Here is a 241,340-nt window from a genome sequence, read left to right as displayed (position 1 = left end):
GCATTGTTCATGTGTGAAAGTCAAACTCCGGAGACTCAATTGGTTGGATATCCTCTGGAGTTCGCGGGCGGAAAACGTTTTTGTACTGGGTCTGCGTTAAATTTCCAAATGGTAATTTAACTCTCTCAGTCATATAAATTGAAGCATTTACAAGCTCATATCGTTTTACAAAGCTGTAACCATGTTTAGCTCTGAGCAGTTTGCCTGGTGACTGATTTGATATATGTTTTCTTCTTGGGACTCAACAATAGCTGTATGCGCTCTCTGCTGAAACCCTACAAACCCATGTACTCATCTACACCTGGTCATTGTTATTCCTGACGCCTGCGGACTCTAGCAAGTCAGTGACTGTTAATGTCAACAGTGGCTTTGCATTTGATATGTCTCCAGGTTACTTGTATTTCTGCTTATGGCTCTAGTAACACACTGGCTCCAAAAATGATATTTCCACCATACACAATCATTAGAAAAGTAACTGCTGTAAAGTATGATTTTTTTGGAAACACAATTGAATCTTTCTACTCCACTGCATGATCCATTAGGTCCAATAAAATCTGAAAAGACTAGAAGTGCTGCTAGAAGTTAGTTTGTTTGCTTGGAGTCAGCAGGAAGTCAGCTCAGCCAGATAAGGACTGATGTGAGTTCTGTAAGGGCCCAAATACAGAGAAGCCCTGAGGAACTTAGTTGGTGTTTGAAGGCAGTGAGACACTTGCACAACAAAAATGATTAGAACGAAATCATGGAGCATAGTTGTCTTAATACATCCCCGGCAATGCTTGCATAATGACTTTACTCAAAATTTACTCTGGGTATTGCGAGCGAAGGATTTATTATTAGCAAAAAAAGACTTTGCCTCCTCCATCCCCACTGATGATGAACAAGGTGTTTCATCTCTTCGAAAACACCGGACATATAAAATCCCAAATTTTATTTCGTGTGGTATTTCTAGAAATGCCATGTGTCATCCTGCAGAAATTGTTGCAATCGTATTTATCCAGAGCCCCTTAAGTTTGTTGGGAAATTCAACTTTGTTTTGTAACGACGTGTGCCGGCGAGTGTTCAAAGATTGAGGGAGATGTGGGTGGGAGACATCCAAAGAACAAAGTGTTAGTAAGCTCATATTCAACATTAAATCCCCCCCATCACCCCTTTCCTCCAGACACTCCTCACTTTCAGTGTTAAAGCCAGCACGCAAACCAGGCACACACACACACACACACATACACACACACACACACACACACACACACACACACACACACACACACACACACACCACCCGTCCGGCCCTTATCAGTAACTGTGCGGGTGTCGATAAATAGAAGCATCCTCTGGGTCTTGTTATTTCCTCCGCTGCAATTAACGTTCCCATCTGCTAACCTGTGATTAACGGTGTTTACCGATATGCTGCGGCATGTTCGTCTGCTTGAGTCACAGTACACACCTTCCTCTCCATTTCCCAACCCCTCCCATATGCTGCTCAGGCTGTCACCAGTGTATATAGCTATATAACACGTTTCCTGGGAGTCGGTACTGCTTCGGCCCCAGTGTTGAAGGGTTGGTAAGTTATGACAATACCATATTGTGATGCAAATACAGTACATTTGACCGATATTCATCCTTTTATAAAGTTATAATACAAAAAATATTTTCTAATGACCTCTATTATGTTGCTGTAACAAGATAAAGGACAGATTTTTCATGGATCTCTCTGCCCCCCCATCTCAACTGTCTCTATAGGCTGTGAGGCTTGGGTGTGTGTCTATCCCTTGTCGCTGTCTTGGAAGTTCCCAATAAGTACTATTTTGGACAAACAAGCTGGAGCTCAGGAGTCCGTCAGAGAAAATAACGTTAAGTCCATTAACTCTTACAGGCCTCACCATCATCACGCCATCAATCAGGTCCACTTGTTAATAAGAAAGACCTGTGACTGCGGCCATGGAAAGACGTTCCCACTTTCAGTCACCTTTTGCCACCATTCGGCCAAGTTCTCTTCGCTCACAAGATCGTCAGATGATGGACGCTACTGATACTGGTGATCATATGGCTCAATAACTTACATCAAGATACAAATTTGCATGTATATATAACTAAGTGAAATAAACATCATGACATTTGGTGAAAACAATCGTGCTCTCAAGATGGGAACCCTTTAAAAATGTGTAGAACTAAGCATCCATCAGGTGATGTATGAGGGTTGGAATGTATCGTCTCTTACATCATAGAGCATCACTTTGAGCTTCGCCGCAGCAGAAAGGAACAGCACCAATAGCAATTTCCTTTGCCGCTGCAACTGAATTCACACTTGAATATGGCAACCTACCATCTTCCAGCATAGTGGAATTTTGAAATGTGGAATTAGATCTATTTCTGCTCCTCTAGTGATTCCATTTGAATTAACTGAAAATTTGTGCTGTCCACTTCACGTGAAATTTTTGGCATATTTAGGTTTCTAAAACCGGCTCAGAAGTATCTCACTGTTGGGGGCATCATTTGTCTGGTTTAAACATTTGCAAATAGGAAGTGCATTGACACTAATACTAGTACTGTTGAGGCTAAAGTTGAAATGATCAGTTTCAGATTTTTTGTTGCATATCACAGCATGGAACTATGCGGCTCAGTGTGGAGGTGTTGACAGAGGTTTTAATTGTCATCTCCTTTCATTTGTATTGTTCGTGTTTCAATTATGCTGCCTGTTGCCCACTGTGTCTGAGAACAGTATGAAACAGACACAGAGAAAGCAAACCTCTAAAAGCCTCTTAAGCATTGAAACAAGTCTCCAGCACTTAGGTAAATGAGCCTTCGCTCATGCTTTTTGCAATTTGCAATAATCTAATGAGAATATGCTGCTTGCTGAGCAGAGACTGTAAAACAACAACATATCAGAGAGCTTACTGCTGTAAAAACCATTCATTAGAGAGATTGTACAGTTTTGTTGGTTGCAATAGAAATAAAATTGCCTATTAGCTGCACAGAAAAATGTATTTGTCATTTATTTGTCTGACGTCCATCCATCCAGTTACAATAGCTTTATTTCCCGAGGACTCTTGCACCTTATTGTGTTACAATGATGAAGCGGCATACAGGACCAAAGTTTCATGTCAGTGTCGACTGTAAAAACGAACAATCAGCTCGTCACTGTGGTTTATGAACACGTCACATGTAAGCTTCAATGATAAACCCTGTGGATAGAAAACGTGGCTTAGTAAATGCAAATTTCAGGGAAATTCTTCAAAGAAATTGACAAGTTCAACGGATCTTTCTTCAGATCCTACTGAAACTTCCTGACAGTTCGTACAGAACAAATAACCAGAGGAGACATCGATTTTTTAGACGAAAGTTTAAAGAGACAGTTGTATGAAAGTTCGGAATCTGAGCAGCTAAATGCTCCACGTGGTTGTGTCGGATGCTGGGTGGACACAGTCAGTGTGTTTTTTTCACAGCTTTTTCATACAAATCAACCTTCGGAAGCCAGGCTGATGAGAAACTGAGAGACTGAACCAAACCGAAACAATCAGCTATAAGAGGTTAAAAAGCTCTGCAGTGCGGACTCGCAGTGTTGATGATAATTCTTCCCCCCTATTGTTAATATGACAATAACATCATACAATATATAAAGTAGTGTAAGGGATTGTAGAAAAACATTTTCTTTGTGTAAATTGTCTCTTTTCTAAAAAAATCCAGCCACTTCACCTCTTTTAAAATTCACCTTCTTAAAATCAATTAATGTGTCACCATGCCCTATGTATCACATGTTGTATCCCAACTTATATTTGTCCTCAGAAGAATAAAAAAGAACGTATGGATGGTATTGCAGTTTCAAAATAAAAACTTCTCCGATGTTATTTGTTTATCACTTCAGAATGCGAAGTGCACTTGTATCCCTTTTAGCTGTGTGTGAAAACATGTGGTTCTAATGTCTATTACTGAGTGCAAAACATAGAGTAACCACATTCAACACGAAATACATCAGAGCTTGAGTAATGTTTGCAGCTGCTTGGCTTTTGAAGCATGTGGACGTGATGCTGAAACCAACACAGGCTTCTCAAGGTTGCCGGCTTTCTCTGCTTTTCATTGTGAATTGATTGAGAAATTCCGCAAGAGTGCCATTATCGATTGGACACAGATTGTGGTGGGTGAGAAAAGCCAAACATCCCAAGCCAGACAGTCACCGATTGAAGTCAGCTATCTGTGCAATTAACACAGCGCTGGATATACAATAGCCTGTATGAACACCTATCCTTTTGAAGGGGTTGGGCTATTTTTCTGCACATGCAGTGAAGGAATCTGGTTCACTTTTGAAGGGTGGACTTGTTTACACTGCCCAGAGTCTATCTTTCTTTCACTTGTGACATCTGGGACAGGGTCATCTTATTAGATTAGACAAACATATAATGAAGACATTACCTTGAAAATCCACTTTTTTCTTTTTGTTGTGAGAAATTGTTGTTTGGAGTTGCACAGTTTCTCTCTCTCACACACACACACACACACACTTGGACACAAAATGACAACACTTGGACAAAAAGAGTTGCTGTGTTTGCAATTTGGGGATGTGGAAGAACTGAAGGACAATGGCTAATGCGGCTGCTCATCCACATCTTTCTATCCTGGAGGCGTCCTGTACTGCCAACACTTCCAACAACTTACCCTCTATTTAAAGATAACCAGACTTGATCATAATCTAGAATTAACTTAAAATGTTGGCTTTTCAGTTTTCACAGACAAGAACTCCATAGATGTATTATAAGTCTTATGTTTGCATTTCTTAGCTACACTGAGTCCTCAGTAGAAAGAGAATACTGCTGCCCTCCCTCACATGGTTATGAATATTAGAGTCCTTGACGATTATTATTAAGCCAAATTATCTGTCTTATGGGTCATGTAGACAGATTTTTCTGACATTGCACAGATATTTAGGTCAGGTTCTTCCTTCCATTGCTTGTTAGGGTTTATTTAACTGTTTGCAATGCCAGACCTTTCAAATCCACTCATCTTGCTACCGATGTTACCGATGTAATCACATCAGACGTGAAAGCCCTCACTCATTTCACGGTGCACATTGTTTCTAGGCATTAAGTTACAAGCACGTTAGAGTGATTTCAAATTATAAGCGACCTTCCTGTAAATGACTGCAGTCATGTGGTCGATCGTTGGCCAAAACTTTGAAAATTGATGCGCTTCTTATTTATGGAGACAAACTACGAAAGTTTAATGACTGTTTAATGACTTATTGGTGTTTGATTTGACTTCACACAACACAATAACAAGTGAGCAACAGAATAATATATATTATTTATATGTTTTTTTTAATGAAAATCCTTACACAGATATTTCACATCACTCTTGTTCATGGCGACCCCCCACTGTCTCTGTGTCAAGTGTCAGAAGAGTTTACTGTAGAATTTTTGAGACAAATTGTCTTTGTAATGATCATTGTATCAAACTAATTGTAGCATAGCTATTACATTTAATCCTCTAAAGTGCAAAAGTGCGATTCACGTACGCATGTTTCTGTGTGGAGTGTGATTTATAAAGGGGAAAATGAACACCATCTTCAGCTTTTGTGCACATATACATTTTTAGTATGAATCCTGTGCACTGTAAATGAGGCTCCTGGTGCTTTGTGTGACAAGGTAGCCTGGAAAGGAGTCAAATTCCTGGCCTGAATTATTGTCCCAGTCCACCCTTGATTCTTCATTGGTGCTGGAAAATGTTGCCAGGAGCATCTGGACTACCCTGCTTCACCTGCTTTCACCCTGAAAAAGTGGCAGAAAACGGTTGATTGATAAGAACCTGAAAACATTTCTGCCAAATTAATATTCTGATACTTAGATGTCACTCACTAGACAAGAAAGAAATATTCAAAATGCATTTAAAAAGTATAATAAAATATAAAATTCAAGCCATGCAGATTTGATTAATCTCAGAGAACTGTGTGTGCGATTGTAAGAACACGTATGTCTGACAGTGAATGTTGTGCGCAACCATACACCTTCTATACTGTACATTTGTCAGGAGGAACCCAATTTCAACAAGTGTACCTATAACCAACCCAACTCCATCTCATCACAGCGCCACTTTTAGCTGGAAACGGAGATAAGATGAGGAAGAGTCATCAGTATCCGCCACTAGATATTGATTACCACGTGGAGGAGGATGGGCATTGTTAATGTGCGTGTTTGTGAGGTGGAGGGAAACGGAGAGGAGGAGGGGGAGGGCGGGGGGCTGCAGTTCATTCAGGGTCACAGGCCTGCCCATTTGTCTGCTGCTGGGGTCTTTCATGGAAAACAAGCAGCTGATGTCGATACTTTGGGGACTTTGGTCATTTGGTAGCTGCCTGTCAAAATTAGGCCTGGGGTCTGGGCCTGGTGCCAGGAGGCTGCACTGTTAGTGAGCCAGGTCAGTGGGAGAGGGGCCAGTTTATGGCAGACACTCCACACTGAACGTGACAAAGGACAAATCATTTTTTTTCATCTCTCTCTCTGGATTTGCTCGGTATTAACTGTTAGTGCATAGCAAGAGACATCTCTGATACGGCTTGGCATTACATGATTCTGTCCTATTGTCCAAATACCTGTAGAACTAACTGTGTGATTAGTGCTGATTAACACACACTTCAGCCTCTAAGTATTTGTACAGTTGCGTTTCTTGTGTTCTCCTGACTCTGCTTCTATGCATTCAGTTTAATATAAAAGATCCTACATTAAACAAGTGTGTGATAAATTTGATTAAATTATTATTTGTCTTATATTATGATGCTTAGATCGAGGTGGAATTGTATGTCAATATGAAGATTAAAGAGGTGACCAAGCAAGTGAAGAAGAAAAAAAAGTCATAGTTAATAAGAGAGTTAGCAAAGGTGATTGGCAGACGACCTGGGAGACAGAGGAGTGTGTATTTCCCCAAAAAAAATATTTATGACAGCACAGCAAGTCGAGAACAGTCTCCAGGATGTAGGCAAACATGTTTCCCTGTCAACAATCAAGATGTCATGACATTAACAAGGTTTCAGATGCAAACCAACATCACACTGAAAGAAACAGGTAGAGTTCTGGAGCACAGGTCAATGGACAACTGAGCAGCAGGTCATAACCCAGAGCCAACAACTCCTCTGTCAAACAGGCTGCTGGTTCTGTTATGACTTGGGCATGCATGGCTGACAGTGAAACTGGTATACTGGGACACCACCTGTAAGGTCGTGTCTGATTGGTGTATAATATTGCATATTATTTAACTCAATAGTTATAGATATTATATTATAGATATTATGATATTTCTATCTGGACCAATGTGGTGGTTCGACCTACGCACTTTTCAATCCCTTGAGTCACACTGTAGACAACTTGATTGTTGATCTTTCAAGAAACAGTCTGTTGCTCTTTCAACCTTTGCTTCTTTTTACCTGCCTCTCACCATAAAAACCACTCGGAAGTGAAAGTGTGGATTCTTCAGCTTCAGCATTGGGCCCATGAAGCCCAGTGAAAACATGTTGAGGTCAAGCGTGTCACTTGTAAACTTGAGGGCTTTTGATGTTGTTGATCCTCGTAGAATTTGTAATATTACAACTGTAAGATCCCAGAGCTCACAAGACAAGCGCACACACAGACACGAATGCACGGACACACACACTTTCTTTCCAGACTCCCTGGTGACCCCTCAGCCCTTTATTTACTTCTGTTCATACTCACAAACACAGCTGTTTGTCCAGTCCTGCTCTGTGTGCCTCTGACCTTGCTTCTTTAAATCCTTGACCTCCTCACAGCTTAGTCTCCCATTGATCGTGTCTCTTATGCTCCTGTCATTTCAGGTCCAGTCACACCCTCCCTTCTTTTATTGCCCATTCCCTTCACCCACCTATTCACTCACATCCCATTCCCTCATTATTCCATCTGTATACATTTACCACTCCTGTAGCATTCCCTCTCCTAGTATGTCCCCACAAGCTTTCTGGTATTCATGCCTGTCTGTCCCCAACCTTTGGATTCCCTCTGTTTGCCCCTTATTGGATTGGTTTGCCTTACAGAACCGATCACCTCCTTTGACCCCTTGTCTGTCTTTTTTTGTTTTTTGTCTGAGTTCCAAGTAAACTGCTGCTACCTCGTCTTTGTGTTTTTTTGTCGTGCTTTCAGGTTGTACCTTCAGCTTCCAATTCTCCAGACATTCCTGAATGGTCATGTTTAAACATGTTTTTTCATTTGCTGATGCTCCGCTGCAGCACCCTGTGGACTGTTGGTTTGGTGAATGTAGGACATTGTAACTTGGCTGTGAAGGGTTTCTAGGTCATGCTCATCAATCAATCAATCAATTTCTCTAAAGCTCCACTGCGGTTCCTGTGACATCACTGTATACATGGAATACATGCATGTAGACATTACCTCATACTACCTACCATTGTTCAATTTGTAATAATCCATTACTTATTAATGAAGTTTAAGATTCATCAATTTTTTTGATAATTTTAAGTCTTCTAAGGGGAACTCCTCTCCATGACTTACCAATGACAACAGAGCTCTACTGCCTAACCAAAACACACGTGGGTTGTTTCTGTAGCTCTGATGATGTCATCAGGACTGTGGAGGCTTGGAAGTTACAATTTCCAGGTTGAGAATTTGAAAAGAGGCACTTTTTTTATTAGGCATATTTTATCTCTGGCCACCAAATGAATGGAAGTGCAATGTTCACCCTCTTTTAGCTCCACATTAGCTCCTGTAAAGGGTCCCCAAATGTGTGTGGCCCCCTCTTCACAGCAGTGGTGCAACAAGAGGTTTTTATGTTTCACTTTTCACTCACATTTTATTTTGACAACTACAAACTACTGTCAAAAAATACAACTCAAAATTCGAGTACCATTATCAGTTCTAGATAAATATTTGAGCTGGTGTTCAATACTTTGATCCCCACGATCTCTGAGGGTCGAGAAGAGTAAAAAAATATATCTCATAACAGTGTCATAGATTTACTTCGACAAATTAAGTTGTGATTTAGCACTATCCAAATAAAATTGTGTTGAATTGAATCAAACATTGTGACATATACATTAGACACCATGAAATGCCCTGGGATGACCATGAACAAAGAAATGTTCTTTGTTCACAGATTGTGGGTTGTCTGTGTTCAAGCAAGTGATGCTGCAATGATCACATTCTCTCAAAGACACACACACACACGCACACAACACACACACACACACACACACACACACACACACACACACACTGTGTAGATTCCAGTCCCTCTGCAGCTGTGGAAGTCATCCTGCGTCCCTGTGCCAGCAGTCAGTGTCACAGAGAGACGGCGGCTGTGCTGGGTTTTGAATTAAAACTATGGCTCGGGGCACTTTGTCAACTTATTATGGAGAACAGAGGCCCTCACCAATGCCCTCTCTCTCACACACACAAATTCACTCCAGCACACACCCTCTTGTCTTTTGATAAAGCTTGTACCCTTGTCAACAAGCACACATTTTAATTAGTGTTGATTGTTGTTGGCATGTTCAATAGTTATTAATTAGAGCGGGGAGGGGCCCCAGTCTTGATTGCATGCCCGAAGCTGTGACGCATTGTGTCGTCTCACACACCAGAATAACAGAGATGCTGTGAAAAATCAAGGTAGGAGGATTGTGTGTGTGTGTGGGGGGGGGGGGGTGTAACCGCTTTGAAAATGTCTCTTTAACTAAGAACATTATATTGAACAGCAAACTGCTGACAGGAAACATTTTACTATTATTTATTTTAATGAAAATCAGTCACAGTTAACATGCTGGAATAGTAAAGTGAGATTATTTATTTATTCTCATTTTTCAGCGAGTTAATATTGGACTGAACATTCATCAGGTGGACAGAATCTTAACTGCTGCTAATGACTCCTTGATGACTGGAACAACAACTGTACAGAGGCTGACTGCATTTTAAAGTCGATGTGAGGTTGATTTGGGCTGTCAGAAGAAATTTGTCAAAAATGCTGAATCCTTCTGTAAAGTCCAATGCAACTGATAACCGAGTCACTGCAAGCAGCTACTTTCATATAACATGTATCATTCACCCCATGCTTCATGTATGAATGTGAAATGATCACTGCAGCTTGTAAATTAAAAGGTAGTAGTTGTATAAATCAAAGCTTTTTGGACTTATCTCCATTTCCCTATTATCTAAAGTGACAGCTTTATTTGATATGATTACTTCCTGTGTTACTGGGCTTCTGTGTCTTAGAATTAACAAAAGAGATAACAGAAAAAGACATTACGTGGTCATGGCCTCTGGATTGAAGTGGAACCTGTACTCTTATTGACCTCACTCTCCGTGCTCCGGGCTGACACTTCATCCAGAGGCCTTGTGACAGAGCAGGAGTGACGAGGAACCATCCTCCCCCGGCCGCCCTCCCTCGCCTCCTCCTCTTCCTCTCCATCCTGCTCTTGATGCGCCTTTTGTTTGGTGCCTAATGACAGCTGTGATGGAACCGTCATGCTCTGTGATCACACGGGCCCACAGCGAGGCCTTCTTTCTGCCGCCGCTGCCGCTCTGCTCCTTCTTCATCTCTATCCTCTCCCTGCACCAGAGAGAGCTCTGCACGCTGAACACAGCAGTGCATTTTCACTCCATCACCACTGATCTAAGATGGCACCATATCAAATCTCATTTCAAAGAAGTTTGTTTTCTGTGAAATATGCATGTGTGTCTGTGTGTGTATACATTTGGAATGTTTATACATGTGTATATATATATATGATTTTACATATACTGCCATAAGCTCCAGACAGGGGGGCCGGGTGGCTAAAAATATCATTTTCTCTGGCCCAGAAATTGTCTGGAGGGTTCATTTGAAATGTGCAGCTGGGTGCGTTTCCTGCTGTTTGCCTGAACACATACCCTCATTCGGAGATGGTGAGCAGCTCTGCCTATTAAAATGTAAATTCCCTCTCGGTGCAGTGGCGGCGGCGGCAGCAGCAGTGACGGCAAGCCCAGACTGGGATGCAGCGGGCAGGGGAGGATGGTGGGGGTGAGAGGTGTGTGCGCTATAGGCAGGATCTGTCTTTCACCATGCAGCGGCTCCCAGATAGGCAGTATGAGGCTGTATAATACGCTCCGCTGGCTGGGCCCTTCAGCAGATTTCAGGCTGGAAACAAAAGGTGACTGGGCCATTCCTCTGATGCAAGCTTACTATAATAGGTTTCATTTTACTGACTCTATGCCACTTTGTCACGTTGTATTTCTCATTTCACATGTGGGGCTTTCATCAATCTATATTTAAATCTTCCAGGCATCTGAATTTTGCTGGTTTACATTTGGACACTCTCGGACTAAACTAATATAGGCTAGTTTTATCGTTTGCAAAATAAGCCACACACAATGCATTTTTTTCATTTTCAAAGGTGTCATAACAAGTCACTAATTATTCTATACAAATAGAATACATATCAAGATTTTATCAAGTCTTTCAATTTAAATGAGCGTACAGTACTCTTGTCCAAACCCTAGGTTAGGACCCATAGAAGGGAACCAGCAGCAGGCACACTGGCCCGTCATTGTCATGGTAACAACAAAAGACGTGCGGTCACAGTTTAGGCACAAACAGGTTAAGTATGGAAGAGGATTGAGGTTTGGATTGAAATAGGTTCTTCAGGAATGATTAAGGAGCTTTTTATGATCAGACTTTCTTCTTTGCTCTTAATGGCCACAAAAAGTTGCCTAACAACTATGTATGGGACACAATAAGCTGTCTGCATAGATGACCGAGGGACTTGTTCTTTTGAAAGAAGGGTATTATAGTCTCGGACCAAATATGAAGCAATGACATCCATAAGTAAACAAACACATACAAACATACATATATGTGTTAACACATATACACATCAAGTGTTTCACCAGTTCTATTCATTTTCCTCATCATGGAAGATGTTTGATCTTTTTGATTCCGTCATTTAAACCATAAAAAAACTAAAAACTAGGAAAATAAACTACGGATTTGATGAATCAAAACAACAGCCCCCAAATACTGAATCCAGCAGAACACAAAATGTTATTATATCATTGTTGCCTAGAAGAAGTCTTGCTGGGATGTGGGCAAAAACAAAGACCCTGCTATGTACATACAGTAATTTTATTGATTATGTTTATGTGAGAACTCCTGTTCATATGATATAGACTAGTGTGAGCCTGTCTTGTGACATATATCCTAATTTTATTACCATCATTATTTTTATTATGTGAGGATCCTTCTCAATTTATTAAAGAACAGGATTTTATTGCAAGTAATATATGTACATATATACATTTATAAACTGTATATATACATATACGCATTTCCCCACTCCTTTTTTCTTTTTGATTCAATATTAATAATATATACATGGTTTGCAGCTGTTGTGTTTTTATTGTTTGTGAAAAAGATAATTTTTCTACTCACTGTGCCACAGTCCTATTTAGTATCAGACTAAATTAATGCAAGGTTGACCAAAGAGTGGAATCTAATACAAATCAAGGAAATATCAATATCAAGAAAATATCAGGTAAATGTGTAGCTTTGGTTGCCCCATTTATATGTTCCATGCCCCCCCCCCCCCCCTTCTGCCCTCCGACTGGCTTCATTTCCAATTAATTAAATCAAGAAATTATGTAAAATTATAAATTCAATGTGCAATTGTAAGTTCATTGCAAAGCTGTTACTGTAAAGCACCTATACCACTGTTAGATGCAGCAGAATGTGCCTTTGCAGCATGTCTTGAATTCCAAGTATGGAACACTAGATGGAGCTGTGATCATACTGACGACTGGCGTGTTGCAGCGGCCACTTTCACAACCTCCATACCCTCGTCCCCTTCATTCTGAACACAAGACATACAGCCGGCTGCTCCTGCTGTCGGCCACTGTGCATAATGACGTTGCCTTCTGTATAAAATTGCAGCATGTTACTGAGCAACAAACAATTGTAGAAAGTGGAGAAAAAAGAGAGAAGAAACATGATGAGGTTACACACATACTGGACTGTTGTCAGCTTTGTGCTTTTCTGCAGCACCCTTGAAACACATTCAGGACAGAAGGTGTGTCCAAGACCCACAGGGCTCGGGGGGGTGCTCTGTCCTGCGTTAGAAGCTGATTATTCCCTGAAATGGAGAGACTGTGGTGGAATTCACTGGCTGCTGTCCATTGAGTGACAATAGGCAGAATTGATTTAGCAGTTACAGGCTGATTTATGTGGGAGCAAATGACAGTGTAGTGTCTGCTGCCCTGGCGGAGCCTGTGTGCCTTCACTGCCTCTCGAGGTGATCAAACATGATGTTGTTGTGCTGTCTCAGAAGCTGTGGAAGTAAATGTTGTGAGTTAACAAGTCACATGCCTTCGACTTGTCTGCTAATTTGCTTAAAGGGTGAACCTTTTGCTATTTCATGTTTTTCTCCTTGTGAACAAATCACAGGAAAACATCAGAACCCTAAAACCAATTATAAATTACTTCTCACAAGTAATCTTGGTATAGTTAAAGCCTGGTATCAGTTGTCCACTTTCTTGTTGCACTTAACTCTCTGTCTTAACCTTAACTCACTGCTGAATGTCTTTTTTTCCAACTACAGTGCACATTCTACATATTCTGGGAAGTTAAGAGCAGTTAGTTCCGGAAGCGTCATATTTAGCTAATTTGATGTGGTTAAGCTGCGTTTACATTGCATTTTTAAATATAATTTAATATCTTAAGTCAGTTTTGCGAGATGTTTGAGGTCTATGACAATGGTTATAGCTAAAAAAGATCTAATTAAATTAAGCATTTATATTTCTCCCAGTTTTTGACCTTGTTGCATGTTTATGCTGGAATGCCTGTAGACTGGAGCTGAGCTGTCTGTACTCCACAAGCTGTTACATAGTTCATCATGTAGAGGCAAATCTTGTATTACCAGATACAACCTTCCAATAAAGAAAGTGCTGCCTATAGATGCAGTGTATGAATGTGTGTGTGAATTATTGAATGGCAAAAAGACTGTACTATAAAGTGCTTTGAGTGATCATCAAGAATAGAAATGCATTTACTGATGGATTTCATTAGATTTCCAAGAAAACACTATATTATTATTTAAATGCACACAACCCATGTATGCACACATCCCATGGATCTACCAGATATCCTCATTGTATTCAAAGCAAATCAGACTCGTTTGTGAATCTTCCTTGTTCATGTTGAGGCAATAATATGAAACGGGCAGTCCAGGTAATTCACTAGCCCCGCCTCCTTCTTTCCAGAACAACTGCTGATAATCCAACCTATTTAAGTTTTGCTGAGGAGCAGGTACTACGACCAAAAATGTCAATTACAGGAGATCAATGTAGCCAAGTTTGTAGTATCCACTTCCCCTCAGACTGTGGATGCTGACTCACTTGCCTTTCTATTCATACTGTAATTGGGCTGGATACATTGCACACATGTGCACCATCCCGGGATTTTGATTGAATTGGAGTGTTAATTGAAACACATATTCACACATGCAACAGGCTGCACCTGCTGCTGTGGTAGCGTGGGGGGTTAGGCAGGGAGATGTTTCGTGGTTCCTTCTTCATATATACATATATAAGCTGGAGAGGCCAAAGGAGTCTCCACAGGACCAGGACTGTCTTATATTCAACTGCAGTACAAATTCACTGCACAATCTCCACAGCGTTTCTGTCAGTGGACCTTGAAGAGCTGCTCACCTGTACAAAACTGTCAATTCAGCCTACAAAATGCTCCTCTTCACACTAAAATGAGAGATTTAAGAGTTGTAATTGTCCATATGTCTTTTTCAGTGAAAATGAATTCCCAGGTCCAACCAATTGTCAGGCTTTTAAGAGACAGCTCCAAATATCCTTTAAGTAATGAGAAGTCATTTTTGTGGCTGTTGTTACAGCAAATTGCACAAAGGCTTCCATTCTGTCTGAAATGGTACATTCAGCCACGATGAGGGGGGAAAAAAGGAGAAAGTCTGAATGACTCGACGGCCTTTTGAACCCCAAGTCAAATATCATTGTGTGAGGCCCTCCCCTGAGTGGTAGTCACCAAATACTGCTGTTAGTGGTGATTGAAAATCCATAAGGACCTTTGTGAAAGCAGCACAGTGCCCTTGAAAAATGATATAAAAAAAGGCTCTGTCTTTCCTATCAAAATGTTGTCTGCAGCACCATCACCCCCATCTCAATTTTAGTCACATGAAAAAAATGAGAGACTGCTGAGTCTTTCGACAATTTCGCTTTTATTAGAAATGGCTGTGACCACGGCACTTTCAAAAGACTGTTGGAAGACATCAGAGCTTTGTTCATATGAACTTTGTCTTCTTGTCAGGCTGCCGTGTCACAGTTTGTTTAGAGAAACGCTGTACTAAACAGTCGTGGTGGTCATCATGGTAATTTAACCATCCATTATTCATACTGCTTATCCTTTGAGGGTCACATACGAGCTGGAGCCAATCCCAGCTGAAATCGGGTGAGAGGCAGGATACATCATGGACAGGTCACAAGCATAACGCAGGTCCAACGGGTTAGGATTAACACTCACAGTAATATTCGTTTGGTTTCCAATTGAATCTGCATGTCTTTGGACTGTGGGAAGAAACCAAGGTAACCGAAGAAAACCCACTGAGGCATGGGGAGAACACAGCTCCACATAGAAGGACCCGGACCAAATCAGGATATGAACCTCAAACATTTTTGCTTTGAGGCCACAGTGATAAATAGTGCACAAAGCACAAACGCAGCCAAAGTTAGAACAAGCAAACGCCTGGTTTTTTTTTTAAAGACCAAAGCAGGTTAAACCAAGTATAATAGTAGACATTAAAGGAAACAAAGATATTGAAGAAATTTGTAAATCAAGAAATAAATATCAAGTCTCAAGCAGTGAAATTGAAGTGTCTGAACTACAGATGTTAGTTTAATTTCTCTGAAAGGAGAAATTATGGTTTTGCTAAAGAATAAAACATAAAACTGGCGGTTCCCATTCAAAACCAGAATCCCTTTTCAGTGGAGGGAGGTGACTAAATACAACTCTTTTTCCAGTCTTAACACTCAGAGCTGGAGCAAATAGTGTGCATACTTTTGGGTATTTTCAAGATCTCTATCGGGCCTATATAAGTCTATTGACAACTAGAAGCAATTTATCTATGGCTGTATTTTGACTGTATTTCAAGATGCTGCCTGAAATACAGTATACTTTAGGAGTCATTGTCATCATATAGTCTAATATTAACATGGCTTCTTACAGGACCAGTTTATGATGGTGCCATGACTGTTACACTCATAGCTAAGATGATTCCAGCTAAAAACAGTCTGGGGTATCTATACCCGGCTTGTCAAGAGGCTAAAGTTACGTCTGCACTTAACATTTAACTATTGAGTCAAAGGCACATAACCCAAACCCTAACCCCAGTTCACGTTTAGTCTCCAAATAATAGTAAGTGTAATTTATAAACTTCTGACAATCAAGACATTGAAAAACTGCATCTTTGTTGAAATGCCACAGTTATATGCTTTAAATGGCAACACAGGTTGTCTCAGTTGGACCTTTGGCAGCGCATTCTGGTATATGATGTTACAGAATCATCCTAGCTCCTATTAGGGAACAGGAGTAAACTCTCATCCTCCTTTTTGCTCGCGGTTGATGCATGCATATGAATCTGTCATTAGTCCCCCCTTGTTCTTTGAGGGGGAAAGAGATGGAGAAGGATGAAACGTCGGGACGAGCCACCACACACGTGGCGTAGTTAAACACCTTGTGATTTATGGAGCTTTAATTTGTTCGAGGCCCATCCATTGTTTTGCAGCTTGTGGTGCGGTGGGCTGCCCCGCTGACAGTAATTTCCCGCTAGTTGGGGAGGATTGTGTATCATGAGTTAATGGCATCCTCTCCCCCCTCACTCTCGAGGAGGAATTAGGTGTGTCAGGTCGTGAGGGGCTGAAAATGAGAGTTTGAAATCAAGTAAGAAGATAGTAACGGAGTAGGAGACAAACAGCAGCTCCAGTTTTCTCCGATGCTGTGGGTATTGAAAGGAACCGGGTTGTCTGTGGCTGGTAATGGGTCAGGGCTCGCAGTATCGGAAAAGATGGTGCAAGGGGCTTGTCTGGGATTTCTTGTCTTTTCATTTACAACTTCAATGTGACAATAATATAAACAGTATCTTGAGGTAAACATTAGCATTTTTACAGTTAACATGCTGGGTGGGTATGGGTTACATTCCAACAACACAAGAATCTTGAATCTATGTCATTTAATGTTTTGTTTAAATGAGTCTGATATTGTTTCTTGGTTTGGGGAAATAATTCATAATTGAAAGTGCTGCACATTTCCAGGATAAAGCCCCAAAATGAAACATTGCATCATCAAAACAAAAATGTGTCTGCTCTGTCCAACACTTGCAGCAATGAATCCTCCAGGGGTCCCTACCTTAGCTTTAAGGTTGTCTCCTTATCAACAGTTGTTTTGGAGCTATTCACTAGTTACCTGACATTCTCTTATAGCAGCTGTAGGACAACCTTTCCTCGTCCTCATCTCACCAAACTACAGCTAGTTTTACCTCTTATTTCCATCCGAGTGCATGTCTGTACAGCTGCACACCTGAACATGACCTTTTGCGAAGTGCAGGGGCAACACAATGAGGTGGAGCTGAGTGAAATTATGCTTTCCTTGATGGTTAGTGATTCTGTCCGCCTCCATACCTTTCACCTCAGGAGCTGAGCTCTGACATCCATATTACATCATAAAAAGTGCTCATTATTAACAGTTTAGAATAACATTCAAGGGCAAAATGACTCTGAAATGGGGAACTTGATGTTTTTTTTATTTCCTCTCCTCTCACCACATATTTGATTTAGCTACCTTGCAATAGTAATTCACTTTGATATGGTTTTCCACATAAACAAAGCTATGTGGCTGGAAGCAAGCCGCTGGCCGATGAAGTGTGTCGGCCATAAGAATCCATATCGCTACAGCTACAGAGCACTGTCTCCACAAAAATGGAAACAGTGTCATCAGCATTAAGGGAAGGGGCATGTCTGTCCTGATAGCTCGCTGTGTGTGTTTGTGTGAACTGTATGTGTGTGTGTGTGTGTAAGTGATGGGGGAGGGAATGATTGTCTGTGTTTATTGAACTGTGTGTTTGTGTGAATCTGTGTGTGCATTCATGCTGACTAGTCTCATGATAGCTTGGCTGTGTGGTGTGGACTGGTGCTCAAAGAGCACTCCACTAGATGGGCGACTGTGTGCAACTGGCATTTCACCTTTAGGCTGCTGCAGCAGTTGGTCAGTCATTGGGTGTGCATGTTTGTGTTGTTTTCTTCATACAGGTTAAGAAGTCAGAGTCTGACAAGAATGAAAGATTGGTTTATTTATATTCCTACTAATAATGTATTTAATAGGATGTGATCTAACAATACTGAGGTAACTGAGATATTAACACAAAAAAAAAACATGCACATTGACTGACATAATTAGGTCACCTACAGTGTGTGAAGACAAATAGAGAAAATGTAAGCTTTTAAAGAAATGTCCAACAATTAATGATGAATTAATGAATTGTGTATGTGTGTTGGTCTTCCAGCTGTTTACTGTGGGTTTGTGCGTCCTCTAGTCCCCATATTTGTTGTAAAATTAATGAAATCTTTAATTGACTTGACTTATATTTATTCGCATTTGTTGAAAAAATGTGGGATGCGGATGATGTTAGATCAATAATTATCAACCCTCCATGTTGCTGAGAAATTCTAAATGTTTGTAGTTCACTAAATTTTCTATCAAATGACATGAGCAACAATCATAAAGTTGCCATCACCTTGTGACAATAATGTAAAATATTATGTGAACTCATTGACATTCAGACAGTTTAGATTCTGCAATGTTTACAATTTCCATCTGTATCCCTTTTATCCCGCTTTTTTTTATCCTTGATCAAAACAGCTCACATTTAGCTGAAAACACACAAACCTGGCTGCTCTGCATGAATGTCACTGGTAATATTGTGTAGAAATTAAGTTAAAAAATCTCTTGACATCAGCAAAACTATTGACAGGGACAATTTGCCAATTCCTTGACATTGCTAAAGACATGTCCCCACTGCTGAATTTGCAAAGATATGTCAATGGTACATTTAAACACTTGCCTGAACCCAATCTTTCATTTCATCTAGGTGACTCTCAATATATACCCATAGCTATTGTACATCTATCATGGCTAATGCAAATATTGATGCTAAAAGATGCTGTAAAGAATGAAAGAACATGTGGTGGCTCAGGGTTATAAACTCAAAGCATTAACACTGTACATTCAGGCTTATCAGGCTTCCTCCAGTCATCCAGAGTCCTTGGTTACTGCTCAGGTCCAGGGACGGTGTTGGCTGCAGCTGGCGTCTTCAGTCTCCCTTTTGTTAATGGACACAGTGAAAGAAGAGCACTAGCATGAGAAAACCCCTTTACAGCTATACTCTATCCTATCTTACACTTACTCACCCAAATCCTGCCATGCACTGTATTTGGCGGGTGATATATACTGGCATAGCACAGTCCACAGCCAACAAGGTGATAAAACTCTTTACATTTGGGAACCTTGGTAAAAACTCTGGTTTTTGGGGAAGCAGAAAAAGCTGTTATGCCCTTATCACTTTGTACATGTTTGCTATTATGTCTTATAACACTATTTTAAGTTGCATTAGCTACTCGGGCACCCCCTTCAGCCCCACAAAAGCCAAAGCCTCAGTGGAAAGGCCCAACCCACCGTTTATAAAAGCATCCCAAAAAAAAGCCCCACTTTTTTAAAGAGTGCCACCTCCGAGCGAGCTGCAAGCACTGATCCCAGCTGTGTGTGTTTGCAAGGCCCCCAGAATTAATCCTGAGCAATTTTTCTGCACCACTTGTGCCTGTGATAAAGGAAGCCTGAGCATTCAAATGGGCTGGGTCCCTGGTGGCATTAAGTTCTTACCATATTGGGCTGCAGTCAGGCCTGCAGTGTGAAGAGGGGACTGGGGCTAACCACTGAGCCTTGCTAGGCTTAAAACTCTACACCTCTATATCTCCCCCTCCCTCTCAGTCCCTCTCTTTACTGACCAATCTTCCTATCTTGCAGATAAGACAACACACTCAGCAAGTAAAGTAGGAAGTGGTTTTCTTCACTTGCAATCAATACCCGTGTAAAATCTACTTGCTTGTTGTGTTGTTTGTACCTGCACTAAAACTGCACTCATACCTGAACTAAACTAATTAAAGGCAAGTTAGTTCAAGTTGTATAATCTTCTGAGGCCCCTAAAAGGCTTTTTGTAACTTGGTTGCCCTATTTCAATTTCACAGCTTCACCTCACCACCTTAAAGCTGCTTATTGCATTAAGCACGGCTGTATTTTCTAACCCCTTTAAAACCACTGACCCTATGTGCACGTCAGTAAAAACCCATGCTTTAATGACACAACACACAATTTTACTTTAAATTCTAGAAGTTGTTTTCCAAAGACGCCCAATACGACATGACCATAAAATTATAAGCAACTGGGGAAACACAGAGGTTATGTTTTCAGTTGATTATGATTAAAGGGATATAAGTCTTTGCCAGTCTGTGACAGGACACCAGCTCTACATGCCCATCCCACACCCCGACTTCTAAATCCTTATATTCCACCTCATGACAAGAAGGACACAGCACCTCTTGCAATGTTGGATGTATTTGCCTCCTGCCACTTACGCAGATTGGCAACATATTCTCACCTTTTTAACAGCATGCAGTCATTGTTATTTTGGCATGATGGGACTCATGAGTGAACATTTCAACTTTTTGAGGAATTATGTATGACATGAAGACATTTAAACCATTTCTAAATTATTTAGTCCCTGGTTTAAGGACTTTACTCAGCACATACATCATATAGCATCAGTAACACGCTAGAACAGCTGTCAATAACATGATTTTCTTCAGCCCTAAATCCACTTAACAGGTAAATTAAAGGGGTAAATGGGATTTAAATGGGTTAAGGAGTAGGGCCAGTGTTGTACTGAGGTAGGATTTGTGCAGCCAGGGCTACAGTGTGTTTTTGTGGGTCTGTGTATGGTGGAGGCTTGACGTTTCCTGTGCTGGATCTAAAATGTAATCACGGCAGGCCTCGCATACGCCTCAGCTCTATAAGCCACTGTTTCCACAGATAGTTGATCGAAGGCCGGAGAGCCAGTGAGAGATTGAGTCTTGGGCTGGCTTTGATAGATAGAGCTCTTTATTCAGACGGGGAGAAAAGGGGAGCGTGTGGGTGGGGGTGGGGGCCCCGCCGAAAATCAGCAGAGGCTAGAGAAAAGAGAAGAGGCGGCATTGCGGCCGGGGTGAAGGGTTTTTGGAGAGTGGGCACAATAGCCTATCACAGACAACCTGCAGCTGCAACAATCACACTAGTGGAGAATGGAGAGATGCAATGGCGCTCAACCAGACAGAAACGCATAAAACTCTCCAGCCAGCCCTATTATACCCACTGTAATAAAGCCCAATAGTCTGATAGCGCCTGTCCTCTCACTTTCAAGCTATAAAAGTCACCGCTGAATGCTGCAACCGCTGCAGGAAATTTATGTCACGCTGTTTATTTGTCCTTCCACACACTTGGTAAAGAATTGGCTCCCTATTAATGCTGTTTTGAGTCTGGGCTGTTTGTAGACTAAAGCTTCGGTTTTCTGTATTCTGTTTTTTTCTGTTAGCAAAACAAAAACTTTCTTTCACGATATTACTAGAATGTTAAAGGGAACCTATTACGCTTTTTCTTACTTACAGAGGTCAATTTAATGTAACAATGTGGTATTCTCATGATAAACGTGGACAGAGTTTCTAAAAATGGACTAAACGAATGTTGGAGTAATCTCTGTGAGCCACAGGGAACAGGACGTTTCTTTTGTTAACATCTTAACTATTTTCCATGGTACTGAGAATCACCTCTGTCTACTCAGTCTGCTTGGCTCACGGTCTGCCACTGCTCGGATGAAGGGCACATAGCTATAACTTCCTGGAGATTCGTCAGAATGGGTTTTCCTCTCCTAATGAAATTTAACAATTTAACCAATTTTAATGTTACTTTTACTGTTTGTTTTTTGACTATTACATACTAAATTAAATCAAATACTGGGCACCCAGATTACAAAACTCTTGCTTAATGCGGGGGACAACACAACCCCTTTTGTGGTGTCTTAAATACCCCATCATCTGTTGGGCTGAAAATCTGCACCTGAGGGATGAGAATGAGACCTTCTTAGATTTGAAAAAATAAAAACTTGCCCTCTAATATATTTTTGTATGTCTGTATTTTCATCATTACATATGTAAATATTTAGATAAGACTTTATTGATCCCAGGTACATAAATTCAGTTGTTACAGCAACAGACTGAGGTAGACAACAGAAAAAAAGGAAAATTTACATAATATACACCTTTCCCTATGTTAATATTTGTAGAGAAATGTATTTTAATAAAGTGCTGCAGCACAGAATGATTACAAATGATATATACTGTATTTGTACGTTGTATCAGGAGACAACAAATAAATGTATACATTTATATTCATATTAGACTGTCATAAGAAGAAATTCTTATATATATACATATCTAATATATAAAGAAATTCATGGATTTTCACAATAAGAGTTGTACATAACCGTTACCTTTCGTATTTCTTTGTAGCAGATATTTTCCACCTCTGTGCATTCTTTGCATCCTCTTGCTGCCACTATTAGCCATTGATGTTTATCAATGTGCGTTTAGTGGCTGTCTATTGGGCTGTACCCAACCTCCAGACACTAACCCCCAAATGAAGATATATCTATGTTCAAACAGTTTTTTACGTGCATTTTTTCAAAAAAACACCACCTTGCTATAATTGCTGTTAACGCACCTCATAGGAAGATATCAGAGGACATTTAGGCTCAAAACACGGTGTAAAATACCTTGTTTCGAGTCAAATATGGCTTACGCACACATGGATGACACCACACGAGCAGTGTATGTTTTTTTGTTTTTTTTATTATATCTGTAGAAGGATTCACCATTGGCTTCAAATCTATTGGAGTCTGCTGCAACGCTGTTTACCCCTGAAACTCCAGAAGGGTTTTGCGGACTCACACTCCTCCATCGGCATAGTGCTGAGTAGTGAGTAGATAATGAGTGAATTTTCAATTTTTTCGGTCAACTATCCATTTAATGTACTGGCCACACGACAAACCATGTAAAAAACTACTTCTACATAGAAGTTTGACATGTGTTCCCTTCACCCCTGCAATTCTTTCATAGCAAAGTTGAAAGGTTCAGGGTGTTCTGGTATTTTTTAAATGTTCAGCTCTACAGCCACTCTGACTGTCAGTGATTTGTATTATACATCATGAGCACTCAAATGCTTGTGTTGTAACATTCCGTACATAGGTTGAAAGGGACATTGATAAATGTAGAAAGTTGTAGAAAGGAGTATAGTGTAAAACATTTTGATGTAGTGGAATTTGCATGAATATCACCAATAACAAACATCCAAGACTGTGGTAGATATATATATAAAAGCGATACTATATGATGGAATGTTTACTTAGAAGCAGCATGTCAGCAGGTTTACCCCTGAACAACAGTGAAACTCCCTTTTTATACTAATAAAGAGAACAAAGAAACCCCTGTCCTATCGGATAAGCTGATAGTAACCCATGACAGATTTATAGCCAATATCTGGAAGCACTCAGGCCCACATACATCAGACCAATGGAACACCCCCATACTGGAAAGAACACACTAACACATAACAAGAACATAAAGGACTGTAATGCTGGTGATGATATGAAACTGATAACAAAAAAAATTACTGTTTAGAAGCTCATAACAGAGAAAATCACATTACTTCATATTCTATAGAGTAAAACACTTGAATTAATTAAAAAAAACAATAATATTAAATATAACTTACATAACACAGCTAAATCAAAATGATAAATCATGTATCAGCATAAAAGTGATTGGTTTTGTGGATGGAACCTAGGGCTGGGTAATATGACTTCAAATCAATATCAAGATTATTTCAAACTTTTACCTCGAGTAGGATTTAAGAACAATTATTTGATGTAACCCCCTCTTCCAGGAAGAAATTCTCACCTGTCTGTAGGAGTGTATGTGTGTGTGTGTATGTGTGTGTGTGCGTCTGCTCGTCTCTGTCGCGCTTCACACATTTATTTAGTTATTAATCAATGATGTCGGATCATTTATCCGGATTGTTGTGGTGTGCTAATAACTTCTGATTAGGGCCCGAGCACTGACAGGCACTGACAGACGTGAGGCTCTATTGAAATTGTAAGGATTATTATTATTATTCAGGCAAATTAATTTGAAGGTGCTAATGGAAAAAGGTAACAGGAAGCCCGCTATTTTGCATTTAGTGGCCACTTTGGTCATATTCCTAATTTTTACTTTGAGGTACTTGTACCAGGGCTTTCATCAGATCAACTTCAAATTGAGATGAATGTCATCACAACAAGATGGAGATACAAAGTTATTGAAAGATCGATTTTTCGTCACACGGTGTGACAGTGGCGTAGCGTCAAAGTTTGATTAAATGCCAATAAAACACAATGTTTTTTCAACATACATGGACCATGAATCCTTTGATGCTGAGCCGTAAACAAACAACTCCACTCCTGCAGTGACAGTGTCAGTGGTCAAAGATCAAAGATCAAAGTGATCTTTATGTCTTGTTAATGTTGATGTTTATTGTTCCCATGTAAAGTGAACGCAGATCAGTGGGGGTGTGAAGAGAGACAACAGGGTTATTGCGTGGTACCCAGACCACTGCTGCAAAATGTATCTAGCAGAAACTCGACAGATCTTGAATACACACATTGGGGATAAGTTTTAACTGACATGAAAGTCATTATCTCATGGGCATAAGTCCCTAAAAGTTAACACCTAAGTCTTTAGAACCTTTATCGGTGTGCTTTTACACATACTCCATTTTGTAGTCCAACTTTTATCCGAAGGACAGCAGGAAGGACAGCAATGATTTCTGGTTATCTGATATGAAGCTAAATTAATGTTCAGTCAGAGCAACTGTATTTTTGTGCATCCCTCAACCCTTGTGTTGTCCCAGGGTCTGGTTGACCCAGCATGTGTTTGTGTGTGTGTGACAGTCTCCCGTCTTTGTGCGTGGCGTGCAGCAATACAAATAATTTTGTATTAAATAATTATCAAATAAATTATCAAATTATCAAATTATCAAATAAATTATCAAACGCGGCGCGTGCCCTCGGGTCACCGGGACCCCGGCCGACGTGCTACAGGCCCTACGTCTTCGCCGCTCGGAGAGAAGGGCGTTACTAACAACCGACTGTCGAGACGAGACGCGAGAGACGTGCCTCCGACAAATTGGCGGCCGTGCGAGAGGTCTGGGACGCTTGGGCGGCGAGGCTGCCGCTCCTCTACAACCCGGGGCCCGAAGTGACCGTGGACGAGCAACTGGTTCCGTTCAGAGGTTATTCTTTTTGTCGTTCTGTTCTTTACAATTCATTTTTGGTTGTGTATTTTTAGTCACTGCGTTATGTTACGTGGCCTCGTCGGTTGTCCGCCTGTATGCACCTGGCGACTCTGAGCTTTCTTCTTCTTCTTCTTTTTCTTCTTCTTCTTCTTCTTCTTCTTCTTCTCTGAAGATATTGTCGATATTCATGTTTGTATATTCCCCCCCCCCCCCCACAACACGCTCACACACGCACTCACACACACGCGCTCACTCGCGCCAGGCCGGTGTCCTTTCCGACAGTACATGCCCAGCAAGCCGGCGAAATACGGGATCAAGTCGTGGGTGGCGTGCGACGCCAGATCAAGCTATGCTTGGAAGATGCAAGTCTACACCGGAAAGCCGAGCGGCGGGCGTCCGGAGAGGAACCTGGGGCCGTGCTCGACCTCACGGAGGGACTCAGCGGGCGCAACGTCACGTGCGACAATTACTTCACCTCCTACGAACTCGCGCGGCAGCTCCTGGAGAGGAACGTCACCGTGGTCGGCACGGTTCGGAAGAACAAGCCCGAGCTCCCGCCCCGGCTGCTCGCGGTCAAGGGACGAGCGGCGTTCTCCTCCGTGTTCGCCTTCACGCCCGCCGCCACTCTGGTGTCGTACGTCCCGAGGAAGAAAAACAGGAACGTGGTGCTCCTGAGCACGCAGCACTCGGAGGCCGACGTCAGCGACCGCGCGGACGGCAAACCGGTCGTCGTCCTGGACTACAACCGCAACAAAGGAGGCGTGGACAACCTGGACAAGGTGATCGGAACGTACGGCTGCAGGAGGATGACCGCGCGCTGGCCCCTGGTCGTCTTCCACAACATCCTCGACGTCTCTTCCTACAACGCCTTTGTGATATGGCGAGAGGTCAACCCCGACTGGATGCCGGGCAAGCGGAACAAGCGCAGGGTGTTCCTCGAGCAGCTAGGAAAGGCTCTCGTGGCGCCTTACATTGCGCGGCGGGAGCGCGTTCCACGCACCGAGGCGTCCGCCGCGGTCGTGAAGGCCGTGAAAGTGGCCGCGGCCGCCGCAGCCGCAGCCGAGCCAAGAGACGATGACAGCGACCGAGACGACGCTCGGCCCGAGCGTCCGGCTGCCCCTCCGGCCCTAGTCCCGCAGCGACAACAACAAAGACAGCAACAACGACAGCAACAGCAACAGCAACAACCCCAGGGTCCGGCCTCCAGTCTAGCCCTGGCCGTCGCGGCCGCCGCGGCCCCGCTCGCCGCGAGCAAGAGGAAGAGGTGTCAGATATGCCCCAGGAACAAGGACTGTAAAACGCACACAAAGTGCCGCGGGTGTGACAAATACATCTGCAGGGGCTGTTCCCTTTTCTATTGCCCTTCTTGCGCGTGCTGATGTGTGGTGGGCTGTGCGTGTGCACGTGTGCGCGTGCGTTTGAGAGCAGGGACAGGTTCCATTACGCAACGGAGGGAGCCGGGTCGGTCCAACGTCGCGAGTGTAAGTCACGCACAGGGACCCCGACCTGCCTCACGTCACACCGGCCCTACATCTTTGCGTGTGTCTTGCAGCTACAAGAGAAATAATAATTGTTTTTTTCTTTTTTATTATTATTACTGCGCACGAGTCTTCTTTTTCTTATCCTTCTCATCACCGAGCAAGAACAGGCTCGAGTACGCGACACTGGCAGCCGGGTCGGTCCAGCCTCGCGAGTCGTTCAGCTATAAGACAAATAATAAAAATGTGTTTCTTTTCTTCTTCTTCTTCTTCTTCTTCTTCTTCTTCTTCTTCTTCTTCTTCTTCTTCTTCTTCTTCTCATCACGGAGCAAGAACAGGCTCGAGGACACGACGCGGGAAACCGGACAGGCCCGGCTCCGCGAGTCTCAGGGTCACGGGGACGCCGATGGGAGAGATGGTCCTCAACGCGAGCGACCGCGCAAGCCCCTCAGCGCGAGCCTTCGGGTCTCAGAGACCCAGGTTGATGAGACTTGCCAACGCGGGCATCCCAGGGGTCCTACGTCACACCGGCACGCAACTTGGAGCGGGTGTGACAAATACATCTGCAAGGGCTGTTCGCTTTTCTATTGCCCTTCGTGCGCGAGCTGATGTGTGGTGGGCTGTGCGTGTGCGCGTGCGTCTGTGTGTTTGAAGCAGGGTATCGCAAACAAGCGTTAGTCAAATCGCTACCCAAACGCTCACAGCCAACAGCATGGGGAAGCAGGGACAACACGAGGGTTAAATAAACAACTTTAAACCTCTTTAAACCTAAATTTGTGGTTATCTGAAGTAAATAACAGTTTAAGGCAACACATCTCTGCGTAAATGAAATCAGTATCTGGAGTCCACTTCAGATCCATGTGTTTTTCATACGTAGTTGTTCAACCTTTCAATTAAATTGATGATTATTTATCGTGTGCCCTCTTGTTGATCTGACCTTTCCTTCATTCTTTCCTCTCCCGTCACGTCTCGTCCAAGAGCTGTCGAGCAATGCAGGGAGTTTCTGCCTGTGTCTGACGGGGGTCACGCTGTCGACTGACCAGAGTTCCGCTCTGCTTCACTAACGTCTCGCCGTGTCCACCTCCACACGGGGGGGGAGGCAGCTTCGGGTCACGGACCTGGCTCAGGAGGATCGACCTCAGCTGCGATCCCGCTCTGTCCCCCTTCTCCCTCTCACGACATGCACATGCAGACACATGCACGCACACATGCACATCTGCACTGACCTACAGCCTCCCTCAGCGCCTGCAGCACCCTGCTTAGCCCCCTCCCTCCCCTACTTTTACCTACTATTCTGTCTATGCAGTCACTCTGACCTCAACTACAACCTCAAGCTTCCCCCTTTCTTCCCGGGACTGTTCTTTCTTGACTCCCCCTGGGTTTTCCGAGGGATCCCCAGTGCAGTCAACCTGGCGAGCATCGCCGATTTAAGTAGCCTTGTCAGTTTGATGTCGGCGGGGCACCGGCTGGGTCTGACTAGGACCTGAGCTTTCAGCGGACTTGCCCTCAATCCCAACAGGAGCCCTCAGCTCAGGGGGAGGCTCTTACCAAGTAGCCACGCCTCTTCCTCTTTCTTCACGGGCATTTCTTGTTGGACGCACACGTAGCCGAAACTGGGTCTGTTTCAAATGGACAGCCATATTTTTTCTCTCTTTTGTTTTTAGGGTTTGTCTTATTATTCTTTTTCTTCCTGTGTGCGTGCACAGTAAACCCGCCCGAGACCGAACTCTCTAATAACTTAAAGTCATGTACAGAAAAACTCATGTATGAAACCTATATGTTAATTATAAGACCTTATGGAATGTTGATAATGATAATTAACGAATATTGATAAACTTAAAGTGGTACTTCCTCATGTCTGCATTTCAAATACAAGTGGAGTGCACTTCACAAGTGTCTAGCTGGAGTATCCGCCCCCCCTTAAACCTCTCGCCGATCTTAATGACACCTCTCCCGTTTCTACCGGGAGATTAAGCGAGAAAAGCGTTTCCTTTTTCTCTCTGCTTCTTACCTCTACTCCTTTCCTCTCTCGCACTCTTTTATTCTTCGCGCGCTTTCTTCCTTACGAACAGGCAACGGTAGCACCAGAGATAGGCCAGCAGGGGAGGAAAGTCGAGAAGGAGCGAGAGGATGTAGGTTAGGAAACCCTTCCTCTTCGGCTTTATCGATGAAAAGAGTAGACAGCTCAAGTGCGCTTTGTGAGATGATGACTTGGCAGAAGAAGTGCACTTTGCGAGGGCTGTTTGAGCGAGAACGATTGATGTGGTTTGTTTTACTTAAAGGCCTCAGGTGACCTTCAGTGGCACTTATGAATTCACACTTTATTATTTCTCTCACCCGCTGAAAACACTGAACGTTTTTTGAGATCTCAGAAAAAAAGCTCATCTTCAAAAAAAAATCTTCAGCCTGAGACAGTGACATGTCGAATATGAATATATTTTATATGATATGTATGTATTAGATGTATATTTTCAGCCAGTGAGCTATCTTCTTTAGAGATGTCAACCATTCCTCAGTTGTATGAACACTTATTATACGGTAAAGAACAGGTATGATATCATTCACTACCCCTTTACTAAGTAGCATTCTGACATGTGTAGATTTATTATTATGCTTTATTCTATTAAATATCATATGAAATAACAAAGTCCTTACTCAAGAACTTGCCAATGTGAAGTTCTTCAAGAATTTACTGATTTTGATTGATCGTTGTAACTAAACCAAAGGTTGGCACTTAACTCAGACAGCGTATGTAACATCAGTTTTTTCATTTCCCTTTCTGATTATGTCGATGTTTTTGTTTGTTTGTTGTTTTGGGGGGGCTCTGGATGTGGGAGAATGTAGCCAATTGTAGCGCATGAGTCCGCTATGCAAATCAACCTTCCCTCACAATCCTGTATCAGAGACAGTCAGGAGGCAGACACACCCACCCCACCCACGGGGGGCGCTCTCACAGACTCTGGTAGAGGCCTGGAGAGGAGGAGGATGAGATACTTCATGTTCAATGCTGCTGGTGAACTTTGTTGCTCTGCATCTACGTCTACGTTTCATCCAATGAAATGCAAAAAGAGAGCAGCAAGTGTGTCGAGAGCGCCATACGGAGCACGAGAGCGAATGAATGTAAACTAAAGGATGAAAGTGTGTTTTGTTTGCGAATGACATGATGGTCAGAGACAGAGAAGGGTGGAGAGTAACGCTGATGATGGTTTCTTGTTTGTGGGTGTGTGTAGACTATGTGTGTTAGTTCTGGGGTGTTGTTGCTCGGGGAAAGAGGGAACCTGTATTTTTGCAATAAAGTTATTACCAATGCACTCCCACAGGGGGCGTAACCACCGTAACATATCTGTGTCATCATTCACTTGAGGGAAGATCAGGAGAAGAGAAGCATGTAGTGCTGGTCGATAAAACAATATGAATAATAGTATATATATAAAATATGCATTTTGCAATGTGGGGCGCTGTAACACATAATTGTTCTACCTCAGATTTGTATCATGTTTTGTTGTTCTCTGCTCGTAAAGAAGCGTTTAAAACCACAACATGCACTCAGGAGCAAAAATCTCAGTCTTTAGACTTGAAAGAAATAAGTTTTATCGTGATAATTATCGATATCAACCAGCCAGGAAGCATAATTCACTGGCTGTTCCTTTTTGGTCTTGAAACAACAGCAAAACTAAATCCATTCAGAGTTTCTCATATATTCACCCAGAATGAAAACATATTCTACTACTTCTTTATGGAAATGGTAGCATAGGTTGAATTGGTTTATTTGAATTCTGATCTGTGTTCGCCTTCTTTTCTGCTGCCATGATCGGGAAAGTCTCAATAGTCTCAATTTAAAATGTCTACATTTCGCATATTGAAGAGCTGTACACACAGGGGGAAAGTGCAAACGCTACAGTTGGACTTTCCTCAGTGCAGAAAAGGAATCATTCAGAAAATACAATTGGAATTTGTTGAGAGGAGCAAAGTATCGGGTCTGAAAATGTTATTTCATTGGACTTTTACATTGAGTTGGGATATTTTAAGATTAAATAAAGTATGATGCCAGAAAAACATATTACTGTCTCTAAACCCCATTTTACCAGCAAACGAAAATCAGAAGTCAAACAGATGTCTGCTAATATGTTGATAGCTTTTCTGATGTGATGCGTTGATCAACTCAACATATCAATAAAAAATACTTGAATTAAATACTGGACCATGGAAAACAGTTGAATCATACCTTCAAATACAAAACAGTCAAATTCACTTAGAGCTTTACAATTTTTATTTCAAATATTAACATTAACTTAAATAGAATAAATAAAAATTTACTTAAAATATAAACTTTGAAATAAACAAAAAGTAGGCTATGCTTCACTTTTGTTTGCATGTAGGCTATAAAAAGCTAGTGTTTGGGTATGTTTAGATTCTTGTGGAAAAACAAAAGCTGGTCAACATGCTCTTTGCTGAGGTTGCTCACGGGGGGATATGTGGGGACATATCCCCCCGTATAAAACCAATAAATCGATGTTTTAAATTTGTTTTCAGGAGGCAGCGTGACAATAAAAAAATCGTCCTACACAAGAATCGCGATTCGTAACTGAATCGATTCCCCCCCCCCCCTTCCTTCTGAGAGATCTGCTAAATTATACTGCAAGAAACTCAAGAAATAACTGCTAATAAGTTCTTTATCTTTCTCTCCTCTATGATGATCACTTTGGGACGATCTATGTTTGTGTGTTTGTGTGTTACAATTGTATTGATTAATCAATAATCAGTGGATTGATTTATAATGAACTTAATCAATATTTTCAGCCCTAGTTTTAGTCCGGTAATTATTTATGTTAATGATAATATGAAGATGTTAATTTAGCCAGTAACCGTTCCCTTTTCTCAAATATTTGTATTTTCATGGTTTTACTATTCACTATTTCACTATTCACAGTTTATTAACAAAATGAAAGGTAAATCACAGGAAAGGAGCTACTGAAAGCATCTCTCTGTTGGATTCATTTATGTGTTTTTCAGGTATCGGTGCATTCACCATAGTCGATGGACACACGGTGTCCGGGGAAGATGTTTGAAACAAGTAAGACAGCGATGTTCCTGTGAAACTGAGAATGATATGTGTTGGTTTTACTTGTGCGCTCATGAACCTTGTCATCTTGTCCTGCAGCTTTTTCCTGAGCAGCAACAGCATTGGGAAGGTATTCTTTGCCAAAATAAATGAATGTATGGCTTTTAATCTTGTACTTTTTTATTTTACACACAATTTCCTATTTTCTTCCCACCTGCTCTCTGCATTTCTTCAATGAGAATTTATGTAAGGGTCCTGATTTTAGCTTTCATGTTGCAGAACAGAGCACAGGCCACCACTGAGCTGCTGCAAGACCTGAACAGTAATGAATCTAAATATGAATCTAAATTTTCATCTTCTCCTCCTGAAGATCGCTGTTGAACTCCTCCTGGGTGGTTGTTTATCTTTGGCAGACCACGTGGTAGGAAGCTTTGAGCTTTTTCAGCTCATCTTGGAGAACGTTGTACTTCTTCTTTTCCTCCTGGAGTGCAGCGTTGAACTTCTTCTGGTTGGTTGTATGACTTTGACGGACCTCGTGATAAAAAGCTTTGAGCTCCTCCAGCTCTTCTTGGAGAACGTACTTCTCCTCATTGAGCTCGGCGATGAACTTCTCCTCTTTTGTTGCGCGACCTTGGCAGACAACGTTATAAAAAACTCTGAGAACCTCCACCTCTTCTTGGAGATGGTTCCTCTTCTTCTTCTCCTCCCATAGCTCGCTGTTGAACTTCTCCTGGTTGATTGCAAGACTATGACAGACCTGGTGATAATAAGCTTTGAGCTTCTCCAGCTCTTCTTGGAGAATGTTCCTTTTCATCTTCTCCTCCTGGAGATCACTGTTGAAATCCTCCTGGGTGGTTGTTTGACTTTGGCCCACCAAGTGGTAGGAAGCTTTGAGCTTTTTCAGCTCATCTTGGAGAACATTGTTCTTCTTCTTTTCCTCCTGGAGCTCTGTGTTGAACTTCTCCTGGCTGGTTGTAAGACTTTGGCAGACCTCGTGATGAGAAGTATTGAGCTTCTTCAGCTCTTCTTGGAAATCGTTCTTCTCCTTCTTCTCCTGCTGGAGCTTGGTGTTGAACTTCTCCTGGTTGGTTGTATGACTTTGGCAGATGTCGTGATGAGAAGTTTTGAGCTTATTCAGCTCTTCTTGGAGAACATTATTCTTCTTCATCTCCTCCTGGAGCTTGGTGTTGAACTTCTCCTGGTTGGTTGTGTGACTTTGGCAGATGTCGTGATGAGAAGTTTTGAGCTTATTCAGCTCTTCTTGGAGAACATTCTTCTTCTTCATCTCCTCCTGGAGCTTGGTGTTGAACTTCTCCTGGTTGGTTGTGTGACTTTGGCAGACCTCATTATAAGAAGCTTTGATATTCTCCACCTCTTCTTGGAGATGGTTCTTTTTAGTCTTCTCCTCCTTGAGCTCAGTGTGGAACTTCTCCTGGTTTATGATGTAAGCCACCTTCAGCTCCTCGTAATCTTTCTGAAGATCTTTTTTATTCTTCCTCTTGATGGTGTTGTTTACCTGAGAGGCGATCTTTGTGGCGCTGAGTGCTTCTGCATTGCTGTACCTTTGCAACTGCTCCAGCTCTTGCTTGGTTTTCTTTCCTCTGTTAATGAACATTACCTTCAGCTTTTTCTGTCGAAACAGCTCTTGTTTGTGCTCCTCCAACTCTTTGCTCAGTTGGATCCTCCAGTGGTACTCTGTTCTAAGGTTGGCATTCTCCTTGGCCAGCAGGTCTATGAGGTAGCTTATTTGTTGAGACATACAAAAAGAGTTCCGCAGAATCGTTGCTGGGTCTTGAACAGTCCCCACGTTTAGGTGAAAAAAACCTTCCATCAATGGTTTAATCTTTTAGTTTGAAATAGAAAGAAATACGAAGAGACAATCTGTTGACAGCTAAAAGGAAAAGTTTCAGAAAACGAGTTCAGTAGTTAAATACAAATTAATTCTTCTGGACAGATCTCGGTGTCAGACGTTTGCTCTTGATCACAGTGGGTGTCACTTTCTGACAGGTATATCCCATTCCTCTTATATACCATTCCTCTTATTTTGCTATAAAGGACCTATCAATGGAACCTTTAAGATCAAGGAGCATGAGCCGTCGATATATAGAAAATAGAAAATGTCTTTAATCTTTAACATTAAACATGTTTGTGATCTTAAACAGTCCTTTTCTTTTACATGTATTTTGGGGGCTTTTTATAACCTTTATTTATTTATGTTATAGGACAGAGGCTTAGTTGTGAAAGGGGGACAGAGAGACGGCTTTCCTCTTTGGGGCAGCAGCACTACCAGGTGGCTTAACGCCACCCCAAACAGCTCTCTTCTTCCGGAACATTCCATTTATTTCTTTATTTTTACATGTTTCCTTTCAATGGTCATATTTCATCACAAAATGCAAAAATCTAGATGAATAATCGTGGATTCAAGCAGTCCCCTAAATGTATTATTATTCTCATTAAGATCCATGAATTATTCTCTGTGAAATCAGTGAAAATATCAAATAAATCCTTTGTCTCACATTGTTTAAGATAGTGAAATAAAACTGTGAATCCACAATAACAGCTGTTTGAAAATGTCTTAAATACGCAAAAATAGTACATACAAATTCTTAATTATGTTTAGCTATATCTGAATTATTTTAATGTTCAGATATTTATTTGCCATTATATTGGTATTGGATTTTTTACTCCCCACTATCAACATTGGTATCTGCACCACAAGTCCACATAGGACGGGCTCTCAGGTTTTAGTTTTTGCGGACAGGACAAAGCAGGTAAATGAGTCGGTTCGGGTCTTAACCTAAACCTAAATATAACCTTAAAACCAATTATTAACCTTCAAACAGTCCTTTGAAATTGTGAGGAACAGCCAAAATGTCCTCATAATTATGGTATCGGACCAAAATTGGGCCTCAAAACTATAGATAGACGTGCACACGTTTATCATAATGATGAATCTGACCCGGGACTAACGAGATCCCTTGACATGTTAAGCTTGGGAACAATAGTCCGTCAAAGAAGGGGAAGAAAGGGGAAGGAAGGGGAAGAAAGGGGGAAGGAAGGGGGAAGGAAGGGGAAGAAGAAAAAAGAGGAGAAAAGGGAGGAAAAAGGGAAAGAAGGAAAAGGAAAGGAGCGATGTGAAGTTTTGTATACATTTCTATTAGATAAATGTATTTCTAGCTGCCTAGACACAAATATAACACTTTTGATGTTTTTGGACATTGCCTGAGTGGGACTCGAACCCTGGACTCCGGGAATGCAAAGGTGCGTGCTCATTCCTCATAAGATTAAGAATTTCCTCCTATTTTTCTACACATTATATTGTTATGAGAAAAGTTCCTTGTGTAATAACCCCTACCTGCACTACCTCCCACTCCACAGGACTCATCACATGACAGGAGTGGAGGATCGTTCCATTCCGGTCATTCATTAGGACATTTCTTCTACTGTACATCAGAGACCATGTCCCATATCAACTTGTAAATCACATACCATGTTTCTGTTATTGAATGTGCTTCATCATTATAAGAATCACCATTAATATTCTTATTGAGGTTGTTGTTGTGCTGCTAACTGTCATTAAAAACACCCACTCATATATTGCTGTAAACCAGTTTTATGTGTTCATAGAAATAAGAATTATAGAAACATTGAATTTACACAGACAGATAAAAACAGGGCATATGGAAAAGACAGATAAAAACAGGGCATTGGAAAAGACAGATAAAAACTGGGCATATGGAACTGACGAACGCAGTAGTACCCAGAATTAAGTACAAACATTTAAAAAAACTATTTACAATAAAACTATTATTTACAAATATGAACTATTTACATATTTTTCCTCATTTCCTCCAACCATTGGTCTTTCGTTAAGGCTTCAAACTGAGGGCAATACACCTTTCCATGGTACTGGCTGTGTCCAGTGACAGAAGTGCGGAACTGGCCACACTTTTTGCAAGTGTTGCCGGTCACTGTTCGCCTATATGGCCTTTTAGGGGTGGGGCCAGCTTCCACTGTGCTGGTAGGCGCACTGGTTTGAGGAAAGCTGCCTACTGGCAAAGGAAAGACAACCTGAACCAGTCCGGATGGTGTGAAGATGTGAGGTGTAATGATGGGTCCTGGTGCTGGGGCTGGTGGGGTGGCATATAACTGTCTCTTCACTGGTTCCTTTGGCCTTATGTTGACTGGGAGCTGACCAGATCCCGTCTGCCTCTGTTTGGCCTGACCTGCTGTACTCTGCGGCAGCCGGTATTGATGTTCGTTCCAGGCCGGCGTGGGTGCAGCAGGGAGCACTCTTGCCCCCTGAAGAGGCTCATCGGATTCTGCCAGGGCTGGAGGCAATGCAGTGCCCTGGAGCAGCACAGAGAGCTCCTGTTTCCTCTGGCGGTTATTATGCCACTGGATGAGCGTGCTCTGATTCACCTCCACCAGCTGAATTTCCGAACCCTGCATCACCCGGCAGTTGCCGACAACAAGCTGCCTTATCTTGCGGTAATCCCTCAAAATTAAGGACCACCGAGAAGTAGCCTTCTTACCCTTTTTTGTCGGGCTTTGGTGAATATTGCACAGTCTGATGAAGATGGTTTCCACCAACCGGCAGCAGTCAGGCCACTGGGCAGGTGTGCTACTCGCACCTAACATGCAGCGGGTGGTACTCTCCAAACCAGGGGTTTTTGAGGGCTTCTTTGGTGTTCTGAAGCGTCCACTCAAAAGTCTCTCCTGATGTCGTGCGGCATAAACCACCCGCTGCTTGTCACGTGGATTCAGATTGTCCCAAAGTGACACTATCCTACTCGCCTGTTGGTTGCTGAGACACAGTGACGTCTGATCCCGAAGCTCCACCAAATACTCAGCAAGACTGTCCACGTGCTGGTATCCGGGGAGATTTTGTTCATCAACAGCCTGTAAAAAAGATTCAACAGTTTATAGGATGTAAAAATTTCACTCACAATACTTTGTTTGTTTATTGATAAAATATGTTAACATGTGTAATCAAAAATAGTGAAGAAGCATGCTCATATCTACAAACATATTCTAAAACGAACACAGCTAGACTTACCATGTCTTCATCTTCAGCGTGAATATCATCTTGATTTTCAGAGGATGAACCAGAGGCTTCAGTGTAAAGACCCACAGATGATGAGCGAGGTGGCAGGGTGGATGTGCCAGGAGCCAGGGTGGATGTGCCAGTAACCAGGGATGGAAGACTAGATGAAATGGCAGAGGGATCAGAAGTCTGAGGGGCTGAAGCCTGAGGAACCCCAAGGTTCAACACAGTGGGATCTTCAAATATGTCAGCAAAGCCCTCGTCTTGCTCCGTGTCGTCCTCCACGTCATGCTGTTCTATCAGGGTTACAGCCTCCTCTGAATCAGGGTGCATATCCTGCAGTGCCTGACCAGTCTGCCGGAACAGATATTGCATCCCTATGAGCTCTCCTGAAACAACAGAATTAAATTAGATTGTTTACAAAAGTTGATACAGTTAAAAAAGGGTTTAAAAATGGAGGTAAATTACCAATGTAATCACAAATGCTTACCAGTGTACCGTGAGGGTGGACAGAACTCTGGTACCACCTTCTTGCCAAACAGCTTCTGATAGTTGTTGTTGAGACCCTGAACCAGGTCACCCGAGTAGCAGCGCAAAGAAGATGGTCCAGTGGACAGTGCAGCAACCCCACGGTCGTGGTTCCATCGGTGAAGCCCTTCCAGGAGATATATCTGAAAGTTCAGACTGTTGGCACTGGTCCCTAAAAGTACACATTAAATACATATTAAATATCAAACGATGAAATATTCTTGGTATATTCAGCATATAAACTTAAATGTCTGACAGACACAAACCTGGTATGAAGCGGTTGAGGTGTAGATGAAATGACTCGAGTGATGTAGAGCCTCTGGCACATCTGTATACAGGTAACCGCACACCTCCCTTTGTGAGCTCCCCTGTCTTGGTGTATAGAGCAACACCTGGTGGGTCCTGGATGCATTTGACGTGCTTTCTCTGGACACGCCAGATGTGCTCCATCCTCTCTCGGTCAAACAGGGGAACACCACTGGAGTCATTACCTCTGCTGCCCATCAGCAACCCAAGCAGCTCCTCCAGCAGGCGAATGGTGGTCTCCTCACCACGGGTCCTCCTCCGACAGTGGAGAGCCATCTCCTCCCTGGAGAGTTGTTTGTCTATGTCGCCATCAGTGAGGGAGGGCAGACCCTGGGACCGAAGCTGCTGCCTTTTTGCCTCTCGCAACAAAGCTAAATCAGCTGCATCCCACTCAAATATGCTCGCTGAAAGGCGAGACATAAATCCTGGGTACAGCTGATGAGCATCTGTTGTGCATCCCAGGGCAAGTCTGCGCATGAAGTGCCAGATATCAAGCCTTACAATAATGTCCGGCCACCCACTGAATCTGGCCTTCAGCTTGGTCTCTCCTGCCTCGGTGCAGCAGCCACAGTCCACATATAATGCAACAGGGGGATCCACACCAGCCAGCTGGTACCTCTTCACCAAGCCCGCTGCCATCAAGTCCAGGCCAGCTCCCTCCTGAGCGGTCATGACACTGATGAGTACCTGACCGTACTCATTACCCACAGAGGTCAGCCAGTGGGCTGTCCCTTTGGCTGCTCCAGCGAGCTTCTTGGTGATCTGAAGCACAAAAAATGTAGAGGACCTCTGTGAACATGATTCAGAAATACAGGCAGTAGTTAATAATATATCTATAAGGCTATACAACTACCTCTGCTCCTAGTAAAACTACATGCACCCTCACTATGGACTGTCATTTTAACACTTCTCAACGGTGCAAAATTCACTGTACTATATTTCTATATCCTTCTTTATATCCCTCACCCTAGTACTACATGCTACTTATTTTTATTTCTTTCTGCTGCTGTAACATTCTAAATTTCCCCATTGAGGGACTAATCAATTACTTATTAATCTTAATATAATCAGCAGATTTGAAAGAAAAAGATTCTTTTACCTTTCTGGTGGAATCCATCTTGAGGACTGTGCCACATGTGGAGGTAATCCTGGCCATGATGTCATCCACCCTCGTCAAAATGTCCTGGCAGTAAACAGACAGGAGCCACTTACAGCTCGGCACAACAGCAGGCTCTGGAGCCTCGGGAAACGACAGGGGCAGCAGTGCGGGTCGCTCGCTGAAGTCCACACACTCGTCGGTGTACATCAATGCGCGACTCATCCACTCCTCTGTGTGGTTCTCCTTCAGCTTCTTTAAAAGCTGCGTTGGGCTGTTACCAAGGCTTCTCTCCCGCAGTTTTCGCCCGGATGTCACATGCAAACCTTGATCATAGACAGATATATCAGTAATTGTATTTTATATACTGCATTTCTACTTGAAAAGGCAAGAGAGTAAATTAACGGTAATCACTTTTGTGTGAGGATGACCCGGAATTGTCTCTGCTGTGCCTTGGTCAGTTGTTTGAGGACAGTCTGACTCCAGGACACGTGGCTGGATCTACATTTGGTGCAGGTTAGTGTCTCTGTCACCATGTTGTACATCCTGTCCTCGTCCAGGACTCGGCGTGCCCTCTTGTGCAGACCCGCTCCTGTTAGCTGGTGCCCTCCACAGGCAAGGTTTGGACAGACCACCTTCACCTTCCACAGCTTGTAAGGCATCCAGATCAGAAGTGGATGGGCAAAAAAGCGGTCTGGACCCGGAGCCTGATGGTAAAGGCCACTAGGCTGTGGTGGAAAGTGCCAGAGCCTCAGATTCTCTTTAAGCACTAATTTTCCTCTTGGCCCCATCTTGAACAGAGACTTCACAATCCATTTATGGTCCACAGGAGGCAAGCCTTCTGACCACAAACGGGGCAGCTGTGTTTCAGTCTCTGTCCTGGAGTCAGCGGTCTGTGCAATAACAAAAAAATGGATCAACATATTTTATTATGATGAAAGACGCTGCTTATGCTCCACAGTATGAAATTAAATGTTAAATAACTCACTGACACAGAGGCACACACTGCTGTGATGCTGAGGACAGGCACCGAAGCCTGAGCATGTGTCTGAGGGTCTGGAGCCTGTAAATACACAGCAAGGAAGATACATTGACAACACAATCGAAACTTAAGGTATTAGTTCAAACAGCCGCGCTACATGAAACAATAATATTGAGGCTTCAAATTTTATTTTAGACTTGAATGGTTTTTAATACTGTTAATAGTCTTGGGAAAACCTATACTTAAAATACTTACTAAGATAGCAATGCTGGCCGGAGAAGTTGTGGGGAGGTTGGTGGCTTGGGTCTGTAAAGCATTCAGTCTAAGTGAGTTGTCTTAAAAACACAATGTAAAGAGGTGCAATTTGATCTTTATTTACCTGTGTTACTCTCCTGCTAGCACTAAGATTTGGCTTTGCAGCCGTGACGTGGGAGCCACCAAATCTAGGCTTTGTAAACTGAAAGGCAATAGAGCAAAAGGCTGTGTCACGAGAGGGTTATATTGTAAACAATCATTCAGTGAATGTTAATTAATCTCTGAATGCCATTGACAAATTCAACAGGGGTCGCTGCTTTGGGACTGCACTGCCTGCTGTACTTTGTTTCTGCCCCACAGTGCCTGGGAGGACAGGAGCCACTGCTACTGCCTGTTGCACCACTGTGCCTGGAAGGGTGGGAGCCACTGCTACTGCCTGTCGCTCCACTGTGCCTGGAAGGACAGGAGCCACTGCTACTGCCTGTTGCACCACTGTGCCTGGAAGGGTGGGAGCCACTGCTACTGCCTGTCGCTCCACTGTGCCTGGAAGGACAGGAGCCACTGCTACTGCCTGTTGCCCTGTGGGACCCTGGGTAGTACTTGCTGTGGTTGGCTGTTGTGTCATGAGTACATACATTAGTGTTGTGTATATATATATACATATATATATATATATATATATTACTTATATTGAAAAGGATTACCTTCTGAGTGTGGAATCCACATGTACAATGTCTCACATGACCAAACAAAGACTGATGTGAATGTCCCATCTTTGGACATTTCTCAATCTAAAAATAATAGATGTACATTTTAATTAAGTGCATACAACTTAGGTTACTGCTTTTTATGTATAACATTCATTGTGATAGTATATAACCATGCAAATTAGGGTAATTTATGTACATATACCATTTGATAAAGCTGGTACCACTTCTTCTGCCTGGGAGCTGGCCTGTTTCCCTCCCCTGCAGGCCAGGACCCAGTGTTGGCAAACTTCCTCAGCCGTGACATCCACTCTGAGTCTGCCATTCCCTTATGTGATTTCGAAGATGTTGCCTTTGGTGACAGAAATGCATGAACTTTTAAAGTACATTTTAAATTGTAAGTACATGAAAAAGCCAGACCATCAGTCTTGTAATATTGTAATAATCCTATGAAAAACTCAGTTGTGGCATAAGGGTATTATGACAGATGAAAACTAAAGCATGTTATAGAAAGTAGCTAATTACATGTTTATGAGAACATGACATATACATATATATATATATATATATATATATATATATATATATATATATATCTTATTACAATAGCAAACAATGGCAGCAGATAAAAGGTGAAATAATGGTGAAAGTGTTTGTAAGAAAACTAAATACACGTATATGACAACATTAGGTGACAGGAGGAATTACTCTTATATGTGTAGTTATGTCATACCCCAAGATGTTGCCTTTGGTGACAGAAATGCATGAACTTTTAAAATACATTTTAAATTGTAAGTACATGAAAAAGCCAGACCATCAGTCTTGTAATATTGTAATAATCCTATGGAAAACTCAGATGTGGCATAAGGGTATTATGACAGATGAAAACTAAAGCATGTTATAGAAGGTAGCTAAATACATGTTTATGAGAACATGACATATACATATATATATATCCTATTACAATAGCAACAATGGCAGAGAATAAAAAGAGAAAAAACGGTGAAAGTGTTTGTAAGAAAACTAAATACACGTATATGACAACATTAGGTGACAGGAGGAATTACTCTTATATGTATAGTTATGTCATACCCCTGTATTAAATGTGTAAGTGCTGAGAGCAAACTGTATTCATACTGTAACTCCCCAAACCCCAGCTTAACCACCCCACCCCCACCCCTCGGTCGACACAAGAAAAAGAAAGCCAGTTTATAACGTGGAAAACGAAAATAACGTCAATGACAACATGACAACAGGGGAAATTATTTCTATGTTACTACGTTAACCCTAGAGCCAATTTAAATAAATAACATTAACAAATATCCGTCCATGACAACCGGCGAAATCGCCGTCAGATAACAGAGTTTATTTTAACGCATTTAGCTAAATACGTGGATATGACAACTTAACAAGACAGGTGGAAGAACTGCTTTACTTAAGGGCAAGTCATGCAACTCTATTCGATGTGTAAATTCTTACCATTTTGAAGTGTAACTTAGTAGTTTCGAATGAATGACTTAGCTTTAGCGTCGGACCGTGCTCAAGCTAGCGTAGCGTAAACTCCGGCGCGGGTCCCCTCAGGTCGCCCGCTCCTCTGGGACCGCCCCCTGCTTGCCCCCTCCCGGAGGCATCCGCGCCCACATCAGCTGTCTCAAACATTTCAACATTTAAGCCTTGTGATTGGTCAAATGTTTGAAATGTTCGAGCGAAGGGAACATTTCGCCGCTGCGATTGGCCGCTGAATGTTGAGGACGCCGACCTGATTAGCTGTCAGGTCAGATCTTCCTCAACATTTCAAACATTTCCCCGGCTGCTGGCGTTCAGGTCGCAGTCTCCATTGGAGGCGTGGGTTCAAATCCCACTTCTGACAGCTTACCTATGCAGTTACTTGGTCACTGGAGAGATTAACTGCATCGCGTGTTTTCCTTTGCAAACACATTTTGAATTCTATTCACAGCATCTCTCCAAGCATCTAACTTGTTGATGAGATGGGCTTGGGGGCCTAAGATTACCACAAATGAACAGGGTTCCATGGTGTAATGGCTAGCACTCTGGACTCTGAATCCAGTGATCCGAGTTCAAATCTCGGTGGGACCTACAGTTAAAGATGTACCACATTTATAGCACTCTTACCTTTCTACATAGTCAAGGTCAGCACCTGAACAACACTGATTGACTCCACATCAGCCTTGCTAAAACTTTGATATGTCTTTCATCATCTCAATAGGCAAGATATTTGCACCCAAGGCATTTTGATCGTTTCAACTTTTTAAATCTCACATTTGCCGATATCTTTGCTAGCTTTTGATCGAATTTTTTGGGCTTATTTATATGTTTGAGTAGTCAGGATGGCCGAGCGGTCTAAGGCGCTGCGTTCAGGTCGCAGTCTCCATTGGAGGCGTGGGTTCAAATCCCACTTCTGACAGCTTACCTATGCAGTTACTTGGTCACTGGAGAGATTAACTGCATCGGGTGTTTTCCTTTGCAAACACATTTTGAATTCTATTCACAGCATCTCTCCAAGCATCTAACTTGTGGATGAGATGGGCTTGCGGGCCTCAGATTACCACAACTGAACAGGGTTCCATTGTGTAATGGCTAGCACTCTGGACTCTGAATCTAGTGATCCGAGTTCAAATCTCGGTGGGACCTACAGTTAAAGATGTACCACATTTATAGCACTCTTACCTTATCACTGAACAACACTGATTGACTCCACATCAGCCTTGCTAAAACTTTGATATGTCTTTCATCATCTCAATAGGCAAGATATTTGCACCCGAGGCATTTTGATCGTTTCAACTTTTTAAATCTCACATTTGCCGATATCTTTGCTAGCTTTTGATCGAATTTTTTGGGCTTATTTATATGTTTGAGTAGTCAGGATGGCCGAGCAGTCTAAGGCGCTGCGTTCAGGTCGCAGTCTCCATTGGAGGCGTGGGTTCAAATCCCACTTCTGACAGCTTACCTATGCAGTTACTTGGTCACTGGAGAGATTAACTGCATCGGGTGTTTTCCTTTGCAAACACATTTTGAATTCTATTCACAGCATCTCTCCAAGCATCTAACTTGTGGATGAGATGGGCTTGCGGGCCTCAGATTACCACAACTGAACAGGGTTCCATTGTGTAATGGCTAGCACTCTGGACTCTGAATCTAGTGATCCGAGTTCAAATCTCGGTGGGACCTACAGTTAAAGATGTACCACATTTATAGCACTCTTACCTTTCTACATAGTCAAGGTCAGCACCTGAACAACACTGATTGACTCCACATTAGGCTTGCTAAAACTTTGATATCTCTTTCATCATCTCTACAGGCAAGATATTTGCACCCGAGGCCTTTTGATTGTTTCAACTTTTTAAATCTCACATTTGGCTTCAACTTTTTAAAACTCACATTTGCCCATATCTTTACTAGCTTTTGATCGAATTTTTTGGGCTTATTTATATGTTTTAGTAGTCAGGATGGCCGAGCGGTCTAAGGCGCTGCGTTCAGGTCGCAGTCTCCATTGGAGGCGTGGGTTCAAATCCCACTTCTGACAGCTTACCTATGCAGTTACTTGGTCACTGGAGAGCTTAACTGCATCGCGTGTTTTCCTTTGCAAACACATTTTGAATTCTATTCACAGCATCTCTCCAAGCATCTAACTGGTGGATGAGATGGGGTTGCGGGCCTAAGATTACCTCAACTGAACAGGGTTCCATGGTGTAATGGCTAGCACTCTGGACTCTGAATCCAGTGATCCGAGTTCAAATCTCGGTGGGACCTACAGTTAAAGATGTACCACATTTATAGCACTCTTACCTTTCTACATAGTCAAGGTCAGCACCTGAACAACACTGATTGACTCCACATCAGCATTGCTAAAACTTTGATATGTCTTTCATCATCTCAATAGGCAAGATATTTGCACCTGAGGCATTTTGATCGTTTCAACTTTTTAAATCTCACATTTGCCGATATCTTTGCTAGCTTTTGATCGAATTTTTTGGGCTTATTTATATGTTTGAGTAGTCAGGATGGCCGAGCAGTCTAAGGCGCTGCGTTCAGGTCGCAGTCTCCATTGGAGGCGTGGGTTCAAATCCCACTTCTGACAGCTTACCTATGCAGTTACTTGGTCACTGGAGAGATTAACTGCATCGGGTGTTTTCCTTTGCAAACACATTTTGAATTCTATTCACAGCATCTCTCCAAGCATCTAACTGGTGGATGAGATTGGCTTGCGGGCCTCAGATTACCACAACTGAACAGGGTTCCATTGTGTAATGGCTAGCACTCTGGACTCTGAATCAAGTGATCCGAGTTCAAATCTCGGTGGGACCTACAGTTAAAGATGTACCACATTTATAGCACTCTTACCTTTCTACATAGTCAAGGTCAGCAGCTGAACAACACTGATTGACTCCACATCAGCCTTGCTAAAACTTTGATATGTCTTTCATCATCTCAATAGGCAAGATATTTGCACCTGAGGCATTTTGATCGTTTCAACTTTTTAAATCTCACATTTGCCGATATCTTTGCTAGCTTTTGATCGAATTTTTTGGGCTTATTTATATGTTTGAGTAGTCAGGATGGCCGAGCAGTCTAAGGCGCTGCGTTCAGGTCGCAGTCTCCATTGGAGGCGTGGGTTCAAATCCCACTTCTGACAGCTTACCTATGCAGTTACTTGGTCACTGGAGAGATTAACTGCATCGGGTGTTTTCCTTTGCAAACACATTTTGAATTCTATTCACAGCATCTCTCCAAGCATCTAACTTGTGGATGAGATGGGCTTGCGGGCCTCAGATTACCACAACTGAACAGGGTTCCATTGTGTAATGGCTAGCACTCTGGACTCTGAATCCAGTGATCCGAGTTCAAATCTCGGTGGGACCTACAGTTAAAGATGTACCACATTTATAGCACTCTTACCTTTCTACATAGTCAAGGTCAGCACCTGAACAACACTGATTGACTCCACATTAGGCTTGCTAAAACTTTGATATCTCTTTCATCATCTCTACAGGCAAGATATTTGCACCCGAGGCCTTTTGATTGTTTCAACTTTTTAAATCTCACATTTGGCTTCAACTTTTTAAATCTCACATTTGCCGATATCTTTGCTAGCTTTTGATCGAATTTTTTGGGCTTATTTATATGTTTGAGTAGTCAGGATGGCCGAGCGGTCTAAGGCGCTGCGTTCAGGTCGCAGTCTCCATTGGAGGCGTGGGTTCAAATCCCACTTCTGACAGCTTACCTATGCAGTTACTTGGTCACTGGAGAGATTAACTGCATCGGGTGTTTTCCTTTGCAAACACATTTTGAATTCTATTCACAGCATCTCTCCAAGCATCTAACTGGTGGATGAGATTGGCTTGCGGGCCTCAGATTACCACAACTGAACAGGGTTCCATTGTGTAATGGCTAGCACTCTGGACTCTGAATCCAGTGATCCGAGTTCAAATCTCGGTGGGACCTACAGTTAAAGATGTACCACATTTATAGCACTCTTACCTTTCTACATAGTCAAGGTCAGCACCTGAACAACACTGATTGACTCCACATTAGGCTTGCTAAAACTTTGATATCTCTTTCATCATCTCTACAGGCAAGATATTTGCACCCGAGGCCTTTTGATTGTTTCAACTTTTTAAATCTCACATTTGGCTTCAACTTTTTAAAACTCACATTTGCCTATATCTTTACTAGCTTTTGATCGAATTTTTTGGGCTTATTTATATGTTTTAGTAGTCAGGATGGCCGAGCGGTCTAAGGCGCTGCGTTCAGGTCGCAGTCTCCATTGGAGGCGTGGGTTTAAATCCCACTTCTGACAGCTTACCTATGCAGTTACTTGGTCACTGGAGAGATTAACTGCATCGGGTGTTTTCCTTTGCAAACACATTTTGAATTCTATTCACAGCATCTCTCCAAGCATCTAACTGGTGGATGAGATGGGCTTGCGGGCCTAAGATTACCTCAACTGAACAGGGTTCCATGGTGTAATGGCTAGCACTCTGGACTCTGAATCCAGTGATCCGAGTTCAAATCTCGGTGGGACCTACAGTTAAAGATGTACCACATTTATAGCACTCTTACCTTTCTACATAGTCAAGGTCAGCACCTGAACAACACTGATTGACTCCACATTAGGCTTGCTAAAACTTTGATATCTCTTTCATCATCTCAATAGGCAAGATATTTGCACCCGAGGCCTTTTGATTGTTTCAACTTTTTAAATCTCACATTTGCCGATATCTTTGCTAGCTTTTGATCGAATTTTTTGGGCTTATTTATATGTTTGAGTAGTCAGGATGGCCGAGCAGTCTAAGGCGCTGCGTTCAGGTCGCAGTCTCCATTGGAGGCGTGGGTTCAAATCCAACTTCTGACAGCTTACCTATGCAGTTACTTGGTCATTGGAGAGATTAACTGCATCGGGTGTTTTCCTTTGCAAACACATTTTGAATTCTATTCACAGCATCTCTCCAAGCATCTAACTTGTGGATGAGATTGGCTTGCGGGCCTCAGATTACCACAACTGAATCCAGTGATCCGAGTTCAAATCTCGGTGGGACCTACAGTTAAAGATGTACCACATTTATAGCACTCTTACCTTTCTACATAGTCAAGGTCAGCACCTGAACAACACTGATTGACTCCACATTAGGCTTGCTAAAACTTTGATATCTCTTTCATCATCTCAATAGGCAAGATATTTGCACCCGAGGCCTTTTGATTGTTTCAACTTTTTAAATCTCACATTTGGCTTCAACTTTTTAAAACTCACATTTGCCGATATCTTTACTAGCTTTTGATCGAATTTTTTGGGCTTATTTATATGTTTTAGTAGTCAGGATGGCCGAGCGGTCTAAGGCGCTGGGTTCAAATCCAACTTCTGACAGCTTACCTATGCAGTTACTTGGTCACTGGAGAGATTAACTGCCTCGGGTGTTTTCCTTTGCAAACACATTTTGAATTCTATTCACAGCATCTCTCCAAGCATCTAACTTGTGGATGAGATGGGCTTGCGGGCCTCAGATTACCACAACTGAACAGGGTTCCATTGTGTAATGGCTAGCACTCTGGACTCTGAATCCAGTGATCCGAGTTCAAATCTCGGTGGGACCTACAGTTAAAGATGTACCACATTTATAGCACTCTTACCTTTCTACATAGTCAAGGTCAGCACCTGAACAACACTGATTGACTCCACATTAGGCTTGCTAAAACTTTGATATCTCTTTCATCATCTCTACAGGCAAGATATTTGCACCCGAGGCCTTTTGATTGTTTCAACTTTTTAAATCTCACATTTGGCTTCAACTTTTTAAAACTCACATTTGCCCATATCTTTACTAGCTTTTGATCGAATTTTTTGGGCTTATTTATATGTTTTAGTAGTCAGGATGGCCGAGCGGTCTAAGGCGCTGCGTTCAGGTCGCAGTCTCCATTGGAGGCGTGGGTTCAAATCCCACTTCTGACAGCTTACCTATGCAGTTACTTGGTCACTGGAGAGATTAACTGCATCGCGTGTTTCCCTTTGCAAACACATTTTGAATTCTATTCACAGCATCTCTCCAAGCATCTAACTGGTGGATGAGATGGGGTTGCGGGCCTAAGATTACCTCAACTGAACAGGGTTCCATGGTGTAATGGCTAGCACTCTGGACTCTGAATCCAGTGATCCGAGTTCAAATCTCGGTGGGACCTACAGTTAAAGATGTACCACATTTATAGCACTCTTACCTTTCTACATAGTCAAGGTCAGCACCTGAACAACACTGATTGACTCCACATCAGCCTTGCTAAAACTTTGATATGTCTTTCATCATCTCAATAGGCAAGATATTTGCACCTGAGGCATTTTGATCGTTTCAACTTTTTAAATCTCACATTTGGCTTCAACTTTTTAAAACTCACATTTGCCTATATCTTTACTAGCTTTTGATCGAATTTTTTGGGCTTATTTATATGTTTTAGTAGTCAGGATGGCCGAGCGGTCTAAGGCGCTGCGTTCAGGTCGCAGTCTCCATTGGAGGCGTGGGTTCAAATCCCACTTCTGACAGCTTACCTATGCAGTTACTTGGTCACTGGAGAGATTAACTGCATCGGGTGTTTTCCTTTGCAAACACATTTTGAATTCTATTCACAGCATCTCTCCAAGCATCTAACTTGTGGATGAGATGGGCTTGCGGGCCTCAGATTACCACAACTGAACAGGGTTCCATTGTGTAATGGCTAGCACTCTGGACTCTGAATCCAGTGATCCGAGTTCAAATCTCGGTGGGACCTACAGTTAAAGATGTACCACATTTATAGCACTCTTACCTTTCTACATAGTCAAGGTCAGCACCTGAACAACACTGATTGACTCCACATTAGGCTTGCTAAAACTTTGATATCTCTTTCATCATCTCTACAGGCAAGATATTTGCACCCGAGCCCTTTTGATTGTTTCAACTTTTTAAATCTCACATTTGGCTTCAACTTTTTAAAACTCACATTTGCCCATATCTTTACTAGCTTTTGATCGAATTTTTTGGGCTTATTTATATGTTTTAGTAGTCAGGATGGCCGAGCGGTCTAAGGCGCTGCGTTCAGGTCGCAGTCTCCATTGGAGGAGTGGGTTTAAATCCCACTTCTGACAGCTTACCTATGCAGTTACTTGGTCACTGGAGAGATTAACTGCATCGGGTGTTTTCCTTTGCAAACACATTTTGAATTCTATTCACAGCATCTCTCCAAGCATCTAACTGTTGGATGAGATGGGCTTGCGGGCCTAAGATTACCTCAACTGAACAGGGTTCCATGGTGTAATGGCTAGCACTCTGGACTCTGAATCCAGTGATCCGAGTTCAAATCTCGGTGGGACCTACAGTTAAAGATGTACCACATTTATAGCACTCTTACCTTTCTACATAGTCAAGGTCAGCACCTGAACAACACTGATTGACTCCACATTAGGCTTGCTAAAACTTTGATATCTCTTTCATCATCTCAATAGGCAAGATATTTGCACCCGAGGCCTTTTGATTGTTTCAACTTTTTAAATCTCACATTTGCCGATATCTTTGCTAGCTTTTGATCGAATTTTTTGGGCTTATTTATATGTTTGAGTAGTCAGGATGGCCGAGCAGTCTAAGGCGCTGCGTTCAGGTCGCAGTCTCCATTGGAGGCGTGGGTTCAAATCCAACTTCTGACAGCTTACCTATGCAGTTACTTGGTCATTGGAGAGATTAACTGCATCGGGTGTTTTCCTTTGCAAACACATTTTGAATTCTATTCACAGCATCTCTCCAAGCATCTAACTGGTGGATGAGATTGGCTTGCGGGCCTCAGATTACCACAACTGAATCCAGTGATCCGAGTTCAAATCTCGGTGGGACCTACAGTTAAAGATGTACCACATTTATAGCACTCTTACCTTTCTACATAGTCAAGGTCAGCACCTGAACAACACTGATTGACTCCACATTAGGCTTGCTAAAACTTTGATATCTCTTTCATCATCTCAATAGGCAAGATATTTGCACCCGAGGCCTTTTGATTGTTTCAACTTTTTAAATCTCACATTTGGCTTCAACTTTTTAAATCTCACATTTGCCGATATCTTTGCTAGCTTTTGATCGAATTTTTTGGGCTTATTTATATGTTTGAGTAGTCAGGATGGCCGAGCGGTCTAAGGCGCTGCGTTCAGGTCGCAGTCTCCATTGGAGGCGTGGGTTCAAATCCCACTTCTGACAGCTTACCTATGCAGTTACTTGGTCACTGGAGAGATTAACTGCATCGGGTGTTTTCCTTTGCAAACACATTTTGAATTCTATTCACAGCATCTCTCCAAGCATCTAACTGGTGGATGAGATTGGCTTGCGGGCCTCAGATTACCACAACTGAACAGGGTTCCATTGTGTAATGGCTAGCACTCTGGACTCTGAATCCAGTGATCCGAGTTCAAATCTCGGTGGGACCTACAGTTAAAGATGTACCACATTTATAGCACTCTTACCTTTCTACATAGTCAAGGTCAGCACCTGAACAACACTGATTGACTCCACATTAGGCTTGCTAAAACTTTGATATCTCTTTCATCATCTCTACAGGCAAGATATTTGCACCCGAGGCCTTTTGATTGTTTCAACTTTTTAAATCTCACATTTGGCTTCAACTTTTTAAAACTCACATTTGCCTATATCTTTACTAGCTTTTGATCGAATTTTTTGGGCTTATTTATATGTTTTAGTAGTCAGGATGGCCGAGCGGTCTAAGGCGCTGCGTTCAGGTCGCAGTCTCCATTGGAGGCGTGGGTTTAAATCCCACTTCTGACAGCTTACCTATGCAGTTACTTGGTCACTGGAGAGATTAACTGCATCGGGTGTTTTCCTTTGCAAACACATTTTGAATTCTATTCACAGCATCTCTCCAAGCATCTAACTGGTGGATGAGATGGGCTTGCGGGCCTAAGATTACCTCAACTGAACAGGGTTCCATGGTGTAATGGCTAGCACTCTGGACTCTGAATCCAGTGATCCGAGTTCAAATCTCGGTGGGACCTACAGTTAAAGATGTACCACATTTATAGCACTCTTACCTTTCTACATAGTCAAGGTCAGCACCTGAACAACACTGATTGACTCCACATTAGGCTTGCTAAAACTTTGATATCTCTTTCATCATCTCAATAGGCAAGATATTTGCACCCGAGGCCTTTTGATTGTTTCAACTTTTTAAATCTCACATTTGCCGATATCTTTGCTAGCTTTTGATCGAATTTTTTGGGCTTATTTATATGTTTGAGTAGTCAGGATGGCCGAGCAGTCTAAGGCGCTGCGTTCAGGTCGCAGTCTCCATTGGAGGCGTGGGTTCAAATCCAACTTCTGACAGCTTACCTATGCAGTTACTTGGTCATTGGAGAGATTAACTGCATCGGGTGTTTTCCTTTGCAAACACATTTTGAATTCTATTCACAGCATCTCTCCAAGCATCTAACTTGTGGATGAGATTGGCTTGCGGGCCTCAGATTACCACAACTGAATCCAGTGATCCGAGTTCAAATCTCGGTGGGACCTACAGTTAAAGATGTACCACATTTATAGCACTCTTACCTTTCTACATAGTCAAGGTCAGCACCTGAACAACACTGATTGACTCCACATTAGGCTTGCTAAAACTTTGATATCTCTTTCATCATCTCAATAGGCAAGATATTTGCACCCGAGGCCTTTTGATTGTTTCAACTTTTTAAATCTCACATTTGGCTTCAACTTTTTAAAACTCACATTTGCCGATATCTTTACTAGCTTTTGATCGAATTTTTTGGGCTTATTTATATGTTTTAGTAGTCAGGATGGCCGAGCGGTCTAAGGCGCTGCGTTCAGGTCGCAGTCTCCATTGGAGGCGTGGGTTCAAATCCCACTTCTGACAGCTTACCTATGCAGTTACTTGGTCACTGGAGAGATTAACTGCATCGGGTGTTTTCCTTTGCAAACACATTTTGAATTCTATTCACAGCATCTCTCCAAGCATCTAACTTGTGGATGAGATGGGCTTGCGGGCCTCAGATTACCTCAACTGACCAGGGTTCCATGGTGTAATGGCTAGCACTCTGGACTCTGAATCCAGTGATCCGAGTTCAAATCTCGGTGGGACCTACAGTTAAAGATGTACCACATTTATAGCACTCTTACCTTTCTACATAGTCAAGGTCAGCACCTGAACAACACTGATTGACTCCACATTAGGCTTGCTAAAACTTTGATATCTCTTTCATCATCTCAATAGGCAAGATATTTGCACCCGAGGCCTTTTGATTGTTTCAACTTTTTAAATCTCACATTTGGCTTCAACTTTTTAAAACTCACATTTGCCGATATCTTTACTAGCTTTTGATCGAATTTTTTGGGCTTATTTATATGTTTTAGTAGTCAGGATGGCCGAGCGGTCTAAGGCGCTGGGTTCAAATCCAACTTCTGACAGCTTACCTATGCAGTTACTTGGTCACTGGAGAGATTAACTGCCTCGGGTGTTTTCCTTTGCAAACACATTTTGAATTCTATTCACAGCATCTCTCCAAGCATCTAACTTGTGGATGAGATGGGCTTGCGGGCCTCAGATTACCACAACTGAACAGGGTTCCATTGTGTAATGGCTAGCACTCTGGACTCTGAATCCAGTGATCCGAGTTCAAATCTCGGTGGGACCTACAGTTAAAGATGTACCACATTTATAGCACTCTTACCTTTCTACATAGTCAAGGTCAGCACCTGAACAACACTGATTGACTCCACATTAGGCTTGCTAAAACTTTGATATCTCTTTCATCATCTCAATAGGCAAGATATTTGCACCCGAGGCCTTTTGATTGTTTCAACTTTTTAAATCTCACATTTGGCTTCAACTTTTTAAAACTCACATTTGCCGATATCTTTACTAGCTTTTGATCGAATTTTTTGGGCTTATTTATATGTTTTAGTAGTCAGGATGGCCGAGCGGTCTAAGGCGCTGCGTTCAGGTCGCAGTCTCCATTGGAGGCGTGGGTTCAAATCCCACTTCTGACAGCTTACCTATGCAGTTACTTGGTCACTGGAGAGATTAACTGCATCGGGTGTTTTCCTTTGCAAACACATTTTGAATTCTATTCACAGCATCTCTCCAAGCATCTAACTTGTGGATGAGATGGGCTTGCGGGCCTCAGATTACCTCAACTGACCAGGGTTCCATGGTGTAATGGCTAGCACTCTGGACTCTGAATCCAGTGATCCGAGTTCAAATCTCGGTGGGACCTACAGTTAAAGATGTACCACATTTATAGCACTCTTACCTTTCTACATAGTCAAGGTCAGCACCTGAACAACACTGATTGACTCCACATTAGGCTTGCTAAAACTTTGATATCTCTTTCATCATCTCAATAGGCAAGATATTTGCACCCGAGGCCTTTTGATTGTTTCAACTTTTTAAATCTCACATTTGGCTTCAACTTTTTAAAACTCACATTTGCCGATATCTTTACTAGCTTTTGATCGAATTTTTTGGGCTTATTTATATGTTTTAGTAGTCAGGATGGCCGAGCGGTCTAAGGCGCTGGGTTCAAATCCAACTTCTGACAGCTTACCTATGCAGTTACTTGGTCACTGGAGAGATTAACTGCCTCGGGTGTTTTCCTTTGCAAACACATTTTGAATTCTATTCACAGCATCTCTCCAAGCATCTAACTTGTGGATGAGATGGGCTTGCGGGCCTCAGATTACCACAACTGAACAGGGTTCCATTGTGTAATGGCTAGCACTCTGGACTCTGAATCCAGTGATCCGAGTTCAAATCTCGGTGGGACCTACAGTTAAAGATGTACCACATTTATAGCACTCTTACCTTTCTACATAGTCAAGGTCAGCACCTGAACAACACTGATTGACTCCACATTAGGCTTGCTAAAACTTTGATATCTCTTTCATCATCTCTACAGGCAAGATATTTGCACCCGAGGCCTTTTGATTGTTTCAACTTTTTAAATCTCACATTTGGCTTCAACTTTTTAAAACTCACATTTGCCCATATCTTTACTAGCTTTTGATCGAATTTTTTGGGCTTATTTATATGTTTTAGTAGTCAGGATGGCCGAGCGGTCTAAGGCGCTGCGTTCAGGTCGCAGTCTCCATTGGAGGCGTGGGTTCAAATCCCACTTCTGACAGCTTACCTATGCAGTTACTTGGTCACTGGAGAGATTAACTGCATCGCGTGTTTCCCTTTGCAAACACATTTTGAATTCTATTCACAGCATCTCTCCAAGCATCTAACTGGTGGATGAGATGGGGTTGCGGGCCTAAGATTACCTCAACTGAACAGGGTTCCATGGTGTAATGGCTAGCACTCTGGACTCTGAATCCAGTGATCCGAGTTCAAATCTCGGTGGGACCTACAGTTAAAGATGTACCACATTTATAGCACTCTTACCTTTCTACATAGTCAAGGTCAGCACCTGAACAACACTGATTGACTCCACATCAGCCTTGCTAAAACTTTGATATGTCTTTCATCATCTCAATAGGCAAGATATTTGCACCTGAGGCATTTTGATCGTTTCAACTTTTTAAATCTCACATTTGGCTTCAACTTTTTAAAACTCACATTTGCCTATATCTTTACTAGCTTTTGATCGAATTTTTTGGGCTTATTTATATGTTTTAGTAGTCAGGATGGCCGAGCGGTCTAAGGCGCTGCGTTCAGGTCGCAGTCTCCATTGGAGGCGTGGGTTCAAATCCCACTTCTGACAGCTTACCTATGCAGTTACTTGGTCACTGGAGAGATTAACTGCATCGGGTGTTTTCCTTTGCAAACACATTTTGAATTCTATTCACAGCATCTCTCCAAGCATCTAACTTGTGGATGAGATGGGCTTGCGGGCCTCAGATTACCACAACTGAACAGGGTTCCATTGTGTAATGGCTAGCACTCTGGACTCTGAATCCAGTGATCCGAGTTCAAATCTCGGTGGGACCTACAGTTAAAGATGTACCACATTTATAGCACTCTTACCTTTCTACATAGTCAAGGTCAGCACCTGAACAACACTGATTGACTCCACATTAGGCTTGCTAAAACTTTGATATCTCTTTCATCATCTCAATAGGCAAGATATTTGCACCCGAGGCCTTTTGATTGTTTCAACTTTTTAAATCTCACATTTGGCTTCAACTTTTTAAAACTCACATTTGCCGATATCTTTACTAGCTTTTGATCGAATTTTTTGGGCTTATTTATATGTTTTAGTAGTCAGGATGGCCGAGCGGTCTAAGGCGCTGCGTTCAGGTCGCAGTCTCCATTGGAGGCGTGGGTTCAAATCCCACTTCTGACAGCTTACCTATGCAGTTACTTGGTCACTGGAGAGATTAACTGCATCGGGTGTTTTCCTTTGCAAACACATTTTGAATTCTATTCACAGCATCTCTCCAAGCATCTAACTTGTGGATGAGATGGGCTTGCGGGCCTCAGATTACCACAACTGAACAGGGTTCCATTGTGTAATGGCTAGCACTCTGGACTCTGAATCCAGTGATCCGAGTTCAAATCTCGGTGGGACCTACAGTTAAAGATGTACCACATTTATAGCACTCTTACCTTTCTACATAGTCAAGGTCAGCACCTGAACAACACTGATTGACTCCACATTAGGCTTGCTAAAACTTTGATATCTCTTTCATCATCTCTACAGGCAAGATATTTGCACCCGAGCCCTTTTGATTGTTTCAACTTTTTAAATCTCACATTTGGCTTCAACTTTTTAAAACTCACATTTGCCCATATCTTTACTAGCTTTTGATCGAATTTTTTGGGCTTATTTATATGTTTTAGTAGTCAGGATGGCCGAGCGGTCTAAGGCGCTGCGTTCAGGTCGCAGTCTCCATTGGAGGAGTGGGTTTAAATCCCACTTCTGACAGCTTACCTATGCAGTTACTTGGTCACTGGAGAGATTAACTGCATCGGGTGTTTTCCTTTGCAAACACATTTTGAATTCTATTCACAGCATCTCTCCAAGCATCTAACTGGTGGATGAGATGGGCTTGCGGGCCTAAGATTACCTCAACTGAACAGGGTTCCATGGTGTAATGGCTAGCACTCTGGACTCTGAATCCAGTGATCCGAGTTCAAATCTCGGTGGGACCTACAGTTAAAGATGTACCACATTTATAGCACTCTTACCTTTCTACATAGTCAAGGTCAGCACCTGAACAACACTGATTGACTCCACATTAGGCTTGCTAAAACTTTGATATCTCTTTCATCATCTCAATAGGCAAGATATTTGCACCCGAGGCCTTTTGATTGTTTCAACTTTTTAAATCTCACATTTGCCGATATCTTTGCTAGCTTTTGATCGAATTTTTTGGGCTTATTTATATGTTTGAGTAGTCAGGATGGCCGAGCAGTCTAAGGCGCTGCGTTCAGGTCGCAGTCTCCATTGGAGGCGTGGGTTCAAATCCAACTTCTGACAGCTTACCTATGCAGTTACTTGGTCATTGGAGAGATTAACTGCATCGGGTGTTTTCCTTTGCAAACACATTTTGAATTCTATTCACAGCATCTCTCCAAGCATCTAACTGGTGGATGAGATTGGCTTGCGGGCCTCAGATTACCACAACTGAATCCAGTGATCCGAGTTCAAATCTCGGTGGGACCTACAGTTAAAGATGTACCACATTTATAGCACTCTTACCTTTCTACATAGTCAAGGTCAGCACCTGAACAACACTGATTGACTCCACATTAGGCTTGCTAAAACTTTGATATCTCTTTCATCATCTCAATAGGCAAGATATTTGCACCCGAGGCCTTTTGATTGTTTCAACTTTTTAAATCTCACATTTGGCTTCAACTTTTTAAATCTCACATTTGCCGATATCTTTGCTAGCTTTTGATCGAATTTTTTGGGCTTATTTATATGTTTGAGTAGTCAGGATGGCCGAGCGGTCTAAGGCGCTGCGTTCAGGTCGCAGTCTCCATTGGAGGCGTGGGTTCAAATCCCACTTCTGACAGCTTACCTATGCAGTTACTTGGTCACTGGAGAGATTAACTGCATCGGGTGTTTTCCTTTGCAAACACATTTTGAATTCTATTCACAGCATCTCTCCAAGCATCTAACTGGTGGATGAGATTGGCTTGCGGGCCTCAGATTACCACAACTGAACAGGGTTCCATTGTGTAATGGCTAGCACTCTGGACTCTGAATCCAGTGATCCGAGTTCAAATCTCGGTGGGACCTACAGTTAAAGATGTACCACATTTATAGCACTCTTACCTTTCTACATAGTCAAGGTCAGCACCTGAACAACACTGATTGACTCCACATTAGGCTTGCTAAAACTTTGATATCTCTTTCATCATCTCTACAGGCAAGATATTTGCACCCGAGGCCTTTTGATTGTTTCAACTTTTTAAATCTCACATTTGGCTTCAACTTTTTAAAACTCACATTTGCCTATATCTTTACTAGCTTTTGATCGAATTTTTTGGGCTTATTTATATGTTTTAGTAGTCAGGATGGCCGAGCGGTCTAAGGCGCTGCGTTCAGGTCGCAGTCTCCATTGGAGGCGTGGGTTTAAATCCCACTTCTGACAGCTTACCTATGCAGTTACTTGGTCACTGGAGAGATTAACTGCATCGGGTGTTTTCCTTTGCAAACACATTTTGAATTCTATTCACAGCATCTCTCCAAGCATCTAACTGGTGGATGAGATGGGCTTGCGGGCCTAAGATTACCTCAACTGAACAGGGTTCCATGGTGTAATGGCTAGCACTCTGGACTCTGAATCCAGTGATCCGAGTTCAAATCTCGGTGGGACCTACAGTTAAAGATGTACCACATTTATAGCACTCTTACCTTTCTACATAGTCAAGGTCAGCACCTGAACAACACTGATTGACTCCACATTAGGCTTGCTAAAACTTTGATATCTCTTTCATCATCTCAATAGGCAAGATATTTGCACCCGAGGCCTTTTGATTGTTTCAACTTTTTAAATCTCACATTTGCCGATATCTTTGCTAGCTTTTGATCGAATTTTTTGGGCTTATTTATATGTTTGAGTAGTCAGGATGGCCGAGCAGTCTAAGGCGCTGCGTTCAGGTCGCAGTCTCCATTGGAGGCGTGGGTTCAAATCCAACTTCTGACAGCTTACCTATGCAGTTACTTGGTCATTGGAGAGATTAACTGCATCGGGTGTTTTCCTTTGCAAACACATTTTGAATTCTATTCACAGCATCTCTCCAAGCATCTAACTTGTGGATGAGATTGGCTTGCGGGCCTCAGATTACCACAACTGAATCCAGTGATCCGAGTTCAAGTCTCGGTGGGACCTACAGTTAAAGATGTACCACATTTATAGCACTCTTACCTTTCTACATAGTCAAGGTCAGCACCTGAACAACACTGATTGACTCCACATTAGGCTTGCTAAAACTTTGATATCTCTTTCATCATCTCAATAGGCAAGATATTTGCACCCGAGGCCTTTTGATTGTTTCAACTTTTTAAATCTCACATTTGGCTTCAACTTTTTAAAACTCACATTTGCCGATATCTTTACTAGCTTTTGATCGAATTTTTTGGGCTTATTTATATGTTTTAGTAGTCAGGATGGCCGAGCGGTCTAAGGCGCTGCGTTCAGGTCGCAGTCTCCATTGGAGGCGTGGGTTCAAATCCCACTTCTGACAGCTTACCTATGCAGTTACTTGGTCACTGGAGAGATTAACTGCATCGGGTGTTTTCCTTTGCAAACACATTTTGAATTCTATTCACAGCATCTCTCCAAGCATCTAACTTGTGGATGAGATGGGCTTGCGGGCCTCAGATTACCTCAACTGACCAGGGTTCCATGGTGTAATGGCTAGCACTCTGGACTCTGAATCCAGTGATCCGAGTTCAAATCTCGGTGGGACCTACAGTTAAAGATGTACCACATTTATAGCACTCTTACCTTTCTACATAGTCAAGGTCAGCACCTGAACAACACTGATTGACTCCACATTAGGCTTGCTAAAACTTTGATATCTCTTTCATCATCTCAATAGGCAAGATATTTGCACCCGAGGCCTTTTGATTGTTTCAACTTTTTAAATCTCACATTTGGCTTCAACTTTTTAAAACTCACATTTGCCGATATCTTTACTAGCTTTTGATCGAATTTTTTGGGCTTATTTATATGTTTTAGTAGTCAGGATGGCCGAGCGGTCTAAGGCGCTGGGTTCAAATCCAACTTCTGACAGCTTACCTATGCAGTTACTTGGTCACTGGAGAGATTAACTGCCTCGGGTGTTTTCCTTTGCAAACACATTTTGAATTCTATTCACAGCATCTCTCCAAGCATCTAACTTGTGGATGAGATGGGCTTGCGGGCCTCAGATTACCACAACTGAACAGGGTTCCATTGTGTAATGGCTAGCACTCTGGACTCTGAATCCAGTGATCCGAGTTCAAATCTCGGTGGGACCTACAGTTAAAGATGTACCACATTTATAGCACTCTTACCTTTCTACATAGTCAAGGTCAGCACCTGAACAACACTGATTGACTCCACATTAGGCTTGCTAAAACTTTGATATCTCTTTCATCATCTCAATAGGCAAGATATTTGCACCCGAGGCCTTTTGATTGTTTCAACTTTTTAAATCTCACATTTGGCTTCAACTTTTTAAAACTCACATTTGCCGATATCTTTACTAGCTTTTGATCGAATTTTTTGGGCTTATTTATATGTTTTAGTAGTCAGGATGGCCGAGCGGTCTAAGGCGCTGCGTTCAGGTCGCAGTCTCCATTGGAGGCGTGGGTTCAAATCCCACTTCTGACAGCTTACCTATGCAGTTACTTGGTCACTGGAGAGATTAACTGCATCGGGTGTTTTCCTTTGCAAACACATTTTGAATTCTATTCACAGCATCTCTCCAAGCATCTAACTTGTGGATGAGATGGGCTTGCGGGCCTCAGATTACCTCAACTGACCAGGGTTCCATGGTGTAATGGCTAGCACTCTGGACTCTGAATCCAGTGATCCGAGTTCAAATCTCGGTGGGACCTACAGTTAAAGATGTACCACATTTATAGCACTCTTACCTTTCTACATAGTCAAGGTCAGCACCTGAACAACACTGATTGACTCCACATTAGGCTTGCTAAAACTTTGATATCTCTTTCATCATCTCAATAGGCAAGATATTTGCACCCGAGGCCTTTTGATTGTTTCAACTTTTTAAATCTCACATTTGGCTTCAACTTTTTAAAACTCACATTTGCCGATATCTTTACTAGCTTTTGATCGAATTTTTTGGGCTTATTTATATGTTTTAGTAGTCAGGATGGCCGAGCGGTCTAAGGCGCTGGGTTCAAATCCAACTTCTGACAGCTTACCTATGCAGTTACTTGGTCACTGGAGAGATTAACTGCCTCGGGTGTTTTCCTTTGCAAACACATTTTGAATTCTATTCACAGCATCTCTCCAAGCATCTAACTTGTGGATGAGATGGGCTTGCGGGCCTCAGATTACCACAACTGAACAGGGTTCCATTGTGTAATGGCTAGCACTCTGGACTCTGAATCCAGTGATCCGAGTTCAAATCTCGGTGGGACCTACAGTTAAAGATGTACCACATTTATAGCACTCTTACCTTTCTACATAGTCAAGGTCAGCACCTGAACAACACTGATTGACTCCACATTAGGCTTGCTAAAACTTTGATATCTCTTTCATCATCTCTACAGGCAAGATATTTGCACCCGAGGCCTTTTGATTGTTTCAACTTTTTAAATCTCACATTTGGCTTCAACTTTTTAAAACTCACATTTGCCCATATCTTTACTAGCTTTTGATCGAATTTTTTGGGCTTATTTATATGTTTTAGTAGTCAGGATGGCCGAGCGGTCTAAGGCGCTGCGTTCAGATCGCAGTCTCCATTGGAGGCGTGGGTTCAAATCCCACTTCTGACAGCTTACCTATGCAGTTACTTGGTCACTGGAGAGATTAACTGCATCGCGTGTTTCCCTTTGCAAACACATTTTGAATTCTATTCACAGCATCTCTCCAAGCATCTAACTGGTGGATGAGATGGGGTTGCGGGCCTAAGATTACCTCAACTGAACAGGGTTCCATGGTGTAATGGCTAGCACTCTGGACTCTGAATCCAGTGATCCGAGTTCAAATCTCGGTGGGACCTACAGTTAAAGATGTACCACATTTATAGCACTCTTACCTTTCTACATAGTCAAGGTCAGCACCTGAACAACACTGATTGACTCCACATCAGCCTTGCTAAAACTTTGATATGTCTTTCATCATCTCAATAGGCAAGATATTTGCACCTGAGGCATTTTGATCGTTTCAACTTTTTAAATCTCACATTTGGCTTCAACTTTTTAAAACTCACATTTGCCTATATCTTTACTAGCTTTTGATCGAATTTTTTGGGCTTATTTATATGTTTTAGTAGTCAGGATGGCCGAGCGGTCTAAGGCGCTGCGTTCAGGTCGCAGTCTCCATTGGAGGCGTGGGTTCAAATCCCACTTCTGACAGCTTACCTATGCAGTTACTTGGTCACTGGAGAGATTAACTGCATCGGGTGTTTTCCTTTGCAAACACATTTTGAATTCTATTCACAGCATCTCTCCAAGCATCTAACTGGTGGATGAGATTGGCTTGCGGGCCTCAGATTACCACAACTGAACAGGGTTCCATTGTGTAATGGCTAGCACTCTGGACTCTGAATCCAGTGATCCGAGTTCAAATCTCGGTGGGACCTACAGTTAAAGATGTACCACATTTATAGCACTCTTACCTTTCTACATAGTCAAGGTCAGCACCTGAACAACACTGATTGACTCCACATTAGGCTTGCTAAAACTTTGATATCTCTTTCATCATCTCTACAGGCAAGATATTTGCACCCGAGGCCTTTTGATTGTTTCAACTTTTTAAATCTCACATTTGGCTTCAACTTTTTAAAACTCACATTTGCCTATATCTTTACTAGCTTTTGATCGAATTTTTTGGGCTTATTTATATGTTTTAGTAGTCAGGATGGCCGAGCGGTCTAAGGCGCTGCGTTCAGGTCGCAGTCTCCATTGGAGGCGTGGGTTTAAATCCCACTTCTGACAGCTTACCTATGCAGTTACTTGGTCACTGGAGAGATTAACTGCATCGGGTGTTTTCCTTTGCAAACACATTTTGAATTCTATTCACAGCATCTCTCCAAGCATCTAACTGGTGGATGAGATGGGCTTGCGGGCCTAAGATTACCTCAACTGAACAGGGTTCCATGGTGTAATGGCTAGCACTCTGGACTCTGAATCCAGTGATCCGAGTTCAAATCTCGGTGGGACCTACAGTTAAAGATGTACCACATTTATAGCACTCTTACCTTTCTACATAGTCAAGGTCAGCACCTGAACAACACTGATTGACTCCACATTAGGCTTGCTAAAACTTTGATATCTCTTTCATCATCTCAATAGGCAAGATATTTGCACCCGAGGCCTTTTGATTGTTTCAACTTTTTAAATCTCACATTTGCCGATATCTTTGCTAGCTTTTGATCGAATTTTTTGGGCTTATTTATATGTTTGAGTAGTCAGGATGGCCGAGCAGTCTAAGGCGCTGCGTTCAGGTCGCAGTCTCCATTGGAGGCGTGGGTTCAAATCCAACTTCTGACAGCTTACCTATGCAGTTACTTGGTCATTGGAGAGATTAACTGCATCGGGTGTTTTCCTTTGCAAACACATTTTGAATTCTATTCACAGCATCTCTCCAAGCATCTAACTTGTGGATGAGATTGGCTTGCGGGCCTCAGATTACCACAACTGAATCCAGTGATCCGAGTTCAAGTCTCGGTGGGACCTACAGTTAAAGATGTACCACATTTATAGCACTCTTACCTTTCTACATAGTCAAGGTCAGCACCTGAACAACACTGATTGACTCCACATTAGGCTTGCTAAAACTTTGATATCTCTTTCATCATCTCAATAGGCAAGATATTTGCACCCGAGGCCTTTTGATTGTTTCAACTTTTTAAATCTCACATTTGGCTTCAACTTTTTAAAACTCACATTTGCCGATATCTTTACTAGCTTTTGATCGAATTTTTTGGGCTTATTTATATGTTTTAGTAGTCAGGATGGCCGAGCGGTCTAAGGCGCTGCGTTCAGGTCGCAGTCTCCATTGGAGGCGTGGGTTCAAATCCCACTTCTGACAGCTTACCTATGCAGTTACTTGGTCACTGGAGAGATTAACTGCATCGGGTGTTTTCCTTTGCAAACACATTTTGAATTCTATTCACAGCATCTCTCCAAGCATCTAACTTGTGGATGAGATGGGCTTGCGGGCCTCAGATTACCTCAACTGACCAGGGTTCCATGGTGTAATGGCTAGCACTCTGGACTCTGAATCCAGTGATCCGAGTTCAAATCTCGGTGGGACCTACAGTTAAAGATGTACCACATTTATAGCACTCTTACCTTTCTACATAGTCAAGGTCAGCACCTGAACAACACTGATTGACTCCACATTAGGCTTGCTAAAACTTTGATATCTCTTTCATCATCTCAATAGGCAAGATATTTGCACCCGAGGCCTTTTGATTGTTTCAACTTTTTAAATCTCACATTTGGCTTCAACTTTTTAAAACTCACATTTGCCGATATCTTTACTAGCTTTTGATCGAATTTTTTGGGCTTATTTATATGTTTTAGTAGTCAGGATGGCCGAGCGGTCTAAGGCGCTGGGTTCAAATCCAACTTCTGACAGCTTACCTATGCAGTTACTTGGTCACTGGAGAGATTAACTGCCTCGGGTGTTTTCCTTTGCAAACACATTTTGAATTCTATTCACAGCATCTCTCCAAGCATCTAACTTGTGGATGAGATGGGCTTGCGGGCCTCAGATTACCACAACTGAACAGGGTTCCATTGTGTAATGGCTAGCACTCTGGACTCTGAATCCAGTGATCCGAGTTCAAATCTCGGTGGGACCTACAGTTAAAGATGTACCACATTTATAGCACTCTTACCTTTCTACATAGTCAAGGTCAGCACCTGAACAACACTGATTGACTCCACATTAGGCTTGCTAAAACTTTGATATCTCTTTCATCATCTCAATAGGCAAGATATTTGCACCCGAGGCCTTTTGATTGTTTCAACTTTTTAAATCTCACATTTGGCTTCAACTTTTTAAAACTCACATTTGCCGATATCTTTACTAGCTTTTGATCGAATTTTTTGGGCTTATTTATATGTTTTAGTAGTCAGGATGGCCGAGCGGTCTAAGGCGCTGCGTTCAGGTCGCAGTCTCCATTGGAGGCGTGGGTTCAAATCCCACTTCTGACAGCTTACCTATGCAGTTACTTGGTCACTGGAGAGATTAACTGCATCGGGTGTTTTCCTTTGCAAACACATTTTGAATTCTATTCACAGCATCTCTCCAAGCATCTAACTTGTGGATGAGATGGGCTTGCGGGCCTCAGATTACCTCAACTGACCAGGGTTCCATGGTGTAATGGCTAGCACTCTGGACTCTGAATCCAGTGATCCGAGTTCAAATCTCGGTGGGACCTACAGTTAAAGATGTACCACATTTATAGCACTCTTACCTTTCTACATAGTCAAGGTCAGCACCTGAACAACACTGATTGACTCCACATTAGGCTTGCTAAAACTTTGATATCTCTTTCATCATCTCAATAGGCAAGATATTTGCACCCGAGGCCTTTTGATTGTTTCAACTTTTTAAATCTCACATTTGGCTTCAACTTTTTAAAACTCACATTTGCCGATATCTTTACTAGCTTTTGATCGAATTTTTTGGGCTTATTTATATGTTTTAGTAGTCAGGATGGCCGAGCGGTCTAAGGCGCTGGGTTCAAATCCAACTTCTGACAGCTTACCTATGCAGTTACTTGGTCACTGGAGAGATTAACTGCCTCGGGTGTTTTCCTTTGCAAACACATTTTGAATTCTATTCACAGCATCTCTCCAAGCATCTAACTTGTGGATGAGATGGGCTTGCGGGCCTCAGATTACCACAACTGAACAGGGTTCCATTGTGTAATGGCTAGCACTCTGGACTCTGAATCCAGTGATCCGAGTTCAAATCTCGGTGGGACCTACAGTTAAAGATGTACCACATTTATAGCACTCTTACCTTTCTACATAGTCAAGGTCAGCACCTGAACAACACTGATTGACTCCACATTAGGCTTGCTAAAACTTTGATATCTCTTTCATCATCTCTACAGGCAAGATATTTGCACCCGAGGCCTTTTGATTGTTTCAACTTTTTAAATCTCACATTTGGCTTCAACTTTTTAAAACTCACATTTGCCCATATCTTTACTAGCTTTTGATCGAATTTTTTGGGCTTATTTATATGTTTTAGTAGTCAGGATGGCCGAGCGGTCTAAGGCGCTGCGTTCAGATCGCAGTCTCCATTGGAGGCGTGGGTTCAAATCCCACTTCTGACAGCTTACCTATGCAGTTACTTGGTCACTGGAGAGATTAACTGCATCGCGTGTTTCCCTTTGCAAACACATTTTGAATTCTATTCACAGCATCTCTCCAAGCATCTAACTGGTGGATGAGATGGGGTTGCGGGCCTAAGATTACCTCAACTGAACAGGGTTCCATGGTGTAATGGCTAGCACTCTGGACTCTGAATCCAGTGATCCGAGTTCAAATCTCGGTGGGACCTACAGTTAAAGATGTACCACATTTATAGCACTCTTACCTTTCTACATAGTCAAGGTCAGCACCTGAACAACACTGATTGACTCCACATCAGCCTTGCTAAAACTTTGATATGTCTTTCATCATCTCAATAGGCAAGATATTTGCACCTGAGGCATTTTGATCGTTTCAACTTTTTAAATCTCACATTTGGCTTCAACTTTTTAAAACTCACATTTGCCTATATCTTTACTAGCTTTTGATCGAATTTTTTGGGCTTATTTATATGTTTTAGTAGTCAGGATGGCCGAGCGGTCTAAGGCGCTGCGTTCAGGTCGCAGTCTCCATTGGAGGCGTGGGTTCAAATCCCACTTCTGACAGCTTACCTATGCAGTTACTTGGTCACTGGAGAGATTAACTGCATCGGGTGTTTTCCTTTGCAAACACATTTTGAATTCTATTCACAGCATCTCTCCAAGCATCTAACTTGTGGATGAGATGGGCTTGCGGGCCTCAGATTACCACAACTGAACAGGGTTCCATTGTGTAATGGCTAGCACTCTGGACTCTGAATCCAGTGATCCGAGTTCAAATCTCGGTGGGACCTACAGTTAAAGATGTACCACATTTATAGCACTCTTACCTTTCTACATAGTCAAGGTCAGCACCTGAACAACACTGATTGACTCCACATTAGGCTTGCTAAAACTTTGATATCTCTTTCATCATCTCAATAGGCAAGATATTTGCACCCGAGGCCTTTTGATTGTTTCAACTTTTTAAATCTCACATTTGGCTTCAACTTTTTAAAACTCACATTTGCCGATATCTTTACTAGCTTTTGATCGAATTTTTTGGGCTTATTTATATGTTTTAGTAGTCAGGATGGCCGAGCGGTCTAAGGCGCTGCGTTCAGGTCGCAGTCTCCATTGGAGGCGTGGGTTCAAATCCCACTTCTGACAGCTTACCTATGCAGTTACTTGGTCACTGGAGAGATTAACTGCATCGGGTGTTTTCCTTTGCAAACACATTTTGAATTCTATTCACAGCATCTCTCCAAGCATCTAACTTGTGGATGAGATGGGCTTGCGGGCCTCAGATTACCACAACTGAACAGGGTTCCATTGTGTAATGGCTAGCACTCTGGACTCTGAATCCAGTGATCCGAGTTCAAATCTCGGTGGGACCTACAGTTAAAGATGTACCACATTTATAGCACTCTTACCTTTCTACATAGTCAAGGTCAGCACCTGAACAACACTGATTGACTCCACATTAGGCTTGCTAAAACTTTGATATCTCTTTCATCATCTCTACAGGCAAGATATTTGCACCCGAGCCCTTTTGATTGTTTCAACTTTTTAAATCTCACATTTGGCTTCAACTTTTTAAAACTCACATTTGCCCATATCTTTACTAGCTTTTGATCGAATTTTTTGGGCTTATTTATATGTTTTAGTAGTCAGGATGGCCGAGCGGTCTAAGGCGCTGCGTTCAGGTCGCAGTCTCCATTGGAGGAGTGGGTTTAAATCCCACTTCTGACAGCTTACCTATGCAGTTACTTGGTCACTGGAGAGATTAACTGCATCGGGTGTTTTCCTTTGCAAACACATTTTGAATTCTATTCACAGCATCTCTCCAAGCATCTAACTGGTGGATGAGATGGGCTTGCGGGCCTAAGATTACCTCAACTGAACAGGGTTCCATGGTGTAATGGCTAGCACTCTGGACTCTGAATCCAGTGATCCGAGTTCAAATCTCGGTGGGACCTACAGTTAAAGATGTACCACATTTATAGCACTCTTACCTTTCTACATAGTCAAGGTCAGCACCTGAACAACACTGATTGACTCCACATTAGGCTTGCTAAAACTTTGATATCTCTTTCATCATCTCAATAGGCAAGATATTTGCACCCGAGGCCTTTTGATTGTTTCAACTTTTTAAATCTCACATTTGCCGATATCTTTGCTAGCTTTTGATCGAATTTTTTGGGCTTATTTATATGTTTGAGTAGTCAGGATGGCCGAGCAGTCTAAGGCGCTGCGTTCAGGTCGCAGTCTCCATTGGAGGCGTGGGTTCAAATCCAACTTCTGACAGCTTACCTATGCAGTTACTTGGTCATTGGAGAGATTAACTGCATCGGGTGTTTTCCTTTGCAAACACATTTTGAATTCTATTCACAGCATCTCTCCAAGCATCTAACTGGTGGATGAGATTGGCTTGCGGGCCTCAGATTACCACAACTGAATCCAGTGATCCGAGTTCAAATCTCGGTGGGACCTACAGTTAAAGATGTACCACATTTATAGCACTCTTACCTTTCTACATAGTCAAGGTCAGCACCTGAACAACACTGATTGACTCCACATTAGGCTTGCTAAAACTTTGATATCTCTTTCATCATCTCAATAGGCAAGATATTTGCACCCGAGGCCTTTTGATTGTTTCAACTTTTTAAATCTCACATTTGGCTTCAACTTTTTAAATCTCACATTTGCCGATATCTTTGCTAGCTTTTGATCGAATTTTTTGGGCTTATTTATATGTTTGAGTAGTCAGGATGGCCGAGCGGTCTAAGGCGCTGCGTTCAGGTCGCAGTCTCCATTGGAGGCGTGGGTTCAAATCCCACTTCTGACAGCTTACCTATGCAGTTACTTGGTCACTGGAGAGATTAACTGCATCGGGTGTTTTCCTTTGCAAACACATTTTGAATTCTATTCACAGCATCTCTCCAAGCATCTAACTGGTGGATGAGATTGGCTTGCGGGCCTCAGATTACCACAACTGAACAGGGTTCCATTGTGTAATGGCTAGCACTCTGGACTCTGAATCCAGTGATCCGAGTTCAAATCTCGGTGGGACCTACAGTTAAAGATGTACCACATTTATAGCACTCTTACCTTTCTACATAGTCAAGGTCAGCACCTGAACAACACTGATTGACTCCACATTAGGCTTGCTAAAACTTTGATATCTCTTTCATCATCTCTACAGGCAAGATATTTGCACCCGAGGCCTTTTGATTGTTTCAACTTTTTAAATCTCACATTTGGCTTCAACTTTTTAAAACTCACATTTGCCTATATCTTTACTAGCTTTTGATCGAATTTTTTGGGCTTATTTATATGTTTTAGTAGTCAGGATGGCCGAGCGGTCTAAGGCGCTGCGTTCAGGTCGCAGTCTCCATTGGAGGCGTGGGTTTAAATCCCACTTCTGACAGCTTACCTATGCAGTTACTTGGTCACTGGAGAGATTAACTGCATCGGGTGTTTTCCTTTGCAAACACATTTTGAATTCTATTCACAGCATCTCTCCAAGCATCTAACTGGTGGATGAGATGGGCTTGCGGGCCTAAGATTACCTCAACTGAACAGGGTTCCATGGTGTAATGGCTAGCACTCTGGACTCTGAATCCAGTGATCCGAGTTCAAATCTCGGTGGGACCTACAGTTAAAGATGTACCACATTTATAGCACTCTTACCTTTCTACATAGTCAAGGTCAGCACCTGAACAACACTGATTGACTCCACATTAGGCTTGCTAAAACTTTGATATCTCTTTCATCATCTCAATAGGCAAGATATTTGCACCCGAGGCCTTTTGATTGTTTCAACTTTTTAAATCTCACATTTGCCGATATCTTTGCTAGCTTTTGATCGAATTTTTTGGGCTTATTTATATGTTTGAGTAGTCAGGATGGCCGAGCAGTCTAAGGCGCTGCGTTCAGGTCGCAGTCTCCATTGGAGGCGTGGGTTCAAATCCAACTTCTGACAGCTTACCTATGCAGTTACTTGGTCATTGGAGAGATTAACTGCATCGGGTGTTTTCCTTTGCAAACACATTTTGAATTCTATTCACAGCATCTCTCCAAGCATCTAACTTGTGGATGAGATTGGCTTGCGGGCCTCAGATTACCACAACTGAATCCAGTGATCCGAGTTCAAATCTCGGTGGGACCTACAGTTAAAGATGTACCACATTTATAGCACTCTTACCTTTCTACATAGTCAAGGTCAGCACCTGAACAACACTGATTGACTCCACATTAGGCTTGCTAAAACTTTGATATCTCTTTCATCATCTCAATAGGCAAGATATTTGCACCCGAGGCCTTTTGATTGTTTCAACTTTTTAAATCTCACATTTGGCTTCAACTTTTTAAAACTCACATTTGCCGATATCTTTACTAGCTTTTGATCGAATTTTTTGGGCTTATTTATATGTTTTAGTAGTCAGGATGGCCGAGCGGTCTAAGGCGCTGCGTTCAGGTCGCAGTCTCCATTGGAGGCGTGGGTTCAAATCCCACTTCTGACAGCTTACCTATGCAGTTACTTGGTCACTGGAGAGATTAACTGCATCGGGTGTTTTCCTTTGCAAACACATTTTGAATTCTATTCACAGCATCTCTCCAAGCATCTAACTTGTGGATGAGATGGGCTTGCGGGCCTCAGATTACCTCAACTGACCAGGGTTCCATGGTGTAATGGCTAGCACTCTGGACTCTGAATCCAGTGATCCGAGTTCAAATCTCGGTGGGACCTACAGTTAAAGATGTACCACATTTATAGCACTCTTACCTTTCTACATAGTCAAGGTCAGCACCTGAACAACACTGATTGACTCCACATTAGGCTTGCTAAAACTTTGATATCTCTTTCATCATCTCAATAGGCAAGATATTTGCACCCGAGGCCTTTTGATTGTTTCAACTTTTTAAATCTCACATTTGGCTTCAACTTTTTAAAACTCACATTTGCCGATATCTTTACTAGCTTTTGATCGAATTTTTTGGGCTTATTTATATGTTTTAGTAGTCAGGATGGCCGAGCGGTCTAAGGCGCTGGGTTCAAATCCAACTTCTGACAGCTTACCTATGCAGTTACTTGGTCACTGGAGAGATTAACTGCATCGGGTGTTTTCCTTTGCAAACACATTTTGAATTCTATTCACAGCATCTCTCCAAGCATCTAACTTGTGGATGAGATGGGCTTGCGGGCCTCAGATTACCTCAACTGAACAGGGTTCCATGGTGTAATGGCTAGCACTCTGGACTCTGAATCCAGTGATCCGAGTTCAAATCTCGGTGGGACCTACAGTTAAAGATGTACCACATTTATAGCACTCTTACCTTTCTACATAGTCAAGGTCAGCACCTGAACAACACTGATTGACTCCACATTAGGCTTGCTAAAACTTTGATATCTCTTTCATCATCTCAATAGGCAAGATATTTGCACCCGAGGCCTTTTGATTGTTTCAACTTTTTAAATCTCACATTTGGCTTCAACTTTTTAAAACTCACATTTGCCGATATCTTTACTAGCTTTTGATCGAATTTTTTGGGCTTATTTATATGTTTTAGTAGTCAGGATGGCCGAGCGGTCTAAGGCGCTGCGTTCAGGTCGCAGTCTCCATTGGAGGCGTGGGTTCAAATCCCACTTCTGACAGCTTACCTATGCAGTTACTTGGTCACTGGAGAGATTAACTGCATCGGGTGTTTTCCTTTGCAAACACATTTTGAATTCTATTCACAGCATCTCTCCAAGCATCTAACTTGTGGATGAGATGGGCTTGCGGGCCTCAGATTACCTCAACTGACCAGGGTTCCATGGTGTAATGGCTAGCACTCTGGACTCTGAATCCAGTGATCCGAGTTCAAATCTCGGTGGGACCTACAGTTAAAGATGTACCACATTTATAGCACTCTTACCTTTCTACATAGTCAAGGTCAGCACCTGAACAACACTGATTGACTCCACATTAGGCTTGCTAAAACTTTGATATCTCTTTCATCATCTCAATAGGCAAGATATTTGCACCCGAGGCCTTTTGATTGTTTCAACTTTTTAAATCTCACATTTGGCTTCAACTTTTTAAAACTCACATTTGCCGATATCTTTACTAGCTTTTGATCGAATTTTTTGGGCTTATTTATATGTTTTAGTAGTCAGGATGGCCGAGCGGTCTAAGGCGCTGGGTTCAAATCCAACTTCTGACAGCTTACCTATGCAGTTACTTGGTCACTGGAGAGATTAACTGCATCGGGTGTTTTCCTTTGCAAACACATTTTGAATTCTATTCACAGCATCTCTCCAAGCATCTAACTTGTGGATGAGATGGGCTTGCGGGCCTCAGATTACCACAACTGAACAGGGTTCCATTGTGTAATGGCTAGCACTCTGGACTCTGAATCCAGTGATCCGAGTTCAAATCTCGGTGGGACCTACAGTTAAAGATGTACCACATTTATAGCACTCTTACCTTTCTACATAGTCAAGGTCAGCACCTGAACAACACTGATTGACTCCACATTAGGCTTGCTAAAACTTTGATATCTCTTTCATCATCTCAATAGGCAAGATATTTGCACCCGAGGCCTTTTGATTGTTTCAACTTTTTAAATCTCACATTTGGCTTCAACTTTTTAAAACTCACATTTGCCGATATCTTTACTAGCTTTTGATCGAATTTTTTGGGCTTATTTATATGTTTTAGTAGTCAGGATGGCCGAGCGGTCTAAGGCGCTGCGTTCAGGTCGCAGTCTCCATTGGAGGCGTGGGTTCAAATCCCACTTCTGACAGCTTACCTATGCAGTTACTTGGTCACTGGAGAGATTAACTGCATCGCGTGTTTTCCTTTGCAAACACATTTTGAATTCTATTCACAGCATCTCTCCAAGCATCTAACTGGTGGATGAGATGGGGTTGCGGGCCTAAGATTACCTCAACTGAACAGGGTTCCATGGTGTAATGGCTAGCACTCTGGACTCTGAATCCAGTGATCCGAGTTCAAAACTCGGTGGGACCTACAGTTAAAGATGTACCACATTTATAGCAGTCTTACCTTTCTACATAGTCAAGGTCAGCACCTGAACAACACTGATTGACTCCACATTAGGCTTGCTAAAACTTTGATATCTCTTTCATCATCTCAATAGGCAAGATATTTGCACCCGAGGCCTTTTGATTGTTTCAACTTTTTAAATCTCACATTTGGCTTCAACTTTTTAAAACTCACATTTGCCGATATCTTTACTAGCTTTTGATCGAATTTTTTGGGCTTATTTATATGTTTTAGTAGTCAGGATGGCCGAGCGGTCTAAGGCGCTGGGTTCAAATCCAACTTCTGACAGCTTACCTATGCAGTTACTTGGTCACTGGAGAGATTAACTGCATCGGGTGTTTTCCTTTGCAAACACATTTTGAATTCTATTCACAGCATCTCTCCAAGCATCTAACTTGTGGATGAGATGGGCTTGCGGGCCTCAGATTACCACAACTGAACAGGGTTCCATTGTGTAATGGCTAGCACTCTGGACTCTGAATCCAGTGATCCGAGTTCAAATCTCGGTGGGACCTACAGTTAAAGATGTACCACATTTATAGCACTCTTACCTTTCTACATAGTCAAGGTCAGCACCTGAACAACACTGATTGACTCCACATTAGGCTTGCTAAAACTTTGATATCTCTTTCATCATCTCTACAGGCAAGATATTTGCACCCGAGGCCTTTTGATTGTTTCAACTTTTTAAATCTCACATTTGGCTTCAACTTTTTAAAACTCACATTTGCCCATATCTTTACTAGCTTTTGATCGAATTTTTTGGGCTTATTTATATGTTTTAGTAGTCAGGATGGCCGAGCGGTCTAAGGCGCTGGGTTCAAATCCAACTTCTGACAGCTTACCTATGCAGTTACTTGGTCACTGGAGAGATTAACTGCATCGGGTGTTTTCCTTTGCAAACACATTTTGAATTCTATTCACAGCATCTCTCCAAGCATCTAACTTGTGGATGAGATGGGCTTGCGGGCCTCAGATTACCTCAACTGACCAGGGTTCCATGGTGTAATGGCTAGCACTCTGGACTCTGAATCCAGTGATCCGAGTTCAAATCTCGGTGGGACCTACAGTTAAAGATGTACCACATTTATAGCACTCTTACCTTTCTACATAGTCAAGGTCAGCACCTGAACAACACTGATTGACTCCACATTAGGCTTGCTAAAACTTTGATATCTCTTTCATCATCTCTACAGGCAAGATATTTGCACCCGAGGCCTTTTGATTGTTTCAACTTTTTAAATCTCACATTTGGCTTCAACTTTTTAAAACTCACATTTGCCCATATCTTTACTAGCTTTTGATCGAATTTTTTGGGCTTATTTATATGTTTTAGTAGTCAGGATGGCCGAGCGGTCTAAGGCGCTGCGTTCAGGTCGCAATCTCCATTGGAGGCGTGGGTTCAAATCCCACTTCTGACAGCTTACCTATGCAGTTACTTGGTCACTGGAGAGATTAACTGCATCGCGTGTTTTCCTTTGCAAACACATTTTGAATTCTATTCACAGCATCTCTCCAAGCATCTAACTGGTGGATGAGATGGGGTTGCGGGCCTAAGATTAGCTCAACTGAACAGGGTTCCATTGTGTAATGGCTAGCACTCTGGACTCTGAATCCAGTGATCCGAGTTCAAATCTCGGTGGGACCTACAGTTAAAGATGTACCACATTTATAGCACTCTTACCTTTCTACATAGTCAAGGTCAGCACCTGAACAACACTGATTGACTCCACATCAGCCTTGCTAAAACTTTGATATGTCTTTCATCATCTCAATAGGCAAGATATTTGCACCTGAGACATTTTGATCGTTTCAACTTTTTAAATCTCACATTTGCCGATATCTTTGCTAGCTTTTGATCGAATTTTTTGGGCTTATTTATATGTTTGAGTAGTCAGGATGGCCGAGCGGTCTAAGGTGCTGCCTTCAGGTCGCAGTCTCCATTGGAGGTGTGGGTTCAAATCCAACTTCTGACAGCTTACCTATGCAGTTACTTGGTCACTGGAGAGATTAACTGCATCGGGTGTTTTCCTTTGCAAACACATTTTGAATTCTATTCACAGCATCTCTCCAAGCATCTAACTGGTGGATGAGATTGGCTTGCGGGCCTCAGATTACCACAACTGAATCCAGTGATCCGAGTTCAAATCTCGGTGGGACCTACAGTTAAAGATGTACCACATTTATAGCACTCTTACCTTTCTACATAGTCAAGGTCAGCACCTGAACAACACTGATTGACTCCACATTAGGCTTGCTAAAACTTTGATATCTCTTTCATCATCTCTACAGGCAAGATATTTGCACCCGAGGCCTTTTGATTGTTTCAACTTTTTAAATCTCACATTTGGCTTCAACTTTTTAAAACTCACATTTGCCCATATCTTTACTAGCTTTTGATCGAATTTTTTGGGCTTATTTATATGTTTTAGTAGTCAGGATGGCCGAGCGGTCTAAGGCGCTGCGTTCAGGTCGCAATCTCCATTGGAGGCGTGGGTTCAAATCCCACTTCTGACAGCTTACCTATGCAGTTACTTGGTCACTGGAGAGATTAACTGCATCGCGTGTTTTCCTTTGCAAACACATTTTGAATTCTATTCACAGCATCTCTCCAAGCATCTAACTGGTGGATGAGATGGGGTTGCGGGCCTAAGATTACCTCAACTGAACAGGGTTCCATTGTGTAATGGCTAGCACTCTGGACTCTGAATCCAGTGATCCGAGTTCAAATCTCGGTGGGACCTACAGTTAAAGATGTACCACATTTATAGCACTCTTACCTTTCTACATAGTCAAGGTCAGCACCTGAACAACACTGATTGACTCCACATTAGGCTTGCTAAAACTTTGATATCTCTTTCATCATCTCTACAGGCAAGATATTTGCACCCGAGGCCTTTTGATTGTTTCAACTTTTTAAATCTCACATTTGGCTTCAACTTTTTAAATCTCACATTTGCCGATATCTTTGCTAGCTTTTGATCGAATTTTTTGGGCTTATTTATATGTTTGAGTAGTCAGGATGGCCGAGCGGTCTAAGGCGCTGCGTTCAGGTCGCAGTCTCCATTGGAGGCGTGGGTTCAAATCCCACTTCTGACAGCTTACCTATGCAGTTACTTGGTCACTGGAGAGATTAACTGCATCGGGTGTTTTCCTTTGCAAACACATTTTGAATTCTATTCACAGCATCTCTCCAAGCATCTAACTGGTGGATGAGATTGGCTTGCGGGCCTCAGATTACCACAACTGAACAGGGTTCCATTGTGTAATGGCTAGCACTCTGGACTCTGAATCCAGTGATCCGAGTTCAAATCTCGGTGGGACCTACAGTTAAAGATGTACCACATTTATAGCACTCTTACCTTTCTACATAGTCAGATCAGCACCTGAACAACACTGATTGACTCCACATTAGGCTTGCTAAAACTTTGATATCTCTTTCATCATCTCTACAGGCAAGATATTTGCACCCGAGGCCTTTTGATTGTTTCAACTTTTTAAATCTCACATTTGGCTTCAACTTTTTAAAACTCACATTTGCCTATATCTTTACTAGCTTTTGATCGAATTTTTTGGGCTTATTTATATGTTTTAGTAGTCAGGATGGCCGAGCGGTCTAAGGCGCTGCGTTCAGGTCGCAGTCTCCATTGGAGGCGTGGGTTCAAATCCCACTTCTGACAGCTTACCTATGCAGTTACTTGGTCACTGGAGAGATTAACTGCATCGGGTGTTTTCCTTTGCAAACACATTTTGAATTCTATTCACAGCATCTCTCCAAGCATCTAACTTGTGGATGAGATGGGCTTGCGGGCCTCAGATTACCACAACTGAACAGGGTTCCATTGTGTAATGGCTAGCACTCTGGACTCTGAATCCAGTGATCCGAGTTCAAATCTCGGTGGGACCTACAGTTAAAGATGTACCACATTTATAGCACTCTTACCTTTCTACATAGTCAAGGTCAGCACCTGAACAACACTGATTGACTCCACATTAGGCTTGCTAAAACTTTGATATCTCTTTCATCATCTCTACAGGCAAGATATTTGCACCCGAGCCCTTTTGATTGTTTCAACTTTTTAAATCTCACATTTGGCTTCAACTTTTTAAAACTCACATTTGCCCATATCTTTACTAGCTTTTGATCGAATTTTTTGGGCTTATTTATATGTTTTAGTAGTCAGGATGGCCGAGCGGTCTAAGGCGCTGCGTTCAGGTCGCAGTCTCCATTGGAGGCGTGGGTTCAAATCCCACTTCTGACAGCTTACCTATGCAGTTACTTGGTCACTGGAGAGATTAACTGCATCGGGTGTTTTCCTTTGCAAACACATTTTGAATTCTATTCACAGCATCTCTCCAAGCATCTAACTTGTGGATGAGATGGGCTTGCGGGCCTCAGATTACCACAACTGAACAGGGTTCCATTGTGTAATGGCTAGCACTCTGGACTCTGAATCCAGTGATCCGAGTTCAAATCTCGGTGGGACCTACAGTTAAAGATGTACCACATTTATAGCACTCTTACCTTTCTACATAGTCAAGGTCAGCACCTGAACAACACTGATTGACTCCACATTAGGCTTGCTAAAACTTTGATATCTCTTTCATCATCTCTACAGGCAAGATATTTGCACCCGAGGCCTTTTGATTGTTTCAACTTTTTAAATCTCACATTTGCCGATATCTTTGCTAGCTTTTGATCGAATTTTTTGGGCTTATTTATATGTTTGAGTAGTCAGGATGGCCGAGCAGTCTAAGGCGCTGCGTTCAGGTCACAGTCTCCATTGGAGGCGTGGGTTCAAATCCAACTTCTGACAGCTTACCTATGCAGTTACTTGGTCATTGGAGAGATTAACTGCATCGGGTGTTTTCCTTTGCAAACACATTTTGAATTCTATTCACAGCATCTCTCCAAGCATCTAACTGGTGGATGAGATTGGCTTGCGGGCCTCAGATTACCACAACTGAATCCAGTGATCCGAGTTCAAATCTCGGTGGGACCTACAGTTAAAGATGTACCACATTTATAGCACTCTTACCTTTCTACATAGTCAAGGTCAGCACCTGAACAACACTGATTGACTCCACATTAGGCTTGCTAAAACTTTGATATCTCTTTCATCATCTCAATAGGCAAGATATTTGCACCCAAGGCCTTTTGATTGTTTCAACTTTTTAAATCTCACATTTGGCTTCAACTTTTTAAAACTCACATTTGCCGATATCTTTACTAGCTTTTGATCGAATTTTTTGGGCTTATTTATATGTTTTAGTAGTCAGGATGGCCGAGCGGTCTAAGGCGCTGGGTTCAAATCCAACTTCTGACAGCTTACCTATGCAGTTACTTGGTCACTGGAGAGATTAACTGCATCGGGTGTTTTCCTTTGCAAACACATTTTGAATTCTATTCACAGCATCTCTCCAAGCATCTAACTTGTGGATGAGATGGGCTTGCGGGCCTCAGATTACCACAACTGAACAGGGTTCCATTGTGTAATGGCTAGCACTCTGGACTCTGAATCCAGTGATCCGAGTTCAAATCTCGGTGGGACCTACAGTTAAAGATGTACCACATTTATAGCACTCTTACCTTTCTACATAGTCAAGGTCAGCACCTGAACAACACTGATTGACTCCACATTAGTCTTGCTAAAACTTTGATATCTCTTTCATCATCTCAATAGGCAAGATATTTGCACCCGAGGCCTTTTGATTGTTTCAACTTTTTAAATCTCACATTTGGCTTCAACTTTTTAAAACTCACATTTGCCGATATCTTTACTAGCTTTTGATCGAATTTTTTGGGCTTATTTATATGTTTTAGTAGTCAGGATGGCCGAGCGGTCTAAGGCGCTGCGTTCAGGTCGCAGTCTCCATTGGAGGCGTGGGTTCAAATCCCACTTCTGACAGCTTACCTATGCAGTTACTTGGTCACTGGAGAGATTAACTGCATCGGGTGTTTTCCTTTGCAAACACATTTTGAATTCTATTCACAGCATCTCTCCAAGCATCTAACTTGTGGATGAGATGGGCTTGCGGGCCTCAGATTACCACAACTGAACAGGGTTCCATTGTGTAATGGCTAGCACTCTGGACTCTGAATCCAGTGATCCGAGTTCAAATCTCGGTGGGACCTACAGTTAAAGATGTACCACATTTATAGCACTCTTACCTTTCTACATAGTCAAGGTCAGCACCTGAACAACACTGATTGACTCCACATTAGGCTTGCTAAAACTTTGATATCTCTTTCATCATCTCAATAGGCAAGATATTTGCACCCGAGGCCTTTTGATTGTTTCAACTTTTTAAATCTCACATTTGGCTTCAACTTTTTAAAACTCACATTTGCCGATATCTTTACTAGCTTTTGATCGAATTTTTTGGGCTTATTTATATGTTTTAGTAGTCAGGATGGCCGAGCGGTCTAAGGCGCTGGGTTCAAATCCAACTTCTGACAGCTTACCTATGCAGTTACTTGGTCACTGGAGAGATTAACTGCATCGGGTGTTTTCCTTTGCAAACACATTTTGAATTCTATTCACAGCATCTCTCCAAGCATCTAACTTGTGGATGAGATGGGCTTGCGGGCCTCAGATTACCACAACTGAACAGGGTTCCATTGTGTAATGGCTAGCACTCTGGACTCTGAATCCAGTGATCCGAGTTCAAATCTCGGTGGGACCTACAGTTAAAGATGTACCACATTTATAGCACTCTTACCTTTCTACATAGTCAAGGTCAGCACCTGAACAACACTGATTGACTCCACATTAGGCTTGCTAAAACTTTGATATCTCTTTCATCATCTCTACAGGCAAGATATTTGCACCCGAGGCCTTTTGATTGTTTCAACTTTTTAAATCTCACATTTGGCTTCAACTTTTTAAAACTCACATTTGCCCATATCTTTACTAGCTTTTGATCGAATTTTTTGGGCTTATTTATATGTTTTAGTAGTCAGGATGGCCGAGCGGTCTAAGGCGCTGGGTTCAAATCCAACTTCTGACAGCTTACCTATGCAGTTACTTGGTCACTGGAGAGATTAACTGCATCGGGTGTTTTCCTTTGCAAACACATTTTGAATTCTATTCACAGCATCTCTCCAAGCATCTAACTTGTGGATGAGATGCGCTTGCGGGCCTCAGATTACCTCAACTGACCAGGGTTCCATGGTGTAATGGCTAGCACTCTGGACTCTGAATCCAGTGATCCGAGTTCAAATCTCGGTGGGACCTACAGTTAAAGATGTACCACATTTATAGCACTCTTACCTTTCTACATAGTCAAGGTCAGCACCTGAACAACACTGATTGACTCCACATTAGGCTTGCTAAAACTTTGATATCTCTTTCATCATCTCAATAGGCAAGATATTTGCACCCGAGGCCTTTTGATTGTTTCAACTTTTTAAATCTCACATTTGGCTTCAACTTTTTAAAACTCACATTTGCCGATATCTTTACTAGCTTTTGATCGAATTTTTTGGGCTTATTTATATGTTTTAGTAGTCAGGATGGCCGAGCGGTCTAAGGCGCTGGGTTCAAATCCAACTTCTGACAGCTTACCTATGCAGTTACTTGGTCACTGGAGAGATTAACTGCCTCGGGTGTTTTCCTTTGCAAACACATTTTGAATTCTATTCACAGCATCTCTCCAAGCATCTAACTTGTGGATGAGATGGGCTTGCGGGCCTCAGATTACCACAACTGAACAGGGTTTATTGTGTAATGGCTAGCACTCTGGACTCTGAATCCAGTGATCCGAGTTCAAATCTCGGTGGGACCTACAGTTAAAGATGTACCACATTTATAGCACTCTTACCTTTCTACATAGTCAAGGTCAGCACCTGAACAACACTGATTGACTCCACATTAGGCTTGCTAAAACTTTGATATCTCTTTCATCATCTCTACAGGCAAGATATTTGCACCCGAGGCCTTTTGATTGTTTCAACTTTTTAAATCTCACATTTGGCTTCAACTTTTTAAATCTCACATTTGCCGATATCTTTGCTAGCTTTTGATCGAATTTTTTGGGCTTATTTATATGTTTGAGTAGTCAGGATGGCCGAGCGGTCTAAGGCGCTGCGTTCAGGTCGCAGTCTCCATTGGAGGCGTGGGTTCAAATCCCACTTCTGACAGCTTACCTATGCAGTTACTTGGTCACTGGAGAGATTAACTGCATCGGGTGTTTTCCTTTGCAAACACATTTTGAATTCTATTCACAGCATCTCTCCAAGCATCTAACTGGTGGATGAGATTGGCTTGCGGGCCTCAGATTACCACAACTGAACAGGGTTCCATTGTGTAATGGCTAGCACTCTGGACTCTGAATCCAGTGATCCGAGTTCAAATCTCGGTGGGACCTACAGTTAAAGATGTACCACATTTATAGCACTCTTACCTTTCTACATAGTCAGATCAGCACCTGAACAACACTGATTGACTCCACATTAGGCTTGCTAAAACTTTGATATCTCTTTCATCATCTCTACAGGCAAGATATTTGCACCCGAGGCCTTTTGATTGTTTCAACTTTTTAAATCTCACATTTGGCTTCAACTTTTTAAAACTCACATTTGCCTATATCTTTACTAGCTTTTGATCGAATTTTTTGGGCTTATTTATATGTTTTAGTAGTCAGGATGGCCGAGCGGTCTAAGGCGCTGCGTTCAGGTCGCAGTCTCCATTGGAGGCGTGGGTTCAAATCCCACTTCTGACAGCTTACCTATGCAGTTACTTGGTCACTGGAGAGATTAACTGCATCGGGTGTTTTCCTTTGCAAACACATTTTGAATTCTATTCACAGCATCTCTCCAAGCATCTAACTTGTGGATGAGATGGGCTTGCGGGCCTCAGATTACCACAACTGAACAGGGTTCCATTGTGTAATGGCTAGCACTCTGGACTCTGAATCCAGTGATCCGAGTTCAAATCTCGGTGGGACCTACAGTTAAAGATGTACCACATTTATAGCACTCTTACCTTTCTACATAGTCAAGGTCAGCACCTGAACAACACTGATTGACTCCACATTAGGCTTGCTAAAACTTTGATATCTCTTTCATCATCTCTACAGGCAAGATATTTGCACCCGAGCCCTTTTGATTGTTTCAACTTTTTAAATCTCACATTTGGCTTCAACTTTTTAAAACTCACATTTGCCCATATCTTTACTAGCTTTTGATCGAATTTTTTGGGCTTATTTATATGTTTTAGTAGTCAGGATGGCCGAGCGGTCTAAGGCGCTGCGTTCAGGTCGCAGTCTCCATTGGAGGCGTGGGTTTAAATCCCACTTCTGACAGCTTACCTATGCAGTTACTTGGTCACTGGAGAGATTAACTGCATCGGGTGTTTTCCTTTGCAAACACATTTTGAATTCTATTCACAGCATCTCTCCAAGCATCTAACTGGTGGATGAGATGGGCTTGCGGGCCTAAGATTACCTCAACTGAACAGGGTTCCATGGTGTAATGGCTAGCACTCTGGACTCTGAATCCAGTGATCCGAGTTCAAATCTCGGTGGGACCTACAGTTAAAGATGTACCACATTTATAGCACTCTTACCTTTCTACATAGTCAAGGTCAGCACCTGAACAACACTGATTGACTCCACATTAGGCTTGCTAAAACTTTGATATCTCTTTCATCATCTCAATAGGCAAGATATTTGCACCCGAGGCCTTTTGATTGTTTCAACTTTTTAAATCTCACATTTGCCGATATCTTTGCTAGCTTTTGATCGAATTTTTTGGGCTTATTTATATGTTTGAGTAGTCAGGATGGCCGAGCAGTCTAAGGCGCTGCGTTCAGGTCGCAGTCTCCATTGGAGGCGTGGGTTCAAATCCAACTTCTGACAGCTTACCTATGCAGTTACTTGGTCATTGGAGAGATTAACTGCATCGGGTGTTTTCCTTTGCAAACACATTTTGAATTCTATTCACAGCATCTCTCCAAGCATCTAACTGGTGGATGAGATTGGCTTGCGGGCCTCAGATTACCACAACTGAATCCAGTGATCCGAGTTCAAATCTCGGTGGGACCTACAGTTAAAGATGTACCACATTTATAGCACTCTTACCTTTCTACATAGTCAAGGTCAGCACCTGAACAACACTGATTGACTCCACATTAGGCTTGCTAAAACTTTGATATCTCTTTCATCATCTCAATAGGCAAGATATTTGCACCCGAGGCCTTTTGATTGTTTCAACTTTTTAAATCTCACATTTGGCTTCAACTTTTTAAAACTCACATTTGCCGATATCTTTACTAGCTTTTGATCGAATTTTTTGGGCTTATTTATATGTTTTAGTAGTCAGGATGGCCGAGCGGTCTAAGGCGCTGGGTTCAAATCCAACTTCTGACAGCTTACCTATGCAGTTACTTGGTCACTGGAGAGATTAACTGCATCGGGTGTTTTCCTTTGCAAACACATTTTGAATTCTATTCACAGCATCTCTCCAAGCATCTAACTTGTGGATGAGATGGGCTTGCGGGCCTCAGATTACCACAACTGAACAGGGTTCCATTGTGTAATGGCTAGCACTCTGGACTCTGAATCCAGTGATCCGAGTTCAAATCTCGGTGGGACCTACAGTTAAAGATGTACCACATTTATAGCACTCTTACCTTTCTACATAGTCAAGGTCAGCACCTGAACAACACTGATTGACTCCACATTAGGCTTGCTAAAACTTTGATATCTCTTTCATCATCTCTACAGGCAAGATATTTGCACCCGAGCCCTTTTGATTGTTTCAACTTTTTAAATCTCACATTTGGCTTCAACTTTTTAAAACTCACATTTGCCCATATCTTTACTAGCTTTTGATCGAATTTTTTGGGCTTATTTATATGTTTTAGTAGTCAGGATGGCCGAGCGGTCTAAGGCGCTGCGTTCAGGTCGCAGTCTCCATTGGAGGCGTGGGTTTAAATCCCACTTCTGACAGCTTACCTATGCAGTTACTTGGTCACTGGAGAGATTAACTGCATCGGGTGTTTTCCTTTGCAAACACATTTTGAATTCTATTCACAGCATCTCTCCAAGCATCTAACTGGTGGATGAGATGGGCTTGCGGGCCTAAGATTACCTCAACTGAACAGGGTTCCATGGTGTAATGGCTAGCACTCTGGACTCTGAATCCAGTGATCCGAGTTCAAATCTCGGTGGGACCTACAGTTAAAGATGTACCACATTTATAGCACTCTTACCTTTCTACATAGTCAAGGTCAGCACCTGAACAACACTGATTGACTCCACATTAGGCTTGCTAAAACTTTGATATCTCTTTCATCATCTCAATAGGCAAGATATTTGCACCCGAGGCCTTTTGATTGTTTCAACTTTTTAAATCTCACATTTGCCGATATCTTTGCTAGCTTTTGATCGAATTTTTTGGGCTTATTTATATGTTTGAGTAGTCAGGATGGCCGAGCAGTCTAAGGCGCTGCGTTCAGGTCGCAGTCTCCATTGGAGGCGTGGGTTCAAATCCAACGTCTGACAGCTTACCTATGCAGTTACTTGGTCATTGGAGAGATTAACTGCATCGGGTGTTTTCCTTTGCAAACACATTTTGAATTCTATTCACAGCATCTCTCCAAGCATCTAACTGGTGGATGAGATTGGCTTGCGGGCCTCAGATTACCACAACTGAATCCAGTGATCCGAGTTCAAATCTCGGTGGGACCTACAGTTAAAGATGTACCACATTTATAGCACTCTTACCTTTCTACATAGTCAAGGTCAGCACCTGAACAACACTGATTGACTCCACATTAGGCTTGCTAAAACTTTGATATCTCTTTCATCATCTCAATAGGCAAGATATTTGCACCCGAGGCCTTTTGATTGTTTCAACTTTTTAAATCTCACATTTGGCTTCAACTTTTTAAAACTCACATTTGCCGATATCTTTACTAGCTTTTGATCGAATTTTTTGGGCTTATTTATATGTTTTAGTAGTCAGGATGGCCGAGCGGTCTAAGGCGCTGGGTTCAAATCCAACTTCTGACAGCTTACCTATGCAGTTACTTGGTCACTGGAGAGATTAACTGCATCGGGTGTTTTCCTTTGCAAACACATTTTGAATTCTATTCACAGCATCTCTCCAAGCATCTAACTTGTGGATGAGATGGGCTTGCGGGCCTCAGATTACCACAACTGAACAGGGTTCCATTGTGTAATGGCTAGCACTCTGGACTCTGAATCCAGTGATCCGAGTTCAAATCTCGGTGGGACCTACAGTTAAAGATGTACCACATTTATAGCACTCTTACCTTTCTACATAGTCAAGGTCAGCACCTGAACAACACTGATTGACTCCACATTAGGCTTGCTAAAACTTTGATATCTCTTTCATCATCTCTACAGGCAAGATATTTGCACCCGAGCCCTTTTGATTGTTTCAACTTTTTAAATCTCACATTTGGCTTCAACTTTTTAAAACTCACATTTGCCCATATCTTTACTAGCTTTTGATCGAATTTTTTGGGCTTATTTATATGTTTTAGTAGTCAGGATGGCCGAGCGGTCTAAGGCGCTGCGTTCAGGTCGCAGTCTCCATTGGAGGCGTGGGTTTAAATCCCACTTCTGACAGCTTACCTATGCAGTTACTTGGTCACTGGAGAGATTAACTGCATCGGGTGTTTTCCTTTGCAAACACATTTTGAATTCTATTCACAGCATCTCTCCAAGCATCTAACTGGTGGATGAGATGGGCTTGCGGGCCTAAGATTACCTCAACTGAACAGGGTTCCATGGTGTAATGGCTAGCACTCTGGACTCTGAATCCAGTGATCCGAGTTCAAATCTCGGTGGGACCTACAGTTAAAGATGTACCACATTTATAGCACTCTTACCTTTCTACATAGTCAAGGTCAGCACCTGAACAACACTGATTGACTCCACATTAGGCTTGCTAAAACTTTGATATCTCTTTCATCATCTCAATAGGCAAGATATTTGCACCCGAGGCCTTTTGATTGTTTCAACTTTTTAAATCTCACATTTGCCGATATCTTTGCTAGCTTTTGATCGAATTTTTTGGGCTTATTTATATGTTTGAGTAGTCAGGATGGCCGAGCAGTCTAAGGCGCTGCGTTCAGGTCGCAGTCTCCATTGGAGGCGTGGGTTCAAATCCAACTTCTGACAGCTTACCTATGCAGTTACTTGGTCATTGGAGAGATTAACTGCATCGGGTGTTTTCCTTTGCAAACACATTTTGAATTCTATTCACAGCATCTCTCCAAGCATCTAACTGGTGGATGAGATTGGCTTGCGGGCCTCAGATTACCACAACTGAATCCAGTGATCCGAGTTCAAATCTCGGTGGGACCTACAGTTAAAGATGTACCACATTTATAGCACTCTTACCTTTCTACATAGTCAAGGTCAGCACCTGAACAACACTGATTGACTCCACATTAGGCTTGCTAAAACTTTGATATCTCTTTCATCATCTCAATAGGCAAGATATTTGCACCCGAGGCCTTTTGATTGTTTCAACTTTTTAAATCTCACATTTGGCTTCAACTTTTTAAAACTCACATTTGCCGATATCTTTACTAGCTTTTGATCGAATTTTTTGGGCTTATTTATATGTTTTAGTAGTCAGGATGGCCGAGCGGTCTAAGGCGCTGGGTTCAAATCCAACTTCTGACAGCTTACCTATGCAGTTACTTGGTCACTGGAGAGATTAACTGCATCGGGTGTTTTCCTTTGCAAACACATTTTGAATTCTATTCACAGCATCTCTCCAAGCATCTAACTTGTGGATGAGATGGGCTTGCGGGCCTCAGATTACCACAACTGAACAGGGTTCCATTGTGTAATGGCTAGCACTCTGGACTCTGAATCCAGTGATCCGAGTTCAAATCTCGGTGGGACCTACAGTTAAAGATGTACCACATTTATAGCACTCTTACCTTTCTACATAGTCAAGGTCAGCACCTGAACAACACTGATTGACTCCACATTAGGCTTGCTAAAACTTTGATATCTCTTTCATCATCTCTACAGGCAAGATATTTGCACCCGAGGCCTTTTGATTGTTTCAACTTTTTAAATCTCACATTTGGCTTCAACTTTTTAAAACTCACATTTGCCCATATCTTTACTAGCTTTTGATCGAATTTTTTGGGCTTATTTATATGTTTTAGTAGTCAGGATGGCCGAGCGGTCTAAGGCGCTGCGTTCAGGTCGCAGTCTCCATTGGAGGCGTGGGTTTAAATCCCACTTCTGACAGCTTACCTATGCAGTTACTTGGTCACTGGAGAGATTAACTGCATCGGGTGTTTTCCTTTGCAAACACATTTTGAATTCTATTCACAGCATCTCTCCAAGCATCTAACTGGTGGATGAGATGGGGTTGCGGGCCTAAGATTACCTCAACTGAACAGGGTTCCATGGTGTAATGGCTAGCACTCTGGACTCTGAATCCAGTGATCCGAGTTCAAAACTCGGTGGGACCTACAGTTAAAGATGTACCACATTTATAGCAGTCTTACCTTTCTACATAGTCAAGGTCAGCACCTGAACAACACTGATTGACTCCACATTAGGCTTGCTAAAACTTTGATATCTCTTTCATCATCTCAATAGGCAAGATATTTGCACCCGAGGCCTTTTGATTGTTTCAACTTTTTAAATCTCACATTTGGCTTCAACTTTTTAAAACTCACATTTGCCGATATCTTTACTAGCTTTTGATCGAATTTTTTGGGCTTATTTATATGTTTTAGTAGTCAGGATGGCCGAGCGGTCTAAGGCGCTGGGTTCAAATCCAACTTCTGACAGCTTACCTATGCAGTTACTTGGTCACTGGAGAGATTAACTGCATCGGGTGTTTTCCTTTGCAAACACATTTTGAATTCTATTCACAGCATCTCTCCAAGCATCTAACTTGTGGATGAGATGGGCTTGCGGGCCTCAGATTACCACAACTGAACAGGGTTCCATTGTGTAATGGCTAGCACTCTGGACTCTGAATCCAGTGATCCGAGTTCAAATCTCGGTGGGACCTACAGTTAAAGATGTACCACATTTATAGCACTCTTACCTTTCTACATAGTCAAGGTCAGCACCTGAACAACACTGATTGACTCCACATTAGGCTTGCTAAAACTTTGATATCTCTTTCATCATCTCTACAGGCAAGATATTTGCACCCGAGGCCTTTTGATTGTTTCAACTTTTTAAATCTCACATTTGGCTTCAACTTTTTAAAACTCACATTTGCCCATATCTTTACTAGCTTTTGATCGAATTTTTTGGGCTTATTTATATGTTTTAGTAGTCAGGATGGCCGAGCGGTCTAAGGCGCTGGGTTCAAATCCAACTTCTGACAGCTTACCTATGCAGTTACTTGGTCACTGGAGAGATTAACTGCATCGGGTGTTTTCCTTTGCAAACACATTTTGAATTCTATTCACAGCATCTCTCCAAGCATCTAACTTGTGGATGAGATGGGCTTGCGGGCCTCAGATTACCTCAACTGACCAGGGTTCCATGGTGTAATGGCTAGCACTCTGGACTCTGAATCCAGTGATCCGAGTTCAAATCTCGGTGGGACCTACAGTTAAAGATGTACCACATTTATAGCACTCTTACCTTTCTACATAGTCAAGGTCAGCAACTGAACAACACTGATTGACTCCACATTAGGCTTGCTAAAACTTTGATATCTCTTTCATCATCTCAATAGGCAAGATATTTGCACCCGAGGCCTTTTGATTGTTTCAACTTTTTAAATCTCACATTTGGCTTCAACTTTTTAAAACTCACATTTGCCGATATCTTTACTAGCTTTTGATCGAATTTTTTGGGCTTATTTATATGTTTTAGTAGTCAGGATGGCCGAGCGGTCTAAGGCGCTGGGTTCAAATCCAACTTCTGACAGCTTACCTATGCAGTTACTTGGTCACTGGAGAGATTAACTGCCTCGGGTGTTTTCCTTTGCAAACACATTTTGAATTCTATTCACAGCATCTCTCCAAGCATCTAACTTGTGGATGAGATGGGCTTGCGGGCCTCAGATTACCACAACTGAACAGGGTTCCATTGTGTAATGGCTAGCACTCTGGACTCTGAATCCAGTGATCCGAGTTCAAATCTCGGTGGGACCTACAGTTAAAGATGTACCACATTTATAGCACTCTTACCTTTCTACATAGTCAAGGTCAGCACCTGAACAACACTGATTGACTCCACATTAGGCTTGCTAAAACTTTGATATCTCTTTCATCATCTCTACAGGCAAGATATTTGCACCCGAGGCCTTTTGATTGTTTCAACTTTTTAAATCTCACATTTGGCTTCAACTTTTTAAAACTCACATTTGCCCATATCTTTACTAGCTTTTGATCGAATTTTTTGGGCTTATTTATATGTTTTAGTAGTCAGGATGGCCGAGCGGTCTAAGGCGCTGCGTTCAGGTCGCAGTCTCCATTGGAGGCGTGGGTTCAAATCCCACTTCTGACAGCTTACCTATGCAGTTACTTGGTCACTGGAGAGATTAACTGCATCGCGTGTTTTCCTTTGCAAACACATTTTGAATTCTATTCACAGCATCTCTCCAAGCATCTAACTGGTGGATGAGATGGGGTTGCGGGCCTAAGATTACCTCAACTGAACAGGGTTCCATGGTGTAATGGCTAGCACTCTGGACTCTGAATCCAGTGATCCGAGTTCAAATCTCGGTGGGACCTACAGTTAAAGATGTACCACATTTATAGCACTCTTACCTTTCTACATAGTCAAGGTCAGCACCTGAACAACACTGATTGACTCCACATCAGCCTTGCTAAAACTTTGATATGTCTTTCATCATCTCAATAGGCAAGATATTTGCACCTGAGGCATTTTGATCGTTTAAACTTTTTAAATCTCACATTTGCCGATATCTTTGCTAGCTTTTGATCGAATTTTTTGGGCTTATTTATATGTTTGAGTAGTCAGGATGGCCGAGCGGTCTAAGGTGCTGCCTTCAGGTCGCAGTCTCCATTGGAGGTGGGGGTTCAAATCCAACTTCTGACAGCTTACCTATGCAGTTACTTGGTCACTGGAGAGATTAACTGCATCGGGTGTTTTCCTTTGCAAACACATTTTGAATTCTATTCACAGCATCTCTCCAAGCATCTAACTGGTGGATGAGATTGGCTTGCGGGCCTCAGATTACCACAACTGAATCCAGTGATCCGAGTTCAAATCTCGGTGGGACCTACAGTTAAAGATGTACCACATTTATAGCACTCTTACCTTTCTACATAGTCAAGGTCAGCACCTGAACAACACTGATTGACTCCACATTAGGCTTGCTAAAACTTTGATATCTCTTTCATCATCTCTACAGGCAAGATATTTGCACCCGAGGCCTTTTGATTGTTTCAACTTTTTAAATCTCACATTTGGCTTCAACTTTTTAAAACTCACATTTGCCCATATCTTTACTAGCTTTTGATCGAATTTTTTGGGCTTATTTATATGTTTTAGTAGTCAGGATGGCCGAGCGGTCTAAGGCGCTGCGTTCAGGTCGCAGTGTCCATTGGAGGCGTGGGTTCAAATCCCACTTCTGACAGCTTACCTATGCAGTTACTTGGTCACTGGAGAGATTAACTGCATCGCGTGTTTTCCTTTGCAAACACATTTTGAATTCTATTCACAGCATCTCTCCAAGCATCTAACTGGTGGATGAGATGGGGTTGCGGGCCTAAGATTACCTCAACTGAACAGGGTTCCATGGTGTAATGGCTAGCACTCTGGACTCTGAATCCAGTGATCCGAGTTCAAATCTCGGTGGGACCTACAGTTAAAGATGTACCACATTTATAGCACTCTTACCTTTCTACATAGTCAAGGTCAGCACCTGAACAACACTGATTGACTCCACATCAGCCTTGCTAAAACTTTGATATGTCTTTCATCATCTCAATAGGCAAGATATTTGCACCTGAGGCATTTTGATCGTTTCAACTTTTTAAATCTCACATTTGCCGATATCTTTGCTAGCTTTTGATCGAATTTTTTGGGCTTATTTATATGTTTGAGTAGTCAGGATGGCCGAGCGGTCTAAGGTGCTGCCTTCAGGTCGCAGTCTCCATTGGAGGTGGGGGTTCAAATCCAACTTCTGACAGCTTACCTATGCAGTTACTTGGTCACTGGAGAGATTAACTGCATCGGGTGTTTTCCTTTGCAAACACATTTTGAATTCTATTCACAGCATCTCTCCAAGCATCTAACTGGTGGATGAGATTGGCTTGCGGGCCTCAGATTACCACAACTGAATCCAGTGATCCGAGTTCAAATCTCGGTGGGACCTACAGTTAAAGATGTACCACATTTATAGCACTCTTACCTTTCTACATAGTCAAGGTCAGCACCTGAACAACACTGATTGACTCCACATTAGGCTTGCTAAAACTTTGATATCTCTTTCATCATCTCTACAGGCAAGATATTTGCACCCGAGGCCTTTTGATTGTTTCAACTTTTTAAATCTCACATTTGGCTTCAACTTTTTAAAACTCACATTTGCCCATATCTTTACTAGCTTTTGATCGAATTTTTTGGGCTTATTTATATGTTTTAGTAGTCAGGATGGCCGAGCGGTCTAAGGCACTGCGTTCAGGTCGCAGTCTCCATTGGAGGCGTGGGTTCAAATCCCACTTCTGACAGCTTACCTATGCAGTTACTTGGTCACTGGAGAGATTAACTGCATCGCGTGTTTTCCTTTGCAAACACATTTTGAATTCTATTCACAGCATCTCTCCAAGCATCTAACTGGTGGATGAGATGGGCTTGCGGGCCTCAGATTACCTCAACTGAACAGGGTTCCATGGTGTAATGGCTAGCACTCTGGACTCTGAATCCAGTGATCCGAGTTCAAATCTCGGTGGGACCTACAGTTAAAGATGTACCACATTTATAGCACTCTTACCTTTCTACATAGTCAAGGTCAGCACCTGGACAACACTGATTGACTCCACATTAGGCTTGCTAAAACTTTGATATCTCTTTCATCATCTCAATAGGCAAGATATTTGCACCCGAGGCCTTTTGATTGTTTCAACTTTTTAAATCTCACATTTGGCTTCAACTTTTTAAAACTCACATTTGCCGATATCTTTACTAGCTTTTGATCGAATTTTTTGGGCTTATTTATATGTTTTAGTAGTCAGGATGGCCGAGCGGTCTAAGGCGCTGCGTTCAGGTCGCAGTGTCCATTGGAGGCGTGGGTTCAAATCCCACTTCTGACAGCTTACCTATGCAGTTACTTGGTCACTGGAGAGATTAACTGCATCGCGTGTTTTCCTTTGCAAACACATTTTGAATTCTATTCACAGCATCTCTCCAAGCATCTAACTGGTGGATGAGATGGGGTTGCGGGCCTAAGATTACCTCAACTGAACAGGGTTCCATGGTGTAATGGCTAGCACTCTGGACTCTGAATCCAGTGATCCGAGTTCAAATCTCGGTGGGACCTACAGTTAAAGATGTACCACATTTATAGCACTCTTACCTTTCTACATAGTCAAGGTCAGCACCTGAACAACACTGATTGACTCCACATCAGCCTTGCTAAAACTTTGATATGTCTTTCATCATCTCAATAGGCAAGATATTTGCACCTGAGGCATTTTGATCGTTTCAACTTTTTAAATCTCACATTTGCCGATATCTTTGCTAGCTTTTGATCGAATTTTTTGGGCTTATTTATATGTTTGAGTAGTCAGGATGGCCGAGCGGTCTAAGGTGCTGCCTTCAGGTCGCAGTCTCCATTGGAGGTGGGGGTTCAAATCCAACTTCTGACAGCTTACCTATGCAGTTACTTGGTCACTGGAGAGATTAACTGCATCGGGTGTTTTCCTTTGCAAACACATTTTGAATTCTATTCACAGCATCTCTCCAAGCATCTAACTGGTGGATGAGATTGGCTTGCGGGCCTCAGATTACCACAACTGAATCCAGTGATCCGAGTTCAAATCTCGGTGGGACCTACAGTTAAAGATGTACCACATTTATAGCACTCTTACCTTTCTACATAGTCAAGGTCAGCACCTGAACAACACTGATTGACTCCACATTAGGCTTGCTAAAACTTTGATATCTCTTTCATCATCTCTACAGGCAAGATATTTGCACCCGAGGCCTTTTGATTGTTTCAACTTTTTAAATCTCACATTTGGCTTCAACTTTTTAAAACTCACATTTGCCCATATCTTTACTAGCTTTTGATCGAATTTTTTGGGCTTATTTATATGTTTTAGTAGTCAGGATGGCCGAGCGGTCTAAGGCACTGCGTTCAGGTCGCAGTCTCCATTGGAGGCGTGGGTTCAAATCCCACTTCTGACAGCTTACCTATGCAGTTACTTGGTCACTGGAGAGATTAACTGCATCGCGTGTTTTCCTTTGCAAACACATTTTGAATTCTATTCACAGCATCTCTCCAAGCATCTAACTGGTGGATGAGATGGGCTTGCGGGCCTCAGATTACCTCAACTGAACAGGGTTCCATGGTGTAATGGCTAGCACTCTGGACTCTGAATCCAGTGATCCGAGTTCAAATCTCGGTGGGACCTACAGTTAAAGATGTACCACATTTATAGCACTCTTACCTTTCTACATAGTCAAGGTCAGCACCTGGACAACACTGATTGACTCCACATTAGGCTTGCTAAAACTTTGATATCTCTTTCATCATCTCAATAGGCAAGATATTTGCACCCGAGGCCTTTTGATTGTTTCAACTTTTTAAATCTCACATTTGGCTTCAACTTTTTAAAACTCACATTTGCCGATATCTTTACTAGCTTTTGATCGAATTTTTTGGGCTTATTTATATGTTTTAGTAGTCAGGATGGCCGAGCGGTCTAAGGCGCTGCGTTCAGGTCGCAGTCTCCATTGGAGGCGTGGGTTCAAATCCCACTTCTGACAGCTTACCTATGCAGTTACTTGTTCACTGGAGAGATTAACTGCATCGCGTGTTTTCTTTGCAAACACATTTTGAATTCTATTCACAGCATCTCTCCAAGCATCTAACTGGTGGATGAGATTGGCTTGCGGGCCTCAGATTACCACAACTGAATCCAGTGATCCGAGTTCAAATCTCGGTGGGACCTACAGTTAAAGATGTACTACATTTATAGCACTCTTACCTTTCTACATAGTCAAGGTCAGCACCTGAACAACACTGATTGACTCCACATTAGGCTTGCTAAATCTTTGATATCTCTTTCATCATCTCTACAGGCAAGATATTTGCACCCGAGGCCTTTTGATTGTTTCAACTTTTTAAATCTCACATTTGGCTTCAACTTTTTAAAACTCACATTTGCCGATATCTTTACTAGCTTTTGATCGAATTTTTTGGGCTTATTTATATGTTTTAGTAGTCAGGATGGCCGAGCGGTCTAAGGCGCTGCGTTCAGGTCGCAGTCTCCATTGGAGGCGTGGGTTCAAATCCCACTTCTGACAGCTTACCTATGCAGTTACTTGGTCACTGGAGAGATTAACTGCATCGCGTGTTTTCCTTTGCAAACACATTTTGAATTCTATTCACAGCATCTCTCCAAGCATCTAACTGGTGGATGAGATGGGGTTGCGGGCCTAAGATTACCTCAACTGAACAGGGTTCCATGGTGTAATGGCTAGCACTCTGGACTCTGAATCCAGTGATCCGAGTTCAAATCTCGGTGGGACCTACAGTTAAAGATGTACCACATTTATAGCACTCTTACCTTTCTACATAGTCAAGGTCAGCACCTGAACAACACTGATTGACTCCACATCAGCCTTGCTAAAACTTTGATATGTCTTTCATCATCTCAATAGGCAAGATATTTGCACCTGAGGCATTTTGATCGTTTCAACTTTTTAAATCTCACATTTGGCGATATCTTTGCTAGCTTTTGATCGAATTTTTTGGGCTTATTTATATGTTTGAGTAGTCAGGATGGCCGAGCGGTCTAAGGTGCTGCCTTCAGGTCGCAGTCTCCATTGGAGGTGGGGGTTCAAATCCAACTTCTGACAGCTTACCTATGCAGTTACTTGGTCACTGGAGAGATTAACTGCATCGGGTGTTTTCCTTTGCAAACACATTTTGAATTCTATTCACAGCATCTCTCCAAGCATCTAACTGGTGGATGAGATTGGCTTGCGGGCCTCAGATTACCACAACTGAATCCAGTGATCCGAGTTCAAATCTCGGTGGGACCTACAGTTAAAGATGTACCACATTTATAGCACTCTTACCTTTCTACATAGTCAAGGTCAGCACCTGAACAACACTGATTGACTCCACATTAGGCTTGCTAAAACTTTGATATCTCTTTCATCATCTCTACAGGCAAGATATTTGCACCCGAGGCCTTTTGATTGTTTCAACTTTTTAAATCTCACATTTGGCTTCAACTTTTTAAAACTCACATTTGCCCATATCTTTACTAGCTTTTGATCGAATTTTTTGGGCTTATTTATATGTTTTAGTAGTCAGGATGGCCGAGCGGTCTAAGGCACTGCGTTCAGGTCGCAGTCTCCATTGGAGGCGTGGGTTCAAATCCCACTTCTGACAGCTTACCTATGCAGTTACTTGGTCACTGGAGAGATTAACTGCATCGCGTGTTTTCCTTTGCAAACACATTTTGAATTCTATTCACAGCATCTCTCCAAGCATCTAACTGGTGGATGAGATGGGCTTGCGGGCCTCAGATTACCTCAACTGAACAGGGTTCCATGGTGTAATGGCTAGCACTCTGGACTCTGAATCCAGTGATCCGAGTTCAAATCTCGGTGGGACCTACAGTTAAAGATGTACCACATTTATAGCACTCTTACCTTTCTACATAGTCAAGGTCAGCACCTGGACAACACTGATTGACTCCACATTAGGCTTGCTAAAACTTTGATATCTCTTTCATCATCTCAATAGGCAAGATATTTGCACCCGAGGCCTTTTGATTGTTTCAACTTTTTAAATCTCACATTTGGCTTCAACTTTTTAAAACTCACATTTGCCGATATCTTTACTAGCTTTTGATCGAATTTTTTGGGCTTATTTATATGTTTTAGTAGTCAGGATGGCCGAGCGGTCTAAGGCGCTGCGTTCAGGTCGCAGTCTCCATTGGAGGCGTGGGTTCAAATCCCACTTCTGACAGCTTACCTATGCAGTTACTTGTTCACTGGAGAGATTAACTGCATCGCGTGTTTTCTTTGCAAACACATTTTGAATTCTATTCACAGCATCTCTCCAAGCATCTAACTGGTGGATGAGATTGGCTTGCGGGCCTCAGATTACCACAACTGAATCCAGTGATCCGAGTTCAAATCTCGGTGGGACCTACAGTTAAAGATGTACTACATTTATAGCACTCTTACCTTTCTACATAGTCAAGGTCAGCACCTGAACAACACTGATTGACTCCACATTAGGCTTGCTAAATCTTTGATATCTCTTTCATCATCTCTACAGGCAAGATATTTGCACCCGAGGCCTTTTGATTGTTTCAACTTTTTAAATCTCACATTTGGCTTCAACTTTTTAAAACTCACATTTGCCGATATCTTTACTAGCTTTTGATCGAATTTTTTGGGCTTATTTATATGTTTTAGTAGTCAGGATGGCCGAGCGGTCTAAGGCGCTGCGTTCAGGTCGCAGTCTCCATTGGAGGCGTGGGTTCAAATCCCACTTCTGACAGCTTACCTATGCAGTTACTTGGTCACTGGAGAGATTAACTGCATCGCGTGTTTTCCTTTGCAAACACATTTTGAATTCTATTCACAGCATCTCTCCAAGCATCTAACTGGTGGATGAGATGGGGTTGCGGGCCTAAGATTACCTCAACTGAACAGGGTTCCATGGTGTAATGGCTAGCACTCTGGACTCTGAATCCAGTGATCCGAGTTCAAATCTCGGTGGGACCTACAGTTAAAGATGTACCACATTTATAGCACTCTTACCTTTCTACATAGTCAAGGTCAGCACCTGAACAACACTGATTGACTCCACATCAGCCTTGCTAAAACTTTGATATGTCTTTCATCATCTCAATAGGCAAGATATTTGCACCTGAGGCATTTTGATCGTTTCAACTTTTTAAATCTCACATTTGCCGATATCTTTGCTAGCTTTTGATCGAATTTTTTGGGCTTATTTATATGTTTGAGTAGTCAGGATGGCCGAGCGGTCTAAGGTGCTGCCTTCAGGTCGCAGTCTCCATTGGAGGTGGGGGTTCAAATCCAACTTCTGACAGCTTACCTATGCAGTTACTTGTTCACTGGAGAGATTAACTGCATCGCGTGTTTTCTTTGCAAACACATTTTGAATTCTATTCACAGCATCTCTCCAAGCATCTAACTGGTGGATGAGATTGGCTTGCGGGCCTCAGATTACCACAACTGAATCCAGTGATCCGAGTTCAAATCTCGGTGGGACCTACAGTTAAAGATGTACTACATTTATAGCACTCTTACCTTTCTACATAGTCAAGGTCAGCACCTGAACAACACTGATTGACTCCACATTAGGCTTGCTAAAACTTTGATATCTCTTTCATCATCTCTACAGGCAAGATATTTGCACCCGAGGCCTTTTGATTGTTTCAACTTTTTAAATCTCACATTTGGCTTCAACTTTTTAAAACTCACATTTGCCTATATCTTTACTAGCTTTTGATCGAATATTTGGGCTTATTTATATGTTTTAGTAGTCAGGATGACCGAGCGGTCTAAGGCGCTGCGTTCAGGTCGCAGTCTCCATTGGAGGCGTGGGTTCAAATCCAACTTCTGACAGCTTACCTATGCAGTTACTTGGTCATTGGAGAGATTAACTGCATCGGGTGTTTTCCTTTGCAAACACATTTTGAATTCTATTCACAGCATCTCTCCAAGCATCTAACTGGTGGATGAGATTGGCTTGCGGGCCTCAGATTACCACAACTGAATCCAGTGATCCGAGTTCAAATCTCGGTGGGACCTACAGTTAAAGATGTACCACATTTATAGCACTCTTACCTTTCTACATAGTCAAGGTCAGCACCTGAACAACACTGATTGACTCCACATTAGGCTTGCTAAAACTTTGATATCTCTTTCATCATCTCAATAGGCAAGATATTTGCACCCGAGGCCTTTTGATTGTTTCAACTTTTTAAATCTCACATTTGGCTTCAACTTTTTAAATCTCACATTTGCCGATATCTTTGCTAGCTTTTGATCGAATTTTTTGGGCTTATTTATATGTTTGAGTAGTCAGGATGGCCGAGCGGTCTAAGGCGCTGCGTTCAGGTCGCAGTCTCCATTGGAGGCGTGGGTTCAAATCCCACTTCTGACAGCTTACCTATGCAGTTACTTGGTCACTGGAGAGATTAACTGCATCGGGTGTTTTCCTTTGCAAACACATTTTGAATTCTATTCACAGCATCTCTCCAAGCATCTAACTGGTGGATGAGATTGGCTTGCGGGCCTCAGATTACCACAACTGAACAGGGTTCCATTGTGTAATGGCTAGCACTCTGGACTCTGAATCCAGTGATCCGAGTTCAAATCTCGGTGGGACCTACAGTTAAAGATGTACCACATTTATAGCACTCTTACCTTTCTACATAGTCAAGGTCAGCACCTGAACAACACTGATTGACTCCACATTAGGCTTGCTAAAACTTTGATATCTCTTTCATCATCTCTACAGGCAAGATATTTGCACCCGAGGCCTTTTGATTGTTTCAACTTTTTAAATCTCACATTTGGCTTCAACTTTTTAAAACTCACATTTGCCTATATCTTTACTAGCTTTTGATCGAATTTTTTGGGCTTATTTATATGTTTTAGTAGTCAGGATGGCCGAGCGGTCTAAGGCGCTGCGTTCAGGTCGCAGTCTCCATTGGAGGCGTGGGTTTAAATCCCACTTCTGACAGCTTACCTATGCAGTTACTTGGTCACTGGAGAGATTAACTGCATCGGGTGTTTTCCTTTGCAAACACATTTTGAATTCTATTCACAGCATCTCTCCAAGCATCTAACTGGTGGATGAGATGGGCTTGCGGGCCTAAGATTACCTCAACTGAACAGGGTTCCATGGTGTAATGGCTAGCACTCTGGACTCTGAATCCAGTGATCCGAGTTCAAATCTCGGTGGGACCTACAGTTAAAGATGTACCACATTTATAGCACTCTTACCTTTCTACATAGTCAAGGTCAGCACCTGAACAACACTGATTGACTCCACATTAGGCTTGCTAAAACTTTGATATCTCTTTCATCATCTCAATAGGCAAGATATTTGCACCCGAGGCCTTTTGATTGTTTCAACTTTTTAAATCTCACATTTGCCGATATCTTTGCTAGCTTTTGATCGAATTTTTTGGGCTTATTTATATGTTTGAGTAGTCAGGATGGCCGAGCAGTCTAAGGCGCTGCGTTCAGGTCGCAGTCTCCATTGGAGGCGTGGGTTCAAATCCAACTTCTGACAGCTTACCTATGCAGTTACTTGGTCATTGGAGAGATTAACTGCATCGGGTGTTTTCCTTTGCAAACACATTTTGAATTCTATTCACAGCATCTCTCCAAGCATCTAACTTGTGGATGAGATTGGCTTGCGGGCCTCAGATTACCACAACTGAATCCAGTGATCCGAGTTCAAATCTCGGTGGGACCTACAGTTAAAGATGTACCACATTTATAGCACTCTTACCTTTCTACATAGTCAAGGTCAGCACCTGAACAACACTGATTGACTCCACATTAGGCTTGCTAAAACTTTGATATCTCTTTCATCATCTCAATAGGCAAGATATTTGCACCCGAGGCCTTTTGATTGTTTCAACTTTTTAAATCTCACATTTGGCTTCAACTTTTTAAAACTCACATTTGCCGATATCTTTACTAGCTTTTGATCGAATTTTTTGGGCTTATTTATATGTTTTAGTAGTCAGGATGGCCGAGCGGTCTAAGGCGCTGCGTTCAGGTCGCAGTCTCCATTGGAGGCGTGGGTTCAAATCCCACTTCTGACAGCTTACCTATGCAGTTACTTGTTCACTGGAGAGATTAACTGCATCGCGTGTTTTCTTTGCAAACACATTTTGAATTCTATTCACAGCATCTCTCCAAGCATCTAACTGGTGGATGAGATTGGCTTGCGGGCCTCAGATTACCACAACTGAATCCAGTGATCCGAGTTCAAATCTCGGTGGGACCTACAGTTAAAGATGTACTACATTTATAGCACTCTTACCTTTCTACATAGTCAAGGTCAGCACCTGAACAACACTGATTGACTCCACATTAGGCTTGCTAAAACTTTGATATCTCTTTCATCATCTCAATAGGCAAGATATTTGCACCCGAGGCCTTTTGATTGTTTCAACTTTTTAAATCTCACATTTGGCTTCAACTTTTTAAAACTCACATTTGCCGATATCTTTACTAGCTTTTGATCGAATTTTTTGGGCTTATTTATATGTTTTAGTAGTCAGGATGGCCGAGCGGTCTAAGGCGCTGCGTTCAGGTCGCAGTCTCCATTGGAGGCGTGGGTTCAAATCCCACTTCTGACAGCTTACCTATGCAGTTACTTGGTCACTGGAGAGATTAACTGCATCGCGTGTTTTCCTTTGCAAACACATTTTGAATTCTATTCACAGCATCTCTCTAAGCATCTAACTGGTGGATGAGATGGGGTTGCGGGCCTAAGATTACCTCAACTGAACAGGGTTCCATGGTGTAATGGCTAGCACTCTGGACTCTGCATCCAGTGATCCGAGTTCAAATCTCGGTGGGACCTACAGTTAAAGATGTACCACATTTATAGCACTCTTACCTTTCTACATAGTCAAGGTCAGCACCTGAACAACACTGATTGACTCCACATCAGCCTTGCTAAAACTTTGATATGTCTTTCATCATCTCAATAGGCAAGATATTTGCACCTGAGGCATTTTGATCGTTTCAACTTTTTAAATCTCACATTTGCCGATATCTTTGCTAGCTTTTGATCGAATTTTTTGGGCTTATTTATATGTTTGAGTAGTCAGGATGGCCGAGCGGTCTAAGGTGCTGCCTTCAGGTCGCAGTCTCCATTGGAGGTGGGGGTTCAAATCCAACTTCTGACAGCTTACCTATGCAGTTACTTGGTCACTGGAGAGATTAACTGCATCGGGTGTTTTCCTTTGCAAACACATTTTGAATTCTATTCACAGCATCTCTCCAAGCATCTAACTGGTGGATGAGATTGGCTTGCGGGCCTCAGATTACCACAACTGAATCCAGTGATCCGAGTTCAAATCTCGGTGGGACCTACAGTTAAAGATGTACCACATTTATAGCACTCTTACCTTTCTACATAGTCAAGGTCAGCACCTGAACAACACTGATTGACTCCACATTAGGCTTGCTAAAACTTTGATATCTCTTTCATCATCTCTACAGGCAAGATATTTGCACCCGAGGCCTTTTGATTGTTTCAACTTTTTAAATCTCACATTTGGCTTCAACTTTTTAAAACTCACATTTGCCCATATCTTTACTAGCTTTTGATCGAATTTTTTGGGCTTATTTATATGTTTTAGTAGTCAGGATGGCCGAGCGGTCTAAGGCGCTGCGTTCAGGTCGCAGTCTCCATTGGAGGCGTGGGTTCAAATCCTACTTCTGACAGCTTACCTATGCAGTTACTTGGTCACTGGAGAGATTAACTGCATCGCGTGTTTTCCTTTGCAAACACATTTTGAATTCTATTCACAGCATCTCTCCAAGCATCTAACTGGTGGATGAGATGGCCTTGCGGGCCTCAGATTACCTCAACTGAACAGGGTTCCATGGTGTAATGGCTAGCACTCTGGACTCTGAATCCAGTGATCCGAGTTCAAATCTCGGTGGGACCTACAGTTAAAGATGTACCACATTTATAGCACTCTTACCTTTCTACATAGTCAAGGTCAGCACCTGGACAACACTGATTGACTCCACATTAGGCTTGCTAAAACTTTGATATCTCTTTCATCATCTCAATAGGCAAGATATTTGCACCCGAGGCCTTTTGATTGTTTCAACTTTTTAAATCTCACATTTGGCTTCAACTTTTTAAAACTCACATTTGCCGATATCTTTACTAGCTTTTGATCGAATTTTTTGGGCTTATTTATATGTTTTAGTAGTCAGGATGGCCGAGCGGTCTAAGGCGCTGCGTTCAGGACGCAGTCTCCATTGGAGGCGTGGGTTCAAATCCCACTTCTGACAGCTTACCTATGCAGTTACTTGGTCACTGGAGAGATTAACTGCATCGGGTGTTTTCCTTTGCAAACACATTTTGAATTCTATTCACAGCATCTCTCCAAGCATCTAACTGGTGGATGAGATTGGCTTGCGGGCCTCAGATTACCACAACTGAATCCAGTGATCCGAGTTCAAATCTCGGTGGGACCTACAGTTAAAGATGTACCACATTTATAGCACTCTTACCTTTCTACATAGTCAAGGTCAGCACCTGAACAACACTGATTGACTCCACATTAGGCTTGCTAAAACTTTGATATCTCTTTCATCATCTCTACAGGCAAGATATTTGCACCCGAGGCCTTTTGATTGTTTCAACTTTTTAAATCTCACATTTGGCTTCAACTTTTTAAAACTCACATTTGCCGATATCTTTACTAGCTTTTGATCGAATTTTTTGGGCTTATTTATATGTTTTAGTAGTCAGGATGGCCGAGCGGTCTAAGGCGCTGGGTTCAAATCCAACTTCTGACAGCTTACCTATGCAGTTACTTGGTCACTGGAGAGATTAACTGCATCGGGTGTTTTCCTTTGCAAACACATTTTGAATTCTATTCACAGCATCTCTCCAAGCATCTAACTTGTGGATGAGATGGGCTTGCGGGCCTCAGATTACCTCAACTGAACAGGGTTCCATGGTGTAATGGCTAGCACTCTGGACTCTGAATCCAGTGATCCGAGTTCAAATCTCGGTGGGACCTACAGTTAAAGATGTACCACATTTATAGCACTCTTACCTTTCTACATAGTCAAGGTCAGCACCTGAACAACACTGATTGACTCCACATTAGGCTTGCTAAAACTTTGATATGTCTTTCATCATCTCTACAGGCAAGATATTTGCACCCGAGGCCTTTTGATTGTTTCAACTTTTTAAATCTCACATTTGGCTTCAACTTTTTAAAACTCACATTTGCCTATATCTTTACTAGCTTTTGATCGAATATTTGGGCTTATTTATATGTTTTAGTAGTCAGGATGGCCGAGCGGTCTAAGGCGCTGCGTTCAGGTCGCAGTCTCCATTGGAGGCGTGGGTTCAAATCCCACTTCTGACAGCTTACCTATGCAGTTACTTGGTCACTGGAGAGATTAACTGCATCGCGTGTTTTCCTTTGCAAACACATTTTGAATTCTATTCACAGCATCTCTCTAAGCATCTAACTGGTGGATGAGATGGGTTTGCGGGCCTAAGATTACCTCAACTGAACAGGGTTCCATGGTGTAATGGCTAGCACTCTGGACTCTGCATCCAGTGATCCGAGTTCAAATCTCGGTGGGACCTACAGTTAAAGATGTACCACATTTATAGCACTCTTACCTTTCTACATAGTCAAGGTCAGCACCTGAACAACACTGATTGACTCCACATCAGCCTTGCTAAAACTTTGATATGTCTTTCATCATCTCAATAGGCAAGATATTTGCACCTGAGGCATTTTGATCGTTTCAACTTTTTAAATCTCACATTTGCCGATATCTTTGCTAGCTTTTGATCGAATTTTTTGGGCTTATTTATATGTTTGAGTAGTCAGGATGGCCGAGCGGTCTAAGGTGCTGCCTTCAGGTCGCAGTCTCCATTGGAGGTGGGGGTTCAAATCCAACTTCTGACAGCTTACCTATGCAGTTACTTGGTCACTGGAGAGATTAACTGCATCGGGTGTTTTCCTTTGCAAACACATTTTGAATTCTATTCACAGCATCTCTCCAAGCATCTAACTGGTGGATGAGATTGGCTTGCGGGCCTCAGATTACCACAACTGAATCCAGTGATCCGAGTTCAAATCTCGGTGGGACCTACAGTTAAAGATGTACCACATTTATAGCACTCTTACCTTTCTACATAGTCAAGGTCAGCACCTGAACAACACTGATTGACTCCACATTAGGCTTGCTAAAACTTTGATATCTCTTTCATCATCTCTACAGGCAAGATATTTGCACCCGAGGCCTTTTGATTGTTTCAACTTTTTAAATCTCACATTTGGCTTCAACTTTTTAAAACTCACATTTGCCCATATCTTTACTAGCTTTTGATCGAATTTTTTGGGCTTATTTATATGTTTTAGTAGTCAGGATGGCCGAGCGGTCTAAGGCGCTGCGTTCAGGTCGCAGTCTCCATTGGAGGCGTGGGTTCAAATCCCACTTCTGACAGCTTACCTATGCAGTTACTTGGTCACTGGAGAGATTAACTGCATCGCGTGTTTTCCTTTGCAAACACATTTTGAATTCTATTCACAGCATCTCTCCAAGCATCTAACTGGTGGATGAGATGGCCTTGCGGGCCTCAGATTACCTCAACTGAACAGGGTTCCATGGTGTAATGGCTAGCACTCTGGACTCTGAATCTAGTGATCCGAGTTCAAATCTCGGTGGGACCTACAGTTAAAGATGTACCACATTTATAGCACTCTTACCTTTCTACATAGTCAAGGTCAGCACCTGGACAACACTGATTGACTCCACATTAGGCTTGCTAAAACTTTGATATCTCTTTCATCATCTCAATAGGCAAGATATTTGCACCCGAGGCCTTTTGATTGTTTCAACTTTTTAAATCTCACATTTGGCTTCAACTTTTTAAAACTCACATTTGCCGATATCTTTACTAGCTTTTGATCGAATTTTTTGGGCTTATTTATATGTTTTAGTAGTCAGGATGGCCGAGCGGTCTAAGGCGCTGCGTTCAGGACGCAGTCTCCATTGGAGGCGTGGGTTCAAATCCCACTTCTGACAGCTTACCTATGCAGTTACTTGGTCACTGGAGAGATTAACTGCATCGGGTGTTTTCCTTTGCAAACACATTTTGAATTCTATTCACAGCATCTCTCCAAGCATCTAACTGGTGGATGAGATTGGCTTGCGGGCCTCAGATTACCACAACTGAATCCAGTGATCCGAGTTCAAATCTCGGTGGGACCTACAGTTAAAGATGTACCACATTTATAGCACTCTTACCTTTCTACATAGTCAAGGTCAGCACCTGAACAACACTGATTGACTCCACATTAGGCTTGCTAAAACTTTGATATCTCTTTCATCATCTCTACAGGCAAGATATTTGCACCCGAGGCCTTTTGATTGTTTCAACTTTTTAAATCTCACATTTGGCTTCAACTTTTTAAAACTCACATTTGCCCATATCTTTACTAGCTTTTGATCGAATTTTTTGGGCTTATTTATATGTTTTAGTAGTCAGGATGGCCGAGCGGTCTAAGGCGCTGCGTTCAGGTCGCAGTCTCCATTGGAGGCGTGGGTTCAAATCCCACTTCTGACAGCTTACCTATGCAGTTACTTGGTCACTGGAGAGATTAACTGCATCGCGTGTTTTCCTTTGCAAACACATTTTGAATTCTATTCACAGCATCTCTCCAAGCATCTAACTGGTGGATGAGATGGGCTTGCGGGCCTCAGATTACCTCAACTGAACAGGGTTCCATGGTGTAATGGCTAGCACTCTGGACTCTGAATCCAGTGATCCGAGTTCAAATCTCGGTGGGACCTACAGTTAAAGATGTACCACATTTATAGCACTCTTACCTTTCTACATAGTCAAGGTCAGCACCTGGACAACACTGATTGACTCCACATTAGGCTTGCTAAAACTTTGATATCTCTTTCATCATCTCAATAGGCAAGATATTTGCACCCGAGGCCTTTTGATTGTTTCAACTTTTTAAATCTCACATTTGGCTTCAACTTTTTAAAACTCACATTTGCCGATATCTTTACTAGCTTTTGATCGAATTTTTTGGGCTTATTTATATGTTTTAGTAGTCAGGATGGCCGAGCGGTCTAAGGCGCTGCGTTCAGGACGCAGTCTCCATTGGAGGCGTGGGTTCAAATCCCACTTCTGACAGCTTACCTATGCAGTTACTTGTTCACTGGAGAGATTAACTGCATCGCGTGTTTTCCTTTGCAAACACATTTTGAATTCTATTCACAGCATCTCTCCAAGCATCTAACTGGTGGATGAGATTGGCTTGCGGGCCTCAGATTACCACAACTGAATCCAGTGATCCGAGTTCAAATCTCGGTGGGACCTACAGTTAAAGATGTACTACATTTATAGCACTCTTACCTTTCTACATAGTCAAGGTCAGCACCTGAACAACACTGATTGACTCCACATTAGGCTTGCTAAATCTTTGATATCTCTTTCATCATCTCTACAGGCAAGATATTTGCACCCGAGGCCTTTTGATTGTTTCAACTTTTTAAATCTCACATTTGGCTTCAACTTTTTAAAACTCACATTTGCCGATATCTTTACTAGCTTTTGATCGAATTTTTTGGGCTTATTTATATGTTTTAGTAGTCAGGATGGCCGAGCGGTCTAAGGCGCTGGGTTCAAATCCAACTTCTGACAGCTTACCTATGCAGTTACTTGGTCACTGGAGAGATTAACTGCATCGGGTGTTTTCCTTTGCAAACACATTTTGAATTCTATTCACAGCATCTCTCCAAGCATCTAACTTGTGGATGAGATGGGCTTGCGGGCCTCAGATTACCTCAACTGAACAGGGTTCCATGGTGTAATGGCTAGCACTCTGGACTCTGAATCCAGTGATCCGAGTTCAAATCTCGGTGGGACCTACAGTTAAAGATGTACCACATTTATAGCACTCTTACCTTTCTACATAGTCAAGGTCAGCACCTGAACAACACTGATTGACTCCACATTAGGCTTGCTAAAACTTTGATATCTCTTTCATCATCTCTACAGGCAAGATATTTGCACCCGAGGCCTTTTGATTGTTTCAACTTTTTAAATCTCACATTTGGCTTCAACTTTTTAAAACTCACATTTGCCTATATCTTTACTAGCTTTTGATCGAATATTTGGGCTTATTTATATGTTTTAGTAGTCAGGATGGCCGAGCGGTCTAAGGGGCTGCGTTCAGGTCGCAGTCTCCATTGGAGGCGTGGGTTCAAATCCCACTTCTGACAGCTTACCTATGCAGTTACTTGGTCACTGGAGAGATTAACTGCATCGGGTGTTTTCCTTTGCAAACACATTTTGAATTCTATTCACAGCATCTCTCCAAGCATCTAACTTGTGGATGAGATGGGCTTGCGGGCCTCAGATTACCACAACTGAACAGGGTTCCATTGTGTAATGGCTAGCACTCTGGACTCTGAATCCAGTGATCCGAGTTCAAATCTCGGTGGGACCTACAGTTAAAGATGTACCACATTTATAGCACTCTTACCTTTCTACATAGTCAAGGTCAGCACCTGAACAACACTGATTGACTCCACATTAGGCTTGCTAAAACTTTGATATCTCTTTCATCATCTCAATAGGCAAGATATTTGCACCCGAGGCCTTTTGATTGTTTCAACTTTTTAAATCTCACATTTGGCTTCAACTTTTTAAAACTCACATTTGCCCATATCTTTACTAGCTTTTGATCGAATTTTTTGGGCTTATTTATATGTTTTAGTAGTCAGGATGGCCGAGCGGTCTAAGGCGCTGCGTTCAGGTCGCAGTCTCCATTGGAGGCGTGGGTTCAAATCCCACTTCTGACAGCTTACCTATGCAGTTACTTGGTCACTGGAGAGATTAACTGCATCGCGTGTTTTCCTTTGCAAACACATTTTGAATTCTATTCACAGCATCTCTCCAAGCATCTAACTGGTGGATGAGATGGGGTTGCGGGCCTAAGATTACCTCAACTGAACAGGGTTCCATGGTGTAATGGCTAGCACTCTGGACTCTGAATCCAGTGATCCGAGTTCAAATCTCGGTGGGACCTACAGTTAAAGATGTACCACATTTATAGCACTCTTACCTTTCTACATAGTCAAGGTCAGCACCTGAACAACACTGATTGACTCCACATCAGCCTTGCTAAAACTTTGATATGTCTTTCATCATCTCAATAGGCAAGATATTTGCACCTGAGGCATTTTGATCGTTTCAACTTTTTAAATCTCACATTTGCCGATATCTTTGCTAGCTTTTGATCGAATTTTTTGGGCTTATTTATATGTTTGAGTAGTCAGGATGGCCGAGCGGTCTAAGGTGCTGCCTTCAGGTCGCAGTCTCCATTGGAGGTGGGGGTTCAAATCCAACTTCTGACAGCTTACCTATGCAGTTACTTGGTCACTGGAGAGATTAACTGCATCGGGTGTTTTCCTTTGCAAACACATTTTGAATTCTATTCACAGCATCTCTCCAAGCATCTAACTGGTGGATGAGATTGGCTTGCGGGCCTCAGATTACCACAACTGAATCCAGTGATCCGAGTTCAAATCTCGGTGGGACCTACAGTTAAAGATGTACCACATTTATAGCACTCTTACCTTTCTACATAGTCAAGGTCAGCACCTGAACAACACTGATTGACTCCACATTAGGCTTGCTAAAACTTTGATATCTCTTTCATCATCTCTACAGGCAAGATATTTGCACCCGAGGCCTTTTGATTGTTTCAACTTTTTAAATCTCACATTTGGCTTCAACTTTTTAAAACTCACATTTGCCCATATCTTTACTAGCTTTTGATCGAATTTTTTGGGCTTATTTATATGTTTTAGTAGTCAGGATGGCCGAGCGGTCTAAGGCGCTGCGTTCAGGTCGCAGTCTCCATTGGAGGCGTGGGTTCAAATCCCACTTCTGACAGCTTACCTATGCAGTTACTTGGTCACTGGAGAGATTAACTGCATCGCGTGTTTTCCTTTGCAAACACATTTTGAATTCTATTCACAGCATCTCTCCAAGCATCTAACTGGTGGATGAGATGGGCTTGCGGGCCTCAGATTACCTCAACTGAACAGGGTTCCATGGTGTAATGGCTAGCACTCTGGACTCTGAATCCAGTGATCCGAGTTCAAATCTCGGTGGGACCTACAGTTAAAGATGTACCACATTTATAGCACTCTTACCTTTCTACATAGTCAAGGTCAGCACCTGAACAACACTGATTGACTCCACATTAGGCTTGCTAAAACTTTGATATCTCTTTCATCATCTCTACAGGCAAGATATTTGCACCCGAGCCCTTTTGATTGTTTCAACTTTTTAAATCTCACATTTGGCTTCAACTTTTTAAAACTCACATTTGCCCATATCTTTACTAGCTTTTGATCGAATTTGTTGGGCTTATTTATATGTTTTAGTAGTCAGGATGGCCGAGCGGTCTAAGGCGCTGCGTTCAGGTCGCAGTCTCCATTGGAGGCGTGGGTTTAAATCCCACTTCTGACAGCTTACCTATGCAGTTACTTGGTCACTGGAGAGATTAACTGCATCGCGTGTTTTCCTTTGCAAACACATTTTGAATTCTATTCACAGCATCTCTCCAAGCATCTAACTGGTGGATGAGATGGGGTTGCGGGCCTAAGATTACCTCAACTGAACAGGGTTCCATGGTGTAATGGCTAGCACTCTGGACTCTGAATCCAGTGATCCGAGTTCAAATCTCGGTGGGACCTACAGTTAAAGATGTACCACATTTATAGCACTCTTACCTTTCTACATAGTCAAGGTCAGCACCTGGACAACACTGATTGACTCCACATTAGGCTTGCTAAAACTTTGATATCTCTTTCATCATCTCTACAGGCAAGATATTTGCACCCGAGCCCTTTTGATTGTTTCAACTTTTTAAATCTCACATTTGGCTTCAACTTTTTAAAACTCACATTTGCCCATATCTTTACTAGCTTTTGATCGAATTTGTTGGGCTTATTTATATGTTTTAGTAGTCAGGATGGCCGAGCGGTCTAAGGCGCTGCGTTCAGGTCGCAGTCTCCATTGGAGGCGTGGGTTTAAATCCCACTTCTGACAGCTTACCTATGCAGTTACTTGGTCACTGGAGAGATTAACTGCATCGCGTGTTTTCCTTTGCAAACACATTTTGAATTCTATTCACAGCATCTCTCCAAGCATCTAACTGGTGGATGAGATGGGGTTGCGGGCCTAAGATTACCTCAACTGAACAGGGTTCCATGGTGTAATGGCTAGCACTCTGGACTCTGAATCCAGTGATCCGAGTTCAAATCTCGGTGGGACCTACAGTTAAAGATGTACCACATTTATAGCACTCTTACCTTTCTACATAGTCAAGGTCAGCACCTGAACAACACTGATTGACTCCACATCAGCCTTGCTAAAACTTTGATATGTCTTTCATCATCTCAATAGGCAAGATATTTGCACCTGAGGCATTTTGATCGTTTCAACTTTTTAAATCTCACATTTGCCGATATCTTTGCTAGCTTTTGATCTAATTTTTTGGGCTTATTTATATGTTTGAGTAGTCAGGATGGCCGAGCAGTCTAAGGCGCTGCGTTCAGGTCGCAGTCTCCATTGGAGGCGTGGGTTCAAACCCCTTCTGACAGCTTACCTATGCAGTTACTTGGTCACTGGAGAGATTAATTGCATCGGGTTTTTTCCTTAGCAAACACATTTTGAATTCTATTCACAGCATCTCTCCAAGCATCTAACTGGTGGATGAGATTGGCTTGCGGGCCTCAGATTACCACAACTGAATCCAGTGATCCGAGTTCAAATCTCGGTGGGACCTACAGTTAAAGATGTACCACATTTATAGCACTCTTACCTTTCTATATAGTCAAGGTCAGCACCTGAACAACACTGATTGACTCCACATTAGGCTTGCTAAAACTTTGATATCTCTTTCATCATCTCTACAGGCAAGATATTTGCACCCGAGGCCTTTTGATTGTTTCAACTTTTTAAATCTCACATTTGGCTTCAACTTTTTAAAACTCACATTTGCCCATATCTTTACTAGCTTTTGATCGAATTTTTTGGGCTTATTTATATGTTTTAGTAGTCAGGATGGCCGAGCGGTCTAAGGCGCTGGGTTCAAATCCAACTTCTGACAGCTTACCTATGCAGTTACTTGGTCACTGGAGAGATTAACTGCATCGGGTGTTTTCCTTTGCAAACACATTTTGAATTCTATTCACAGCATCTCTCCAAGCATCTAACTTGTGGATGAGATGGGCTTGCGGGCCTCAGATTACCTCAACTGAACAGGGTTCCATGGTGTAATGGCTAGCACTCTGGACTCTGAATCCAGTGATCCGAGTTCAAATCTCGGTGGGACCTACAGTTAAAGATGTACCACATTTATAGCACTCTTACCTTTCTACATAGTCAAGGTCAGCACCTGAACAACACTGATTGACTCCACATCAGCCTTGCTAAAACTTTGATATGTCTTTCATCATCTCAATAGGCAAGATATTTGCACCTGAGGCATTTTGATCGTTTCAACTTTTTAAATCTCACATTTGCCGATATCTTTGCTAGCTTTTGATCGAATTTTTTGGGCTTATTTATATGTTTGAGTAGTCAGGATGGCCGAGCGGTCTAAGGTGCTGCCTTCAGGTCGCAGTCTCCATTGGAGGTGGGGGTTCAAATCCAACTTCTGACAGCTTACCTATGCAGTTACTTGGTCACTGGAGAGATTAACTGCATCGGGTGTTTTCCTTTGCAAACACATTTTGAATTCTATTCACAGCATCTCTCCAAGCATCTAACTGGTGGATGAGATTGGCTTGCGGGCCTCAGATTACCACAACTGAATCCAGTGATCCGAGTTCAAATCTCGGTGGGACCTACAGTTAAAGATGTACCACATTTATAGCACTCTTACCTTTCTACATAGTCAAGGTCAGCACCTGAACAACACTGATTGACTCCACATTAGGCTTGCTAAAACTTTGATATCTCTTTCATCATCTCTACAGGCAAGATATTTGCACCCGAGGCCTTTTGATTGTTTCAACTTTTTAAATCTCACATTTGGCTTCAACTTTTTAAAACTCACATTTGCCCATATCTTTACTAGCTTTTGATCGAATTTTTTGGGCTTATTTATATGTTTTAGTAGTCAGGATGGCCGAGCGGTCTAAGGCGCTGCGTTCAGGTCGCAGTCTCCATTGGAGGCGTGGGTTCAAATCCCACTTCTGACAGCTTACCTATGCAGTTACTTGGTCACTGGAGAGATTAACTGCATCGCGTGTTTTCCTTTGCAAACACATTTTGAATTCTATTCACAGCATCTCTCCAAGCATCTAACTGGTGGATGAGATGGGCTTGCGGGCCTCAGATTACCTCAACTGAACAGGGTTCCATGGTGTAATGGCTAGCACTCTGGACTCTGAATCCAGTGATCCGAGTTCAAATCTCGGTGGGACCTACAGTTAAAGATGTACCACATTTATAGCACTCTTACCTTTCTACATAGTCAAGGTCAGCACCTGAACAACACTGATTGACTCCACATTAGGCTTGCTAAAACTTTGATATCTCTTTCATCATCTCTACAGGCAAGATATTTGCACCCGAGCCCTTTTGATTGTTTCAACTTTTTAAATCTCACATTTGGCTTCAACTTTTTAAAACTCACATTTGCCCATATCTTTACTAGCTTTTGATCGAATTTGTTGGGCTTATTTATATGTTTTAGTAGTCAGGATGGCCGAGCGGTCTAAGGCGCTGCGTTCAGGTCGCAGTCTCCATTGGAGGCGTGGGTTTAAATCCCACTTCTGACAGCTTACCTATGCAGTTACTTGGTCACTGGAGAGATTAACTGCATCGCGTGTTTTCCTTTGCAAACACATTTTGAATTCTATTCACAGCATCTCTCCAAGCATCTAACTGGTGGATGAGATGGGGTTGCGGGCCTAAGATTACCTCAACTGAACAGGGTTCCATGGTGTAATGGCTAGCACTCTGGACTCTGAATCCAGTGATCCGAGTTCAAATCTCGGTGGGACCTACAGTTAAAGATGTACCACATTTATAGCACTCTTACCTTTCTACATAGTCAAGGTCAGCACCTGGACAACACTGATTGACTCCACATTAGGCTTGCTAAAACTTTGATATCTCTTTCATCATCTCTACAGGCAAGATATTTGCACCCGAGCCCTTTTGATTGTTTCAACTTTTTAAATCTCACATTTGGCTTCAACTTTTTAAAACTCACATTTGCCCATATCTTTACTAGCTTTTGATCGAATTTGTTGGGCTTATTTATATGTTTTAGTAGTCAGGATGGCCGAGCGGTCTAAGGCGCTGCGTTCAGGTCGCAGTCTCCATTGGAGGCGTGGGTTTAAATCCCACTTCTGACAGCTTACCTATGCAGTTACTTGGTCACTGGAGAGATTAACTGCATCGCGTGTTTTCCTTTGCAAACACATTTTGAATTCTATTCACAGCATCTCTCCAAGCATCTAACTGGTGGATGAGATGGGGTTGCGGGCCTAAGATTACCTCAACTGAACAGGGTTCCATGGTGTAATGGCTAGCACTCTGGACTCTGAATCCAGTGATCCGAGTTCAAATCTCGGTGGGACCTACAGTTAAAGATGTACCACATTTATAGCACTCTTACCTTTCTACATAGTCAAGGTCAGCACCTGAACAACACTGATTGACTCCACATCAGCCTTGCTAAAACTTTGATATGTCTTTCATCATCTCAATAGGCAAGATATTTGCACCTGAGGCATTTTGATCGTTTCAACTTTTTAAATCTCACATTTGCCGATATCTTTGCTAGCTTTTGATCTAATTTTTTGGGCTTATTTATATGTTTGAGTAGTCAGGATGGCCGAGCAGTCTAAGGCGCTGCGTTCAGGTCGCAGTCTCCATTGGAGGCGTGGGTTCAAATCCCACTTCTGACAGCTTACCTATGCAGTTACTTGGTCACTGGAGAGATTAATTGCATCGGGTTTTTTCCTTAGCAAACACATTTTGAATTCTATTCACAGCATCTCTCCAAGCATCTAACTGGTGGATGAGATTGGCTTGCGGGCCTCAGATTACCACAACTGAATCCAGTGATCCGAGTTCAAATCTCGGTGGGACCTACAGTTAAAGATGTACCACATTTATAGCACTCTTACCTTTCTATATAGTCAAGGTCAGCACCTGAACAACACTGATTGACTCCACATTAGGCTTGCTAAAACTTTGATATCTCTTTCATCATCTCTACAGGCAAGATATTTGCACCCGAGGCCTTTTGATTGTTTCAACTTTTTAAATCTCACATTTGGCTTCAACTTTTTAAAACTCACATTTGCCCATATCTTTACTAGCTTTTGATCGAATTTTTTGGGCTTATTTATATGTTTTAGTAGTCAGGATGGCCGAGCGGTCTAAGGCGCTGGGTTCAAATCCAACTTCTGACAGCTTACCTATGCAGTTACTTGGTCACTGGAGAGATTAACTGCATCGGGTGTTTTCCTTTGCAAACACATTTTGAATTCTATTCACAGCATCTCTCCAAGCATCTAACTTGTGGATGAGATGGGCTTGCGGGCCTCAGATTACCTCAACTGAACAGGGTTCCATGGTGTAATGGCTAGCACTCTGGACTCTGAATCCAGTGATCCGAGTTCAAATCTCGGTGGGACCTACAGTTAAAGATGTACCACATTTATAGCACTCTTACCTTTCTACATAGTCAAGGTCAGCACCTGAACAACACTGATTGACTCCACATTAGGCTTGCTAAAACTTTGATATCTCTTTCATCATCTCTACAGGCAAGATATTTGCACCCGAGGCCTTTTGATTGTTTCAACTTTTTAAATCTCACATTTGGCTTCAACTTTTTAAAACTCACATTTGCCTATATCTTTACTAGCTTTTGATCGAATATTTGGGCTTATTTATATGTTTTAGTAGTCAGGATGACCGAGCGGTCTAAGGCGCTGCGTTCAGGTCGCAGTCTCCATTGGAGGCGTGGGTTCAAATCCCACTTCTGACAGCTTACCTATGCAGTTACTTGGTCACTGGAGAGATTAACTGCATCGCGTGTTTTCCTTTGCAAACACATTTTGAATTCTATTCACAGCATCTCTCCAAGCATCTAACTGGTGGATGAGATGGGGTTGCGGGCCTAAGATTACCTCAACTGAACAGGGTTCCATGGTGTAATGGCTAGCACTCTGGACTCTGAATCCAGTGATCCGAGTTCAAATCTCGGTGGGACCTACAGTTAAAGATGTACCACATTTATAGCACTCTTACCTTTCTACATAGTCAAGGTCAGCACCTAAACAACACTGATTGACTCCACATCAGCCTTGCTAAAACTTTGATATGTCTTTCATCATCTCAATAGGCAAGATATTTGCACCTGAGGCATTTTGATCGTTTCAACTTTTTAAATCTCACATTTGCCGATATCTTTGCTAGCTTTTGATCGAATTTTTTGGGCTTATTTATATGTTTGAGTAGTCAGGATGGCCGAGCGGTCTAAGGTGCTGCCTTCAGGTCGCAGTCTCCATTGGAGGTGGGGGTTCAAATCCAACTTCTGACAGCTTACCTATGCAGTTACTTGGTCACTGGAGAGATTAACTGCATCGGGTGTTTTCCTTTGCAAACACATTTTGAATTCTATTCACAGCATCTCTCCAAGCATCTAACTGGTGGATGAGATTGGCTTGCGGGCCTCAGATTACCACAACTGAATCCAGTGATCCGAGTTCAAATCTCGGTGGGACCTACAGTTAAAGATGTACCACATTTATAGCACTCTTACCTTTCTACATAGTCAAGGTCAGCACCTGAACAACACTGATTGACTCCACATTAGGCTTGCTAAAACTTTGATATCTCTTTCATCATCTCTACAGGCAAGATATTTGCACCCGAGGCCTTTTGATTGTTTCAACTTTTTAAATCTCACATTTGGCTTCAACTTTTTAAAACTCACATTTGCCCATATCTTTACTAGCTTTTGATCGAATTTTTTGGGCTTATTTATATGTTTTAGTAGTCAGGATGGCCGAGCGGTCTAAGGCGCTGCGTTCAGGTCGCAGTCTCCATTGGAGGCGTGGGTTCAAATCCCACTTCTGACAGCTTACCTATGCAGTTACTTGGTCACTGGAGAGATTAACTGCATCGCGTGTTTTCCTTTGCAAACACATTTTGAATTCTATTCACAGCATCTCTCCAAGCATCTAACTGGTGGATGAGATGGGCTTGCGGGCCTCAGATTACCTCAACTGAACAGGGTTCCATGGTGTAATGGCTAGCACTCTGGACTCTGAATCCAGTGATCCGAGTTCAAATCTCGGTGGGACCTACAGTTAAAGATGTACCACATTTATAGCACTCTTACCTTTCTACATAGTCAAGGTCAGCACCTGAACAACACTGATTGACTCCACATTAGGCTTGCTAAAACTTTGATATCTCTTTCATCATCTCTACAGGCAAGATATTTGCACCCGAGCCCTTTTGATTGTTTCAACTTTTTAAATCTCACATTTGGCTTCAACTTTTTAAAACTCACATTTGCCCATATCTTTACTAGCTTTTGATCGAATTTGTTGGGCTTATTTATATGTTTTAGTAGTCAGGATGGCCGAGCGGTCTAAGGCGCTGCGTTCAGGTCGCAGTCTCCATTGGAGGCGTGGGTTTAAATCCCACTTCTGACAGCTTACCTATGCAGTTACTTGGTCACTGGAGAGATTAACTGCATCGCGTGTTTTCCTTTGCAAACACATTTTGAATTCTATTCACAGCATCTCTCCAAGCATCTAACTGGTGGATGAGATGGGGTTGCGGGCCTAAGATTACCTCAACTGAACAGGGTTCCATGGTGTAATGGCTAGCACTCTGGACTCTGAATCCAGTGATCCGAGTTCAAATCTCGGTGGGACCTACAGTTAAAGATGTACCACATTTATAGCACTCTTACCTTTCTACATAGTCAAGGTCAGCACCTGGACAACACTGATTGACTCCACATTAGGCTTGCTAAAACTTTGATATCTCTTTCATCATCTCTACAGGCAAGATATTTGCACCCGAGCCCTTTTGATTGTTTCAACTTTTTAAATCTCACATTTGGCTTCAACTTTTTAAAACTCACATTTGCCCATATCTTTACTAGCTTTTGATCGAATTTGTTGGGCTTATTTATATGTTTTAGTAGTCAGGATGGCCGAGCGGTCTAAGGCGCTGCGTTCAGGTCGCAGTCTCCATTGGAGGCGTGGGTTTAAATCCCACTTCTGACAGCTTACCTATGCAGTTACTTGGTCACTGGAGAGATTAACTGCATCGCGTGTTTTCCTTTGCAAACACATTTTGAATTCTATTCACAGCATCTCTCCAAGCATCTAACTGGTGGATGAGATGGGGTTGCGGGCCTAAGATTACCTCAACTGAACAGGGTTCCATGGTGTAATGGCTAGCACTCTGGACTCTGAATCCAGTGATCCGAGTTCAAATCTCGGTGGGACCTACAGTTAAAGATGTACCACATTTATAGCACTCTTACCTTTCTACATAGTCAAGGTCAGCACCTGAACAACACTGATTGACTCCACATCAGCCTTGCTAAAACTTTGATATGTCTTTCATCATCTCAATAGGCAAGATATTTGCACCTGAGGCATTTTGATCGTTTCAACTTTTTAAATCTCACATTTGCCGATATCTTTGCTAGCTTTTGATCTAATTTTTTGGGCTTATTTATATGTTTGAGTAGTCAGGATGGCCGAGCAGTCTAAGGCGCTGCGTTCAGGTCGCAGTCTCCATTGGAGGCGTGGGTTCAAATCCCACTTCTGACAGCTTACCTATGCAGTTACTTGGTCACTGGAGAGATTAATTGCATCGGGTTTTTTCCTTAGCAAACACATTTTGAATTCTATTCACAGCATCTCTCCAAGCATCTAACTGGTGGATGAGATTGGCTTGCGGGCCTCAGATTACCACAACTGAATCCAGTGATCCGAGTTCAAATCTCGGTGGGACCTACAGTTAAAGATGTACTACATTTATAGCACTCTTACCTTTCTACATAGTCAAGGTCAGCACCTGAACAACACTGATTGACTCCACATTAGGCTTGCTAAATCTTTGATATCTCTTTCATCATCTCTACAGGCAAGATATTTGCACCCGAGGCCTTTTGATTGTTTCAACTTTTTAAATCTCACATTTGGCTTCAACTTTTTAAAACTCACATTTGCCGATATCTTTACTAGCTTTTGATCGAATTTTTTGGGCTTATTTATATGTTTTAGTAGTCAGGATGGCCGAGCGGTCTAAGGCGCTGGGTTCAAATCCAACTTCTGACAGCTTACCTATGCAGTTACTTGGTCACTGGAGAGATTAACTGCATCGGGTGTTTTCCTTTGCAAACACATTTTGAATTCTATTCACAGCATCTCTCCAAGCATCTAACTTGTGGATGAGATGGGCTTGCGGGCCTCAGATTACCTCAACTGAACAGGGTTCCATGGTGTAATGGCTAGCACTCTGGACTCTGAATCCAGTGATCCGAGTTCAAATCTCGGTGGGACCTACAGTTAAAGATGTACCACATTTATAGCACTCTTACCTTTCTACATAGTCAAGGTCAGCACCTGAACAACACTGATTGACTCCACATTAGGCTTGCTAAAACTTTGATATCTCTTTCATCATCTCTACAGGCAAGATATTTGCACCCGAGGCCTTTTGATTGTTTCAACTTTTTAAATCTCACATTTGGCTTCAACTTTTTAAAACTCACATTTGCCTATATCTTTACTAGCTTTTGATCGAATATTTGGGCTTATTTATATGTTTTAGTAGTCAGGATGGCCGAGCGGTCTAAGGGGCTGCGTTCAGGTCGCAATCTCTATTGGAGGCGTGGGTTCAAATCCCACTTCTGACAGCTTACCTATGCAGTTACTTGGTCACTGGAGAGATTAACTGCATCGGGTGTTTTCCTTTGCAAACACATTTTGAATTCTATTCACAGCATCTCTCCAAGCATCTAACTTGTGGATGAGATGGGCTTGCGGGCCTCAGATTACCACAACTGAACAGGGTTCCATTGTGTAATGGCTAGCACTCTGGACTCTGAATCCAGTGATCCGAGTTCAAATCTCGGTGGGACCTACAGTTAAAGATGTACCACATTTATAGCACTCTTACCTTTCTACATAGTCAAGGTCAGCACCTGAACAACACTGATTGACTCCACATCAGCCTTGCTAAAACTTTGATATGTCTTTCATCATCTCAATAGGCAAGATATTTGCACCTGAGGCATTTTGATCGTTTCAACTTTTTAAATCTCACATTTGCCGATATCTTTGCTAGCTTTTGATCTAATTTTTTGGGCTTATTTATATGTTTGAGTAGTCAGGATGGCCGAGCAGTCTAAGGCGCTGCGTTCAGGTCGCAGTCTCCATTGGAGGCGTGGGTTCAAATCCCACTTCTGACAGCTTACCTATGCAGTTACTTGGTCACTGGAGAGATTAATTGCATCGGGTTTTTTCCTTAGCAAAAACATTTTGAATTCTATTCACAGCATCTCTCCAAGCATCTAACTGGTGGATGAGATTGGCTTGCGGGCCTCAGATTACCACAACTGAATCCAGTGATCCGAGTTCAAATCTCGGTGGGACCTACAGTTAAAGATGTACCACATTTATAGCACTCTTACCTTTCTACATAGTCAAGGTCAGCACCTGAACAACACTGATTGACTCCACATTAGGCTTGCTAAAACTTTGATATCTCTTTCATCATCTCTACAGGCAAGATATTTGCACCCGAGGCCTTTTGATTGTTTCAACTTTTTAAATCTCACATTTGGCTTCAACTTTTTAAAACTCACATTTGCCTATATCTTTACTAGCTTTTGATCGAATTTTTTGGGCTTATTTATATGTTTTAGTAGTCAGGATGGCCGAGCGGTCTAAGGCGCTGCGTTCAGGTCGCAGTCTCCATTGGAGGCGTGGGTTTAAATCCCACTTCTGACAGCTTACCTATGCAGTTACTTGGTCACTGGAGAGATTAACTGCATCGGGTGTTTTCCTTTGCAAACACATTTTGAATTCTATTCACAGCATCTCTCCAAGCATCTAACTTGTGGATGAGATGGGCTTGCGGGCCTCAGATTACCACAACTGAACAGGGTTCCATTGTGTAATGGCTAGCACTCTGGACTCTGAATCCAGTGATCCGAGTTCAAATCTCGGTGGGACCTACAGTTAAAGATGTACCACATTTATAGCACTCTTACCTTTCTACATAGTCAAGGTCAGCACCTGAACAACACTGATTGACTCCACATTAGGCTTGCTAAAACTTTGATATCTCTTTCATCATCTCTACAGGCAAGATATTTGCACCCGAGGCCTTTTGATTGTTTCAACTTTTTAAATCTCACATTTGGCTTCAACTTTTTAAAACTCACATTTGCCCATATCTTTACTAGCTTTTGATCGAATTTTTTGGGCTTATTTATATGTTTTAGTAGTCAGGATGGCCGAGCGGTCTAAGGCGCTGGGTTCAAATCCAACTTCTGACAGCTTACCTATGCAGTTACTTGGTCACTGGAGAGATTAACTGCATCGGGTGTTTTCCTTTGCAAACACATTTTGAATTCTATTCACAGCATCTCTCCAAGCATCTAACTTGTGGATGAGATGGGCTTGCGGGCCTCAGATTACCTCAACTGACCAGGGTTCCATGGTGTAATGGCTAGCACTCTGGACTCTGAATCCAGTGATCCGAGTTCAAATCTCGGTGGGACCTACAGTTAAAGATGTACCACATTTATAGCACTCTTACCTTTCTACATAGTCAAGGTCAGCACCTGAACAACACTGATTGACTCCACATTAGGCTTGCTAAAACTTTGATATCTCTTTCATCATCTCAATAGGCAAGATATTTGCACCCGAGGCCTTTTGATTGTTTCAACTTTTTAAATCTCACATTTGGCTTCAACTTTTTAAAACTCACATTTGCCGATATCTTTACTAGCTTTTGATCGAATTTTTTGGGCTTATTTATATGTTTTAGTAGTCAGGATGGCCGAGCGGTCTAAGGCGCTGCGTTCAGGACGCAGTCTCCATTGGAGGCGTGGGTTCAAATCCCACTTCTGACAGCTTACCTATGCAGTTACTTGTTCACTGGAGAGATTAACTGCATCGCGTGTTTTCCTTTGCAAACACATTTTGAATTCTATTCACAGCATCTCTCCAAGCATCTAACTGGTGGATGAGATTGGCTTGCGGGCCTCAGATTACCACAACTGAATCCAGTGATCCGAGTTCAAATCTCGGTGGGACCTACAGTTAAAGATGTACTACATTTATAGCACTCTTACCTTTCTACATAGTCAAGGTCAGCACCTGAACAACACTGATTGACTCCACATTAGGCTTGCTAAATCTTTGATATCTCTTTCATCATCTCTACAGGCAAGATATTTGCACCCGAGGCCTTTTGATTGTTTCAACTTTTTAAATCTCACATTTGGCTTCAACTTTTTAAAACTCACATTTGCCGATATCTTTACTAGCTTTTGATCGAATTTTTTGGGCTTATTTATATGTTTTAGTAGTCAGGATGGCCGAGCGGTCTAAGGCGCTGGGTTCAAATCCAACTTCTGACAGCTTACCTATGCAGTTACTTGGTCACTGGAGAGATTAACTGCATCGGGTGTTTTCCTTTGCAAACACATTTTGAATTCTATTCACAGCATCTCTCCAAGCATCTAACTTGTGGATGAGATGGGCTTGCGGGCCTCAGATTACCTCAACTGAACAGGGTTCCATGGTGTAATGGCTAGCACTCTGGACTCTGAATCCAGTGATCCGAGTTCAAATCTCGGTGGGACCTACAGTTAAAGATGTACCACATTTATAGCACTCTTACCTTTCTACATAGTCAAGGTCAGCACCTGAACAACACTGATTGACTCCACATTAGGCTTGCTAAAACTTTGATATCTCTTTCATCATCTCTACAGGCAAGATATTTGCACCCGAGGCCTTTTGATTGTTTCAACTTTTTAAATCTCACATTTGGCTTCAACTTTTTAAAACTCACATTTGCCTATATCTTTACTAGCTTTTGATCGAATATTTGGGCTTATTTATATGTTTTAGTAGTCAGGATGGCCGAGCGGTCTAAGGGGCTGCGTTCAGGTCGCAGTCTCCATTGGAGGCGTGGGTTCAAATCCCACTTCTGACAGCTTACCTATGCAGTTACTTGGTCACTGGAGAGATTAACTGCATCGGGTGTTTTCCTTTGCAAACACATTTTGAATTCTATTCACAGCATCTCTCCAAGCATCTAACTTGTGGATGAGATGGGCTTGCGGGCCTCAGATTACCACAACTGAACAGGGTTCCATTGTGTAATGGCTAGCACTCTGGACTCTGAATCCAGTGATCCGAGTTCAAATCTCGGTGGGACCTACAGTTAAAGATGTACCACATTTATAGCACTCTTACCTTTCTACATAGTCAAGGTCAGCACCTGAACAACACTGATTGACTCCACATTAGGCTTGCTAAAACTTTGATATCTCTTTCATCATCTCAATAGGCAAGATATTTGCACCCGAGGCCTTTTGATTGTTTCAACTTTTTAAATCTCACATTTGGCTTCAACTTTTTAAAACTCACATTTGCCCATATCTTTACTAGCTTTTGATCGAATTTTTTGGGCTTATTTATATGTTTTAGTAGTCAGGATGGCCGAGCGGTCTAAGGCGCTGCGTTCAGGTCGCAGTCTCCATTGGAGGCGTGGGTTCAAATCCCACTTCTGACAGCTTACCTATGCAGTTACTTGGTCACTGGAGAGATTAACTGCATCGCGTGTTTTCCTTTGCAAACACATTTTGAATTCTATTCACAGCATCTCTCCAAGCATCTAACTGGTGGATGAGATGGGGTTGCGGGCCTAAGATTACCTCAACTGAACAGGGTTCCATGGTGTAATGGCTAGCACTCTGGACTCTGAATCCAGTGATCCGAGTTCAAATCTCGGTGGGACCTACAGTTAAAGATGTACCACATTTATAGCACTCTTACCTTTCTACATAGTCAAGGTCAGCACCTGAACAACACTGATTGACTCCACATCAGCCTTGCTAAAACTTTGATATGTCTTTCATCATCTCAATAGGCAAGATATTTGCACCTGAGGCATTTTGATCGTTTCAACTTTTTAAATCTCACATTTGCCGATATCTTTGCTAGCTTTTGATCGAATTTTTTGGGCTTATTTATATGTTTGAGTAGTCAGGATGGCCGAGCGGTCTAAGGCGCTGCGTTCAGGTCGCAGTCTCCATTGGAGGCGTGGGTTTAAATCCCACTTCTGACAGCTTACCTATGCAGTTACTTGGTCACTGGAGAGATTAACTGCATCGCGTGTTTTCCTTTGCAAACACATTTTGAATTCTATTCACAGCATCTCTCCAAGCATCTAACTGGTGGATGAGATGGGGTTGCGGGCCTAAGATTACCTCAACTGAACAGGGTTCCATGGTGTAATGGCTAGCACTCTGGACTCTGAATCCAGTGATCCGAGTTCAAATCTCGGTGGGACCTACAGTTAAAGATGTACCACATTTATAGCACTCTTACCTTTCTACATAGTCAAGGTCAGCACCTGGACAACACTGATTGACTCCACATTAGGCTTGCTAAAACTTTGATATCTCTTTCATCATCTCTACAGGCAAGATATTTGCACCCGAGCCCTTTTGATTGTTTCAACTTTTTAAATCTCACATTTGGCTTCAACTTTTTAAAACTCACATTTGCCCATATCTTTACTAGCTTTTGATCGAATTTGTTGGGCTTATTTATATGTTTTAGTAGTCAGGATGGCCGAGCGGTCTAAGGCGCTGCGTTCAGGTCGCAGTCTCCATTGGAGGCGTGGGTTTAAATCCCACTTCTGACAGCTTACCTAAGCAGTTACTTGGTCACTGGAGAGATTAACTGCATCGCGTGTTTTCCTTTGCAAACACATTTTGAATTCTATTCACAGCATCTCTCCAAGCATCTAACTGGTGGATGAGATGGGGTTGCGGGCCTAAGATTACCTCAACTGAACAGGGTTCCATGGTGTAATGGCTAGCACTCTGGACTCTGAATCCAGTGATCCGAGTTCAAATCTCGGTGGGACCTACAGTTAAAGATGTACCACATTTATAGCACTCTTACCTTTCTACATAGTCAAGGTCAGCACCTGAACAACACTGATTGACTCCACATCAGCCTTGCTAAAACTTTGATATGTCTTTCATCATCTCAATAGGCAAGATATTTGCACCTGAGGCATTTTGATCGTTTCAACTTTTTAAATCTCACATTTGCCGATATCTTTGCTAGCTTTTGATCTAATTTTTTGGGCTTATTTATATGTTTGAGTAGTCAGGATGGCCGAGCAGTCTAAGGCGCTGCGTTCAGGTCGCAGTCTCCATTGGAGGCGTGGGTTCAAATCCCACTTCTGACAGCTTACCTATGCAGTTACTTGGTCACTGGAGAGATTAATTGCATCGGGTTTTTTCCTTAGCAAACACATTTTGAATTCTATTCACAGCATCTCTCCAAGCATCTAACTGGTGGATGAGATGGGGTTGCGGGCCTAAGATTACCTCAACTGAACAGGGTTCCATGGTGTAATGGCTAGCACTCTGGACTCTGAATCCAGTGATCCGAGTTCAAATCTCGGTGGGACCTACAGTTAAAGATGTACCACATTTATAGCACTCTTACCTTTCTACATAGTCAAGGTCAGCACCTGAACAACACTGATTGACTCCACATCAGCCTTGCTAAAACTTTGATATGTCTTTCATCATCTCAATAGGCAAGATATTTGCACCTGAGGCATTTTGATCGTTTCAACTTTTTAAATCTCACATTTGCCGATATCTTTGCTAGCTTTTGATCTAATTTTTTGGGCTTATTTATATGTTTGAGTAGTCAGGATGGCCGAGCAGTCTAAGGCGCTGCGTTCAGGTCGCAGTCTCCATTGGAGGCGTGGGTTCAAATCCCACTTCTGACAGCTTACCTATGCAGTTACTTGGTCACTGGAGAGATTAATTGCATCGGGTTTTTTCCTTAGCAAACACATTTTGAATTCTATTCACAGCATCTCTCCAAGCATCTAACTGGTGGATGAGATGGGGTTGCGGGCCTAAGATTACCTCAACTGAACAGGGTTCCATGGTGTAATGGCTAGCACTCTGGACTCTGAATCCAGTGATCCGAGTTCAAATCTCGGTGGGACCTACAGTTAAAGATGTACCACATTTATAGCACTCTTACCTTTCTACATAGTCAAGGTCAGCACCTGAACAACACTGATTGACTCCACATCAGCCTTGCTAAAACTTTGATATGTCTTTCATCATCTCAATAGGCAAGATATTTGCACCTGAGGCATTTTGATCGTTTCAACTTTTTAAATCTCACATTTGCCGATATCTTTGCTAGCTTTTGATCGAATTTTTTGGGCTTATTTATATGTTTGAGTAGTCAGGATGGCCGAGCGGTCTAAGGTGCTGCCTTCAGGTCGCAGTCTCCATTGGAGGTGGGGGTTCAAATCCAACTTCTGACAGCTTACCTATGCAGTTACTTGGTCACTGGAGAGATTAACTGCATCGGGTGTTTTCCTTTGCAAACACATTTTGAATTCTATTCACAGCATCTCTCCAAGCATCTAACTGGTGGATGAGATTGGCTTGCGGGCCTCAGATTACCACAACTGAATCCAGTGATCCGAGTTCAAATCTCGGTGGGACCTACAGTTAAAGATGTACCACATTTATAGCACTCTTACCTTTCTACATAGTCAAGGTCAGCACCTGAACAACACTGATTGACTCCACATTAGGCTTGCTAAAACTTTGATATCTCTTTCATCATCTCTACAGGCAAGATATTTGCACCCGAGGCCTTTTGATTGTTTCAACTTTTTAAATCTCACATTTGGCTTCAACTTTTTAAAACTCACATTTGCCGATATCTTTACTAGCTTTTGATCGAATTTTTTGGGCTTATTTATATGTTTTAGTAGTCAGGATGGCCGAGCGGTCTAAGGCGCTGGGTTCAAATCCAACTTCTGACAGCTTACCTATGCAGTTACTTGGTCATTGGAGAGATTAACTGCATCGGGTGTTTTCCTTTGCAAACACATTTTGAATTCTATTCACAGCATCTCTCCAAGCATCTAACTGGTGGATGAGATTGGCTTGCGGGCCTCAGATTACCACAACTGAATCCAGTGATCCGAGTTCAAATCTCGGTGGGACCTACAGTTAAAGATGTACTACATTTATAGCACTCTTACCTTTCTACATAGTCAAGGACAGCACCTGAACAACACTGATTGACTCCACATTAGGCTTGCTAAAACTTTGATATCTCTTTCATCATCTCTACAGGCAAGATATTTGCACCCGAGGCCTTTTGATTGTTTCAACTTTTTAAATCTCACATTTGGCTTCAACTTTTTAAAACTCACATTTGCCGATATCTTTACTAGCTTTTGATCGAATTTTTTGGGCTTATTTATATGTTTTAGTAGTCAGGATGGCCGAGCGGTCTAAGGCGCTGGGTTCAAATCCAACTTCTGACAGCTTACCTATGCAGTTACTTGGTCATTGGAGAGATTAACTGCATCGGGTGTTTTCCTTTGCAAACACATTTTGAATTCTATTCACAGCATCTCTCCAAGCATCTAACTTGTGGATGAGATGGGCTTGCGGGCCTCAGATTACCTCAACTGAACAGGGTTCCATGGTGTAATGGCTAGCACTCTGGACTCTGAATCCAGTGATCCGAGTTCAAATCTCGGTGGGACCTACAGTTAAAGATGTACCACATTTATAGCAGTCTTACCTTTCTACATAGTCAAGGTCAGCACCTGAACAACACTGATTGACTCCACATTAGGCTTGCTAAAACTTTGATATCTCTTTCATCATCTCAATAGGCAAGATATTTGCACCCGAGGCCTTTTGATTGTTTCAACTTTTTAAATCTCACATTTGGCTTCAACTTTTTAAAACTCACATTTGCCGATATCTTTACTAGCTTTTGATCGAATTTTTTGGGCTTATTTATATGTTTTAGTAGTCAGGATGGCCGAGCGGTCTAAGGCGCTGCGTTCAGGTCGCAGTCTCCATTGGAGGCGTGGGTTCAAATCCCACTTCTGACAGCTTACCTATGCAGTTACTTGGTCACTGGAGAGATTAACTGCATCGCGTGTTTTCCTTTGCAAACACATTTTGAATTCTATTCACAGCATCTCTCCAAGCATCTGACAGCTTACCTATGCAGTTACTTGGTCACTGGAGAGATTAACTGCATCGCGTGTTTTCCTTTGCAAACACATTTTGAATTCTATTCACAGCATCTCTCCAAGCATCTGACAGCTTACCTATGCAGTTACTTGGTCACTGGAGAGATTAACTGCATCGGGTGTTTTCCTTTGCAAACACATTTTGAATTCTATTCACAGCATCTCTCCAAGCATCTAACTGGTGGATGAGATTGGCTTGCGGTCCTCAGATTACCACAACTGAATCCAGTGATCCGAGTTCAAATCTCGGTGGGACCTACAGTTAAAGATGTACCACATTTATAGCACTCTTACCTTTCTACATAGTCAAGGTCAGCACCTGAACAACACTGATTGACTCCACATTAGGCTTGCTAAAACTTTGATATCTCTTTCATCATCTCTACAGGCAAGATATTTGCACCCGAGGCCTTTTGATTGTTTCAACTTTTTAAATCTCACATTTGGCTTCAACTTTTTAAAACTCACATTTGCCGATATCTTTACTAGCTTTTGATCGAATTTTTTGGGCTTATTTATATGTTTTAGTAGTCAGGATGGCCGAGCGGTCTAAGGCGCTGGGTTCAAATCCAACTTCTGACAGCTTACCTATGCAGTTACTTGGTCATTGGAGAGATTAACTGCATCGGGTGTTTTCCTTTGCAAACACATTTTGAATTCTATTCACAGCATCTCTCCAAGCATCTAACTGGTGGATGAGATTGGCTTGCGGGCCTCAGATTACCACAACTGAATCCAGTGATCCGAGTTCAAATCTCGGTGGGACCTACAGTTAAAGATGTACTACATTTATAGCACTCTTACCTTTCTACATATTCAAGGTCAGCACCTGAACAACACTGATTGACTCCACATTAGGCTTGCTAAAACTTTGATATCTCTTTCATCATCTCTACAGGCAAGATATTTGCACCCGAGGCCTTTTGATTGTTTCAACTTTTTAAATCTCACATTTGGCTTCAACTTTTTAAAACTCACATTTGCCGATATCTTTACTAGCTTTTGATCGAATTTTTTGGGCTTATTTATATGTTTTAGTAGTCAGGATGGCCGAGCGGTCTAAGGCGCTGGGTTCAAATCCAACTTCTGACAGCTTACCTATGCAGTTACTTGGTCATTGGAGAGATTAACTGCATCGGGTGTTTTCCTTTGCAAACACATTTTGAATTCTATTCACAGCATCTCTCCAAGCATCTAACTTGTGGATGAGATGGGCTTGCGGGCCTCAGATTACCTCAACTGAACAGGGTTCCATGGTGTAATGGCTAGCACTCTGGACTCTGAATCCAGTGATCCGAGTTCAAATCTCGGTGGGACCTACAGTTAAAGATGTACCACATTTATAGCACTCTTACCTTTCTACATAGTCAAGGTCAGCACCTGAACAACACTGATTGACTCCACATCAGCCTTGCTAAAACTTTGATATGTCTTTCATCATCTCAATAGGCAAGATATTTGCACCTGAGGCATTTTGATCGTTTCAACTTTTTAAATCTCACATTTGCCGATATCTTTGCTAGCTTTTGATCGAATTTTTTGGGCTTATTTATATGTTTGAGTAGTCAGGATGGCCGAGCGGTCTAAGGTGCTGCCTTCAGGTCGCAGTCTCCATTGGAGGTGGGGGTTCAAATCCAACTTCTGACAGCTTACCTATGCAGTTACTTGGTCACTGGAGAGATTAACTGCATCGGGTGTTTTCCTTTGCAAACACATTTTGAATTCTATTCACAGCATCTCTCCAAGCATCTAACTGGTGGATGAGATTGGCTTGCGGGCCTCAGATTACCACAACTGAATCCAGTGATCCGAGTTCAAATCTCGGTGGGACCTACAGTTAAAGATGTACCACATTTATAGCACTCTTACCTTTCTACATAGTCAAGGTCAGCACCTGAACAACACTGATTGACTCCACATTAGGCTTGCTAAAACTTTGATATCTCTTTCATCATCTCAATAGGCAAGATATTTGCACCCGAGGCCTTTTGATTGTTTCAACTTTTTAAATCTCACATTTGGCTTCAACTTTTTAAAACTCACATTTGCCGATATCTTTACTAGCTTTTGATCGATTTTTTTGGGCTTATTTATATGTTTTAGTAGTCAGGATGGCCGAGCGGTCTAAGGCGCTGGGTTCAAATCCAACTTCTGACAGCTTACCTATGCAGTTACTTGGTCACTGGAGAGATTAACTGCATCGGGTGTTTTCCTTTGCAAACACATTTTGAATTCTATTCACAGCATCTCTCCAAGCATCTAACTTGTGGATGAGATGGGCTTGCGGGCCTCAGATTACCTCAACTGAACAGGGTTCCATGGTGTAATGGCTAGCACTCTGGACTCTGAATCCAGTGATCCGAGTTCAAATCTCGGTGGGACCTACAGTTAAAGATGTACCACATTTATAGCACTCTTACCTTTCTACATAGTCAAGGTCAGCACCTGAACAACACTGATTGACTCCACATTAGGCTTGCTAAAACTTTGATATCTCTTTCATCATCTCAATAGGCAAGATATTTGCACCCGAGGCCTTTTGATTGTTTCAACTTTTTAAATCTCACATTTGGCTTCAACTTTTTAAAACTCACATTTGCCGATATCTTTACTAGCTTTTGATCGAATTTTTTGGGCTTATTTATATGTTTTAGTAGTCAGGATGGCCGAGCGGTCTAAGGCGCTGGGTTCAAATCCAACTTCTGACAGCTTACCTATGCAGTTACTTGGTCACTGGAGAGATTAACTGCATCGGGTGTTTTCCTTTGCAAACACATTTTGAATTCTATTCACAGCATCTCTCCAAGCATGTAACTTGTGGATGAGATGGGCTTGCGGGCCTCAGATTACCTCAACTGAACAGGGTTCCATGGTGTAATGGCTAGCACTCTGGACTCTGAATCCAGTGATCCGAGTTCAAATCTCGGTGGGACCTACAGTTAAAGATGTACCACATTTATAGCACTCTTACCTTTCTACATAGTCAAGGTCAGCACCTGAACAACACTGATTGACTCCACATTAGGCTTGCTAAAACTTTGATATCTCTTTCATCATCTCAATAGGCAAGATATTTGCACCCGAGGCCTTTTGATTGTTTCAACTTTTTAAATCTCACATTTGGCTTCAACTTTTTAAAACTCACATTTGCCGATATCTTTACTAGCTTTTGATCGAATTTTTTGGGCTTATTTATATGTTTTAGTAGTCAGGATGGCCGAGCGGTCTAAGGCGCTGCGTTCAGGTCGCAGTCTCCATTGGAGGCGTGGGTTCAAATCCCACTTCTGACAGCTTACCTATGCAGTTACTTGGTCACTGGAGAGATTAACTGCATCGCGTGTTTTCCTTTGCAAACACATTTTGAATTCTATTCACAGCATCTCTCCAAGCATCTGACAGCTTACCTATGCAGTTACTTGGTCACTGGAGAGATTAACTGCATCGGGTGTTTTCCTTTGCAAACACATTTTGAATTCTATTCACAGCATCTCTCCAAGCATCTAACTGGTGGATGAGATTGGCTTGCGGGCCTCAGATTACCACAACTGAATCCAGTGATCCGAGTTCAAATCTCGGTGGGACCTACAGTTAAAGATGTACCACATTTATAGCACTCTTACCTTTCTACATAGTCAAGGTCAGCACCTGAACAACACTGATTGACTCCACATTAGGCTTGCTAAAACTTTGATATCTCTTTCATCATCTCTACAGGCAAGATATTTGCACCCGAGGCCTTTTGATTGTTTCAACTTTTTAAATCTCACATTTGGCTTCAACTTTTTAAAACTCACATTTGCCGATATCTTTACTAGCTTTTGATCGAATTTTTTGGGCTTATTTATATGTTTTAGTAGTCAGGATGGCCGAGCGGTCTAAGGCGCTGGGTTCAAATCCAACTTCTGACAGCTTACCTATGCAGTTACTTGGTCATTGGAGAGATTAACTGCATCGGGTGTTTTCCTTTGCAAACACATTTTGAATTCTATTCACAGCATCTCTCCAAGCATCTAACTGGTGGATGAGATTGGCTTGCGGGCCTCAGATTACCACAACTGAATCCAGTGATCCGAGTTCAAATCTCGGTGGGACCTACAGTTAAAGATGTACTACATTTATAGCACTCTTACCTTTCTACATAGTCAAGGTCAGCACCTGAACAACACTGATTGACTCCACATTAGGCTTGCTAAAACTTTGATATCTCTTTCATCATCTCAATAGGCAAGATATTTGCACCCGAGGCCTTTTGATTGTTTCAACTTTTTAAATCTCACATTTGGCTTCAACTTTTTAAAACTCACATTTGCCGATATCTTTACTAGCTTTTGATCGAATTTTTTGGGCTTATTTATATGTTTTAGTAGTCAGGATGGCCGAGCGGTCTAAGGCGCTGGGTTCAAATCCAACTTCTGACAGCTTACCTATGCAGTTACTTGGTCACTGGAGAGATTAACTGCATCGGGTGTTTTCCTTTGCAAACACATTTTGAATTCTATTCACAGCATCTCTCCAAGCATCTAACTTGTGGATGAGATGGGCTTGCAGGCCTCAGATTACCTCAACTGAACAGGGTTCCATGGTGTAATGGCTAGCACTCTGGACTCTGAATCCAGTGATCCGAGTTCAAATCTCGGTGGGACCTACAGTTAAAGATGTACCACATTTATAGCACTCTTACCTTTCTACATAGTCAAGGTCAGCACCTGAACAACACTGATTGACTCCACATCAGCCTTGCTAAAACTTTGATATGTCTTTCATCATCTCAATAGGCAAGATATTTACACCTGAGGCATTTTGATCGTTTCAACTTTTTAAATCTCACATTTGCCGATATCTTTGCTAGCTTTTGATCGAATTTTTTGGGCTTATTTATATGTTTGATTAGTCAGGATGGCCGAGCGGTCTAAGGTGCTGCCTTCAGGTCGCAGTCTCCATTGGAGGTGTGGGTTCAAATCCAACTTCTGACAGCTTACCTATTCAGTTACTTGGTCACTGGAGAGATTAACTGCATCGGGTGTTTTCCTTTGCAAACACATTTTGAATTCTATTCACAGCATCTCTCCAAGCATCTAACTGGTGGATGAGATTGGCTTGCGGGCCTCAGATTACCACACCTGAATCCAGTGATCCGAGTTCAAATCTCGGTGGGACCTACAGTTAAAGATGTACCACATTTATAGCACTCTTACCTTTCTACATAGTCAAGGTCAGCACCTGAACAACACTGATTGACTCCACATTAGGCTTGCTAAAACTTTGATATCTCTTTCATCATCTCTACAGGCAAGATATTTGCACCCGAGGCCTTTTGATTGTTTCAACTTTTTAAATCTCACATTTGGCTTCAACTTTTTAAAACTCACATTTGCCGATATCTTTACTAGCTTTTGATCAAATTTTTTGGGCTTATTTATATGTTTTAGTAGTCAGGATGGCCGAGCGGTCTAAGGCGCTGGGTTCAAATCCAACTTCTGACAGCTTACCTATGCAGTTACTTGGTCACTGGAGAGATTAACTGCATCGGGTGTTTTCCTTTGCAAACACATTTTGAATTCTATTCACAGCATCTCTCCAAGCATCTAACTTGTGGATGAGATGGGCTTGCGGGCCTCAGATTACCTCAACTGAACAGGGTTCCATGGTGTAATGGCTAGCACTCTGGACTCTGAATCCAGTGATCTGAGTTCAAATCTCGGTGGGACCTACAGTTAAAGATGTACCACATTTATAGCACTCTTACCTTTCTACATAGTCAAGGTCAGCACCTGAACAACACTGATTGACTCCACATTAGGCTTGCTAAAACTTTGATATCTCTTTCATCATCTCAATAGGCAAGATATTTGCACCCGAGGCCTTTTGATTGTTTCAACTTTTTAAATCTCACATTTGGCTTCAACTTTTTAAAACTCACATTTGCCGATATCTTTACTAGCTTTTGATCGAATTTTTTGGGCTTATTTATATGTTTTAGTAGTCAGGATGGCCGAGCGGTCTAAGGCGCTGCGTTCAGGTCGCAGTCTCCATTGGAGGCGTGGGTTCAAATCCCACTTCTGACAGCTTACCTATGCACTTACTTGGTCACTGGAGAGATTAACTGCATCGCGTGTTTTCCTTTGCAAACACATTTTGAATTCTATTCACAGCATCTCTCCAAGCATCTAACTGGTGGATGAGATGGGGTTGCGGGCCTAAGATTACCTCAACTGAACAGGGTTCCATGGTGTAATGGCTAGCACTCTGGACTCTGAATCCAGTGATCCGAGTTCAAATCTCGGTGGGACCTACAGTTAAAGATGTACCACATTTATAGCACTCTTACCTTTCTACATAGTCAAGGTCAGCACCTGAACAACACTGATTGACTCCACATCAGCCTTGCTAAAACTTTGATATGTCTTTCATCATCTCAATAGGCAAGATATTTGCACCTGAGGCATTTTGATCGTTTCAACTTTTTAAATCTCACATTTGGCTTCAACTTTTTAAAACTCACATTTGCCGATATCTTTACTAGCTTTTGATCGAATTTTTTGGGCTTATTTATATGTTTTAGTAGTCAGGATGGCCGAGCGGTCTAAGGCGCTGGGTTCAAATCCAACTTCTGACAGCTTACCTATGCAGTTACTTGGTCACTGGAGAGATTAACTGCATCAGGTGTTTTCCTTTGCAAACACATTTTGAATTCTATTCACAGCATCTCTCCAAGCATCTAACTTGTGGATGAGATGGGCTTGCGGGCCTCAGATTACCTCAACTGAACAGGGTTCCATGGTGTAATGGCTAGCACTCTGGACTCTGAATCCAGTGATCCGAGTTCAAATCTCGGTGGGACCTACAGTTAAAGATGTACCACATTTATAGCACTCTTACCTTTCTACATAGTCAAGGTCAGCACCTGAACAACACTGATTGACTCCACATTAGGCTTGCTAAAACTTTGATATCTCTTTCATCATCTCAATAGGCAAGATATTTGCACCCGAGGCCTTTTGATTGTTTCAACTTTTTAAATCTCACATTTGGCTTCAACTTTTTAAAACTCACATTTGCCGATATCTTTACTAGCTTTTGATCGATTTTTTTGGGCTTATTTATATGTTTTAGTAGTCAGGATGGCCGAGCGGTCTAAGGCGCTGGGTTCAAATCCAACTTCTGACAGCTTACCTATGCAGTTACTTGGTCACTGGAGAGATTAACTGCATCGGGTGTTTTCCTTTGCAAACACATTTTGAATTCTATTCACAGCATCTCTCCAAGCATCTAACTTGTGGATGAGATGGGCTTGCGGGCCTCAGATTACCTCAACTGAACAGGGTTCCATGGTGTAATGGCTAGCACTCTGGACTCTGAATCCAGTGATCCGAGTTCAAATCTCGGTGGGACCTACAGTTAAAGATGTACCACATTTATAGCACTCTTACCTTTCTACATAGTCAAGGTCAGCACCTGAACAACACTGATTGACTCCACATTAGGCTTGCTAAAACTTTGATATCTCTTTCATCATCTCAATAGGCAAGATATTTGCACCCGAGGCCTTTTGATTGTTTCAACTTTTTAAATCTCACATTTGGCTTCAACTTTTTAAAACTCACATTTGCCGATATCTTTACTAGCTTTTGATCGAATTTTTTGGGCTTATTTATATGTTTTAGTAGTCAGGATGGCCGAGCGGTCTAAGGCGCTGCGTTCAGGTCGCAGTCTCCATTGGAGGCGTGGGTTCAAATCCCACTTCTGACAGCTTACCTATGCAGTTACTTGGTCACTGGAGAGATTAACTGCATCGCGTGTTTTCCTTTGCAAACACATTTTGAATTCTATTCACAGCATCTCTCCAAGCATCTGACAGCTTACCTATGCAGTTACTTGGTCACTGGAGAGATTAACTGCATCGCGTGTTTTCCTTTGCAAACACATTTTGAATTCTATTCACAGCATCTCTCCAAGCATCTGACAGCTTACCTATGCAGTTACTTGGTCACTGGAGAGATTAACTGCATCGGGTGTTTTCCTTTGCAAACACATTTTGAATTCTATTCACAGCATCTCTCCAAGCATCTAACTGGTGGATGAGATTGGCTTGCGGGCCTCAGATTACCACAACTGAATCCAGTGATCCGAGTTCAAATCTCGGTGGGACCTACAGTTAAAGATGTACCACATTTATAGCACTCTTACCTTTCTACATAGTCAAGGTCAGCACCTGAACAACACTGATTGACTCCACATTAGGCTTGCTAAAACTTTGATATCTCTTTCATCATCTCTACAGGCAAGATATTTGCACCCGAGGCCTTTTGATTGTTTCAACTTTTTAAATCTCACATTTGGCTTCAACTTTTTAAAACTCACATTTGCCGATATCTTTACTAGCTTTTGATCGAATTTTTTGGGCTTATTTATATGTTTTAGTAGTCAGGATGGCCGAGCGGTCTAAGGCGCTGGGTTCAAATCCAACTTCTGACAGCTTACCTATGCAGTTACTTGGTCATTGGAGAGATTAACTGCATCGGGTGTTTTCCTTTGCAAACACATTTTGAATTCTATTCACAGCATCTCTCCAAGCATCTAACTGGTGGATGAGATTGGCTTGCGGGCCTCAGATTACCACAACTGAATCCAGTGATCTGAGTTCAAATCTCGGTGGGACCTACAGTTAAAGATGTACTACATTTATAGCACTCTTACCTTTCTACATAGTCAAGGTCAGCACCTGAACAACACTGATTGACTCCACATTAGGCTTGCTAAAACTTTGATATCTCTTTCATCATCTCAATAGGCAAGATATTTGCACCCGAGGCCTTTTGATTGTTTCAACTTTTTAAATCTCACATTTGGCTTCAACTTTTTAAAACTCACATTTGCCGATATCTTTACTAGCTTTTGATCGAATTTTTTGGGCTTATTTATAGGTTTTAGTAGTCAGGATGGCCGAGCGGTCTAAGGCGCTGGGTTCAAATCCAACTTCTGACAGCTTACCTATGCAGTTACTTGGTCACTGGAGAGATTAACTGCATCGGGTGTTTTCCTTTGCAAACACATTTTGAATTCTATTCACAGCATCTCTCCAAGCATCTAACTGGTGGATGAGATTGGCTTGCGGGCCTCAGATTACCACAACTGAATCCAGTGATCCGAGTTCAAATCTCGGTGGGACCTACAGTTAAAGATGTACTACATTTATAGCACTCTTACCTTTCTACATAGTCAAGGTCAGCACCTGAACAACACTGATTGACTCCACATTAGGCTTGCTAAAACTTTGATATCTCTTTCATCATCTCTACAGGCAAGATATTTGCACCCGAGGCCTTTTGATTGTTTCAACTTTTTAAATCTCACATTTGGCTTCAACTTTTTAAAACTCACATTTGCCGATATCTTTACTAGCTTTTGATCAAATTTTTTGGGCTTATTTATATGTTTTAGTAGTCAGGATGGCCGAGCGGTCTAAGGCGCTGGGTTCAAATCCAACTTCTGACAGCTTACCTATGCAGTTACTTGGTCACTGGAGAGATTAACTGCATCGGGTGTTTTCCTTTGCAAACACATTTTGAATTCTATTCACAGCATCTCTCCAAGCATCTAACTGGTGGATGAGATGGGCTTGCGGGCCTAAGATTACCTCAACTGAACAGGGTTCCATGGTGTAATGGCTAGCACTCTGGACTCTGAATCCAGTGATCCGAGTTCAAATCTCGGTGGGACCTACAGTTAAAGATGTACCACATTTATAGCACTCTTACCTTTCTACATAGTCAAGGTCAGCACCTGAACAACACTGATTGACTCCACATCAGCCTTGCTAAAACTTTGATTTGTCTTTCATCATCTCAATAGGCAAGATATTTGCACCTGAGGCATTTTGATCGTTTCAACTTTTTAAATCTCACATTTGCCGATATCTTTGCTAGCTTTTGATCGAATTTTTTGGGCTTATTTATATGTTTGAGTAGTCAGGATGGCCGAGCGGTCTAAGGTGCTGCCTTCAGGTCGCAGTCTCCATTGGAGGTGGGGGTTCAAATCCAACTTCTGACAGCTTACCTATGCAGTTACTTGGTCACTGGAGAGATTAACTGCATCGGGTGTTTTCCTTTGCAAACACATTTTGAATTCTATTCACAGCATCTCTCCAAGCATCTAACTGGTGGATGAGATTGGCTTGCGGGCCTCAGATTACCACAACTGAATCCAGTGATCCGAGTTCAAATCTCGGTGGGACCTACAGTTAAAGATGTACCACATTTATAGCACTCTTACCTTTCTACATAGTCAAGGTCAGCACCTGAACAACACTGATTGACTCCACATTAGGCTTGCTAAAACTTTGATATCTCTTTCATCATCTCTACAGGCAAGATATTTGCACCCGAGGCCTTTTGATTGTTTCAACTTTTTAAATCTCACATTTGGCTTCAACTTTTTAAAACTCACATTTGCCGATATCTTTACTAGCTTTTGATCGAATTTTTTGGGCTTATTTATATGTTTTAGTAGTCAGGATGGCCGAGCGGTCTAAGGCGCTGGGTTCAAATCCAACTTCTGACAGCTTACCTATGCAGTTACTTGGTCATTGGAGAGATTAACTGCATCGGGTGTTTTCCTTTGCAAACACATTTTGAATTCTATTCACAGCATCTCTCCAAGCATCTAACTGGTGGATGAGATTGGCTTGCGGGCCTCAGATTACCACAACTGAATCCAGTGATCCGAGTTCAAATCTCGGTGGGACCTACAGTTAAAGATGTACTACATTTATAGCACTCTTACCTTTCTACATATTCAAGGTCAGCACCTGAACAACACTGATTGACTCCACATTAGGCTTGCTAAAACTTTGATATCTCTTTCATCATCTCTACAGGCAAGATATTTGCACCCGAGGCCTTTTGATTGTTTCAACTTTTTAAATCTCACATTTGGCTTCAACTTTTTAAAACTCACATTTGCCGATATCTTTACTAGCTTTTGATCGAATTTTTTGGGCTTATTTATATGTTTTAGTAGTCAGGATGGCCGAGCGGTCTAAGGCGCTGGGTTCAAATCCAACTTCTGACAGCTTACCTATGCAGTTACTTGGTCATTGGAGAGATTAACTGCATCGGGTGTTTTCCTTTGCAAACACATTTTGAATTCTATTCACAGCATCTCTCCAAGCATCTAACTTGTGGATGAGATGGGCTTGCGGGCCTCAGATTACCTCAACTGAACAGGGTTCCATGGTGTAATGGCTAGCACTCTGGACTCTGAATCCAGTGATCCGAGTTCAAATCTCGGTGGGACCTACAGTTAAAGATGTACCACATTTATAGCAGTCTTACCTTTCTACATAGTCAAGGTCAGCACCTGAACAACACTGATTGACTCCACATTAGGCTTGCTAAAACTTTGATATCTCTTTCATCATCTCAATAGGCAAGATATTTGCACCCGAGGCCTTTTGATTGTTTCAACTTTTTAAATCTCACATTTGGCTTCAACTTTTTAAAACTCACATTTGCCGATATCTTTACTAGCTTTTGATCGAATTTTTTGGGCTTATTTATATGTTTTAGTAGTCAGGATGGCCGAGCGGTCTAAGGCGCTGGGTTCAAATCCAACTTCTGACAGCTTACCTATGCAGTTACTTGGTCACTGGAGAGATTAACTGCATCAGGTGTTTTCCTTTGCAAACACATTTTGAATTCTATTCACAGCATCTCTCCAAGCATCTAACTTGTGGATGAGATGGGCTTGCGGGCCTCAGATTACCTCAACTGAACAGGGTTCCATGGTGTAATGGCTAGCACTCTGGACTCTGAATCCAGTGATCCGAGTTCAAATCTCGGTGGGACCTACAGTTAAAGATGTACCACATTTATAGCACTCTTACCTTTCTACATAGGCAAGGTCAGCACCTGAACAACACTGATTGACTCCACATTAGGCTTGCTAAAACTTTGATATCTCTTTCATCATCTCAATAGGCAAGATATTTGCACCCGAGGCCTTTTGATTGTTTCAACTTTTTAAATCTCACATTTGGCTTCAACTTTTTAAAACTCACATTTGCCGATATCTTTACTAGCTTTTGATCGATTTTTTTGGGCTTATTTATATGTTTTAGTAGTCAGGATGGCCGAGCGGTCTAAGGCGCTGGGTTCAAATCCAACTTCTGACAGCTTACCTATGCAGTTACTTGGTCACTGGAGAGATTAACTGCATCGGGTGTTTTCCTTTGCAAACACATTTTGAATTCTATTCACAGCATCTCTCCAAGCATCTAACTTGTGGATGAGATGGGCTTGCGGGCCTCAGATTACCTCAACTGAACAGGGTTCCATGGTGTAATGGCTAGCACTCTGGACTCTGAATCCAGTGATCCGAGTTCAAATCTCGGTGGGACCTACAGTTAAAGATGTACCACATTTATAGCACTCTTACCTTTCTACATAGTCAAGGTCAGCACCTGAACAACACTGATTGACTCCACATTAGGCTTGCTAAAACTTTGATATCTCTTTCATCATCTCAATAGGCAAGATATTTGCACCCGAGGCCTTTTGATTGTTTCAACTTTTTAAATCTCACATTTGGCTTCAACTTTTTAAAACTCACATTTGCCGATATCTTTACTAGCTTTTGATCGAATTTCTTTGGGCTTATTTAGATGTTTTAGTAGTCAGGATGGCCGAGCGGTCTAAGGCGCTGCGTTCAGGTCGCAGTCTCCATTGGAGGCGTGGGTTCAAATCCCACTTCTGACAGCTTACCTATGCAGTTACTTGGTCACTGGAGAGATTAACTGCATCGCGTGTTTTCCTTTGCAAACACATTTTGAATTCTATTCACAGCATCTCTCCAAGCATCTAACTGGTGGATGAGATGGGGTTGCGGGCCTAAGATTACCTCAACTGAACAGGGTTCCATGGTGTAATGGCTAGCACTCTGGACTCTGAATCCAGTGATCCGAGTTCAAATCTCGGTGGGACCTACAGTTAAAGATGTACCACATTTATAGCACTCTTACCTTTCTACATAGTCAAGGTCAGCACCTGAACAACACTGATTGACTCCACATCAGCCTTGCTAAAACTTTGATATGTCTTTCATCATCTCAATAGGCAAGATATTTGCACCTGAGGCATTTTGATCGTTTCAACTTTTTAAATCTCACATTTGCCGATATCTTTGCTAGCTTTTGATCAAATTTTTTGGGCTTATTTATATGTTTGAGTAGTCAGGATGGCCGAGCAGTCTAAGGCGCTGCGTTCAGGTCGCAGTCTCCATTGGAGGCGTGGGTTCAAATCCCACTTCTGACAGCTTACCTATGCAGTTACTTGGTCACTGGAGAGATTAACTGCATCGGGTTTTTTCCTTAGCAAACACATTTTGAATTCTATTCACAGCATCTCTCCAAGCATCTAACTGGTGGATGAGATTGGCTTGCGGGCCTCAGATTACCACAACTGAATCCAGTGATCCGAGTTCAAATCTCGGTGGGACCTACAGTTAAAGATGTACCACATTTATAGCACTCTTACCTTTCTACATAGTCAAGGTCAGCACCTGAACAACACTGATTGACTCCACATTAGGCTTGCTAAAACTTTGATATCTCTTTCATCATCTCTACAGGCAAGATATTTGCACCCGAGGCCTTTTGATTGTTTCAACTTTTTAAATCTCACATTTGGTTTCAACTTTTTAAATCTCACATTTGCCGATATCTTTGCTAGCTTTTGATCGAATTTTTTGGGCTTATTTATATGTTTGAGTAGTCAGGATGGCCGAGCGGTCTAAGGTGCTGCCTTCAGGTCGCAGTCTCCATTGGAGGTGGGGGTTCAAATCCAACTTCTGACAGCTTACCTATGCAGTTACTTGGTCACTGGAGAGATTAACTGCATCGGGTGTTTTCCTTTGCAAACACATTTTGAATTCTATTCACAGCATCTCTCCAAGCATCTAACTGGTGGATGAGATTGGCTTGCGGGCCTCAGATTACCACAACTGAATCCAGTGATCCGAGTTCAAATCTCGGTGGGACCTACAGTTAAAGATGTACCACATTTATAGCACTCTTACCTTTCTACATAGTCAAGGTCAGCACCTGAACAACACTGATTGACTCCACATTAGGCTTGCTAAAACTTTGATATCTCTTTCATCATCTCAATAGGCAAGATATTTGCACCCGAGGCCTTTTGATTGTTTCAACTTTTTAAATCTCACATTTGGCTTCAACTTTTTAAAACTCACATTTGCCGATATCTTTACTAGCTTTTGATCGATTTTTTTGGGCTTATTTATATGTTTTAGTAGTCAGGATGGCCGAGCGGTCTAAGGCGCTGGGTTCAAATCCAACTTCTGACAGCTTACCTATGCAGTTACTTGGTCACTGGAGAGATTAACTGCATCGGGTGTTTTCCTTTGCAAACACATTTTGAATTCTATTCACAGCATCTCTCCAAGCATCTAACTTGTGGATGAGATGGGCTTGCGGGCCTCAGATTACCTCAACTGAACAGGGTTCCATGGTGTAATGGCTAGCACTCTGGACTCTGAATCCAGTGATCCGAGTTCAAATCTCGGTGGGACCTACAGTTAAAGATGTACCACATTTATAGCACTCTTACCTTTCTACATAGTCAAGGTCAGCACCTGAACAACACTGATTGACTCCACATTAGGCTTGCTAAAACTTTGATATCTCTTTCATCATCTCAATAGGCAAGATATTTGCACCCGAGGCCTTTTGATTGTTTCAACTTTTTAAATCTCACATTTGGCTTCAACTTTTTAAAACTCACATTTGCCGATATCTTTACTAGCTTTTGATCGAATTTCTTTGGGCTTATTTATATGTTTTAGTAGTCAGGATGGCCGAGCGGTCTAAGGCGCTGCGTTCAGGTCGCAGTCTCCATTGGAGGCGTGGGTTCAAATCCCACTTCTGACAGCTTACCTATGCAGTTACTTGGTCACTGGAGAGATTAACTGCATCGCGTGTTTTCCTTTGCAAACACATTTTGAATTCTATTCACAGCATCTCTCCAAGCATCTGACAGCTTACCTATGCAGTTACTTGGTCACTGGAGAGATTAACTGCATCGCGTGTTTTCCTTTGCAAACACATTTTGAATTCTATTCACAGCATCTCTCCAAGCATCTGACAGCTTACCTATGCAGTTACTTGGTCACTGGAGAGATTAACTGCATCGGGTGTTTTCCTTTGCAAACACATTTTGAATTCTATTCACAGCATCTCTCCAAGCATCTAACTGGTGGATGAGATTGGCTTGCGGGCCTCAGATTACCACAACTGAATCCAGTGATCCGAGTTCAAATCTCGGTGGGACCTACAGTTAAAGATGTACTACATTTATAGCACTCTTACCTTTCTACATATTCAAGGTCAGCACCTGAACAACACTGATTGACTCCACATTAGGCTTGCTAAAACTTTGATATCTCTTTCATCATCTCTACAGGCAAGATATTTGCACCCGAGGCCTTTTGATTGTTTCAACTTTTTAAATCTCACATTTGGCTTCAACTTTTTAAAACTCACATTTGCCGATATCTTTACTAGCTTTTGATCGAATTTTTTGGGCTTATTTATATGTTTTAGTAGTCAGGATGGCCGAGCGGTCTAAGGCGCTGGGTTCAAATCCAACTTCTGACAGCTTACCTATGCAGTTACTTGGTCATTGGAGAGATTAACTGCATCGGGTGTTTTCCTTTGCAAACACATTTTGAATTCTATTCACAGCATCTCTCCAAGCATCTAACTTGTGGATGAGATGGGCTTGCGGGCCTCAGATTACCTCAACTGAACAGGGTTCCATGGTGTAATGGCTAGCACTCTGGACTCTGAATCCAGTGATCCGAGTTCAAATCTCGGTGGGACCTACAGTTAAAGATGTACCACATTTATAGCAGTCTTACCTTTCTACATAGTCAAGGTCAGCACCTGAACAACACTGATTGACTCCACATTAGGCTTGCTAAAACTTTGATATCTCTTTCATCATCTCAATAGGCAAGATATTTGCACCCGAGGCCTTTTGATTGTTTCAACTTTTTAAATCTCACATTTGGCTTCAACTTTTTAAAACTCACATTTGCCGATATCTTTACTAGCTTTTGATCGAATTTTTTGGGCTTATTTATATGTTATAGTAGTCAGGATGGCCGAGCGGTCTAAGGCGCTGGGTTCAAATCCAACTTCTGACAGCTTACCTATGCAGTTACTTGGTCACTGGAGAGATTAACTGCATCAGGTGTTTTCCTTTGCAAACACATTTTGAATTCTATTCACAGCATCTCTCCAAGCATCTAACTTGTGGATGAGATGGGCTTGCGGGCCTCAGATTACCTCAACTGAACAGGGTTCCATGGTGTAATGGCTAGCACTCTGGACTCTGAATCCAGTGATCCGAGTTCAAATCTCGGTGGGACCTACAGTTAAAGATGTACCACATTTATAGCACTCTTACCTTTCTACATAGGCAAGGTCAGCACCTGAACAACACTGATTGACTCCACATTAGGCTTGCTAAAACTTTGATATCTCTTTCATCATCTCAATAGGCAAGATATTTGCACCCGAGGCCTTTTGATTGTTTCAACTTTTTAAATCTCACATTTGGCTTCAACTTTTTAAAACTCACATTTGCCGATATCTTTACTAGCTTTTGATCGATTTTTTTGGGCTTATTTATATGTTTTAGTAGTCAGGATGGCCGAGCGGTCTAAGGCGCTGGGTTCAAATCCAACTTCTGACAGCTTACCTATGCAGTTACTTGGTCACTGGAGAGATTAACTGCATCGGGTGTTTTCCTTTGCAAACACATTTTGAATTCTATTCACAGCATCTCTCCAAGCATCTAACTTGTGGATGAGATGGGCTTGCGGGCCTCAGATTACCTCAACTGAACAGGGTTCCATGGTGTAATGGCTAGCACTCTGGACTCTGAATCCAGTGATCCGAGTTCAAATCTCGGTGGGACCTACAGTTAAAGATGTACCACATTTATAGCACTCTTACCTTTCTACATAGTCAAGGTCAGCACCTGAACAACACTGATTGACTCCACATTAGGCTTGCTAAAACTTTGATATCTCTTTCATCATCTCAATAGGCAAGATATTTGCACCCGAGGCCTTTTGATTGTTTCAACTTTTTAAATCTCACATTTGGCTTCAACTTTTTAAAACTCACATTTGCCGATATCTTTACTAGCTTTTGATCGAATTTCTTTGGGCTTATTTATATGTTTTAGTAGTCAGGATGGCCGAGCGGTCTAAGGCGCTGCGTTCAGGTCGCAGTCTCCATTGGAGGTGTGGGTTCAAATCCCACTTCTGACAGCTTACCTATGCAGTTACTTGGTCACTGGAGAGATTAACTGCATCGCGTGTTTTCCTTTGCAAACACATTTTGAATTCTATTCACAGCATCTCTCCAAGCATCTGACAGCTTACCTATGCAGTTACTTGGTCACTGGAGAGATTAACTGCATCGGGTGTTTTCCTTTGCAAACACATTTTGAATTCTATTCACAGCATCTCTCCAAGCATCTAACTGGTGGATGAGATTGGCTTGCGGGCCTCAGATTACCACAACTGAATCCAGTGATCCGAGTTCAAATCTCGGTGGGACCTACAGTTAAAGATGTACCACATTTATAGCACTCTTACCTTTCTACATAGTCAAGGTCAGCACCTGAACAACACTGATTGACTCCACATTAGGCTTGGTAAAACTTTGATATCTCTTTCATCATCTCTACAGGCAAGATATTTGCACCCGAGGCCTTTTGATTGTTTCAACTTTTTAAATCTCACATTTGGCTTCAACTTTTTAAAACTCACATTTGCCGATATCTTTACTAGCTTTTGATCGAATTTTTTGGGCTTATTTATATGTTTTAGTAGTCAGGATGGCCGAGCGGTCTAAGGCGCTGGGTTCAAATCCAACTTCTGACAGCTTACCTATGCAGTTACTTGGTCATTGGAGAGATTAACTGCATCTTCTACGAATTCTATTCACAGCATCTCTCCAAGCATCTAACTTGTGGATGAGATGGGCTTGCGGGCCTCAGATTACCTCAACTGAACAGGGTTCCATGGTGTAATGGCTAGCACTCTGGACTCTGAATCCAGTGATCCGAGTTCAAATCTCGGTGGGACCTACAGTTAAAGATGTACCACATTTATAGCACTCTTACCTTTCTACATAGGCAAGGTCAGCACCTGAACAACACTGATTGACTCCACATTAGGCTTGCTAAAACTTTGATATCTCTTTCATCATCTCAATAGGCAAGATATTTGCACCCGAGGCCTTTTGATTGTTTCAACTTTTTAAATCTCACATTTGGCTTCAACTTTTTAAAACTCACATTTGCCGATATCTTTACTAGCTTTTGATCGATTTTTTTGGGCTTATTTATATGTTTTAGTAGTCAGGATGGCCGAGCGGTCTAAGGCGCTGGGTTCAAATCCAACTTCTGACAGCTTACCTATGCAGTTACTTGGTCACTGGAGAGATTAACTGCATCGGGTGTTTTCCTTTGCAAACACATTTTGAATTCTATTCACAGCATCTCTCCAAGCATCTAACTTGTGGATGAGATGGGCTTGCGGGCCTCAGATTACCTCAACTGAACAGGGTTCCATGGTGTAATGGCTAGCACTCTGGACTCTGAATCCAGTGATCCGAGTTCAAATCTCGGTGGGACCTACAGTTAAAGATGTACCACATTTATAGCACTCTTACCTTTCTACATAGTCAAGGTCAGCACCTGAACAACACTGATTGACTCCACATTAGGCTTGCTAAAACTTTGATATCTCTTTCATCATCTCAATAGGCAAGATATTTGCACCCGAGGCCTTTTGATTGTTTCAACTTTTTAAATCTCACATTTGGCTTCAACTTTTTAAAACTCACATTTGCCGATATCTTTACTAGCTTTTGATCGAATTTCTTTGGGCTTATTTATATGTTTTAGTAGTCAGGATGGCCGAGCGGTCTAAGGCGCTGCGTTCAGGTCGCAGTCTCCATTGGAGGCGTGGGTTCAAATCCCACTTCTGACAGCTTACCTATGCAGTTACTTGGTCACTGGAGAGATTAACTGCATCGCGTGTTTTCCTTTGCAAACACATTTTGAATTCTATTCACAGCATCTCTCCAAGCATCTGACAGCTTACCTATGCAGTTACTTGGTCACTGGAGAGATTAACTGCATCGGGTGTTTTCCTTTGCAAACACATTTTGAATTCTATTCACAGCATCTCTCCAAGCATCTAACTGGTGGATGAGATTGGCTTGCGGGCCTCAGATTACCACAACTGAATCCAGTGATCCGAGTTCAAATCTCGGTGGGACCTACAGTTAAAGATGTACCACATTTATAGCACTCTTACCTTTCTACATAGTCAAGGTCAGCACCTGAACAACACTGATTGACTCCACATTAGGCTTGCTAAAACTTTGATATCTCTTTCATCATCTCTACAGGCAAGATATTTGCACCCGAGGCCTTTTGATTGTTTCAACTTTTTAAATCTCACATTTGGCTTCAACTTTTTAAAACTCACATTTGCCGATATCTTTACTAGCTTTTGATCGAATTTTTTGGGCTTATTTATATGTTTTAGTAGTCAGGATGGCCGAGCGGTCTAAGGCGCTGGGTTCAAATCCAACTTCTGACAGCTTACCTATGCAGTTACTTGGTCATTGGAGAGATTAACTGCATCGGGTGTTTTCCTTTGCAAACACATTTTGAATTCTATTCACAGCATCTCTCCAAGCATCTAACTGGTGGATGAGATTGGCTTGCGGGCCTCAGATTACCACAACTGAATCCAGTGATCCGAGTTCAAATCTCGGTGGGACCTACAGTTAAAGATGTACTACATTTATAGCACTCTTACCTTTCTACATAGTCAAGGTCAGCACCTGAACAACACTGATTGACTCCACATTAGGCTTGCTAAAACTTTGATATCTCTTTCATCATCTCAATAGGCAAGATATTTGCACCCGAGGCCTTTTGATTGTTTCAACTTTTTAAATCTCACATTTGGCTTCAACTTTTTAAAACTCACATTTGCCGATATCTTTACTAGCTTTTGATCGAATTTTTTGGGCTTATTTATATGTTTTAGTAGTCAGGATGGCCGAGCGGTCTAAGGCGCTGGGTTCAAATCCAACTTCTGACAGCTTACCTATGCAGTTACTTGGTCATTGGAGAGATTAACTGCATCGGGTGTTTTCCTTTGCAAACACATTTTGAATTCTATTCACAGCATCTCTCCAAGCATCTAACTTGTGGATGAGATGGGCTTGCGGGCCTCAGATTACCTCAACTGAACAGGGTTCCATGGTGTAATGGCTAGCACTCTGGACTCTGAATCCAGTGATCCGAGTTCAAATCTCGGTGGGACCTACAGTTAAAGATGTACCACATTTATAGCACTCTTACCTTTCTACATAGTCAAGGTCAGCACCTGAACAACACTGATTGACTCCACATCAGCCTTGCTAAAACTTTGATATGTCTTTCATCATCTCAATAGGCAAGATATTTACACCTGAGGCATTTTGATCGTTTCAACTTTTTAAATCTCACATTTGCCGATATCTTTGCTAGCTTTTGATCGAATTTTTTGGGCTTATTTATATGTTTGATTAGTCAGGATGGCCGAGCGGTCTAAGGTGCTGCCTTCAGGTCGCAGTCTCCATTGGAGGTGTGGGTTCAAATCCAACTTCTGACAGCTTACCTATTCAGTTACTTGGTCACTGGAGAGATTAACTGCATCGGGTGTTTTCCTTTGCAAACACATTTTGAATTCTATTCACAGCATCTCTCCAAGCATCTAACTGGTGGATGAGATTGGCTTGCGGGCCTCAGATTACCACACCTGAATCCAGTGATCCGAGTTCAAATCTCGGTGGGACCTACAGTTAAAGATGTACCACATTTATAGCACTCTTACCTTTCTACATAGTCAAGATCAGCACCTGAACAACACTGATTGACTCCACATTAGGCTTGCTAAAACTTTGATATCTCTTTCATCAACTCTACAGGCAAGATATTTGCACCCGAGGCCTTTTGATTGTTTCAACTTTTTAAATCTCACATTTGGCTTCAACTTTTTAAAACTCACATTTGCCGATATCTTTACTAGCTTTTGATCGAATTTTTTGGGCTTATTTATATGTTTTAGTAGTCAGGATGGCCGAGCGGTCTAAGGCGCTGGGTTCAAATCCAACTTCTGACAGCTTACCTATGCAGTTACTTGGTCACTGGAGAGATTAACTGCATCGGGTGTTTTCCTTTGCAAACACATTTTGAATTCTATTCACAGCATCTCTCCAAGCATCTAACTTGTGGATGAGATGGGCTTGCGGGCCTCAGATTACCTCAACTGAACAGGGTTCCATGGTGTAATGGCTAGCACTCTGGACTCTGAATCCAGTGATCCGAGTTCAAATCTCGGTGGGACCTACAGTTAAAGATGTACCACATTTATAGCACTCTTACCTTTCTACATAGTCAAGGTCAGCACCTGAACAACACTGATTGACTCCACATTAGGCTTGCTAAAACTTTGATATCTCTTTCATCATCTCAATAGGCAAGATATTTGCACCCGAGGCCTTTTGATTGTTTCAACTTTTTAAATCTCACATTTGGCTTCAACTTTTTAAAACTCACATTTGCCGATATCTTTACTAGCTTTTGATCGATTTTTTTGGGCTTATTTATATGTTTTAGTAGTCAGGATGGCCGAGCGGTCTAAGGCGCTGGGTTCAAATCCAACTTCTGACAGCTTACCTATGCAGTTACTTGGTCACTGGAGAGATTAACTGCATCGGGTGTTTTCCTTTGCAAACACATTTTGAATTCTATTCACAGCATCTCTCCAAGCATCTAACTTGTGGATGAGATGGGCTTGCGGGCCTCAGATTACCTCAACTGAACAGGGTTCCATGGTGTAATGGCTAGCACTCTGGACTCTGAATCCAGTGATCCGAGTTCAAATCTCGGTGGGACCTACAGTTAAAGATGTACCACATTTATAGCACTCTTACCTTTCTACATAGTCAAGGTCAGCACCTGAACAACACTGATTGACTCCACATTAGGCTTGCTAAAACTTTGATATCTCTTTCATCATCTCAATAGGCAAGATATTTGCACCCGAGGCCTTTTGATTGTTTCAACTTTTTAAATCTCACATTTGGCTTCAACTTTTTAAAACTCACATTTGCCGATATCTTTACTAGCTTTTGATCGAATTTCTTTGGGCTTATTTATATGTTTTAGTAGTCAGGATGGCCGAGCGGTCTAAGGCGCTGCGTTCAGGTCGCAGTCTCCATTGGAGGCGTGGGTTCAAATCCCACTTCTGACAGCTTACCTATGCAGTTACTTGGTCACTGGAGAGATTAACTGCATCGCGTGTTTTCCTTTGCAAACACATTTTGAATTCTATTCACAGCATCTCTCCAAGCATCTGACAGCTTACCTATGCAGTTACTTGGTCACTGGAGAGATTAACTGCATCGCGTGTTTTCCTTTGCAAACACATTTTGAATTCTATTCACAGCATCTCTCCAAGCATCTGACAGCTTACCTATGCAGTTACTTGGTCACTGGAGAGATTAACTGCATCGGGTGTTTTCCTTTGCAAACACATTTTGAATTCTATTCACAGCATCTCTCCAAGCATCTAACTGGTGGATGAGATTGGCTTGCGGGCCTCAGATTACCACAACTGAATCCAGTGATCCGAGTTCAAATCTCGGTGGGACCTACAGTTAAAGATGTACTACATTTATAGCACTCTTACCTTTCTACATATTCAAGGTCAGCACCTGAACAACACTGATTGACTCCACATTAGGCTTGCTAAAACTTTGATATCTCTTTCATCATCTCTACAGGCAAGATATTTGCACCCGAGGCCTTTTGATTGTTTCAACTTTTTAAATCTCACATTTGGCTTCAACTTTTTAAAACTCACATTTGCCGATATCTTTACTAGCTTTTGATCGAATTTTTTGGGCTTATTTATATGTTTTAGTAGTCAGGATGGCCGAGCGGTCTAAGGCGCTGGGTTCAAATCCAACTTCTGACAGCTTACCTATGCAGTTACTTGGTCATTGGAGAGATTAACTGCATCGGGTGTTTTCCTTTGCAAACACATTTTGAATTCTATTCACAGCATCTCTCCAAGCATCTAACTTGTGGATGAGATGGGCTTGCGGGCCTCAGATTACCTCAACTGAACAGGGTTCCATGGTGTAATGGCTAGCACTCTGGACTCTGAATCCAGTGATCCGAGTTCAAATCTCGGTGGGACCTACAGTTAAAGATGTACCACATTTATAGCAGTCTTACCTTTCTACATAGTCAAGGTCAGCACCTGAACAACACTGATTGACTCCACATTAGGCTTGCTAAAACTTTGATATCTCTTTCATCATCTCAATAGGCAAGATATTTGCACCCGAGGCCTTTTGATTGTTTCAACTTTTTAAATCTCACATTTGGCTTCAACTTTTTAAAACTCACATTTGCCGATATCTTTACTAGCTTTTGATCGAATTTTTTGGGCTTATTTATATGTTATAGTAGTCAGGATGGCCGAGCGGTCTAAGGCGCTGGGTTCAAATCCAACTTCTGACAGCTTACCTATGCAGTTACTTGGTCACTGGAGAGATTAACTGCATCGGGTGTTTTCCTTTGCAAACACATTTTGAATTCTATTCACAGCATCTCTCCAAGCATCTAACTTGTGGATGAGATGGGCTTGCGGGCCTCAGATTACCTCAACTGAACAGGGTTCCATGGTGTAATGGCTAGCACTCTGGACTCTGAATCCAGTGATCCGAGTTCAAATCTCGGTGGGACCTACAGTTAAAGATGTACCACATTTATAGCACTCTTACCTTTCTACATAGTCAAGGTCAGCACCTGAACAACACTGATTGACTCCACATTAGGCTTGCTAAAACTTTGATATCTCTTTCATCATCTCTACAGGCAAGATATTTGCACCCGAGGCCTTTTGATTGTTTCAACTTTTTAAATCTCACATTTGGCTTCAACTTTTTAAAACTCACATTTGCCGATATCTTTACTAGCTTTTGATCAAATTTTTTGGGCTTATTTATATGTTTTAGTAGTCAGGATGGCCGAGCGGTCTAAGGCGCTGGGTTCAAATCCAACTTCTGACAGCTTACCTATGCAGTTACTTGGTCACTGGAGAGATTAACTGCATCGGGTGTTTTCCTTTGCAAACACATTTTGAATTCTATTCACAGCATCTCTCCAAGCATCTAACTTGTGGATGAGATGGGCTTGCGGGCCTCAGATTACCTCAACTGAACAGGGTTCCATGGTGTAATGGCTAGCACTCTGGACTCTGAATCCAGTGATCCGAGTTCAAATCTCGGTGGGACCTACAGTTAAAGATGTACCACATTTATAGCACTCTTACCTTTCTACATAGTCAAGGTCAGCACCTGAACAACACTGATTGACTCCACATTAGGCTTGCTAAAACTTTGATATCTCTTTCATCATCTCAATAGGCAAGATATTTGCACCCGAGGCCTTTTGATTGTTTCAACTTTTTAAATCTCACATTTGGCTTCAACTTTTTAAAACTCACATTTGCCGATATCTTTACTAGCTTTTGATCGATTTTTTTGGGCTTATTTATATGTTTTAGTAGTCAGGATGGCCGAGCGGTCTAAGGCGCTGGGTTCAAATCCAACTTCTGACAGCTTACCTATGCAGTTACTTGGTCACTGGAGAGATTAACTGCATCGGGTGTTTTCCTTTGCAAACACATTTTGAATTCTATTCACAGCATCTCTCCAAGCATCTAACTTGTGGATGAGATGGGCTTGCGGGCCTCAGATTACCTCAACTGAACAGGGTTCCATGGTGTAATGGCTAGCACTCTGGACTCTGAATCCAGTGATCCGAGTTCAAATCTCGGTGGGACCTACAGTTAAAGATGTACCACATTTATAGCACTCTTACCTTTCTACATAGTCAAGGTCAGCACCTGAACAACACTGATTGACTCCACATTAGGCTTGCTAAAACTTTGATATCTCTTTCATCATCTCAATAGGCAAGATATTTGCACCCGAGGCCTTTTGATTGTTTCAACTTTTTAAATCTCACATTTGGCTTCAACTTTTTAAAACTCACATTTGCCGATATCTTTACTAGCTTTTGATCGAATTTTTTGGGCTTATTTATATGTTTTAGTAGTCAGGATGGCCGAGCGGTCTAAGGCGCTGCGTTCAGGTCGCAGTCTCCATTGGAGGCGTGGGTTCAAATCCCACTTCTGACAGCTTACCTATGCAGTTACTTGGTCACTGGAGAGATTAACTGCATCGCGTGTTTTCCTTTGCAAACACATTTTGAATTCTATTCACAGCATCTCTCCAAGCATCTGACAGCTTACCTATGCAGTTACTTGGTCACTGGAGAGATTAACTGCATCGCGTGTTTTCCTTTGCAAACACATTTTGAATTCTATTCACAGCATCTCTCCAAGCATCTGACAGCTTACCTATGCAGTTACTTGGTCACTGGAGAGATTAACTGCATCGGGTGTTTTCCTTTGCAAACACATTTTGAATTCTATTCACAGCATCTCTCCAAGCATCTAACTGGTGGATGAGATTGGCTTGCGGGCCTCAGATTACCACAACTGAATCCAGTGATCCGAGTTCAAATCTCGGTGGGACCTACAGTTAAAGATGTACCACATTTATAGCACTCTTACCTTTCTACATAGTCAAGGTCAGCACCTGAACAACACTGATTGACTCCACATTAGGCTTGCTAAAACTTTGATATCTCTTTCATCATCTCTACAGGCAAGATATTTGCACCCGAGGCCTTTTGATTGTTTCAACTTTTTAAATCTCACATTTGGCTTCAACTTTTTAAAACTCACATTTGCCGATATCTTTACTAGCTTTTGATCGAATTTTTTGGGCTTATTTATATGTTTTAGTAGTCAGGATGGCCGAGCGGTCTAAGGCGCTGGGTTCAAATCCAACTTCTGACAGCTTACCTATGCAGTTACTTGGTCATTGGAGAGATTAACTGCATCGGGTGTTTTCCTTTGCAAACACATTTTGAATTCTATTCACAGCATCTCTCCAAGCATCTAACTGGTGGATGAGATTGGCTTGCGGGCCTCAAATTACCACAACTGAATCCAGTGATCCGAGTTCAAATCTCGGTGGGACCTACAGTTAAAGATGTACTACATTTATAGCACTCTTACCTTTCTACATAGTCAAGGTCAGCACCTGAACAACACTGATTGACTCCACATTAGGCATGCTAAAACTTTGATATCTCTTTCATCATCTCAATAGGCAAGATATTTGCACCCGAGGCCTTTTGATTGTTTCAACTTTTTAAATCTCACATTTGGCTTCAACTTTTTAAAACTCACATTTGCCGATATCTTTACTAGCTTTTGATCGAATTTTTTGGGCTTATTTATATGTTTTAGTAGTCAGGATGGCCGAGCGGTCTAAGGCGCTGGGTTCAAATCCAACTTCTGACAGCTTACCTATGCAGTTACTTGGTCACTGGAGAGATTAACTGCATCGGGTGTTTTCCTTTGCAAACACATTTTGAATTCTATTCACAGCATCTCTCCAAGCATCTAACTGGTGGATGAGATTGGCTTGCGGGCCTCAGATTACCACAACTGAATCCAGTGATCCGAGTTCAAATCTCGGTGGGACCTACAGTTAAAGATGTACTACATTTATAGCACTCTTACCTTTCTACATAGTCAAGGTCAGCACCTGAACAACACTGATTGACTCCACATTAGGCTTGCTAAAACTTTGATATCTCTTTCATCATCTCTACAGGCAAGATATTTGCACCCGAGGCCTTTTGATTGTTTCAACTTTTTAAATCTCACATTTGGCTTCAACTTTTTAAAACTCACATTTGCCGATATCTTTACTAGCTTTTGATCGAATTTTTTGGGCTTATTTATATGTTTTAGTAGTCAGGATGGCCGAGCGGTCTAAGGCGCTGGGTTCAAATCCAACTTCTGACAGCTTACCTATGCAGTTACTTGGTCACTGGAGAGATTAACTGCATCGCGTGTTTTCCTTTGCAAACACATTTTGAATTCTATTCACAGCATCTCTCCAAGCATCTAACTTGTGGATGAGATGGGCTTGCAGGCCTCAGATTACCTCAACTGAACAGGGTTCCATGGTGTAATGGCTAGCACTCTGGACTCTGAATCCAGTGATCCGAGTTCAAATCTCGGTGGGACCTACAGTTAAAGATGTACCACATTTATAGCACTCTTACCTTTCTACATAGTCAAGGTCAGCACCTGAACAACACTGATTGACTCCACATCAGCCTTGCTAAAACTTTGATATGTCTTTCATCATCTCAATAGGCAAGATATTTGCACCTGAGGCATTTTGATCGTTTCAACTTTTTAAATCTCACATTTGCCGATATCTTTGCTAGCTTTTGATCGAATTTTTTGGGCTTATTTATATGTTTGATTAGTCAGGATGGCCGAGCGGTCTAAGGTGCTGCCTTCAGGTCGCAGTCTCCATTGGAGGTGTGGGTTCAAATCCAACTTCTGACAGCTTACCTATTCAGTTACTTGGTCACTGGAGAGATTAACTGCATCGGGTGTTTTCCTTTGCAAACACATTTTGAATTCTATTCACAGCATCTCTCCAAGCATCTAACTGGTGGATGAGATTGGCTTGCGGGCCTCAGATTACCACACCTGAATCCAGTGATCCGAGTTCAAATCTCGGTGGGACCTACAGTTAAAGATGTACCACATTTATAGCACTCTTACCTTTCTACATAGTCAAGGTCAGCACCTGAACAACACTGATTGACTCCACATTAGGCTTGCTAAAACTTTGATATCTCTTTCATCATCTCTACAGGCAAGATATTTGCACCCGAGGCCTTTTGATTGTTTCAACTTTTTAAATCTCACATTTGGCTTCAACTTTTTAAAACTCACATTTGCCGATATCTTTACTAGCTTTTGATCAAATTTTTTGGGCTTATTTATATGTTTTAGTAGTCAGGATGGCCGAGCGGTCTAAGGCGCTGGGTTCAAATCCAACTTCTGACAGCTTACCTATGCAGTTACTTGGTCACTGGAGAGATTAACTGCATCGGGTGTTTTCCTTTGCAAACACATTTTGAATTCTATTCACAGCATCTCTCCAAGCATCAAACTTGTGGATGAGATGGGCTTGCGGGCCTCAGATTACCTCAACTGAACAGGGTTCCATGGTGTAATGGCTAGCACTCTGGACTCTGAATCCAGTGATCTGAGTTCAAATCTCGGTGGGACCTACAGTTAAAGATGTACCACATTTATAGCACTCTTACCTTTCTACATAGTCAAGGTCAGCACCTGAACAACACTGATTGACTCCACATTAGGCTTGCTAAAACTTTGATATCTCTTTCATCATCTCAATAGGCAAGATATTTGCACCCGAGGCCTTTTGATTGTTTCAACTTTTTAAATCTCACATTTGGCTTCAACTTTTTAAAACTCACATTTGCCGATATCTTTACTAGCTTTTGATCGAATTTTTTGGGCTTATTTATATGTTTTAGTAGTCAGGATGGCCGAGCGGTCTAAGGCGCTGCGTTCAGGTCGCAGTCTCCATTGGAGGCGTGGGTTCAAATCCCACTTCTGACAGCTTACCTATGCACTTACTTGGTCACTGGAGAGATTAACTGCATCGCGTGTTTTCCTTTGCAAACACATTTTGAATTCTATTCACAGCATCTCTCCAAGCATCTAACTGGTGGATGAGATGGGGTTGCGGGCCTAAGATTACCTCAACTGAACAGGGTTCCATGGTGTAATGGCTAGCACTCTGGACTCTGAATCCAGTGATCCGAGTTCAAATCTCGGTGGGACCTACAGTTAAAGATGTACCACATTTATAGCACTCTTACCTTTCTACATAGTCAAGGTCAGCACCTGAACAACACTGATTGACTCCACATCAGCCTTGCTAAAACTTTGATATGTCTTTCATCATCTCAATAGGCAAGATATTTGCACCTGAGGCATTTTGATCGTTTCAACTTTTTAAATCTCACATTTGCCGATATCTTTGCTAGCTTTTGATCGAATTTTTTGGGCTTATTTATATGTTTGATTAGTCAGGATGGCCGAGCGGTCTAAGGTGCTGCCTTCAGGTCGCAAGTCTCCATTGGAGGTGTGGGTTCAAATCCAACTTCTGACAGCTTACCTATGCAGTTACTTGGTCACTGGAGAGATTAACTGCATCGGGTGTTTTCCTTTGCAAACACATTTTGAATTCTATTCACAGCATCTCTCCAAGCATCTAACTGGTGGATGAGATTGGCTTGCGGGCCTCAGATTACCACAACTGAATCCAGTGATCCGAGTTCAAATCTCGGTGGGACCTACAGTTAAAGATGTACCACATTTATAGCAGTCTTACCTTTCTACATAGTCAAGGTCAGCACCTGAACAACACTGATTGACTCCACATTAGGCTTGCTAAAACTTTGATATCTCTTTCATCATCTCAATAGGCAAGATATTTGCACCCGAGGCCTTTTGATTGTTTCAACTTTTTAAATCTCACATTTGGCTTCAACTTTTTAAAACTCACATTTGCCGATATCTTTACTAGCTTTTGATCGAATTTTTTGGGCTTATTTATATGTTTTAGTAGTCAGGATGGCCGAGCGGTCTAAGGCGCTGGGTTCAAATACAACTTCTGACAGCTTACCTATGCAGTTACTTGGTCACTGGAGAGATTAACTGCATCAGGTGTTTTCCTTTGCAAACACATTTTGAATTCTATTCACAGCATCTCTCCAAGCATCTAACTTGTGGATGAGATGGGCTTGCGGGCCTCAGATTACCTCAACTGAACAGGGTTCCATGGTGTAATGGCTAGCACTCTGGACTCTGAATCCAGTGATCCGAGTTCAAATCTCGGTGGGACCTACAGTTAAAGATGTACCACATTTATAGCACTCTTACCTTTCTACATAGTCAAGGTCAGCACCTGAACAACACTGATTGACTCCACATTAGGCTTGCTAAAACTTTGATATCTCTTTCATCATCTCAATAGGCAAGATATTTGCACCCGAGGCCTTTTGATTGTTTCAACTTTTTAAATCTCACATTTGGCTTCAACTTTTTAAAACTCACATTTGCCGATATCTTTACTAGCTTTTGATCGATTTTTTTGGGCTTATTTATATGTTTTAGTAGTCAGGATGGCCGAGCGGTCTAAGGCGCTGGGTTCAAATCCAACTTCTGACAGCTTACCTATGCAGTTACTTGGTCACTGGAGAGATTAACTGCATCGGGTGTTTTCCTTTGCAAACACATTTTGAATTCTATTCACAGCATCTCTCCAAGCATCTAACTTGTGGATGAGATGGGCTTGTGGGCCTCAGATTACCTCAACTGAACAGGGTTCCATGGTGTAATGGCTAGCACTCTGGACTCTGAATCCAGTGATCCGAGTTCAAATCTCGGTGGGACCTACAGTTAAAGATGTACCACATTTATAGCACTGCTACCTTTCTACATAGTCAAGGTCAGCACCTGAACAACACTGATTGACTCCACATTAGGCTTGCTAAAACTTTGATATCTCTTTCATCATCTCAATAGGCAAGATATTTGCACCCGAGGCCTTTTGATTGTTTCAACTTTTTAAATCTCACATTTGGCTTCAACTTTTTAAAACTCACATTTGCCGATATCTTTACTAGCTTTTGATCGAATTTCTTTGGGCTTATTTATATGTTTTAGTAGTCAGGATGGCCGAGCGGTCTAAGGCGCTGCGTTCAGGTTGCAGTCTCCATTGGAGGCGTGGGTTCAAATCCCACTTCTGACAGCTTACCTATGCAGTTACTTGGTCACTGGAGAGATTAACTGCATCGCGTGTTTTCCTTTGCAAACACATTTTGAATTCTATTCACAGCATCTCTCCAAGCATCTGACAGCTTACCTATGCAGTTACTTGGTCACTGGAGAGATTAACTGCATCGGGTGTTTTCCTTTGCAAACACATTTTGAATTCTATTCACAGCATCTCTCCAAGCATCTAACTGGTGGATGAGATTGGCTTGCGGGCCTCAGATTACCACAACTGAATCCAGTGATCCGAGTTCAAATCTCGGTGGGACCTACAGTTAAAGATGTACCACATTTATAGCACTCTTACCTTTCTACATAGTCAAGGTCAGCACCTGAACAACACTGATTGACTCCACATTAGGCTTGCTAAAACTTTGATATCTCTTTCATCATCTCTACAGGCAAGATATTTGCACCCGAGGCCTTTTGATTGTTTCAACTTTTTAAATCTCACATTTGGCTTCAACTTTTTAAAACTCACATTTGCCGATATCTTTACTAGCTTTTGATCGAATTTTTTGGGCTTATTTATATGTTTTAGTAGTCAGGATGGCCGAGCGGTCTAAGGCGCTGGGTTCAAATCCAACTTCTGACAGCTTACCTATGCAGTTACTTGGTCATTGGAGAGATTAACTGCATCGGGTGTTTTCCTTTGCAAACACATTTTGAATTCTATTCACAGCATCTCTCCAAGCATCTAACTGGTGGATGAGATTGGCTTGCGGGCCTCAGATTACCACAACTGAATCCAGTGATCCGAGTTCAAATCTCGGTGGGACCTACAGTTAAAGATGTACTACATTTATAGCACTCTTACCTTTCTACATAGTCAAGGTCAGCACCTGAACAACACTGATTGACTCCACATTAGGCTTGCTAAAACTTTGATATCTCTTTCATCATCTCTACAGGCAAGATATTTGCACCCGAGGCCTTTTGATTGTTTCAACTTTTTAAATCTCACATTTGGCTTCAACTTTTTAAAACTCACATTTGCCGATATCTTTACTAGCTTTTGATCGAATTTTTTGGGCTTATTTATATGTTTTAGTAGTCAGGATGGCCGAGTGGTCTAAGGCGCTGGGTTCAAATCCAACTTCTGACAGCTTACCTATGCAGTTACTTGGTCACTGGAGAGATTAACTGCATCGGGTGTTTTCCTTTGCTAACACATTTTGAATTCTATTCACAGCATCTCTCCAAGCATCTAACTTGTGGATGAGATGGGCTTGCGGGCCTCAGATTACCTCAACTGAACAGGGTTCCATGGTGTAATGGCTAGCACTCTGGACTCTGAATCCAGTGATCCGAGTTCAAATCTCGGTGGGACCTACAGTTAAAGATGTACCACATTTATAGCACTCTTACCTTTCTACATAGTCAAGGTCAGCACCTGAACAACACTGATTGACTCCACATTAGGCTTGCTAAAACTTTGATATCTCTTTCATCATCTCAATAGGCAAGATATTTGCACCCGAGGCCTTTTGATTGTTTCAACTTTTTAAATCTCACATTTGGCTTCAACTTTTTAAAACTCACATTTGCCGATATCTTTACTAGCTTTTGATCGAATTTTTTGGGCTTATTTATATGTTTTAGTAGTCAGGATGGCCGAGCGGTCTAAGGCGCTGGGTTCAAATCCAACTTCTGACAGCTTACCTATGCAGTTACTTGGTCACTGGAGAGATTAACTGCATCGGGTGTTTTCCTTTGCAAACACATTTTGAATTCTATTCACAGCATCTCTCCAAGCATCTAACTGGTGGATGAGATTGGCTTGCGGGCCTCAGATTACCACAACTGAATCCAGTGATCCGAGTTCAAATCTCGGTGGGACCTACAGTTAAAGATGTACTACATTTATAGCACTCTTACCTTTCTACATAGTCAAGGTCAGCACCTGAACAACACTGATTGACTCCACATTAGGCTTGCTAAAACTTTGATATCTCTTTCATCATCTCTACAGGCAAGATATTTGCACCCGAGGCCTTTTGATTGTTTCAACTTTTTAAATCTCACATTTGGCTTCAACTTTTTAAAACTCACATTTGCCGATATCTTTACTAGCTTTTGATCGAATTTTTTGGGCTTATTTATATGTTTTAGTAGTCAGGATGGCCGAGCGGTCTAAGGCGCTGGGTTCAAATCCAACTTCTGACAGCTTACCTATGCAGTTACTTGGTCACTGGAGAGATTAACTGCATCGGGTGTTTTCCTTTGCAAACACATTTTGAATTCTATTCACAGCATCTCTCCAAGCATCTAACTTGTGGATGAGATGGGCTTGCGGGCCTCAGATTACCTCAACTGAACAGGGTTCCATGGTGTAATGGCTAGCACTCTGGACTCTGAATCCAGTGATCCGAGTTCAAATCTCGGTGGGACCTACAGTTAAAGATGTACCACATTTATAGCACTCTTACCTTTCTACATAGTCAAGGTCAGCACCTGAACAACACTGATTGACTCCCCACATTAGGCTTGCTAAAACTTTGATATCTCTTTCATCATCTCAATAGGCAAGATATTTGCACCCGAGGCCTTTTGATTGTTTCAACTTTTTAAATCTCACATTTGGCTTCAACTTTTTAAAACTCACATTTGCCGATATCTTTACTAGCTTTCGATCGAATTTTTTGGGCTTATTTATATGTTTTAGTAGTCAGGATGGCCGAGCGGTCTAAGGCGCTGCGTTCAGGTCGCAGTCTCCATTGGAGGCGTGGGTTCAAATCCCACTTCTGACAGCTTACCTATGCAGTTACTTGGTCACTGGAGAGATTAACTGCATCGCGTGTTTTCCTTTGCAAACACATTTTGAATTCTATTCACAGCATCTCTCCAAGCATCTAACTGGTGGATGAGATGGGGTTGCGGGCCTAAGATTACCTCAACTGAACAGGGTTCCATGGTGTAATGGCTAGCACTCTGGACTCTGAATCCAGTGATCCGAGTTCAAATCTCGGTGGGACCTACAGTTAAAGATGTACCACATTTATAGCACTCTTACCTTTCTACATAGTCAAGGTCAGCACCTGGACAACACTGATTGACTCCACATTAGGCTTGCTAAAACTTTGATATCTCTTTCATCATCTCTACAGGCAAGATATTTGCACCCGAGCCCTTTTGATTGTTTCAACTTTTTAAATCTCACATTTGGCTTCAACTTTTTAAAACTCACATTTGCCCATATCTTTACTAGCTTTTGATCGAATTTGTTGGGCTTATTTATATGTTTTAGTAGTCAGGATGGCCGAGCGGTCTAAGGCGCTGCGTTCAGGTCGCAGTCTCCATTGGAGGCGTGGGTTTAAATCCCACTTCTGACAGCTTACCTAAGCAGTTACTTGGTCACTGGAGAGATTAACTGCATCGCGTGTTTTCCTTTGCAAACACATTTTGAATTCTATTCACAGCATCTCTCCAAGCATCTAACTGGTGGATGAGATGGGGTTGCGGGCCTAAGATTACCTCAACTGAACAGGGTTCCATGGTGTAATGGCTAGCACTCTGGACTCTGAATCCAGTGATCCGAGTTCAAATCTCGGTGGGACCTACAGTTAAAGATGTACCACATTTATAGCACTCTTACCTTTCTACATAGTCAAGGTCAGCACCTGAACAACACTGATTGACTCCACATCAGCCTTGCTAAAACTTTGATATGTCTTTCATCATCTCAATAGGCAAGATATTTGCACCTGAGGCATTTTGATCGTTTCAACTTTTTAAATCTCACATTTGCCGATATCTTTGCTAGCTTTTGATCTAATTTTTTGGGCTTATTTATATGTTTGAGTAGTCAGGATGGCCGAGCAGTCTAAGGCGCTGCGTTCAGGTCGCAGTCTCCATTGGAGGCGTGGGTTCAAATCCCACTTCTGACAGCTTACCTATGCAGTTACTTGGTCACTGGAGAGATTAATTGCATCGGGTTTTTTCCTTAGCAAACACATTTTGAATTCTATTCACAGCATCTCTCCAAGCATCTAACTGGTGGATGAGATGGGGTTGCGGGCCTAAGATTACCTCAACTGAACAGGGTTCCATGGTGTAATGGCTAGCACTCTGGACTCTGAATCCAGTGATCCGAGTTCAAATCTCGGTGGGACCTACAGTTAAAGATGTACCACATTTATAGCACTCTTACCTTTCTACATAGTCAAGGTCAGCACCTGAACAACACTGATTGACTCCACATCAGCCTTGCTAAAACTTTGATATGTCTTTCATCATCTCAATAGGCAAGATATTTGCACCTGAGGCATTTTGATCGTTTCAACTTTTTAAATCTCACATTTGCCGATATCTTTGCTAGCTTTTGATCGAATTTTTTGGGCTTATTTATATGTTTGAGTAGTCAGGATGGCCGAGCGGTCTAAGGTGCTGCCTTCAGGTCGCAGTCTCCATTGGAGGTGGGGGTTCAAATCCAACTTCTGACAGCTTACCTATGCAGTTACTTGGTCACTGGAGAGATTAACTGCATCGGGTGTTTTCCTTTGCAAACACATTTTGAATTCTATTCACAGCATCTCTCCAAGCATCTAACTGGTGGATGAGATTGGCTTGCGGGCCTCAGATTACCACAACTGAATCCAGTGATCCGAGTTCAAATCTCGGTGGGACCTACAGTTAAAGATGTACCACATTTATAGCACTCTTACCTTTCTACATAGTCAAGGTCAGCACCTGAACAACACTGATTGACTCCACATTAGGCTTGCTAAAACTTTGATATCTCTTTCATCATCTCTACAGGCAAGATATTTGCACCCGAGGCCTTTTGATTGTTTCAACTTTTTAAATCTCACATTTGGCTTCAACTTTTTAAAACTCACATTTGCCGATATCTTTACTAGCTTTTGATCGAATTTTTTGGGCTTATTTATATGTTTTAGTAGTCAGGATGGCCGAGCGGTCTAAGGCGCTGGGTTCAAATCCAACTTCTGACAGCTTACCTATGCAGTTACTTGGTCATTGGAGAGATTAACTGCATCGGGTGTTTTCCTTTGCAAACACATTTTGAATTCTATTCACAGCATCTCTCCAAGCATCTAACTGGTGGATGAGATTGGCTTGCGGGCCTCAGATTACCACAACTGAATCCAGTGATCCGAGTTCAAATCTCGGTGGGACCTACAGTTAAAGATGTACTACATTTATAGCACTCTTACCTTTCTACATAGTCAAGGACAGCACCTGAACAACACTGATTGACTCCACATTAGGCTTGCTAAAACTTTGATATCTCTTTCATCATCTCTACAGGCAAGATATTTGCACCCGAGGCCTTTTGATTGTTTCAACTTTTTAAATCTCACATTTGGCTTCAACTTTTTAAAACTCACATTTGCCGATATCTTTACTAGCTTTTGATCGAATTTTTTGGGCTTATTTATATGTTTTAGTAGTCAGGATGGCCGAGCGGTCTAAGGCGCTGGGTTCAAATCCAACTTCTGACAGCTTACCTATGCAGTTACTTGGTCATTGGAGAGATTAACTGCATCGGGTGTTTTCCTTTGCAAACACATTTTGAATTCTATTCACAGCATCTCTCCAAGCATCTAACTTGTGGATGAGATGGGCTTGCGGGCCTCAGATTACCTCAACTGAACAGGGTTCCATGGTGTAATGGCTAGCACTCTGGACTCTGAATCCAGTGATCCGAGTTCAAATCTCGGTGGGACCTACAGTTAAAGATGTACCACATTTATAGCAGTCTTACCTTTCTACATAGTCAAGGTCAGCACCTGAACAACACTGATTGACTCCACATTAGGCTTGCTAAAACTTTGATATCTCTTTCATCATCTCAATAGGCAAGATATTTGCACCCGAGGCCTTTTGATTGTTTCAACTTTTTAAATCTCACATTTGGCTTCAACTTTTTAAAACTCACATTTGCCGATATCTTTACTAGCTTTTGATCGAATTTTTTGGGCTTATTTATATGTTTTAGTAGTCAGGATGGCCGAGCGGTCTAAGGCGCTGCGTTCAGGTCGCAGTCTCCATTGGAGGCGTGGGTTCAAATCCCACTTCTGACAGCTTACCTATGCAGTTACTTGGTCACTGGAGAGATTAACTGCATCGCGTGTTTTCCTTTGCAAACACATTTTGAATTCTATTCACAGCATCTCTCCAAGCATCTGACAGCTTACCTATGCAGTTACTTGGTCACTGGAGAGATTAACTGCATCGCGTGTTTTCCTTTGCAAACACATTTTGAATTCTATTCACAGCATCTCTCCAAGCATCTGACAGCTTACCTATGCAGTTACTTGGTCACTGGAGAGATTAACTGCATCGGGTGTTTTCCTTTGCAAACACATTTTGAATTCTATTCACAGCATCTCTCCAAGCATCTAACTGGTGGATGAGATTGGCTTGCGGGCCTCAGATTACCACAACTGAATCCAGTGATCCGAGTTCAAATCTCGGTGGGACCTACAGTTAAAGATGTACCACATTTATAGCACTCTTACCTTTCTACATAGTCAAGGTCAGCACCTGAACAACACTGATTGACTCCACATTAGGCTTGCTAAAACTTTGATATCTCTTTCATCATCTCTACAGGCAAGATATTTGCACCCGAGGCCTTTTGATTGTTTCAACTTTTTAAATCTCACATTTGGCTTCAACTTTTTAAAACTCACATTTGCCGATATCTTTACTAGCTTTTGATCGAATTTTTTGGGCTTATTTATATGTTTTAGTAGTCAGGATGGCCGAGCGGTCTAAGGCGCTGGGTTCAAATCCAACTTCTGACAGCTTACCTATGCAGTTACTTGGTCATTGGAGAGATTAACTGCATCGGGTGTTTTCCTTTGCAAACACATTTTGAATTCTATTCACAGCATCTCTCCAAGCATCTAACTGGTGGATGAGATTGGCTTGCGGGCCTCAGATTACCACAACTGAATCCAGTGATCCGAGTTCAAATCTCGGTGGGACCTACAGTTAAAGATGTACTACATTTATAGCACTCTTACCTTTCTACATATTCAAGGTCAGCACCTGAACAACACTGATTGACTCCACATTAGGCTTGCTAAAACTTTGATATCTCTTTCATCATCTCTACAGGCAAGATATTTGCACCCGAGGCCTTTTGATTGTTTCAACTTTTTAAATCTCACATTTGGCTTCAACTTTTTAAAACTCACATTTGCCGATATCTTTACTAGCTTTTGATCGAATTTTTTGGGCTTATTTATATGTTTTAGTAGTCAGGATGGCCGAGCGGTCTAAGGCGCTGGGTTCAAATCCAACTTCTGACAGCTTACCTATGCAGTTACTTGGTCATTGGAGAGATTAACTGCATCGGGTGTTTTCCTTTGCAAACACATTTTGAATTCTATTCACAGCATCTCTCCAAGCATCTAACTTGTGGATGAGATGGGCTTGCGGGCCTCAGATTACCTCAACTGAACAGGGTTCCATGGTGTAATGGCTAGCACTCTGGACTCTGAATCCAGTGATCCGAGTTCAAATCTCGGTGGGACCTACAGTTAAAGATGTACCACATTTATAGCACTCTTACCTTTCTACATAGTCAAGGTCAGCACCTGAACAACACTGATTGACTCCACATCAGCCTTGCTAAAACTTTGATATGTCTTTCATCATCTCAATAGGCAAGATATTTGCACCTGAGGCATTTTGATCGTTTCAACTTTTTAAATCTCACATTTGCCGATATCTTTGCTAGCTTTTGATCGAATTTTTTGGGCTTATTTATATGTTTGAGTAGTCAGGATGGCCGAGCGGTCTAAGGTGCTGCCTTCAGGTCGCAGTCTCCATTGGAGGTGGGGGTTCAAATCCAACTTCTGACAGCTTACCTATGCAGTTACTTGGTCACTGGAGAGATTAACTGCATCGGGTGTTTTCCTTTGCAAACACATTTTGAATTCTATTCACAGCATCTCTCCAAGCATCTAACTGGTGGATGAGATTGGCTTGCGGGCCTCAGATTACCACAACTGAATCCAGTGATCCGAGTTCAAATCTCGGTGGGACCTACAGTTAAAGATGTACCACATTTATAGCACTCTTACCTTTCTACATAGTCAAGGTCAGCACCTGAACAACACTGATTGACTCCACATTAGGCTTGCTAAAACTTTGATATCTCTTTCATCATCTCAATAGGCAAGATATTTGCACCCGAGGCCTTTTGATTGTTTCAACTTTTTAAATCTCACATTTGGCTTCAACTTTTTAAAACTCACATTTGCCGATATCTTTACTAGCTTTTGATCGATTTTTTTGGGCTTATTTATATGTTTTAGTAGTCAGGATGGCCGAGCGGTCTAAGGCGCTGGGTTCAAATCCAACTTCTGACAGCTTACCTATGCAGTTACTTGGTCACTGGAGAGATTAACTGCATCGGGTGTTTTCCTTTGCAAACACATTTTGAATTCTATTCACAGCATCTCTCCAAGCATCTAACTTGTGGATGAGATGGGCTTGCGGGCCTCAGATTACCTCAACTGAACAGGGTTCCATGGTGTAATGGCTAGCACTCTGGACTCTGAATCCAGTGATCCGAGTTCAAATCTCGGTGGGACCTACAGTTAAAGATGTACCACATTTATAGCACTCTTACCTTTCTACATAGTCAAGGTCAGCACCTGAACAACACTGATTGACTCCACATTAGGCTTGCTAAAACTTTGATATCTCTTTCATCATCTCAATAGGCAAGATATTTGCACCCGAGGCCTTTTGATTGTTTCAACTTTTTAAATCTCACATTTGGCTTCAACTTTTTAAAACTCACATTTGCCGATATCTTTACTAGCTTTTGATCGAATTTTTTGGGCTTATTTATATGTTTTAGTAGTCAGGATGGCCGAGCGGTCTAAGGCGCTGGGTTCAAATCCAACTTCTGACAGCTTACCTATGCAGTTACTTGGTCACTGGAGAGATTAACTGCATCGGGTGTTTTCCTTTGCAAACACATTTTGAATTCTATTCACAGCATCTCTCCAAGCATGTAACTTGTGGATGAGATGGGCTTGCGGGCCTCAGATTACCTCAACTGAACAGGGTTCCATGGTGTAATGGCTAGCACTCTGGACTCTGAATCCAGTGATCCGAGTTCAAATCTCGGTGGGACCTACAGTTAAAGATGTACCACATTTATAGCACTCTTACCTTTCTACATAGTCAAGGTCAGCACCTGAACAACACTGATTGACTCCACATTAGGCTTGCTAAAACTTTGATATCTCTTTCATCATCTCAATAGGCAAGATATTTGCACCCGAGGCCTTTTGATTGTTTCAACTTTTTAAATCTCACATTTGGCTTCAACTTTTTAAAACTCACATTTGCCGATATCTTTACTAGCTTTTGATCGAATTTTTTGGGCTTATTTATATGTTTTAGTAGTCAGGATGGCCGAGCGGTCTAAGGCGCTGCGTTCAGGTCGCAGTCTCCATTGGAGGCGTGGGTTCAAATCCCACTTCTGACAGCTTACCTATGCAGTTACTTGGTCACTGGAGAGATTAACTGCATCGCGTGTTTTCCTTTGCAAACACATTTTGAATTCTATTCACAGCATCTCTCCAAGCATCTGACAGCTTACCTATGCAGTTACTTGGTCACTGGAGAGATTAACTGCATCGGGTGTTTTCCTTTGCAAACACATTTTGAATTCTATTCACAGCATCTCTCCAAGCATCTAACTGGTGGATGAGATTGGCTTGCGGGCCTCAGATTACCACAACTGAATCCAGTGATCCGAGTTCAAATCTCGGTGGGACCTACAGTTAAAGATGTACCACATTTATAGCACTCTTACCTTTCTACATAGTCAAGGTCAGCACCTGAACAACACTGATTGACTCCACATTAGGCTTGCTAAAACTTTGATATCTCTTTCATCATCTCTACAGGCAAGATATTTGCACCCGAGGCCTTTTGATTGTTTCAACTTTTTAAATCTCACATTTGGCTTCAACTTTTTAAAACTCACATTTGCCGATATCTTTACTAGCTTTTGATCGAATTTTTTGGGCTTATTTATATGTTTTAGTAGTCAGGATGGCCGAGCGGTCTAAGGCGCTGGGTTCAAATCCAACTTCTGACAGCTTACCTATGCAGTTACTTGGTCATTGGAGAGATTAACTGCATCGGGTGTTTTCCTTTGCAAACACATTTTGAATTCTATTCACAGCATCTCTCCAAGCATCTAACTGGTGGATGAGATTGGCTTGCGGGCCTCAGATTACCACAACTGAATCCAGTGATCCGAGTTCAAATCTCGGTGGGACCTACAGTTAAAGATGTACTACATTTATAGCACTCTTACCTTTCTACATAGTCAAGGTCAGCACCTGAACAACACTGATTGACTCCACATTAGGCTTGCTAAAACTTTGATATCTCTTTCATCATCTCAATAGGCAAGATATTTGCACCCGAGGCCTTTTGATTGTTTCAACTTTTTAAATCTCACATTTGGCTTCAACTTTTTAAAACTCACATTTGCCGATATCTTTACTAGCTTTTGATCGAATTTTTTGGGCTTATTTATATGTTTTAGTAGTCAGGATGGCCGAGCGGTCTAAGGCGCTGGGTTCAAATCCAACTTCTGACAGCTTACCTATGCAGTTACTTGGTCACTGGAGAGATTAACTGCATCGGGTGTTTTCCTTTGCAAACACATTTTGAATTCTATTCACAGCATCTCTCCAAGCATCTAACTTGTGGATGAGATGGGCTTGCAGGCCTCAGATTACCTCAACTGAACAGGGTTCCATGGTGTAATGGCTAGCACTCTGGACTCTGAATCCAGTGATCCGAGTTCAAATCTCGGTGGGACCTACAGTTAAAGATGTACCACATTTATAGCACTCTTACCTTTCTACATAGTCAAGGTCAGCACCTGAACAACACTGATTGACTCCACATCAGCCTTGCTAAAACTTTGATATGTCTTTCATCATCTCAATAGGCAAGATATTTACACCTGAGGCATTTTGATCGTTTCAACTTTTTAAATCTCACATTTGCCGATATCTTTGCTAGCTTTTGATCGAATTTTTTGGGCTTATTTATATGTTTGATTAGTCAGGATGGCCGAGCGGTCTAAGGTGCTGCCTTCAGGTCGCAGTCTCCATTGGAGGTGTGGGTTCAAATCCAACTTCTGACAGCTTACCTATTCAGTTACTTGGTCACTGGAGAGATTAACTGCATCGGGTGTTTTCCTTTGCAAACACATTTTGAATTCTATTCACAGCATCTCTCCAAGCATCTAACTGGTGGATGAGATTGGCTTGCGGGCCTCAGATTACCACACCTGAATCCAGTGATCCGAGTTCAAATCTCGGTGGGACCTACAGTTAAAGATGTACCACATTTATAGCACTCTTACCTTTCTACATAGTCAAGGTCAGCACCTGAACAACACTGATTGACTCCACATTAGGCTTGCTAAAACTTTGATATCTCTTTCATCATCTCTACAGGCAAGATATTTGCACCCGAGGCCTTTTGATTGTTTCAACTTTTTAAATCTCACATTTGGCTTCAACTTTTTAAAACTCACATTTGCCGATATCTTTACTAGCTTTTGATCAAATTTTTTGGGCTTATTTATATGTTTTAGTAGTCAGGATGGCCGAGCGGTCTAAGGCGCTGGGTTCAAATCCAACTTCTGACAGCTTACCTATGCAGTTACTTGGTCACTGGAGAGATTAACTGCATCGGGTGTTTTCCTTTGCAAACACATTTTGAATTCTATTCACAGCATCTCTCCAAGCATCTAACTTGTGGATGAGATGGGCTTGCGGGCCTCAGATTACCTCAACTGAACAGGGTTCCATGGTGTAATGGCTAGCACTCTGGACTCTGAATCCAGTGATCTGAGTTCAAATCTCGGTGGGACCTACAGTTAAAGATGTACCACATTTATAGCACTCTTACCTTTCTACATAGTCAAGGTCAGCACCTGAACAACACTGATTGACTCCACATCAGCCTTGCTAAAACTTTGATATGTCTTTCATCATCTCAATAGGCAAGATATTTACACCTGAGGCATTTTGATCGTTTCAACTTTTTAAATCTCACATTTGCCGATATCTTTGCTAGCTTTTGATCGAATTTTTTGGGCTTATTTATATGTTTGATTAGTCAGGATGGCCGAGCGGTCTAAGGTGCTGCCTTCAGGTCGCAGTCTCCATTGGAGGTGTGGGTTCAAATCCAACTTCTGACAGCTTACCTATTCAGTTACTTGGTCACTGGAGAGATTAACTGCATCGGGTGTTTTCCTTTGCAAACACATTTTGAATTCTATTCACAGCATCTCTCCAAGCATCTAACTGGTGGATGAGATTGGCTTGCGGGCCTCAGATTACCACACCTGAATCCAGTGATCCGAGTTCAAATCTCGGTGGGACCTACAGTTAAAGATGTACCACATTTATAGCACTCTTACCTTTCTACATAGTCAAGGTCAGCACCTGAACAACACTGATTGACTCCACATTAGGCTTGCTAAAACTTTGATATCTCTTTCATCATCTCTACAGGCAAGATATTTGCACCCGAGGCCTTTTGATTGTTTCAACTTTTTAAATCTCACATTTGGCTTCAACTTTTTAAAACTCACATTTGCCGATATCTTTACTAGCTTTTGATCAAATTTTTTGGGCTTATTTATATGTTTTAGTAGTCAGGATGGCCGAGCGGTCTAAGGCGCTGGGTTCAAATCCAACTTCTGACAGCTTACCTATGCAGTTACTTGGTCACTGGAGAGATTAACTGCATCGGGTGTTTTCCTTTGCAAACACATTTTGAATTCTATTCACAGCATCTCTCCAAGCATCTAACTTGTGGATGAGATGGGCTTGCGGGCCTCAGATTACCTCAACTGAACAGGGTTCCATGGTGTAATGGCTAGCACTCTGGACTCTGAATCCAGTGATCTGAGTTCAAATCTCGGTGGGACCTACAGTTAAAGATGTACCACATTTATAGCACTCTTACCTTTCTACATAGTCAAGGTCAGCACCTGAACAACACTGATTGACTCCACATTAGGCTTGCTAAAACTTTGATATCTCTTTCATCATCTCAATAGGCAAGATATTTGCACCCGAGGCCTTTTGATTGTTTCAACTTTTTAAATCTCACATTTGGCTTCAACTTTTTAAAACTCACATTTGCCGATATCTTTACTAGCTTTTGATCGAATTTTTTGGGCTTATTTATATGTTTTAGTAGTCAGGATGGCCGAGCGGTCTAAGGCGCTGCGTTCAGGTCGCAGTCTCCATTGGAGGCGTGGGTTCAAATCCCACTTCTGACAGCTTACCTATGCACTTACTTGGTCACTGGAGAGATTAACTGCATCGCGTGTTTTCCTTTGCAAACACATTTTGAATTCTATTCACAGCATCTCTCCAAGCATCTAACTGGTGGATGAGATGGGGTTGCGGGCCTAAGATTACCTCAACTGAACAGGGTTCCATGGTGTAATGGCTAGCACTCTGGACTCTGAATCCAGTGATCCGAGTTCAAATCTCGGTGGGACCTACAGTTAAAGATGTACCACATTTATAGCACTCTTACCTTTCTACATAGTCAAGGTCAGCACCTGAACAACACTGATTGACTCCACATCAGCCTTGCTAAAACTTTGATATGTCTTTCATCATCTCAATAGGCAAGATATTTGCACCTGAGGCATTTTGATCGTTTCAACTTTTTAAATCTCACATTTGGCTTCAACTTTTTAAAACTCACATTTGCCGATATCTTTACTAGCTTTTGATCGAATTTTTTGGGCTTATTTATATGTTTTAGTAGTCAGGATGGCCGAGCGGTCTAAGGCGCTGGGTTCAAATCCAACTTCTGACAGCTTACCTATGCAGTTACTTGGTCACTGGAGAGATTAACTGCATCAGGTGTTTTCCTTTGCAAACACATTTTGAATTCTATTCACAGCATCTCTCCAAGCATCTAACTTGTGGATGAGATGGGCTTGCGGGCCTCAGATTACCTCAACTGAACAGGGTTCCATGGTGTAATGGCTAGCACTCTGGACTCTGAATCCAGTGATCCGAGTTCAAATCTCGGTGGGACCTACAGTTAAAGATGTACCACATTTATAGCACTCTTACCTTTCTACATAGTCAAGGTCAGCACCTGAACAACACTGATTGACTCCACATTAGGCTTGCTAAAACTTTGATATCTCTTTCATCATCTCAATAGGCAAGATATTTGCACCCGAGGCCTTTTGATTGTTTCAACTTTTTAAATCTCACATTTGGCTTCAACTTTTTAAAACTCACATTTGCCGATATCTTTACTAGCTTTTGATCGATTTTTTTGGGCTTATTTATATGTTTTAGTAGTCAGGATGGCCGAGCGGTCTAAGGCGCTGGGTTCAAATCCAACTTCTGACAGCTTACCTATGCAGTTACTTGGTCACTGGAGAGATTAACTGCATCGGGTGTTTTCCTTTGCAAACACATTTTGAATTCTATTCACAGCATCTCTCCAAGCATCTAACTTGTGGATGAGATGGGCTTGCGGGCCTCAGATTACCTCAACTGAACAGGGTTCCATGGTGTAATGGCTAGCACTCTGGACTCTGAATCCAGTGATCCGAGTTCAAATCTCGGTGGGACCTACAGTTAAAGATGTACCACATTTATAGCACTCTTACCTTTCTACATAGTCAAGGTCAGCACCTGAACAACACTGATTGACTCCACATTAGGCTTGCTAAAACTTTGATATCTCTTTCATCATCTCAATAGGCAAGATATTTGCACCCGAGGCCTTTTGATTGTTTCAACTTTTTAAATCTCACATTTGTCTTCAACTTTTTAAAACTCACATTTGCCGATATCTTTACTAGCTTTTGATCGAATTTTTTGGGCTTATTTATATGTTTTAGTAGTCAGGATGGCCGAGCGGTCTAAGGCGCTGCGTTCAGGTCGCAGTCTCCATTGGAGGCGTGGGTTCAAATCCCACTTCTGACAGCTTACCTATGCAGTTACTTGGTCACTGGAGAGATTAACTGCATCGCGTGTTTTCCTTTGCAAACACATTTTGAATTCTATTCACAGCATCTCTCCAAGCATCTGACAGCTTACCTATGCAGTTACTTGGTCACTGGAGAGATTAACTGCATCGCGTGTTTTCCTTTGCAAACACATTTTGAATTCTATTCACAGCATCTCTCCAAGCATCTGACAGCTTACCTATGCAGTTACTTGGTCACTGGAGAGATTAACTGCATCGGGTGTTTTCCTTTGCAAACACATTTTGAATTCTATTCACAGCATCTCTCCAAGCATCTAACTGGTGGATGAGATTGGCTTGCGGGCCTCAGATTACCACAACTGAATCCAGTGATCCGAGTTCAAATCTCGGTGGGACCTACAGTTAAAGATGTACCACATTTATAGCACTCTTACCTTTCTACATAGTCAAGGTCAGCACCTGAACAACACTGATTGACTCCACATTAGGCTTGCTAAAACTTTGATATCTCTTTCATCATCTCTACAGGCAAGATATTTGCACCCGAGGCCTTTTGATTGTTTCAACTTTTTAAATCTCACATTTGGCTTCAACTTTTTAAAACTCACATTTGCCGATATCTTTACTAGCTTTTGATCGAATTTTTTGGGCTTATTTATATGTTTTAGTAGTCAGGATGGCCGAGCGGTCTAAGGCGCTGGGTTCAAATCCAACTTCTGACAGCTTACCTATGCAGTTACTTGGTCATTGGAGAGATTAACTGCATCGGGTGTTTTCCTTTGCAAACACATTTTGAATTCTATTCACAGCATCTCTCCAAGCATCTAACTGGTGGATGAGATTGGCTTGCGGGCCTCAGATTACCACAACTGAATCCAGTGATCTGAGTTCAAATCTCGGTGGGACCTACAGTTAAAGATGTACTACATTTATAGCACTCTTACCTTTCTACATAGTCAAGGTCAGCACCTGAACAACACTGATTGACTCCACATTAGGCTTGCTAAAACTTTGATATCTCTTTCATCATCTCAATAGGCAAGATATTTGCACCCGAGGCCTTTTGATTGTTTCAACTTTTTAAATCTCACATTTGGCTTCAACTTTTTAAAACTCACATTTGCCGATATCTTTACTAGCTTTTGATCGAATTTTTTGGGCTTATTTATAGGTTTTAGTAGTCAGGATGGCCGAGCGGTCTAAGGCGCTGGGTTCAAATCCAACTTCTGACAGCTTACCTATGCAGTTACTTGGTCACTGGAGAGATTAACTGCATCGGGTGTTTTCCTTTGCAAACACATTTTGAATTCTATTCACAGCATCTCTCCAAGCATCTAACTGGTGGATGAGATTGGCTTGCGGGCCTCAGATTACCACAACTGAATCCAGTGATCCGAGTTCAAATCTCGGTGGGACCTACAGTTAAAGATGTACTACATTTATAGCACTCTTACCTTTCTACATAGTCAAGGTCAGCACCTGAACAACACTGATTGACTCCACATTAGGCTTGCTAAAACTTTGATATCTCTTTCATCATCTCTACAGGCAAGATATTTGCACCCGAGGCCTTTTGATTGTTTCAACTTTTTAAATCTCACATTTGGCTTCAACTTTTTAAAACTCACATTTGCCGATATCTTTACTAGCTTTTGATCAAATTTTTTGGGCTTATTTATATGTTTTAGTAGTCAGGATGGCCGAGCGGTCTAAGGCGCTGGGTTCAAATCCAACTTCTGACAGCTTACCTATGCAGTTACTTGGTCACTGGAGAGATTAACTGCATCGGGTGTTTTCCTTTGCAAACACATTTTGAATTCTATTCACAGCATCTCTCCAAGCATCTAACTGGTGGATGAGATGGGCTTGCGGGCCTAAGATTACCTCAACTGAACAGGGTTCCATGGTGTAATGGCTAGCACTCTGGACTCTGAATCCAGTGATCCGAGTTCAAATCTCGGTGGGACCTACAGTTAAAGATGTACCACATTTATAGCACTCTTACCTTTCTACATAGTCAAGGTCAGCACCTGAACAACACTGATTGACTCCACATCAGCCTTGCTAAAACTTTGATTTGTCTTTCATCATCTCAATAGGCAAGATATTTGCACCTGAGGCATTTTGATCGTTTCAACTTTTTAAATCTCACATTTGCCGATATCTTTGCTAGCTTTTGATCGAATTTTTTGGGCTTATTTATATGTTTGAGTAGTCAGGATGGCCGAGCGGTCTAAGGTGCTGCCTTCAGGTCGCAGTCTCCATTGGAGGTGGGGGTTCAAATCCAACTTCTGACAGCTTACCTATGCAGTTACTTGGTCACTGGAGAGATTAACTGCATCGGGTGTTTTCCTTTGCAAACACATTTTGAATTCTATTCACAGCATCTCTCCAAGCATCTAACTGGTGGATGAGATTGGCTTGCGGGCCTCAGATTACCACAACTGAATCCAGTGATCCGAGTTCAAATCTCGGTGGGACCTACAGTTAAAGATGTACCACATTTATAGCACTCTTACCTTTCTACATAGTCAAGGTCAGCACCTGAACAACACTGATTGACTCCACATTAGGCTTGCTAAAACTTTGATATCTCTTTCATCATCTCTACAGGCAAGATATTTGCACCCGAGGCCTTTTGATTGTTTCAACTTTTTAAATCTCACATTTGGCTTCAACTTTTTAAAACTCACATTTGCCGATATCTTTACTAGCTTTTGATCGAATTTTTTGGGCTTATTTATATGTTTTAGTAGTCAGGATGGCCGAGCGGTCTAAGGCGCTGGGTTCAAATCCAACTTCTGACAGCTTACCTATGCAGTTACTTGGTCATTGGAGAGATTAACTGCATCGGGTGTTTTCCTTTGCAAACACATTTTGAATTCTATTCACAGCATCTCTCCAAGCATCTAACTGGTGGATGAGATTGGCTTGCGGGCCTCAGATTACCACAACTGAATCCAGTGATCCGAGTTCAAATCTCGGTGGGACCTACAGTTAAAGATGTACTACATTTATAGCACTCTTACCTTTCTACATATTCAAGGTCAGCACCTGAACAACACTGATTGACTCCACATTAGGCTTGCTAAAACTTTGATATCTCTTTCATCATCTCTACAGGCAAGATATTTGCACCCGAGGCCTTTTGATTGTTTCAACTTTTTAAATCTCACATTTGGCTTCAACTTTTTAAAACTCACATTTGCCGATATCTTTACTAGCTTTTGATCGAATTTTTTGGGCTTATTTATATGTTTTAGTAGTCAGGATGGCCGAGCGGTCTAAGGCGCTGGGTTCAAATCCAACTTCTGACAGCTTACCTATGCAGTTACTTGGTCATTGGAGAGATTAACTGCATCGGGTGTTTTCCTTTGCAAACACATTTTGAATTCTATTCACAGCATCTCTCCAAGCATCTAACTTGTGGATGAGATGGGCTTGCGGGCCTCAGATTACCTCAACTGAACAGGGTTCCATGGTGTAATGGCTAGCACTCTGGACTCTGAATCCAGTGATCCGAGTTCAAATCTCGGTGGGACCTACAGTTAAAGATGTACCACATTTATAGCAGTCTTACCTTTCTACATAGTCAAGGTCAGCACCTGAACAACACTGATTGACTCCACATTAGGCTTGCTAAAACTTTGATATCTCTTTCATCATCTCAATAGGCAAGATATTTGCACCCGAGGCCTTTTGATTGTTTCAACTTTTTAAATCTCACATTTGGCTTCAACTTTTTAAAACTCACATTTGCCGATATCTTTACTAGCTTTTGATCGAATTTTTTGGGCTTATTTATATGTTTTAGTAGTCAGGATGGCCGAGCGGTCTAAGGCGCTGGGTTCAAATCCAACTTCTGACAGCTTACCTATGCAGTTACTTGGTCACTGGAGAGATTAACTGCATCAGGTGTTTTCCTTTGCAAACACATTTTGAATTCTATTCACAGCATCTCTCCAAGCATCTAACTTGTGGATGAGATGGGCTTGCGGGCCTCAGATTACCTCAACTGAACAGGGTTCCATGGTGTAATGGCTAGCACTCTGGACTCTGAATCCAGTGATCCGAGTTCAAATCTCGGTGGGACCTACAGTTAAAGATGTACCACATTTATAGCACTCTTACCTTTCTACATAGGCAAGGTCAGCACCTGAACAACACTGATTGACTCCACATTAGGCTTGCTAAAACTTTGATATCTCTTTCATCATCTCAATAGGCAAGATATTTGCACCCGAGGCCTTTTGATTGTTTCAACTTTTTAAATCTCACATTTGGCTTCAACTTTTTAAAACTCACATTTGCCGATATCTTTACTAGCTTTTGATCGATTTTTTTGGGCTTATTTATATGTTTTAGTAGTCAGGATGGCCGAGCGGTCTAAGGCGCTGGGTTCAAATCCAACTTCTGACAGCTTACCTATGCAGTTACTTGGTCACTGGAGAGATTAACTGCATCGGGTGTTTTCCTTTGCAAACACATTTTGAATTCTATTCACAGCATCTCTCCAAGCATCTAACTTGTGGATGAGATGGGCTTGCGGGCCTCAGATTACCTCAACTGAACAGGGTTCCATGGTGTAATGGCTAGCACTCTGGACTCTGAATCCAGTGATCCGAGTTCAAATCTCGGTGGGACCTACAGTTAAAGATGTACCACATTTATAGCACTCTTACCTTTCTACATAGTCAAGGTCAGCACCTGAACAACACTGATTGACTCCACATTAGGCTTGCTAAAACTTTGATATCTCTTTCATCATCTCAATAGGCAAGATATTTGCACCCGAGGCCTTTTGATTGTTTCAACTTTTTAAATCTCACATTTGGCTTCAACTTTTTAAAACTCACATTTGCCGATATCTTTACTAGCTTTTGATCGAATTTCTTTGGGCTTATTTAGATGTTTTAGTAGTCAGGATGGCCGAGCGGTCTAAGGCGCTGCGTTCAGGTCGCAGTCTCCATTGGAGGCGTGGGTTCAAATCCCACTTCTGACAGCTTACCTATGCAGTTACTTGGTCACTGGAGAGATTAACTGCATCGCGTGTTTTCCTTTGCAAACACATTTTGAATTCTATTCACAGCATCTCTCCAAGCATCTAACTGGTGGATGAGATGGGGTTGCGGGCCTAAGATTACCTCAACTGAACAGGGTTCCATGGTGTAATGGCTAGCACTCTGGACTCTGAATCCAGTGATCCGAGTTCAAATCTCGGTGGGACCTACAGTTAAAGATGTACCACATTTATAGCACTCTTACCTTTCTACATAGTCAAGGTCAGCACCTGAACAACACTGATTGACTCCACATCAGCCTTGCTAAAACTTTGATATGTCTTTCATCATCTCAATAGGCAAGATATTTGCACCTGAGGCATTTTGATCGTTTCAACTTTTTAAATCTCACATTTGCCGATATCTTTGCTAGCTTTTGATCAAATTTTTTGGGCTTATTTATATGTTTGAGTAGTCAGGATGGCCGAGCAGTCTAAGGCGCTGCGTTCAGGTCGCAGTCTCCATTGGAGGCGTGGGTTCAAATCCCACTTCTGACAGCTTACCTATGCAGTTACTTGGTCACTGGAGAGATTAACTGCATCGGGTTTTTTCCTTAGCAAACACATTTTGAATTCTATTCACAGCATCTCTCCAAGCATCTAACTGGTGGATGAGATTGGCTTGCGGGCCTCAGATTACCACAACTGAATCCAGTGATCCGAGTTCAAATCTCGGTGGGACCTACAGTTAAAGATGTACCACATTTATAGCACTCTTACCTTTCTACATAGTCAAGGTCAGCACCTGAACAACACTGATTGACTCCACATTAGGCTTGCTAAAACTTTGATATCTCTTTCATCATCTCTACAGGCAAGATATTTGCACCCGAGGCCTTTTGATTGTTTCAACTTTTTAAATCTCACATTTGGTTTCAACTTTTTAAATCTCACATTTGCCGATATCTTTGCTAGCTTTTGATCGAATTTTTTGGGCTTATTTATATGTTTGAGTAGTCAGGATGGCCGAGCGGTCTAAGGTGCTGCCTTCAGGTCGCAGTCTCCATTGGAGGTGGGGGTTCAAATCCAACTTCTGACAGCTTACCTATGCAGTTACTTGGTCACTGGAGAGATTAACTGCATCGGGTGTTTTCCTTTGCAAACACATTTTGAATTCTATTCACAGCATCTCTCCAAGCATCTAACTGGTGGATGAGATTGGCTTGCGGGCCTCAGATTACCACAACTGAATCCAGTGATCCGAGTTCAAATCTCGGTGGGACCTACAGTTAAAGATGTACCACATTTATAGCACTCTTACCTTTCTACATAGTCAAGGTCAGCACCTGAACAACACTGATTGACTCCACATTAGGCTTGCTAAAACTTTGATATCTCTTTCATCATCTCAATAGGCAAGATATTTGCACCCGAGGCCTTTTGATTGTTTCAACTTTTTAAATCTCACATTTGGCTTCAACTTTTTAAAACTCACATTTGCCGATATCTTTACTAGCTTTTGATCGATTTTTTTGGGCTTATTTATATGTTTTAGTAGTCAGGATGGCCGAGCGGTCTAAGGCGCTGGGTTCAAATCCAACTTCTGACAGCTTACCTATGCAGTTACTTGGTCACTGGAGAGATTAACTGCATCGGGTGTTTTCCTTTGCAAACACATTTTGAATTCTATTCACAGCATCTCTCCAAGCATCTAACTTGTGGATGAGATGGGCTTGCGGGCCTCAGATTACCTCAACTGAACAGGGTTCCATGGTGTAATGGCTAGCACTCTGGACTCTGAATCCAGTGATCCGAGTTCAAATCTCGGTGGGACCTACAGTTAAAGATGTACCACATTTATAGCACTCTTACCTTTCTACATAGTCAAGGTCAGCACCTGAACAACACTGATTGACTCCACATTAGGCTTGCTAAAACTTTGATATCTCTTTCATCATCTCAATAGGCAAGATATTTGCACCCGAGGCCTTTTGATTGTTTCAACTTTTTAAATCTCACATTTGGCTTCAACTTTTTAAAACTCACATTTGCCGATATCTTTACTAGCTTTTGATCGAATTTCTTTGGGCTTATTTATATGTTTTAGTAGTCAGGATGGCCGAGCGGTCTAAGGCGCTGCGTTCAGGTCGCAGTCTCCATTGGAGGCGTGGGTTCAAATCCCACTTCTGACAGCTTACCTATGCAGTTACTTGGTCACTGGAGAGATTAACTGCATCGCGTGTTTTCCTTTGCAAACACATTTTGAATTCTATTCACAGCATCTCTCCAAGCATCTGACAGCTTACCTATGCAGTTACTTGGTCACTGGAGAGATTAACTGCATCGCGTGTTTTCCTTTGCAAACACATTTTGAATTCTATTCACAGCATCTCTCCAAGCATCTGACAGCTTACCTATGCAGTTACTTGGTCACTGGAGAGATTAACTGCATCGGGTGTTTTCCTTTGCAAACACATTTTGAATTCTATTCACAGCATCTCTCCAAGCATCTAACTGGTGGATGAGATTGGCTTGCGGGCCTCAGATTACCACAACTGAATCCAGTGATCCGAGTTCAAATCTCGGTGGGACCTACAGTTAAAGATGTACCACATTTATAGCAGTCTTACCTTTCTACATAGTCAAGGTCAGCACCTGAACAACACTGATTGACTCCACATTAGGCTTGCTAAAACTTTGATATCTCTTTCATCATCTCAATAGGCAAGATATTTGCACCCGAGGCCTTTTGATTGTTTCAACTTTTTAAATCTCACATTTGGCTTCAACTTTTTAAAACTCACATTTGCCGATATCTTTACTAGCTTTTGATCGAATTTTTTGGGCTTATTTATATGTTATAGTAGTCAGGATGGCCGAGCGGTCTAAGGCGCTGGGTTCAAATCCAACTTCTGACAGCTTACCTATGCAGTTACTTGGTCACTGGAGAGATTAACTGCATCAGGTGTTTTCCTTTGCAAACACATTTTGAATTCTATTCACAGCATCTCTCCAAGCATCTAACTTGTGGATGAGATGGGCTTGCGGGCCTCAGATTACCTCAACTGAACAGGGTTCCATGGTGTAATGGCTAGCACTCTGGACTCTGAATCCAGTGATCCGAGTTCAAATCTCGGTGGGACCTACAGTTAAAGATGTACCACATTTATAGCACTCTTACCTTTCTACATAGGCAAGGTCAGCACCTGAACAACACTGATTGACTCCACATTAGGCTTGCTAAAACTTTGATATCTCTTTCATCATCTCAATAGGCAAGATATTTGCACCCGAGGCCTTTTGATTGTTTCAACTTTTTAAATCTCACATTTGGCTTCAACTTTTTAAAACTCACATTTGCCGATATCTTTACTAGCTTTTGATCGATTTTTTTGGGCTTATTTATATGTTTTAGTAGTCAGGATGGCCGAGCGGTCTAAGGCGCTGGGTTCAAATCCAACTTCTGACAGCTTACCTATGCAGTTACTTGGTCACTGGAGAGATTAACTGCATCGGGTGTTTTCCTTTGCAAACACATTTTGAATTCTATTCACAGCATCTCTCCAAGCATCTAACTTGTGGATGAGATGGGCTTGCGGGCCTCAGATTACCTCAACTGAACAGGGTTCCATGGTGTAATGGCTAGCACTCTGGACTCTGAATCCAGTGATCCGAGTTCAAATCTCGGTGGGACCTACAGTTAAAGATGTACCACATTTATAGCACTCTTACCTTTCTACATAGTCAAGGTCAGCACCTGAACAACACTGATTGACTCCACATTAGGCTTGCTAAAACTTTGATATCTCTTTCATCATCTCAATAGGCAAGATATTTGCACCCGAGGCCTTTTGATTGTTTCAACTTTTTAAATCTCACATTTGGCTTCAACTTTTTAAAACTCACATTTGCCGATATCTTTACTAGCTTTTGATCGAATTTCTTTGGGCTTATTTATATGTTTTAGTAGTCAGGATGGCCGAGCGGTCTAAGGCGCTGCGTTCAGGTCGCAGTCTCCATTGGAGGTGTGGGTTCAAATCCCACTTCTGACAGCTTACCTATGCAGTTACTTGGTCACTGGAGAGATTAACTGCATCGCGTGTTTTCCTTTGCAAACACATTTTGAATTCTATTCACAGCATCTCTCCAAGCATCTGACAGCTTACCTATGCAGTTACTTGGTCACTGGAGAGATTAACTGCATCGGGTGTTTTCCTTTGCAAACACATTTTGAATTCTATTCACAGCATCTCTCCAAGCATCTAACTGGTGGATGAGATTGGCTTGCGGGCCTCAGATTACCACAACTGAATCCAGTGATCCGAGTTCAAATCTCGGTGGGACCTACAGTTAAAGATGTACCACATTTATAGCACTCTTACCTTTCTACATAGTCAAGGTCAGCACCTGAACAACACTGATTGACTCCACATTAGGCTTGCTAAAACTTTGATATCTCTTTCATCATCTCTACAGGCAAGATATTTGCACCCGAGGCCTTTTGATTGTTTCAACTTTTTAAATCTCACATTTGGCTTCAACTTTTTAAAACTCACATTTGCCGATATCTTTACTAGCTTTTGATCGAATTTTTTGGGCTTATTTATATGTTTTAGTAGTCAGGATGGCCGAGCGGTCTAAGGCGCTGGGTTCAAATCCAACTTCTGACAGCTTACCTATGCAGTTACTTGGTCATTGGAGAGATTAACTGCATCTTCTACGAATTCTATTCACAGCATCTCTCCAAGCATCTAACTTGTGGATGAGATGGGCTTGCGGGCCTCAGATTACCTCAACTGAACAGGGTTCCATGGTGTAATGGCTAGCACTCTGGACTCTGAATCCAGTGATCCGAGTTCAAATCTCGGTGGGACCTACAGTTAAAGATGTACCACATTTATAGCACTCTTACCTTTCTACATAGGCAAGGTCAGCACCTGAACAACACTGATTGACTCCACATTAGGCTTGCTAAAACTTTGATATCTCTTTCATCATCTCAATAGGCAAGATATTTGCACCCGAGGCCTTTTGATTGTTTCAACTTTTTAAATCTCACATTTGGCTTCAACTTTTTAAAACTCACATTTGCCGATATCTTTACTAGCTTTTGATCGATTTTTTTGGGCTTATTTATATGTTTTAGTAGTCAGGATGGCCGAGCGGTCTAAGGCGCTGGGTTCAAATCCAACTTCTGACAGCTTACCTATGCAGTTACTTGGTCACTGGAGAGATTAACTGCATCGGGTGTTTTCCTTTGCAAACACATTTTGAATTCTATTCACAGCATCTCTCCAAGCATCTAACTTGTGGATGAGATGGGCTTGCGGGCCTCAGATTACCTCAACTGAACAGGGTTCCATGGTGTAATGGCTAGCACTCTGGACTCTGAATCCAGTGATCCGAGTTCAAATCTCGGTGGGACCTACAGTTAAAGATGTACCACATTTATAGCACTCTTACCTTTCTACATAGTCAAGGTCAGCACCTGAACAACACTGATTGACTCCACATTAGGCTTGCTAAAACTTTGATATCTCTTTCATCATCTCAATAGGCAAGATATTTGCACCCGAGGCCTTTTGATTGTTTCAACTTTTTAAATCTCACATTTGGCTTCAACTTTTTAAAACTCACATTTGCCGATATCTTTACTAGCTTTTGATCGAATTTCTTTGGGCTTATTTATATGTTTTAGTAGTCAGGATGGCCGAGCGGTCTAAGGCGCTGCGTTCAGGTCGCAGTCTCCATTGGAGGCGTGGGTTCAAATCCCACTTCTGACAGCTTACCTATGCAGTTACTTGGTCACTGGAGAGATTAACTGCATCGCGTGTTTTCCTTTGCAAACACATTTTGAATTCTATTCACAGCATCTCTCCAAGCATCTGACAGCTTACCTATGCAGTTACTTGGTCACTGGAGAGATTAACTGCATCGGGTGTTTTCCTTTGCAAACACATTTTGAATTCTATTCACAGCATCTCTCCAAGCATCTAACTGGTGGATGAGATTGGCTTGCGGGCCTCAGATTACCACAACTGAATCCAGTGATCCGAGTTCAAATCTCGGTGGGACCTACAGTTAAAGATGTACCACATTTATAGCACTCTTACCTTTCTACATAGTCAAGGTCAGCACCTGAACAACACTGATTGACTCCACATTAGGCTTGCTAAAACTTTGATATCTCTTTCATCATCTCTACAGGCAAGATATTTGCACCCGAGGCCTTTTGATTGTTTCAACTTTTTAAATCTCACATTTGGCTTCAACTTTTTAAAACTCACATTTGCCGATATCTTTACTAGCTTTTGATCGAATTTTTTGGGCTTATTTATATGTTTTAGTAGTCAGGATGGCCGAGCGGTCTAAGGCGCTGGGTTCAAATCCAACTTCTGACAGCTTACCTATGCAGTTACTTGGTCATTGGAGAGATTAACTGCATCGGGTGTTTTCCTTTGCAAACACATTTTGAATTCTATTCACAGCATCTCTCCAAGCATCTAACTGGTGGATGAGATTGGCTTGCGGGCCTCAGATTACCACAACTGAATCCAGTGATCCGAGTTCAAATCTCGGTGGGACCTACAGTTAAAGATGTACTACATTTATAGCACTCTTACCTTTCTACATAGTCAAGGTCAGCACCTGAACAACACTGATTGACTCCACATTAGGCTTGCTAAAACTTTGATATCTCTTTCATCATCTCAATAGGCAAGATATTTGCACCCGAGGCCTTTTGATTGTTTCAACTTTTTAAATCTCACATTTGGCTTCAACTTTTTAAAACTCACATTTGCCGATATCTTTACTAGCTTTTGATCAAATTTTTTGGGCTTATTTATATGTTTTAGTAGTCAGGATGGCCGAGCGGTCTAAGGCGCTGGGTTCAAATCCAACTTCTGACAGCTTACCTATGCAGTTACTTGGTCACTGGAGAGATTAACTGCATCGGGTGTTTTCCTTTGCAAACACATTTTGAATTCTATTCACAGCATCTCTCCAAGCATCTAACTGGTGGATGAGATTGGCTTGCGGGCCTCAGATTACCACAACTGAATCCAGTGATCCGAGTTCAAATCTCGGTGGGACCTACAGTTAAAGATGTACTACATTTATAGCACTCTTACCTTTCTACATAGTCAAGGTCAGCACCTGAACAACACTGATTGACTCCACATTAGGCTTGCTAAAACTTTGATATCTCTTTCATCATCTCTACAGGCAAGATATTTGCACCCGAGGCCTTTTGATTGTTTCAACTTTTTAAATCTCACATTTGGCTTCAACTTTTTAAAACTCACATTTGCCGATATCTTTACTAGCTTTTGATCGAATTTTTTGGGCTTATTTATGTGTTTTAGTAGTCAGGATGGCCGAGCGGTCTAAGGCGCTGGGTTCAAATCCAACTTCTGACAGCTTACCTATGCAGTTACTTGGTCACTGGAGAGATTAACTGCATCGGGTGTTTTCCTTTGCAAACACATTTTGAATTCTATTCACAGCATCTCTCCAAGCATCTAACTTGTGGATGAGATGGGCTTGCAGGCCTCAGATTACCTCAACTGAACAGGGTTCCATGGTGTAATGGCTAGCACTCTGGACTCTGAATCCAGTGATCCGAGTTCAAATCTCGGTGGGACCTACAGTTAAAGATGTACCACATTTATAGCACTCTTACCTTTCTACATAGTCAAGGTCAGCACCTGAACAACACTGATTGACTCCACATCAGCCTTGCTAAAACTTTGATATGTCTTTCATCATCTCAATAGGCAAGATATTTACACCTGAGGCATTTTGATCGTTTCAACTTTTTAAATCTCACATTTGCCGATATCTTTGCTAGCTTTTGATCGAATTTTTTGGGCTTATTTATATGTTTGATTAGTCAGGATGGCCGAGCGGTCTAAGGTGCTGCCTTCAGGTCGCAGTCTCCATTGGAGGTGTGGGTTCAAATCCAACTTCTGACAGCTTACCTATTCAGTTACTTGGTCACTGGAGAGATTAACTGCATCGGGTGTTTTCCTTTGCAAACACATTTTGAATTCTATTCACAGCATCTCTCCAAGCATCTAACTGGTGGATGAGATTGGCTTGCGGGCCTCAGATTACCACACCTGAATCCAGTGATCCGAGTTCAAATCTCGGTGGGACCTACAGTTAAAGATGTACCACATTTATAGCACTCTTACCTTTCTACATAGTCAAGATCAGCACCTGAACAACACTGATTGACTCCACATTAGGCTTGCTAAAACTTTGATATCTCTTTCATCAACTCTACAGGCAAGATATTTGCACCCGAGGCCTTTTGATTGTTTCAACTTTTTAAATCTCACATTTGGCTTCAACTTTTTAAAACTCACATTTGCCGATATCTTTACTAGCTTTTGATCAAATTTTTTGGGCTTATTTATATGTTTTAGTAGTCAGGATGGCCGAGCGGTCTAAGGCGCTGGGTTCAAATCCAACTTCTGACAGCTTACCTATGCAGTTACTTGGTCACTGGAGAGATTAACTGCATCGGGTGTTTTCCTTTGCAAACACATTTTGAATTCTATTCACAGCATCTCTCCAAGCATCTAACTTGTGGATGAGATGGGCTTGCGGGCCTCAGATTACCTCAACTGAACAGGGTTCCATGGTGTAATGGCTAGCACTCTGGACTCTGAATCCAGTGATCCGAGTTCAAATCTCGGTGGGACCTACAGTTAAAGATGTACCACATTTATAGCACTCTTACCTTTCTACATAGTCAAGGTCAGCACCTGAACAACACTGATTGACTCCACATTAGGCTTGCTAAAACTTTGATATCTCTTTCATCATCTCAATAGGCAAGATATTTGCACCCGAGGCCTTTTGATTGTTTCAACTTTTTAAATCTCACATTTGGCTTCAACTTTTTAAAACTCACATTTGCCGATATCTTTACTAGCTTTTGATCGATTTTTTTGGGCTTATTTATATGTTTTAGTAGTCAGGATGGCCGAGCGGTCTAAGGCGCTGGGTTCAAATCCAACTTCTGACAGCTTACCTATGCAGTTACTTGGTCACTGGAGAGATTAACTGCATCGGGTGTTTTCCTTTGCAAACACATTTTGAATTCTATTCACAGCATCTCTCCAAGCATCTAACTTGTGGATGAGATGGGCTTGCGGGCCTCAGATTACCTCAACTGAACAGGGTTCCATGGTGTAATGGCTAGCACTCTGGACTCTGAATCCAGTGATCCGAGTTCAAATCTCGGTGGGACCTACAGTTAAAGATGTACCACATTTATAGCACTCTTACCTTTCTACATAGTCAAGGTCAGCACCTGAACAACACTGATTGACTCCACATTAGGCTTGCTAAAACTTTGATATCTCTTTCATCATCTCAATAGGCAAGATATTTGCACCCGAGGCCTTTTGATTGTTTCAACTTTTTAAATCTCACATTTGGCTTCAACTTTTTAAAACTCACATTTGCCGATATCTTTACTAGCTTTTGATCGAATTTTTTGGGCTTATTTATATGTTTTAGTAGTCAGGATGGCCGAGCGGTCTAAGGCGCTGCGTTCAGGTCGCAGTCTCCATTGGAGGCGTGGGTTCAAATCCCACTTCTGACAGCTTACCTATGCAGTTACTTGGTCACTGGAGAGATTAACTGCATCGGGTGTTTTCCTTTGCAAACACATTTTGAATTCTATTCACAGCATCTCTCCAAGCATCTAACTTGTGGATGAGATGGGCTTGCGGGCCTCAGATTACCTCAACTGAACAGGGTTCCATGGTGTAATGGCTAGCACTCTGGACTCTGAATCCAGTGATCCGAGTTCAAATCTCGGTGGGACCTACAGTTAAAGATGTACCACATTTATAGCACTCTTACCTTTCTACATAGTCAAGGTCAGCACCTGAACAACACTGATTGACTCCACATTAGGCTTGCTAAAACTTTGATATCTCTTTCATCATCTCTACAGGCAAGATATTTGCACCCGAGGCCTTTTGATTGTTTCAACTTTTTAAATCTCACATTTGGCTTCAACTTTTTAAAACTCACATTTGCCGATATCTTTACTAGCTTTTGATCAAATTTTTTGGGCTTATTTATATGTTTTAGTAGTCAGGATGGCCGAGCGGTCTAAGGCGCTGGGTTCAAATCCAACTTCTGACAGCTTACCTATGCAGTTACTTGGTCACTGGAGAGATTAACTGCATCGGGTGTTTTCCTTTGCAAACACATTTTGAATTCTATTCACAGCATCTCTCCAAGCATCTAACTTGTGGATGAGATGGGCTTGCGGGCCTCAGATTACCTCAACTGAACAGGGTTCCATGGTGTAATGGCTAGCACTCTGGACTCTGAATCCAGTGATCCGAGTTCAAATCTCGGTGGGACCTACAGTTAAAGATGTACCACATTTATAGCACTCTTACCTTTCTACATAGTCAAGGTCAGCACCTGAACAACACTGATTGACTCCACATTAGGCTTGCTAAAACTTTGATATCTCTTTCATCATCTCAATAGGCAAGATATTTGCACCCGAGGCCTTTTGATTGTTTCAACTTTTTAAATCTCACATTTGGCTTCAACTTTTTAAAACTCACATTTGCCGATATCTTTACTAGCTTTTGATCGATTTTTTTGGGCTTATTTATATGTTTTAGTAGTCAGGATGGCCGAGCGGTCTAAGGCGCTGGGTTCAAATCCAACTTCTGACAGCTTACCTATGCAGTTACTTGGTCACTGGAGAGATTAACTGCATCGGGTGTTTTCCTTTGCAAACACATTTTGAATTCTATTCACAGCATCTCTCCAAGCATCTAACTTGTGGATGAGATGGGCTTGCGGGCCTCAGATTACCTCAACTGAACAGGGTTCCATGGTGTAATGGCTAGCACTCTGGACTCTGAATCCAGTGATCCGAGTTCAAATCTCGGTGGGACCTACAGTTAAAGATGTACCACATTTATAGCACTCTTACCTTTCTACATAGTCAAGGTCAGCACCTGAACAACACTGATTGACTCCACATTAGGCTTGCTAAAACTTTGATATCTCTTTCATCATCTCAATAGGCAAGATATTTGCACCCGAGGCCTTTTGATTGTTTCAACTTTTTAAATCTCACATTTGGCTTCAACTTTTTAAAACTCACATTTGCCGATATCTTTACTAGCTTTTGATCGAATTTTTTGGGCTTATTTATATGTTTTAGTAGTCAGGATGGCCGAGCGGTCTAAGGCGCTGCGTTCAGGTCGCAGTCTCCATTGGAGGCGTGGGTTCAAATCCCACTTCTGACAGCTTACCTATGCAGTTACTTGGTCACTGGAGAGATTAACTGCATCGCGTGTTTTCCTTTGCAAACACATTTTGAATTCTATTCACAGCATCTCTCCAAGCATCTGACAGCTTACCTATGCAGTTACTTGGTCACTGGAGAGATTAACTGCATCGCGTGTTTTCCTTTGCAAACACATTTTGAATTCTATTCACAGCATCTCTCCAAGCATCTGACAGCTTACCTATGCAGTTACTTGGTCACTGGAGAGATTAACTGCATCGGGTGTTTTCCTTTGCAAACACATTTTGAATTCTATTCACAGCATCTCTCCAAGCATCTAACTGGTGGATGAGATTGGCTTGCGGGCCTCAGATTACCACAACTGAATCCAGTGATCCGAGTTCAAATCTCGGTGGGACCTACAGTTAAAGATGTACCACATTTATAGCACTCTTACCTTTCTACATAGTCAAGGTCAGCACCTGAACAACACTGATTGACTCCACATTAGGCTTGCTAAAACTTTGATATCTCTTTCATCATCTCTACAGGCAAGATATTTGCACCCGAGGCCTTTTGATTGTTTCAACTTTTTAAATCTCACATTTGGCTTCAACTTTTTAAAACTCACATTTGCCGATATCTTTACTAGCTTTTGATCGAATTTTTTGGGCTTATTTATATGTTTTAGTAGTCAGGATGGCCGAGCGGTCTAAGGCGCTGGGTTCAAATCCAACTTCTGACAGCTTACCTATGCAGTTACTTGGTCATTGGAGAGATTAACTGCATCGGGTGTTTTCCTTTGCAAACACATTTTGAATTCTATTCACAGCATCTCTCCAAGCATCTAACTGGTGGATGAGATTGGCTTGCGGGCCTCAAATTACCACAACTGAATCCAGTGATCCGAGTTCAAATCTCGGTGGGACCTACAGTTAAAGATGTACTACATTTATAGCACTCTTACCTTTCTACATAGTCAAGGTCAGCACCTGAACAACACTGATTGACTCCACATTAGGCATGCTAAAACTTTGATATCTCTTTCATCATCTCAATAGGCAAGATATTTGCACCCGAGGCCTTTTGATTGTTTCAACTTTTTAAATCTCACATTTGGCTTCAACTTTTTAAAACTCACATTTGCCGATATCTTTACTAGCTTTTGATCGAATTTTTTGGGCTTATTTATATGTTTTAGTAGTCAGGATGGCCGAGCGGTCTAAGGCGCTGGGTTCAAATCCAACTTCTGACAGCTTACCTATGCAGTTACTTGGTCACTGGAGAGATTAACTGCATCGGGTGTTTTCCTTTGCAAACACATTTTGAATTCTATTCACAGCATCTCTCCAAGCATCTAACTGGTGGATGAGATTGGCTTGCGGGCCTCAGATTACCACAACTGAATCCAGTGATCCGAGTTCAAATCTCGGTGGGACCTACAGTTAAAGATGTACTACATTTATAGCACTCTTACCTTTCTACATAGTCAAGGTCAGCACCTGAACAACACTGATTGACTCCACATTAGGCTTGCTAAAACTTTGATATCTCTTTCATCATCTCTACAGGCAAGATATTTGCACCCGAGGCCTTTTGATTGTTTCAACTTTTTAAATCTCACATTTGGCTTCAACTTTTTAAAACTCACATTTGCCGATATCTTTACTAGCTTTTGATCGAATTTTTTGGGCTTATTTATATGTTTTAGTAGTCAGGATGGCCGAGCGGTCTAAGGCGCTGGGTTCAAATCCAACTTCTGACAGCTTACCTATGCAGTTACTTGGTCACTGGAGAGATTAACTGCATCGCGTGTTTTCCTTTGCAAACACATTTTGAATTCTATTCACAGCATCTCTCCAAGCATCTAACTTGTGGATGAGATGGGCTTGCAGGCCTCAGATTACCTCAACTGAACAGGGTTCCATGGTGTAATGGCTAGCACTCTGGACTCTGAATCCAGTGATCCGAGTTCAAATCTCGGTGGGACCTACAGTTAAAGATGTACCACATTTATAGCACTCTTACCTTTCTACATAGTCAAGGTCAGCACCTGAACAACACTGATTGACTCCACATCAGCCTTGCTAAAACTTTGATATGTCTTTCATCATCTCAATAGGCAAGATATTTGCACCTGAGGCATTTTGATCGTTTCAACTTTTTAAATCTCACATTTGCCGATATCTTTGCTAGCTTTTGATCGAATTTTTTGGGCTTATTTATATGTTTGATTAGTCAGGATGGCCGAGCGGTCTAAGGTGCTGCCTTCAGGTCGCAGTCTCCATTGGAGGTGTGGGTTCAAATCCAACTTCTGACAGCTTACCTATTCAGTTACTTGGTCACTGGAGAGATTAACTGCATCGGGTGTTTTCCTTTGCAAACACATTTTGAATTCTATTCACAGCATCTCTCCAAGCATCTAACTGGTGGATGAGATTGGCTTGCGGGCCTCAGATTACCACACCTGAATCCAGTGATCCGAGTTCAAATCTCGGTGGGACCTACAGTTAAAGATGTACCACATTTATAGCACTCTTACCTTTCTACATAGTCAAGGTCAGCACCTGAACAACACTGATTGACTCCACATTAGGCTTGCTAAAACTTTGATATCTCTTTCATCATCTCTACAGGCAAGATATTTGCACCCGAGGCCTTTTGATTGTTTCAACTTTTTAAATCTCACATTTGGCTTCAACTTTTTAAAACTCACATTTGCCGATATCTTTACTAGCTTTTGATCAAATTTTTTGGGCTTATTTATATGTTTTAGTAGTCAGGATGGCCGAGCGGTCTAAGGCGCTGGGTTCAAATCCAACTTCTGACAGCTTACCTATGCAGTTACTTGGTCACTGGAGAGATTAACTGCATCGGGTGTTTTCCTTTGCAAACACATTTTGAATTCTATTCACAGCATCTCTCCAAGCATCAAACTTGTGGATGAGATGGGCTTGCGGGCCTCAGATTACCTCAACTGAACAGGGTTCCATGGTGTAATGGCTAGCACTCTGGACTCTGAATCCAGTGATCTGAGTTCAAATCTCGGTGGGACCTACAGTTAAAGATGTACCACATTTATAGCACTCTTACCTTTCTACATAGTCAAGGTCAGCACCTGAACAACACTGATTGACTCCACATTAGGCTTGCTAAAACTTTGATATCTCTTTCATCATCTCAATAGGCAAGATATTTGCACCCGAGGCCTTTTGATTGTTTCAACTTTTTAAATCTCACATTTGGCTTCAACTTTTTAAAACTCACATTTGCCGATATCTTTACTAGCTTTTGATCGAATTTTTTGGGCTTATTTATATGTTTTAGTAGTCAGGATGGCCGAGCGGTCTAAGGCGCTGCGTTCAGGTCGCAGTCTCCATTGGAGGCGTGGGTTCAAATCCCACTTCTGACAGCTTACCTATGCACTTACTTGGTCACTGGAGAGATTAACTGCATCGCGTGTTTTCCTTTGCAAACACATTTTGAATTCTATTCACAGCATCTCTCCAAGCATCTAACTGGTGGATGAGATGGGGTTGCGGGCCTAAGATTACCTCAACTGAACAGGGTTCCATGGTGTAATGGCTAGCACTCTGGACTCTGAATCCAGTGATCCGAGTTCAAATCTCGGTGGGACCTACAGTTAAAGATGTACCACATTTATAGCACTCTTACCTTTCTACATAGTCAAGGTCAGCACCTGAACAACACTGATTGACTCCACATCAGCCTTGCTAAAACTTTGATATGTCTTTCATCATCTCAATAGGCAAGATATTTGCACCTGAGGCATTTTGATCGTTTCAACTTTTTAAATCTCACATTTGCCGATATCTTTGCTAGCTTTTGATCGAATTTTTTGGGCTTATTTATATGTTTGATTAGTCAGGATGGCCGAGCGGTCTAAGGTGCTGCCTTCAGGTCGCAAGTCTCCATTGGAGGTGTGGGTTCAAATCCAACTTCTGACAGCTTACCTATGCAGTTACTTGGTCACTGGAGAGATTAACTGCATCGGGTGTTTTCCTTTGCAAACACATTTTGAATTCTATTCACAGCATCTCTCCAAGCATCTAACTGGTGGATGAGATTGGCTTGCGGGCCTCAGATTACCACAACTGAATCCAGTGATCCGAGTTCAAATCTCGGTGGGACCTACAGTTAAAGATGTACCACATTTATAGCAGTCTTACCTTTCTACATAGTCAAGGTCAGCACCTGAACAACACTGATTGACTCCACATTAGGCTTGCTAAAACTTTGATATCTCTTTCATCATCTCAATAGGCAAGATATTTGCACCCGAGGCCTTTTGATTGTTTCAACTTTTTAAATCTCACATTTGGCTTCAACTTTTTAAAACTCACATTTGCCGATATCTTTACTAGCTTTTGATCGAATTTTTTGGGCTTATTTATATGTTTTAGTAGTCAGGATGGCCGAGCGGTCTAAGGCGCTGGGTTCAAATACAACTTCTGACAGCTTACCTATGCAGTTACTTGGTCACTGGAGAGATTAACTGCATCAGGTGTTTTCCTTTGCAAACACATTTTGAATTCTATTCACAGCATCTCTCCAAGCATCTAACTTGTGGATGAGATGGGCTTGCGGGCCTCAGATTACCTCAACTGAACAGGGTTCCATGGTGTAATGGCTAGCACTCTGGACTCTGAATCCAGTGATCCGAGTTCAAATCTCGGTGGGACCTACAGTTAAAGATGTACCACATTTATAGCACTCTTACCTTTCTACATAGTCAAGGTCAGCACCTGAACAACACTGATTGACTCCACATTAGGCTTGCTAAAACTTTGATATCTCTTTCATCATCTCAATAGGCAAGATATTTGCACCCGAGGCCTTTTGATTGTTTCAACTTTTTAAATCTCACATTTGGCTTCAACTTTTTAAAACTCACATTTGCCGATATCTTTACTAGCTTTTGATCGATTTTTTTGGGCTTATTTATATGTTTTAGTAGTCAGGATGGCCGAGCGGTCTAAGGCGCTGGGTTCAAATCCAACTTCTGACAGCTTACCTATGCAGTTACTTGGTCACTGGAGAGATTAACTGCATCGGGTGTTTTCCTTTGCAAACACATTTTGAATTCTATTCACAGCATCTCTCCAAGCATCTAACTTGTGGATGAGATGGGCTTGTGGGCCTCAGATTACCTCAACTGAACAGGGTTCCATGGTGTAATGGCTAGCACTCTGGACTCTGAATCCAGTGATCCGAGTTCAAATCTCGGTGGGACCTACAGTTAAAGATGTACCACATTTATAGCACTGCTACCTTTCTACATAGTCAAGGTCAGCACCTGAACAACACTGATTGACTCCACATTAGGCTTGCTAAAACTTTGATATCTCTTTCATCATCTCAATAGGCAAGATATTTGCACCCGAGGCCTTTTGATTGTTTCAACTTTTTAAATCTCACATTTGGCTTCAACTTTTTAAAACTCACATTTGCCGATATCTTTACTAGCTTTTGATCGAATTTCTTTGGGCTTATTTATATGTTTTAGTAGTCAGGATGGCCGAGCGGTCTAAGGCGCTGCGTTCAGGTTGCAGTCTCCATTGGAGGCGTGGGTTCAAATCCCACTTCTGACAGCTTACCTATGCAGTTACTTGGTCACTGGAGAGATTAACTGCATCGCGTGTTTTCCTTTGCAAACACATTTTGAATTCTATTCACAGCATCTCTCCAAGCATCTGACAGCTTACCTATGCAGTTACTTGGTCACTGGAGAGATTAACTGCATCGGGTGTTTTCCTTTGCAAACACATTTTGAATTCTATTCACAGCATCTCTCCAAGCATCTAACTGGTGGATGAGATTGGCTTGCGGGCCTCAGATTACCACAACTGAATCCAGTGATCCGAGTTCAAATCTCGGTGGGACCTACAGTTAAAGATGTACCACATTTATAGCACTCTTACCTTTCTACATAGTCAAGGTCAGCACCTGAACAACACTGATTGACTCCACATTAGGCTTGCTAAAACTTTGATATCTCTTTCATCATCTCTACAGGCAAGATATTTGCACCCGAGGCCTTTTGATTGTTTCAACTTTTTAAATCTCACATTTGGCTTCAACTTTTTAAAACTCACATTTGCCGATATCTTTACTAGCTTTTGATCGAATTTTTTGGGCTTATTTATATGTTTTAGTAGTCAGGATGGCCGAGCGGTCTAAGGCGCTGGGTTCAAATCCAACTTCTGACAGCTTACCTATGCAGTTACTTGGTCATTGGAGAGATTAACTGCATCGGGTGTTTTCCTTTGCAAACACATTTTGAATTCTATTCACAGCATCTCTCCAAGCATCTAACTGGTGGATGAGATTGGCTTGCGGGCCTCAGATTACCACAACTGAATCCAGTGATCCGAGTTCAAATCTCGGTGGGACCTACAGTTAAAGATGTACTACATTTATAGCACTCTTACCTTTCTACATAGTCAAGGTCAGCACCTGAACAACACTGATTGACTCCACATTAGGCTTGCTAAAACTTTGATATCTCTTTCATCATCTCTACAGGCAAGATATTTGCACCCGAGGCCTTTTGATTGTTTCAACTTTTTAAATCTCACATTTGGCTTCAACTTTTTAAAACTCACATTTGCCGATATCTTTACTAGCTTTTGATCGAATTTTTTGGGCTTATTTATATGTTTTAGTAGTCAGGATGGCCGAGTGGTCTAAGGCGCTGGGTTCAAATCCAACTTCTGACAGCTTACCTATGCAGTTACTTGGTCACTGGAGAGATTAACTGCATCGGGTGTTTTCCTTTGCTAACACATTTTGAATTCTATTCACAGCATCTCTCCAAGCATCTAACTTGTGGATGAGATGGGCTTGCGGGCCTCAGATTACCTCAACTGAACAGGGTTCCATGGTGTAATGGCTAGCACTCTGGACTCTGAATCCAGTGATCCGAGTTCAAATCTCGGTGGGACCTACAGTTAAAGATGTACCACATTTATAGCAGTCTTACCTTTCTACATAGTCAAGGTCAGCACCTGAACAACACTGATTGACTCCACATTAGGCTTGCTAAAACTTTGATATCTCTTTCATCATCTCAATAGGCAAGATATTTGCACCCGAGGCCTTTTGATTGTTTCAACTTTTTAAATCTCACATTTGGCTTCAACTTTTTAAAACTCACATTTGCCGATATCTTTACTAGCTTTTGATCGAATTTTTTGGGCTTATTTATATGTTTTAGTAGTCAGGATGGCCGAGCGGTCTAAGGCGCTGGGTTCAAATACAACTTCTGACAGCTTACCTATGCAGTTACTTGGTCACTGGAGAGATTAACTGCATCAGGTGTTTTCCTTTGCAAACACATTTTGAATTCTATTCACAGCATCTCTCCAAGCATCTAACTTGTGGATGAGATGGGCTTGCGGGCCTCAGATTACCTCAACTGAACAGGGTTCCATGGTGTAATGGCTAGCACTCTGGACTCTGAATCCAGTGATCCGAGTTCAAATCTCGGTGGGACCTACAGTTAAAGATGTACCACATTTATAGCACTCTTACCTTTCTACATAGTCAAGGTCAGCACCTGAACAACACTGATTGACTCCACATTAGGCTTGCTAAAACTTTGATATCTCTTTCATCATCTCAATAGGCAAGATATTTGCACCCGAGGCCTTTTGATTGTTTCAACTTTTTAAATCTCACATTTGGCTTCAACTTTTTAAAACTCACATTTGCCGATATCTTTACTAGCTTTTGATCGAATTTTTTGGGCTTATTTATATGTTTTAGTAGTCAGGATGGCCGAGCGGTCTAAGGCGCTGGGTTCAAATCCAACTTCTGACAGCTTACCTATGCAGTTACTTGGTCATTGGAGAGATTAACTGCATCGGGTGTTTTCCTTTGCAAACACATTTTGAATTCTATTCACAGCATCTCTCCAAGCATCTAACTGGTGGATGAGATTGGCTTGCGGGCCTCAGATTACCACAACTGAATCCAGTGATCCGAGTTCAAATCTCGGTGGGACCTACAGTTAAAGATGTACTACATTTATAGCACTCTTACCTTTCTACATAGTCAAGGTCAGCACCTGAACAACACTGATTGACTCCACATTAGGCTTGCTAAAACTTTGATATCTCTTTCATCATCTCTACAGGCAAGATATTTGCACCCGAGGCCTTTTGATTGTTTCAACTTTTTAAATCTCACATTTGGCTTCAACTTTTTAAAACTCACATTTGCCGATATCTTTACTAGCTTTTGATCGAATTTTTTGGGCTTATTTATATGTTTTAGTAGTCAGGATGGCCGAGTGGTCTAAGGCGCTGGGTTCAAATCCAACTTCTGACAGCTTACCTATGCAGTTACTTGGTCACTGGAGAGATTAACTGCATCGGGTGTTTTCCTTTGCTAACACATTTTGAATTCTATTCACAGCATCTCTCCAAGCATCTAACTTGTGGATGAGATGGGCTTGCGGGCCTCAGATTACCTCAACTGAACAGGGTTCCATGGTGTAATGGCTAGCACTCTGGACTCTGAATCCAGTGATCCGAGTTCAAATCTCGGTGGGACCTACAGTTAAAGATGTACCACATTTATAGCACTCTTACCTTTCTACATAGTCAAGGTCAGCACCTGAACAACACTGATTGACTCCACATTAGGCTTGCTAAAACTTTGATATCTCTTTCATCATCTCAATAGGCAAGATATTTGCACCCGAGGCCTTTTGATTGTTTCAACTTTTTAAATCTCACATTTGGCTTCAACTTTTTAAAACTCACATTTGCCGATATCTTTACTAGCTTTTGATCGAATTTTTTGGGCTTATTTATATGTTTTAGTAGTCAGGATGGCCGAGCGGTCTAAGGCGCTGGGTTCAAATCCAACTTCTGACAGCTTACCTATGCAGTTACTTGGTCACTGGAGAGATTAACTGCATCGGGTGTTTTCCTTTGCAAACACATTTTGAATTCTATTCACAGCATCTCTCCAAGCATCTAACTGGTGGATGAGATTGGCTTGCGGGCCTCAGATTACCACAACTGAATCCAGTGATCCGAGTTCAAATCTCGGTGGGACCTACAGTTAAAGATGTACTACATTTATAGCACTCTTACCTTTCTACATAGTCAAGGTCAGCACCTGAACAACACTGATTGACTCCACATTAGGCTTGCTAAAACTTTGATATCTCTTTCATCATCTCTACAGGCAAGATATTTGCACCCGAGGCCTTTTGATTGTTTCAACTTTTTAAATCTCACATTTGGCTTCAACTTTTTAAAACTCACATTTGCCGATATCTTTACTAGCTTTTGATCGAATTTTTTGGGCTTATTTATATGTTTTAGTAGTCAGGATGGCCGAGCGGTCTAAGGCGCTGGGTTCAAATCCAACTTCTGACAGCTTACCTATGCAGTTACTTGGTCACTGGAGAGATTAACTGCATCGGGTGTTTTCCTTTGCAAACACATTTTGAATTCTATTCACAGCATCTCTCCAAGCATCTAACTTGTGGATGAGATGGGCTTGCGGGCCTCAGATTACCTCAACTGAACAGGGTTCCATGGTGTAATGGCTAGCACTCTGGACTCTGAATCCAGTGATCCGAGTTCAAATCTCGGTGGGACCTACAGTTAAAGATGTACCACATTTATAGCACTCTTACCTTTCTACATAGTCAAGGTCAGCACCTGAACAACACTGATTGACTCCCCACATTAGGCTTGCTAAAACTTTGATATCTCTTTCATCATCTCAATAGGCAAGATATTTGCACCCGAGGCCTTTTGATTGTTTCAACTTTTTAAATCTCACATTTGGCTTCAACTTTTTAAAACTCACATTTGCCGATATCTTTACTAGCTTTCGATCGAATTTTTTGGGCTTATTTATATGTTTTAGTAGTCAGGATGGCCGAGCGGTCTAAGGCGCTGCGTTCAGGTCGCAGTCTCCATTGGAGGCGTGGGTTCAAATCCCACTTCTGACAGCTTACCTATGCAGTTACTTGGTCACTGGAGAGATTAACTGCATCGCGTGTTTTCCTTTGCAAACACATTTTGAATTCTATTCACAGCATCTCTCCAAGCATCTAACTGGTGGATGAGATGGGGTTGCGGGCCTAAGATTACCTCAACTGAACAGGGTTCCATGGTGTAATGGCTAGCACTCTGGACTCTGAATCCAGTGATCCGAGTTCAAATCTCGGTGGGACCTACAGTTAAAGATGTACCACATTTTTAGCACTCTTACCTTTCTACATAGTCAAGGTCAGCACCTGAACAACACTGATTGACTCCACATCAGCCTTGCTAAAACTTTGATATGTCTTTCATCATCTCAATAGGCAAGATATTTGCACCTGAGGCATTTTGATCGTTTCAACTTTTTAAATCTCACATTTGCCGATATCTTTGCTAGCTTTTGATCGAATTTTTTGGGCTTATTTATATGTTTGATTAGTCAGGATGGCCGAGCGGTCTAAGGTGCTGCCTTCAGGTCGCAGTCTCCATTGGAGGTGTGGGTTCAAATCCAACTTCTGACAGCTTACCTATGCAGTTACTTGGTCACTGGAGAGATTAACTGCATCGGGTGTTTTCCTTTGCAAACACATTTTGAATTCTATTCACAGCATCTCTCCAAGCATCTAACTGGTGGATGAGATTGGCTTGCGGGCCTCAGATTACCACACCTAAATCCAGTGATCCGAGTTCAAATCTCGGTGGGACCTACAGTTAAAGATGTACCACATTTATAGCACTCTTACCTTTCTACATAGTCAAGGTCAGCACCTGAACAACACTGATTGACTCCACATTAGGCTTGCTAAAACTTTGATATATCTTTCATCATCTCTACAGGCAAGATATTTGCACCCGAGGCCTTTTGATTGTTTCAACTTTTTAAATCTCACATTTGGCTTCAACTTTTTAAAACTCACATTTGCCGATATCTTTACTAGCTTTTGATCGAATTTTTTGGGCTTATTTATATGTTTTAGTAGTCAGGATGGCCGAGCGGTCTAAGGCGCTGGGTTCAAATCCAACTTCTGACAGCTTACCTATGCAGTTACTTGGTCACTGGAGAGATTAACTGCATCGGGTGTTTTCCTTTGCAAACACATTTTGAATTCTATTCACAGCATCTCTCCAAGCATCTAACTGGTGGATGAGATGGGCTTGCGGGCCTAAGATTACCTCAACTGAACAGGGTTCCATGGTGTAATGGCTAGCACTCTGGACTCTGAATCCAGTGATCCGAGTTCAAATCTCGGTGGGACCTACAGTTAAAGATGTACCACATTTATAGCACTCTTACCTTTCTACATAGTCAAGGTCAGCACCTGAACAACACTGATTGACTCCACATTAGGCTTGCTTAAACTTTGATATCTCTTTCATCATCTCAATAGGCAAGATATTTGCACCCGAGGCCTTTTGATTGTTTCAACTTTTTAAATCTCACATTTGGCTTCAACTTTTTAAAACTCACATTTGCCGATATCTTTACTAGCTTTTGATCGAATTTTTTGGGCTTATTTATATGTTTTAGTAGTCAGAATGGCCGAGCGGTCTAAGGCGCTGGGTTCAAATCCAACTTCTGACAGCTTACCTATGCAGTTACTTGGTCACTGGAGAGATTAACTGCATCGGGTGTTTTCCTTTGCAAACACATTTTGAATTCTATTCACAGCATCTCTCCAAGCATCTAACTGGTGGATGAGATTGGCTTGCGGGCCTCAGATTACCACAACTGAATCCAGTGATCCGAGTTCAAATCTCGGTGGGACCTACAGTTAAAGATGTACTACATTTATAGCACTCTTACCTTTCTACATAGTCAAGGTCAGCACCTGAACAACACTGATTGACTCCACATTAGGCTTGCTAAAACTTTGATATCTCTTTCATCATCTCTACAGGCAAGATATTTGCACCCGAGGCCTTTTGATTGTTTCAACTTTTTAAATCTCACATTTGGCTTCAACTTTTTAAAACTCACATTTGCCGATATCTTTACTAGCTTTTGATCGAATTTTTTGGGCTTATTTATATGTTTTAGTAGTCAGGATGGCCGAGCGGTCTAAGGCGCTGGGTTCAAATCCAACTTCTGACAGCTTACCTATGCAGTTACTTGGTCACTGGAGAGATTAACTGCATCGGGTGTTTTCCTTTGCAAACACATTTTGAATTCTATTCACAGCATCTCTCCAAGCATCTAACTTGTGGATGAGATGGGCTTGCGGGCCTCAGATTACCTCAACTGAACAGGGTTCCATGGTGTAATGGCTAGCACTCTGGACTCTGAATCCAGTGATCCGAGTTCAAATCTCGGTGGGACCTACAGTTAAAGATGTACCACATTTATAGCACTCTTACCTTTCTACATAGTCAAGGTCAGCACCTGAACAACACTGATTGACTCCCCACATTAGGCTTGCTAAAACTTTGATATCTCTTTCATCATCTCAATAGGCAAGATATTTGCACCCGAGGCCTTTTGATTGTTTCAACTTTTTAAATCTCACATTTGGCTTCAACTTTTTAAAACTCACATTTGCCGATATCTTTACTAGCTTTTGATCGAATTTTTTGGGCTTATTTATATGTTTTAGTAGTCAGGATGGCCGAGCGGTCTAAGGCGCTGCGTTCAGGTCGCAGTCTCCATTGGAGGCGTGGGTTCAAATCCCACTTCTGACAGCTTACCTATGCAGTTACTTGGTCACTGGAGAGATTAACTGCATCGCGTGTTTTCCTTTGCAAACACATTTTGAATTCTATTCACAGCATCTCTCCAAGCATCTAACTGGTGGATGAGATGGGGTTGCGGGCCTAAGATTACCTCAACTGAACAGGGTTCCATGGTGTAATGGCTAGCACTCTGGACTCTGAATCCAGTGATCCGAGTTCAAATCTCGGTGGGACCTACAGTTAAAGATGTACCACATTTATAGCACTCTTACCTTTCTACATAGTCAAGGTCAGCACCTGACCAACACTGATTGACTCCACATCAGCCTTGCTAAAACTTTGATATGTCTTTCATCATCTCAATAGGCAAGATATTTGCACCTGAGGCATTTTGATCGTTTCAACTTTTTAAATCTTACATTTGCCGATATCTTTGCTAGCTTTTGATCGAATTTTTTGGGCTTATTTATATGTTTGATTAGTCAGGATGGCCGAGCGGTCTAAGGTGCTTCCTTCAGGTCGCAGTCTCCATTGGAGGTGTGGGTTCAAATCCAACTTCTGACAGCTTACCTATGCAGTTACTTGGTCACTGGAGAGATTAACTGCATCGGGTGTTTTCCTTTGCAAACACATTTTGAATTCTATTCACAGCATCTCTCCAAGCATCTAACTGGTGGATGAGATTGGCTTGCGGGCCTCAGATTACCACAACTGAATCCAGTGATCCGAGTTCAAATCTCGGTGGGACCTACAGTTAAAGATGTACCACATTTATAGCACTCTTACCTTTCTACATAGTCAAGGTCAGCACCTGAACAACACTGATTGACTCCACATTAGGCTTGCTAAAACTTTGATATCTCTTTCATCATCTCTACAGGCAAGATATTTGCACCCGAGGCCTTTTGATTGTTTCAACTTTTTAAATCTCACATTTGGCTTCAACTTTTTAAAACTCACATTTGCCGATATCTTTACTAGCTTTTGATCGAATTTTTTGGGCTTATTTATATGTTTTAGTAGTCAGGATGGCCGAGCGGTCTAAGGCGCTGGGTTCAAATCCAACTTCTGACAGCTTACCTATGCAGTTACTTGGTCACTGGAGAGATTAACTGCATCGGGTGTTTTCCTTTGCAAAAACATTTTGAATTCTATTCACAGCATCTCTCCAAGCATCTAACTTGTGGATGAGATGGGCTTGCGGGCCTCAGATTACCTCAATTGAACAGGGTTCCATGGTGTAATGGCTAGCACTCTGGACTCTGAATCCAGTGATCCGAGTTCAAATCTCGGTGGGACCTACAGTTAAAGATGTACCACATTTATAGCACTCTTACCTTTCTACATAGTCAAGGTCAGCACCTGAACAACACTGATTGACTCCACATTAGGCTTGCTAAAACTTTGATATCTTTTTCATCATCTCAATAGGCAAGATATTTGCACCCGAGGCCTTTTGATTGTTTCAACTTTTTAAATCTCACATTTGGCTTCAACTTTTTAAAACTTACATTTGCCGATATCTTTACTAGCTTTTGATCGAATTTTTTGGGCTTATTTATATGTTTTAGTAGTCAGGATGGCCGAGCGGTCTAAGGCGCTGGGTTCAAATCCAACTTCTGACAGCTTACCTATGCAGTTACTTGGTCACTGGAGAGATTAACTGCATCGGGTGTTTTCCTTTGCAAACACATTTTGAATTCTATTCACAGCATCTCTCCAAGCATCTAACTGGTGGATGAGATTGGCTTGCGGGCCTCAGATTACCACAACTGAATCCAGTGATCCGAGTTCAAATCTCGGTGGGACCTACAGTTAAAGATGTACTACATTTATAGCACTCTTACCTTTCTACATAGTCAAGGTCAGCACCTGAACAACACTGATTGACTCCACATCAGCCTTGCTAAAACTTTGATATGTCTTTCATCATCTCAATAGGCAAGATATTTGCACCCGAGGCATTTTGATCGTTTCAACTTTTTAAATCTCACATTTGCCGATATCTTTGCTAATTTTTGATCGAATTTTTTGGGCTTATTTATATGTTTGAGTAGTCAGGATGGCCGAGCGGTCTAAGGATCTGCTTTCAGGTCGCAGTTTCCATTGGAGGCGTGGGTTCAAATCCAACTTCTGACAGCTTACCAATGCAGTTATTTGGTCGTCATGAAGGATATATGGTCACTGGAGAGATTAACTGCATCGGGTGTTTTCCTTTGCAAACACATTTTGAATTCAATTCACAGCATCTCTCCAAGCATCTAACTGGTTGATGTGATGGGCTGGCGGGCCTAAGATTACCACAACTGAACAGGGTTCCATGGTGTAATGGCTAGCACTCTGGACTCTGAATCCAGCGATCCAGCGGTGGGACCTACAGTTAAAGATGTACCACATTTATAGCACTCTTACCTTTCTACATAGTCAAGGTCAGCACCTGAACAACACTGATTGACTCCACATCAGCCTTGCTAAAACTTTGATATGTCTTTCATCATCTCAATAGGCAAGATATTTAAACCCGAGGCATTTTGATCGCTTCAACTTTTTAAAACTCACTTAAAACTCAAGCTTTTGATTGAGGTACCGTTATATAGGTATGCCAGGTTTGGCCAGATTTGGGCAAGCTCGTACTTTCTGTGTATCAAAGTTTTGCACTAAAAAACATAAATTTTATATTTACATACATACATATCTGGAAACGGAGGACAACTCATCAACTTCACATGCACGTAATTTTGTGACCACCCTTTAAAATCACCGTTTTTTCAAGCCTCATTGTCCAACAGTACTTCCTTTCTTCAGGTATTTTGTCCTCTTTTTCTTCTCTGGTTTTTGTTTTAAAGGGGTATCTTCCACTTTGCATATATCCCAATATTGCTTTTAATTTACCTGACAGAACGTAGCAGTAGACCATTATGTAGGTATGCCAGGTTTGGGCAAGGTCGTATTTTCTGTCTATCAAAGTTTTGCAATAGAAAACAGCAAGTTCATACTTACATACTTACATACATACATATCTTGAAACGGAGGACAATTCATCACATTCACATGCACATGTTTGTGTGACCACCCTTTAAAATCAGTTTTTCTGGTCCTTTTGTTCTTAGTGATGTACAATACGTGGGACACTTGTAGGCACTTTACATTAAAGCAAAAAAGTCCTGGAAATGTCCCAAACTTGTGGTTACTGAAGTGCAATACTTGGAACACTTGTAGGCACTTTAAATTATAGCAAAATGCCTAGAAATGTCACGACATATTATCCTTGATTTGGGCTTTTTTTATATTTACCATTGCGAGTTACTTGGTCATCATGAAGAAAGTATGGTCACTGGAGAGATTAACTGCATTGGTTGATTTCGTTTGCAAAACTCATTTTGAATACAACTCTGTATCTCTTTCAGCGTCTCAATAGGCAAGAAATTTGAACTCAATGCATTGTGATCGCTTCAACTTATTAAAACTCACTATAGCTGATGTCTTTGCTTGCTTTGGGTTGAATTCATTGGGCTTATTCTCAGTTCTTACTCTCAGCAAAGCTTTGACAGTAAAAATCTATTCAATTCGGGACTGAAGCCACTGTCCAATAGTTTTTGGAAGCTGTTGAATAAAAGACGTACTGATCTCACAAAGTGATCTTGTGCTATAGATAACAAAGAGAGAGATATTCATTTTCGGAAATAACTATCTATTCACAATCACCTCCGGTCAAAGACATGATGAATTCATTAGGGTTCCATCCTGTTATTGTTAGTATTGAATCTAGTGGTCCAAGATAATATCTTAATGCGCTGTCATTTTAAAGAAGTAACACATTTATGACCCTAACCTTTTCACTACTATCAGTCTTGACTATTGAAAAAAGGCAGGTTGGGTTCATGGACTTATGCAGATCACCCCAGATTCAAAGCCAATCTTCAAATAAGGCCCAGCTGCAGCCTTAGCAGAATCCACATTCATCAGATCAGTCTTACTTGTTCAGTCTTTAACTGTCCAGTGTTGGTGAGTCTGTGTGCACTTTAGTCTCAAAGTTACTCTTGGCTGAGAGGAGTGATATACTGTTACATATCATCTGGAGATGTTCATTCTGATGCTTTTCTTCTCACCACAGTTGGAAAGGGCTTTTTGGGATTACTGTAGTTTTTCTGTTTCGGTCTACTACAACCACTTTGATCATTCTTCTCTGACATCTCTCATCAACACAGACCTGCTGCCCAGTTTATGTCTTTTCTTTGTCATCATTCTGAGTAATAACTCTGTTGAGTGTGAAAATTCAGGGGATCAGCATCTTCAAAATAACTGAAACAGGGTCGTCTGACCGAAACATTCAGTCAAATGCCCTGAGATCGCATTTTTCCTCATCCTATGGGCTTTTAGGGCCTTTAATCGATAGGAAGGAGAGCAAAAGGTGTGACAGAGAAAGAGTGGGGGAGGACATGCTGCAAATGGCCATGGGTTGGAACCGAACCCGGTTGAGGCAATGCCTCGTTCTGAGAACCAACCCCCCAGATTCGAATGTTTAATGTTAACATTTACTGAAGCTCCTGAGCTCTAGCTGCAGGATTTGATGCACTACCAATGTATATTGCATTTAAGTCTAAATGTGGCCCAATATTTACAACATATTTAAAACATTAACATCAGCAATCCCCTTACAGAATGGAGATTTAAAAGAAGACCAAAATGCATCCTTGATACTTTACTACCATTCTGGTGGATAAACACAATGCATAAATGTTGCAAGGAAAACATGGTACCAAAAATAAAGCAAGTTCATACAAAAATCGACAATTCATTGGACAGACTTCTGGGTAACTGGCTGGCTTGGTTTTCCCAAGTACCCAATCTTCATAGTAAAACTGAAATGGGTGCAAATGTTAGAACATGAACCTGATGTCATATCCTCCCAAGTTCTTATAGGTTGAGGTTGATAAAAGTCTAAGGACACAGGCTGCTAAAGTTTGAAAACTTTAAAAAATTTCGATTCGTGAGTCGAGCAGCTAAAATCGACAAATTCTGCTTCAATTATTATTTCAAGCTAACATTTGAAAAGATTTAACTCCACTTATAGACACATCTCTTCACCACTGCTACGAGACAATAAAGATGGATTCTGTTCCATATACACAACTAATATGACTCTAGGCCATGCACTTCTATGCATTTCAGAGTTAGTTGACTGTTGGCTCCTCCTCTTAGAGCCAGTCTTTTCCCATCTGGACTTGCTGTCTATGGCTAGAAATGTGTGTGTGTGTGTGTTTGTGTGTGTATTCATTACTCATTGCCGATTCTTTGTCTATGTCCCTTGATGCCCACAAGTACAAAAATAAAAAGGATAATCTAATTGAACAGCTTTAAAGCATGTAGCCGATTTGATGTAGTCCGTTGGAGCGACCCTCATTTAGTCGTTGTGGCCCAGCTGAGCGTGAAGGTCCGCTGTTTGCTATCGATAACATGCACAAAATGTAAAATCAGCCCCCCCCCTCCCTTAGCATATTTCTTCTCATCTTATGCATTGATAGCACAAACACATTCCCAGACAGCTATGTTCAAGTGTATGTATATGTGTCTGTGTCTGTGTGTGTGTGTGTGTGTGTGTGTGTGTGTGGCGCATGGGGGTGGGGGGTTATTTCAGACATTCAAAATTATGTTTGTTCATGTTATATGTCTTGCAACTTGTTGTTGACCTAAGACAAAAGTGTATTTGTGTGTGTGGTCCAGGTACTACTGATGGTGTGAGTCCTTAATCTCTACACACAGTTACATTATAGGAGCTGATATTAACATGATGCATGCTCGTTGTAACACAATACATGCTGATTAGAATTTTTGTCCGACTTCATCCAGATCTTCAAAATGTCACCAGGTCACATGACTTAAAACATTGCGGGAGCGAACCCGCTGCAGTCCGACCGTGCAGTAATTATCCTCCAGCTGCAGCATCTTGGGGCTGATGACACAACGGTACTCTGATTGGATGAATTCTGGGTACCCCTCCGTTCAAAGTAGGGTCTGAAAAATCTGTGTTTGGAGGGGTATACAGCCCTACCCATCGGAACCTACCCCTCCTTCCCAGCAGGTATTGGGACAGGGGTTAGGGCCAAGGGGTGAAATGGGATCTCTCCAACAAAGCACGGTACACAGATCTCTTTGAAATAACAATAAAACTGTTATTTCTTAATATTCTATTGATTCTAAAACTATTGTGTACAATTTTTAAGTGAAATAAAATAAACTGCAGCAAATGTTGAACAATAGCGTTTCCTAAATTCTTAATGTACTGTGTCTTTATTTCAACTTAAAAAAATTAAACAGTAATTTGAACCATGGTCGATGAGTTAACTTAGTCAACTCTATTGTTTTGATTAAGAGGGTATGAACAAGGGTTTATTTCGACATTTAATTCGAAGGAGTTGTGGCTCAAGGTGGCAGGAGTGAGACCATTAAAGCTCGGCTCACTAGAATGAGACATGAAATGATTAATACACGTAAAATATATACTTAATTGAAACATTGAAGATCTTCATCGGGGGTTAACTGGTTGGTTCGGCAAAAGGGCATAACTAACCTTTCCATGGCAGAGAATTAAAGACCAGCAGACGTGTGCTTCCTAATACTTTTCATTGGAATGAAAACAGAACTATGTTCACACAACTTGCACAGCTGATATGTGGAATGTTGAGCTACTGTTGTTTAATAAATAGACTTTTCTTCTTCAGGGTCCAGCCAGTCGATAGCAGGAGTCCACATATCTTCTTATGTCACCATTTGCATTGAACCGTTATTGAGAAGAGAAGGTGTGAAGGGGTTTGCAGGTGCTGTAGCTTTACACCTCCATCTAACTCTCTCACATTCTGCACCCCCACCTCCCCCCTGTCCGTCCCGGTCTGTGTTCGATGCCTCACACACCTCCTCCACCTTGTATTTAAGTCTATTCACTATCTCTCTGAATGAGATATCCCGCCAGAGAGAGTAAACAATGTCTGGCAGAGAGACAGAGAGGCATACAGAATGGAGGATTCACTTGCCTCTATTAGCATCTCGTCTGTCTCAGAGGGGAATATAGAGCACCAGCATGGAGGATGCTGGGATAGCCTGCCTCAGCTGACAGCCTCTCCTCCACTCAGAGCCGCAGGGTTCAGTGCAAGGAGTCCCCCCTTTTTTCTCTAGCATTTTGATTTATATCACCCAAAGCAGGAACACGCCTTTCTACGTGCAGCTTGGAGAAAAGCCGTCAGCATTTATGTCTTTAAATATCTTCCTACTCTTCTCTAGTGTGAGAAACTTCAGATCTTGAGTTTACAATGGCCCATGCTTGCTCTCCGATTCAGAGAAAGGACTGTCCCAATCTCATGAGCATGTGTGAACTTGTCCTTATCTCAAGCTTGTTTAATTTCATTACACTTTTTGAATGTATTTTCCTTTTTTTTAATGCTCAGATTTGGACAAGTCTTGTCCAAATCCGCCTCGCTTCGACAGATGAAATACTTGGAGGCAGTACAGCCAGCTAACTCCATTATTTGTTTTGCATCAAAGTTTCATTAATTATTCCATTAGCTGAAAGGCAGGGGCTGCAGGGGGAACGAGACATGAACATAGGGGGGTGTAAGAGAGGATTTGGAAGGGGGAGTGTGAGCGGACTGCCTTTTCTCCTCACCTTTTTCCTTTCTTTTTGAAGGAGGGACAAAGGTGAGTTCCAGGGGGGAGACTACAGATTGACTGATATCTGATATGTAATTAAAGGTAATTTCCTACAGCATGTGAGAGTATGCTGTAGGAAATGAATAGTCATGTGACCCTAAAATGTGTGCTGTATGAGAGATAACATATATTATAGTAGTATATTTCTCATGATTGCATCAAGATGTGTCTTTAAATTTAGTTCAGGTTAAAGGCAGCCAGTGTATAGCATTGATAAATCCTACTTACACCCACTGAAGCGCATCATATCCATCTCTCAGTTGCCTTATTTTTTAAATAAATCGACAATATCGCCGACATATATGGGTAAACTGGTATACCGATGTTACTGGGGGAAAGGGTGGTCGTGATCTAGGGAAGGATATAGAAAAGATAAACAGGGTGGGGACAGGAGAGTTCGAGCCGATGAGGAAAATCAAATAGGAAAATGAAAATGTAAATGTGCTGAGGGAGGGTGGTGGTGTTGAGGAGTGGGAGGAGGGAGGGTGGTGGTTAGCAGTTTTTCAAGCCTAATCCTTCCTCTGCAGGGCCCAGATAGTGATCGCTAACAGGAGACCGACACCGGAGCTCCTTTGAAATGCAGAGCGGCTCGGTGTGTAAATTGGGAGGCGCCGACCGCCGCTGCCATCAGATGACACGTGGCACTCGCGACCCTCTGCGCACGTCTAGGGGCCCTGGCGCCACAAAAGTAAATCTTGCACATCAGACAATTTAATTTTCGACACAGGGGAGACAAGTTACACAATGAAAATGGATCCTTTGCAATGATAATCCCCCCCCTTAGAGGTGGGTCATCATTTAGATTTCCATAGTCTGTCCCTTTCTGTGCTGACATGAGCTCAGGCCGAGTGAACAAAAGTTGAGATATGTTGTTTTCCTGCAATTGTGCACAGCAGCTACAGAGCTCAATCGAAGTATCAATTATTTCCACCTGCAACATATTCTTCCAAAGCACAAATTCAGACATTTTCAGCTTTTAGCCACTGCACCTGCCGCAATCAAGGCAGTACAATACTGTTTTTTTTTTGTTTTTTTTTGCCATTTTCTACAATTTGACTCTGTTGAACTTGTTCTAGGAGTGTGACTGTATAGCATTTAAATTACACCCCATCAAAACATGAGGTTCTGTATCTCAGACATATTTTGTCCAATCGAGTCCAAACTAGACATGTAAGACAAGAATCCCGGCCTGACGAGACATTTACACCGAAACCATGGCTTAAAATTACAGCGCTGGCTACAGGAAGTGACATGTTTTATACATTGATGCACTGCTCCTGGTTGCTTAACAATATACAGCTCAAACGAGCTGAGACAAGTCATTGGATCATGTTTAGAATTGTGACATTTCCTCAAACCGGGTAAACATTGCGGTGCAGCGAAGGATCAACCTTCCGCCAAAGTACACGATGTTGTCATAACTCCAGTGTGCGTTTGTCCTATCACTACTAAGCTTCTGTCACATGATAAGATTCCAAGCCTGAACAGTTCTATGTGTCAATATTTCCTCAGTGTCATAGCGTCACCTAATGATTCGCCATGAAACAGGAAGTACTTTGTAAATCCACTCTGCATTATCCAACCGGCTCCGAACACATCCATATATTAAATGACACAAAATTGCTCACGCTACATCAGAGCACCTACTTGAACAGCCATATTAGTCTGTAGGTTATAAAAGTGATAGCGCCACCTACTGGCAAAAGGGAAATAAGCTGTGTTTTACAACTATCATTCGATTTACATACAATTTTCACAGTGTGATGTGCAATTGATAGTGTGGACCGTAATGAGCAATTAGCAGGCAACGATCGACATCGCTCGACGGACGCAGGAAGAGAAGCGTTTATCCTCGCCGCAGTGGGCAAAACGCATGCAACGCGGAGACGTGCGCTTGGTTATCGATCGCTCTCTCACGCTTCAAAATGCCTGTGCTCGGGCCCGTCAGTGATACAATGTAGCCCTAGTTCATTTTTGGATTTACTGATGCACTTGAAGAGTGCACAGGCCTAACCTTGTAATATCGTGAAACCCTGTTTTTTGATAACAGTATGAATTCACTGTTCTCTGAGTTCCTCAAGGGGATGTCATACAATCTTTGGCAAGAATGTGTATTTGGTGGATTAGTTTGCTTTAGAGAACACTGAAACCATAGTAAACATAGTAAACATAGTATGACTTTTGAGTAGCGTACGACAAGACTACCTCTCCTCTGCAGGATTCAAAATGTGTACCCTGTGTTTATTCAAATTCTGAGGATATATATGCAACAATATACTGGAAATTGTGTGATTCCGTAACACTATGAACACATTGTTGTTGACTCTTCTTCAGTCATTTATGTTAAAATGTTACACAAAGTACAGCAGTAGAGGTTTCATTCTTTAAACTGTTGATTGCTATTCAAGCTATTTCTCCTTCTTTGTCTTCCCAGGCTGATGCTCTCTGACAAAATGCTCCCTAAAGACGAAGTGGAGAGCCAGTAGTGTTTTCTAACATTTCCATGCTATCAACAAACTAAATCCAAAGCCCACTCACTCTTTTTTCCACTAGCTACTGGCCCTGCTGAGGCTCGCGGTCGCTGCAGACGAGGACAGACCGTGGCCGTTCTGCTAACTTACTAAACCAAGCTCCTCTTCCAGTGCTCCTCCACCCTCAACCTCCTTCTTAGTCAGTCTATTACATGGCAACTCATGTTCCAACACAAGTTCCCGGGCTTTCCGCATCTCATTGTATTTCACACTGGCTTACGCTGGCGAAGTAGCCCCACACTAATAGTCATGAAGCTGCCTCATATTGCTCACGTCCATGACAATAATATCTTATTATTTTCCCTCTCTTGGCTTATGTAATTGGTTCACCCCCCATGTGGAACAGATGGTGATGGATGCTCTAATCTAACACTGGAGAGCGGAGGGAAGGAGTCCTCTTCTGGAAGAGAAGCTAAAGTCCTGTGTAGCATGAGAGCTAATAGCATTACATCTCAAATTAAAGGGAAATCTAAGGCAAATCTGCTTTTGTAATACAACCGACATACACACACTGAACACACACACTGCTGCAAAGAAAAAAAGAATCAAACACAGCTGGGGACGGTGTGATAAAAAAGAACCAATAAATATTTAAGCTAGGTTACTAGCAGCACTGGGAGCATCATAAAGCAGAGTATGCTAACAGAGATCTAGCTTGGCCCCTCCTCCCTCACCTCCACAATTCCCTGTTCTAGCACTACTACTTGGCCACAGCCCCCACATATAGATGGAAAGTGACAACGTGATTGTGTGTGGGGCATGGCCACGCTCAGATGAGGGTGTCACTTCTGCCTAGCCTGATTGCCACATTCGGCTGGCACGGCAGCGAGGAGTTAAATTGAGGTAGAAAAGGTCGGGAGCCAGTGGTCATCTGCTCTCCCTCTTTCTCCCCCAAATTACTTCTCCTCCAGGAGGGGAATGAAAACAGACAGGGCCCGGCCAGGGCACCTGGAGCCAGAGAGATGATCTGCAGGGCCGGCAGGCCCCCAGGGGAAAAAAAGGTGAACGGTGGTCAGGGGTGGAAAATAAAAGAGGGGGAGGGTGGAGGTTGGTAAGGTTAGGTGTGTGTGTGTGTGAAAGAGAGCTGGTAAAGGTGTCAGACTAATATGAGTGTGTAAAGCAGGCGAGGCTGCACTAGGAAAGGACAGAGGGTCGAGGAAAGAGTGGGGTCCCAAAGATTGTGGTGGAGCATCTAAGTGTAATGTGAAGGTTTCAATTCAGTTGTATATGTATGTATGCGTGTGTCTGTGTGTGCGTGTGTTTGTGTGTGCATTGCAGAACACAATTTGTGTCATTTCAATTCCTGACAATTGGAAAATTCTTGGATTACGGCAGATTGGGACTTTTGTTCATTACTATACAAAACCCATGTGCCTTGTACAGGGTATGTTGGAAAAGAGTGTGAGTGGGGGGGTATTTTTCTGCCGTGACTAAGAAAGTAAACACCGGAAAATATGAATTCTAACCCTGATGCAGTAGCCATGGTTACCATGCTTTGATCAGGAGGAATAACTGGATTTACCAACAAGGCTGTATTTCAATATGATGTGTATAATGTTATTATTATATAAAAATGATGTCAAACTTAAATGTCAGTGTAAGCTGAGGCACTTAAGGACACTGTGTTAGGACAAAACATACATCAACATTCCATGCTTTACTTTAGATGGTTTTATTTTAAGGTAAATTTTTATAGATGTAAATAACTTAATTCTCTATTAGTGAATTTTTGTATAATGTTCTTAATGTTCAGAGTTGTTGTATTGAAGACACAATGAAATATGTATTCAATGTATTTTTGCAATATCTGTATTATTTACAATAATTGGATGCGTTTTTACAGCAAGACCCCCTGCAAAAGTATTTCTTACTTTTAATATACACTCTACACTGCACAGCAGTGATATGCAAGTTAGAATGTTAATGCAAAACATTTGGAGCATTTTGAGAGGAGCTGAATTCGAGTTTCAAGAATGTTTTAACAATTTAAACTTGAATACCATTTTGGGAGCCTCTAAAACCCATTGAAATTTTGTTTGGACACATTTCTGATAATGTTTTCACACATTTTTTAAAGAATGTTACCACAAAACATTGGTAATGTTTTTATGGCATGAGGTTTGGACAAGGTTATCGCTAAAGATTATAGGCCAAACTGTTTTCGACTGTTTTAATGGAACAACATATCTTACCTTGAAAAAGTTCTTGGATAAATCAAACACTTGCTGCTGAAAACATGAACATTGCATGATAATGTTCTCAGAACATTTTAAAAACAAAACATGTTCAATTGGGGACATAGGAGGTGTTTGAATACCAGTTCTTAAAAACTTTTAATAATCATCCTAAAAAGCACACGCATTCATTTCTCCTCCTCCTGGACACAACCACAGATTTGAGCAGAGGATCATGGTTCCCGACAATCCTCTGTCACGGGTGGCTGCTGCAGCGGAAGCAGAGCTGGTTGGTGTCCTTGAGGCAGAGCAATGAACCTCCTGAGGGACGGGCCAGCACCTTGCACAGTGGCTTTCAGTCAAAGGTGTGCATATGAGATCGGTACATAATAATGGAAAATAAGGAAAATATATATATACATTTGTATTTATATTCAACTTTTTGCTGAGTCACATTTGTAAAGGCACACTGACATTAAGAGGACCAATCAAATGTAAAGGGTTTGACTCAATTCTTGTAACCTCACATATATTCGGTTTCTCTCTGAAAAGAGACATATATGACTGATAAAGATGCTGAGATGTTTCTCAGTGACTTTAATAATGCACATAATGATAAACATCATTATACTTTCTGTGGAAAACCGGTTTATGGTGTCAACATGCAGTTGTACACAGGGATCTGGAACTAATTTGAGAGATAGCACACATACACTAAGTTACCCTGTGGTATTTCTTTTTCCTTTTTCCATTTTTTTTATAACTCTAGTCATATTTCCATGAGTAGGTCCCCAGTCTGTCAATCTGGTGCGCATGCATGAGGACGCACATCCATTCACACCTGCAAATAATAGCTTATAGTGTCTTACCCAGAGGCTTCATGATATTTATTCATACAAAATTACAAATTCGAGCCAAATTAATCCGTACACAGCATGTTACATGGTATAGGTACTTGGTTTGATAACAGGAATGGATTTCAGTATTCTGAGTATTCTGTGGGAGAGAAGGAGAAGACATAAAAGCCCTACTGAGATTTAAAATAATGGATATAACCTGCTGACCAGTGTGACTTTGACCTATTTTGTGCAGATAACTGGGGATCTTGGAAATCAGTGGTCGTGGCTAAACTGGAGTTATGATTGGCATTAAAAATGAATAATGTGTTTGCACCTTGAAAAGGATTTAATGTTTAATGACTGTGTTTGAGGCAAAGATAGGCTGCACCTCATTCCTATGTTTTTAAGGTAAAAATGACTGACACTGTCTGTCCAGAACCACAAAAACTGCCAACTACTATGTTAGTGTCTAGTATGGACCAGAGCAGGCATATATCAGAATATAGTCAGAATATACTTCTGTCAGAATATACCTTGACACCTTTTGGGCCGGGGACTGTTGACTAATTTTAAGATTAACAGTTTAAATCCCACCCAGTTCAGACAACCTGTGTTGACTGAATCTACCCCAAGCATGTGCCCTGTGTGATGCAATAAAGTACTCAAGTGTTCTACTTTACTTTAAAATTTAATTCACTTTAAAGTTAGTTGTTCTTTACTTCAGCGTTTCCATTTTATGATATTCCTGCTCTATGAAGTGTCAAAGGTTGATAAACAAGTGTGAATAAACAACCTTACAGCAGTTGATATTCAGAATACTCTTCACACATAATACTGTATGTATATGTCTATGGTGATTCAGATGTATAGTTAGGACAAATATAGGACTTTTGTTTGAAAAAAAATTAAATTATTTTGCTGCTACATTTATTTAACTTTATTTAATTTTAACAGGTTATTTATTTTGTCTTGTTTTGCCTATATTCTAGAGATTTTCATTAATCACACAATGAATACTGAATACAACCCAGATCAGGAATGATCTGTGGCAACATAATTGTATCCCCATACTAAGTGGTTTCTCTGCAATCTAATCTTCTTGAGAGGCTGAATGCAAAACTCTATTTATAGTACTATAAGGAATAATTGATTTTAGGAGATCTTAAAAAGCTGCATGATTATACTGTCAAAATTATAAATAACTTAAAGAATAATGTAAGTCTACTACTCAATATCTAAGAGATTGTACGATCTATCTATCTACCCATGCCGCAGAGCACACACTGCTTTCTGCAGATCCTGCATACGTGCTGTCCCCTTCTACCCCCATTAGGTGGCGCTGTGGGTCAGCTCCACTCACTGACACCATGCCATGATGATGTGCCTCACATCATATACAGTATGACACAGCTGCCAGCCTCTGGCAGTATGTCTGCCTGCTGAGGCAGAACTTGGGGCTTACAGCTCAGGACAGCTAACAATTAAACTAAAATGGTATCCTATTGATGACCGGCCAGCTCTTTTGCACCGGGGCAATTAACCTGCTAATAATACAGTGAGCACGAGTCACACGCACGCACGCATGCAAGCACACACACACACACACACACACACACACACACACACACACACACACACACACACACACACACACACACACACACACACACACACACACACACACACACACACACACACACACACACACACACCTTTCTTCTTCCCTGAGCTCATAGTCCCCTAGGCCATAAGAGAGCAACTGGATTAGAGGATGCTAGCAGAGATAGTTTAACGTAATGAACCATCAAGATGACGACTATTAAAGATGATTTGCAGTGTTTCAGTGTAGAGAGGTGACCTGAGTTTGATTGATTGATCGAGTTAACTCTTTCGTCTGTCATTGTTTTCAAGATAAAGAAGGCTCGTCTATGGAAGAGAGATGATACATGAAGAAAGTTGATTTACGCAGCTTTGAACAGTGAAAGTAGCTTTCATAGACATCCCACATTTGGCCATTAACCAGTATGTTCCCTGCAACCATATGACAGTTCAGAGAGAGAAGAGCAAAACTGATGTGCAACCAAAGTACAACCATAATGATATTTAATACATAATTGTGTTTGCGTGGAAATGTTGTGTCAGTATCTCAATTTGTCTTTTCACTGCAGGTTTCCAGAGTGAGGTCATTACAGCGGATAACATTACAGTGAATGGACAAACGATCCAGGCAGTGGATTCTCACTGCTGCTCTTCGATTATTTCAATAAACTGTCATGTCAAGAGCCGGTGAGAAGTGATCGCAGAACTCTGTTGCATTGAAGTTGAAAATAAAGTTGTTTTCACTGTCAATGTCACTGCTGAGTCAGTCTGATTTAGTTGGCGCATTGAAACCGATGGGAAGAAAAAGAGGCTTAATCTATTCATGTTCCTCCATAGTACAAAAATCTAAACAGCAGCTGATGACAGCCAGCATGTGTGGAGCTGTCTTAGATAGTTCAATTTCATTTCACCATTCTGCTGATCTCCATCATCACCTTTATTGTTTTAATGTACATCACATGAACTGTAACACATTCACCGTAGCTATCATTAACGCCGCTCAAACATTTTTGAAACACCCCCATTTCTTTCTCTAATTTTTAATTAAAAACCCATTGAATTATACAAAGGTGAACGTTTGTAATATCATGTACATTTAGAAGAATTCAGGCCTATTCAGGGTTTAAGATACTAGTTATACAAATTTTTAATCTGTGAATTTTTTCTATGGTTTGATAAGAAATCCTAGTTTTAGTTACAACTGCAGTAATAACAGTGTTTTGATTGTTGCCATTATAAAGCTATATGAAGCAGGACAACTGTACCACTATGTAGGTTTGCCTTGTTGTTGATAAAAGGTGCTTTGCAAATAAACTGGCCTATTCTATGAGCTGAAACCTATATTGTGATAACAAGATTTATGAGATACAATCAAGTCTGTGCTCATTAAGTTGTGAGTTTATGATGGAAGTATTTGGAAACAGGATGAATTTTAGTTGGTGGTAATTATTACCAAAACAGCATAAAAAACAATTAACTGTATGAAGATGTATAACATTTCTACACTTCCACCCACTATACAGAAATTAAGCTGGACTGTCCCCCATACAGACGCTGTCATTTTGGAGTCCAGCAATAGTGATTGGGAGATGGAGCAATACATCTGCTTGACCAACAGACAGTATTATCCTTTGATTTTAATATTATCAAATAAGCTCAAACTTACGGAAAAATAATTGTATTAAGAAATAAATTCAGGGTGATAAGAACTATACCTACAATCGTTGGGAAATGATTATTTGACATGTTCTCTGACAGGTGGGATTGATGACTTTCACGGTAGCCAGCCACCAGGAGGCGAGCAAGACGCTTTGGGGGCAGGCATGCCATGTTTATATACAGTCTATGATGAAATCACAGATTCATTTGGCTTAGTGTGGTGTTAGCAAGCTAACAAATCGGCTAATAAGCTAATTTGCATTTGCTCACAATAAATGCTTGAACCTAATTCCCAGAATTATTAGCAGTTTTGTAAACCACTGATTGAAACTGACAGTGAAAATTGCTTCTACAAAATGCTATTAAGGGAGAGCTACTGCCCGCAGGCTAAGCCCTTTGCCCCTGAGAGAAGTCTGCATGCACTCCTTCTACCAGAAACAGTCTATTTTAACCCAAACCATGATCTTTTTTAAACACAACCAAGTACTTTTATTGTCTGACTGGACCAAAGAAGCTTCTGTGGCCACTTACCAGACTAACGTTTATGAGCAAACTTTGAATACTGCATGCAAATAAAAACATGTAATGGAAAGAGAAGTGGTAAAAAAGGTGTTGAAATTATGTGATCATTTATTCAATTAGTTTTTTTTCTAAATATGTATATGCATATCACACAATGGACACACAAACACTTATGCAGTGTGTGCTGTACTAAACCTGCCACATGTGTTCCTGTTGCGTCCCCTGTTGTGATGCAAACCTCGTCTCTCAGCCCTTATTTACCATTGGGCAACACAGGCATGAATGTAAAGACCAAACAGAGCCCCTCACCACCGTCTGCAGACCTCACTCGATCTCTCAATATCTCTGCAAGCAGAGGACCAGATTGAATTTTTCTCTGGAGTATCCCAGGATGAGAGAGGACGTCACTGGAGGATACTTCCCTTTTTACGCCTCCTGCGGCCCTATAGATGTACGCCTCAGATATTCTTCCCCAGATGTGAGTGAAGGCGTCAGTTGTACTGGGGGAATGCTCTGGATTCGCTTTAGAATTTAAATCTCTCAACAGTGGGAATTCGCTGATAAACACAGGAAAGTCCATCTGGCATGAAAGGCAGCCTCCTTGGAGAGCAGGAGCGTGTTTTCTAGATTGAAGTTCTTATAGCTGATCCCCAATAAAGTGATAGTCACACAAAAGGAACAAAGCGCCCAGTGTTTGCCTCAACATTCTTTGATAATTTCAGAGCTAATTTTCCCCTTTGTCATTTCAGCTACTACTGTGGCCTATCAGTTTGGGTGTGCGTGTGTATTAGCATGTGTGTGTTCTGTAAACAGGATAGGAGAATAAATATTTACCATCTGTGGTGTTTTTTTCCTCCCCTCGCTCCCTCCGCCACGCAAGATTCCAGTACTTTTTTTTTTTTATCAGTGCTGGAGTTCAGCCATGGGCCTTTTTAATTTTCTGCTTTTGTGTTTTTAGCTGAGATTGACAGGCTGCTCTCTCCCTGGAGCATTGTTCTATTAATCTGTTTAATATGCTACAGAAACATTCGAGTGCTGGAACAGGCAGCTGGGGTAATGGAATCGCAGCAGGTAAAGGCGGGCTTGCATATCTGACGACTGGCGAGGGGGCAAGAGAGGCGCAATAGTCGGCTTGGCGTGCTGCTGTAACGGTATTTGAGACCTCTCCCCACCCCCGCACCCAATGACCTTGAACGGAGAGACATGCAGATGGACAGAACGTGTCCCCTTCACATATTGTTGCTGGAAAGCAAAACGGCTCCCCTAGTCGTTGCCGGTCACTCATCATCAGCCAACGCTACACTAACCAGTGCAGATGCCTCACAAGATTCACAGTTAGAATCAAGCCCCAGTGACTTCTCGCATGCCATCTCTGAGCACCGAGCTGGAGCGACATGGGGGCAAGAGTGAAGCATGTGCATCGAGAGGTGACCGCCAGCCGTGCACTATACATTGAGGATGGTAGGTAAATGGCAATGTATAATTGTGCGTCCCCCCCTCTTTCTCCCTTTTTCCTCCTCCTGCCCCCTCCTGCTGAGGCAATGAGTTGTGGTTTAATTAACTCTGCCTTAATGGGTGCACAGCAAGACGGAGGTGGGGAGGAGGGGGGGGCTGGAGGTTGCAGGTTTGCGGCATATGGCACTCCGTAACTGCCGCTGTCCTCGAGAGATAAGCCAGAAAGTGTTCACTTTACCTCGGACAAAAACCTCTGCTCCAGACATCCAGCGTGGGTTTAAGACGGTGGACACTATGCCAAGATGATGACGGTCCACGTCGTAGGCTGAAAGCCTGAATAGACCGAGCAGAGCGCTAATGACATAAGAGCGAGATAAGTATGCACATAAATTCATCCTCAAAGTCTTTACAGCCTCGCAGACAAGGTCTAACCTCGTTTTATCCTTCATGTAACGTGGCGAGTGTAATGTGCTGATACTCTGACTGAGGGTAAGCTTTTGATCAGGCTGTTATCCCAAACTGGCCCGAGGTTTAAAAAAACAAAGGAGTCACAACTGGATTTTCGAAAGCACGATGACACTAAGAGCAAAGATATTCTGGAGGGGGGAAGGATTTGTCACTTTAGCTTTTCCATGAACTGACAGAGATGGCCTGAAAAGAATCAAAAGCAAATGGTTCCTCGAACTACCATTGCCTATCATTCTCTACAAAAAAAATGCTCATCATTACTCATCTGGGACATGCCTTGTTCAGTCATGGGATCGATTTTGAAGGCAGATGATACAGCAGTCACACTTAGCACCAACGGAAGCTTTTAGTTCCAACTTTTAATGAGGTGAAACTCCTAATCCAAACTCTACACTCCCCTCCTCTCACTCCATCCCAGACGTTATTGTCATAACACCATGTCCAACCTAGGGCTTCTGAGGAAATGCCACTGCCTGATATCTAGCCTGCCACTGTTTTGTTCTTTTAACGCAATCCCTTTGCCTTTATCTCCGCCACGTTACTGAACCTGTATATCCACCATTAAAAAAAAAAAGCTACTGTGCCAAAAAGAAATTAGACATCCTGATGAAAAGCGATCGGATGGGAAGTTGTGAAGCCGCAGTGGGTGACAGATCAAAGCGAGCCACCGGTAATTAGAATACATGCTGAAGAGAAGCAGACGTCGGCAGAAATCGAGATTTTAGCTGGAAAATTACCTGTTGAGCCGCTCAAATAATAAATGAGAGCCATGTCTCGGTGAAGAGGAGAGACTAAGACACAGAGCTTTGCGAAGTCAGGCTCACCGGTCGCCTTGCTTTCCCAAGGCAGTGTGACAGACACGGAAGGGAAGAAATAATCTCACCTATTTTCAGTCTCCCTCTCTGTATTTGAGATTGGGTTGTGAGGCTCTTTCTTTACCCCCCCCGCCTCTTCTCCTCCAAGGACAATTTTGTCTTATGGCTTCACCCACATTTTGAGCATCTTTTGTTACTTTCTGCTTCTCTGGTGCTTTAGTCTCTGCTCTCCATTTGATTCTCAGATCTTTTTAATATCATCTGACATTGATGACTTTGACTAATAAATTAAGTAATTTCCGTATGAACTCTGATCTCTTGATATACTTACAAGGACACTTCTCCCAGTTGATGTCTGCTTTTCCAGTGGCTCTAGTGTTTCTAAAATTTGAACCACATTTCCCATTAGCTTCAGGACATCCCTATAGAAAGTTGACGGCCATTGGTAAATGCTCTCTGAAGCCTTTTGTTCCTTCTATCATCTGCCATTGCCCCAAACAGCAAACATTTAGCTTGTGATGCTAAAACAGTGTAATCTGATGTGGGATGATCAAAATGGAGCTTGAGTGGAGGCATGAACAGCCACCCAACATGACTTATTTTTTTTAAACGCAACACAAATAGGAAAGGGACTTGTCTAAGAGCTTGAGTTAAGTTGGTGGTTCTGTGAGTCTGCATTGCAGTGCTTTAAGATGAATGCTAATTATTTTCTAGAGGAAAAGGCTAAAATTAGAATGGTTAGTAGGCCTTATATTTGATGTAAGTTTAGAATGTTGGCTTATACTTTGCTAATTAGACCTAAATGCAAACCACAGCTGACACCAACATGAATGCCATAGGTTTTGGTAATGCAGGTACATGATCTTAGACAAAATTAAATTTTGACCCTTTGTTGGCACGCCTGGATCATCAACATCTTCACAACAGACGAATTTACTGTTATGCTAGAACCCTTCTATTTTTTTATTTCACAGAGTTCACAGAGGACTTATTGCTTTGTTTTCAAGCAAATTTATACTATCTTGTTGTCAGTTTAATGACTTAGATCAATGCAGTATTTTTACAGCACTGTGTACTGGTGCGGAACACTTGGACTCCAAAAGTCAATATATTGAATATGTACATAATACAATTTTGGTATTTGTGATTTCCTTCTTGTAAATACCTCCAAACAAATAATCGAGAAAAGATGTTTGATGATGCTCTTCACTTGCATATCAGTTAATGTTTGGTTGGACACTCTTGTATGTATACATATACACGCGACAATCATGTGAAGTAATTTTTGAGGTAGAAATAAGAACCACTAGAGCTTTTTCCCAGCTGATGTTGTGGGTACCTGCGTGTATTTGCGTGTCTGTTTGTACGTTTGTGCGTTAAGGTTTTTGCAGTGGCACTCTGAGACCCGGCGTGCTGTAAATGTCACCCATCATCAGGCGTTTGTGCAGCACGTGCCCTTGGAGGAAGGGGAGAGTGCTGATGTTGCAGATCCCAGCCTTTGATTTAGACACGAAAGGCAGACCGGCAGCAAACGCACTGAGGCATGAAGGTAAATTCCCATAATTCACAGCTGAAAGGTTAGCCAGTGGTGCGCTTTGCTCCTCCCTCATGTTAGCCGCTAACAAATGTCACCTAATTGAAATAAGCACTACATTCTACATTTGGTGTGTGTCTGTGTGTTTGCTGCTGCACCTCCTCTAAAACTGATGTGTGTTTAGTCAGAGGGTCTCACATAGAGAAAACCTGCATCAGTACACCTTCACTCAGCCAATTCATGAAGACCACAAGGGCAGCAGCGTCACTCATAAATGTTCTCCGCTGATATGAAGTGGGTGAAATATTTACTCTGAACAACACTCCCACATTACAGACAAAACCCTCACCTGTGGTCAACTGCTGCAAAGCTGTCCAAATGAGAGAATGTACAGTAAATTGTTCATACTGTGTACTTTTGTTGACCTTTCAGGCTTTCACAGCCATAGTAGCTTAAGACATTGAGAATTCATCTTTTTTTTTTAAAAAGCATTTTCTTTATCTGCAGTGGTATAATTTATTGTATTAATATTTATTTTCTTTTTTATGTCACCTTGCAAGACATTGGAATAAAAAATGCAAGGAGTTCATGAACAGTAAACTCCAGAGAGGGGACTTTCAGGCAGCACCAACTGGGTTATCGTTTCATTTTGTCCTTGAAGGTATAGTAAAGACATTTTTTATTTATTTATTGTTTGTTTTGTTTATTGTTGCCACGAAAAAACAACGATGACTCTTTTTACTCTGAAGATGCAACAGGATCAATTTAATGTTTTTAAGATTAGATTATTTTATATTATATTCAACTTTGAAAACTTTGTATGTCAAAGGACCTGCCTGATGCTGTGTCCTCAAATCTCAACTTGTGTCCACACTCTTAACCTTGCGGAAATGCATTTAGGAAATTTCTTCAAACTTAAAACAAAATTAAGTAAGTAATAAGTAATAAATGATGAACTGCATATGTCCATTTCTCAACATGTAGGTTCACTACAGTGTGAGACAAAATCAGGAAAAGAGTGAAACAGACTTTTACTCTATAAGAAAATGTCTCTCATGATTAATTAACTTAGTTGAGGAATATGCACAGAGGCAAGAGCAGTTTTCCAATTCTGCTCCTTTTATTTCTCCTGCTTGCCTCCTCCCTTTCTCTCTTGGAGTTAAATGAATACCCCCCCACATCTCACCCCTCAACACACACACACACATTTGAAAATACAGCATAAATTTTACATGACAGCCCCCTGGTTCATTACAGCCCATGAGTTATTAGCTAATTTGCGGCCGTGCAATTTCTAACCACTATGAGTGAACTGAGGTGTCAAGAGTTCGCTAAATGTGGTGTGTGGAATTTGATGTTTGATGGGCACCTTATGGAGAGGAGTGCAAAGTGTGTGTGAGTGTGTGTGTGTGTGTGTGTGTGTGTGTGTCTGTGTGTGTGTGTTTGACGGGGGAGATATGGAGGGACATAGTTTAAGCATCTTTTTATTTGCAACAATACAGTGCATCACATTTGTAATGTAATATTAATCTCTGACAGTACATTCATGCCACGCCTCATCGTATTTTGTATCAACCAGATTTAAATGCTAGAAAAGAGTTGTTTGAGAATAAATCATGGTTAAAAAAAGATATAATAACCAATTTTTCTTATTTGATATTAGTAAATAACAAATAGTAACCTTCCAATCAGTCCTTCACATACAAGCTTTAGACTTATGGGTTTATCTGCAAAAAAGAAAACAATCTGAAGATCAATCTTTATGTTGTTTGTAGACATCGTGACGATCAGGTACCATTTGCACCTGGACCCAAAGTATTTTCAAATTGTGATTTTATGGGTTGCTGGTCATGTGTGATTTAGTCTTTTGTGTTAAGTCTATTGTTCTTGTTTATTTCCAGAAGAATTATTCCTTTATTTATGGAAACGTTCACCCTGCTGACCTGTTGAAAACTTGCAAACTGGAGATTCACTGATTGAACTTTACCTGCTAAATCGTGTCTACAATAAAAAACAGTAATTCCCTGGAAACCTCCTAAGTAATTACTCTATATGATGATTTTAATGATTGTCATGTAGTCTTATCTTGAGGAAAAAACTTTTACTCTTTCTAATAAATATGTTCTGTTTGCAAATGTCTTATTATCTTACCAAAGCTTTTAAAAATATGTCCTTATGGAGGAACTACAGGACAGTCACAGGAACAATCAAATCAAAAAGGTTTATCTCTTTGGGAGCAAACAACACAAAAGACAAATATCATTTGTGAAAGTTGACATTTGGCCCTGAGTGTGGCGCTAGAGAAAAGCCCATCAATACAGAATTCATCCTCCACTGAGGTCCTCATTAAACGTTATTTAACAGTTCTTACAGAGTGTGAGTCAAATGCACACCACAAATGTGTAAGAGGCTGTGGAAAAATACCAAACCTTTCTCTGAACTTATTTGAAGGACCCACTTTAACAAATTGTGTTTAACAAATTGATTGTTAAAAAAATATAAACAACTGGTTATTATTTTGGTTACTACACTATCCATTCTGCCAATGATGTGCTTGTGGCATCCAGAGGTTGCTGCATACACAAAGTGACTTAGAGGGAGGGGTGTGTGTGTATGTGTGTGTGTGTGTGTGTGTGTGTGTGTGTGTGTGTGTGTGTGTGTGTAGGCCATTGGATTTAAGTGAAAGTACAAGTGAGTTGAGGTAAAAACCCTCCCAGTCTTCCTGAGGTGAGAAACAAAAGGAGCAGCGCTCGGTGCAGGCCCAGTGTCCCACTGTGGGAAAAGCTTAGCAGCAGCTCGGGTCAGCGAGGTGAGGTCTGTTCGGCTCGGCTGCAGCCCCGGGCCGACCTCACTGCTGCCAGCTTTCGAGGAAATTACAGCTGGGACCAAGAAGCAGTTCCCACTCCCACAGCACCAAACACTCACACTCTCCCGCATACATACACACACACACATCCAGAGGCGTGTGCTGATCAGGGGACAAAAATCTGGTACATATGCACTCTCAGTGGGCCCCCTTGCCCCGTTCAATAATCTATTGTCATATCTGTATGAATAACTACATCATGAGCCCATTATTTGTAGAGGTTATCATAGTAATCAGTAATGTCTGCAAAGTGTTTTAAATGTATTTCAAAAAAATATGTAGCCTTAGTATTCAAACTTAACCCTGCTATCACTCTCTAACTGCAATTGATATGGCTGCTGTTAAATAATCAGTAAAATCATCAAAACAACTAATTACGCTTCACAAGTCATTTCTTTAAAACACATTATGTCACAAGCAAAATTATACTAATTTGTTATAAGGTTGTTGTTAGTTATGCGGGGTAATAGACAATAACGATGCTATGATACAGTTCTGAATTCATCTCGTAGTGTAAACGACTCAAAATGTACTGTCAGGCCCCTAAACAAAGTGTCTTTGACTTAGATAACCAATAACAAAAGATTACGTAGGATATCAAGAAGAAGCATATTATTTGCTTGAGGTGTTTGAGTCTCTACGATTTTTATCTGACTAAATGCCTGTTTACTCACTGTTACCAAATAAGGCAACACAATGGTGAGTGAGCACAGGGATCTCTGTTTTTAATCATTATTGTAAATTAAATATTTCCATTATTATGAAGTGTGTATCTGTGTTACATTCCCAGACTAAGATGCTGTATTCATTCATCACAAATGTGTGTACAAAACAACACAATGGTCATTTTCAGACAGGGATCAGTTTGAAATATATCAGGGGGCAATGGATGAGTGAGGAGCAGCCAACGTGAGCTGTTAGATGAAGAGCTGCAGGTGACAGGTTGCTCACCTCTAACTTCTCAGGCGGATAACCAACTCTTCTCACTGCACCCTGCTGTGCACAGACTCACACCATGTGCAGCATAAAATGAGATCACAGTTTCCCATGGAATGAAGGGAAAAGGCCAATTATTCCCTGACCTCTTTTGCAGTTTGTTTTGCTGCCCCTAGATTTCTGTGTCCGGTCACATGCGTTTGCTGTTACCACTAGATACCACAGGGCGACAAAAATCGTGAACATTAACTTTCTAAATTAGTAGCTGCTGAATGGACAACGGGTGTTGTTATAGTTGACTATTATAGCTTCAGTTAAATTAATCTGCTATGCATTTATTTTAAATACTGAGACATTCTTGTTTAAAGGATTCCTGAGAGGCTGAACTCTTCCACAGATCATGTAACTACTTTTGCATTTAATAAATGAAAAAAGTATTATATTTGGTGACAGAAAGTGGTTTAACTCAATAAAAATGTGTTTTCTGAAATGACGCATTTCACCTTTTGTCCTCGGTATGACTAGCTTTTGATAATCATCTCCCATGTATGATTATTTAATGTTGTGGACTGTGTTTTTACCATTTGAAATTAATGGCGGTCTAGGTTCTTTTCTAAATCAGAGATGGAAGAATAAAGTCCGCACAAGCAGAAATATCTCTGTTATTATTTGATCACTGAATCGGGTCTGTTCATTGCAGTGGATGTGTGCTGCAATGGGATTTAATAGGTGTGATCAGGGCCGGGTCTAGGCAGGGGCAAGAGGGGGCCTGGCCCCCTCAAATAAATGTTGTGCCCCCTCAAACTAAATAGGGTTAGGGTTAGGGTTAGGCACAATGCCCCCTCAAGATTTGTGGCTGCCCCCTCATACATGCCTGTCTAGACCCGGCCCTGGGTGTGATGGGGAGACAACTTTAGAACAGGGAACCTCTGTGGGTTAGGAGTGATTAGTTATGGTCATTCACATAGATTTTGATGGGAAAACTGTTAATACAGAATACAACATTAATACTGCTTAATTAATGCTTTATGATGACTAAGAGCCAACATGCTCCCAATATGAATGCTAAAGCTTTTCCCATCTTCCCATCATATGGTATCTATGAACGTGTACTTTAGTGAGTATTTGTTTTACTTGTGCGTGTACAGTACAGTAGCTGGCACCATCAGCCTTGTTTAGGACAAAAGTCTTGTGACAATCTTTTTATTCCTTTGTTTCTACATCTGAAAAACTTTCCCCTGGCAAAGTCACACTCGCACTCTGACTCTCTTTGCTCTGTGCCACAATCCCATTTCTTATCTGTGTCTCCCATGTTCAAGAGGACCCTGGCTGCTCGGCTCAATCCTTTGAAAACCCTGATATTAAAAGAGAGAGATGCTGAGAAGAAAGACAGTGATGCGGCCCACCTCACCCCCTCCATTTACTCTGTTTGAACCTTCAGTCTTTTTTGCAGGTGTGTGTGTGTGCGCGCATGCAAGGGTATGTGAGCTTACTTCAACCAACCATACACGCACCAGGTCACGTGTGCACAGATACATACAATTCTGAAAAGACTATTAAAATCATTGCCACTGTTCTGTCTTACACACACACTAAAACACACACACACACACACACACACACACACACACACACACACGCACACACACACACACACGCACACGCACACACACACACATACAGAGAGAGAGAGAGAACATTAATCCTCCAATCTACACAGTCACTGGTCGCCTCAGGGGCTCATGGGGGTTTGGGGGGGTAGAGGACGGCTCTCCAGCATGCCGTGTGATCTCACATTGTTTTGCGAAAATTGCAGACTCTGATGATGGGAATTTCATTTAGCTGCCGCACATAGCAGAGGCAAGGAAGGGGAGAAAGAATGGGAGGAGAGAATATGGGGGAGAAGAAGGCAAAGGAGTGTGGGAGGGGGCAGATTGAAAGAGAAGGGAAATGTGCAAAAAGGCTAAAGTGAGCAAAACATTTTAAGGAGTGAACGAGGTGGAAAAAAGAGATAAAGAATGGGAAAGGGAGACAGTTAAAATGCTCTGTTATAATACTATATTAAATGATATACCATGTTTTAGGACTTATTCCTGTTTGAGTGGTTACAATCCCAGATGTTAACAAAGAACAACAGTTTCTGAAATATTCAATTATTAATTTACTTTAATATTATATTGCGTGTATAATATTTTAATAAGCACTGTAAACAGCACTCAAATAACCTTTATTTAACACAAGAAAACAAATTTAATTTCTTTGGCAGGTTTTTAAAAGCCCTTTCTCCTACTTAAGACTTGAAACCCTTAAAGAGGCAGAAATGTATCAGAAGTTATCCTTATCAACCTTCATTCTTACTAATATCAATATGCTCTGATAAGCAAGACAACAGGTTGATACACTGCTGACATTATAAGCACATGTTCAGCAATAGCAGGGTAGGGAATATTTTATATCATAACTTCCTGTCTCCATACTGAATTATGTTAAAAACTGCAGTTCTCTTCAGCTTCCTGTAAGCCATACAAATACATATTAGCTGTAATGTGCTAATGTTAGCTAATAGTTAACAATAACAGCAAGCTAACAGCAGCTAACTTACACTGTTGCATAAGCAAACTGGGGAATATTAGGAGACAACAAGAAATTGCGTAAATGCCTGAGGCAAATTTTATGAATTCAATCCAATAATTTATTACTGTCATGGTCTACAATGACTGCTAAATTAACAAGGCTACCATAAAACTAAAGCAATGTTTTAAACCATGCAGTATCAATATGGAAAGAAGATAGTCTACAACCTCACACTTTAATTACATTCATGTTGTCCTTATTCTGAGTTATTCATTTTATCCCTACAACTGTTGACAAATTAAACAAAACGGTGAATGGATTACGGGGGTTAAAAAGGTGTGGGCCTACAGTACATCCTCAGCTCTGCTCTGTGCAGTGAGCTCTGTGTCAGCACCATGGATAGTGTCATGGGCTGAAGGGGAAGAGACAGAGAAAAGATGCTATCCATGGTGCTGACACATGGATCACTACACAATTCAAAAGCCAAGATTTACCCTTATCCATCCATGTTTATTTTATTTTTTCATCTTTTGGTAGTTCCTCTTCAATTGTATTATGTAGTTATCTATTCAATTTTTCCAGATTCACATCTTACTGCTATATTTATATTTTTTAAGACTCTACTGCAATGTTGGCTGAAGATCATCATGTCACCTCTGTTTGGCTGATAGTTTTATGGATGAGGAGGAGTGGTACTGATTGAATCTAAACTCAAATGGCAAAATTATGAATTATGACCTATACTGAATGTGACAATTTCGGTTAAGCCTAACATGTTTACACACTTTTACCAGATGCAGAGTCTACTATAATGTTGTTATTATTAGTTTATTTAACTATTACTACCCTAAATAAAAATATGGGTAGTTTATGTGAAATATAGACCTTCACAATTCACAGTAACATTCTGCCAATGTTCTCGTTGCTTCTGTGAACCATATGCATCTCATCACTCTCTTCCAGCTGTTGTTTGGTACCACACTGACTACTGAGTAAAAGCAAGTGAATATTCACCAAAAACAAACTGATATTTTCAGTGAAGGACCCTCGCCACTTATCTACCTTGTTCAGTAGGTCTTTCCACCTTTTACCGTTTTCCGAGTGAGGGCGGCCACAGTCCAAGTATTTTGTGATTGACTATACAGCTCAGGTCACTAATTTCAATTTGACTGAAATTTCCTTTATCCTTTTCATTTCATCTTTTGATGCCAGAAACGAGACCAAATAGCAAAACAGCTAACAGCTAACAGATACTTTGTTAACACAGAGTGTTAACAAAGTATCCAAACGAGCATACTGCTGGCCAGTCTCATGAATTTACATGAATGTAAATTAGCGCTGCCAGATGTTGAAGTATCTACCAGAAGCTTAAAATGATCGTATTTTGAGGCTTTGTCGAGACGCCAATGAGCAGTTGTTTTGAAGCACTGCTCCGAAATGTGGATCAAAACGGTCATGTCCCTTGACCATGGCTAAGTGGAGCTTCCTTGCATCATACCGTAGGTAGAGCTATGGGTGTGATTCTTGAAAGTCAACGAGAAGTTGAACGTATCTTGCAAGTTAATAATTTATTCCATGAGATTATAAAGCATAGTAGGTGTCATGTGATTAAGAAGAACATATCGTCGTTCTCGTGAGTCACGTCACATTCATCATCACAAGCATGATTGGCTGGAAAAACATCACGTGAGAAGATATGCATATGATTAGACAAAAAATACACAAATATGTAGTACATGATCTAAAATGATTTTTTTTATTATTAGTGTACATTTTTAATTTGTTCCAATCCACATACAAAGTAATTTGGACACATACAAAGTAATACCAATTACCAATGCTCATATCCTGACCTGAACAAATGTTTTTACCTCTTTACTGCTTAGCAGTTGGGATCATGTTTAGTAAAGACTAACACTTACTTGTAATTACATTTGTCAGTGTTATTACATGTAAATGTGCAGATGCCAAAGGATCCTTTACATGTATCTATGTGTAAGAGACGTTAGCGGATTTGACAAAACACCAGTTTTTGATGACCAGGAAATGTGTGCAAGTTGAAACATTCTACAGTTAATTCAATGCTTACCTTCCACATCACATTGTTACTCATGAAATGTAATATAAATATTCACTATTAAGGTTAAATGCATGAGCTCAAAGTTTTTTTCGTCCTTTGTGATTATTGCCTTTTATGCTTTTGTTTGTATTGTATGTTTCGTTTTCTTTTTTCTTTGTGGAGTTAAATATAATTAAAAAAAAAAACCTTTTTTAGAAGGTTCAAATTTTGTGTCAGCAAAAATATTTTACATGTAGATTTGTGTACAATTCATTTGTTGATTAGTTTTCTGTAAATCTGAATAATTGATATACAGGTTTTCTGAGCACAAATGGAAATAAGGTGCCAAAGCTTAACAAGGCTTCATCAGTCAATCTTTCTCCCTTGAATTCCTCTTTCCATCCCTCCTGCCTTATTTCCTTCACGTCGTCTCTGAACCTGCCTATATCTTAAAGACAGAGGTAAAGGAATGAAGGGATGGCTTCCTTCAGTTGGCTCCCATGCTGGCAGGCCTCATCTCAGCGCCATGTCTGTGGAAGGGAGGGGTACACAATGTTGTTGACCCACAAAGAAGCAAATATTATGCTTAAGTGATTGGCTCTCATCAGGCCCTAAACCTGCAATGATGCTGGAACACAGCAGAAGAGGAAGAGCGAGCCCCATCTCTGTTCTCCCCTCCCCTAATTTGCATTGCATACTGAAATGCATGAACCGGGCCCATTAACTGAGGGGCCGTGCTGTGTTTTGGTTGTAAGCAAGGGGAGGGGGGCTGTCATATCTTTTGATTTGCTTGATATGAAAACAGTGGTGGTTTGCAATCAATGGAACCTGTGGTTTATTTGGGGTGAAATGAGATTTTTTATTGGGATGTTTGCATCTCGATGCAATTTGCAAGCTTTATTGTGGCCGACCCGGGAGCATCCTTGCTTGATTTTACAGTAAATTTGTCATGGGGCCAATACAAGAGTTGAAAGTGAATATGGTTATTTATTTACATGCACAAAACAGGCACACTTTGTGAGACGCTTCTGATGATTGTTTGAGTGGAGATCCCAGCTGGCTATATGTTCTGGAGCCTGGTGTGAAGGCAGCCTAACAGAACGATGGGGCAGAGGGAGGGAAAGCCTACCAGCTGCTCTACATGTCGCTACATAGGGAAATCCAATTTCAGATTCAGGAGAAGCCCGAAAGGTCCTCCTCACTTTTGTTTTGTGAGTGAACTTTCTGTAAATAAGTGTAAGAGATAATAGAAAAAATAGCCTTCATAATTACAATTTTACTCCTCTTCCAGCTCAGTTTATCAACAATACTTTAACTCAATCAATGTAAAAGATCAAATTAAATAAAGCGAAGGAGAATTTCTCAAGAGGAAAAAAACGGCTGTCCCCATGTCTCAGTTGGCTGAGGTTGAGATTGAACATGCTTTAATGTAGCTTCAAAATAAACCTGGACTTTTTTACAGGTTGTTAAATCCTCCATTATGTTTTTTTCCCCTTATTTTCTCTGTGAATTGTCTAATAAAAACAAAATAAAACTTGGCTTTAATGGGGCAGTTGCTCAGACATGCTTGAGAGCTCTGAGACTCGGCTTCTCTTGGGAGAATGTTTTTGAAAACCTAATTTCTTCTAGGTTTTGTTAAGTGGCATGCACACAACATGTCAAGGGAGAAAATATTATACGCTGACATGTCTGACCTTGGTGCAGTGGATGTCACCTCACAGGTCCTCGGTTTGCACAGAGACTTATGTGTTTGCAGGGTATATTCTATGCTAATAGTTTGTGATTCACATCATCATAAAAGTGACATATTACAATGTCATGCAGATGCCAGAGTGAGACCACCGACATCAGTTGAACCATGTATAATACATGCTGCGTGAAAAGGAGAACTACATGTTTTTGCACTGCATGGTCAAAGGTCTAACTTTACTCTTTACATTAGGTCTTGACCTTACAATGTAAAGTGACATGAGATAAGGGATGTTGTGATTCAAAGTTTAACAAATAAAAGAGTTCTTCAATTCCACTAAATTCACCTTATTAACACTTTTATATCCCTCACTATTTTAGTATTAATGTGCTTCCTGTTTACACCTCAACGTTATTATCTTTAGCTTTTAAGAAGATTACCACTTGATTCATGTCATTCAAGTGATTGTCTAACATTATCTAGTGAGACAAGGCTCCAGATACTTGATCGTCCTATGAATCCTGGCAGGCATTAAATGTGTTGTAACATACAGAACCTCATGTGCACCTCATTATTTATGTGTCAAAGGCCTCATACAAGCTATAGTTTGAGTTGAATGAGTACATTGGCCTGGCTAATTACAGCTAATTACTGTCCTCACTATCAGTGTGAAACAACGTGTCAGTGCCTTGATGATATTGTTATTGATTATTAAATAAACCTGGCTGGTTGTTTGGATAGAAAAGAAATGTCAACGTAAGTGGTTCAAATTAGGTCATGGGATGTTTTTTCTCTAATGGCTTTTAAAAATATGGAACTTATTAATCGTAATATTTCTATTATATTTTTTCAGTTGAACCCATAGGTCCTAGGGATAAGTAAGTACAATAGTAAGGACAAATAGCTAAGGAAATGAATAATTATGCAAAAAAATTATATGTATATATTTTAAAAGACAAAGATATTTTATGTTTCTTTTTGTCATAGGGCGGTTTCACACCTACACTGTTTGATCCAGACCTTTGGACTTTTTCGTTTATTCTCAACTAAAACAGCAGGTGTGAAATGTGTCTCTGACCACAGATCACATTTCTGTTGATTTGTAGTATGATACAATTTTAGATAATTTCAGACCAATTGCAAGAGGTTAAGACAGCATTAGATAGCACTTTATTAGGAACACTACACTACTATACCGGGTACATTTGCTCCAACAACAGTTCATGTCGTATATTGCACAGCGTATTGAAGACCTCCCAATGAGATCATACTCAATGACATTTGCTATGTGACATGTTACATTTTTGCACTGAGAAAAGCACTCAGTTTTTCACGTTAAGCTGCATAAAACACACATCCAGCTTGTAAATGCATTTAAACTTGAATCTGGTTTCAAAGGTAATTTCTTCATTTTGACACAAGCTTTAACAGAACAAACACAGGAAAGGAGGAGATTAATGCACAATAAGTGGTCCGGCCAAGCTGGAAGACAAACCGGGCACCTAGGACAATGCGGTAAACACCCTAACCATTTGGTTATCAGGTGGTAAATGTTTAAAAGCTTTTATAATTTGATATTATTGTTACATTTTCTGTCATTGTTGTATGTGGTTATTTTGTTCTCACTCAGAAATGTTCTGCAGCAGGATCAGCAGTTTGATGCATTACATCTCCAACCAGGCCTTTACTGGACTACATTTTCTCAAGCAATGATTAATGAATCCACAACAAAGCAAATCCACCATATTATATGCATGTTTGTGTGATTCAAACCGTTTCAGTGTGACCTTGATGGAAAATCATTACACTTTCATGCACATTAGACACCATACATGTCCAATCCATCTTTTGGCTAATCTTAATCTATTCCTGTTTGCCTGGACTTGTTTCCAATTAGAAGAGATATATATCACACATCCAGTCTTCGCTGGTTACCTGCAGAGAGAAGGAAGGCGCACAGAGGCAAATGCGGTAAGGTACAGCAGGGAGTGAAATAGACCGAAATCGAGAGGGAGGGAGGTGAAGAGGCAGTGTAAGAAAGCCGGCTATTTTTCACCGGGGTCCATAGTGAAGTTGTCTGGTGGGAGTGTATGTGAGCCCGCCAGATGATAATGTGGCATGACACTTCTGAAATGAGAATCGGGTTGCCATGGCAAAAAGCGGGGAGGGACAGTCTCTCCAGGGGCTCAAATAAAACAAGCTGTAAATTATGTTTGATTAGGATTTAGATCATGGGACTGTTCAGGACGGCCCCTTTGTTTGGCGGCTCACTCCAGCCTCGGAGGATTATTGTTATTTTTGCTACTGAGCACCACCGTGTGTATTATGAGCATGTCATTTGCCACCTGAGTGTAGAAGGTGTTATCTAAAGCTGGCCCAAATGGAATAACAGAAAAAAAATTATCAGTATAGTTGTGACTTAAATACACCACATCCAGATTACTTTCATCTTCTCCTGGCTATTGGCTTTTATATGTAACCAAACTAACCAGCCATGCAAATGAGATCATTATAAAACCACAATGGTGTTACAAACTCGTTTGAGTTCTCTCTTCCCAAGTTTAGTTGGTGACTGATCCGACACTGAGACCAGCTGTCAAACATCCTGCTGCCGCTCACACTGTCCTTTTCAGACATTCAGACACTTGATAAAATGTTTTATTACATAAGTACATGTTTACAACTACAGTAATTTATCAAATCTATTCAAACAATATAAGATGTAAAAAAAGATTTTCCAGCAGCCAACAATTACTTTATATGTAAAGATATTGTGGAGTAACATGGTGTTCATGTTAGTGCATTTGTTTGTGTGTCAGTGTGTGTGTATGTGTGTGTGTGTGTGTGTGTACACACTGTAAACACATCTGTCACCTACCCACCACAGTTCCAGGACCTCCGTCCCTCCATCCACTTTTATACAGTTAATAGCTATTGTTTTTTTATCACACTGAAAATGAAGTGAAGTTGCTCTCAGGGTGCATAAGGTCTTTTATGTTTGACTTTTCAATGACATTTAAAATGGCTTTGTTGAATATATTGCAGGTGTTTGCTTACAATGAACAAGTGAGATGCAAACCCTTGGATTTAATTTGAACATATGCAAGTTTTGTGGACAGGTTTGAATTTTTTTTTCTTTTTTGCTCAGACACGCTGCACCCAACTGTTTTTTTGTGTGTTTTTGTCTCGAACAAGATCTGGAATATCAGCTCAAATATTGTACTGGCCTAAAAACCCACAGTGGTCAAAAAGGTAGTAATTCTTCACAAAGCTTCCTTCACCTTGCAGACACAAAATATTATCTTTTTCATGTTTGTGCTTCCATCTTATCTCCTCTGCTTCCTTGCTCTCTCACACACTACTGTCCCTGCTCTACTTTTGTCATTCTACTGTATCTTTCTTTGTTTTAGGGACACTGAATGTCGCAAACACACACACACACACAAACACACACACGCAGATTTAGTAATGTAATCCTTATCGCCCCCTGTCTCCTCTCCTGCCACACATCCTGTTCAATAGACCATAATAGGGGAGAGGTGTTGACGTCAGCCAGCATTGAGAGAACATTATGATGTGTTTCTCTCTTTGTGCAATCTCTGCACTGCCTCGCCTACTATGAACAGACAGGGGTGAAATGTATTCTCTCTACTACTGTCTTTTAGTGTCTTTTATTCACGGCAAGGAGAGCCCTCCAGTTTTTGTTTCCCTCCTTCATCTCTTTGGGAAAAGGAAAAGGTAATGAAGACGTTCCTTGTTGCAAACAAAACCATAATGATGGTCATCATCATTATCATTCTTTACTTCTTTTCCACTGGCTGGGGCAAAAAGATCTCTCATAGGAAAAAAGAAATAAAGATGACATCTTGACTGACTCAAAATGTCTCCTCTAACTTTTTCTGGAAAAGTTCATATGTAGGGATGACGTTTTTTGAGATAGTACTCAGAAACTTAAAGGAGAAGTTTTTTTTTTAAACTTTTAACTAAAACTTGTAACTGCAAATGTAGGATGTAAAACAAAACAAAAAAATCTTAATTTAAATATATATATATATATACAGAGAGAGAGATAGATGAAAAAACGTGTACTTTTGTACTTTTTCATGTTCAAATCAGACAAAATTTCAGTAACCACTTTCCCACCACCTGAGGTCGCCAAGGTAAAATTGCCTCATGCAGCTTTAATTATCAGCCAGTCTGCAGATACAGTGAGTTCCACGAATGTTTCTGCACATCCTATATTTTTCTCAGTCTTTTCCTCCCTCCTGCCATTCCCCTTCAGCCCAGGTTGCTAATGAACTGCTTACCAAGGCTGAACTAATCAAGGCTGACTGCTCTCTGTCAGTGTCAATTATACAGCTCACCCTCCCATCCCGTCTTCCGCTCACTCCCGCTCTTCATCTCCCTTATAAAGGCCTGGCAGGGACCAGACTTTGCTTCTCTGCTATAAATTGAAAAGTAACACATAAGAATGATGGGATAGTGCCAGACACAAGGGAAGGGGGGTGGAGAGGCGTATGTGGTTGTGTATGTGTGTGTGTGTGTGTGTGTGTGTGTGTGTGTGAATGGGTCTTCCACATACCTACAGGTTTCAACTCACTAGCTCAGACAAAGCTTCTATAATTTTGGAAACTTCATATTAATCCGGTAGGTAATGAATTCTGATTGATAATTTAAATAATGTAGAATGACTGTGAATGTGGCATATGTTTTGCCCAACATATCCTATTACAGCAAGACAAAAATGAAAATAATGTTTTCAGGACAGTAGAAATCCACATGTACCACATGTCATTGACTAGATCTGATTTGGTGAGACACAGTATATGGAAGCTGTGTGAGTGTGTAAATGGGTGAATGCGACTTGTAGTCTAAAGCACTATTTGGCCTCACATTTGGCATTAAGTGGAAGAATTAAAATTCTACAATTCTATAAATCTTCAATTTCTGTGCATTCTCAGTTGCAACAAAACCAGTCATATGATGTCCCTCAAATCTTGCCAACAATGTCATCATGTTTCCAGATGTTAGCAATTTACTTGAAGACTTGAAGACAAAACCATCATGGCGAGACACATGTAATCGTAAAAAAGTAAAGAGAATATACTTACCTAATTAACAAGAAGACAAGATCTGTCAAGAATTCACTGAGACTCTTCTTTTTAAGTAGGGTGTGTTTAGAAAACAAGGCAAATACCATAATCTGAGCATAAAATCGTGTGCAGTATTCTGGAGAGAAACATATATTTAGGAACTCATTAGATTGTCATTCAAAACTAGTAGACCCATGTTCCAAGGCAAATACCGTCCTCTGCCAGAATATGATGCTCCTATAGTCTCTGATATTGGATATCATATCGTCTACTTCTGTTCGATCTGCTGTTATTGGAGGAATGTGGGGGTATGGGTCCTTCAGAAGATGTTAAACACAATGAGCCTCCTGAACAGAGTGCAGCAGAGATCATGTTAACAGACTGACAACTGACAACAGCACAGGTTTACCAGGTTAGATGTTGGGATGGTTTCCCTCTGGTAAAAACTACACAGTATTTCCCTCTGAAATGTATGGGTGGAAGAATAAATGAGCATACAATGCAAATAAAATGGTAAAATATATAACCCAAGTACCTGAAAAGTACACATATGTACAATACTTAAAGGGATGTTCAAGCACTGAAGGAATATCAGCTTTTGTAAGGTTGTCTCCAGATAATAGAAATGACATTTTTTGTTCTTTAAAGACTCCTCCGGTGTCTTATATTACTCTTGTATTACTCTTCCAAGTCAGCTGATGGTGCAAAGTTTCCTTTCTGCCACATGTGGTTCTTTATTTATTGATCCTGTCGGTGAAGTGACGTCAGCACAAACTTTCCAATATTCTGCAATATATACTGCCATATAGTGTGTGTATAAATACATGCACGTTTTAAAGTGCTACCACCATCTGTATGTGTTTATATATATATAGCTGTGTTTGTGTGTTCCTCCCTGATGTATTCGACCAATCAATAACAAACAGTTACAACATCAAGGGGAAAAGTGAAGAACAGAGATACTTAAAGGGATAGTTCACCCAAAAATGGAAATTCACTCACTATCTACTCATCACTTTGCTGATGGAGGGGTGGGGGAAAGTGATTGAGTCCACAAAACACCTCTCGAGTTTCCGGGTTAAACAGTGCTGCAGCCGAATCCAATACAATTGAAGTAAAGGGTGACGACGTCTTCAAACTGAAAAAACTGAAAATGCCTCCATACTGCTCCTGTGGTGTCACCCAAGTGTCCGTATGCCCAGACATTCAAATTTGATTCAATTTGGCGTCATTCACTCCGTGTTTTTAGCCTAAATGTCCTCTGATATCCTCCTCCTAGTTACTGTGTCACTACTTGCGACAGCTGCAAGATCAGTGTGGAGGCATTTTATAGTTTTTATTTTAAGAAGTGGTCGCCATTTACTTCAATTGTATTGGATTTGGTTGTTTACCCCTGGAACTCTAAGTGTTGTATGGCCACAAATACTTCACCCAAACCCTCCATCGGCATAGTGGTGAGTAGATAACGAGTGCATTATCATTTTTGGGTGAACCATCCCGTTGATTCTTTTCTGACAGTAGTTTGTACTCTAGTTGTTACACTCACAGATGGTTCTAAACTGTGTCCTCTATATCTGACAAACCCACCATGAATTCCCCAGGTTGCAAGCCCCTGTCTTTTAAAGGGACCTGTCTTTTTTAATTGACACTCTCACTGGATTTATGCATATTTCACCCAAAACATGTGAATTCTTAAGGGATTAAGAACTCCCCTTGTGAAACAATAATTTGATGCAGACAACTGTTTTCCCATCATTAAACTCACTAAAGTGGATTTGGAAGATGCAGCTATTCTAAAACCCTCATTTTGAACGACAACATTGTCTCACAAAACCATAGCACACATAATATAAGTTAAAGATAAAGGCTGTGCTGATATTTTTACTTGTAACATGATTACTCAGGGAGGAAGTTAGAAGCGACCAAATGTCTTTGTCATTTTTGCCTTCCTGGAATTATGATTTCACACATGTTCCTAAATTGTAGATTCAGAATGTGTCTTGTTTCTAGTTTCTATGTTTAATGTAAATGTTGCTATAAAAATATATCAGGGTCAAAATGAATATGAACTTAGTATCTGAGCTTTATCAGGCTCAGTTTAATATATATATATATATATATATATAGGTATATATATATAGTTGATCAAATGATATTTTGTTATCATTCCAGACATCTGACCCTGAGCTGAATCAGCTGGAGACCTTTGAGAAAATCATTTGGTTCTAAAGAATAGGGGCTTTTTGAAATCATCTGGTTTCAGAATGTTTAGGGTTAAAGGTTAGAATAGGGATTTAATTTTGAGAGATTCAAGGAAGAGACACAATTTATGGAAAGTCCTAATAAGTATTGTAAAAAATGTGTGTGCGCCCATTCAGCTCTGCCTGACAATATCCTCCAGCAGACAAGCAGGTCCACCTCCTCTACCTGCCCCATGACTGTCCAGAGAATTAAAACACATCTCTCCTTCCATTCGCTCCCAGCAATGTTATTTAAAGTAATTAACCTTAATTTGCCCAAAAAGAG

General features: G+C 41.7%; 1 long non-coding RNA gene and 306 other non-coding genes across 307 annotated transcripts; 306 read left to right on the top strand and 1 right to left on the bottom strand.

Moving 5' to 3' along the window:
• Positions 1 to 40,717: 40,717 nt before the first annotated feature.
• LOC128439651 (uncharacterized) lies at positions 40,718 to 41,216 on the bottom strand. The gene is made up of 3 exons (XR_008338435.1): positions 41,122 to 41,216; positions 40,914 to 41,000; positions 40,718 to 40,822 (listed from the first exon to the last, which is right to left on the bottom strand). It is a non-coding gene; the product is annotated as an uncharacterized LOC128439651 (long non-coding RNA).
• Positions 41,217 to 42,941: 1,725 nt separating this feature from the next.
• Positions 42,942 to 43,013, top strand: trnaq-cug (transfer RNA glutamine (anticodon CUG)). Its single transcript has one exon. It is a non-coding gene; the product is annotated as a tRNA-Gln (tRNA).
• Positions 43,014 to 43,258: 245 nt separating this feature from the next.
• On the top strand, positions 43,259 to 43,341 carry trnal-cag (transfer RNA leucine (anticodon CAG)). Its single transcript has one exon. It is a non-coding gene; the product is annotated as a tRNA-Leu (tRNA).
• Positions 43,342 to 43,795: 454 nt separating this feature from the next.
• trnal-cag (transfer RNA leucine (anticodon CAG)) lies at positions 43,796 to 43,878 on the top strand. The gene has a single exon. It is a non-coding gene; the product is annotated as a tRNA-Leu (tRNA).
• Positions 43,879 to 44,377: 499 nt separating this feature from the next.
• trnal-cag (transfer RNA leucine (anticodon CAG)) lies at positions 44,378 to 44,460 on the top strand. The gene has a single exon. It is a non-coding gene; the product is annotated as a tRNA-Leu (tRNA).
• Positions 44,461 to 44,615: 155 nt separating this feature from the next.
• trnaq-cug (transfer RNA glutamine (anticodon CUG)) lies at positions 44,616 to 44,687 on the top strand. The gene has a single exon. It is a non-coding gene; the product is annotated as a tRNA-Gln (tRNA).
• Positions 44,688 to 44,932: 245 nt separating this feature from the next.
• On the top strand, positions 44,933 to 45,015 carry trnal-cag (transfer RNA leucine (anticodon CAG)). Its single transcript has one exon. It is a non-coding gene; the product is annotated as a tRNA-Leu (tRNA).
• A 472-nt stretch (positions 45,016 to 45,487) lies between these two features.
• On the top strand, positions 45,488 to 45,570 carry trnal-cag (transfer RNA leucine (anticodon CAG)). The gene has a single exon. It is a non-coding gene; the product is annotated as a tRNA-Leu (tRNA).
• Positions 45,571 to 46,069: 499 nt separating this feature from the next.
• On the top strand, positions 46,070 to 46,152 carry trnal-cag (transfer RNA leucine (anticodon CAG)). Its single transcript has one exon. It is a non-coding gene; the product is annotated as a tRNA-Leu (tRNA).
• Positions 46,153 to 46,651: 499 nt separating this feature from the next.
• Positions 46,652 to 46,734, top strand: trnal-cag (transfer RNA leucine (anticodon CAG)). The gene has a single exon. It is a non-coding gene; the product is annotated as a tRNA-Leu (tRNA).
• Positions 46,735 to 46,889: 155 nt separating this feature from the next.
• trnaq-cug (transfer RNA glutamine (anticodon CUG)) lies at positions 46,890 to 46,961 on the top strand. Its single transcript has one exon. It is a non-coding gene; the product is annotated as a tRNA-Gln (tRNA).
• Positions 46,962 to 47,206: 245 nt separating this feature from the next.
• Positions 47,207 to 47,289, top strand: trnal-cag (transfer RNA leucine (anticodon CAG)). The gene has a single exon. It is a non-coding gene; the product is annotated as a tRNA-Leu (tRNA).
• Positions 47,290 to 48,298: 1,009 nt separating this feature from the next.
• On the top strand, positions 48,299 to 48,381 carry trnal-cag (transfer RNA leucine (anticodon CAG)). Its single transcript has one exon. It is a non-coding gene; the product is annotated as a tRNA-Leu (tRNA).
• Positions 48,382 to 48,536: 155 nt separating this feature from the next.
• On the top strand, positions 48,537 to 48,608 carry trnaq-cug (transfer RNA glutamine (anticodon CUG)). The gene has a single exon. It is a non-coding gene; the product is annotated as a tRNA-Gln (tRNA).
• Positions 48,609 to 48,880: 272 nt separating this feature from the next.
• On the top strand, positions 48,881 to 48,963 carry trnal-cag (transfer RNA leucine (anticodon CAG)). Its single transcript has one exon. It is a non-coding gene; the product is annotated as a tRNA-Leu (tRNA).
• Positions 48,964 to 49,462: 499 nt separating this feature from the next.
• Positions 49,463 to 49,545, top strand: trnal-cag (transfer RNA leucine (anticodon CAG)). The gene has a single exon. It is a non-coding gene; the product is annotated as a tRNA-Leu (tRNA).
• A 155-nt stretch (positions 49,546 to 49,700) lies between these two features.
• Positions 49,701 to 49,772, top strand: trnaq-cug (transfer RNA glutamine (anticodon CUG)). The gene has a single exon. It is a non-coding gene; the product is annotated as a tRNA-Gln (tRNA).
• A 245-nt stretch (positions 49,773 to 50,017) lies between these two features.
• On the top strand, positions 50,018 to 50,100 carry trnal-cag (transfer RNA leucine (anticodon CAG)). The gene has a single exon. It is a non-coding gene; the product is annotated as a tRNA-Leu (tRNA).
• A 458-nt stretch (positions 50,101 to 50,558) lies between these two features.
• On the top strand, positions 50,559 to 50,641 carry trnal-cag (transfer RNA leucine (anticodon CAG)). The gene has a single exon. It is a non-coding gene; the product is annotated as a tRNA-Leu (tRNA).
• A 499-nt stretch (positions 50,642 to 51,140) lies between these two features.
• trnal-cag (transfer RNA leucine (anticodon CAG)) lies at positions 51,141 to 51,223 on the top strand. The gene has a single exon. It is a non-coding gene; the product is annotated as a tRNA-Leu (tRNA).
• A 155-nt stretch (positions 51,224 to 51,378) lies between these two features.
• trnaq-cug (transfer RNA glutamine (anticodon CUG)) lies at positions 51,379 to 51,450 on the top strand. Its single transcript has one exon. It is a non-coding gene; the product is annotated as a tRNA-Gln (tRNA).
• A 245-nt stretch (positions 51,451 to 51,695) lies between these two features.
• trnal-cag (transfer RNA leucine (anticodon CAG)) lies at positions 51,696 to 51,778 on the top strand. Its single transcript has one exon. It is a non-coding gene; the product is annotated as a tRNA-Leu (tRNA).
• Positions 51,779 to 52,236: 458 nt separating this feature from the next.
• Positions 52,237 to 52,319, top strand: trnal-cag (transfer RNA leucine (anticodon CAG)). The gene has a single exon. It is a non-coding gene; the product is annotated as a tRNA-Leu (tRNA).
• Positions 52,320 to 52,474: 155 nt separating this feature from the next.
• On the top strand, positions 52,475 to 52,546 carry trnaq-cug (transfer RNA glutamine (anticodon CUG)). The gene has a single exon. It is a non-coding gene; the product is annotated as a tRNA-Gln (tRNA).
• An 823-nt stretch (positions 52,547 to 53,369) lies between these two features.
• trnal-cag (transfer RNA leucine (anticodon CAG)) lies at positions 53,370 to 53,452 on the top strand. Its single transcript has one exon. It is a non-coding gene; the product is annotated as a tRNA-Leu (tRNA).
• Positions 53,453 to 53,607: 155 nt separating this feature from the next.
• Positions 53,608 to 53,679, top strand: trnaq-cug (transfer RNA glutamine (anticodon CUG)). The gene has a single exon. It is a non-coding gene; the product is annotated as a tRNA-Gln (tRNA).
• Positions 53,680 to 54,502: 823 nt separating this feature from the next.
• trnal-cag (transfer RNA leucine (anticodon CAG)) lies at positions 54,503 to 54,585 on the top strand. The gene has a single exon. It is a non-coding gene; the product is annotated as a tRNA-Leu (tRNA).
• A 155-nt stretch (positions 54,586 to 54,740) lies between these two features.
• trnaq-cug (transfer RNA glutamine (anticodon CUG)) lies at positions 54,741 to 54,812 on the top strand. The gene has a single exon. It is a non-coding gene; the product is annotated as a tRNA-Gln (tRNA).
• Positions 54,813 to 55,084: 272 nt separating this feature from the next.
• Positions 55,085 to 55,167, top strand: trnal-cag (transfer RNA leucine (anticodon CAG)). Its single transcript has one exon. It is a non-coding gene; the product is annotated as a tRNA-Leu (tRNA).
• A 499-nt stretch (positions 55,168 to 55,666) lies between these two features.
• Positions 55,667 to 55,749, top strand: trnal-cag (transfer RNA leucine (anticodon CAG)). Its single transcript has one exon. It is a non-coding gene; the product is annotated as a tRNA-Leu (tRNA).
• A 499-nt stretch (positions 55,750 to 56,248) lies between these two features.
• On the top strand, positions 56,249 to 56,331 carry trnal-cag (transfer RNA leucine (anticodon CAG)). Its single transcript has one exon. It is a non-coding gene; the product is annotated as a tRNA-Leu (tRNA).
• A 155-nt stretch (positions 56,332 to 56,486) lies between these two features.
• Positions 56,487 to 56,558, top strand: trnaq-cug (transfer RNA glutamine (anticodon CUG)). Its single transcript has one exon. It is a non-coding gene; the product is annotated as a tRNA-Gln (tRNA).
• A 245-nt stretch (positions 56,559 to 56,803) lies between these two features.
• On the top strand, positions 56,804 to 56,886 carry trnal-cag (transfer RNA leucine (anticodon CAG)). The gene has a single exon. It is a non-coding gene; the product is annotated as a tRNA-Leu (tRNA).
• Positions 56,887 to 57,344: 458 nt separating this feature from the next.
• Positions 57,345 to 57,427, top strand: trnal-cag (transfer RNA leucine (anticodon CAG)). The gene has a single exon. It is a non-coding gene; the product is annotated as a tRNA-Leu (tRNA).
• A 499-nt stretch (positions 57,428 to 57,926) lies between these two features.
• trnal-cag (transfer RNA leucine (anticodon CAG)) lies at positions 57,927 to 58,009 on the top strand. The gene has a single exon. It is a non-coding gene; the product is annotated as a tRNA-Leu (tRNA).
• A 155-nt stretch (positions 58,010 to 58,164) lies between these two features.
• trnaq-cug (transfer RNA glutamine (anticodon CUG)) lies at positions 58,165 to 58,236 on the top strand. The gene has a single exon. It is a non-coding gene; the product is annotated as a tRNA-Gln (tRNA).
• Positions 58,237 to 58,481: 245 nt separating this feature from the next.
• trnal-cag (transfer RNA leucine (anticodon CAG)) lies at positions 58,482 to 58,564 on the top strand. Its single transcript has one exon. It is a non-coding gene; the product is annotated as a tRNA-Leu (tRNA).
• A 458-nt stretch (positions 58,565 to 59,022) lies between these two features.
• Positions 59,023 to 59,105, top strand: trnal-cag (transfer RNA leucine (anticodon CAG)). The gene has a single exon. It is a non-coding gene; the product is annotated as a tRNA-Leu (tRNA).
• Positions 59,106 to 59,260: 155 nt separating this feature from the next.
• On the top strand, positions 59,261 to 59,332 carry trnaq-cug (transfer RNA glutamine (anticodon CUG)). The gene has a single exon. It is a non-coding gene; the product is annotated as a tRNA-Gln (tRNA).
• Positions 59,333 to 60,155: 823 nt separating this feature from the next.
• On the top strand, positions 60,156 to 60,238 carry trnal-cag (transfer RNA leucine (anticodon CAG)). The gene has a single exon. It is a non-coding gene; the product is annotated as a tRNA-Leu (tRNA).
• A 155-nt stretch (positions 60,239 to 60,393) lies between these two features.
• trnaq-cug (transfer RNA glutamine (anticodon CUG)) lies at positions 60,394 to 60,465 on the top strand. The gene has a single exon. It is a non-coding gene; the product is annotated as a tRNA-Gln (tRNA).
• An 823-nt stretch (positions 60,466 to 61,288) lies between these two features.
• Positions 61,289 to 61,371, top strand: trnal-cag (transfer RNA leucine (anticodon CAG)). Its single transcript has one exon. It is a non-coding gene; the product is annotated as a tRNA-Leu (tRNA).
• Positions 61,372 to 61,526: 155 nt separating this feature from the next.
• On the top strand, positions 61,527 to 61,598 carry trnaq-cug (transfer RNA glutamine (anticodon CUG)). Its single transcript has one exon. It is a non-coding gene; the product is annotated as a tRNA-Gln (tRNA).
• Positions 61,599 to 61,870: 272 nt separating this feature from the next.
• On the top strand, positions 61,871 to 61,953 carry trnal-cag (transfer RNA leucine (anticodon CAG)). The gene has a single exon. It is a non-coding gene; the product is annotated as a tRNA-Leu (tRNA).
• A 499-nt stretch (positions 61,954 to 62,452) lies between these two features.
• Positions 62,453 to 62,535, top strand: trnal-cag (transfer RNA leucine (anticodon CAG)). The gene has a single exon. It is a non-coding gene; the product is annotated as a tRNA-Leu (tRNA).
• A 155-nt stretch (positions 62,536 to 62,690) lies between these two features.
• On the top strand, positions 62,691 to 62,762 carry trnaq-cug (transfer RNA glutamine (anticodon CUG)). The gene has a single exon. It is a non-coding gene; the product is annotated as a tRNA-Gln (tRNA).
• Positions 62,763 to 63,007: 245 nt separating this feature from the next.
• trnal-cag (transfer RNA leucine (anticodon CAG)) lies at positions 63,008 to 63,090 on the top strand. The gene has a single exon. It is a non-coding gene; the product is annotated as a tRNA-Leu (tRNA).
• A 458-nt stretch (positions 63,091 to 63,548) lies between these two features.
• Positions 63,549 to 63,631, top strand: trnal-cag (transfer RNA leucine (anticodon CAG)). Its single transcript has one exon. It is a non-coding gene; the product is annotated as a tRNA-Leu (tRNA).
• A 155-nt stretch (positions 63,632 to 63,786) lies between these two features.
• trnaq-cug (transfer RNA glutamine (anticodon CUG)) lies at positions 63,787 to 63,858 on the top strand. Its single transcript has one exon. It is a non-coding gene; the product is annotated as a tRNA-Gln (tRNA).
• An 823-nt stretch (positions 63,859 to 64,681) lies between these two features.
• On the top strand, positions 64,682 to 64,764 carry trnal-cag (transfer RNA leucine (anticodon CAG)). Its single transcript has one exon. It is a non-coding gene; the product is annotated as a tRNA-Leu (tRNA).
• Positions 64,765 to 64,919: 155 nt separating this feature from the next.
• trnaq-cug (transfer RNA glutamine (anticodon CUG)) lies at positions 64,920 to 64,991 on the top strand. Its single transcript has one exon. It is a non-coding gene; the product is annotated as a tRNA-Gln (tRNA).
• Positions 64,992 to 65,814: 823 nt separating this feature from the next.
• On the top strand, positions 65,815 to 65,897 carry trnal-cag (transfer RNA leucine (anticodon CAG)). The gene has a single exon. It is a non-coding gene; the product is annotated as a tRNA-Leu (tRNA).
• Positions 65,898 to 66,052: 155 nt separating this feature from the next.
• trnaq-cug (transfer RNA glutamine (anticodon CUG)) lies at positions 66,053 to 66,124 on the top strand. The gene has a single exon. It is a non-coding gene; the product is annotated as a tRNA-Gln (tRNA).
• Positions 66,125 to 66,396: 272 nt separating this feature from the next.
• trnal-cag (transfer RNA leucine (anticodon CAG)) lies at positions 66,397 to 66,479 on the top strand. Its single transcript has one exon. It is a non-coding gene; the product is annotated as a tRNA-Leu (tRNA).
• Positions 66,480 to 66,634: 155 nt separating this feature from the next.
• trnaq-cug (transfer RNA glutamine (anticodon CUG)) lies at positions 66,635 to 66,706 on the top strand. Its single transcript has one exon. It is a non-coding gene; the product is annotated as a tRNA-Gln (tRNA).
• Positions 66,707 to 66,978: 272 nt separating this feature from the next.
• On the top strand, positions 66,979 to 67,061 carry trnal-cag (transfer RNA leucine (anticodon CAG)). Its single transcript has one exon. It is a non-coding gene; the product is annotated as a tRNA-Leu (tRNA).
• A 155-nt stretch (positions 67,062 to 67,216) lies between these two features.
• trnaq-cug (transfer RNA glutamine (anticodon CUG)) lies at positions 67,217 to 67,288 on the top strand. Its single transcript has one exon. It is a non-coding gene; the product is annotated as a tRNA-Gln (tRNA).
• Positions 67,289 to 67,560: 272 nt separating this feature from the next.
• On the top strand, positions 67,561 to 67,643 carry trnal-cag (transfer RNA leucine (anticodon CAG)). The gene has a single exon. It is a non-coding gene; the product is annotated as a tRNA-Leu (tRNA).
• A 155-nt stretch (positions 67,644 to 67,798) lies between these two features.
• Positions 67,799 to 67,870, top strand: trnaq-cug (transfer RNA glutamine (anticodon CUG)). Its single transcript has one exon. It is a non-coding gene; the product is annotated as a tRNA-Gln (tRNA).
• Positions 67,871 to 68,115: 245 nt separating this feature from the next.
• Positions 68,116 to 68,198, top strand: trnal-cag (transfer RNA leucine (anticodon CAG)). The gene has a single exon. It is a non-coding gene; the product is annotated as a tRNA-Leu (tRNA).
• Positions 68,199 to 68,656: 458 nt separating this feature from the next.
• On the top strand, positions 68,657 to 68,739 carry trnal-cag (transfer RNA leucine (anticodon CAG)). The gene has a single exon. It is a non-coding gene; the product is annotated as a tRNA-Leu (tRNA).
• A 155-nt stretch (positions 68,740 to 68,894) lies between these two features.
• On the top strand, positions 68,895 to 68,966 carry trnaq-cug (transfer RNA glutamine (anticodon CUG)). The gene has a single exon. It is a non-coding gene; the product is annotated as a tRNA-Gln (tRNA).
• A 272-nt stretch (positions 68,967 to 69,238) lies between these two features.
• trnal-cag (transfer RNA leucine (anticodon CAG)) lies at positions 69,239 to 69,321 on the top strand. Its single transcript has one exon. It is a non-coding gene; the product is annotated as a tRNA-Leu (tRNA).
• Positions 69,322 to 69,476: 155 nt separating this feature from the next.
• trnaq-cug (transfer RNA glutamine (anticodon CUG)) lies at positions 69,477 to 69,548 on the top strand. The gene has a single exon. It is a non-coding gene; the product is annotated as a tRNA-Gln (tRNA).
• A 245-nt stretch (positions 69,549 to 69,793) lies between these two features.
• Positions 69,794 to 69,876, top strand: trnal-cag (transfer RNA leucine (anticodon CAG)). The gene has a single exon. It is a non-coding gene; the product is annotated as a tRNA-Leu (tRNA).
• A 458-nt stretch (positions 69,877 to 70,334) lies between these two features.
• On the top strand, positions 70,335 to 70,417 carry trnal-cag (transfer RNA leucine (anticodon CAG)). Its single transcript has one exon. It is a non-coding gene; the product is annotated as a tRNA-Leu (tRNA).
• Positions 70,418 to 70,572: 155 nt separating this feature from the next.
• On the top strand, positions 70,573 to 70,644 carry trnaq-cug (transfer RNA glutamine (anticodon CUG)). The gene has a single exon. It is a non-coding gene; the product is annotated as a tRNA-Gln (tRNA).
• Positions 70,645 to 71,123: 479 nt separating this feature from the next.
• Positions 71,124 to 71,195, top strand: trnaq-cug (transfer RNA glutamine (anticodon CUG)). Its single transcript has one exon. It is a non-coding gene; the product is annotated as a tRNA-Gln (tRNA).
• A 272-nt stretch (positions 71,196 to 71,467) lies between these two features.
• trnal-cag (transfer RNA leucine (anticodon CAG)) lies at positions 71,468 to 71,550 on the top strand. Its single transcript has one exon. It is a non-coding gene; the product is annotated as a tRNA-Leu (tRNA).
• A 155-nt stretch (positions 71,551 to 71,705) lies between these two features.
• Positions 71,706 to 71,777, top strand: trnaq-cug (transfer RNA glutamine (anticodon CUG)). Its single transcript has one exon. It is a non-coding gene; the product is annotated as a tRNA-Gln (tRNA).
• A 479-nt stretch (positions 71,778 to 72,256) lies between these two features.
• Positions 72,257 to 72,328, top strand: trnaq-cug (transfer RNA glutamine (anticodon CUG)). The gene has a single exon. It is a non-coding gene; the product is annotated as a tRNA-Gln (tRNA).
• Positions 72,329 to 72,600: 272 nt separating this feature from the next.
• On the top strand, positions 72,601 to 72,683 carry trnal-cag (transfer RNA leucine (anticodon CAG)). Its single transcript has one exon. It is a non-coding gene; the product is annotated as a tRNA-Leu (tRNA).
• A 155-nt stretch (positions 72,684 to 72,838) lies between these two features.
• Positions 72,839 to 72,910, top strand: trnaq-cug (transfer RNA glutamine (anticodon CUG)). Its single transcript has one exon. It is a non-coding gene; the product is annotated as a tRNA-Gln (tRNA).
• A 479-nt stretch (positions 72,911 to 73,389) lies between these two features.
• trnaq-cug (transfer RNA glutamine (anticodon CUG)) lies at positions 73,390 to 73,461 on the top strand. The gene has a single exon. It is a non-coding gene; the product is annotated as a tRNA-Gln (tRNA).
• Positions 73,462 to 73,940: 479 nt separating this feature from the next.
• On the top strand, positions 73,941 to 74,012 carry trnaq-cug (transfer RNA glutamine (anticodon CUG)). Its single transcript has one exon. It is a non-coding gene; the product is annotated as a tRNA-Gln (tRNA).
• Positions 74,013 to 74,284: 272 nt separating this feature from the next.
• On the top strand, positions 74,285 to 74,367 carry trnal-cag (transfer RNA leucine (anticodon CAG)). The gene has a single exon. It is a non-coding gene; the product is annotated as a tRNA-Leu (tRNA).
• Positions 74,368 to 74,522: 155 nt separating this feature from the next.
• On the top strand, positions 74,523 to 74,594 carry trnaq-cug (transfer RNA glutamine (anticodon CUG)). The gene has a single exon. It is a non-coding gene; the product is annotated as a tRNA-Gln (tRNA).
• A 786-nt stretch (positions 74,595 to 75,380) lies between these two features.
• trnal-cag (transfer RNA leucine (anticodon CAG)) lies at positions 75,381 to 75,463 on the top strand. The gene has a single exon. It is a non-coding gene; the product is annotated as a tRNA-Leu (tRNA).
• A 155-nt stretch (positions 75,464 to 75,618) lies between these two features.
• On the top strand, positions 75,619 to 75,690 carry trnaq-cug (transfer RNA glutamine (anticodon CUG)). The gene has a single exon. It is a non-coding gene; the product is annotated as a tRNA-Gln (tRNA).
• A 272-nt stretch (positions 75,691 to 75,962) lies between these two features.
• On the top strand, positions 75,963 to 76,045 carry trnal-cag (transfer RNA leucine (anticodon CAG)). The gene has a single exon. It is a non-coding gene; the product is annotated as a tRNA-Leu (tRNA).
• A 155-nt stretch (positions 76,046 to 76,200) lies between these two features.
• On the top strand, positions 76,201 to 76,272 carry trnaq-cug (transfer RNA glutamine (anticodon CUG)). Its single transcript has one exon. It is a non-coding gene; the product is annotated as a tRNA-Gln (tRNA).
• Positions 76,273 to 76,543: 271 nt separating this feature from the next.
• trnal-cag (transfer RNA leucine (anticodon CAG)) lies at positions 76,544 to 76,626 on the top strand. The gene has a single exon. It is a non-coding gene; the product is annotated as a tRNA-Leu (tRNA).
• A 155-nt stretch (positions 76,627 to 76,781) lies between these two features.
• trnaq-cug (transfer RNA glutamine (anticodon CUG)) lies at positions 76,782 to 76,853 on the top strand. The gene has a single exon. It is a non-coding gene; the product is annotated as a tRNA-Gln (tRNA).
• A 272-nt stretch (positions 76,854 to 77,125) lies between these two features.
• Positions 77,126 to 77,208, top strand: trnal-cag (transfer RNA leucine (anticodon CAG)). The gene has a single exon. It is a non-coding gene; the product is annotated as a tRNA-Leu (tRNA).
• A 155-nt stretch (positions 77,209 to 77,363) lies between these two features.
• On the top strand, positions 77,364 to 77,435 carry trnaq-cug (transfer RNA glutamine (anticodon CUG)). Its single transcript has one exon. It is a non-coding gene; the product is annotated as a tRNA-Gln (tRNA).
• Positions 77,436 to 78,428: 993 nt separating this feature from the next.
• Positions 78,429 to 78,500, top strand: trnaq-cug (transfer RNA glutamine (anticodon CUG)). Its single transcript has one exon. It is a non-coding gene; the product is annotated as a tRNA-Gln (tRNA).
• A 272-nt stretch (positions 78,501 to 78,772) lies between these two features.
• On the top strand, positions 78,773 to 78,855 carry trnal-cag (transfer RNA leucine (anticodon CAG)). Its single transcript has one exon. It is a non-coding gene; the product is annotated as a tRNA-Leu (tRNA).
• A 155-nt stretch (positions 78,856 to 79,010) lies between these two features.
• On the top strand, positions 79,011 to 79,082 carry trnaq-cug (transfer RNA glutamine (anticodon CUG)). Its single transcript has one exon. It is a non-coding gene; the product is annotated as a tRNA-Gln (tRNA).
• A 479-nt stretch (positions 79,083 to 79,561) lies between these two features.
• Positions 79,562 to 79,633, top strand: trnaq-cug (transfer RNA glutamine (anticodon CUG)). The gene has a single exon. It is a non-coding gene; the product is annotated as a tRNA-Gln (tRNA).
• A 479-nt stretch (positions 79,634 to 80,112) lies between these two features.
• On the top strand, positions 80,113 to 80,184 carry trnaq-cug (transfer RNA glutamine (anticodon CUG)). Its single transcript has one exon. It is a non-coding gene; the product is annotated as a tRNA-Gln (tRNA).
• An 822-nt stretch (positions 80,185 to 81,006) lies between these two features.
• trnal-cag (transfer RNA leucine (anticodon CAG)) lies at positions 81,007 to 81,089 on the top strand. The gene has a single exon. It is a non-coding gene; the product is annotated as a tRNA-Leu (tRNA).
• Positions 81,090 to 81,244: 155 nt separating this feature from the next.
• trnaq-cug (transfer RNA glutamine (anticodon CUG)) lies at positions 81,245 to 81,316 on the top strand. Its single transcript has one exon. It is a non-coding gene; the product is annotated as a tRNA-Gln (tRNA).
• A 271-nt stretch (positions 81,317 to 81,587) lies between these two features.
• trnal-cag (transfer RNA leucine (anticodon CAG)) lies at positions 81,588 to 81,670 on the top strand. Its single transcript has one exon. It is a non-coding gene; the product is annotated as a tRNA-Leu (tRNA).
• A 155-nt stretch (positions 81,671 to 81,825) lies between these two features.
• Positions 81,826 to 81,897, top strand: trnaq-cug (transfer RNA glutamine (anticodon CUG)). The gene has a single exon. It is a non-coding gene; the product is annotated as a tRNA-Gln (tRNA).
• A 272-nt stretch (positions 81,898 to 82,169) lies between these two features.
• trnal-cag (transfer RNA leucine (anticodon CAG)) lies at positions 82,170 to 82,252 on the top strand. The gene has a single exon. It is a non-coding gene; the product is annotated as a tRNA-Leu (tRNA).
• Positions 82,253 to 82,407: 155 nt separating this feature from the next.
• trnaq-cug (transfer RNA glutamine (anticodon CUG)) lies at positions 82,408 to 82,479 on the top strand. The gene has a single exon. It is a non-coding gene; the product is annotated as a tRNA-Gln (tRNA).
• A 245-nt stretch (positions 82,480 to 82,724) lies between these two features.
• Positions 82,725 to 82,807, top strand: trnal-cag (transfer RNA leucine (anticodon CAG)). The gene has a single exon. It is a non-coding gene; the product is annotated as a tRNA-Leu (tRNA).
• Positions 82,808 to 83,472: 665 nt separating this feature from the next.
• On the top strand, positions 83,473 to 83,544 carry trnaq-cug (transfer RNA glutamine (anticodon CUG)). The gene has a single exon. It is a non-coding gene; the product is annotated as a tRNA-Gln (tRNA).
• A 272-nt stretch (positions 83,545 to 83,816) lies between these two features.
• trnal-cag (transfer RNA leucine (anticodon CAG)) lies at positions 83,817 to 83,899 on the top strand. The gene has a single exon. It is a non-coding gene; the product is annotated as a tRNA-Leu (tRNA).
• A 155-nt stretch (positions 83,900 to 84,054) lies between these two features.
• On the top strand, positions 84,055 to 84,126 carry trnaq-cug (transfer RNA glutamine (anticodon CUG)). The gene has a single exon. It is a non-coding gene; the product is annotated as a tRNA-Gln (tRNA).
• A 993-nt stretch (positions 84,127 to 85,119) lies between these two features.
• trnaq-cug (transfer RNA glutamine (anticodon CUG)) lies at positions 85,120 to 85,191 on the top strand. Its single transcript has one exon. It is a non-coding gene; the product is annotated as a tRNA-Gln (tRNA).
• Positions 85,192 to 85,463: 272 nt separating this feature from the next.
• On the top strand, positions 85,464 to 85,546 carry trnal-cag (transfer RNA leucine (anticodon CAG)). The gene has a single exon. It is a non-coding gene; the product is annotated as a tRNA-Leu (tRNA).
• A 155-nt stretch (positions 85,547 to 85,701) lies between these two features.
• On the top strand, positions 85,702 to 85,773 carry trnaq-cug (transfer RNA glutamine (anticodon CUG)). Its single transcript has one exon. It is a non-coding gene; the product is annotated as a tRNA-Gln (tRNA).
• A 245-nt stretch (positions 85,774 to 86,018) lies between these two features.
• trnal-cag (transfer RNA leucine (anticodon CAG)) lies at positions 86,019 to 86,101 on the top strand. The gene has a single exon. It is a non-coding gene; the product is annotated as a tRNA-Leu (tRNA).
• Positions 86,102 to 86,766: 665 nt separating this feature from the next.
• On the top strand, positions 86,767 to 86,838 carry trnaq-cug (transfer RNA glutamine (anticodon CUG)). The gene has a single exon. It is a non-coding gene; the product is annotated as a tRNA-Gln (tRNA).
• A 272-nt stretch (positions 86,839 to 87,110) lies between these two features.
• trnal-cag (transfer RNA leucine (anticodon CAG)) lies at positions 87,111 to 87,193 on the top strand. The gene has a single exon. It is a non-coding gene; the product is annotated as a tRNA-Leu (tRNA).
• A 155-nt stretch (positions 87,194 to 87,348) lies between these two features.
• trnaq-cug (transfer RNA glutamine (anticodon CUG)) lies at positions 87,349 to 87,420 on the top strand. Its single transcript has one exon. It is a non-coding gene; the product is annotated as a tRNA-Gln (tRNA).
• Positions 87,421 to 87,899: 479 nt separating this feature from the next.
• On the top strand, positions 87,900 to 87,971 carry trnaq-cug (transfer RNA glutamine (anticodon CUG)). Its single transcript has one exon. It is a non-coding gene; the product is annotated as a tRNA-Gln (tRNA).
• A 479-nt stretch (positions 87,972 to 88,450) lies between these two features.
• Positions 88,451 to 88,522, top strand: trnaq-cug (transfer RNA glutamine (anticodon CUG)). The gene has a single exon. It is a non-coding gene; the product is annotated as a tRNA-Gln (tRNA).
• Positions 88,523 to 89,001: 479 nt separating this feature from the next.
• On the top strand, positions 89,002 to 89,073 carry trnaq-cug (transfer RNA glutamine (anticodon CUG)). The gene has a single exon. It is a non-coding gene; the product is annotated as a tRNA-Gln (tRNA).
• Positions 89,074 to 89,345: 272 nt separating this feature from the next.
• Positions 89,346 to 89,428, top strand: trnal-cag (transfer RNA leucine (anticodon CAG)). The gene has a single exon. It is a non-coding gene; the product is annotated as a tRNA-Leu (tRNA).
• Positions 89,429 to 89,583: 155 nt separating this feature from the next.
• On the top strand, positions 89,584 to 89,655 carry trnaq-cug (transfer RNA glutamine (anticodon CUG)). Its single transcript has one exon. It is a non-coding gene; the product is annotated as a tRNA-Gln (tRNA).
• Positions 89,656 to 90,441: 786 nt separating this feature from the next.
• Positions 90,442 to 90,524, top strand: trnal-cag (transfer RNA leucine (anticodon CAG)). The gene has a single exon. It is a non-coding gene; the product is annotated as a tRNA-Leu (tRNA).
• Positions 90,525 to 90,679: 155 nt separating this feature from the next.
• Positions 90,680 to 90,751, top strand: trnaq-cug (transfer RNA glutamine (anticodon CUG)). Its single transcript has one exon. It is a non-coding gene; the product is annotated as a tRNA-Gln (tRNA).
• A 786-nt stretch (positions 90,752 to 91,537) lies between these two features.
• trnal-cag (transfer RNA leucine (anticodon CAG)) lies at positions 91,538 to 91,620 on the top strand. The gene has a single exon. It is a non-coding gene; the product is annotated as a tRNA-Leu (tRNA).
• Positions 91,621 to 91,775: 155 nt separating this feature from the next.
• On the top strand, positions 91,776 to 91,847 carry trnaq-cug (transfer RNA glutamine (anticodon CUG)). The gene has a single exon. It is a non-coding gene; the product is annotated as a tRNA-Gln (tRNA).
• Positions 91,848 to 92,119: 272 nt separating this feature from the next.
• On the top strand, positions 92,120 to 92,202 carry trnal-cag (transfer RNA leucine (anticodon CAG)). The gene has a single exon. It is a non-coding gene; the product is annotated as a tRNA-Leu (tRNA).
• A 155-nt stretch (positions 92,203 to 92,357) lies between these two features.
• On the top strand, positions 92,358 to 92,429 carry trnaq-cug (transfer RNA glutamine (anticodon CUG)). Its single transcript has one exon. It is a non-coding gene; the product is annotated as a tRNA-Gln (tRNA).
• Positions 92,430 to 93,215: 786 nt separating this feature from the next.
• Positions 93,216 to 93,298, top strand: trnal-cag (transfer RNA leucine (anticodon CAG)). The gene has a single exon. It is a non-coding gene; the product is annotated as a tRNA-Leu (tRNA).
• Positions 93,299 to 93,453: 155 nt separating this feature from the next.
• trnaq-cug (transfer RNA glutamine (anticodon CUG)) lies at positions 93,454 to 93,525 on the top strand. The gene has a single exon. It is a non-coding gene; the product is annotated as a tRNA-Gln (tRNA).
• A 272-nt stretch (positions 93,526 to 93,797) lies between these two features.
• trnal-cag (transfer RNA leucine (anticodon CAG)) lies at positions 93,798 to 93,880 on the top strand. The gene has a single exon. It is a non-coding gene; the product is annotated as a tRNA-Leu (tRNA).
• A 457-nt stretch (positions 93,881 to 94,337) lies between these two features.
• On the top strand, positions 94,338 to 94,420 carry trnal-cag (transfer RNA leucine (anticodon CAG)). Its single transcript has one exon. It is a non-coding gene; the product is annotated as a tRNA-Leu (tRNA).
• A 155-nt stretch (positions 94,421 to 94,575) lies between these two features.
• Positions 94,576 to 94,647, top strand: trnaq-cug (transfer RNA glutamine (anticodon CUG)). The gene has a single exon. It is a non-coding gene; the product is annotated as a tRNA-Gln (tRNA).
• Positions 94,648 to 95,433: 786 nt separating this feature from the next.
• On the top strand, positions 95,434 to 95,516 carry trnal-cag (transfer RNA leucine (anticodon CAG)). Its single transcript has one exon. It is a non-coding gene; the product is annotated as a tRNA-Leu (tRNA).
• Positions 95,517 to 95,671: 155 nt separating this feature from the next.
• On the top strand, positions 95,672 to 95,743 carry trnaq-cug (transfer RNA glutamine (anticodon CUG)). Its single transcript has one exon. It is a non-coding gene; the product is annotated as a tRNA-Gln (tRNA).
• Positions 95,744 to 96,015: 272 nt separating this feature from the next.
• trnal-cag (transfer RNA leucine (anticodon CAG)) lies at positions 96,016 to 96,098 on the top strand. Its single transcript has one exon. It is a non-coding gene; the product is annotated as a tRNA-Leu (tRNA).
• A 457-nt stretch (positions 96,099 to 96,555) lies between these two features.
• On the top strand, positions 96,556 to 96,638 carry trnal-cag (transfer RNA leucine (anticodon CAG)). The gene has a single exon. It is a non-coding gene; the product is annotated as a tRNA-Leu (tRNA).
• A 155-nt stretch (positions 96,639 to 96,793) lies between these two features.
• trnaq-cug (transfer RNA glutamine (anticodon CUG)) lies at positions 96,794 to 96,865 on the top strand. The gene has a single exon. It is a non-coding gene; the product is annotated as a tRNA-Gln (tRNA).
• Positions 96,866 to 97,649: 784 nt separating this feature from the next.
• trnal-cag (transfer RNA leucine (anticodon CAG)) lies at positions 97,650 to 97,732 on the top strand. Its single transcript has one exon. It is a non-coding gene; the product is annotated as a tRNA-Leu (tRNA).
• A 458-nt stretch (positions 97,733 to 98,190) lies between these two features.
• Positions 98,191 to 98,273, top strand: trnal-cag (transfer RNA leucine (anticodon CAG)). Its single transcript has one exon. It is a non-coding gene; the product is annotated as a tRNA-Leu (tRNA).
• Positions 98,274 to 98,428: 155 nt separating this feature from the next.
• On the top strand, positions 98,429 to 98,500 carry trnaq-cug (transfer RNA glutamine (anticodon CUG)). Its single transcript has one exon. It is a non-coding gene; the product is annotated as a tRNA-Gln (tRNA).
• Positions 98,501 to 98,772: 272 nt separating this feature from the next.
• On the top strand, positions 98,773 to 98,855 carry trnal-cag (transfer RNA leucine (anticodon CAG)). Its single transcript has one exon. It is a non-coding gene; the product is annotated as a tRNA-Leu (tRNA).
• A 155-nt stretch (positions 98,856 to 99,010) lies between these two features.
• On the top strand, positions 99,011 to 99,082 carry trnaq-cug (transfer RNA glutamine (anticodon CUG)). The gene has a single exon. It is a non-coding gene; the product is annotated as a tRNA-Gln (tRNA).
• Positions 99,083 to 99,327: 245 nt separating this feature from the next.
• On the top strand, positions 99,328 to 99,410 carry trnal-cag (transfer RNA leucine (anticodon CAG)). The gene has a single exon. It is a non-coding gene; the product is annotated as a tRNA-Leu (tRNA).
• A 458-nt stretch (positions 99,411 to 99,868) lies between these two features.
• Positions 99,869 to 99,951, top strand: trnal-cag (transfer RNA leucine (anticodon CAG)). The gene has a single exon. It is a non-coding gene; the product is annotated as a tRNA-Leu (tRNA).
• A 457-nt stretch (positions 99,952 to 100,408) lies between these two features.
• trnal-cag (transfer RNA leucine (anticodon CAG)) lies at positions 100,409 to 100,491 on the top strand. Its single transcript has one exon. It is a non-coding gene; the product is annotated as a tRNA-Leu (tRNA).
• Positions 100,492 to 100,646: 155 nt separating this feature from the next.
• trnaq-cug (transfer RNA glutamine (anticodon CUG)) lies at positions 100,647 to 100,718 on the top strand. The gene has a single exon. It is a non-coding gene; the product is annotated as a tRNA-Gln (tRNA).
• A 786-nt stretch (positions 100,719 to 101,504) lies between these two features.
• Positions 101,505 to 101,587, top strand: trnal-cag (transfer RNA leucine (anticodon CAG)). The gene has a single exon. It is a non-coding gene; the product is annotated as a tRNA-Leu (tRNA).
• Positions 101,588 to 101,742: 155 nt separating this feature from the next.
• On the top strand, positions 101,743 to 101,814 carry trnaq-cug (transfer RNA glutamine (anticodon CUG)). The gene has a single exon. It is a non-coding gene; the product is annotated as a tRNA-Gln (tRNA).
• Positions 101,815 to 102,086: 272 nt separating this feature from the next.
• On the top strand, positions 102,087 to 102,169 carry trnal-cag (transfer RNA leucine (anticodon CAG)). Its single transcript has one exon. It is a non-coding gene; the product is annotated as a tRNA-Leu (tRNA).
• A 665-nt stretch (positions 102,170 to 102,834) lies between these two features.
• On the top strand, positions 102,835 to 102,906 carry trnaq-cug (transfer RNA glutamine (anticodon CUG)). Its single transcript has one exon. It is a non-coding gene; the product is annotated as a tRNA-Gln (tRNA).
• Positions 102,907 to 103,177: 271 nt separating this feature from the next.
• trnal-cag (transfer RNA leucine (anticodon CAG)) lies at positions 103,178 to 103,260 on the top strand. Its single transcript has one exon. It is a non-coding gene; the product is annotated as a tRNA-Leu (tRNA).
• A 155-nt stretch (positions 103,261 to 103,415) lies between these two features.
• On the top strand, positions 103,416 to 103,487 carry trnaq-cug (transfer RNA glutamine (anticodon CUG)). The gene has a single exon. It is a non-coding gene; the product is annotated as a tRNA-Gln (tRNA).
• Positions 103,488 to 104,273: 786 nt separating this feature from the next.
• On the top strand, positions 104,274 to 104,356 carry trnal-cag (transfer RNA leucine (anticodon CAG)). Its single transcript has one exon. It is a non-coding gene; the product is annotated as a tRNA-Leu (tRNA).
• Positions 104,357 to 104,511: 155 nt separating this feature from the next.
• On the top strand, positions 104,512 to 104,583 carry trnaq-cug (transfer RNA glutamine (anticodon CUG)). Its single transcript has one exon. It is a non-coding gene; the product is annotated as a tRNA-Gln (tRNA).
• Positions 104,584 to 104,855: 272 nt separating this feature from the next.
• trnal-cag (transfer RNA leucine (anticodon CAG)) lies at positions 104,856 to 104,938 on the top strand. Its single transcript has one exon. It is a non-coding gene; the product is annotated as a tRNA-Leu (tRNA).
• A 458-nt stretch (positions 104,939 to 105,396) lies between these two features.
• trnal-cag (transfer RNA leucine (anticodon CAG)) lies at positions 105,397 to 105,479 on the top strand. The gene has a single exon. It is a non-coding gene; the product is annotated as a tRNA-Leu (tRNA).
• A 155-nt stretch (positions 105,480 to 105,634) lies between these two features.
• Positions 105,635 to 105,706, top strand: trnaq-cug (transfer RNA glutamine (anticodon CUG)). Its single transcript has one exon. It is a non-coding gene; the product is annotated as a tRNA-Gln (tRNA).
• A 272-nt stretch (positions 105,707 to 105,978) lies between these two features.
• trnal-cag (transfer RNA leucine (anticodon CAG)) lies at positions 105,979 to 106,061 on the top strand. Its single transcript has one exon. It is a non-coding gene; the product is annotated as a tRNA-Leu (tRNA).
• A 665-nt stretch (positions 106,062 to 106,726) lies between these two features.
• Positions 106,727 to 106,798, top strand: trnaq-cug (transfer RNA glutamine (anticodon CUG)). The gene has a single exon. It is a non-coding gene; the product is annotated as a tRNA-Gln (tRNA).
• A 271-nt stretch (positions 106,799 to 107,069) lies between these two features.
• Positions 107,070 to 107,152, top strand: trnal-cag (transfer RNA leucine (anticodon CAG)). The gene has a single exon. It is a non-coding gene; the product is annotated as a tRNA-Leu (tRNA).
• A 155-nt stretch (positions 107,153 to 107,307) lies between these two features.
• Positions 107,308 to 107,379, top strand: trnaq-cug (transfer RNA glutamine (anticodon CUG)). Its single transcript has one exon. It is a non-coding gene; the product is annotated as a tRNA-Gln (tRNA).
• A 272-nt stretch (positions 107,380 to 107,651) lies between these two features.
• Positions 107,652 to 107,734, top strand: trnal-cag (transfer RNA leucine (anticodon CAG)). Its single transcript has one exon. It is a non-coding gene; the product is annotated as a tRNA-Leu (tRNA).
• Positions 107,735 to 107,889: 155 nt separating this feature from the next.
• Positions 107,890 to 107,961, top strand: trnaq-cug (transfer RNA glutamine (anticodon CUG)). Its single transcript has one exon. It is a non-coding gene; the product is annotated as a tRNA-Gln (tRNA).
• A 786-nt stretch (positions 107,962 to 108,747) lies between these two features.
• On the top strand, positions 108,748 to 108,830 carry trnal-cag (transfer RNA leucine (anticodon CAG)). The gene has a single exon. It is a non-coding gene; the product is annotated as a tRNA-Leu (tRNA).
• Positions 108,831 to 108,985: 155 nt separating this feature from the next.
• trnaq-cug (transfer RNA glutamine (anticodon CUG)) lies at positions 108,986 to 109,057 on the top strand. The gene has a single exon. It is a non-coding gene; the product is annotated as a tRNA-Gln (tRNA).
• A 272-nt stretch (positions 109,058 to 109,329) lies between these two features.
• Positions 109,330 to 109,412, top strand: trnal-cag (transfer RNA leucine (anticodon CAG)). Its single transcript has one exon. It is a non-coding gene; the product is annotated as a tRNA-Leu (tRNA).
• A 155-nt stretch (positions 109,413 to 109,567) lies between these two features.
• Positions 109,568 to 109,639, top strand: trnaq-cug (transfer RNA glutamine (anticodon CUG)). The gene has a single exon. It is a non-coding gene; the product is annotated as a tRNA-Gln (tRNA).
• Positions 109,640 to 109,911: 272 nt separating this feature from the next.
• Positions 109,912 to 109,994, top strand: trnal-cag (transfer RNA leucine (anticodon CAG)). The gene has a single exon. It is a non-coding gene; the product is annotated as a tRNA-Leu (tRNA).
• A 155-nt stretch (positions 109,995 to 110,149) lies between these two features.
• trnaq-cug (transfer RNA glutamine (anticodon CUG)) lies at positions 110,150 to 110,221 on the top strand. Its single transcript has one exon. It is a non-coding gene; the product is annotated as a tRNA-Gln (tRNA).
• A 991-nt stretch (positions 110,222 to 111,212) lies between these two features.
• trnaq-cug (transfer RNA glutamine (anticodon CUG)) lies at positions 111,213 to 111,284 on the top strand. The gene has a single exon. It is a non-coding gene; the product is annotated as a tRNA-Gln (tRNA).
• A 786-nt stretch (positions 111,285 to 112,070) lies between these two features.
• Positions 112,071 to 112,153, top strand: trnal-cag (transfer RNA leucine (anticodon CAG)). Its single transcript has one exon. It is a non-coding gene; the product is annotated as a tRNA-Leu (tRNA).
• Positions 112,154 to 112,308: 155 nt separating this feature from the next.
• trnaq-cug (transfer RNA glutamine (anticodon CUG)) lies at positions 112,309 to 112,380 on the top strand. The gene has a single exon. It is a non-coding gene; the product is annotated as a tRNA-Gln (tRNA).
• Positions 112,381 to 112,652: 272 nt separating this feature from the next.
• trnal-cag (transfer RNA leucine (anticodon CAG)) lies at positions 112,653 to 112,735 on the top strand. Its single transcript has one exon. It is a non-coding gene; the product is annotated as a tRNA-Leu (tRNA).
• A 155-nt stretch (positions 112,736 to 112,890) lies between these two features.
• Positions 112,891 to 112,962, top strand: trnaq-cug (transfer RNA glutamine (anticodon CUG)). Its single transcript has one exon. It is a non-coding gene; the product is annotated as a tRNA-Gln (tRNA).
• A 272-nt stretch (positions 112,963 to 113,234) lies between these two features.
• On the top strand, positions 113,235 to 113,317 carry trnal-cag (transfer RNA leucine (anticodon CAG)). Its single transcript has one exon. It is a non-coding gene; the product is annotated as a tRNA-Leu (tRNA).
• A 155-nt stretch (positions 113,318 to 113,472) lies between these two features.
• On the top strand, positions 113,473 to 113,544 carry trnaq-cug (transfer RNA glutamine (anticodon CUG)). Its single transcript has one exon. It is a non-coding gene; the product is annotated as a tRNA-Gln (tRNA).
• A 245-nt stretch (positions 113,545 to 113,789) lies between these two features.
• trnal-cag (transfer RNA leucine (anticodon CAG)) lies at positions 113,790 to 113,872 on the top strand. Its single transcript has one exon. It is a non-coding gene; the product is annotated as a tRNA-Leu (tRNA).
• Positions 113,873 to 114,537: 665 nt separating this feature from the next.
• Positions 114,538 to 114,609, top strand: trnaq-cug (transfer RNA glutamine (anticodon CUG)). The gene has a single exon. It is a non-coding gene; the product is annotated as a tRNA-Gln (tRNA).
• Positions 114,610 to 114,880: 271 nt separating this feature from the next.
• Positions 114,881 to 114,963, top strand: trnal-cag (transfer RNA leucine (anticodon CAG)). Its single transcript has one exon. It is a non-coding gene; the product is annotated as a tRNA-Leu (tRNA).
• Positions 114,964 to 115,118: 155 nt separating this feature from the next.
• trnaq-cug (transfer RNA glutamine (anticodon CUG)) lies at positions 115,119 to 115,190 on the top strand. The gene has a single exon. It is a non-coding gene; the product is annotated as a tRNA-Gln (tRNA).
• A 786-nt stretch (positions 115,191 to 115,976) lies between these two features.
• Positions 115,977 to 116,059, top strand: trnal-cag (transfer RNA leucine (anticodon CAG)). The gene has a single exon. It is a non-coding gene; the product is annotated as a tRNA-Leu (tRNA).
• Positions 116,060 to 116,214: 155 nt separating this feature from the next.
• Positions 116,215 to 116,286, top strand: trnaq-cug (transfer RNA glutamine (anticodon CUG)). The gene has a single exon. It is a non-coding gene; the product is annotated as a tRNA-Gln (tRNA).
• Positions 116,287 to 116,558: 272 nt separating this feature from the next.
• trnal-cag (transfer RNA leucine (anticodon CAG)) lies at positions 116,559 to 116,641 on the top strand. The gene has a single exon. It is a non-coding gene; the product is annotated as a tRNA-Leu (tRNA).
• A 155-nt stretch (positions 116,642 to 116,796) lies between these two features.
• trnaq-cug (transfer RNA glutamine (anticodon CUG)) lies at positions 116,797 to 116,868 on the top strand. Its single transcript has one exon. It is a non-coding gene; the product is annotated as a tRNA-Gln (tRNA).
• Positions 116,869 to 117,140: 272 nt separating this feature from the next.
• trnal-cag (transfer RNA leucine (anticodon CAG)) lies at positions 117,141 to 117,223 on the top strand. Its single transcript has one exon. It is a non-coding gene; the product is annotated as a tRNA-Leu (tRNA).
• Positions 117,224 to 117,378: 155 nt separating this feature from the next.
• trnaq-cug (transfer RNA glutamine (anticodon CUG)) lies at positions 117,379 to 117,450 on the top strand. The gene has a single exon. It is a non-coding gene; the product is annotated as a tRNA-Gln (tRNA).
• A 245-nt stretch (positions 117,451 to 117,695) lies between these two features.
• trnal-cag (transfer RNA leucine (anticodon CAG)) lies at positions 117,696 to 117,778 on the top strand. The gene has a single exon. It is a non-coding gene; the product is annotated as a tRNA-Leu (tRNA).
• A 665-nt stretch (positions 117,779 to 118,443) lies between these two features.
• trnaq-cug (transfer RNA glutamine (anticodon CUG)) lies at positions 118,444 to 118,515 on the top strand. Its single transcript has one exon. It is a non-coding gene; the product is annotated as a tRNA-Gln (tRNA).
• A 271-nt stretch (positions 118,516 to 118,786) lies between these two features.
• On the top strand, positions 118,787 to 118,869 carry trnal-cag (transfer RNA leucine (anticodon CAG)). Its single transcript has one exon. It is a non-coding gene; the product is annotated as a tRNA-Leu (tRNA).
• A 155-nt stretch (positions 118,870 to 119,024) lies between these two features.
• trnaq-cug (transfer RNA glutamine (anticodon CUG)) lies at positions 119,025 to 119,096 on the top strand. Its single transcript has one exon. It is a non-coding gene; the product is annotated as a tRNA-Gln (tRNA).
• Positions 119,097 to 119,341: 245 nt separating this feature from the next.
• Positions 119,342 to 119,424, top strand: trnal-cag (transfer RNA leucine (anticodon CAG)). The gene has a single exon. It is a non-coding gene; the product is annotated as a tRNA-Leu (tRNA).
• A 458-nt stretch (positions 119,425 to 119,882) lies between these two features.
• trnal-cag (transfer RNA leucine (anticodon CAG)) lies at positions 119,883 to 119,965 on the top strand. The gene has a single exon. It is a non-coding gene; the product is annotated as a tRNA-Leu (tRNA).
• Positions 119,966 to 120,120: 155 nt separating this feature from the next.
• Positions 120,121 to 120,192, top strand: trnaq-cug (transfer RNA glutamine (anticodon CUG)). Its single transcript has one exon. It is a non-coding gene; the product is annotated as a tRNA-Gln (tRNA).
• Positions 120,193 to 120,671: 479 nt separating this feature from the next.
• On the top strand, positions 120,672 to 120,743 carry trnaq-cug (transfer RNA glutamine (anticodon CUG)). The gene has a single exon. It is a non-coding gene; the product is annotated as a tRNA-Gln (tRNA).
• Positions 120,744 to 121,015: 272 nt separating this feature from the next.
• trnal-cag (transfer RNA leucine (anticodon CAG)) lies at positions 121,016 to 121,098 on the top strand. The gene has a single exon. It is a non-coding gene; the product is annotated as a tRNA-Leu (tRNA).
• A 665-nt stretch (positions 121,099 to 121,763) lies between these two features.
• Positions 121,764 to 121,835, top strand: trnaq-cug (transfer RNA glutamine (anticodon CUG)). Its single transcript has one exon. It is a non-coding gene; the product is annotated as a tRNA-Gln (tRNA).
• Positions 121,836 to 122,106: 271 nt separating this feature from the next.
• trnal-cag (transfer RNA leucine (anticodon CAG)) lies at positions 122,107 to 122,189 on the top strand. The gene has a single exon. It is a non-coding gene; the product is annotated as a tRNA-Leu (tRNA).
• A 155-nt stretch (positions 122,190 to 122,344) lies between these two features.
• On the top strand, positions 122,345 to 122,416 carry trnaq-cug (transfer RNA glutamine (anticodon CUG)). The gene has a single exon. It is a non-coding gene; the product is annotated as a tRNA-Gln (tRNA).
• A 272-nt stretch (positions 122,417 to 122,688) lies between these two features.
• trnal-cag (transfer RNA leucine (anticodon CAG)) lies at positions 122,689 to 122,771 on the top strand. The gene has a single exon. It is a non-coding gene; the product is annotated as a tRNA-Leu (tRNA).
• A 155-nt stretch (positions 122,772 to 122,926) lies between these two features.
• Positions 122,927 to 122,998, top strand: trnaq-cug (transfer RNA glutamine (anticodon CUG)). The gene has a single exon. It is a non-coding gene; the product is annotated as a tRNA-Gln (tRNA).
• Positions 122,999 to 123,243: 245 nt separating this feature from the next.
• On the top strand, positions 123,244 to 123,326 carry trnal-cag (transfer RNA leucine (anticodon CAG)). Its single transcript has one exon. It is a non-coding gene; the product is annotated as a tRNA-Leu (tRNA).
• A 155-nt stretch (positions 123,327 to 123,481) lies between these two features.
• trnaq-cug (transfer RNA glutamine (anticodon CUG)) lies at positions 123,482 to 123,553 on the top strand. The gene has a single exon. It is a non-coding gene; the product is annotated as a tRNA-Gln (tRNA).
• A 272-nt stretch (positions 123,554 to 123,825) lies between these two features.
• trnal-cag (transfer RNA leucine (anticodon CAG)) lies at positions 123,826 to 123,908 on the top strand. The gene has a single exon. It is a non-coding gene; the product is annotated as a tRNA-Leu (tRNA).
• Positions 123,909 to 124,063: 155 nt separating this feature from the next.
• trnaq-cug (transfer RNA glutamine (anticodon CUG)) lies at positions 124,064 to 124,135 on the top strand. The gene has a single exon. It is a non-coding gene; the product is annotated as a tRNA-Gln (tRNA).
• Positions 124,136 to 124,380: 245 nt separating this feature from the next.
• On the top strand, positions 124,381 to 124,463 carry trnal-cag (transfer RNA leucine (anticodon CAG)). The gene has a single exon. It is a non-coding gene; the product is annotated as a tRNA-Leu (tRNA).
• A 155-nt stretch (positions 124,464 to 124,618) lies between these two features.
• Positions 124,619 to 124,690, top strand: trnaq-cug (transfer RNA glutamine (anticodon CUG)). Its single transcript has one exon. It is a non-coding gene; the product is annotated as a tRNA-Gln (tRNA).
• Positions 124,691 to 124,935: 245 nt separating this feature from the next.
• Positions 124,936 to 125,018, top strand: trnal-cag (transfer RNA leucine (anticodon CAG)). The gene has a single exon. It is a non-coding gene; the product is annotated as a tRNA-Leu (tRNA).
• A 155-nt stretch (positions 125,019 to 125,173) lies between these two features.
• trnaq-cug (transfer RNA glutamine (anticodon CUG)) lies at positions 125,174 to 125,245 on the top strand. Its single transcript has one exon. It is a non-coding gene; the product is annotated as a tRNA-Gln (tRNA).
• Positions 125,246 to 126,748: 1,503 nt separating this feature from the next.
• trnaq-cug (transfer RNA glutamine (anticodon CUG)) lies at positions 126,749 to 126,820 on the top strand. The gene has a single exon. It is a non-coding gene; the product is annotated as a tRNA-Gln (tRNA).
• Positions 126,821 to 127,092: 272 nt separating this feature from the next.
• On the top strand, positions 127,093 to 127,175 carry trnal-cag (transfer RNA leucine (anticodon CAG)). The gene has a single exon. It is a non-coding gene; the product is annotated as a tRNA-Leu (tRNA).
• A 1,391-nt stretch (positions 127,176 to 128,566) lies between these two features.
• On the top strand, positions 128,567 to 128,638 carry trnaq-cug (transfer RNA glutamine (anticodon CUG)). Its single transcript has one exon. It is a non-coding gene; the product is annotated as a tRNA-Gln (tRNA).
• A 993-nt stretch (positions 128,639 to 129,631) lies between these two features.
• On the top strand, positions 129,632 to 129,703 carry trnaq-cug (transfer RNA glutamine (anticodon CUG)). Its single transcript has one exon. It is a non-coding gene; the product is annotated as a tRNA-Gln (tRNA).
• A 479-nt stretch (positions 129,704 to 130,182) lies between these two features.
• On the top strand, positions 130,183 to 130,254 carry trnaq-cug (transfer RNA glutamine (anticodon CUG)). Its single transcript has one exon. It is a non-coding gene; the product is annotated as a tRNA-Gln (tRNA).
• Positions 130,255 to 130,526: 272 nt separating this feature from the next.
• trnal-cag (transfer RNA leucine (anticodon CAG)) lies at positions 130,527 to 130,609 on the top strand. Its single transcript has one exon. It is a non-coding gene; the product is annotated as a tRNA-Leu (tRNA).
• Positions 130,610 to 131,892: 1,283 nt separating this feature from the next.
• On the top strand, positions 131,893 to 131,964 carry trnaq-cug (transfer RNA glutamine (anticodon CUG)). Its single transcript has one exon. It is a non-coding gene; the product is annotated as a tRNA-Gln (tRNA).
• Positions 131,965 to 132,957: 993 nt separating this feature from the next.
• trnaq-cug (transfer RNA glutamine (anticodon CUG)) lies at positions 132,958 to 133,029 on the top strand. The gene has a single exon. It is a non-coding gene; the product is annotated as a tRNA-Gln (tRNA).
• Positions 133,030 to 133,301: 272 nt separating this feature from the next.
• On the top strand, positions 133,302 to 133,384 carry trnal-cag (transfer RNA leucine (anticodon CAG)). The gene has a single exon. It is a non-coding gene; the product is annotated as a tRNA-Leu (tRNA).
• A 155-nt stretch (positions 133,385 to 133,539) lies between these two features.
• Positions 133,540 to 133,611, top strand: trnaq-cug (transfer RNA glutamine (anticodon CUG)). Its single transcript has one exon. It is a non-coding gene; the product is annotated as a tRNA-Gln (tRNA).
• Positions 133,612 to 134,090: 479 nt separating this feature from the next.
• trnaq-cug (transfer RNA glutamine (anticodon CUG)) lies at positions 134,091 to 134,162 on the top strand. The gene has a single exon. It is a non-coding gene; the product is annotated as a tRNA-Gln (tRNA).
• A 479-nt stretch (positions 134,163 to 134,641) lies between these two features.
• Positions 134,642 to 134,713, top strand: trnaq-cug (transfer RNA glutamine (anticodon CUG)). Its single transcript has one exon. It is a non-coding gene; the product is annotated as a tRNA-Gln (tRNA).
• Positions 134,714 to 134,985: 272 nt separating this feature from the next.
• trnal-cag (transfer RNA leucine (anticodon CAG)) lies at positions 134,986 to 135,068 on the top strand. Its single transcript has one exon. It is a non-coding gene; the product is annotated as a tRNA-Leu (tRNA).
• A 1,901-nt stretch (positions 135,069 to 136,969) lies between these two features.
• trnaq-cug (transfer RNA glutamine (anticodon CUG)) lies at positions 136,970 to 137,041 on the top strand. The gene has a single exon. It is a non-coding gene; the product is annotated as a tRNA-Gln (tRNA).
• A 1,503-nt stretch (positions 137,042 to 138,544) lies between these two features.
• On the top strand, positions 138,545 to 138,616 carry trnaq-cug (transfer RNA glutamine (anticodon CUG)). Its single transcript has one exon. It is a non-coding gene; the product is annotated as a tRNA-Gln (tRNA).
• A 479-nt stretch (positions 138,617 to 139,095) lies between these two features.
• trnaq-cug (transfer RNA glutamine (anticodon CUG)) lies at positions 139,096 to 139,167 on the top strand. The gene has a single exon. It is a non-coding gene; the product is annotated as a tRNA-Gln (tRNA).
• Positions 139,168 to 139,646: 479 nt separating this feature from the next.
• Positions 139,647 to 139,718, top strand: trnaq-cug (transfer RNA glutamine (anticodon CUG)). Its single transcript has one exon. It is a non-coding gene; the product is annotated as a tRNA-Gln (tRNA).
• Positions 139,719 to 139,991: 273 nt separating this feature from the next.
• On the top strand, positions 139,992 to 140,074 carry trnal-cag (transfer RNA leucine (anticodon CAG)). Its single transcript has one exon. It is a non-coding gene; the product is annotated as a tRNA-Leu (tRNA).
• A 155-nt stretch (positions 140,075 to 140,229) lies between these two features.
• Positions 140,230 to 140,301, top strand: trnaq-cug (transfer RNA glutamine (anticodon CUG)). Its single transcript has one exon. It is a non-coding gene; the product is annotated as a tRNA-Gln (tRNA).
• Positions 140,302 to 140,546: 245 nt separating this feature from the next.
• Positions 140,547 to 140,629, top strand: trnal-cag (transfer RNA leucine (anticodon CAG)). The gene has a single exon. It is a non-coding gene; the product is annotated as a tRNA-Leu (tRNA).
• Positions 140,630 to 141,835: 1,206 nt separating this feature from the next.
• trnaq-cug (transfer RNA glutamine (anticodon CUG)) lies at positions 141,836 to 141,907 on the top strand. The gene has a single exon. It is a non-coding gene; the product is annotated as a tRNA-Gln (tRNA).
• A 273-nt stretch (positions 141,908 to 142,180) lies between these two features.
• trnal-cag (transfer RNA leucine (anticodon CAG)) lies at positions 142,181 to 142,263 on the top strand. Its single transcript has one exon. It is a non-coding gene; the product is annotated as a tRNA-Leu (tRNA).
• An 881-nt stretch (positions 142,264 to 143,144) lies between these two features.
• On the top strand, positions 143,145 to 143,216 carry trnaq-cug (transfer RNA glutamine (anticodon CUG)). Its single transcript has one exon. It is a non-coding gene; the product is annotated as a tRNA-Gln (tRNA).
• Positions 143,217 to 143,695: 479 nt separating this feature from the next.
• Positions 143,696 to 143,767, top strand: trnaq-cug (transfer RNA glutamine (anticodon CUG)). Its single transcript has one exon. It is a non-coding gene; the product is annotated as a tRNA-Gln (tRNA).
• A 479-nt stretch (positions 143,768 to 144,246) lies between these two features.
• Positions 144,247 to 144,318, top strand: trnaq-cug (transfer RNA glutamine (anticodon CUG)). Its single transcript has one exon. It is a non-coding gene; the product is annotated as a tRNA-Gln (tRNA).
• Positions 144,319 to 144,591: 273 nt separating this feature from the next.
• Positions 144,592 to 144,674, top strand: trnal-cag (transfer RNA leucine (anticodon CAG)). The gene has a single exon. It is a non-coding gene; the product is annotated as a tRNA-Leu (tRNA).
• Positions 144,675 to 145,426: 752 nt separating this feature from the next.
• trnaq-cug (transfer RNA glutamine (anticodon CUG)) lies at positions 145,427 to 145,498 on the top strand. Its single transcript has one exon. It is a non-coding gene; the product is annotated as a tRNA-Gln (tRNA).
• A 479-nt stretch (positions 145,499 to 145,977) lies between these two features.
• trnaq-cug (transfer RNA glutamine (anticodon CUG)) lies at positions 145,978 to 146,049 on the top strand. The gene has a single exon. It is a non-coding gene; the product is annotated as a tRNA-Gln (tRNA).
• A 273-nt stretch (positions 146,050 to 146,322) lies between these two features.
• On the top strand, positions 146,323 to 146,405 carry trnal-cag (transfer RNA leucine (anticodon CAG)). The gene has a single exon. It is a non-coding gene; the product is annotated as a tRNA-Leu (tRNA).
• A 1,283-nt stretch (positions 146,406 to 147,688) lies between these two features.
• On the top strand, positions 147,689 to 147,760 carry trnaq-cug (transfer RNA glutamine (anticodon CUG)). Its single transcript has one exon. It is a non-coding gene; the product is annotated as a tRNA-Gln (tRNA).
• A 993-nt stretch (positions 147,761 to 148,753) lies between these two features.
• Positions 148,754 to 148,825, top strand: trnaq-cug (transfer RNA glutamine (anticodon CUG)). Its single transcript has one exon. It is a non-coding gene; the product is annotated as a tRNA-Gln (tRNA).
• A 479-nt stretch (positions 148,826 to 149,304) lies between these two features.
• Positions 149,305 to 149,376, top strand: trnaq-cug (transfer RNA glutamine (anticodon CUG)). Its single transcript has one exon. It is a non-coding gene; the product is annotated as a tRNA-Gln (tRNA).
• Positions 149,377 to 149,649: 273 nt separating this feature from the next.
• trnal-cag (transfer RNA leucine (anticodon CAG)) lies at positions 149,650 to 149,732 on the top strand. The gene has a single exon. It is a non-coding gene; the product is annotated as a tRNA-Leu (tRNA).
• Positions 149,733 to 150,613: 881 nt separating this feature from the next.
• Positions 150,614 to 150,685, top strand: trnaq-cug (transfer RNA glutamine (anticodon CUG)). Its single transcript has one exon. It is a non-coding gene; the product is annotated as a tRNA-Gln (tRNA).
• A 479-nt stretch (positions 150,686 to 151,164) lies between these two features.
• On the top strand, positions 151,165 to 151,236 carry trnaq-cug (transfer RNA glutamine (anticodon CUG)). The gene has a single exon. It is a non-coding gene; the product is annotated as a tRNA-Gln (tRNA).
• Positions 151,237 to 151,715: 479 nt separating this feature from the next.
• Positions 151,716 to 151,787, top strand: trnaq-cug (transfer RNA glutamine (anticodon CUG)). Its single transcript has one exon. It is a non-coding gene; the product is annotated as a tRNA-Gln (tRNA).
• A 479-nt stretch (positions 151,788 to 152,266) lies between these two features.
• Positions 152,267 to 152,338, top strand: trnaq-cug (transfer RNA glutamine (anticodon CUG)). The gene has a single exon. It is a non-coding gene; the product is annotated as a tRNA-Gln (tRNA).
• Positions 152,339 to 152,610: 272 nt separating this feature from the next.
• On the top strand, positions 152,611 to 152,693 carry trnal-cag (transfer RNA leucine (anticodon CAG)). The gene has a single exon. It is a non-coding gene; the product is annotated as a tRNA-Leu (tRNA).
• Positions 152,694 to 154,594: 1,901 nt separating this feature from the next.
• On the top strand, positions 154,595 to 154,666 carry trnaq-cug (transfer RNA glutamine (anticodon CUG)). The gene has a single exon. It is a non-coding gene; the product is annotated as a tRNA-Gln (tRNA).
• Positions 154,667 to 155,659: 993 nt separating this feature from the next.
• Positions 155,660 to 155,731, top strand: trnaq-cug (transfer RNA glutamine (anticodon CUG)). The gene has a single exon. It is a non-coding gene; the product is annotated as a tRNA-Gln (tRNA).
• A 272-nt stretch (positions 155,732 to 156,003) lies between these two features.
• Positions 156,004 to 156,086, top strand: trnal-cag (transfer RNA leucine (anticodon CAG)). The gene has a single exon. It is a non-coding gene; the product is annotated as a tRNA-Leu (tRNA).
• Positions 156,087 to 156,241: 155 nt separating this feature from the next.
• Positions 156,242 to 156,313, top strand: trnaq-cug (transfer RNA glutamine (anticodon CUG)). Its single transcript has one exon. It is a non-coding gene; the product is annotated as a tRNA-Gln (tRNA).
• Positions 156,314 to 157,307: 994 nt separating this feature from the next.
• trnaq-cug (transfer RNA glutamine (anticodon CUG)) lies at positions 157,308 to 157,379 on the top strand. The gene has a single exon. It is a non-coding gene; the product is annotated as a tRNA-Gln (tRNA).
• Positions 157,380 to 157,858: 479 nt separating this feature from the next.
• Positions 157,859 to 157,930, top strand: trnaq-cug (transfer RNA glutamine (anticodon CUG)). The gene has a single exon. It is a non-coding gene; the product is annotated as a tRNA-Gln (tRNA).
• A 273-nt stretch (positions 157,931 to 158,203) lies between these two features.
• On the top strand, positions 158,204 to 158,286 carry trnal-cag (transfer RNA leucine (anticodon CAG)). Its single transcript has one exon. It is a non-coding gene; the product is annotated as a tRNA-Leu (tRNA).
• Positions 158,287 to 159,569: 1,283 nt separating this feature from the next.
• trnaq-cug (transfer RNA glutamine (anticodon CUG)) lies at positions 159,570 to 159,641 on the top strand. The gene has a single exon. It is a non-coding gene; the product is annotated as a tRNA-Gln (tRNA).
• A 989-nt stretch (positions 159,642 to 160,630) lies between these two features.
• On the top strand, positions 160,631 to 160,702 carry trnaq-cug (transfer RNA glutamine (anticodon CUG)). Its single transcript has one exon. It is a non-coding gene; the product is annotated as a tRNA-Gln (tRNA).
• Positions 160,703 to 160,976: 274 nt separating this feature from the next.
• On the top strand, positions 160,977 to 161,059 carry trnal-cag (transfer RNA leucine (anticodon CAG)). The gene has a single exon. It is a non-coding gene; the product is annotated as a tRNA-Leu (tRNA).
• A 155-nt stretch (positions 161,060 to 161,214) lies between these two features.
• Positions 161,215 to 161,286, top strand: trnaq-cug (transfer RNA glutamine (anticodon CUG)). Its single transcript has one exon. It is a non-coding gene; the product is annotated as a tRNA-Gln (tRNA).
• Positions 161,287 to 161,558: 272 nt separating this feature from the next.
• trnal-cag (transfer RNA leucine (anticodon CAG)) lies at positions 161,559 to 161,641 on the top strand. Its single transcript has one exon. It is a non-coding gene; the product is annotated as a tRNA-Leu (tRNA).
• Positions 161,642 to 161,796: 155 nt separating this feature from the next.
• Positions 161,797 to 161,868, top strand: trnaq-cug (transfer RNA glutamine (anticodon CUG)). The gene has a single exon. It is a non-coding gene; the product is annotated as a tRNA-Gln (tRNA).
• A 245-nt stretch (positions 161,869 to 162,113) lies between these two features.
• Positions 162,114 to 162,196, top strand: trnal-cag (transfer RNA leucine (anticodon CAG)). Its single transcript has one exon. It is a non-coding gene; the product is annotated as a tRNA-Leu (tRNA).
• A 155-nt stretch (positions 162,197 to 162,351) lies between these two features.
• trnaq-cug (transfer RNA glutamine (anticodon CUG)) lies at positions 162,352 to 162,423 on the top strand. Its single transcript has one exon. It is a non-coding gene; the product is annotated as a tRNA-Gln (tRNA).
• Positions 162,424 to 163,926: 1,503 nt separating this feature from the next.
• On the top strand, positions 163,927 to 163,998 carry trnaq-cug (transfer RNA glutamine (anticodon CUG)). Its single transcript has one exon. It is a non-coding gene; the product is annotated as a tRNA-Gln (tRNA).
• Positions 163,999 to 164,270: 272 nt separating this feature from the next.
• Positions 164,271 to 164,353, top strand: trnal-cag (transfer RNA leucine (anticodon CAG)). The gene has a single exon. It is a non-coding gene; the product is annotated as a tRNA-Leu (tRNA).
• A 1,391-nt stretch (positions 164,354 to 165,744) lies between these two features.
• On the top strand, positions 165,745 to 165,816 carry trnaq-cug (transfer RNA glutamine (anticodon CUG)). The gene has a single exon. It is a non-coding gene; the product is annotated as a tRNA-Gln (tRNA).
• Positions 165,817 to 166,809: 993 nt separating this feature from the next.
• On the top strand, positions 166,810 to 166,881 carry trnaq-cug (transfer RNA glutamine (anticodon CUG)). Its single transcript has one exon. It is a non-coding gene; the product is annotated as a tRNA-Gln (tRNA).
• A 479-nt stretch (positions 166,882 to 167,360) lies between these two features.
• Positions 167,361 to 167,432, top strand: trnaq-cug (transfer RNA glutamine (anticodon CUG)). Its single transcript has one exon. It is a non-coding gene; the product is annotated as a tRNA-Gln (tRNA).
• A 272-nt stretch (positions 167,433 to 167,704) lies between these two features.
• trnal-cag (transfer RNA leucine (anticodon CAG)) lies at positions 167,705 to 167,787 on the top strand. Its single transcript has one exon. It is a non-coding gene; the product is annotated as a tRNA-Leu (tRNA).
• A 1,283-nt stretch (positions 167,788 to 169,070) lies between these two features.
• trnaq-cug (transfer RNA glutamine (anticodon CUG)) lies at positions 169,071 to 169,142 on the top strand. The gene has a single exon. It is a non-coding gene; the product is annotated as a tRNA-Gln (tRNA).
• Positions 169,143 to 170,135: 993 nt separating this feature from the next.
• On the top strand, positions 170,136 to 170,207 carry trnaq-cug (transfer RNA glutamine (anticodon CUG)). The gene has a single exon. It is a non-coding gene; the product is annotated as a tRNA-Gln (tRNA).
• A 993-nt stretch (positions 170,208 to 171,200) lies between these two features.
• Positions 171,201 to 171,272, top strand: trnaq-cug (transfer RNA glutamine (anticodon CUG)). The gene has a single exon. It is a non-coding gene; the product is annotated as a tRNA-Gln (tRNA).
• A 272-nt stretch (positions 171,273 to 171,544) lies between these two features.
• On the top strand, positions 171,545 to 171,627 carry trnal-cag (transfer RNA leucine (anticodon CAG)). The gene has a single exon. It is a non-coding gene; the product is annotated as a tRNA-Leu (tRNA).
• Positions 171,628 to 171,782: 155 nt separating this feature from the next.
• On the top strand, positions 171,783 to 171,854 carry trnaq-cug (transfer RNA glutamine (anticodon CUG)). The gene has a single exon. It is a non-coding gene; the product is annotated as a tRNA-Gln (tRNA).
• Positions 171,855 to 172,333: 479 nt separating this feature from the next.
• On the top strand, positions 172,334 to 172,405 carry trnaq-cug (transfer RNA glutamine (anticodon CUG)). The gene has a single exon. It is a non-coding gene; the product is annotated as a tRNA-Gln (tRNA).
• Positions 172,406 to 172,884: 479 nt separating this feature from the next.
• Positions 172,885 to 172,956, top strand: trnaq-cug (transfer RNA glutamine (anticodon CUG)). Its single transcript has one exon. It is a non-coding gene; the product is annotated as a tRNA-Gln (tRNA).
• A 272-nt stretch (positions 172,957 to 173,228) lies between these two features.
• trnal-cag (transfer RNA leucine (anticodon CAG)) lies at positions 173,229 to 173,311 on the top strand. The gene has a single exon. It is a non-coding gene; the product is annotated as a tRNA-Leu (tRNA).
• A 1,901-nt stretch (positions 173,312 to 175,212) lies between these two features.
• On the top strand, positions 175,213 to 175,284 carry trnaq-cug (transfer RNA glutamine (anticodon CUG)). The gene has a single exon. It is a non-coding gene; the product is annotated as a tRNA-Gln (tRNA).
• Positions 175,285 to 176,787: 1,503 nt separating this feature from the next.
• Positions 176,788 to 176,859, top strand: trnaq-cug (transfer RNA glutamine (anticodon CUG)). The gene has a single exon. It is a non-coding gene; the product is annotated as a tRNA-Gln (tRNA).
• Positions 176,860 to 177,338: 479 nt separating this feature from the next.
• trnaq-cug (transfer RNA glutamine (anticodon CUG)) lies at positions 177,339 to 177,410 on the top strand. Its single transcript has one exon. It is a non-coding gene; the product is annotated as a tRNA-Gln (tRNA).
• Positions 177,411 to 177,889: 479 nt separating this feature from the next.
• Positions 177,890 to 177,961, top strand: trnaq-cug (transfer RNA glutamine (anticodon CUG)). Its single transcript has one exon. It is a non-coding gene; the product is annotated as a tRNA-Gln (tRNA).
• A 273-nt stretch (positions 177,962 to 178,234) lies between these two features.
• On the top strand, positions 178,235 to 178,317 carry trnal-cag (transfer RNA leucine (anticodon CAG)). The gene has a single exon. It is a non-coding gene; the product is annotated as a tRNA-Leu (tRNA).
• A 155-nt stretch (positions 178,318 to 178,472) lies between these two features.
• On the top strand, positions 178,473 to 178,544 carry trnaq-cug (transfer RNA glutamine (anticodon CUG)). Its single transcript has one exon. It is a non-coding gene; the product is annotated as a tRNA-Gln (tRNA).
• A 245-nt stretch (positions 178,545 to 178,789) lies between these two features.
• On the top strand, positions 178,790 to 178,872 carry trnal-cag (transfer RNA leucine (anticodon CAG)). Its single transcript has one exon. It is a non-coding gene; the product is annotated as a tRNA-Leu (tRNA).
• A 1,206-nt stretch (positions 178,873 to 180,078) lies between these two features.
• On the top strand, positions 180,079 to 180,150 carry trnaq-cug (transfer RNA glutamine (anticodon CUG)). Its single transcript has one exon. It is a non-coding gene; the product is annotated as a tRNA-Gln (tRNA).
• Positions 180,151 to 180,423: 273 nt separating this feature from the next.
• On the top strand, positions 180,424 to 180,506 carry trnal-cag (transfer RNA leucine (anticodon CAG)). The gene has a single exon. It is a non-coding gene; the product is annotated as a tRNA-Leu (tRNA).
• An 881-nt stretch (positions 180,507 to 181,387) lies between these two features.
• Positions 181,388 to 181,459, top strand: trnaq-cug (transfer RNA glutamine (anticodon CUG)). The gene has a single exon. It is a non-coding gene; the product is annotated as a tRNA-Gln (tRNA).
• A 479-nt stretch (positions 181,460 to 181,938) lies between these two features.
• trnaq-cug (transfer RNA glutamine (anticodon CUG)) lies at positions 181,939 to 182,010 on the top strand. The gene has a single exon. It is a non-coding gene; the product is annotated as a tRNA-Gln (tRNA).
• A 273-nt stretch (positions 182,011 to 182,283) lies between these two features.
• Positions 182,284 to 182,366, top strand: trnal-cag (transfer RNA leucine (anticodon CAG)). Its single transcript has one exon. It is a non-coding gene; the product is annotated as a tRNA-Leu (tRNA).
• A 752-nt stretch (positions 182,367 to 183,118) lies between these two features.
• On the top strand, positions 183,119 to 183,190 carry trnaq-cug (transfer RNA glutamine (anticodon CUG)). Its single transcript has one exon. It is a non-coding gene; the product is annotated as a tRNA-Gln (tRNA).
• A 479-nt stretch (positions 183,191 to 183,669) lies between these two features.
• On the top strand, positions 183,670 to 183,741 carry trnaq-cug (transfer RNA glutamine (anticodon CUG)). The gene has a single exon. It is a non-coding gene; the product is annotated as a tRNA-Gln (tRNA).
• Positions 183,742 to 184,014: 273 nt separating this feature from the next.
• trnal-cag (transfer RNA leucine (anticodon CAG)) lies at positions 184,015 to 184,097 on the top strand. The gene has a single exon. It is a non-coding gene; the product is annotated as a tRNA-Leu (tRNA).
• A 1,793-nt stretch (positions 184,098 to 185,890) lies between these two features.
• On the top strand, positions 185,891 to 185,962 carry trnaq-cug (transfer RNA glutamine (anticodon CUG)). Its single transcript has one exon. It is a non-coding gene; the product is annotated as a tRNA-Gln (tRNA).
• Positions 185,963 to 186,955: 993 nt separating this feature from the next.
• trnaq-cug (transfer RNA glutamine (anticodon CUG)) lies at positions 186,956 to 187,027 on the top strand. Its single transcript has one exon. It is a non-coding gene; the product is annotated as a tRNA-Gln (tRNA).
• A 479-nt stretch (positions 187,028 to 187,506) lies between these two features.
• On the top strand, positions 187,507 to 187,578 carry trnaq-cug (transfer RNA glutamine (anticodon CUG)). The gene has a single exon. It is a non-coding gene; the product is annotated as a tRNA-Gln (tRNA).
• Positions 187,579 to 187,850: 272 nt separating this feature from the next.
• trnal-cag (transfer RNA leucine (anticodon CAG)) lies at positions 187,851 to 187,933 on the top strand. The gene has a single exon. It is a non-coding gene; the product is annotated as a tRNA-Leu (tRNA).
• Positions 187,934 to 188,088: 155 nt separating this feature from the next.
• On the top strand, positions 188,089 to 188,160 carry trnaq-cug (transfer RNA glutamine (anticodon CUG)). Its single transcript has one exon. It is a non-coding gene; the product is annotated as a tRNA-Gln (tRNA).
• Positions 188,161 to 188,639: 479 nt separating this feature from the next.
• On the top strand, positions 188,640 to 188,711 carry trnaq-cug (transfer RNA glutamine (anticodon CUG)). The gene has a single exon. It is a non-coding gene; the product is annotated as a tRNA-Gln (tRNA).
• A 479-nt stretch (positions 188,712 to 189,190) lies between these two features.
• Positions 189,191 to 189,262, top strand: trnaq-cug (transfer RNA glutamine (anticodon CUG)). Its single transcript has one exon. It is a non-coding gene; the product is annotated as a tRNA-Gln (tRNA).
• A 272-nt stretch (positions 189,263 to 189,534) lies between these two features.
• Positions 189,535 to 189,617, top strand: trnal-cag (transfer RNA leucine (anticodon CAG)). The gene has a single exon. It is a non-coding gene; the product is annotated as a tRNA-Leu (tRNA).
• A 1,901-nt stretch (positions 189,618 to 191,518) lies between these two features.
• trnaq-cug (transfer RNA glutamine (anticodon CUG)) lies at positions 191,519 to 191,590 on the top strand. The gene has a single exon. It is a non-coding gene; the product is annotated as a tRNA-Gln (tRNA).
• Positions 191,591 to 192,583: 993 nt separating this feature from the next.
• Positions 192,584 to 192,655, top strand: trnaq-cug (transfer RNA glutamine (anticodon CUG)). Its single transcript has one exon. It is a non-coding gene; the product is annotated as a tRNA-Gln (tRNA).
• A 272-nt stretch (positions 192,656 to 192,927) lies between these two features.
• trnal-cag (transfer RNA leucine (anticodon CAG)) lies at positions 192,928 to 193,010 on the top strand. Its single transcript has one exon. It is a non-coding gene; the product is annotated as a tRNA-Leu (tRNA).
• Positions 193,011 to 193,165: 155 nt separating this feature from the next.
• On the top strand, positions 193,166 to 193,237 carry trnaq-cug (transfer RNA glutamine (anticodon CUG)). Its single transcript has one exon. It is a non-coding gene; the product is annotated as a tRNA-Gln (tRNA).
• Positions 193,238 to 194,231: 994 nt separating this feature from the next.
• Positions 194,232 to 194,303, top strand: trnaq-cug (transfer RNA glutamine (anticodon CUG)). The gene has a single exon. It is a non-coding gene; the product is annotated as a tRNA-Gln (tRNA).
• A 479-nt stretch (positions 194,304 to 194,782) lies between these two features.
• trnaq-cug (transfer RNA glutamine (anticodon CUG)) lies at positions 194,783 to 194,854 on the top strand. The gene has a single exon. It is a non-coding gene; the product is annotated as a tRNA-Gln (tRNA).
• A 273-nt stretch (positions 194,855 to 195,127) lies between these two features.
• On the top strand, positions 195,128 to 195,210 carry trnal-cag (transfer RNA leucine (anticodon CAG)). Its single transcript has one exon. It is a non-coding gene; the product is annotated as a tRNA-Leu (tRNA).
• Positions 195,211 to 196,493: 1,283 nt separating this feature from the next.
• Positions 196,494 to 196,565, top strand: trnaq-cug (transfer RNA glutamine (anticodon CUG)). The gene has a single exon. It is a non-coding gene; the product is annotated as a tRNA-Gln (tRNA).
• A 479-nt stretch (positions 196,566 to 197,044) lies between these two features.
• Positions 197,045 to 197,116, top strand: trnaq-cug (transfer RNA glutamine (anticodon CUG)). Its single transcript has one exon. It is a non-coding gene; the product is annotated as a tRNA-Gln (tRNA).
• Positions 197,117 to 198,105: 989 nt separating this feature from the next.
• trnaq-cug (transfer RNA glutamine (anticodon CUG)) lies at positions 198,106 to 198,177 on the top strand. Its single transcript has one exon. It is a non-coding gene; the product is annotated as a tRNA-Gln (tRNA).
• A 989-nt stretch (positions 198,178 to 199,166) lies between these two features.
• trnaq-cug (transfer RNA glutamine (anticodon CUG)) lies at positions 199,167 to 199,238 on the top strand. Its single transcript has one exon. It is a non-coding gene; the product is annotated as a tRNA-Gln (tRNA).
• Positions 199,239 to 199,512: 274 nt separating this feature from the next.
• On the top strand, positions 199,513 to 199,595 carry trnal-cag (transfer RNA leucine (anticodon CAG)). Its single transcript has one exon. It is a non-coding gene; the product is annotated as a tRNA-Leu (tRNA).
• A 155-nt stretch (positions 199,596 to 199,750) lies between these two features.
• Positions 199,751 to 199,822, top strand: trnaq-cug (transfer RNA glutamine (anticodon CUG)). Its single transcript has one exon. It is a non-coding gene; the product is annotated as a tRNA-Gln (tRNA).
• Positions 199,823 to 200,815: 993 nt separating this feature from the next.
• Positions 200,816 to 200,887, top strand: trnaq-cug (transfer RNA glutamine (anticodon CUG)). The gene has a single exon. It is a non-coding gene; the product is annotated as a tRNA-Gln (tRNA).
• Positions 200,888 to 201,876: 989 nt separating this feature from the next.
• On the top strand, positions 201,877 to 201,948 carry trnaq-cug (transfer RNA glutamine (anticodon CUG)). The gene has a single exon. It is a non-coding gene; the product is annotated as a tRNA-Gln (tRNA).
• A 274-nt stretch (positions 201,949 to 202,222) lies between these two features.
• On the top strand, positions 202,223 to 202,305 carry trnal-cag (transfer RNA leucine (anticodon CAG)). The gene has a single exon. It is a non-coding gene; the product is annotated as a tRNA-Leu (tRNA).
• A 155-nt stretch (positions 202,306 to 202,460) lies between these two features.
• On the top strand, positions 202,461 to 202,532 carry trnaq-cug (transfer RNA glutamine (anticodon CUG)). The gene has a single exon. It is a non-coding gene; the product is annotated as a tRNA-Gln (tRNA).
• Positions 202,533 to 203,525: 993 nt separating this feature from the next.
• On the top strand, positions 203,526 to 203,597 carry trnaq-cug (transfer RNA glutamine (anticodon CUG)). Its single transcript has one exon. It is a non-coding gene; the product is annotated as a tRNA-Gln (tRNA).
• The last annotated feature ends 37,743 nt before the right edge of the window (positions 203,598 to 241,340 follow it).

Source organism: Pleuronectes platessa, chromosome 5, assembly GCF_947347685.1.
Source record: "Pleuronectes platessa chromosome 5, fPlePla1.1, whole genome shotgun sequence".
In the NCBI taxonomy this organism is placed as follows: Eukaryota; Metazoa; Chordata; class Actinopteri; order Pleuronectiformes; family Pleuronectidae; genus Pleuronectes; species Pleuronectes platessa.
Note: the sequence above shows the minus strand (reverse complement) of the source record. Positions and strands in the feature narration are given on the sequence as shown.